This window comes from Podarcis muralis, chromosome 6 (assembly GCF_964188315.1).
Source record: "Podarcis muralis chromosome 6, rPodMur119.hap1.1, whole genome shotgun sequence".
Taxonomy (NCBI): Eukaryota; Metazoa; Chordata; class Lepidosauria; order Squamata; family Lacertidae; genus Podarcis; species Podarcis muralis.
In genome coordinates this window covers 16473313-16709261 of record NC_135660.1, presented here as the reverse complement: position 1 = coordinate 16709261, position 235949 = coordinate 16473313, and the positions used below count along the sequence as shown (strand labels likewise).

General features: G+C 43.5%; 1 protein-coding gene across 11 annotated transcripts; it reads left to right on the top strand.

The window, feature by feature from the left end:
• The first annotated feature begins 20400 nt into the window (after positions 1–20400).
• LOC114597953 (uncharacterized) lies at positions 20401–231245 on the top strand. Of its 11 annotated transcripts, XM_028731483.2 has the most exons (37): positions 20401–20823; positions 36965–37099; positions 38061–38173; positions 40022–40117; positions 121445–121567; positions 145281–145403; positions 151172–151297; positions 154222–154344; positions 155775–155897; positions 157554–157691; positions 160923–161045; positions 162808–162933; positions 164255–164431; positions 165717–165848; positions 168708–168836; positions 170354–170482; positions 171162–171296; positions 174140–174274; positions 177831–177962; positions 178812–178940; positions 181700–181831; positions 183680–183808; positions 190889–191017; positions 198648–198776; positions 200403–200531; positions 200755–200883; positions 202849–202977; positions 203715–203843; positions 205668–205799; positions 214508–214636; positions 215150–215275; positions 216227–216355; positions 216825–216953; positions 218115–218243; positions 219075–219203; positions 223993–224121; positions 225264–231245. In XM_028731483.2, the coding sequence occupies exons 1-37, from the start codon at positions 20738–20740 to the stop codon at positions 225353–225355; spliced, it is 4692 nt and encodes a 1563-aa protein (XP_028587316.2). In that variant the 5' UTR covers positions 20401–20737; the 3' UTR covers positions 225356–231245. The 11 variants fall into 11 exon arrangements, 10 of the variants coding, with proteins under 10 accessions (XP_028587316.2, XP_028587317.2, XP_077785916.1 ...); XM_028731484.2 differs by lacking the exon at positions 121445–121567; XM_077929790.1 differs by lacking the exon at positions 151172–151297.
• Positions 231246–235949: the final 4704 nt, after the last annotated feature.

The window sequence follows — 235949 nt, the reverse complement described above, 5'->3', positions numbered from 1 at the left end:
GCCTAGGGCTTGCCGATCAGAAGGTTGGCGGTTCGAATCCCTGCGATAGAGTGAGCTCCCGTTGCTTGGTCTCTGCTCCTGCCAACCTTGCTGTTCGAAAGCACAATAAAGTGCAAGTAGATAAATAGGTACCGCTCTAGTGGGAAGGTAAACGGCATTTCCATGCACTGCTCTGGTTCTCCAGAAGCGGCTTAGTCATGCTGACCACATGACCTGGATGCTGTACGCCAGCTCCCTCAGCCAGTAAAGCAAGATGAGTGCCGCAACCCCAGAGTCGTCTGCAACTGGACCTAACGGTCAAGGGTACCTTTACCTTTAATGTTCCTGGCAGTCACAAAAAGCTTTGCAGAAGCTGAGCTGGTAAATCCAACTGGAATTCCTTGCAAACCCTCAGTTCCTCTGCAAGGCTAATTATCATAATTTCTGTAAATTGCTATGGGCAAAAGAAGCATTGCACATTTATTAGAACATACAGCAAAAAAAATGCAACCAGTTGATCATAAATCCATTGGTTTCAGTGTAGTTTCCTTACTAATAATTTGGAGTGGGGTATTATGTCATATTTACAACATGATTGAAACTAGTGTGGTACAGCGACTGACAAAGTTTGGGAGCTCCCTACTCAGTCGTAAAGTTCACTGAACTACGTCGGGCCAATTTCTATGTCTCAGCCTAATCTACCATATAGTCTTGTTGCACTTGGAGGAGCAGAACTTTGGGGAAGGGCAGGAGAAAAATGCAATAAATGCATAAATAACACAAATCTATGTGATTATCATAGCTTCCCTCGAAAATATATGGAAATTGAAATTGCTCAGACTCCTGCATCCTAGGCACACACACACCCCAAGTTGCCAGTTTTGTTACAACAGCTGCACTGCCTACTGACCTGTTTCTGGGCACAATTCAAAATGTTGGTTAGGACCTACCAAACCCTATACAGCTTGGGTCCAGGCTGTCTCAAGGACCATATCTCCCTATATGAGCCTGCCTGGTCTTTGAGATCTTTTGGGGAGGCCTTTCTTTTGGTCCTGCCACCTTCACAGGCATGTTTGGTGAGGGCATGAGAGAGGATCTTCTCAGAAATGGAAATGGAAAGAAAAAGATGGTACATTTTATCATATGTGGTGGGAGTGCAAAAGGGTTAGAAATTATTGGGAAATGATACATAATGAATTGAAAAAATCTTTTAAAGGACTTGTTAAGAAACCAGAAGCATTCCTCCTAGGAATTCTAGATCAATATTTAAAAAAAAACAATGGAAATTATGTATGCAACAACAGCGGCAAGAATTATATTAGCACAAGCTTGGAAGACAGAAGAAATATCAACGAAAGAACAATGGCAAGGGAAACTTATGGAATATGCAGAACTGGCAAAATTAACAGATAAATTACATGAAAATGATAACAAAGATTTTAAAAGAGAATGGGGACCATTTACAACATATATGAAGAGGCAACATAAAGAATTGGACTCACTGGCAGGGTTTGAATAAACAAACGTGGTTGTATATAACAAAAAGTAAGAATATATGTACAGTGGTACCTCTGGTTACAAACTTCATTCGTTCTGGAGGTCTGTTCGTATCCTGAAACCGTTCTTAACCTGAGATACCACTTTAGCTAATGGGGACTCCCACTGCCATCGCGCCGTCACCGTGCAATTTCTGTTCTCATCCTGAGGTAAAGTTCTTTAACCCGAGGCACTACTTCCGGGTTAGCAGAGTCTGTAACCCGAAGTGTTTGTAACCCAAGATGTTTGTAACCCAAGGTACCACTGTATTGGGAAAATTTTGAGAAACAACACGCAGGGTGAGTAATATGGAAATAAAACAAACTAGGAATATGTGGGAAGCTGAGGGGGGGAATATGGAAAATTGTTAGAGAAATACTGTTAGAGGAAGTATACATGGAAAAACCAATAAAAATATTTTAAAAAGAGAGAGAGGGGGCCTTCTCAGTGGCTGCTCCCAGGTTGAGGAACTCCCTGCAACTGGATGCTAGGCAGGCCCCCCCCCTTTCCTTTCCCTAGCACGCAAATACTTTTCTGTCCTGCTGTGGCAGGGTCTTCTGAGGGTCTGTTTCAAGGATTCTTTGGGAGAAGCCATGTTCTTTAAAAGAATGGCGTGCAAACAATTTTGTGTGTATAGTTTTATAAGGCTGCACTTAGGCTATAATTGCTGCATTTTATGGAAATGCTCTTTAAAAAACCAAGCCTTTTAAATCTGAGCACAGTGTGGAATGAGCAGGAAAAAGTTTTTGCTTCTTCCCTTGTCATAACATGAGAATTCAAGCTCCCCTGGTTTAATGCAGAAGATTCAGGGCAAACCAAAGCAAGTATTTCTTCATGTATCATTATCTCCGGGACTTCACGCCACCACATGATGTGGTGGTGGCAACTGGACTCACTGGCTTTAAAAGTGGAATACACACATTCAGGGAGGTGAGGCCTATCAACAGCTTTTAGTCACAGCAGCTAAACTGAGCCACATGAGGTTCAATAGATTATACCACGTCCTTGGGAACAACTTGCTATATATGTGTGTTTGGGGACAAACCTTATGTTGCCTTTATGTGCCATTTATGGACTCCCTGGTACATCTGGCTTGGCCATTTTTGGAAACAGGATAGATGAGCCTGTGGTCTGACTCTGGCAGGGATGTTGTTGTTGTTGTTGTTGTTGTTGTTGTTGTTATTTCATTCAATTTATATCCTGCCCTTCTTCCCCAAGCAGTCCAGAGCATCAAACATATCAATAATAAAACTTTTTTTAACTTTTAAAAAACAATCTCAAGCATTACCAGCAACTGTGTCTTTCAGTCATCATATGCCTGGCTAAACAGGAATGTTTTCAATGTTTTCTCCTGAAAGTCAGTAATGAGGGAGACAGATGCACTTCACCAAGGCAGGCATTGCACAAATGGGGAGCCACCACTGAAAAGGCCCTGTCACAGGTCAGCTCCCAGTGGTGGCACCACCAACAAGGCCCCACCTCCTGGTCGAAGCGCCTGAGATGGCTGATATAGGGGAAAGTGCTGTTTTTGGTAGCTGGGTCCTAAATCCTTGAGGATTTTATATGCTAGTACCAACACCATGAATTGGACCCAGTAGTACACCGGCAGCCCAGTGCTTTCTGGATTGGTGACACTTGACCCCATCGGCCTGACCCACTTACCATCCTAACAGCCACATTCTGCCCTATGCCTTTAGGAGAAGGATATGCAAAAATGCACAGATTACAAAGAAATGCACACATTACAAACTTGATCACCATCAACATTCCTTCTAACAAAGAGCAGGTGGTCGGATTTTAAGTAAGTCTTCTGAAAGTGCTTACACCTGTGTCCACACTTGCCTGACATTCTGACTTGGAGTGGGTCCCCAAGGCTAGTCTGTACAGAGATCTAAATGTAAACATGCCTACATTATTGGATTCTGTTTGCCCTACTGGCTTGCAGAGAATGCTACAACCAGGAACTTGGCATGCTTGCATGGCCTATTTTCAGGCCTTAAATGTGTGCTCAGGCAAAGGTAAACAAATGGCTCATACTTCCCTGCTCACCTTTGAGAATCCTGACAAAAGCAAATGCTTCTTTGCACACAATGAAATATGAAATTTACAAGGGTGGTAATGGCTCTACAGAGCCAAAGTAGGTCTTGTGTTGGGAGCAGAATTTTAGTATGATATGTTCTTCAGCCCTTACTTAAAGGCCCAACTTAAAACTTACTTTTAAGGGGGGAGTTTACTTTAGATTCATAGGTGTAGCTACATATGTACATCATACATGCATACATAATTTTATCTGCATGCTGCCTTTCCATAGTTGAAACCATGCCATGAAACAAATTGTGAACATAACAATAGTAGTCATAAACTGAGGCACAGTTCTGAGGCCTTCTGGCGGTTCCCTCACCGCGGGAAGTGAGGTTACAGGGAACCAGACAGGGGGCCTTCTCGGTAGTGGCACCCACCCTGTGGAATGCACTCCCATCAGATGTCAAGGAAATAAACAACTATCTGACTTTTAGAAGACATCTGAAGGCAGCCCTGTTTAGGGAAGTTGTTAATGTTTGGTGTTTTTGATATTCTGTTGGGAGCCGCCCAGAGTGGCTGAGGAAACCCAGCCAGATGGACGGGGTATAAATAATAAATTATTATTATTAACAAAGCATCAAAAAGTACACAACCAAATCAAGCAATTTCCACAAAAATCATAATAAGATCTAAAACAAAGATACAAAAATGTAATATCAAAAAGAGCAACAACCCCAACAAAAAAACCCAAAAAATCACCCCAACCCAAGGGTCTGTTCATCAGCCTCAGCTTTTGTAGCTGGAGTCAGTCAGGGACCCACTCTATCAGGTCAGGAGGAAAAAAGTCTGCTGAGCAGGGAGCAGGTCTTCCAGGATTCACAGCCAAGATGGTCTCTGTCCTCTTCAGCCTCCATGTTCACAGAAGTACACTGACTACAAACAGGGGCAAACGCTAAGAGTTCATAGAATTGTAGAATTGAAAGGGACTGCAAGGGTCATCTAGTCCAACCTCCTCTTTTGCACAACATGGGGCTCAAACCCACGACCCTGAGATTAAGAGTCTCATGCTCTAACTACTGAGCTATCCTGACCACCACCACCTTGCCCTGCACATGAGCTTTGAAGAGGGGCAAACCCACAAAAGAGGTCTACTTGGGCTTGGTCGTCAAGGGATGCTGATTGATGGCTGAATACACATAGAAAACCCTGGTGGAACAGTACATGGACTGGAGGGCATGACTCATTGACTGACTGTAACCATGAACTTGAGAACCCCACACTGCAACTTTTTGTTGCAGGTCCTGCTTGGCTCATCCTCATCTTCTTAGGAAATTAGGTTTAGTAGTGGTCACACCTTGATTTCTTTATTAAGCAGCATACTTACTTTCTAAGTAGCAGCTAAACTGAAGCTGATCAGAAAAGAATGGATGTCCCTTACTTCCGAATATCAAGCTTCACTGCAGTTGTAGACACCATATTTGAAGCCTCATTTTTCATAGTGAGCATCGTTTGATAAATGTTGTGTGGCACTAGTTTGGAAACAGCAGAGGGGGAAATGCCAGCTATTGAGTGCCACCTTCTGGATTGCCAGTGCACTAACAGGGGGAAAATATTTCCTTAATAAGTATTTGAAAGACTTTGGCCAAATACACACCATACCTTTAAAGCAGATTCCTTCTCCCCAAGAATCCTGGGAATATTTTTTTTTTAATTAGTCTTTATTGGTTTTATATCTAGCATTCAAACAATACAACACTCAAACAAACAAAAAACAACAACATAACATTGAATACTAACAAATTGTTACATAAAAATAAAACAACTTTCTTCTTTATGTTTTGACTTCTGTCAACCTCAACGTGGGTCCTTTGTTTCCTTGGTAGCTGCCTATTATATCATATTTAACTTAGCATAAACTATATTTTAGTTATAGATTTCTAACATAAGGTATTATATTGTGATAGTTAATCGAAGCAAGTTAAAGATTTCATATGTGAACAGTGTTCTTTCAAATATATGCCGTAAATATCTCACTCCTTGGTTTGACTGATTCCTAATTTTCGCAGTCATCTTCGCTGATTCCACATATTCAAATAATTTCACCTGCCATTCCTCTTTAGATGGTATTTTATCTCCTTCCCATCCTTTAGCTACCAGCATTCTCGCAGCAGTCATTGCGTATAAGAATATACTCCTTCCTTCCTTTGGGATGTCTGCTGCCATAATGTCTAAGAGGAAGGCTTCCAGTTTTTTAATGAAAGTTATTCTAAACATTTTTTTTTAACTTCATTATAAATAAATCCCCAAAAGCTTTTGATCTTTTTACAGCTCCACCACATATGATATATTGTTCCCACAGCTTCTTTACACCTCCAGCACAAATTAGAACTAGTTTTGTACATTTTAGCTAATTTGCTGGGTGTAATATACCATCGGTAAAACATCTTCATGAAGTTCTCCTTTAGATTATAGCAAGCAGTGAACTTCAAATCTTTTTTCCATAATTTTTCCCAGGCTGTCATCATTATATTATACCCAAAGTCTTTAGACCACAATACCATCACAGATTTGACTTCTTTGTCCTTCACTTCCCAATCTAACAGGAGTTTGTACATTCTAGAAAGTAATTTTTGCTTATTTTGTAATAAATTTTTATCTAAATCCAATATTTCTGTGGCAAAACCTTTTCGTTTATCTGCTTTGAGAACCTCATTCAGTTGATGGTATTCAAGCCAGTCAGTTACCAGATGTCTAATTTCTTCAAAGTTTCTCAGTTTTAACTTACCTTCTTTCTCCTCCAGTAATTCCTTATACGTTGTCCAGTTTTTGCCCATATTCTTTTTCTTTAGCGAGATCACTTCTATTGGCAATATCCACCATGGTGTTTTTGGTTCCAACAGGTTTTTATATTTGTCCCATACCCCAAATAGTGATCTTCTTTTTACATGATTCAGAAAACACCTATGCACTTTAACCTTTTTGTAACATAGATAGGCGTGCCACCCAAATCTGTTACTGAATCCCTCAAGATCCAATAGATCTGTGTTTTGTAAATTTATCCATTCCTTTAACCAACGGAGGCAGGACACTTCATAGTAAAGTTTCAGATCTGGCAGGGCAAAACCTCCTCTATCTTTAATATCTGTTAAGAGTTTATATCTAATTCTGGGTTTCTTCCCCTGCCAGATAAACCTCGATATATCCCTTTGCCACTCCTTGAAGCATCCTGCCCAGAATCCTGGGAATTATAGTTTGTGCCCCACAGAGCTACAATTCCAGCACCCTTAATAAACGACCCTTCTCAGGATTCTTTGGGGGAAATGAGCTTTAACAGGGTGGCTAGTCTTCCTCAATCTGATGTTCTCCAGATGTTTTGGACTACAATTCCCATCATCCCCAGTCCAAGGAGCCATGCTAGATGAGGTTGATGGGAATTGCAATTTAAAACATCTGGAGGTCCCAGCTTGAAGGAGACTGAACTAAGCTAAGGCATATTCTTTATCATATCCTACCCCCCCACACACAAAAAACAAACAAACCCCTGAACCTGGCTTGGCAGCTATGCTCTCTTCCCAAAGAATTCTGGGAACTGTAATTCTCTAAGTGAAAACTGCAATTCCTAGGATTATTTGTGAAAACTGTTGCACTGATACAATCCTATACACTTACAATCCTATAATATCACTTAAAGTTTACCTTGGAGCTTTGCCTTGTCACACTGGATAGTCTTCAGAAGCCTGAAGGTGATACGGGGGGGGGGGGAGGATTCTGTCCCACCATGGACTCTTTTTTTCATATCTAACTTTTTTTAAAAAAATACAAAAATACAATGAACCCTTGCGGCCTCGTGCTGATGACCTAATATACATTTGTGTGATTCAAAAATAAATCAAACATGGCTCTGACCCTCTCTAGCTTGCTGTGTTTTACAGACAAGCATTGATTAAATTCTAACACCTATCAGATCGAGGAATTTCAGGGTCGACCACCCATAAGGTAAGGCAAAGCAACCGCCTCAGGCAGCAGAGTCCGAAGGGGCAGCAATGCTGCCATCTTTATTCCTCCCTTGTTTTGTTCCTCATGTAAATCTTCACTCACCCCTCCTTCCCTAGTGGCAGGGACACCATTTGGTGTTTCGCCTCAGGTACCAAGATGTCTTGGGCTGGCCCTGGTTCCTTAGGTTGCTTCCAGACAACCTGTTTACTGAGCGTTCATCCTGATTTGTTTGCAAAAAATATGTGGGGAGTTAATATGATGTTGGCTGTTTATTAAGTACTCACTCTGATTTGTTTGAAATGAAGTTATTTGGCATGCTGTCAAGCAATTATCTTACACTTGCCTTTCAGCCCAAAGTAATAATAATGCATGTGTTCTTTTCAAGCGAGTTTGTTTCACACAAGTCCTAATCCACTTTAATTGTGCACTCTGAATTTACCAGTGTGCCATCGAATCCCACCTGCAAGATAGCAGCGGTCTGCTTAAAGAACCTAAAATATCCTTGTTCAATAAATTATTGATTTTTCAGGTCTTACTGTAGATCTATATATTATCCACCAGATGGCACCAGCTCAGTAATTATGAAGGGAATGAATGTCTACTGAATGGCTACTAACACTCTGTTCATGTTACTAGCACTATCATGGTGTTTGGAAAGGCCTCACAAAGAAGTGTATTGTCTAATTATTTTCCATATGAGGCTCTGTAAAAAATAGAATAAAATAAAAATCCATTAGTTGTTATAGTTCTACTATTAACTGCTTGTATTGATTAGTGCAGCCTTGGCATTGTTCGTTTTGATTTTTAAAACTCATATATAAGACTGCATTGTAAGCCACACAGATTTGGCCCATACAGATGACTACATCAGTTAGTTGTATTTTATTTTGCTTGGTTTTAAGTTGTCAATACTTCTATTTTACTGAAAGGGGGAGAAAGAGACTGGGCTATTTGTTGAATGTGTGCATACATTGGTATTCACTACTGAGTACATTCTTTCCTGTACAGCCTAGCACAAACAAACAAACCCAAGTTCTTTCTAATCCGGAGAAAAGGCAGATGATTGCTAAAGTTCTTCACATTTCATCTCCCTTAACTGATGCAATGCCCAGTTGACTTTAAAATTATTTCAGGAAGGGTATAAAAGTTAAGTTCAAAAACTTTAAAACTTAAATTCTAACACTCTGACCACAACACCACAGTGGTAATGCCTCTTGCTTGCCCAAACGAAAGCTGGAGGGATGTGTTTGTGCATAAAACCCTGAATGTTGCATAGCTGGAAAGCAGCCTACTCTACAAAGTTAGAAATCACACCTGTCGTCTCACCCACTTTCTATTTCTGGTATGCTGCTCTAGAAAGGCTGCAGGTCTTGGGCTGCAAAAGTTCCCCACCCCTGCATGAAATGGTGTTACAATTTGCCATTGAGAAAGCATCTTCCTCACTGCACTGTTCGGGTTCAGCATGACTTGGTGCTATCTAGGGAAATGGATGGGTCTTGTGGTAACATCCCAAGAAGGCTAAGATGCTTCTTAGTTATGGATGTTCTCAGAGCGGTATGGCACGGCTAGATTGCGTTTGGTGCCTGCTTCCTTTGATCAAGTCCCTGGTGCCTGGCTGCAGAATGGTGAGGTGGCAAATGGCTCATTAAGAAGTTTGAACTACACAGGCACACCTCATTTGTTGCAAATCTGAATCTAAATTCCCAGAAGTAACGGGCTGGAACATATAACTCATCTCCCTGCATTGCATTAACACATCAACATTTCAAATCGAGCTGCCACTGGTGTTTGTGTGCTAACTGACACTTAGTAGGTCCACTATAACTAGTAGAGGCAGAATTAACAATTCACCACTGGTTCCATCCAAGCATTAAAGAGTCCTGCCAGTGGCCTGACAAGCCACAAATGCAAATAATGAAGTTACCTACGTGGTTGTTGTTTTTTAATTTAAAAAAGTTTTGCTAGCAATACAAGCTTCATGCTGTATGTTAGAGTGAAAAACAACAACTAGGAAGCTCCTGGTCTCTGGAGAAAATACCATTATAATGAAAAGTATATCTGAGGTTTTCAGGGACAGGGTGGAGAGGGAAGGCTTGTAAGATTTGTCAAAAGATCAAACTCCCAGAGTGACGAGGAAGCCAGGCTATTTTATGGAACCTTGTGACTTGTACTGAGCCCCAGTGCATGGTTTCCAGATATAAGAATTCTCAGCTTGTTTGCTCTGAAGTGCTTTGGTTGTTCTACAAACTGGTGAAGAATGCCCCCAAGCTTGCATACTGCATACTGTTACACATCACCCCAGTCTCTGAGCAATGCGAGATTCCAGGTGTTCCGGGTGCTTACCCAGGTTCTGTGATATGAGGCAAGTATGGTGTATTTATGATATATGGTTCATTTACATATACATACAACCTGAACCTACAATGGAGGGGTTCCCATCATTATCTCCCCAAAATGGTCCTGTTTCTCCCATAGTAGTAGCCTTGGATTCAAGCAGAAATCAGACATCATGCTCTCTCCCTGCCTTTTCCAGCCTGCAGCCTCCCCCACCCTCAACCCAGGTCTCATCACAGCCAACTCTCACCTCTGGCGTTGTCTTCTAACTAACTGAGTTGAGGGAGAAGCCCAGAGCCTCATCTCTCGCTTTCTTAATGGCTCATCGCCTCTCCTCTCCTCTCCTCTCCTCTCCTCTCCTCTCCTCTCCTCTCCTCTCCTCTCCTTTCCTTTCCTTTCCTTTCCTTTCTTAATGGCTCATCTCCCAGGCAATTAACTAGCCTGCCTTATTGAGCTTTAAACATTGGCTGGGTCCACGGATTACGTCTCTTACACCCACAAACTCACAACACAGGGGAGTTTGGCACCCACAAACTCATAACAATACCTATAAAAGGAAAGAAGTGAGTGTTGCAGTAGCCTTTGGAAGAACTACACCCCCTAAAAAAATCAAAAACCTCTGGGTTTAGGGCCATGGAACAGTGCCTAATTAGGATGCTTTTGAGACAATGATGGATGGATGAATGGGACAAATATCTCTCCTCTCCATGTGCACCCACGGCTGCTGCTTTGCCAGGTAAGGGAAGGGGTTTCTTTTTGAGGGAGGGGCTGGCAGCAGGGAAATGGTAGGAGAAGGGTGGATAGTCATTTTCAAAGGCCTGGATTGGCTCAGAAAAATTATCTGCCTTTCTCCTGGTTTTGTTTGTTTGTTTTGAAGAACATGGACTACATTCGAGCTAATCCAAGGTGAGCTTGCTCGTCTCTAAAACCAACAGAAACAAAAAGTAGTAATGCAAATATGTATAAAAAAAACTGCCAACCCAAACAGAAAGGTCTTTAAGCTGTAAGATCAGAAGGGATGGAGTGGCAGGTTCTGCATTAGCATGTGTAATTCCTGAATGACTGTTTGGGCCCCACAGGGCCCTCAGCATAGTAATGATACAGTGGTACCTCAGGTTACAGACGCTTCCGGTTACAGACGCTTCGGGTTACAAACTCCGCTAACCCAGAAATAGTACCTCGGGTTAAGAACTTTGCTTCAGGATGAGAACAGAAATTGGGCAGTGGTGGCGTGGCGGCAGCGGAAGGCCCCATTAGCTAAAGTGGTACCTCAGGTTAAGAACAGTTTCAGGTTAAGAACAGACCTCCGGAACGAATTAAGTTCTTCACCCGAGGTACCACTGTACTAAGCAGTGTTGTGGGAAATGTCAAAGAAATTCATCCTAAAATGCTGGTGAATTTCCATGTGTGTTTTATTAAAAAATTCAGCATGTTGTAAATACATGGAGAGCTGAGTTTAAGACTGGAAAAATAAGAAACTGAGAAAAGAAGAAACTGATAGATTTGCCCATTCCTAGAAGTTACTACAGGTCTCTCAGTCTCCCCTGGAACTTTGCTGGGTTGACAACTCCCCTTTGAACTCATTCATCCCCAGTACCAGAATCCCCTAGTTCTTTTCCTGCTCCAGCCCTAACATCTGTCACAACCTCCACATCAGGTGTTAGTCACAGGCACCTCCAAACATGAAGGAATTTGAAGACAACCAGCTTACTTTTCTGAATCTGTAGGGGCAGTTTGTATTGGAGGAGGCCCTCTCTGTTTCCTGCATTGTGGCTGAGCCTAACTCCCTGTCATGGGTTCCCCTGGGGAGTGAACTTAATGTATGGCCATAGCGTGTACCTCAGTTTTAATCTGCAGCCTGATTTCCTCCTCAGGTGCTGCAATATTTGCTTCTGCAAAACAAGTTCATGAGAAATAAACGAATGATCCAACTTTTTATCTCCGCGGACAGTTGACACCATGGCCTTTGATTTATGGAGCTCTGTGTTCCTAATCAAATATTAATAGAGTAATGGCTGCCCTCGAGGCCCACTTATTAAACTGAACCCTGGTCAACAAATTAGAAAGAGTAAGAAAGTCGTAAGCAATCTATTGTAAACTCCTAAACTGCCTGGCTCTTCAGTTGCACCAAGATTGCACAGTAGGCAAGAGTACTCCAACGGTAGCAGAGATTTTAAGCTTCGATGTTTGTTTGCCTTTATCTTGTTTAAGGCTGTCCTGCAGCTAAAAGACCACTGGGTGGCTCACAGAATGGAAACAATGCACTTTAAATGCAACCATACCATAAACATGCAATTCAGATAGAACATCACCTATTTTTTGTGTTTACAAAGAAACAGATTTCAAAAAGCAGAGTGAAGATTTAATTAATTATTTTTATAAAAAAGCAAAAAAAACAGATATTAAAGCATGTCCACAGAATGGAAAATGGCAGGATCACCAATAATGTGCTCTTTGCGGAGCTGGCTTCAGGCACCAGGCCCGTTGGCAGATCAACTCTGTGTTGCAGAAATGTCTGCAAATGTGGCATGAAGGCTGGCAAAACTGCTAGCACATTTGCAAAGCTAAGCAGGGTCCAGTATGATTTCAGATTGGATGGGGAACCATGGGTTGAGATTCCTGCATTGCAGTGGGTTGGACTAGATGACGCTTGTGGTCCTTTCCAACTCTACAATTCTATGATTAACTCCACTTTGACAAACACACATCAATCAGCTTTGGCTTGGTGAAAACCTAGAGAAAGCAATGTCTCAGTGAGTTTTATGTTCCAACACCTGGTACTCTGCTTGAGACCATAGAGGGATTTCCATAGTTTACAGACCATTCCCTTCTGTACCTGCATTCTATCAGGTGGAAGCATGTACAGCTCCTCCTCCAAAATCCCGTACAAAAAAAGCTGTGTTCACATCGTGCAGTTTCTCCTCTGCAGCAATCTTGAGCATTAGCAGTGCCTAGAGACCATCATTCCTCTCACAGGAAAAATGACCATGGGGAGGAGCACAGAAAGAAGAAACACCATGGTACACCTGCAACAGCAAAACTGGGCACCTCCATCTGCCCCATTTGTAACAAAACATGTTTCTCCCATATTGGTCTCTACAGCCACAGCAGGCGCTGTAAAACTCCAACCATTTGACTTCACCCCCAAAGGCACCCGAGACAGACAGATGCCAACAACATTGATAGGTAACTTCAAAGTCCCTGGTCTTCTTTTTATTTGTGTTATTAATCATACACCAGACTTAGTCTTCGTTATTCTTCAATGGAGGACCATCCTCTGTAGAGTAGGACACATGACCACCCATGGGAAAAGGGTGCTGGTACTTCTCCCACTACTCAACTGTTTCCCAGTTCTTTGGGTGACCTGACGGAAAGATTCAAGGGAGGGAGATGTAAGCTTTGCCATTGTTGTTATTGTTGTTGTTGTTGTTGTTGCTTAGCATCACCACCACCCACATATTACAGATGCAGCCACCAAGGAAACCATTTAGCACATTAATAACTAAGGGCACTTTCAGACTCTTGCTCTTTTGGGATGGGATTCAATCCCATACCAGCAAATTTAGTTTGCACAATTAGTGTTGATTGGGAGATCTTGCTCAACAAACCCACTTCCCCCAACTGATCAGATGTTTTGCAATAAGTGGTAGGAAAATGTACTGGAAAGTGTGGGATAACAATGGCTCTGGCGCAACATCATCTAACCTCTCTGCAAGCAAATCAGAATGAATGCTCAATAAACAGGGCATCTGGAAGCACTCTGAGATGCATATCAATGGTTTTTCTGCCCATGGCTTCTACTCTCGGCTCCTATGCTATGCATCCCTTTATGACATTATGATGCAGCATTTACAATTCAGGGCAAGCGAACAATATTAAGTAAGCAGCAACCAAAGTAAGTAGTGAGCGAATGAGCTTGAGATGTGGCAGGGAGGCAATAGATCAGAATAGCATGCTTGGGATCTATCACACAGCGAGGGACTGAAGTTTTGTGGTAATATATGGATTAGCTCAGTCTTCCCAACTGTGGAAAAACAAAAGACAATTGGTGATGTATGGAGAAAACTATGCTAAAAAGAGAATCATCAACAAAGAAGCCTGTCAGCACGAAAAGGCAGCGTACAGCCCGCTGCTGCATCCATAAAGCAATTTGGTTTGTAACTCCAGCGCACACAGAGGGAAAACATACAATAGGCCTGCCCAGAGGTTATCCATTAACTGTGTCATCTCAGCGAAGCTACATTTCACACTGGGAAGAGTGGGAAGGAGGGCAAGGAAATAATGGGGTATTAAGCTTTCTGAAACAGAGAGGAATTTTTCTGTCTGTGTGTCTTTGCATTTAAAGTCTCCTCGGCTGCTCCTATGAAGCTGACTTGTACTGGCCCAGTCTGTATGTAATGCCATACCAAACCATAGCCTCACTCTGGGCGGCAGCAGGACCAGAAACATTTATAATTTTTGCTTGTTTTGGCTAAGCCAGAGGTGGGGAACAGCAGGCCTGGGGCCAAATGTGGCCCCCAGCCCTCTCTTTGGCGCTGGGGTAGGGTTGCCATATTCCGAAGAGTGAAAAAGAGGACACATTTGCCAGGGGAGAAGGGAGCGCACATGTGCTTGTGTGTGCATGGGCACACCATCAGCACACTGCCTAACCATACAAATAACCTTCTGGACCCCAAAAAGAGGACATGTCCAGGAAAACCCAGACATATGGCAACCCGACCCTTGGGACTCTTCCCAGACCTCACACCATTCCCCAGGCTCCACGCTGCTAGCGTGCTGTTTCCTGGATCGAATGTGTTCTTGATGTCTATTTTGACATTAGGAGGTATACACAAGGTATACGTATCTTAAGACATGTCACCAAATTATACAGGCTGCGAGATAACATGTTATTAAATTCAAAACATGAATCCAAGGCTTATGATGAGAATAGATTCCCTAGGAATATCAATAGGCATGTCATTAACCTAAAGGTAAAGGGACCATTAGGTCCAGTCGTGGCCGACTCTGGGGTTGCGGCGCACATCTCGCTTTATTGGCTGAGGGAGCCGGCGTACAGCTTCTGGGTCATGTGGCCAGCATGACTAAGGGCAATATAAAAATTTAATTTAACAACAACAACAACAATATTCATACTTTCCAGAAGGATGCACAACTTAAATACAGCCATTCTTCAGAATTCCCACTTCTCTGAAATTTGCAATACAGTTCTCCAGCTAAGTAATGTGTACAAAAATGCATAAATATCAGGCTAAAGTGTACATATGAATGCATATATGACAAAAAATGTGTGAGAGAAGCAAACCTGCATACAAAAATGGGAATATTAAGAGAAAATTGCACTAAAATGCTGGTGAATTTCCAACGGGAAATTTAAAAATAAATAAATAAAATAACAACAACAAAAACTGACATAAAAAGGCAGGAAACTCAATTTAAGATTGGGAAAAAAGATTGGAGAAACTGCTGTTGACAGATACATTCATCCCTACTGTAAAGGCACCTGCATACAGCCTGTGTCTCAAATCCACAGGTAAACTTACATAGGGCAGCCCTGTTATTGTTGTCTGCGCCTTTTCATAAGATTGCAGCAGTGATTGCATATTGCCACCAACTACTAAAAAAACACAGCACTCTTAGCCGGGAGTGTAAGTCTAACATCAATTTGTTGAAATTGGACATAGCTGGGCTTGGGTCTTATAAAGCCGTAGATAAATAAATGTCAAGAGCATGTGTAAAATGGTTGTCATTTCCTACTGCAGCAGTGTGCTCATTTTGTGGAGCATGGTCATCCAACTCACCCCATTTCCAATTATTTTATTTGCATTTCCCGGCAACTACTGCAGATGCAAATATCCGCCACCCTTGAGAGCGTAAAATTAAGGCTTATTCATCCATCTTCATTGCCTCTGTTCCCTGGAGATGAGAAAGTTCCAACTCTGCTCTGTGTTATATATGGAAACATCCTCTGTGAAAAGTGGATTGGAGAAGGTGTTCAGAGATACGCTTTTCGGGGGATAAAGAGAAATGAGCTTGGTTATCAAACAGCAAAAAATATTTATCTTACACTTTTAGTAGTTGTTGCTCATAAGTATGCTAGGAAGTATGCTAGTGGACTATGGAGAGCTTGGGTCCTATTTCTGATATAGCTGTTCAAAGGCTCTTTGCATAATATTCTAGACGTTTTATGCTTGGAAATAGAGGAATGCATATAACATACCAAGACTCACTGTCCATAAACAGAGAGAGAGAGAGAGGAAGGAAGGAAGGAAGGAAGGAAGGAAGGAAGGAAGGAAGGAAGGAAGGAAGGAAGGAAGAAAGGAAGGAAGACTATTAGATTTTGCTCAAAGTTGCAACCTGTTTTCATATTGTTACACTTGACCCCACTTCCGGCAGTGGTGAAAAGTTCCAGGTTTCAGCACTTACCCAGGTTTGGTTTCCTTTGGAGACGTAATAGCATTTTGTAATATTTGTGTTCATTTTCAAATATATGTGCTTCAGACAACTGAAGCCCTCTGCTTCCACATCAGACCTCAGGGTCTCCTCCAGATGTCCTTTTTGTCATGCAAGCTAGTGCCAAACGTATTGCTCTGCTTTCCTTTGGACCACATCAGTGAAGGCAAGAGGGGTGTCTTGTCGCCTGGGCACCCTAGGACTTCCATACACACTGCCCAGGCAGGTGGCTTTGGTGTTGCTAACACAGTGGTTTAGCTTCACCCCTGAAAGTGCACTTCATTGTTTCTAAATACAGAAGGATGCCAACAACAACATCATTATTACCTCAGGTGGCGCAATGGGTCAGTTCATCTGGCTGATAACTGGAAGGTTGGTGGTTCAAGCCCACCAAGGGATGGTTGTGGGCAGGATCAGACCAGTGCAGGGAGCTGGACCAGAAAACCCTCAGGATCTCTTCCAACTTAACCATTCTATCATTCTATGATTTGTGCTCATGATGGTAAAGGTAAAGGGACCCCTGACCGTTAGGTCCAGTCGCAGACGACTCTCGGGTTGCGGCACTCATCTCACTTTATTGGCCAAGGGAACCGGCGTACAGCTTCCAGGTCATGTGGCCAGCATGACTAAGCCGCTTCTGGTGAACCAGAGCAGTGCACAGAAACGCCGTTTACCTTCCCGCCAGAGCGGTACCTATTTATCTACTTGCACTTTGACGTGCTTTCGAACTGCTGGGTTGGCAGGAGCAGGGACTGAGAAACGGGAGCTCACCCCGTCACGGGGATTCGAACTGCCAACCTTCTGATCGGCAAGCCCTAGGCTCTGTGGTTTAACCCACAGTGCCACCCACGTCCCGCTCATGATGGTAGCAGGGCATTTATACATGATCCCTCTTTTAATACTCTTTGTGTCTGCAAAAGGGCAGACATACTGCTTGATTTCCAGTTAGCGCATGCCCTATAACTTTCTGCTGAAATCTTGTAACCTTTTATCCCACAAATGTCCTGAGCCATTTTTTGTCCCTGCTATTGTGCAAGAGTCCCCCTCCAGATGGCAATAATGCAGTAACATTGGGGGAGCATCGCAGAACAACTAATAAAGTGAAATGAGATGTGGATGATCCAGTAGAAATCCACCACTAATTCACTAGTATTGCCTCAATGACATGTCACAGAATACTTCCACACACAAAACAACCCATCTGGAGGGGCCCACAGCCAGCCCCATCAGGTATTTTCATTCTACTGGAGAATCTGTTGCTTGCTAGTGTTTTTGTTGTTTACTGCAATCCTATGTACACTTACTCAGGAGTAAGCACCGTTATACACAATGGGGCTTCCTTCCATATGAATATGCATAGAATCTAGTTGCACATGAACATTTGCAAAATGTATAGGGGAAAAAAATTTAAAATATCAATTAAAAAACAAACAAACAACCATCGAGCAATTATTATATTAATGTTTTCAACTTTATTTTTGAAAGTCACCTTGTTGGGAGGCTAATCAATCTTTGCCAGTAAACTGCTAAGGGAAAATGATCACTGGTGTATTTTTGGCTGTTCCTTTTTCTTTGTCTCACAGGAAGCTTCAAGTTAGTTCCAGGTTCAGATGATATATCAGCTGTAATTAACATCCAGCCTTGAAAATAGAGCTTTATGGCTTTATCCAAAATCCTCCTGCTGTTGTTCTCACATAAGCACCTTGTTCTTCCCATAAGCACCTTGTTGTCCACTATGACAACAGGATACTGGCCTAAATGGGTTGTTGGCCTCATCCTGAAGGCACTTCTGGTGTTTTCCTTGTCCACCCCTAACCAGAGTTAAGTAAATAAAAGGCGACTAAAAAGCCCCTCTGCTTTCCAAAAGGTAACGGGATTAGTTGATACTTTAACATTGCAGACGAGTGAACAAACTACAGTGGTACCTCAGGTTACAGACGCTTCAGGTTACAGACTCCGCTAACCCAGAAATAGTACCTTGGGTTGAGAACTTTGCTTCAGGATGAGAACAGAAATCGCGTGGCAGCAGCGGGAGGCCCCATTAGCTAAAGTGATGCTTCAGGTTAAGAACAGTTTCAGGTTAAGAACGGACCTCCGGAATGAATTAAGTACGTAACCAGAGGTACCACTGTATTACAAGTCTTATTTGTCTGGCTGTGCCGTTCAGGCAGCAATCCTAAGCACATTGTGTGCATAGCAGGGCCAGCCCAATATATTTTGGCACATGAGTCAGCCCCCAAAATTGTGCCCACCATGGAAGAAGGGTTGAGGGAAGTCCTACATCAGGGAGAAAAGGGGGGGGGGAGGAAGGTCAACATTGGAATCTGCTGCCCCTGTAAATCTTGCCATCAAAGATGGTTGCCTCCCCTTGCCTTATGGGTGGACCAGTCCTGGTGGATAGTGTAATTTTGCTACTTGGTCACTAGATGGCACTAGGCTTGGTTACGGTATATCTGGCTAGAGTCAGCAGTTTTTGTTTCCTTCCTGTCTAAGAGAAACAATCAACCTTGTCTAGCTTCCTTACTGGTATGTCTTCCATGACACATAAGTTTCATTTGAAAGAATGGATCACTTCCAAGAAGACAGAATACTGCTTAGTGCCCTGGGGCTGATTCATGGGTTGAGGAAGTATGCTGATCCCACCTGCTGAAGCCTTAGGGTTAAGAGAGCTCAGTGGGGTTATTTCCCCACCTGTGCCCATACTAGCAGAATCTCTGCAGGGCAGGGCTTTGCCAAGCTGGAAGACAGCTTGATTGGTCTTCATGCATGGACTGCTACTGCTAAAGAACAGGGTCTGGCTGGCTGGCTGAACTTGCACCCCAAAACAAAAGAGAATGTGCAGTTTTCCTGAGGCTGGTGACATAACCTTTATAAATTCCTCTTCCAAGTCTGTTTATCTGTTTATTTATTGGGAGTCATTTTGGACTCACAGCTGTCCATGGAGGCGCAGGTCAGTTCTGTGTCCAGGGCAGCTGTCTACCAGCTCCATCTGGTACGCAGGCTGAGACCCTACCTGCCCGCAGACTGTCTCGCCAGAGTGGTGCATGCTCTAGTTATCTCCCGCTTGGACTACTGCAATGCGCTCTATGTGGGGCTACCTTTGAAGGTGACCCGGAAACTACAACTAATCCAGAATGCGGCAGCTAGACTGGTGACTAGGAGCAGCCACCGAGACCATATAACACCGGTCTTGAAAGACCTACACTGGCTCCCAGTACGTTTCTGAGCACAATTCAAAGTGTTGGTGCTGAACTTTAAAGCCCTAAACGGCCTCGATCCAGCATAGCTGAAGGAGCGTCTCCACCCCCATCGTTCTGCCCGGACACTGAGGTCCAGCGCTGAGGGCCTTCTGGCGGTTCCCTCGCTGCGAGAAGCCAAGTTACAGGGAACCAGGCAGAGGGCCTTCTTGGTAGTGGCACCCGCCCTCTGGAACGCCCTCCCACCAGATGTCAAAGAGAAAAATAACTACCAAACTTTTAGAAGACATCTGAAGGCTTTTAGGGAAGCTTTTAATGTTTAATAGGTTATTGTATTTTAGTGTTTTGTTGGAAGCCGCCCAGAGTGGCTGGGGAAACCCAGCCAGATGGGTGGGGTATAAATAATAAATTATCATCATCATCATCATCATTATTATTATTATTATTATTATTATTATTATTATCTAGGCAGGTTGAAGTTATTCCCCCCCCTCCCCATTTCACAGCCAGAAACAGTAAATATGTGTACAGTACTACAGTTACACAATTCCAGTTGCAGAATCTAGCATTTCTGGACGCAGAATTCGGGAGGAATTTATTGACGGTGAAGCGACCGAAGCGCCGTATTGATTTCACGCAGCCAGTGTAAAGTTAGACACGACTTGATCGACTGCGAAGGGGAAGCAAATGAGCCTGACTCCCCCACGTGGGGCTGAAAATTCAGCTAGATAGACCATCCCCGTTGACGGGTTCTTCTTCTTTTTCTAGGAATCCCAGCAGAGCGCGCCTCCCACCCCCCGACCCAAATTGTGGGCGGGGCTAGGAACTTGGAAAGGCGTGATTGGCTCGGCGGAGGCTTTAAATGATTTGGAGGGCTGCAAGCTGCGCCTGGGAGGTGGAGCTTCAGCGGAGCCTGTTGCTTGCGCGGGGCTGGCGAGCAGCGCGGCGAGGAGAGACGCAGAAAGCTGGAGGGAAATTGCCCTCATCGCTTTCTTCCCCCGTACGCCGCCGGTGCAGCAGCGCTTCCCGATTTTTTTTTATAATTATTTTTTGTTAAGCCTCCTCAATCCCTCTTAATCCGAACGCGCAGCGGCCGTCCCCTCTGAAGTTCCCCGATGCCAACTTTCCCGCAGCTCGCTGCTCTTCTGCAGCAGCGCCAGCCCGGGACGGGCAGCTGAAGACCTGCAGCCGGCGGCTTTCGACCTCGGAGCCCCGTCGAGATGACCCCGAGCGCAGCGTGGCTCGTGTGCGTCCTTGGCAGCCTGGTGGTCTCGCCCAGTGCGCCGCTGCAACTTCAGCAGGGCATGTGAGTGGAGCGGACGGGTCTTTTTTTTCCCTAGAAGGGGGAGTTGGTTGCTCAGAGTCTTTTTGCATCTTGTTCTGTGCGGGGAGGGAAACGGAGCGGGGGCGGGTCACTTTGATCCCCGCACAAAAGGTGGAATGTCTTGGAATTCCCGTTTTGTTCCCTACCCCGTCTCTAAAGCTGCTATCCTAACCCCATTCACCTGGGCTTATGCTCCTATTAATTCAGATACGCTTAGTCCTGAGTTTAGGCATGGCTAGGATTGCAGCATCAGAAGACTTTTTATTTAATCACGGAATTGTAGAGTTGCAAGAGTCATCTAGTCCAACCCCCCTGCAATGCTGGAATCTCAACATGTGATCCTTCCCTCTCCCCCATCCAGTTTGAAAGCATACCAGTCCCTGCTTAGCATTGCAAATGTATTAGCAGTTTTATTGGGAGAGCATCTGTTGTGCATGCAGAAGTTCCCAGGTTCAAGCCCCAGTGTCTCCAGGTAGGGCTGCCTGAAACCCGTGAGAGCCGCTGTTCACCCGTGTAGACAATATTGGGCTAGATGGAGGTCTGTCTCAGTACAAGGCAGGAGGTTCCTGCATTCCTGTGAAGGTTAATAAAAGGGTGCTGTTGCTAAAGTGAAACCGTCCCTATAGGACTCTGCTTCCTGCCAAGTTTGTCCATCCATTCTATTCCCGATATTGTCAAGTCTGATGGGCAATGGCTGTCCAAGGTCGCAGGCAGAGTTCTTGGGCAGAGCCACCCCATACATTCAAAGCACTTCCAGCTACACATTTAAAGCACATGCATTGCAAACTGTAGTTTGTTAATGGTGCTGGGAATTGTAGTTCTTCCAGGGGAAGCTACAGTTCCCAGGATTCTTTGGGGGAAGCCATGTACTTCAAACATGCGTTTTATGCGCTTTAAGTTTATGGTGTGGCAGATGTCGGGAATTGAACCAGGAACTACTTGAATGCAAGATACGGAGGTAAGCATTGAGGGGAGGTGATTTTTCAGGATTTAATAGACTAATCATGTGCAAGTTTATCTGCGGCATTCTGCTTTGGTAAATTAAGGCATCCTTGCTCTTTAGGAGCAGGGGAAGTTTCACTCCCTTCAGTAAGCATTTTTCAGACAAAGGACCAGATTCAAGTAAGTTGTTGTGCTAGCAGAAACTAGTGCAATGGGTCTTGAGCCCCTCTCCTTCCCCTGCATGATTTCTCCGCCTCCCCCTGCCCTTTATTATCTCCAAATCTGCTGGGAGAGTCAGGAGAAACCCTGGAATAGCAGGTTTGTGTAGAGGGGAGACAGCAGATTGTCCGGCAAGCAGGAATGCTTGCACTGATGGAGCAGTTGCCTTAGCACGACACTGAATTCCTCCCAAAGTACTTAAGGCGGTATCTCACTTCAGTTCTAAATGCCCTCACTTTGTGGACTCTTGTTGGCTTCTGTGGAATTCACAGCTGCTTTGTGCATTGACAAAATGTCTACATGCATTTTGCGTCTGTGCTGACAAGAGTGATACTTTGGTCATGGCTGAGAAAAGCATACTGTATAAGCATTTCCGTGTGGAGGTGTGGTGGAAAACCCTGATGAGTTGTGGCTTCTAGCTCTTTGCATGTGTAACAGAGATTCACATTGTGCACTCCTTCCATGTGATTTGTTTTTGGTGTTTGCTGTGAGCACGCACCAAAAACAAAGTGAATTCTTTTGTTAGACCCTTTGGGAACAGCCATAGCTCTGTGGTAGAGCATCTGTTTTTCATGCAGAAGGTCCCAGGTTAAGTCCTTGGAATCTCCAGGTAAAGCTGGAAATGCCTCCTACCTGAAACCTTGGAGAGCCACTGCTCTACTAAGCTACATGGACCAATACTCCCTCTTTCTAAAAGGCAGATTCCTGCATTGGGTTTCTTGAGTGATGGTGTATGTAGGAAGGAAGCTAGGGGAGGGAGGCGCTGAGCTTCCATCAAACGTGCTTACAGTTGCAACATTGCATGCAATCTGCTTTTGCTTGTTTTTGCTTTCAAGTGATATGTAGCGACTTTAATTTTATTCCAGACAGACCAAGAGTACAGTGGTACCTCAGGTTACATACGCTTCGGGTTACAGACTCCGCTAACCCAGCAATAGTGCTTCAGGTTAAGAACTTTGCTTCAGGATGAGAACGGAAATCTTGCTCCGGTGGCACGGCAGCAGCAGGAAGCCCCGTTAGCTAAAGTGGTGCTTCAGGTTAAGAACAATTTCAGGTTAAGTACGGACCTTCGGAACGAATTAAGTACTTAACCCGAAGTACCACTGTATTCTAAATGCTACGTCCTTTGGGCAGGACACATACCTGGCATGCCATCATGGTTTAGTTATCCAACAGTATGCCTTTATTGATATCCTTATAGTCAGAGTCTAAGGTTCTGTGCAGACACGGCGGTCCAGATCGCCAAACCACGGTTTAGGGTTGCAGGGGTTTGCATCCCTTCACTCCTCCCCTTTTCTGCACGAATTTCTTCCTCCCCACAGCTTACTTTAATTGCAGCTTCCCAGTGACATTAATCATTGTTTGGAGGCAAACCCTCTTCAAACCATGGTCAGTGCCGATACCAACAAAACGGCTTGAAGAAAACCATAGGAAGGGAAGAGGTAACTCGTCACCAGTGTGCACAAACCCGTAGCATGTCGCTGATCTTCTGGCTTTGGAGACAGGACACATTTCATCCTCTGCAATAAAATGATCGAATTGCTCTTAATGATAATTTCAGTATGTGCTTCATATATGCAGTGGTGATTTGAATTGGCCGTTGTGACAAGAGGTTAGAATCAGGAGGGCTGTAATTATGCTGCATTAATTAACTGGAGTCAAAGAGTGTGGCATTGTGCCTGCTGTGTGAAGTGCCTTGCCTGTTCTTGTGTGTTACCTAATGCTTGAGTGACACTGTCTGGTCTATACTGCAGCCTACAATCGGGGTCAGCCCCATGGCAAAAAGTTTAATTGGATTTCTTTTCTTGACAGCTGCTTTGTGCAATAGCTGCAGACTTCAGGTCTCCGGAGGTTATTGAACAGAGAAACGATTAGGGAGGTGTGTAACTTTGCGGTGAGGGCGGGGGGGGGGGGGAGAAGGGAAGAGAGGGAGCAGGCTGCTGTCTGTACCTCTCGCAACCATCTTTAGGCAGAATTATTCTGGGGAGCGTCTAAAGGGCAGGTTCACAGTTTCAAACTGCTTTTGTTGATATTAGGAGTCATAGATTGTCACTGCATCTTTAGCACCCCATGATAGTGCTCCTATTTTGGGACTGTGTCATTTTTTTAATTTCCTTTTCCCCCTGTGACCAATATCTACAGCTTTCCATTGGGAAATGTATATTGGCTTTTTGTATTAATATTTTTTACATGCAATAGCATAGTCCTCACCTGTGAACCTTATCCACCTTTGAAAATAAATTTGGATAGAGGTCTTCTACTAATAAGTCAGGACTTGTAATTAGGTCACAGATGAACCTAACATGGCTCTCACCAGGGCTATGTCCCATTTTTAATGGTTTTTTCTGGTAACTTTCATTTTCTTAAGAGTAGGGAAAGGAGAGACAACAGCAGAAACTAGGGAGCACAAAGGGAGGGAAAGTGTACAGTGGTGCTTTGGTTCTCAAATGCCTTTGTACTCAAACAACTTGGAACCCAAACACTGCAAAACTGGAAGTAAGTGTTCTGTTTGTGAACTTTTTTTCAGAAGCCAAATGTGCTCCATTTTGAGTGCCATGCTTCTATTCTGAGTATCACACTTCCATTTTGAGTGTTACGCCGAGGTCTGCCCTTTTTTTGCTATTTATTTTGCGTTTTTGTTTTTGCGGCTTTTTTGTTTTGTTTTTGTGACTGTGTGGAACCCAGTTCGGCTACTGATTGATTTGATTGTGTGACTGCAGTACATTGTTTATTGCTTTCATTTTGTGGATCAATGATCTCGTTTGATAGTAAAATTCATGCTAAATTGCTGTTTTAGGGGTTGTTTTTAAAAGCCTGGAACAAATTAATCCATTTTGCATTACTTTTTATGGGGAAGTGCACCTTGGTTTTGGAATGCTTTGGTTTTGGAACAGACTTCTGGAACGGATTCGTTTGAGAACCAAGGCACCACTGTATTCATTTGGTGGGGGGAGAGGAGAAAAATGAGCATAGTAAACAGTAAACAACTTAAAATGGTTCCTGTACCTGGTGCTGTGGTCAAAGATGGGTCACAGCGGCAGAAAAGGCAGGGGGAATTGTTTTAGGGCAGGCTTCCTCAACCTCGGCCCTCCAAATGTTTTTCGCCTACAACTCCCATGAGCCCTAGCTAGCAGGACCAGTGCTCAGGGATGCTGGGAATTGTAGTCTCAAAACATCTGGAGGGCTGAGGTTGAGGAAGCCTGTTTTAGGGTATTTATGTGAGGTGCTTAACAAAGATTGATGACTCATGTGGTTACTGTTGCGACCAGTTTCGTATTCTGATTATTGAGTGATAATTGCTGTTAGCATGCACCTAGCACATTGAACCTCAGGGTTGTTTTCTTCTGAGATAACTAAAATCTTTTTGGAGAGTCCCACTCCTGAGTGAGAACATATGAAATTAGTGTGGTAACATATCTTTATTTAGTTTTCACCTTTCTCCTAATATTAAAGGCCAGGGCTATCACTTCCTAGTGTGAGGGCAGGGAAACCTCTGGCCTGGGGGGCAAATGCAGGCCTCAAGCCCCTCTCTGTGTTGCCCATGGGACTCGCCACAGCCCCTCAATGTGCCTGCTTTGTACCAGCATTGAGTGGTTTTCCCTGGCTGCAGTGGGTCCTTGAACTCAGATAGGGTCTCATTTTTTGTCTGGGGAAGGGCAGAGAGGTTGTATTTGGCCTGAGGAGACACCAGCCTTTTGTTTGAAGGTCAAAATCTCCATTTGTTGCTCTTCCCACTTTTGCCTCTGGACCCACCTACCACTGGAATGTGGCCCCAGGATGCTTGCCCCAAAGGGTGAGAGGCCCTCAGGCTGTAAAATGGTTTCCCACCCCTCTCCTAGTCATGTCCTCTGGGAGGCAAACCTGGATGTGATGTTTTTCTATGATAAAGATGCTGAGAGGTGACGGCTTTGTATTTTAACGATTTTAAAGATTTTATGACACAATCTGAGGTAAATAGTGGCAGTTGCTTCCCACGTTACTTGCTACATTAACCTTATTGCAACTATCTAAAGAGGTGGCGTGCTTTGGAGCAAAAGTGGCCTGGAATATTAATACGGTCACACATTTATCAGGGTTGCTATTATGAAGGGCTAGAGTGCTTTGTAAGTCTAATTAAAAGGTAAAGGGTAAAGGGACCCCTGACCATTAGGTCCAGTCACGGACAACTCTGGGGTTGTGGCGCTCATCTCGCTTTATTGGCCGAGGGAGCCAGCGTACAGCTTCCGGGTCATGTGGCCAGCATGACTAAGCCGCTTCTGGTGAACCAGAGCAGCGCATGGAAACACCGTTTACCTTCCTGCCGGAGCGGTACCTATTTATCTACTTGCACTTTTTGGCATTCTTTCGAACTGCTAGCAGGGACCGAGCAATGGGAGCTCACCCCGTCGTGGGGATTCGAACTGCCGACCTTCTGATCAGCAAGCCCTAAGTTCTGTGGTTTAGACCACAGCGCTACCCACATCCTGTTGCTTATATGCACACAGCCAAAGTCTCAGTAAGAAGGTGCAAAAACCAACTAATGGGAGCTTCAGTTCACCAACTGGAAGGCTGCAGGATAGCCACACCTGGCTTAAATGCTCCCCACTTCCCATTGCTACATTAAGTTTAGAAAAAGTGCATGTTGATTGCATTCACACAATTAATGTCAGGATTAATTTATTGCCTGCAAACAGTAATAGGCAACAGCCTACCTTCTAAGACACATGGAGGGGGCAACAATGTGTTGAAAAAATTATCTGTATACAGTCGTACCTTGGATCCTGAACGCCTTGCAAGTCAAACGTTTGGCTTCCAAACGATGGAAACCCAGCAGTGAGCGTTCTGGTTTCCGAACGTTTTCTGGAACCCGAACATCCGGCGTGGCTTCCGATTGACTGCAGAAGCTTTCTGCAGCCAATCGGAAGCCGTGCCTTGGTTTCCGGACATTTTGGAAGTCGAACGGACTTCCGGAATGAATTCCATTTGACTTCCAAGGTACGACTGTGTGTGTGTGTGTATATATATATAGAGAGAGAGAGAGAAAGAGAGTGCTTCAGTAGAAGAAAATACTATTTCTACCAAGTGTAAAGGAAAAGGAGTATGTTCCCGGCAGAGATGAAATTGATCAGTTCTTTTTTAAAACTTTCGACTTTGAGCGAACACTTCCACATGGCATTATCTACCCAGGAAACCCCCACATGCTACAGAATATCAGGGAATGTTTTAGGTACATTTCTGAGAGACTGCCCGCCTTCCCGTACACAGTAATATTCCGGGTATTAAGATCGGCAGAGGGAGCCCTCTCGTAGTTCTACCGCCCTCAGAATGAGGGGTTGCCTCCTAGGCCTTGTTATCACTATCATGAGATGACTGCAGCCTCCACTCATCAGCCAACTAGCTACCAGGCTAAGTTTACGTTGCTAGTGTTGGTGTATGAAGCCTGATACAGTTTGGGATCGGGTCACCTAAGAGATCATTTCACCCCCTTATATATCCCATTGATCACTACACTCTGCAGGAGAGGGGCTTGCACAGATGCCATCCCACTCGGGGGTCCATTCCATGTGATGTAGGCCATCTACCCTTTGCCTTAGCACCTGTTTAGGGAAGTTTTTAATGTTTGATTCTATTTTTAATATTCTGTTGGGAGCCACCCAGAGTGGCTGGGGAAACCCAGCCAGATGGGCAGGGTATAAATAAATCATCATCATCATCATTATTATTACTATTATTATTATTTATTGAAGACCTTTCTCTTCCAACAAGCCTTTTAAGTGGAGATTTTTTAAAAATCCCAACGTTTGTCTACTTTGGTTTAGAAATAGTATTCATACAGGTTTCATTGTGGATGTTTTTATTCTTGAATTGCTTCAGGCTGTTTCATGGGAAGTGATTCATAATGAAACAAATAAATCTAGAACATACAGCTTGTACACTGAAAGGGAAGGCGGATGATGGTGGGCAAGGTGTTGCTAAAGGAGGCTTGCCCTCTCCTTCTGATTTCCTCATTGAAAAATCCCTGATGAACTTTGGAGGAACTCCAGAGTTTCCTGGAACACATTAGATAGATGATCCCGTCAACTGACGTCAGTGAGTGCATTCATTTGAGTTAGTCCAAGGCTCTCACAAATGCTGCATGTAAGATACTGGTTTTCGTATTTTCAAATAAAAAGAGTGCATCAGCTCTGTTCAATAGCCTAATATTCTCTCTGCTTCCTTTATAGGCTTTGCTTAAGTATGGTAACCTTAGAGTGATTTATTTATTTTTCTGGTAGACTTCACTGTTCTGAAATCTATTTGCATTCCCTGTTCGTTGTTCATATGCACACAGCCAAATTTATCTTGCATAACTGCATAGAGCCATTGAAGGTAGGTGGTGGCATATATAACACTGAACTAGGTGCTGGTTAAATACATTGATTGATCAGTGTTCAAGTGAGGATACCCGGGCTCCAGGATGACGCCCACTTCTTCACCATTTCGAGGTGCATGACTGGGGATCCTTGGAATTTGACTGTTTTCACAGACTAGCAACACATCCTATAGATTTCTATCCATTATATTTTATCTGCACAATTGGAATGAATTTTCAGGAACCAAAAAGTTGTATAAAAATATGACTTTCGAACCGTCTGGCCCCAAAATGGCAACTAGACATTCTGCTTTCATAACTGTAACCATGGTTTAAGGAGCCATTTGGCACCTAGATTATATCTCTGAATTTCGAACGCTATTGATGTAGTTTACACTGATCAATCAATGTATTTAACCAGCACCTAGTTCAGTGTTATATATGCCACCACCTACCTTCAATGGCTCTATGCAGTTATGCAAGATAAATTTGGCTGTGTGCATATGAACAACGAACAGGGAATGCAAATAGATTTCAGAACAGTGAAGTCTACCAGAAAAATAAATAAATCACTCTAAGGTTACCATACTTAAGCAAAGCCTAGTTTCATGGCCAGAATATATTTTGAGTGGAATCGGATAGCTGTGAATACCTAAGAGCTGTCCTGAATCAGACAAAAGCTTATGTATTCCTGCATTGTGTTACGCACAGTGACCAACCAAATGCCTATTGGCAGCCTACAGGCAGGGCATGAGACCTATAGTCCTTGGCTTCTTTGGCAGTATATAAATTCAATTTAACTAAAAAATTCAGTTCAACAGGAACCCTTTCCTGCTCTTCCTCAATGATTGGTACAGAGGTATGGTGCCTCCAATGCTGGAGGTACTAGATCGCCATTATGCTCACTCTACGTGGGGCTGCCCTAGAGACTGACCCAGAAACTCCAGCGAGTGCAGAATGCTGTGGCGAAACTCCTTACGGGGTCCTTGCTGCGGGATCACATTCACCCCGTGCTATACCAGCTGCCCTTGCTCCCAGTGGAGTACAGGATCAGGTTCAAGATGCTGGTTTTAACCTTTAAAGCCTTATACAGCCTAGGACCTACGGGACCGCCTCTCCTGGTATGTCCCACGGAGGACCTTATGGTCTTCAAACAAAAACACCTTGGAGGTCTCGGGCCACAGAGAGGTTAGGCTGGCCTTGAACAGAGCCGGGCTTTTTCGGCCGTGGTCCTGATCCGGTGGAACGCTCTGTCACAAGAGACTAGGGCCCTGTGGGACTTGACATCTGTTCCACCAGGCCTTTGGCCAAGGCACAGTCTGACCCCCTGCTTCGGTAATCCTCACAGAACTCTAGCCCAATGGTTGCCATTAATTTGATTTTGAATTGATTTTAGAATGCATTTCAATTAATTGATTTTATGTAAACTGTGTTACTTTTATTGTTGTTAGATGCTCTGAGCCCGGCTTTGGCTGGGGAGGGCAGTATATAAATAAAATTTTATTATTATGCCTAGCAGCCATCTGTCTTATGTCAGGTCTGTTTCTAGGGCTTTGTTACCATGTATAACGAAGTACAGCAGTCAGTAAACCAGAAAGGGGAAATCTTTGGTCCTCCCAGATGGAGGACCAGCTGATGGCCAGCATTGATGAGAGTTGTAATTCAATAATCATAGAATTGTAGAATTGGAAGGGATCACAATGGTCATCTAGTCCATGCCTCTGCAATGCAGGAATCTTTACCCAACATGGGGCTCAAACCCACGACCCTGAGATTAAGTCTCATGCTCTGCTGACTGAGCTATTGAGAGTCACAGGGTTTCCCCTGCAGTAAATTCACATCTGTCTTCTGCTTCTCCATATTTCTGAGCAGCTGTAGGCGAGTATGGTAACATTTGATTTGACATATATTTGGAGACTGACAATTGTGGTTTTATAGAAGTGACAATTATGCAGCAAGCTTTTAAATGCATGCTTCTAAAACGTTTTCACCAGCGAGGTCGAAATTAATCCCATTGGTATGTATAGACAAACCTACAGCCTGCTACATCTCCATTTGTTTCTTTTACTGGAGATTATAGCATGTGTTAATATATATACATAGTCATTGTGAGGGGTTTTTGTGTTTTGTTTGCTCTTGCCAGAGATAAGTCTCTGCAATCAATTGCGGGAAAATTGTACAGATGAGAACAGATCGGCCTGAAAGAACAATTGAGATTCCTGAAGCTTTCTGATTCCTAGGGACAGTTTGAGATTTAAGAAGCTGGTGAAAATGATGTTTCGATCGGGGAAGAGAACCTTTGGGCACAGACGAATATGCTTCCCCAGGATGAGCGCTTTCAGCCTAGGTTAACTCACTGTGTCCTTCTGCCAAGCACCAAGGATGATTTTACTGCACCTTTAGTGTTGGCCTGTTGTAAAATGATCATATGTACCCATCCAAGAAAGAGGAAAGGATAGATGACAACATAATGTATAGTACAGAGTATGTTAGCACATGCTGATGCACAGTGGCGTTCAACATCTAAAATTCGGTTGCATCAGACCTCTCTTCCACTTGCACAAGGAGCTTTCTGCAGTCTCCTCCCCTCTGTGGCCCCTGATATTGGCTTGGGGTGCTTGTGTCAGGAGAACCCCACAGAATAGCATGCAAGGGGAGGAGAGGTGGGGTCATTTCATCTAGGAAGCTGAACTCCTTTTACAAATGGAATGACTGGAAGAATGCAACACTGAATTCAGAGTGCCCTGAATTATTGCAAAACACCAGAAATCTAGCTTGTAGGAATTGCAGATTACAGTGCTACCTTGGGTAACATATTCTTCAGGTTACATACGCTTTAGGTTACAGACTCCTGTAACCCAGAAATAGTACCTCGGGTTAAGAACTTTGCTTCAGGATGAGAACAAAAATCATGGTCTGGCGGCGCGGCGGCAGCAGGAGGCCCCATTAGCTAAAGTGGTGCTTCAGGTTAAGAACAGTTTCAGGTTAAGAACGGACTTCCGGAACGAATTAAGTACTTAACCCGAGGTACCACTGCATTAACCTTGATTTGTGAAATTGTGCTCCCAAATTTTGGATCCATTTGCACATGTGCTTATGTCACATGATGGCTTGTCAGTTAATGACTTGAAGCAGAATGTGTGAACGTCATCCACTGAAATGGATTGTCGCTGTTACTTAACCTTGTTGGGGAAAGGTCGTAGCTCGGGGGTAGAGCAGAGGCTTTGCATTCAGAAGGTTCCCTATTCAATCCTCAGGTCCTCCATGTAAGCCAGGAGTGTCTCCTGTCTGAAATACTGGACAGCAGCTTCCAGTCAGCATAGAGCTAAATGTACCAATGGCACACCAAAAGATGCCCCATGTTATAGGCTGGTTATCTGCCAGTATGATCCTCAAACAATGTACAGTAACAACCGAAGCATTGGGAAAGCGTTCTGCCAGTGACCTTTGGCTGTTTCACACATGGAAGTCGTCACAAATTGAGAACAAAAACACAGCCATCCCTCGAAATCCACACTGATTTATTTATTATGATGCAGTTCTCCAACCAACCATTATCTACAAAAATGCATATATTAGGGACAAGTGTGCATAAATATGATTATATTAGTGAGTACAACACACAAAACTGCATTGGGAGAATCTTTTGCAAAAATGTGTACATCGGTCAAAAACGTATACAAAAAATTGTGTCTGTTAGGAGAAATTCACTCTAAAGCGCTGGTGAATTTTCGTGCGGATTTTGCAATGTTCCTGTTTGCAACTTGCTGCAGAAATGTGGAGAACTGAATTTAAGCTTTAAAAATGAGGCAATGAGAGAACTGAAATTGACACATCCTTCTAAGCTCCTGGCGCTGTTGTTGTTTTATATTACATTTATATCCTGCCCTTCCTCTCAAAGGAGCCTAATAGTTAAACAATTGGGAGTCAGAAACCCTTTCTGATCTACTGCAAATCACCCAGAGATCTGCCATTAGATCCTGCCCTACCATTTCCTCCCCTTCTCTGTCCTTGATGGCTGGGAATCTCTATTCCCCTGCTTTTGGCGGGGGCAGGGATGTCATGTTAGAGCTGGGGGGAGAAGCAGAGGAACCAGTTCATTGTATGAACTGAAGGAGAGAGGGAGAGGGAGAGAGCTATTAGCTGGCTGTAAAAAAATAAATATATATTTTGGGTTGAAGGGACGCTGTGAACTTTGCACAATAATGATGCATTTTCTGCCAGCTTTGAAGAATCAGCTTACTTCCACTCACACAGTGCTGGCTTATTTTGTAATAGATATATTCCAAAGACATCTTAAATATTCAGACCTGTGCACCCTCATCCAAGAAAATAAAACCCTATAGCGTTGCCCCTGAAACGTTTCACTGCTTGTGGGTGGTGGGGTTGCTGTAATATGGCAAATCAAGTGTATCTTGACTTCACAGGAATCAATAGTGTTCAGACAGCAGACGCTTCAGTTGACCTGATACAAGCTGGGACACCTTCCGTTTAGTGGGGGCGTGAAAAGACTCTTTTGCTGGATTTAGACGCTTACTATAGTGTGTTTAGAGTGAGCAGCTGCCCACTAAACAGTTTGATCATTTTTCAGTTAATGCAAATTCATAGCACAATCTAAACTTCTCATCCTACACTGGTTATATTTGAGCAGGCATGTCACCCGAGGGCATTCATCTTCCTGCTTTTTAAATCCACTCGATTCATGTTTCTGGATTCTGGTTGGGGGAAATGGTGACTAGATGGCATATTGATGATTAGCCTCCAGTTTCCAGACTCCCTTCCTTTTTAGGGAACACGTTTCTGGATAGCTGGCCTAGTGTAGTGGTTAAAGGACTGAGTTTTTGGTTGACTGCGTCCTCGCCATCCTTATTAGGAGGACTTAGACAAGCCCCACCACATCAGCCCTGTCCTGTCCCCACCTCCCACCTGCAATACAAGGATAATCAAGTCTGTAATTTGTGTTAGGAAGGGCTACAGTGGTGGTATATGGGAAGTGCAAACTTCCTAAAGCACTACATATAAGTGCCTAGTACTTAGCAAATGAGGGACGCGGGTGGCGCTGTGGGTAAAACCTCAGTGCCTAGGACTTGCCGATCGCGTGGTCGGCGGTTCGAATCCCCGCGGCGGGGTGCGCTCCCGTCGTTTGGTCCCAGTGCCTGCCAACCTAGCAGTTCGAAAGCACCCCCGGGTGCAAGTAGATAAATAGGGACCGCTTACTAGCGGGAAGGTAAACGGTGTTTCTGTGTGCTGCGCTGGCTCGCCAGATGCAGCTTGTCACACTGGCCACGTGACCCGGAAGTGTCTGCGGACAGCGCTGGCTCCCGGCCTATAGAGTGAGATGAGCGCACAACCCTAGAGTCTGGCAAGACTGGCCCGTACGGGCAGGGGTACCTTTACCTTTACCTTTTTACTTAGCAAATAGGCCCTTCTTCTGAGAAGCCCTTTCATGGCTGGCATTGCAGAGGATTGGCTTCATTGTTGCCTGCATTGGAGCCCAGAACACATCAAACCATACTCCATGTCTGCACTTCGCAGGAAACCATTGGGCAAAACTGCATCTTAGAAATGATTTCTCTCTCTCAATAACACAACACACTTCCTTCTGCACAGCAGCCAAATCAGGCTCATTTGCCAGGTGGGAAACAGTGGGATTATATAAACTCAGAAGCTTCTACACTGATCAAAAGCCCCTTACAGCTCCAGAAATAAATTTTAAGTTGGGAGATAAACCATGTGGTTGGCTAGAGATACACCAGATTTCTAAACCAGCCAAATATAAGGACTCAAGCATTATGCAGCTGAATTAGTTTTGAAGCAACTACTCAACCAACTCACTAGGAAAGGGAAACATCCCCCAACTAGATAAAATCCTCACACAATTGGATAAAATTAAGACTGGAATGGGGGAAAGGTTTTGGAGACTAGAGGAACAACTGTGGGAACAAATTTGGAATCGGCTATCATTTGGATCCCTCCAAGAAACTCAATAAAATGTTTTAAAGCTAGCACAACGCTGGTACATGTGCCCAGCCAGGATATATAGAATTAATCATAATTTGTTGGTGGGAACTCAGTTTACCTGGCTCTCTACGTGTGGTGGTTTTGCCCAAAACTTACTCCCTTTTGGGAAAAAGTTTTGCAAACAAATATTCAAATGATGGGACTATTGCTACAACCAGACCCAAAATTAGCCCTATTGCCTCATTTTACTTAAGAACTAAAGACCCCAGCCTCCATTAACTGCAGCTAGGTTAATGATTGCAAAACATGGGGAAACTTTAAATGCAAATCTTTTTGAAGCCTGGATTTCACAAGTATGGGACATCGTGCCTATGGACAAATTAACCATTTTACAAAAGGAATATCTATTGGAGTGGGGGGAGACTCACACCTTTTATAGGACATGATGTCCTTTTATTGACTTCGTTAAGACAATCGAACATGGTTTTCACCCTCCATTGACTCATGGAACCTTATGGAGAGACACTTTGGGAGAGATTGCCTTTCCTGGAACATTTAAAACTACAACTGTCAGGCGCTATTTTTCTTTTCTGTACAACTACTAAGCTATGTTTTCCTTGTATGGACATGTTACATTACTTGAAATTAAAAATCAATAAAGGAAGAAAGAAATGATTTTTCTCCTATTGCTTGTCAGGCTTTCAAGGACTCATAGAACCGTACAGTTGGAAGGGACCCCAAGGGCAATCTAGTCCCCATGCAATCCAGACACATTCAGGACAGGTCATCCAACCTTTGTTTAAATACATACCAGGTTTCTTCAGAATACAGCTTGGAAATTACTGCTCCACAGTATATAGTCTAAGCAGGCATGGGGAAACAGGAGTCCCCAAGATGATGATGGAATCTCTCATCAACCCCAGTCAGCATGGGCAATGGCAGGAATGATGGAAACATTAATCCAACATCTGATTCCCCACCCCTGATCTAAGTTTGAAGCAGGCCCCCATTGGAAGGGACGACAGTTGTCCCAGTGGGAGCCCTTAAGTTCTTATTGACTGTGTTTGGGAGCCCATGAGAACATACCTCTCACGTACAGTTTTTGCAGTGCAATGTGTTCTGTTCCTCATTTTGTTGACACAAATGTTAATGGAGCCCATAGGGACCTTCGGCATCTCCAGAGTGGGGAGATGCAGAAGCTCTATTCTGGACACTATAGAAATATGTGGAAGAGCTGAGGCGTTTGAACTTCCAACTCCCCTTGGATTCAATTTGCAGTTGAAGCTGCAAGAATAACAGAGAACTCCAAATGGTGGTGTGGGTCTGCCTTCTCTCCAGCGAGACCATTCAGCTTTCCTCCCTACTACCACTGTGGAAGGGGCATAGCACAAGAACAGAGCACATACTTTGCATGCAGAGAATCCCAGGTTCAGTTCCTGGTACTTAGCCTTTTGTGTGTGTGTTAGTTATTTTATCTAAAAGTATTTCTAAACAAGAGACACAGGTGGCGCTGTGGGTTAAACCACAGGGCCTAGGACTTGCTGATCAGAAGGTCGGCAGTTCGAATCCCTGCGACGGGGTGAGCTCCCGTGGCTCGGTCCCTGCTCCTGTCAACCTAGCAGTTCAAAAGCACATCAAAGTGCAATTAGATAAATAGGTACCGCTCCAGTGGGAGGTAAACGGCGTTTCTGTGTGCTGCTCTGGTTCGCCAGAAGCGGCTTAGTCATGCTGGCCACATGACCCGGAAGCTGTACGCCGGCTCCCTCGGCCAATAAAGCGAGATGAGCACCGCAACCCCAGAGTCGGTCACGACTGGACCTAATGGTCAGGGGTCCCTTTACCTTTACCTATTTCTAAACAGCTTGAAAATCTCTGTGGTAAGTGTTCAGAGTGGTTCATATGTATGGTCTACATCCCTGTAAAATAAGAACATTATTATTCTCCATACTCCAGATGGAGAAACTTAAGGCTGAGAAAGGGTAGCTTGCTTAAGGCCACCTAATGAGATCATCACTGTGGTGACATTTGAACAGAGGACTTCCAGTGATAAGGGACTTCCAAGAGCTATGTTTGACCAGGAGCCACTCTGCAGTCTGTTGGGGAAAGTGAACTCAATAGACAAGGGATGGGAACCTGTGGCTCTTCAGATTATTATTATTATATTACTTTTATATTGCCCTTTATCCATAGACCTCGGGGGGGGGGTGTGTGTCACAACATAAAATTACAATTAAAAAACACAAAATACATAATAAAAATAAGAACAAAAACAAACCAATAGTCCCCCCCCCCCCAACACAATTAAAAGATGTTTCTGGGCTATGGCTCCCATAATCCTTGAGCGTTGTCAGTGCTGCATGGGGATACTTAGAGTTGAGGTCCAACAGTATTTGGCGGACTACAGGTTTTCCATCTCAGGTCTGTACAACCACCTGCTAATTATTCATCGCTGAGCAATTAAGCAGTTGAAGATCGAGTTATGTGTGAATCAGCTGGTGAAGAGGCTTGGTCTAAAATTACGTGCTGTTTACAACATAAAGTAGATAGGAAGGTGTTGGTGACTCATATCTGGGTAATCAAAATAAGAATTGGGAGCGTTTGACAGAATTATCTGGTGTTGAGTGTCTACAGTGCATGCTCTTGATTTATTTTCGTCTCCCAAAATTGCAGGCCAAATGTCTGTTCCGAGCAAGAGTTGGCCATGGTGGGGCATCGCCAGCCATGTGTTCAAGCCTTTACCCGTTTGGTGAAGATGTGGAAGCAGGACTGTGCAGGACAGAGATGGTGCATGGCCTATGAGAGAAGGTAACACGTGGTCCTGTGTTTTTAAAGCATGGTTTGATCAGTGAAGCAGTTTTCATCATCGTAATTAAGCGGGCATACCCAGGATCACCTACCACACATTCGTTAAGTGTTAAGGGATGCTGAGTGCACACCTTTGCTTTACTCTGTTAGGAAAACATTCTTTAAGAAACAGAGAAAAGTTATTGGAAGCTTTAAAGAGGGTTCCAGAATTTTTCTTTAGTGTGTAAGAGTGGCACTCTAGGCTTGATTGGTGTCAGCTGGAGGTGCAAATAAAAGGAGGTTGTTGCAGGCTGCAATTTCCGCATGAGGAAAGTGTGCGCGCATGCACACACACACACACACACTGTCAGCACGCACGCTGATAAAAAGTTTGGAAGTAAGACAATTTGTGCTGCTGATATTGTGAGTTTTGCTGTGTCAGGATTAATTACTGGACTGAGATTATACCATGCTGGAGAGAGAAAGAAGGAATGTAAATAGCTTGTATATAATAGTAACAGAAATGCTTGTGCAACCAGTCAAGCAATAAAGAAGCTCTTGATTGTGAATTTGAGTATGACTTCTGTTGTCCTCTGCCTCCGGGGAAAAGTCTGCTACAAACAGCAAGAAGTGGTTTTACCGAGGTGCCACCACACAAGCAGAAAAGCGCAGCAGAAGTGTGGGGGCAGTAACCTCTAATATACTCAATATTTTTTTGCCCCTTCCTGTTTCTGTAATATGTGGGTCCCATGGCAGATGCATGGAGGATAAATCAGGTGAGTTCAATGTCAACAGCATTCCCCAAAGAAAGGAAGTTTGAAAACCACTGCTATGCAATAACTGATAATGTGTCTCAAAATAGAGATGCTATTTTCTTCCTTGCATGCTGGATGTAGACCATAGCTGTTGCCTGAACAAAGTAGGGCAATGTTTTGTCTTAACGCTATCTTACACTGTGCTTTTACTATGATTATTTTTAAAGGACAAGCTATTATACCATTTATAAGCAAGTGTACAGCATGGAACATCACACTGTCTTTAAGTGCTGCCCTGGCTGGAGCCAGAAGAAAGATGATGAAGCTGGGTGCCTTCACTGTAAGTTGTGATTGTAGAATGCCATGAGCTGCTTAACTTATTATTCTTTAAAGATGCTTCTTGACTTATTTATTTTTTTAAATAAAACAGGAACACAAGAAGCTCCTTTATACTTGATGGGGTTACACTTCCTCTGGAAAAGTGGCTATGCAGCTTGGGGGTACTACTGGGTCCTTGGCTGTTGCTTGAGACTCAAATGGTCTTCGTAGCATGGAGTGACTTCCATCAGCTTCAGCTGGTGGCCCAGCTATGCCCCTATCTGAACAGGGATAACCAAACTTCTGTTGCCCATGCTCTGGTAACCTCTAGGTTAGACTACTGCAACACGTTATACGTGGGGCTGCCTCTGAGGGAGGTTTGGAAACTTCAGCGGGTGCAAAATTTGGTGGCCAGGCTGCTCACTGGGGCCAAGACAGTTTGAGCACATAACGCCAATTCTGGCCTGACTCTGCACTGGCTGTCAGTTAGTTTCCGGGCCCAATTCAAAGTGTTGGTTTTGACCTATAAAGCCTTAAATGGCTCAGGACCTCCATACCTCAAGGACCACCTCTCCCCATATGAATTGACCTGAACCCTGCAATCATCGTCTGAGGCCCTTCTTTGTGTGCCTCTTCCAGGAGAGGTCCAGAGATGAGCCATTTCTGCAGTGGCTCCTTGCTTATGGAATGCTCTCCCCAGAGAGACTCACCTGGCGCCTTTGCTTGCATATCTTTTGGCACCAGGCAAGAACGTTCCTCTTCTCTCAGGCCTTTGGATAATTACCAAGTTTGAAAGGCCATAAATTGGCTATGTGTGGGGTTATTGTTCTTTGTTTTAACTGTTATGTGTTTTTGCGTTTTTATACTGTAAACTGCCCTGTGATTCTAGGATGAAGGGTGGCATAGAAATTTAATAAACAAAATAACTGAATAAATACTGAGTCTGACCACTGATCCATCACGTTCGTTCCATGCAGCTTGGTAATGTCTTTACTGCTTGGCAGCAGGATTCCAGGGTTTTAGAGGGGACATTCGCAGCCCTGAGGATTGGCACCTTCTTAATGCAAAGCATAAAGCACTGAGCCTTTGCATTTAATTAAAATAACAACAATGTAGGACAGTCCCAAGCATGAAATCTGAAACTCTGGATGCAGGTGTATTGTGCACACACATGTTAGGAAAACGCAGCTGCCAGTTGCTGAACATGCATTTATATCCCCCCCCCATAATATTTTTTATTGTTTTCATTTGCACACTCCACATACACATATTGTATTACATTTCACATTTACACCTGCTGCCCAGAGCCGACTTCCCTCCTTCCCTCTTCTGGCCTTTTATATCACATCTAACTTTTTTGCATTGTCTTCATCCATTTTGTATATTATTGTTCTCCTTTCATATTTGTCCATAGTGTCTATAGTCAAATAAATTCTCTTGTATATACAATTCTTATTGTCTGTCTATATTCCTTTACAATTACCATTGGTTACATTAATCACATTGTACATTTTACTTTTTGCTATTTTCTTGATCCATAAATTTTCTTTGTATTTCACACTATGAGGTTTATTTCAGTTCTACTGGTTTCACTATTTCACCTTATCCTTCCTATGTATGACATAAATTTTTCCCATTCTTTTTGACATGTTTCATCGCCCTGTTGTCTGAACATGCATTTATAGTTTGTTGCCTTGTTATGTGCGCAAAAGCCCTCAGGGTTATTTTATTAATAATGCTTCCCTTCCCTTCCTGGAAGGAGGACTTGGGCACATTCGCTTTCAAGCAACATTTGTAGTATTAGCCGTATGAGAAGCTCATGGATTCTGCATATAACTGTTGCTTCCTTGTCTCCCCCCTTTTTCTCCAGCATTGTGCTCTGTGGGCACTTGCTTCAATGGAGGGAAATGCTCTGGAGGAATATGCCAGTGTCCAGCAGGATTTCAGGGATCCCGCTGCCAGTATGGTGAGTCAGAAGTTTCATATTTTTCTGGGGAAGTTCTAGCCATGTGGTGACCTAAGCTTTGTTACATTCGGTTTCCTTAATGTGGCATGGCAATTAAAGCCCACTGCGGAAGGATATGACTGCACGGCCTTAGCACATTTTGAGTAGCATCTTATAGCATTAAGCTGCAAGTTGGAAAGTCAGAGAATTCTGCCAGAAACAGAAGCGGATTGTGATTTTTGTCTCATGTCTGGAACGACCCAGCAAATACAACCAGATTAGCTCACCACATAGCCCACAACTGACACGTAATTATTATTATTATTTAAATCTTTTTACATTGTTTTGATATTTCCTTTCCGTGGGAGTAGATGGTGTGCAGATCTGCATTGTTATGTTACATTTGTAACTTAGGCAAATAAGCACTTAATTTATGTTAAATAGTGGACAAAGAGAGAAATGTAGCATTTCATGAAAACTGAGGCCAGAAGGGAAATCGCTTTCACCTTGCATTCCCGATTGCGAGCTGAGATTGCTTATGATAAGCAACCTGGAAGTTGCCTGATGTTGGCGAAGCTCTCTGTATCTTTATAATGGGCGGATTCAAGCATTTAGATTAGTGGTTGTGTGCCTAGCTGCCTCTTGAAGGTAACAATTCACGCAGTTGGTATTCCTTTTAAAAACAAATTATTTATAATTTTCATTGTATGAAAAGCAAAAAAACTCTTAAAAATCAAGTTATTTCATATATCATATATTGACTCCCCTCCCTCTCTTTCTGCGGTTCCTTATGTTTATATTATTTTTACTGCATTTCCAAATTAAACCATCCAGTTGGTAATCCCAGGCAATATCTGCTGCGGTGTGATGATGTGATTTTGCAAAAGCCGTTTAGTGTGTTTGTGTACCACACTTGGCTCTGTCTTATTGGATTATGGATTACGAATATTGGGAGAAAGAAGGGAAGGGATGTGTCTAGTACAGGGGTCTGGGAATCTCGTGTTCTACCGATGTTGGACCCCAACTCTCATCATCCTTACCCATTGGCCATGCTGGCTGGAGCTAATGGGGTTTGGAGCCCAACAACCTTGGGGGGGGGGGGAGAGGTCATTGGTTTTCTGTCTTAAAACTCATCTGAAGTCTTGAACAGGAATCAAAACTTGGATACAGGCACTGTGATGAGAGTGGGTTGAGGTCATGTGTATGTTGTTGTGGGCACACAAAACATGAGTGCTCATTCCAGGTAACTTTTCCACTAGTGCAGCTTAATGACATTGTTGCACTTTCGGCATTGGTATGACTTTCATGTGACCCAGAAGCTAAACCATATCAGGTATAACAAGGAATAACTCTACCAGTGCAACCAGAGTCTTTATAGATGCAATGCTTTGCGCAGTGGAGAATGCAGATCATTGTGTTGTGGGCCTACAAATGGAATTGTGTTTCCGTTGACATCTGCACAGTGTCCATTTCAGCAGAAGCTCCAGAACTCCCTTTAGCTCTGATGGGAGGAATGTTGGAAGAATCTGAGCCGATGTTTCGAATCTCTAGTTGTTAATGCAGCGATTACCTTAATGTCTAAAACATAAAGGCATTCCCTTGAGCACGCAAGGCATATGGCATTCTAAGGTGGGAGAAACTGTGGAGCTGCAGCGATAAGGTTGGATTCTGGAATCAAAACGAGGATTTTCGCAGTGGTTATTTCCCGGGGAGTTGACTAGAGTGCTGACACGAAACCATTAAAAACAGTGCTGCTTAGTCTGCCATTTCTGGTTCTTTACAGCTTGAAGTTTTATCTCGGTGGTCTGTGCACATTCAACTGATTCCTGAGGGTCTGACTGGAATTCTGGCAGACATCACTTCTAGCATGGGCTATGAGCTATTGAGAGGCTGCCAGTTCTGGATCTGTAAATGACACTATAGGCAAAATTCACTTTCAAATATTTGTAAAAGCTATTCATGGGACCTGGAAATGAAGGCAAAGACCTCTGTTGGAAGTACATGGCTCAGAGGTTGCTACTAAAGTTGCAGACCATGGCAAAAAGCACACATCTTTTTAAATTTTAAAAAAAAAAGTGACATTTTGATTGGCCTGATCATGTAGATTTTGGAATTGTGCTTATGAGGCAACTGCCTTTGCTTTTTTATATCAGAAAATTTCAGGGATGGGATCCTGGAATATCCACAATGGGTGCAAGGCCCCTTTTGTCCTCCACTGAAGATTACACATCTGTAGCTATTGAAACTTTTTGTCTCTGACATTGTCTTACTTTTGAGGACACATAGAAAGAAGGAATTGGTTAAACCTGGTTCTTTACTCCAAAGTATGTTGGAATGTATAGTTCTAAAATTTCCTATAATCTGAGTCGTTTCCCCCTTGATTGTTGGGCATTCAAGCCGGCTAATGAGGGGAAAAGGTGGTGAGTAGTTTTGTTTTTGGTTTTTTAAGTGAAGCCATTATTAATGCATTACATCGAACAGGGGCATAGAAAGCTTTTAACAGTTCACTGACATGACCGAGGACAGCCCAGGGATATCATAACAATCTGTAATAGGGAGCGATTCCCTTGCAATTTGCAAGGTAGTCTAATGACTCCCTTAGAGATGTTACAGCTTATTTTGTAAGTCTAAAATACGAGGTTATCTTGATTTCGAGGCGAAGGTTTGCAGAACAGTAAGAAGAAATGCAATTCCTTTCCATCTTTGTATTCCATCAGTTTTTCTGCATAGAATAAGATATTTCAAAACAAAATATAAAAAAATATAAAAATACTAGATTGAGCTGTGTAAAGTTCACATTAAAAAAAAGGGTCGTCCCCCCAAGTATTTGCCAGTTGTCTTGAAATAGACTTTTATGTGCATTGGTCTTATTTATTTATTTTTAAATAACCACCCAGCTCAAACATGTAAGGAAGACATTCTCATAAAGATTATTCATGTTTTTAATCAGGCAGCACTGAGCAAGCTGTGTTCTTTGAGGGTCAGAACTCTTCTCTTGAGACGTCTTGTGTCAAGGCTGGGATTTGAAATTACTGTTTATCCATTTTGGCTGAGGTGGTAAAGTCAAGGGAAGGAGGATTAAGTAGAGCTTGCTTCCCCTCAGCCAATGTTTTATTTATTTACTATTACGTTTATAACCCATCTTTCCTCTAAGGAGTTCAAGGTGGCGTACATGGTCTCCCCCCCTCCTCGCTTTTTATCCTCAAAGCAACCATTTGAGAGACTGAGAGACTGTGATTGGCCAAATGGTACTCGATGTACAGGCAACCTCCCCGCCCCCTTAACGCACATTCAATATTTGTGCGGCTGCGCATACGTACACTGTACCAAACCAGGAAGTAAGCCAAAAAGTCACAGAAAGGGGCAGAACAGGGTGGGGAGGGGAGGAGTGTTTGCAGGCTTTTTCAATGGTGTTTCAAATATATGTAAATTTCACTTAAACACTCGGTGTCTCGGAACGCGACTGCTACGTAAATGGGTTGCCTGTACTTCCTGGCTGAGAAGAAATTTGAACTTTGGTCTCCTAGGCCCTATTCCATAGCCGCTACACCTCACTGGCCCAATACATTTTTTTTGTCCCACCAGCTCACACGTACAAGGGTCAGTACTGAGCCCAGGATTAATACTGCCCTCAGCTACTGAAGATGGCTACTAGTCTTGATGGCTTTATGTCACCTCAAGCCGGGGACAGTATGCTTCTAAATACCAGCTGTTACAGATCACAAGTGTTATTGTGGCTGTTGTGCTGATGCCCTGTTTGTGGGCTTCCCAAAAGCCTCTGGCTGGTCGCTATGGAAACAGAATGCTTTACGAGGTAGGCCTTTGGTCTGATCCGGCAAGGCGCTCTTTATATTCTTACAGGGATGTTCTCTAGTGACCACAATGTGCATTCACAGCCTAGAAAGGGTGAAGCATGATGGGTTGCAAGTTTCTATAATCCAGTACAGTGGTACCTCGCAAGACGAATGGGTTTTTTGTTTTTTGAGCTGCTTCGCAAGACGATTTTCCCTATGGGCTTGCTTCGCAAGACGGAAACGTCTTGCAAGTTTGTTTCCTTTTTCTTAACACCGTTAATACAGTTGCGACTTGACTTCGAGGAGCAACTCATAGAACGCGGTGTGGTAGCCTTTTTTGAGGTTTTTAAAGACTTTGGTGATTTTTGAAGCTTTTCCAAAACTTTCCCGACACCGTGCTTCACAAGACGAAAAAAATCGCAAGACGACAAAACTCGCGGAACGAATTAATTTCGTCTTGCGAGGCACCACTGTAGCACCCTTTGCCAACCGGATGCACTCCAGCTGTTTTGGACTACAATGCCTATAAACCCCAGCTAGCATCAGGAATGGCTGATGAACATTGTCGTCCTAAACATCTAGAAGTTGTCAGGTTAGCTAAGGGTGTCTCCCTCCCCCCCGGTAGGCACCTCCCCCCCCCCCCCCCGGTAGGCACAGTGGACATCCACTTTAGGAATGAGAGGATAAATGTTCCAGAGAATACACTTACCTCAAAATAACTATGATATCAAGTCATAGTACAGAACTATGGCACCTCTTGAAGGCCAACTTATTTATTGTGCAGTCAGCTCTTGTAGTCCAGAGCCAATTTCATTGTCTGCTTCATGTATCTGATGCAAGCAAGCTCTTTTCTGAGAAAGCATAAGCTACATAAGCATTTAAAGAGCAACAAAATCCTCCTTATTGCAGTAGACTTTCATAGCTACTGTTCTAGAAAATACAAGCCTGTGTGAATAATTCTGTATGCATCTGGAGAAATAAAAATGTTAAGACTCGCTGCTTATTTGCTTAGGTCAGAGGTATTCAACTTTTTGAGTACACGGCTATCTTGACCAACTACATTCTTTCTGCAGCACCCCTGTGGGGCTCAGGAGCCCAGTTAGGTCACCCCTTCCCTGCAGAGCTGGCAGCCTCTCGCCCTTTTTCGAACACCCTCCCTTGTGGAGTGTGCCCTCAGCCTCATCTTCTCTTTGGAAGTCCTCTGGGCAGCTGCAGCTGCCGCCCCTGGTCTCTGAGTTGCCTCCCCATGCCCCAGAGAGAGGTGCCTCCTCACACTGTCCCACAGGGGCCTGAGACTTGCCTGTCCATTCCCAACAGTAAGGGCTGGCAGACTAGTTGGCTGGCTGGGCTCCTTCACCTGTTTGCTTACTCTGAGGCCACCTCCGCTCCTGGCAACCAGCACCCCCTGACCAGCCCCACCTGCGGAGCTTGTAGCCAGGGCTGCTGCAACAAACAGCCACACAATTCTTTGGGTGGTAGAAACATGAGAGGGCATCAGAGGAGGAAGGGAAAGAACACTGGACAGAGGCCAGTGTTGCCCGCGGCACCCCTGACCACCATTCAAGGCACCCCAGGGTGCCATGGCACACTGGTTCAAAATCACTGGTGTAGGTGCTTAAGCCTGCTGTTGCAGTAAACTCTTCCCCTTACCCCATGGCTTCTGCTTGCAGTATCAGGGGTCAGATCCAAAAATGGGGCAGAGTGGGGTTGGTCAAGGATGTGCTGGCTTGTTTGCTGAAGAGGGGAATGCCCACTTGTGGTACCAAGCAGGAGTGAACCTAGGAAAAACTGAAAAACCCACCCACCCCTCTGCCCTAGAGTTCTTCCCTGATTAGCAGGGGCTGCTGACACTTTGGATATGGTGGTGGCTCTGCTCATATGAGCAAGTCTGGGCCCCACTAGTATTATTCTGCCTACTTCCGAATGACATTATGCATAGGAGGCTTCAGTTTTCTATCAAAGCACAAAAGCTACTGCTCAAGGTCTGAGTTTTTAAATGGCCTGTTCCTGAAATTCAGCTAATAAGCATTCGTGGCAACTGCAGCAATAATTGGCTCATAATCAAAATCCACAGCAGGAGGCTCGAATATCCCTCACTGTCTTTCCTTTTTGGTAAAATTTCAGCTCATCTAAATTCTCTTGCAATGGGTGTCTGTACATTTTTAAAAATGGACAAACGGAGTAGGAGCCATATTTTCATGTAACCCTAGTAAAAGCGGTTGCTATTCATTTGCACAACAAAGATCATACCGTCTTCATGTCCCCTCTTTTCCTCCTAGTAACCTCAATATAGGTTTCACTTATCACACAAGGCGTTGACCTCTTTTCTGTTCAAATGAGGCCTCTTACGAAGCTGGTGATTACTGGGAATCAGCTGTGACAAAACAACTATATCTCATGTTCAAGAAGGTTTAGAGTGGCATCAGGAACTGGGCAAGAAGGTCAACATAGCTGAAGTGGGTCCTGCTGCTCTGGTCCCTGTGCACTTGACCCCCATCCCCTCACCATCACCCCATTCCTACACCAAACTCTCCTTCCCCATCCCCAGCGTGTCCCACTCCCAGCTACATCCCTTTCCAGGCTTCTCTTCCTCCTCTTCCTCCTCAGTGTCATCCTGCCAGTTCATGACACCATGACACTTTCTCAAAATTCCAAATATGCCTACTGGCCCCCAAAAGTTGGTGAAACCACCCCCCCTTCCAGCATTCAGCCTAGACTACTGAGAGATCATTATTGGAGTTGTCTCCCTCCCTTGCTTTTTGTGTTTGAGCTCTACCACCAAGGATTAAGCCCATTTTCTAGTCAGGCCCCTCAACTTATTCCCTCCTAGCCTTATCAAATGTATTGACCAGCAGAAATCCAATTAACACATTGTGCCAATTCCTGCACCTCCATTGCTGTAAGAAGTTGTACCTGTTGCATTTCTCCGTTTTGTGCAGAGCACTCCAACAGAAAATGGCTTAGTTAATGGCAGATCATTTTCTCTTGAGAGAGTACTGTGTTCTTCTTCAATGAGACACTGATGCTTTTAGCAGCCCCATGACAAGCAGAAATTCGAAAGTGCCATGTTTCACAGCATGTAGATGCAAGAATGCGAATAGCTGCGTTGACTGGATTTCTGTGTCTGTTAAAGAGCCAGAGCTTCTAGTGGTGGTGGAAATTCTGTTTTAAGGTAAAGGTTTGGAAGCAAACAACTGCAGCTGTGAGTTTCCAGCTGTCAAGGTCAGGATGGGAAGGCTAGGCAGAATTAGAGGCAGGGAAACTGCAAGAGGGATTGGATCAAGAAATATTGGGATAGACGTGTACAACAAGGCAGGCAAGCTGATGAGACTGGGAAAGAATCCAATGCAAATGGTGAGTCCATGTTTGTACTCTAGCACAGCAGATTACCTATGTACTGTCCTCTTACACATAACCCACACGCACACACTGAGTTCTCTTGGTCTAAAGCAACCTTCATTAACCAAATGCCCTCTGGATATTTTGGACCACAACTTCCACCTGGAGGGCACCAGGTTGGGGAAGGCTGTTCTTGGGAAAAGATACTGCATTTGAAGACCTGCAGGATTCATAATGTAGGCCTAATTCTGTTAATGCAGAGTGGGCTCTATAAAGGACTGCTGCCACTGCTGCTGCTGCTGGGCAGAGAGGACTCCATTTTGTTTTGTTTTTGTTTAAATTGCTGTTATTTTTTACCTATGTCATTTTAAACTGTGATGTCAATGCTGTATTCTTAGTTTCAGATTTTGATTTATGTGGAAATAGTTTTCCATCTGGTTGTGCATTTTTTTGATGTGGTTTATTTATTACTTATGACTTCTGTAATTATGTAAATCTTGTTATGCTATAAGCTGCCTTGAGCATTGTTTTTTAACTGTGGAATGGCAGCATACAAATAAAAAATGATGATGATGATGATGATGATGATGATGATGCAAACCTCTCCAGTTACCGGCACTTGGTTCAGCAGACAATGCAGTAGATGCAAACAGTACCAAAACCCCACAAAAGTCTTGCTGTTCTGAACAAAAATCGCCAACTCTTCTGCTGCCACTTATTTTCCTACTTCATAGAACAGCAATGTGATGGAAACCAAGTCGCAGCTAAATAAATGGCACTTAAGACTCTCTTCCAAGAAGTGTGGTGATTGCCAGTCCTACTTTTAGAGGAGCAGATTTATTAGATCAATTTTAGAAGTGAGCTTGATTGTTAACATCTGAAAATTTCTGAGTGGGGTTACAAAAGTTAAAACAGCAAGATGAAACAATAACATAAGCATACAGGTATTACTGAAAGATTTAAAGAGCTGTGTGGGACCTCAACATTGCTGGACCTTGGTCCTCCAGCAAAGGTGCCATGACAATGTCTGTAGTTGAGTTTCCCATTGCATGGGGGGAGGGAAGAAGGGTGACCTGAATGTTAGTTCACCCTTATTTTAAATGCTGGGTCAAATGAAAATGTTCTTGCCTGTTGCCAAATGACAGCAGTGTTGGCACCAGGCAAACCTCTCTAGCGAGGGCATCCCACTATTGGAGTGCTAAAAAAAAGCTTAAAAACCTACTTGCTTAAAAACCTACTTTACCTCTAGAGCGATGGTAGCGAAAGTAGGGCACTGCCAATTGATCTAATAACAGTTGTGCAGGTTGTTAAGGCAGGAACTGTTCCCTCAAGTGGCTCCCAAGCCTTTTTGTTTTTTCCTGACTTAGGATGTTAAGATTCCTGTGCGCAATATTTTGCTCTAGAGTATTGCTAGCTGTAGGCCTGCCAGGTGTATATTGTGAAGCCTCTGCGATTCCTTCTTCTTTGCTCCACAGCAATTGGGTTAGAAGAGTGAATGTGGATATTTGGAGATGTGGTTGCTACATATTCTAGTGTTGCTTCTTTGCTGTTTTCAAACCGGGCGGGTTCTCTGGAAAAGTACCACGTTCCGTCTGATCGTATTTTAGTTCACTTGGTTACAAGTCCCACTGCTTTTTGGAAATATAAGGAGCTGCATGAGGCCATCTAGATCATACACTGACCAGCATCAGCTCTTCAGGGTTTTAGACAGAGATCCATCACATCCCTACATTGGGATACGGGAGCTGGAACCTGGGGCATACCACTTGCAAAACAGATGTTCAGGCAGTGAGCTATGGCCCTCCCCCAGGGAGGGACTGCAGCTTTAATCTCTCTCTTCCTCCCCTATCCTACTCTTGCTGTTATTCTATTTGACCTTGGTAGGAACTAGGGGATATATGTTATCCTTAAAAATACCACTTCCCCAGCCCCTGTAATCATCCTGGCTGAATAGGATTTGTATTCAGGTTCAAGTCTACCTACTGCCCATTTCACAACTTGAGGGTCTGGTTTTGCAACCCTGGCCTGCAAATATACGATGAAACAATAGGATGTATGAGTTGCTGTTAGTAGCAGCTGCATTAGCTGAACATTTTGACTCCAGCTTTATTAAATGCACACGAATGAAATTGTTCAGGGTTGCTATGAATGCCTTGTGTATGTGTGCGTTTAGGAATTATGGGCATAATATGTATGTTCTTATGGCCTGATGTAAAATTTGCAGCAGAAGGACAGTCAAGGGAGCTGTCCTCTTGCACACATGCAGTATATACCCTCTGTGGATTTTAAGTGCTCCCTCACATCCGCTAAAAGAGAAGGAGAAAGAAAGAAAACTCTCGACATTTTCCAATGAGAACTGTAAAGTGCAGATTGAAAAATCATTGCCTCGTTCCTGCCCAGATGTGACAAGATATTAATCCACACATCTTGACAAACTGCCCTTGAGTACCTGAACTTTAGAGCTATTAGCAGTGAGCGACAGATAGATAGGCATGAAAACAGCAAAGCGCCGAATGGATGTGACAACAGCAAATGCACTCAAGAATAACCAGCTTGAGAACAAATGCATCCTTAATACCTGCAGTGAAAGAGGCTGTTTACTTTTCTGACTGGGAGAGAAGTGGGGGCTAAGCAGGAATAAATGTGTTCTTCCTCAGCTGCTGGTGCTCACAATGAGTTGGTAAATGTACCAGAAGAAGAGCAGAAAAATAAGATGAATTTTGTTGTTACAATAGGTCTGTTGTGGCCAACATTAGGATTGGGGGGTGGGGTGTAGAGGAAGACCTGTGCATGTCCTCTGCAGTAACTCTATTACAGAGGTGGGAAACTAATTGTTGTGGGCTTCCAGCTGCCATCATCCCCTGGCCACATGGCCAATGGTCAGGTATCAATATCAGAATCGGCAAAGGCATATTGATGATGTAAGATCACATTGAAATAACATTGCCAGAGGTATACAAAATAAACTGTGGCCCTCCTAATGTTGATATACTTCAATGCCTATTATCCCTAACCATTGAATATAATGGCTGGGGGTTATGGTTCCCTACCAGTGTCCTACAGCCTGCACTTCGCCCATCTCACCATGGCTAGTTTGGACACCATGGAGGGTTTCCACAGACTCATTTCTCACCTCCATTTCATCTCCTCCTCCCACGAATCCCTCCTCTTGTTTATCTAACAAGCTAATAATGCTTGTGTTCATCCTTTCCCTTGTTCTGAGAAGCTCTAGTTTGGAGCATCTGTGGATGTGACAGAGAAGCATGGGGAGATGTTTGTGCTTCCACCTACAGTCATGGAGAGTATGGGAATTCTGCTGTTGTATGAGCTGGAGAAAGACAGAGACACTTAAGCTTCCTGTTCCTCCTCTGGTTGCATCTCATTTGAAGGGGAACTAGGAAAATATCTGGTAGCACAGGAGGAGTAGCCAACACAATGTCTCCCAGATGTTTTGGACTACAACTCTAAGAATTCCTGGCCATTGGCCATGCTGGATGGGCCTGGTGGGAGTTTTCATGTTCTCTCTTGTAGCAACTGCAGAAATCAGGAAGACTTAACACTTGCTCTTAGGTGGAAGATAGTAGAGAAGACTGAAGTGGAACTTCAGTAGGAATGTGATACTTGTCTCCCTTATTGGAAGCCACCAAGGCCATGGTCATAGTCTCTGTAGCCCATCACCTTCTAAGGGGCCAAAGGATCCCCATCCAAAGCTGCAGAAAAGGGGTCTGCCTGTATGTACACTTCCCTAAAACAGAAATTCACACAGAAGTCCCATCCCCAGTCATTCCACCTGTACGCAGAACCAAGCACTTAGTAGCAACAGTCATTCTTATAACTGGGTTTATCACTTGTGTGCACAAGGCAGGAGGAATTAACCAGAATCTGCACCCTTTCTCCTCCTCCCCCCCCCCCTACTACAAACTTACCAATCAGTTTCCCGAGGCTTTGTGATTAATCATTGTGATTCCTATGCATAAGTAATGTTTTCTAAGTCACCAAACACCTTTGCGGCTCTGCCTTATAGTTCCTCTAAGAGGGGCAGGAAAGTTAATTACGCTGTCTGTCGAAAAGCCAGGAAAGAGACCCACTGTCAGGCACTCGGTCTTCCTGCTCCCATCAATGAGTGAGCTCGCAGTAGGGGCAGCTGGATCTAATTAGGAGCCAGCAACCCTGTGGTTTCAGCAACAGCTGCTGGAGAATGGATAATGTTGGTAGCCTCCAAAGCAGCTTGCATTAGAGATCCTTTTTTTCCCTTAGAAAAACTCCAACCCTGTCATTTGGGGAGATGGCTCACTGAACAAGTATTAACAGTAGCAAAAATTTCCTAGGAGATGTGGCACATATTAGACTTTTGTTTCTGCTGCTGCCGCTGCTACTATTGCTGTTACAATGACTTCCAGCCCAGTCATGACAGAGGTGCTAAACCTTTTAGGTTGGTCATGGCCAACATGGAGTCCTCAGTGTTTTGGACTGCGTCCTCCACAATTCCTGGCCCCGCTGCCTGTGCCTGGCTGGAGCTCCCAGGAGGTTGTAGTCCACAAAATTTGGAGTGCATCATGTTGGTTACCCACGTAGGCCCATAGTCCTTGAAGAAAAGAAGCAATAACCATGCGAAATAAGGTTTTTAAATGATTGGAAAACACTGGTGGTACTTCCTGCAGATTCACTGACATTGCACCATTGAGTCTCTCATCTGCACTATACGTAAAAGCAGTATAGCTCCCTTGGAAGAGGAATTCATTGATAAACCACTCTGGAAACTGTAATTCTTTGCGGGGAATAGGGGTCTCCTAACAGCTGTCAACACCCTTAACAAGTAACCAAACAATTAAACCCCTGTGTTGCAAACAATTATCAGTAATATCCAAGGCAACACGATGACCAAGTACAACAATATGATGTCAATATAAAGTCTTTGTATAATCTATACAGAACATTGAACAGTATGAAATATATGAAATATGCACTCTCTGCAAAACCAAATAAACATAAATCTTACAAATCTCTGAAAATCACAAAATATGCACTCTTGATGGATTCTCTTGAAAACATAGAACCAAATAAACATAAGTCTTATAAGTCTCTGAAAGTCTTTGTGGACTATGCAAGTCTCTGAAAGAAGCAATGGGTCAGATTCTTATCTGGTGAAAACAAGCCACAAATCTTTGTTTTATGACGTTCAACGCTGCCGAAATGGTCCGCAAACAGACGTAGTGAACAGTGATTCCGGATATACCCACTGTTTCATGAAATTCTTCTTCAGCACAGCAGAAGGATACAGAAATGCTTCATTAACCCATCTATGTGGTTATCCTTATGAATGGAATTGTATAACACAATTGCTATGGAGCAGTGACCATAAACTACTACTAACACCCTTAACAAGACTACAGTTCCCTGGATTGTTTGGAGGATGTGTTGAGTGTTTAACTTGGTATGATCCTGCTTCAAATCTATAGTTCAGATGCTGCAGGAAATTGAAAGTCTGCAAAGCAGATGTATAGTGGACACACAACTGGGTATTGCAGCTTACAAGGACTCCCTGGGATATATCTCAATGTACTGAGTGCAGGATTGGGCCTCCAAATGGTGGTGTACTGTAGCTCTAATAATCCCTAACCCTTGGCCATGCAGGTTAGGGCTAGTGGGATTTGGAGTCCTACAATGCCTGGAAGGCCACAGGTCGGTGATTTAAGGACTTGTATCTGCCATTTGCACCGTGTTTTACTGAGAAATCCACAGTACAAATGGAAGCCTTGGAATTACCCCAGTGCAGCCACAGCAAATGCAATAGCTTCCTAAAGTGCAGAGTGTCCCTCACAATCTTTAGCTCCCCTAAAATGCACCATGATAACTAAGCAGAGTTGAAGATGCCAAATTCTGCCCTCTCCTGCTCCACAGTCACCTTGGAGAAAAGTACCTGCTCTTTTCTTTCCACAGTTCTGAAGCATTTTGATGGTGTTTTTCGGTCTTGATGTACTGGAATAATGGGGATGGTATTGGTGTTCGCCTTTTATAGAGAACTTATTTCTAACAGTTTCCCTTTTTGTAAATCTAATTGCTTTAGGTTCACCAGGAATTCACAGGCAATTGCTTTCTTGCTGTTGCCAATATTGCAAGCACTTTATATTCAGGGTTGCTGACCTGAATCTGTTTTCTCACACAGTAATTTTGTAGCCTTGCGGAGCTTAGAAAAGCTGACAGAGATGGGAGAGGCAATATCCATCAGTTAGATTGCCGACATTTTGCTTTGCATCCTTCACATTTTTTTTTGGGGGGGGGGTCAGGAGGGGGAAATCCTATTGATATAAAAGCTGAGGTTAAAATAATTCCATGTATTCTGGTGATGAAGGACCCTCAAAACTTTATTCAGTGCAGTCCTACCATAAAATGGATGGACAGCCTCAGAGGGATTCTGGGGGCCAATGCTGTCAGAGGAGTGCTTGGTCCTTTACAATAGGAGCAAAACAGCCTACCCCAGTCTAATTTCAAATACAGAACCGTCTTATTTTATTTATCAATTAATGCAGAGTGAAAAGATGTGATTTTGTTGTAGTTGTTAATTAATGCAGAGGAAAAGTGTTTGTGCTTGTGTGTCTATTCCACACCTTTACATTGCTAACATACATACGTGGGGAATTCTTCAAAGACGTATTCCCAACATTACTGAGAGGCCAAATGTAAGTATGAGATGTGTGAGCTCTAAGAGTTTTATACGATACTAAGTTTTGGTACCCTTTAAACACTATAAAAACATTCCTGTTCAATTCGGATGACCCTCCCCATGGCATCCCAGCGCATGCCACACAAATTTATTGATCTTATTGGGACAAAGGCTAGTGTCGCATTCTTGAAATATCTGCCTTAACTATTGGCTTTGCCTAAACTCAAATCCCCGGTCTAATATCCCAAGTGCTGCAAGATTGTCACAAGAGCACCTGAACTAAAATTGTCTATCAAAAACTTCACTTTTGTGGTTTATCATCACAACAGCTATTCACTTTGGCTTTTAGTAAAGCAAACAGTCTAATTTGTCAGCACCTAAATGATATCGAGTGTCAGAACAACTTGGCCACAATAAGAAAATTTTACCCCTGCTATGACTATTTACCGCCTTCCCATTTCGACTCTCTGGCAACCTATCTGCATAACCTAGCAATTCTAAAATATGTGGAGATGACAGTACCGAATTGGTGGTGCATGCCCTTCTGTCTTGCACTCTTTATAAAGACTTGAGGAATGAGATTATCACCCCCTTTTTTATTGTCCGTTCCGGGTTGCCCAACCACTGCCACAGTGTCCTTTCTCTTGGCAGATCAAGATGAGCAGATGACAGCAAAGGTTTGCAAGGTTTTTAGCTGGGACAATCAGAATAAGATCCACTATTTGACTATTGGTTCCAAATCCTAAAATATTTTTCTATAATTGACTTTTTATTTCTATTCTTTGTATATTGTATTGTTGTTTTATTGCTATAGCCGATGGCTGACACAAATAAAAGATTCATTCATATCTGCCTCCCCCTTTTAAATTGACAGCTCAGGGTGTCAAATAATTCAAAGAAGGTAGAAAAGTGGAACAGAGCAGTTGCACAGCGTGGGATTTGCAGTTTTCCCTAAGGAATTTTGTAGCGAAGGGGGAAGGGTGTGTGGAATGGCGGTGGTTTGTCGGTCAATGGTTGAAAAAAGATGCAAAGATGGCCAGGATTGCTGGAACAGAGGGGAATCTGTTTAAGCATGTGGAAGGGTAAAGCAGTACAATGTGGGAGAGTTCAGTTCAGGTGTAATCAACATGGTGTCCTCCAGATATTGTTGGACTACAGTGCCTGTCATTTCCGGCTAACAAGGACAGTAATCAGGGATGATGGGAGCAATATATGGATTGCATCACATTAGCTACATCTGGCTTGGATCTCATCCACTTGATACATCTAAAGCACATGGATCTCCCCCATCTCAAAATCAGGGAGACATGTACCTAGCATTCCTCTTGGTCTTATTTAAATGGGGCTTGCATGGTAGGAGTGTTTGGTAGGCTAGTGCTCACAATGGCAACAACTCTCCTCCCCCTTTCCCCCCATCCCTTCCCAAGACAAAATCCAGGTGAGTCAATTCACTGGTTTCTTAGTTGCAGGAGTTCATCAGTCATGAATCCTCCCAGTCGTCATCTCCGCCTCCCCCCCCCCCCGCCATTTATCTGCTCGTCAGGAGATATGATAATGTCAAGAGGCTGCCAGGGGAATGATTGACTGCCATGGTGAATGGATTGCCACCCTAAACTAGCCGAAATGTAATGAGGGGTGATAATGAGAATGAGATGCTGAGGCTCCACCTACCAGTTTTGGGTTGATCACACTCTGCACCATTTCCCATTTTCTCACTTAAATATATTGATTGTGGGCAACAAATGTAAAGGAGGGTGGATTTGAAGGTTTGTTCACCACATGATTATTCACCCCTCCCCCCCCCCTTTTAACTTAGCCCTATTGCTCCTTGCTTGGGTATAAGGCCATCTGCTATTTTCTAATCCCACCTTAGCCTAAAATTTTAGGAGAGGGTGACTGAAAATAGCTCCACCCAGCTCTGCAATCTCATTAACACCATGCACACCATATATTTCCCCCTAGATATCACATGTCTGCTCACACTTGGGTTGCATCCATACCCTATATTTAAGAGTCATGGCTTCTCGACAAAGAATCCTGGGAGCTGCAGTTTATTAAGGGAGCTGAGAGTTGTTAGGAGACCCTTAACAAACTACAGTTCCCAGAATTCTTTGGGGGAGAGGTAGAGCTGAATAATAGTGCTGGGTGTGGCTATGGCCTGATCGGATGCAGCTCCTGAAATGTGGAATAGATTGTCTGCCTTGTGTTCTCCTGTCATGTTCAAATAAGTTACGAGATTGTTAACCAAGTGGGGAACCAGTGGCTCTCCAGATGTTGCTAGAGAACAGTGCCCAGCATCTCTGACCAAGATCTGGGCTGGCTGGCTGGGGCTAATGCCCCAGATTCCAACATCCGAAGGGCAAACGGCAGAGATCCCAGCCACTTTGAGTTTTATAGTCAGGGTGACCACTACTTTGGATTATACTCAAAGGACTATTGTATAGTAAAATAGTTACCAGAACTTTGACAAACAAGGAATTGTGGTTTCATCATGCTCAATAGTGCAGTAACTAACATTGGAGGCAACCCAAAGGAACGTCAAAGGTGAACTGCAGCATGGAACTGCTGGTTTGCAACTTATAAAAAATATATTTCCGTCTGAATAGTTGAAAATGGTTTCCTGGTATAATACAGGTGTTGATTTAATCAGCAATGCTCAGATGATTGTGTTATCACGAGTGAAAGGGCACTGTGCAAACCTTTGAGCTCAAACTGAATTGCCATGCATTGTACTTTTTCACAATCTATTGCCGTTTACCTTCAACCTTAACATTCCCCCCTCCCCTTGCAACCCATGTATGTATATATACCTATAACAGGTCAGGATTGCATTGCCTGCATCTGATGAAGTTGGCTCTACTTCATGAAGCTTAGGCCATAGGATAATGTTAGGATTTTTAAGGTGCCACAGTACCTATGTGTGTTTGCTGTGACAGACAAACCCAAGCAGTCCTCTGGAAATGGTTGCAAAAGCAGATCTTAGGTGCTTAAAAAAATAACTAGCAATAATGAAGCATTTCTAACCATGTCATCTAACTAAAATGTGAAGGGCTTGTGCGATTTGCACAATTTTTGTTTTCATTATGAGCCTTTCAGGAATTATCCCCTCAGGTTTTAGGATTTGGGTGTTTGACGCACAGAGGATAAAGTTTCTTGTTTCAAAGTTGCTGCTACACCATTCTTCAAATGGGAAAATGGATGAGTGCTCATGGAACTCTGCCATTTGGAAGTATCTGGTCTCTTTAGAGTTTTGCTTAGTTTGTGAGATGTGAAGAGTTTACGAGCCCTGAAGTAAGAGTATGTACATACTGAGAATCCAAAGGAGACGAGAGAGAGAGAGAGAGAGAGAGAGAGAGAGAGAGAGAGAGAGAGAGAGAGACAAGTTAATGGAAGTGCAAATTAATTGACATTTTAACACCATTTGCTTTGTGTGTCGTTTGTTATCTGATTTTCAGCAGGCAAATATAAAGTTAAGTGGCTGGTTTATCATCATGCTTGGATGTGTGTGCATTTGTGTTAATCCAATAAAGTTCCGATTCTGAAATAATTCTTTTGTGTTGTCATTGTTAGTCTGTCGCAGCAAACACACACAGGCACACAAAAAGCATCTTGTGACACCCTGAGAACCAAACAGCTTTATAAGCTACCAAATGCTTATGCTACACAGTTGGTGCTGGATGGATCAGTCTATTTCGGTCTGTGACACTTTCAAATGTGTTTTCTCATAAATCCATACTGTCTCATTTTCACATTAATCCCCTAATATAAAAAACCTGTGCAAAACCTGCGCTTAAATAGTATTTAAGGATGCCATTTTGAACATGTTTTTAAATATGTTCTTAAAATATGCTTTTCTAAACCTATTTTGTGTCAGAAAGTGCTTTTAAAAAGAGATTTTGATGTATTGTTTGAGCTCTGAGCTGCATTCCAAACACTTGGAGAAGTGCAAAATCCGAGAGCTGTGTTTCATTCCTTGCATTAGTCTGGGATTTGTGGATCCAGGTCAGCTCATGTCGGAATTCACAAAAATCAGATTCTTCAAGCATCCTTAGCTAAAATAAACTGGTTTGCTTTAAAGGAACTACAATGCTCCTTTTTATGTTTGGGCAAAATGTTAACAATTAGCTTTGGCAGAGTTTCTGTTCAGCAAATTGCTGAGCTCCATCTCATTCTTCTTCTTCTCAGGCTGAGAATGGAGGGTACATAAAGAGAGCACAGCATACTGAATGATAGAATGAACATTATCTTCTGGCATTCACCTTCTTAATGCTGTGTTTCATAGACCAGAGCAGCAGCTTAAAAAACAAACCCTGATGTATAGCCCTCCCACCTTCTGTCATGTACTGGGTGGATGGAGAGGAATGGTGGTAAGCACCAGCTGGAGAACCCCAAAGGGAAGAAAATTCAGAACCAGGGGATTGGTGGTGGGATGGCGATGAGTGGCTGGAGGGAGAAGCGGGAGCAGACTGGGAGGAAGCCAAAGAAGGAACAGGGTTTAGTGAGCAGGAAGAGGCTGTGGCAGAGAGCAGTCTAGAAGCAGAGGCAGAAGAGGAGAGAGGCCAAGAGACAGAAATGTGTCAGGCTGGTGAAGAAGCCACGTAGAGGTGGTAAAAGAGGAGCAAAGGCAGATACGGTCTCAGATTGCTTGGGAAGGACCTGGTGGTGGAGGAGGAGACAACTGTGGGGCCTTCAGTCCCCACAACTGCCTCGTAGGGGCAAGATCTACCAGGCTGTGTTGCTGTGTTCACTAGGCCTGGCCTCCTGAGTCAACCTTGTTTCCAGGAATGAAGAGTGAGTCGGGGACTATCCCTTCATGCGATGACAGACTGGCAGATTGAGCGGATGAAACCAATAGTGTGTCCAACAGTCAAGAAGGCGGTTTCATGAGACAGATGGATGCCAACAACAGTTTCATTTATATCCTCACCTCCCTTCACAAAGGAACCCAGGAACTTTAAAAAAAATAAAGCCACCATTATAGGAATGGTGTCGTTTCCGCACAGGTGACCCACACATTGCATTTCAGAGGAAATTCTGATAGTGAAAGGTGAAACATTCAGCCTTCAACAATCTCTTGCAGTCCTCATGGCTGTAAAACAAAAACAAAAGCACACCTGTGACTGTTTATAGCCGGATGTGACTGTGTCCCTGAAAGCAGGCAGTGACTAAGAATGAAAACAGTTTAATCTTTGAGCATCTATCGTCTGCCTTTCTGGTGGCTGAGGCTAGTAGAAGTCAGAGGTGATGTTGTGTGAACATAGCTTGTTGCCTCCTTTGCAATTTCCCCCCCTATCCACCCCTGACCCTAGTGACGGGTAGGCAGCAAACGACTGCTTCCCTCCTTTTCTGCAACTGATCCACTCACACTCCTGATGGTTGCTTGTCATCACCTGCATTTTGCAAATTAGGAGTGCTTTGTACATGATCATGACGACAATAAGCAAATGTCTGCAAGGCCTTGAACATGGCTCACTGGCAACTGTTGAACTGAGTCCAGCCTGCAGGTTTTCCTTATTAGCTGATGCCCTGCTAGTCTGCACGCTCCCTTAGGATTAATTTGCAAAACCCTGGTCAGATGCTAATGCATCACTGTTGTCTCACTTTGCGCTCCCTTTAAACTGCCGTTATCGAAATATCAACAGGAAAATGTCTACATATGTAACACTCAGTTCCCACTTATCAGCAGAAGAAAATATTTTCTCTGACATAGCTGTCTTATTGGCACGCGCCTGGTCATCTGTCATAGAGCAAACTTGCACTGTCCAGTTATTCAGTGCAAACATTTCTAGCTAGCATATGTCTGGGCTACTGTGTTTTCTTTGATTATTTCACCAGACAAAAGTATGGCACAACAACTGACAAGATGTTGCACAGGATAAAGAAAATGGGTAAAGCTTTTGTTTTTCCTCTCCCTCTTTCATGATAATATATGGAAAGTAGAGCCATCCAATTAAATTTTATTCAGTAGGTTTAGGATGGACAACATGCTTATTATTTGTACATCACATAATTAATTTATGGCATGTATGGAATTAGGCTCTAAGACATGGATCATCTTAAGGCTGCATTTATTCCATTTTTCCAGTGTTTACTTACCTGATGATTCCCACGTTTTATGTGATGTAAAAGCCACTTCTGGAAAACTAGCAGAAGTTTGGCTCTCATTTCCATGTTATTTGCTGCCAGCAATAAACAGTTTGCAACACCGTTAACCCAGAAAATTGCAAGAGTTCTGCTACGTAATTTTAGGTGGCATTCCAATAGTACAGTCTCTCTCTCCCCCCCCCCCCGCATTTAAACTTTAGCACAATGTGGTGGTGTTTCAGACAAAGGCAACATTAAATGGCGTGTAAAAGGAACATTGAAATCTGCAATAGTTTCCCTGATTTTAATGCTAGTGCTTCTAATGCAATAATCCCCACATTTGAATGCACCCTTAGATCCCGGGGGGCTGCGACTGTCGGTGGCTCTTAGCTGTGGTCGCAATATGAAACCTCCTGCTGCATGCCAAAGGTTGACAGACTTTTTCAGGTTGAGGGCCGCACTCCCTTCTGATTTCCCCTTCTGAGGGCCACTTGTCAGGGAGGGTGAAAACAGAGGCAGATTTTGCAGAACAATGAGCACAACTATTACCTTTGTAGATTAGTGTCTGTGTACACTCACACAATCTGTGTTGTCTGTAGACGCAAGATAATGACATACAAGAGTCATTATCAGAGTTCAAGGACACGTTCCAGCTGGGGAGAGAGGGAATACTCAAGAAATGTGGGAAGCAAAGCTGGAGGAGGATGTGGTTGGGGGAGACAGAGTGGGCAGTATCCCAGCTAGCTTGTTCCAAAAACAACTGGAGGGCATAACTGCCATTCCAGGACCACATTTCCAATGCAGTACTGTGGCGTTGCGCCTTGTGAAAGGGAGTTCGGTTTATTTGAGACCCTGAGTGAAAACAAAGCAGAACGAGGACCTCACTACATTGCACAACTCTGCATCTCATTCTTTGGTCTGGCGCCAGCGACAGGGAAGATACTTGCTAAGATTTTCTTGAGAGCGAGGGTTTTCTCTTTAATTGGCAGCGATGCCACTGACATGCTGCTGAAACGCGGATGACAAGTCATCCATCCCAAAGACTGTGAAATGGCATGCTAAGTTCTACCCATCTGTCATGAGGTAGTATCCTTTGCCTGTGTCAGATAGCAGTCTGGATGGAACGTAATGACTGCAGAAGTCTTGCAATGGCTGGGTGCTGCGTAACACACAGGGTCTTACTATTCCTAACAGTTCTGAAGCTCAAATGGTAATTAACGGCGTTGGAAGTTTCCATACATCACCCTCTCCTCTTCTTGATGGATGGCTCGTTTTGTCTTTAATTTCCAAAAGGCAAAGTGTGAACCTTTTAGATTGCTACATTAAAAAGAAAGAAAGCCCAAGGCACACACACACCCCAATCCTGGTCGTCTGTGTGTGTGTACCTGCAGAGATCAGGTTACAGAATAGCTCCCTATACAATTTGTGGAGGATAGGTCTACCAATGACTGCTAGCCCCCATTTACCTCCAGTAGCAGATCCAGTGTTTCTCTGGATTCCAGTTCCTGGGGATCACAAGCAGGAGAGCGCTGTTGCACCTGGCCTGGGAGGGCGGGGCCCTGACTGACTCCAGCTACAAAAGCTGAGCCTGCCAAACAGACTCCAGCAATAGACCACCCTGTTTATTGTTTTATTGTAAACAGACTCCTCGGCTGGGGCGTTTTGTTGGTGTGTGTGTGTGTGTGTGTGTGTGTGTGTGTGTGTGTGTGTGTGTGTTGCTATTGCTGCTGGTGGTTTTTGTATCTTTATTTTGTTATCTTTTGATTTATTTTTTGATGCTTTATTTATTGTTTATGACTAAGTGTGTTATGTTGCAGTTATGTAATTTTTTCTTGTTGTAAGCTGCCTTGAGCATGTTTTGAACTGTGGAAAGGCAGCATACAAATAAAATTATGCATGCAGGCATACATCCTTGTAGGCCTCTGGTTGGCCGCTGCAAGATCAGAGTGCTCAACTAGATAGGGTCTAATTCAACAGGGCTCCTCCTATTTCTTTAATGTCCTTACAAGCCGAGCAGAATCTCCTGCACAATTCCCCAGCTAAATGCCATGGAGTCATTTATCTCAAGCAAAGGTTTGCCACCCTTTACTTAAAAATGATCCAGCTGCTCCCAGGCTCTGTACAAGCTCCTTCTTCAACTCAGAGTAGCCTACATCCCAGGTGCATGAAAACCACAGATTTGTAGAGTTGGAAGGGACAACAGGGATCATCTAGTCCAACTCCCTGCAATGCAGGAATCTGTGGGACTTAACCCATGACCCTGAAATTAAGAGTCTCATGGGCCACTAAGTGAGCTATCATGCCTGGATTGTCTTGTATGTGATGTTGGACCATTGGGGATGATGGTAGTTGGACTCCAATGTTGTTGTTGTTGTTTAGTCGTTGAGTCGTGTCCGACTCTTCATGACCCCATGGACCAGAGCACGCCAGGCACTCCTGTCTTCCACTGCCTCCCCCAGTTTGGTCAAACTCATGCTGGTAGCTTCGAGAACACTGTCCAACCATCTCGTCCTCTGTCATCCCCTTCTTCTTGTGCCCTCCATCTTTCCCAACATCAGGGTCTTTTCCAGGGAGTCTTCTCTTCTCATGAGGTGGCCAAAGTATTGGAACCTCAGCTTCAGTATCTGTCCTTCCAGTGAGCACTCAGGACTGATTTCCTTAAGAATGGATTGGTTTGATCTTCTTGCAGTCCATAGGACTCTCAAGAGTCTCCTCCAGTGCCATAATTCAAAAGCATCCATTCTTCGGCCATCAGCCTTCTTTATGGTTGGACTCCAATAGCATATGAGAATCCAGCGTTAAAGAATACTGGTCTGGATAACACCAGAAACTATGGTTTGTTGTTCAAGCAAAGAAAAGGCATCAGTTTAGCTCTTTTGAAGCAGGGAAAGGGTATCCCCAAGCAAGTTTGGTCTCTTAACATTAGCAGAGCCTGTTGGATCAGGGTAATGGTCCATGCAGTCCAGCTTTCTGTTCTCACAGCAGGCAATCAGATGCCTGTGGTAAGTCTGAAAGTTGGACTTAGGCACAACAGCGCTATCCTCACCTGTGATTTCCAGCAACTGGTAGTCAGAGACGTGCTGTGTCTGGGAACTGTGTGCAATGGGGCACTTCCCTTTCGTAATGCTACTATATTGGAAGCTTCTTCCTCACTGTGCAGTGCTTGCCTTTAAGTGGTCTGGATAACATCCAGTAGTGCATCCCAGTTGACTTTTTGAACCCTTTGAGGCTTTCCTACCTCCAATTTGATACAGATTTTAATATCTGATAAGAGCACAAATACTGCCAGCACCGCTCAGTAAATAAATAGTTACCGGAGGGGGAAGGGAGTCCTGCTTTTCGTACAGAAATTTTGGTCCACTGTGGATAAAAGTAGTAGTCTTCTTGGAACCGAGTTGAAAATGCACACATGGATTTCATCCATTGCGTGTTTCCCTCAAGGCCTCTCTGGATTATATCTGCTTTATTAAATTGTAACTATTAAACAAAACAGAAGGCTGCTCTCTAGAGTCTTGGATCTTTTCATTAGAAAAGCAGGGAAGTCTATTAATGAGAGGCAAGGGCTTGGCAAGAACTTTCCTTCTGTTAGATGGCTTAGATATTTGATCTTGTAAGTCGCTTCCTGTACTGATTTCAGGATTTTGAACTTTAAAGAGACGAAAACGAGATTTTTCAGAAGGGGATTCAGTTCTCAGTGCTCATACATTTTGCTAGTAACTTTGTTCTTTCTAAGGTAGATTGATTTATAAAGACATATATTTCAAGCTAGGTAACATTCACACCACAGTTGTTTTATTCATATTCTCTCAGCGTTTGTTTGTTTTGAAAGCTGTGATTGTGGGGAACTCTGAAGTTTATTCAATGCAGAGATCTGAATTACCAGGGAACCTTCCCTGAGTGACAGCTTGGTGGTCCTGACACCCAATTTCTTCTTGCAGTGTCTAGTCTTGTGGAAATGTTCTTGGGCAGCGGTGCAGAAGGTTTTGTTTTTTTTCAGCCAGAGGACCATATTCCTGTCTGGGGAACTTGCCAGGGGCCACATACCACTGATGGGTGCAGCCCGAGGCAAAAGCCACAAATATAAATTTTACCTTTGTACACACTCACACAAACCTTCTCTATCACCTATTTAGGCAACCAAGAAGCATTGTAGGAGCTGAAGGACACATTCCAGACAGGGCAGAGCACTAAAGGAGGGTGTGGAGCAGGGTCAGTGAGGGGGGTGGCCTGCGGAGAGAGCCCTGGGGGCTGGAGTAAGGTTTGGAGGGCCGTATTTGGCTCCCTGCACTGAAGTTCCTCACCCCTGTTCTAGCTTTGCGGGAACATTTATCTGAAGCGAAATCCAACATGGCTGCCTATGCCCTGTGTAAGCTACATGTCCCAAAATAGATTCTAGAAACTTCTGCAAACTAAAGGGGTTGGATAGCAGTCAAGTGAATATGTTTCCAGAAGAAAGAAAGAGAGACATGCAGGCAGGCAGATTCCAAGTCTCTCTTAATCATAGAATTGTAGAAATGGAAGAGACTCTCAGGATCATCCAGCCCAACTCCCTGCAATGCAGAAATCTCAGCTAAAGTAGCCGTGACAGATAGCCGCCCAACCTCTGCTGAAAAACCTCCAGTGAAGGTGTAGTTAGATGTGCAATTGGGAAAAAGGTGGCTAGACTAGAAACTATTTTTAATTGTTTGGTAAGCATTTAAATGACAGACGGTGTCGAGGGCAGCATGTAAACAAATTATACAAGGGTAGTGTACACTTCAAACAAACCGTCCAAACTCTATGAAAACACCTTCTCTTGGGCTGGGTCTGACCTCCTCTTCTTTGGGCAGGTAACATTACCAAACTAGGCACATTTCATAAATGAATTATTGCTGTGTGGTAGATAAGAACTGCTGACTTCTGTGGATAAATCCCCACTGCTGCCGGGTGTAAGCAAGGAGCAGAGCACGTTTTGTGTTCATCTGGCCTTTTAAATAATTTTTTAGTGCGGGGTGTCTGACAGGGAATTTGTGCGGATGATTTTAAAAAACAACAACAAATCGGCGAAGCCTTTTGGTGTAAAGGTTACAGAGATGGAATGCATTTAAAACAGTATTCGGGCCCAGAGGAAATTGGTTGTTTTGGGCATGAAGCCACAAACATAGTGTGAATTTGATGTCTCTGGAAGATATTAAGAGTGGGAAGAGGTTACTGCAGTTAAAGTATCAGAAAACTGATATGGTCTCTTATTGAAGATGGCCGTTACTGATGGTGTTTACAGGCTCTTGTTTTTGCAACAGCCCCCAGGATTTCAGACAGGGGACATTCTTACCTGGAGATTTCAGGGTTTGAACCTGTGATCTTTTGCATACAAAGCTGTTCCAGTGAGCTATTGTGGCCCTTCCTTGCAGAATCTTGAATTATAAAGGGCCAGTTTGGCTACATGCTGAACAACCCTGGGAACTGTGATAATTTCAAGCAAAAAGTTAACAGATTATTTTCAGCATATTGTAGGCGGCGGGAAGGTAAACGGCATTTCCGCGCACTCTGGCTTCCGTCACAGTGTCCCATTGTGCCAGAAGCGGTTTAGTCATGCTGGCCTCTTGACCCGGAAAAACTGTCTGCAGACGAACCTCAGCTCCTTCGGCCTGAAAGTGGAGATGAGCTCCGCACCCCATAGTCGAATTTGACTGGACTTAACCATCCATGGGTCCTTTACCTTTACCTTCCTCAGAGTATGTCCTAATTAGATTCAGTCCTGCACTGTTTATGTATCTCCAATTCACAAAAAAGAGGTCAATTTCTTGGGGTGTGTGTGTGAAATAAATAACACATTTTTATTTTGGGAGAAAAGTAGTTGTACTGAAGTCAGGCAATTGATCACCTGAGCAGAGATTAAGGTACATAGGTGTGATTGATGCTCCCATTCCACTGAGCAATATATTAAGTGGGTTGCAAGAGAGGGGGAGTGTTACAGGCTTGCACCTTTCTACAGAAAGCCAGTGAATGAGATGCAGTAAGCAAAGAGAAGTTTTAGCTGTGAAAATGAAGCCTTACATCTTAGAAACGTGAAGCAACACGTTTAAAGAGGACTAGGACAGCTAACCTAGTGAATAATGCTGCTACTAGGACTGTCACCTGATTAAAGAATATGAATTTAAATAAATCAAATTTCAATAAATGAATGCATATGTATAAAACAATTGTCCTGAATATTAACACACACAAACAAAGTTTAGGTCAGGTTTGGGCAACATGTGGCCTTCTAGATTTTGCTGGACTACAACTCCCATCATTCCTGACCATTGGTCATGTTCACTGATGGGAGTTGGAGTCCAGCAATAGTTGGGGGGCCACAAGTTTCCCAGCCCTCTTTGGCTGATGAGTGCAAGTGTCGTGTCAGGCGTCATCTGAGAAGGGACATGCCCTCCTGCATGAAAGAGCTGAAAGAATCTCGCCTCAAGACTATGCCGATCACAGTGTTTGTATACGAATTAAAAATAATTAAAACAACAATATTTTCAGTTGATTAAGCAAGCATAGATTGGGGGCAGGGGGTTCACCTAAACAATACAATCCTAATTATTTATATATATATCTATGCTTCCATTGAATTCAGGGCTTCTGTTGAACAATCTTGACTTCTAAATATGTTCACGTCTTTCCTTTCGACTAAAAATTGGTTGTAAGTTGCTTTGGGTTGGCCTGGGCAGGATAAAGTGACCGGCAAATTTAATAAATATTAACAGTAACAGTAAAGATGGTAACTCTCTGCTTGATCACAAATCGCTGGGAATTCTGAAGTGTAGGTGCTGCCACGCTACATGTTCAGTTCCTTACAAGTGTGGAATTTCTTACATAATAGCCGTTCCACATTTGTAAGAACTCAGTTGTTTAGTCTGGTTTCACCTGCCCTTTGGAACTCCCTTCCACTTGAGGTCAAGCAAGCGCCTCCACTATCCACTGTTAAAAGCATTCTTGTTTAGACAAGCCAGATGCTTAGAAAGCTGAGGTCATTCTAATCAGTTTCAGTATTTTAACTTTGGTATGTTTTAAAGTAGAGATTTGATTTTTTAATTTTATTTTAATGCCTTATCTTTCTGTAAACTGCTTTGAGGTTTGTTGTTTGTTTTTCAATCAAGTGGTGCATTAATTTTATGAAATAAATAAAATGAATACCTCCCCATTTATGTACCTGCTGCTTTGAATATAAAAGAGATGTAGATGTTACAAAGAGTAGAAGGTTTGTTCCCCAAAAAAGGATGTCTATGCAGGATCCAGTTTCATAATGCTCATCCCCTGATAGCAAGCCCATTATAGATGACAAAATCAATCAATATCAAAGCTTTCATAATACTTACGATTCCTATTAACATTAAACAAACACTGCTCTCAAGGTGAAGCTGAGGCTATATCTGTCTCTTGCTCTTTTTGGGTAGTGTCAGGCTAATCCCCAAAGGCTGGTCTTCTGTCATTGATCTAATGTAAACAACTGGTTTGAAAGTGAATTCTGACACATAGCACCTGGGACTTCTCTACACTGCAAACTTAATCTGCACTTATACTAGTTCAGTTGTCATGCTTTCCCTAAAGAAGCCTGGGAAGTAGATGGTAGGGCTTCTCTGGTAGTGATAGCTAGATCTGGACAGGGTAGAGTTTTGACATGTGAAATTACTGCCATGGTTTTCTGGGTTAACAAGGTCACAAACTGAAAATTTTCTGGAAGCAAATAATCTGGAAATGAGGGCTAAACTTCCACTCGATTCTTCTGGCTTTCCAGAAGGGACTTTTATATCATGTGAAAGATCACATCTATCTAACTCGTAGCTTCTGCCTCCCATGTTCTTCTTGCTGTGTTAGCAGCACCAAAGTGATCTATCTGGGCAGAGGTGGCGCTAGCTGCTTCGGCACCTAGAGCGGCACACATGCTGTGCACCCGAAGATGTGGTGAGCTGCCCATGGCGGTGTGGTGGCGACCATCCAATGGGGGTGGCGTGACGTGCATCCTGGGGCGGCTGCATGGCAGAAGAAGAAGAGGAAGAAGAGTTTGGATTTGATATCCCGCTTTATCACTACCCGAAGGAGTCTCAAAGCAGCTAACATTCTCCTTTCCCTTCCTCCCCCACAACAAACTCTCTGTGAAGTGAGTGGGGCTGAAAGGCTTCAAAGAAGTGTGACCAGCCCAAGGTCACCCAGCAGCTGCATGTGGAGAAGCGGGGAAGCGAACCCGGTTCACCAGATTATGAGTCCACCACTCTTAACCACTATACCACGTTGGCAAGGACGGGAGCACTGTGGCAAGCATCCCAGGGGTGGTGGGGTGGCAATGTCACCCCCCCCCTCAGGGATGACACCCGGGGTGGACCGCCCCCACCGCCCCCCTTTCTCTGCCACTGTCTCTGGGGTGCAAGCCTGGGCAGTGTGTATGGAGGTTCTGGGCTGCCTAGATGATAAGACCCACCCCCCTTCTTGGCCTCACTGATGTGGTCCAAAGGAAAGTCAGAGCAATATGTTTGGCACCTGCTGGGGTGCACCTGCTGGACTCCACTCCAGATTTGTTTAGGGCAGGGTGGTCCAACTTTTCTTCTGCCAACCTAGCAGTTCAAAAGCATGCCAGCACGAGTAGAGAAATAGGTAACGCTGCGGCGGGAAGGTAAATAAATAAACAACAACAACAACAACAACAACAACAAATAATAATAATTATTATTTGTACCCCGCCCATCTGGCTGGGTTTCCCCAGCCACTCTGGGTGGCTTCCAACAAAGATTAAAAATGCATTAAAATGTCACACATTAAACGCTTCCCTGAACAGGGCTGCCTTCAGATGGCTTCTGAATGTCAGGTAGTTGTTTATCTCTTTGACATCTGATGGGAGGGCGTTCCACAGGGCGGGCGCCACTACCAAGAAGGCCCTCTGCCTGGTTCCCTGTAGCTTTGCTTCTCTCAATGAGGAAACGGCCAGAAGTCCTTCAGCGCTGGACCTCATGGTGTTTCCATGCGCTCTGGTGCTCATCACGGTGTTCCGTTGCACGAGAAGCGGTTTAGTCATGCTGGCCACATGACCCGGAAAGCTGTGTGCAGAGAAACGCCAGCTCCCTCGGCCTGAAAGCGGAGATGAGCGCTGCAACCCCATAGTCGATTTTGATGGGACTTAACTGTCCAGGGGTCCTATACCTTTAGCTTTTCCTTTACCAAGTGAACTGCAAGAGTACTTCGACATGCAATTCACAGGCTGCTAGGAGCCACAAGTCAGAGCCGAGTGCAGGGTTGGGACTAAAGTTGGACAAACTACCCCAGAAGGAGCACAATGTGTTCCCCACCCATAACACACCATATTCATGAAGATCACATCAAATGTGGTTAGAAATGTGGAAATTATCAGGCAAGGAAAGGTCATGAAAACAGAATGAAGTGCTGTCTGAATTCAGCCTGGGATTAGCTGAATGTGCACCCTCGACCAAGGCTCCACACTCTTCACAATGCACAAGCAATCTGTGAAAGATGAGCGGCATTCTGCAGCAAATGAATTGTTGCAGGAGGAGTTTCCTGAAAGTAGAAACTCTGCTGATGTAGAACAACCTTTTAGAAAGCAACAGAAGCTCATCTGGCGCCAGATGCAGCTACCATTATTTTGCATCTTTTTCACTGGGATTAAAAAAGAAGAAGAAAAAACCACAGCGACAACTCTGTTTGCTTATTGTCGCCTTGCATACACAATAAATCTCCGCTTCCCTCTACTGCATATGAGTTGACACCGGGGGATAACAAAAGTGAAAGAAGGAGATTGAACGACAAGCTGTTTATCTGATGCTTTTGTTGGTATGACAATGATTGTAGTCCCTGGTGACAGCTTTATCTTCCAAATGAAAATAATTTGAATTTTTGGGACTTTGCGGTGACTCCATTGAGGCTTGTGGAAGTGATGGCCTGTTTGGTTCCATTAGTAAATGTAGTGAAAGAGATACAATACTGTATGGTAGAAATGTTAAATAGACCTTTGTAAAAATAGTTGTGAAACTACCTCTCTTTCCCTCTGTTTCCTTGTGTTTAATTACACACCTGGCAATCCCTGTTGTCCCCCCACCTCCTCTCTTTCTCTCTCCACTTGCTCATTTTACCTTATTTATTTGGTAATGCTTGCAAACGCAGGTGCTACAAGTACTCGCTGCGGCACATAATGATACGGCTTCCACAAATTAAAGCGAATTATATCTTCTCTCCAAAGATAAGTGAGGAATGTGTGCGGTGCTGATCTGTGTTTATCTGCGGCGCTGTCTCTCTTCCTTTTCACTGCCGCATAGATAAGTGGGAAAGAGAAGAGGCGGAAATCATAGTGGCAACTTAATTTCGAAATACATTAGGCACATTGAAGCTCATCCTATCCACAGGTGCAATTTGACTGTCACTGACGCTCAGGTCAGCCCTGCTGACTTCAGTGGGACTGAATGGGCGCCATACTAGACGTTATGCTTACTTGCACGACTATTCCTGAAAACAGCTGTGTGGTCAGTTCTCTTCCCCTCCCTCTGTGGCATCTAGTGCACAAATAGGGAAACCTTGCCCCTACCCCAATGTTGTTGGATTCCAACTCTCACTGGACCCAGCCAGTGTGCTGTGGTCAGGCATGATGGGAATTGTAGTTCAGTGACATCGGGAGGGCTACAATTTCCCCACACTCTAGTAGAGCTTAAGGGACGCGGGTGGCGCTGTGGGTTAAACCACAGAGCCTAGGACTTGCTGATCAGAAGGTCGCGGTTCAAATCCCCACGACGGGGTGAGCTCCCGTTGTTCGGTCCCTGCTCCTGCCAACCTAGCAGTTTGAAAGCATGTCTAAGTGCAAGTAGATAAATAGGTACCGCTCTGGCGGGAAGGTAAACGGCATTTCCGTGTTCGCCAGAAATGGCTTAGTCATGCTGGCCACATGACCCGGAAGCTGTCTGCGGACAAACGCTGGCTCCCTCGGCCTATAGACCGAGATGAGCGTGCAACCCCAGAGTCGGTCACGACTGGACCTATCGGTCAGGGGTCCCTTTACCTTTTAGTAGAGCTTAACTGTACTCTCGTGTTGCCAGATTCTGCACCTCCCACTCCCTCAATGATATTGTATTGGCTGCTGTTGACAGGGAGCACAGCATGCTGTGAAATTAGGTCACGAGTGAAAACAGCTAAGCATGATGGGTAGAACTCAGTGTTGTGTTCTTCCAGTTGTTCCACCTGTGCATTTCAGCTTGCACAAATGGAACAATCGCCCCCTGTTCTGGGGGTTCTCCTGACCCCTGTCTCGAGCCGATTTTAGGGGTTCATGGGGGGAAGGGGAGAAGGGGAGAAGCTTCTAGCTTCACAGGGCTTCTAGCAACAGGGCTGGTTATGCAATCCCCATCCTACAGAGGGGAAGTTGGACATGAAACAGTTGTCTGTTTTGTACAATGCCTTAGTGCGCAAGTAACAAGATGGCAGCACAGGTGGGCGATTTGGCAGCTGTTTTGAAGATGTAGAAGAGTGGTGTGACTGTTTTGATTATGGAAACAGAAATTGTAGAATGGTAGAACTTTAGAGTTGGAAGGCATCCCAAGGGATATTTCACAACCCCCTGCAATGACAGATGGCCACCAAACCTCTGCTTAAAAATCTCCAAGGAATGAGAGTCCACAACCTCCTGAGGTGTCCGTTCCACTGTCAAACAGCTTGCTGTCAGAAAGTTCTTCCTGGTGCTTAGCTGAAATATTTCTTTTTTCCCCAGGCCTTCCATTAAACAATCTATGGCTTTTTAAACTGGGAGGGGGTTTGTTATTGTTTGTTACTATGGTGTGTATTTTTGTGTTTTTATATTGTAAACTGCCCTGTGATCCTCTGTATAGAAATTTAATAATAATAATAACAACAATAAATTCATCAATACAAGATTAGTTCCATACCTCCTGTATTCTTTCCCAGTCCATGTTTTGGCACCATTGGCTTCCCATAGAGTGACCAAGGGTAGTTAAACCTTGGCCTATAGGCTGCATGTGGTCTCCCAATACTTCCCCCCCCCCCAGATCACCCACAAATTTGTAATTTTCTTTTTTTAAAAAAAGTTGTAGGCTTTTTACAAGTCCTATGAGGCCCCTGCTGTGATGCCATCCTATCAAAGGCTCAACCAAATGTCATTAAAAAAAGATTAAAGGTACCCCCCTGCCCGTAAGCGGTCCCTATTTATCTACTTGCACCCGGGGGTGCTTTCGAACTGCTAGGTGGGCAGGAGCTGGGACAGAATGACGGGAGCTCACCCCGCCGCGGGGATTCGAAACGCCGACCTGACGATCGGCAAGTCCTAGGCTCTGAGGTTTTACCCACAGCGCCACCCGCGTCCCTTAAAAAAAAAAGATTATTATGATATAATTCTGTGATGTCAAAATGTTTGTTTTTGGACTCACTCTATGTGTCCTTAAAAAAAAAAAAAAGAGTATGCCCACTTTGACACGTGCTCTGGTGACATGTGCATGCCTGCCGTGCTCTGGTCCATGGGGTCACGAAGAGTCGGACACAACTAAACAACTAAACAACAAATGCCCACTTTGACATGTGGCCCTAGGAGGGTTGGTCATGTGTCAACGTGACGCTTGGGCCACAAAGGGTCTATCATTCTATTCCTGCTATAGACCATAATAATGTTACAAATGGAACAGAGCTTCTGATCATGGAAGGCTTTTCAGCCATGTTCATAGACTACCTGTAACCTCTTTTATGGGACACGGGTGGCGCTGTGGGTTAAACCGCAGAGCCTTGGACTTGCCGATCAGAAGGTTGGCGGTTCGAATCCCCGTGATGGGGTGAGCTCCCGTTGCTCGGTCCCTGCTCCTGCCAACCTAGCAGTTCGAAAACACATCAAAGTGCAAGTAGATAAATAGGTACCGCTCTGGCGGGAAGGTAAACGGCGTTTCTATGTGCTGCTCTGGTTCTCCAGAAGCGGCTTAGTCATGCTGGCCACATGACCCGGAAGCTGTACGCCGGCTCCCTTGGCCAATAAAGCGAGATGAGCACCGCAACCCCAGAGTCAGTCACGACTGGACCTAATGGTCAGGGGTCCCTTTACCTTTACCTTTAACCTCTTTTATAAAGTTCTGCTTATGGAAAAAGTTATCAACAGCAAAAAAAGCAACAACAAAAAAGGTCATGGTAGTTTTGATTGATTTCCAATATTTTGCATCACTATTTAGCATTATGAATGATAATCATGATTGATGTTCAGTGATTGGAAGAATGGCTGACCCACGAAATGGTTCTCTCCCAGCAGCTGAAGCACATCAGTTAGCGGAAAGGATTATTGAGAGCTCTGGCTTCCAAGGCTAGCTGTATCTCTTGTCAGCACCTCTTATGGAAGGTGAGCCTTGAATGAACCTCTTGCTGCTCACATCTGGCATTTGCTAAGACATCTGTGTGATATCAGTAATACAAAAGGCTTATTGTTTTAAATAAAAGACTTTGGAAGACTGTTGAACCTCAGGCCTTTCGGGTTTCAGCAGGCATTTTAAGAAAGTTTTATGTTTGTATGATTAGCTAGCTGCCTTGTCCCTGGTGTTGCTCAGGAAAGCCAAAATAAAATCAGTGCAGTTTCGAAATCAGTAGGTAAAATCAGTGTTGGAAAGGTTCATCCGCCATCTTGATTCAAATAGGTGTTTGGTTGTATCCAGATATAGATGAAAGCTTGTTGCTTGAACTGAGGAACAATCATGCAAAATTGGGTTAAAATCGGCACAGTTCTGGAAGGTTCAGTCCACTGTCATCATTCTAAATGTCATCCATTTGTATCTGAACATAACGTGAACCTGCTCCTTGATCTCAGGAACTGTCATACAAAATTTGGTTACAGTATTGGTTTCCAAATGCAGAGTGAACAAACAACTTTCCAAAATACATGGTAGATTTTCCATTGCATACAATCATAGAATCATAGATTTGGAAGGTACCTTGAGGATCCTGTAGTCCAACCCTCTGCAATGCAGGAATATGCAGCTATATCCTATATGGGGATCGAACCTGCAACCTTGGTGTTATCAACACCACACTCTACCCAACAGACCTATGCTTTTTAAATTTTATATACACTGCTTAGAAATGTCAGTAATTAAGCATATAAATAGATGAAACGAATGAACAAATAAATAGGCATTTCAGAGGGGTAACCATACTTCATGAGCAATTGGGAAAACCACATATTTACTTTTTAGGGATAGGTGTCCCAAATGTACAAGGAAGCCTAAATACCTGAGGATAGCCTTTATCAAACTGGAACCCAACCTGACTGTCTAGCTAGGGCTGACAGCTGTTGTAGCCCAAAACATCTGGAGAGTCGCAGGTGGGGAAAAGCTGCACTTAGGTATTTGGGCTTTCCTGCACATCTGGGCCTTCAGCAATGGCTTCTGAAAACCTAAGCTTACATGTTTTCCCCACCTCTAGCTGGGACAAGAAAAGAAAAGAAAATCACTTTGTAGATCATCTTAGTAAAACTTTGGAAGTCATTGCTGACTATGATGCTTAAAGATTTATTTGGTTAGAAGAAATTCCAACTCAGTGCTTGCCTCATTAAAAGTGTAAATTGAATTTCCATTCTAGGTCAGTTTTTTTGCTTGGTGCTGAGGCTAACTTGTTTACGTTAATTGACACAGTTTGTCAGGGAAATAATCACAGCAAATAAATTAAGAGGAATTGTCAAGAGGCAGTTACGAGATTAATTACGAGTCTAAAATGTGCCACAGTGTATGAGAAATCTGAATGCTAATATGGAATTTATACAGTGTATGTTTTAACGTAACCCTCCATTTACTATTTAAAGTGGGTGTCACGGTGGGAGAGGAGAAGGCAGAAGTCCTGTTCGACTTGTTAATGCTTATGAAAAGGTGGCTGATAGCCTACAGAAAGTCAAACCACAATAAATACTTTAGTCTTCAGAGTGTCATGGAACTCTCCATTCTTGGAGGCAGCGAACTAGGCCAGTTCAAAGGAAAGCTAAGATTTCTGCTTTGAAAATGAGACCCAAAATCAAAAGATTTCTCCTTCCCACAGTGAATATGTCTATTTCACACAGTTTTGGTACTTGCAATAACTTGTCCTAGGAGCGCGAAATTGGTTCACACATTATGGCAAAAACTGCTTCTTTTTTGCTGAAATTAAAGGAGCCAATGAAAAATCCCGGGAGTAATTTAAAGTCAATCTGCTTTGTGACTTCTGCAATGACCCAGGTGACAGTTGCCTAGGTCTCACTTCCAGTTGCATGTGAGGATTGTGCTTTACTAAATGGGAATCCATGCACAATTGCATCGCTTCCCTTTTCTGTCCTTGGAATAGTCTTTTATTTATTTTTTAGGTTAAAATTGCATCCTAATGAGGGGCCAGCTGCTCACGTTTATTTGAGGATAAATGGTGATTCGAAGTAGCAAAAACAAGAAGAAGAATCTACCTTTTCAGAACCTGCCTATCCACTTTTGCAGATGTATAAACACCACTGTTCAGCAATAAATCCAAGCTCATAAATACCCGAGCTCATAAATGAGAAGACTTCACACATTCCTATAGGATTCTCCTCCTAGGAAAAGCAAATGAGAAAAAATAAAATAAAAAATTCCAAGGATATCTGTGTCTTGCAGTAAAAAATGTGAAGCCTAGACTCAGAAAGCCTGTTAAGAAAGCAAAATTATTCGCCTGGTACTTTACTTTATGAATAATGTGTTCACCTTTTGGGTTACTATTTCATCCCCCTCCCCTGCTCCAATAAATCTTATTAAACAACGGAGCAGATAAGGCTGTCGCTGCTTTAATGATTGACTTCCAAGAACGTGCTGCTGCTGCTGCTCATCAGGTTTTGCACTTAATTACTGTTCCTTAAAGCTAGACTCCAGTGTGCCCTAAAACCGGTTACCACATCATTGTAAAGATTAATTGAAGTAATTTTCTTGCTGAGAGGGGAAAAAATAGCCCCGTTCCTGGATATCCCTGATATGCACAACTCTTTGTCCAGCACTGCTTGACCTCGGTCACTGTCCTATATAGAAGAGAAGAACAGTGGACTGGGGATGGAGCGGAACTCTGCTGTGGAATTTATCTATTTTTCAGAACAAGGCACAATGATGTCGTCTGCTAGACCGCAAGGGTAATTGGTGGGCCCTCCTTGCCCTGGCAAGTGAATGAGTTGATAATGAGAGAAATGGTGGAGCAGAGGCTGGGTACTTCTTTCTTTTTCTTTGATGGGGTTCCTGTGACATGCTAGCTTTTTAAATGGCAATACTTCTTTTTTTTAAAAAAAAAAGATTGTGTGCAATAATCGAAAGCTATAGCTTGCATTTCGGAGGCTGGAGATATTTTGTCGGAGCTCATTGTGTTTTGCAAACTGAACCTAAACAGCCATACCTGAAGAGTCAATGGATCTTACCGTTAGGAAACTGTGCAAAAGATTGTTGCCATGCTGTGTACTGCTGCATTTTGGTGTGTGTGGCACAGAGAGAGAAGAGACTGTCTCTATATCTTTAATGGCTCCACAGAGCCTCCTGCAGTTTGGACTCCTTTTGGGAGCATGGCTAGAAGGACTGTCATGATGAGCTCCTGTACCTACACCACTGGAAGATAACAAAGCAAATGGAGGTGTAGCAGGTTGAAAGGGCAGGTTGAGGTATGTGCACCTGATGCACATCATACTCCTGCCATCCTGAAGGTGGTGGTATTGCCAGGAGGTAACAAAAAATGGAATCCATCTTATGTGCAAAGAGAGATCTTGTACAGTTGCCTCTGCTGTGAAAGGCAGGTTCATCCATACATTTGTTTCTCCCTACAGCTTATTTCAGTTGTCTCCTGCCATTCCTCCAAGGAGCTCATGGTCATGTAAGGGGGGTTGTCCCTATTATCCCTGCAAAATACTACCCATCTGTAAGAAGAACCCATGTGTAGATGCAAACCTCTGACTATCTTGTCAGTGTCAATGCGAATGTGCACCTTCAGTGTGGTATTTGTTGTGGTGCATCTTTGGGGATTGATGAGACTGTTGTGTAGATCCTTTCAATATTCTCTTGCACATAATGAGAGCTTGATGGGGGTTAGTGACTGGCTTCAGGTTTCTCAAAATTGCATCTAAGCTGAGTGTGGAATTTCAGATCTCCCTGATCCAAATCTAGTATAACACACAGAAAATCTATTTGGAAATATTGCTGAGATCCCTGCGTCATAGGGGTTTGGACTAGATGACCCTCGGGTTCCCTAACAACTCCACAGTTCTATAATTTTGTCTCCCTTTGTCCTCCTTCCTGCTACCACTAATGTTCTTTTTACTAAAATTTGTCAGAAACCATTGAAATCATACCTTAAAGAGGATGTAAGATTTTCTCTGGGGGTGGATGAGATGTGGGGTGAATTTTCCCTCTCGTTTTGAACAGTGTGTGTGTGTGTGTGTGTGTGTGTGTGTGTGTGTGTGTAAAACACGACAGTGTGGGAAGCAAAACACCATTACTGGTATAATGAATAAATGGCTCAAGGGAATATAAGTTCTCTTAGAAATGCACTATAATTCTTCCCAAAATAGCAACCCGTCCTAAAGAGAGGTAGATGAAGAAGAAGTAGCAGGAGCTGTAATGTATATGCTCATTAGGTTTGTCTTTTGGGTGCCAAAAAAAGTGCTGTCGCATGTATCTCCCTGAAAGGAAGGTGAATTGGAGAATCTCCTGGCATAATTCCACGCTGGTATAGTCAGCAAGCTTCTATTAATCACTCTGCCCTGTTTATCCCTCGAAGCCAATATCTCTGTGACTTCTGAAGTCCAAAGTAATGCAATGGATTTTAGCAAGTGGAATTCAGAAGCATCTCTGTGTGGAAGGAAAAGAGAGTAGGTGGTGAAAAACTTGAATTGTATCCCACCGTGTAGAGAACTGAAAACAGTAAGAGAACGTCTTTTATAAACGAAAAGAGAGCTAGTGTGGTGTAATGGTCAGAGGGGCTGGGCTACAGTCAGGGAGACCTCAGTTCGAATCCCCAGTGAAGTATGAAGCTCACTGGGTAACTCAGACCGCTCACTGCCTCTTGGCCTAGCCTTCCTCATAGGGTTCTTGGGAGGATAGAATGTGGGATACTTCTTGAGAGAACGAGGATGTGCTGTAGGGGTAGGGCTGTGGTTCAGTGGTAGAGCATTTTGCTTTGCATGCAAAAGGTCACAAGGTCAAACCCCGGCATCTCCAGATAGGATTGAGAATGTCCTCTGCCAGAAACAGACAAACGAGAGCTGCTGCCAGTCAGTGCATGCAATTGCTGAGTTCGATGGACCAATGGTCTGCCTCAGTATAAGGCAGCTTCTATACGATACGATAATCTTTATTGTCATTGTCCCATACAGAACAACGGAATTGAAAAATCTACATAAAACATTCAAAACCCAACAAGCCTGCTATCCCAACTATCCCAACCTGGTTAGCCCCCTAAAAACTATGATACCCCATTTTTAAATATAATATACTCCCATGGAGACTCCTTACACTGCGTTTAAAACCAAAATCGCATTTGGGTAGAAACTGTTTCTCAGGCGGCTTAGTCCTAGTCTTTAGAACCCTGTACCTTCTTCCAGAAGGCAGAAGCTGAAAGAGATCCTGTGCTATCTCTGCAGCTTTCTTATGGCACTGGGAAGCATAAATTTGATCCAAGGTGGGAAGAGTTCTATGTTTCTAAAGTCAAGATAGAAGTGCATAAAACGGACAGTCTGAAATGATTAGTCCTTCATCTCTATCCTTTGTCACCTCGACGCTGTATCTGCATAGAGAAGGACCTGATGGGCCTGGCCAATGTGGTATAGCATCCTGTTCTCACAGTGGCCAACTGGGTGCCCATAGGAAGCACACAAGCAGTAGATGTTCCATGGAAATGAAGGGAAATGGCTTCTAACTTTAAAGCACTATAATACTCCTTTAAGTAGCCATGGCTCCCCCCCCCCAAAGAATTATGGGAGCTGTAGTTTGTTCAGGTGGCTGAGAGCTGTTAAGAAACCCCTTTTCCAATTAACAATCTCTCTTCCCAGGAAACTCTGCAAACTGTAGCTCTGGAACAGGGGTCTCTTAACAATGCTCAGTACCCTCAACAAACTACAGCTCCCAGAATTCTCTGGGGGAAACCATGACTGTTTAAAATGGTATTGCAGTGCTCTTAAACATACAGCACAAATGTGGCCTGAAGTTTGCTTAGAAGTGGTTATTTTTCCTGCCACACTTCTTCATCAAAAAGTTTCAATCCCTTCGTGGTGGCGCAGTAATTGGGGTCATACCCGATAGCCCTTGGTGAGGCTAACTTCTGTTTGGCTCTGTTTGCCTAGCTAGGGACTGCAGAGCTTGATCCAAGAATACGAGAGTCGTTTTCAGTAGCCATCTGTTTCCCTCTAATGCGGTAATGGCCAAATTATAGCTGCCGTGGTGCGGAGATGCTTAAGCTCCGGAAAAACAAGCAGCAGCAAGCCTCTCGTGCTTCATTTAGGGTTGCCAGGTGGAAGGTAATTTAAGAGTCTCAGACTGCAAATAATGAGCAGCGCAGAAGACCCTCAAGACAGATAAACTTTAGAAATGGCCTCTCCTCCTCATGCGGTCTGTAGTGTGTAATGGTATGTGATTGGCTTGAGTGAACTCTGCTGTCAGTGCTGTCAAATTGCCAGATAATCTCGACGAAAGGTGGGCCCGACATGCTTGGGTAGAATCTGTCCATCGTTGCTCGCTGTTCCTGTATTTGACTTTGGAAAGTGGTGTGAGGAAGCATCAGAATTGCGCCCGTGGAAGACATTGGTGCGATGGTAGTCCCTGGCTAAGAAACCTGCACTCTCAGACACCAAGAGGCTTTAAATAGGAACAAAGGAATCTGTTTTATACAGAGTCAGGCCATTAGTCCATCTAGTTCAGTAATGACTGACAGTAGCTCTCCAGGGTTTCAGGCAAGAATATTTCCCAGCACTATGTGGAGGTGCCAGTTGACTGAACCTGGGACATTCCTCCACTGAGTTGTGGCCCTTCCCCAAATAATAATATTAATAATAATAATAATTTAATTATTTGTATCCCGCCCATCTGACTGGATTGCCCCAGCCATTCAGGGCAGCTTCACAACATATAAAAAACATTTTAAAAATTAAACATAAAAACTTCCCTATACAGGGCTGCCTTCAGATGTATAGTTACTTACTTCCTTGACAGGGTGGGCGCCACTACCAAGAAGGCCCTCTGCCTGGTTCCCCGTAACTTCACTTCTCTCAGTGAGGGAACTGACAGAAAGCCCTCGTAGCTGGACCTCAGTCTCTGGGCTGGACAATGAGGGTAGTGATGATTCTTCAGGTATACAGAATGTCAGCACAAACACTTTGATTTGTGCTTAGAAACGAAGTGAGAGCCAGTGTAGATCCTTTAGGACTGGTGTTATATGGTCCTGACAAACCTAGACAGAAGCAACTTTGAACAAGTAACAGTTGCCGAAAAACTAATAAGCATTTATCCTTTAAATATTACATTGTGTTGGCTAGTGGCTATTTTGAAACAGGTGCTGAAATGTATTGAATGGCTATTTCCTGCCCTGGGCTATAAATGGGTTCTTGTGAGAACTTGAGGCAGCAGGATGCGTGGAGAATGGAAGAGAGCAGTGGAGTTCAATAGGAAATAAAACCAGACTGGACAGTAAGACCTAACTATAAACAGTATTTTTTAAAAATACTGCTGTGCTGTGCAGACACATCTCTTGTATCACAGAGGCATGTTGTAAGAGTTGTGCAGGTGCCGCTTCCAAAAAGTCGTTCCCTGCTAATGTTTTGGGACAGCAAAGTCTAGTTACCCTAGTATGATTTTGACAGGACTGTTGAGCCGGGAACCCAGGAGCCACAAGGTGAAACCATAGTTGGGACCAGCCAGTTGGCAGGATTGAGGAGCAAGAGCAAGACAAAAGTCAGGACAAAAGGTTGCAGGAACATGCCAGCGCCCAGGAAGCCTTTGTTGCTGAAACAAGGCTCAACTCAAACAGGAAGACCCTTACAGTCCTTCATGGCCTGAGGATACTAAGCTGCTTAGGCAGTGGATGCTGCATGTAATTCAGGGCAGCTATCCACAGTTCCAGAGGTTCCTAGTTCAAGCCTAGGCAGCGCCTGACAGGTTTAACTGGGTTTTAAAAATTATTATTTAAATTCGTAGGATGCTTTTCCGTATACATATGCTCAGAGTGGCTCACAGTGGAGCAACAGAAATGTGGATCAACACATCGTTACAATTGCATTCAATTGTGGGTAAAGAAAAAAATTGTGTTGGGAGTGGATTGGGGTCAAATACCTACTTGGCTATGAAGCTCTGTTGATGACCTTGCACCAATCCTGGTGCTAAACTATCCCACAATGTAGTTGAAGAAGTAAAAAGGTTGGGTATTGGGGGAATGACAGACCTTGTTTAAACCAACCTGAGCTCATCGGACAAAGAGTAGGATTTGAGCGACGTGGGTGGCGCTGTGGGTTAAACCACAGTGTCTAGGACTTGCCGATCAGAAGGTTGGTGGTTCAAAGCCCCGCGACGGGGTGAGCTCCTGTTGCTCAGTCCCTGCTCCTGCCAACCTAGCGGTTCGAAAGCACGTCAAAGTGCAAGTAAAGAAATAGGTACCACTCCGGTGGGAAGGTAAATGGCGTTTCCGTACGCTGCTCTGGTTCGCCAGAAGTGGCTTAGTCATGCTGGCCACATGACCCGGAAGCTGTACGCCGGCTCCCTCGGCCAATAAAGCAAGATGAGCGCCGCAACCCCAGAGTCAGTCATGACTGGACCTAATGGTCAGGGGTCCCTTTACCTTTACATCTTGTCTCCTATAAAAAAGTCTGCAAAACTTAACCCCTCTGCTGCATACATTCTGCATGTCATAACCATGAGTGTTTTGCTAATAAATGATGTGGGCTACTTCCCTTGCCCTTTCACATAGCACCATTTTGCCCTGGCCAGAGTGGCATCAGGTGGAGTCACAGGGAAGCATGAAATGTGTCTTTACTGAACTAGTCTTTCCAAGAACCAGCCCTCTGAGAAGGGATATTGCTTTTAGCTAGTGAATTTCTGTAGCAAAGAATCAGGATTGGGCACCGGCGATGGAGAATTTTAATTCATTGCAGTTACTTTTTTGCCTAGCTTTGTTATTGAGTTTGTGGAAGGTTAAATTAGGTTTTAGAGGGAGAATTTTAGATATGGAATGTGTTAAACTGAAGCATCTTTTCAACAAATAAATGACTTGAATTTGAATGCAAATGAAGTAAGACTTGCAAATCACGAAATATGAATATCCTCTCTTTTCATTTGGCAGCAATATCTATCTGAGCATTAATCCTCTCTGATCCTGAGAGACAGAATTGCATGGATGTTTACACATGAGAGCTCAGTGGTAGTGTAACACCCAATTTTCTCATGCTCACATCTCTCTCTCTCATATATATATATATATATATTGCGCTAAAGCATATAAAGATTTGCTGAATTTAGTCAAGTGATTTAAAGTTCAAATCCTCATTAAAAATCCAGAATCTTCCTGGGTCTCATTTCTTCGTTCCCCCTCCCACCCCTTTAAACCATGTTTTCTCTTTGCCGCCCCATGTTTGATCAGAGTTCCCAAGCTATTCTGTCTAGGAGCTTTAAACCAGGGGTGCAGAACCTGTAGGTCTCAAGGAGTTGTTGAAACCCCATCACTATTTTATTTATTTATTTATTTATTTATTTAACAAAATTTGCATGCGTAACTTTAAACCTAATGAAGAGCTTGTCATGCCAGAAAGTAGAAAAACATTGTCTTATGACAAGGAAATGAAAAACGCACTGCTTTAGATGCTGAGATTAGATATATGCGGGGAGTAAATAATCATTCATCACATACCTTAGTTCTTAGGAGTCCCTAACTGCATAACAGCCTAGGGAAAGAGATATAGGGGAGCAGTATACCTGATCTTGGAGCAAGCAGAGCGCAAAGTTTGGGATTTGAGATCTATACCATCTGCAAGAGTTAAGCTCTCCCCTTCAGAATCCTGTGCCAGTAAGGCCGACAGAGTCTCTCACCCATTCCTATGGTCTGTGGTCCAATTAAGAGTAGGGTTAATCCTTGAGATTTGTTGAGCAAAGAGGAGGTTCCGTTGGCTACTAACCATGATGGCTATGCTGTACCTCCACAGTCGGAGGAAGTGATGCTTCCTAATGCCAGTTGCTGGAAACAACAGGAGGGGAGAGTGCTAATGTTCTGCTCCCTGGTTTCCCATAGGCATCTGATGGCCCATGTGAGAACAGGATGCTGGACTAGATGGGTCATTGGCCTGACCCAGCAGACTGCTCTTATGTTGGAGCTGTGAGCTAACTAACCACTGAAACCTGAAGCTCATAAGTTCTATGGAGAAGGGAAGGGTCTTCATTAGTGAATAACATGGAATCATAGATTTGTCGAGTTGGAAGGAACTCTGTGGGTCATCTTGTCCAACGCCCTGCAATACAGGAATCTCAACTAAACATCCTGGACAGATGGCCACCCAAACCTTCAAGGAAGAAGAGTCCACGACCTCCCAAGTGAGACTGTTCCTCTGCCGAACAGCTCTTACTGTCAGAAAGTTCTTCCTGATGTTTAGACGAAATCTCCTTTCTGGTAAATTGAAGCCATTGGTTCAAGTCCTACCCTCCAGAGCAGGAGAAAACAAGCTTCCCTATCTTCCATTTGACAGCCCTTAAGATTTTTGAAGAGAGCTATTGTATCTCCTCTCAGTCTCCTCTTTTCCAAGCTAAACATATCCGGCTCCTTCAACCATTACTCATAAGGCTTGGTTTCCAGACATGACACTAAGTCCTTTGAATGGTTGTTTGTTCCTTCTAGTATCCTATTGTGTTTTTTGTGAGATTAGCTTTCTTTTATGGAGATTCCATGGATCGAAGGTGGGACATTCTGTAGGCAAGGCTGATTCTCTACCACTGTACGGGAGTCTTCCTATTCACACCAAAGACTGAATCAAAACATTTTTGAGCCAGGAAGCTTCTCATTTGTTCAGACATACTCCCAGCTGAAACAGGAAGTCTTTTATAGCCCTTTCTGTTGAGGAGGACCCAGTGGCCAGCCTGGGTGGTAGCTGGGGACAACTGAGAGGGTGAGAAGATGGAACTTTTCAGGAAGATGCTCCAGACTTCAGATGTGGTGGCTCAGTGCAAGGGGAAGCTGCACATAAAGCAGAGGGGTACCAGTTCTTAGCTGTAGCAACCCCTGACATTGGACCTCTGGCACCCCCTTCCTTGTATATCAGGTTTTCCCCCCCTTCTTCCACAGTGCCTTGTTCTAGACTGCCCTCCTTATATCTATTTGGCCTGATTCATTCTTCTCCTCCTCCTCATTGTAACTCATTCCATCATCTTCAACATGCATCGATCTCCTGTCATGCACACCCTCATCCCAATCTTTCCTAGTGATGTGCCTTCAGGTTTCAGTTTCTCATTATTTCTGCATTGGTCACTCTATCCTCAGAGCCACTGCCAAACCTTCCTCACAAGTGCATTTCAAAGTCACAGACTCTCCAGTGTTTTTATCAGCAAGGAATAATGATAATAAATGATCAATTTTACCTTTTTTTACCCTCTTTCTCTCCAAAAAGAACACGTGGCTCTTCTTTTCTTTTCCACAAAAGGAATCTTTCTAGTGTAACCTGGAAGCCATGGATGTGATAGAAATACAATTTGGTCTGGGTGCGAAAGGAAAATGAAATTACTTCTGACCAATCCGATGAAAAAGCTCTGTGTAAACTAGAATTTAGAAACATAAGACCAGAGTCATTTATCTGACCAAGCTTGAGAGGCAATGTTGTGAAATGGATAATAGAATCATAGAATTGTGAAGTTGGAAGGGATCTTGAGGGTTATCTAGTTCAGCCCACTGCAATGCAGGAATCGCAGCTAAAACATCCATAACAGATAGCACCAAGCCTCTGCTTAAAAACCTCCAAGGAAGTCTGTTCCACTGTTGAACAGCTCTTACTGCCAGAAAGTTCTTCCTAATGTTTAGTTGGAATCTCCTTTCTTGTAACTTGAAGCCATTGGTTTAGGTCTGCTAAGACCTCTAGATCCTTTTCACATGTACTACTGGCATGCCAGGTGTTTCCCATCTAATATGTCTGCATCTGGTTCTTCCTGCCTAAGTGCAGAAACTGACATTTGTCCCTCCTGAAATTCATTTCGTTAGTTTTGGCCCAGTCCTCCAATGTGTTAAGGCCGTCCTGAATCCCAATTCTGTCTTCTTTGGCATTAGCTACCCATCCCAATTTGGTGTCATTTGCAAATCTTATGAGAATCCCCTTAATACCTTCATCCAAGTCATTTATAAAGACTTTTATAAAGCAGTTGGTGTGATGAGTATGGTGCAGTCTTCTATTGAGATCACCTTTCCAAATCTGCATTCTTAGCCCCCTTTTTCTTTTTTCTCTTTTTGCTTAAAACATTGAACATCGATCAATTAGAATTATAACATATCCACTCTGCAAAGCTTACCTGAGCAGTGCCAGAAATACCTATTGGATAGTCCAAGAATAGCTCAAGAAGATTTCTACAAGGTATTCAGTCACCTTGGGGTGAAATTCTGGGTGAAAGGTTCTCGTAATCAAAAGTCTTGCATCAGTAACCAAGTGAAGAGCTGAAGGAGGCTTTGAGGGCACAGTTAGAGTCACCTAAAGAAATGGTTCTGTGACTTCCAGATGGTCAGAAGTAACTAGGAATCTGATATGTTATATCTGTTCCCTTCTGAGATACTGTCCTTCAGGACATCTGCAAGTCAGAAAATACCTCTTGCTGTGAAAAGTTTTATAAAGCAATACAATGAAAGACTAACAACCACTTACCACACTTGCATATCCCACCACTCTTCTCCCCACCCCTCCTACAATCCATTCCAGAGGTTGGTAGAATCCCCACAACAGATTTGGGCAGAGGATGTTGGGAAAGGAAGTCCCATTATATCAACTGGCTGACTTCATTGCATACAACCCAAGATGGCTTACATAGAGTTCCCAGTTCCTTTCTTGGGAATCTTTGAGCCAGGTAAGGGGAAGACTGGATAATGACTGATCGATAAGTAAAGTTGAAATTAGGTTTCATGTTGTGTTTTTTATTTGAAGCATTTGTTACCCAGTTCACTGTACTTTCTATTATCCAAGAATTTTTAACATTCTGGTTTAAAGCCTACTCCTTTCAGGGTAAGGTTGTATGGCGGGTGGTGGGTGCATGGTAAAGAAAGAGGGTTTGTAAATCTTTCAAGAACTGGAGGATTATAACAATTTTCCAGGTTTCTTTCTTTCTTTCTCAATGATTCTTGATTGATAACACCATGGAGAGTTTGAAAATAAGATCTCACTATTTGCTTTATAGTTGAGCAGGCCATGAAGGATTCACAGGACCTTGTTTTCAATCTTGGAAGATGTGTGTTGTCACCGCTGGTGGTTATCTGAGATGCAGCTTCTAATTTAAGCACATCACTGCAAATGCTTCAACCTGATGGTTGCTGATGTCATGCTGAGTCATTGTAGTTAGGTTCGTGGAGGTGCATTCAAATGAGAACTTCATCATGGAATACTGTCAGTGCACGGTGACCCAATTGCTTCCCCATGGATGGAAGAAAAGAAACCAGTGTCTGTGTGAATCATTTCTAAGAAGGAACAAAAAGGAAGAAACGGGCCAAATGGTTAAGGGGAAAGATTCCAGTTAATAGAATGCCCTTGAGCTGTGCTTATGTATCAGATGAAAGGAGACGCATGGAACCAATTTTTAACTAATGCTTTTATCTCTATGGACACCATTGCTCTTTTATATCGTGATAAATAATTAAAATTCAGATGTTAAAAGCAGCTGAAGATTTAGATGCTTCCTTAAAAGTAGTCAGTGGCTGCTCGAAATCTTGCTGTATGTTTTGCTGCTAGGTGTGATACTTCATTGATTTGATTGCATTTACCGAACACTTTTCTACTTAAAAAGCAGCATACAATGGTAAAAGCTGCAACTGTCAGGATTTTATGAAAACAGTACAGCGTCCTCATCAGCTCTCTTCCTGCTTGGGAGTTCTTGCTCATAATGACGGAATTCAGGGAAAGATCCTATGGCATGATCTCTCAGGATGGGCAGCTTAGGATGCAGCAGATCGTTGGCTGAGCTGGCTGATTCCCAGCTAGCTGAGCCTTTACTGATGCAAGTCCCCTCCAAAAAGGGACGTTTCAGGGGCGTGGTGGAGGTGGGACCAGAGTGGTAGGAATTAAGCTGGCTCACGTGATCTGGCAAATGGCAAAGAACACTATTTTAAAGGTATGCTTTCAGCCAGCTTAGGCAGGGCACCAGCAGCAGCCCCACTGCTGGTGGGGTTTGGATTTGGTGCAATTTTACGCCAGCTTAATTTATGCCCATTTGCTTCACACCAGTTTACTGTGCATTAGGACTGCTCCCTTAGTGCTGTGGTAGCCAGTGTGGTTAGGGATAATGTGAATGCTCAGGGATCGATGTAGCCTAACGACATCTGCAGAGCATCAGAGTGGATTTCCCTTACTAATGGACACTTCACTATAACAACATTTTAGGTCAAGATGTTCAGGACCTACATAACAGCCTGCAGGCAATGGGGTGCGTAGATTGGGACTACAGTACATGTAATGGCTAGAATGGGACTGGGAAGCTCCCAATTCAAATACCCACTCAGCCATGAAGCTTCCTGTGTGGCCTTAGGCCAGCAGGGATTTGACAGACTAACCTAGCTCACTTGGCTGTTGTATAGATAACATGGGAGGAGAGAACACTGTATGCCCCACTGATCTCCTTTGAAGAAAGGTGGGATATAAATGAAATACCAATTGCTAGACATGGGCATCGCATGGGACGGAGGCACATATGCTCGTTGGTCAAATATTTGCTTTCCTTCCACACTTATTTTACTGGAAGTTGGGAAGGAGGAATGTCTAAGCCAAGCAACTCATAGGTAAAGGGTAAAGGGGCCCCTGACCGTTAGGTCCAGTTGCGGACAGTTCTGGGGTTGCAACGCTCATCTCGCTTTATTGGCCGAGGGAGCTGGCGTACAGCTTCCGGGTCATGTGCCAGCATGACTAAGCCGCTTCTGGCAAACCAGAGCAGTACACGGAAACACCGTTTACCTTCCCGCTGGAGCGGTACCTATTTATCTACTTGCACTTTGAGGTGCTTTCGAACTGCTAGGTTGGCAGGAGCAGGGACTGAGCAAGGGAAGCTCACCCTGTTGCGGGGATTCGAACTGTTGACCTTCTGATCGGCAAATCCTAGGCGCTCTGGTTTAAGCCACAGCGCTACCCGCGTCTCCTAAGCAACTCATACATGCATGCAAAAACTAGTATGCCTGGAATTCACGCAATGGGTGCATTTGACTACGTGATAGGAATACAATTCCAAGACCCAAGTTGGCCAATATCTGAAATGTCCCTGCATGTTCTTGTTTATCGTTGCAGCTGGTATGGGATGTTGGCGATTAATTTTATTCTGGGTATCCCTGCTGAGGCGTTTGACTGATGTGTGTGGACAAAAGAACCATAGATTACTCTTGAGCTTTCCCCTCACTTCCTGCCCCTTTGGACCCTCCTTCATTATTACTACAGAAAGATAAATCACAGGAAATGAATGGGTGGAGAGAAGGCGCTCTGCTACTTTTTAGTTTTATGGCCTGTGCCCAAGCAGTTCCTGATTTACGCTGACAACTTAACTCTTCCCTTCCAAGCTGGAATTTTTGCACGGCGGTTCTTCAATTTAGTTAGAGAAAAACAATCTTTTCATGTTCTTTGATATGGAAACCAAAGGTATGATAGATGTTGCTTCTTTTTTTATGATCAAAATTCCCCTGTGCATTTCTCAGGGAAATAAATTGCAGGAAGATGAAGTCTCTTGCTATGTGTCTCGTATTTATGACTGATTAAATATTATCTGTACAGAAGCAGCTTGTAGAAATACTGCATTCAGAGAGAGAAGCAATTATTTGCCCCCAAATCTCAGTTTTCTCTGTTACAAAACCTGCTTACTTAAGTTGTAGAAATGTTTGATTTAAAGAGCGAGGGCTTCCTTCAAAGGCATTACATCCCAAGATCATCCTCCATAAACACCATTATGAATCATCGATTTCTATACTTACAGTAGCATTGCTGTTTGGTCACAGAGAACAATCACAAACAAATGGATAAGCAACTGATATATATTTTTAATGGTTTGGCACCAATGGGTGCGAATATTCATTGGCTTAGCAGGTGTGTTTTAGTAGCCTTTGTGAATGCAGAACTCTTGACTGCTTCTGGACAATCTCCCCATGGGTCTGATGTCATCAAGGTGTTTGTTACAAGAACAGAGTGTATGCATCAAGTGTCCAAGGGAGAGGGAGGGAATTCTCTGCATTTTTCCTAGAAAAGAACTGTGACTTGCACAGCTTAGACATGGAAAAGCATTGCACTTTTCCCAGTAGCATTGCACCTAAACATTCGAAGACCTGTAAAATATACTCAGAGTCGCAAAGTGATTTCATGCTCTTTATTCAGCTCATAGTGGTGAGGAGGAATGAATGAAAGTCCCCTCAAAGTATCTGCTTTATATACATTATTTACACAATGGGCTGCACATGATTGGCTAATTCCGGAATTCTACTGTAAGCCAATCAGGTTGTGGATTCACTTCTATCTGGAGCATGATTGGGTAGTTCCTGCCAACCAATCATACTGCTGCATTGTTCTAGGACCAATCAGACTGCTGCATTCTGAATCCTATTGTTCTAGGACCAATCAGACTGCTGCCTTTTGGATCCTATTGTTCTAGGACCAATCAGACTGCTGCCTTTTGGATCCTATTCAACTCAGTACATAACACCCTGTATCCACAATTCAGTTCTGACCTCTGACTTATTTGCATCATCTTGGGCAAACCACACACTCTACGCATTAAACTGGATGTGATGACTGAAATATTTGGGGGGGGGGGGTTGTCTCTCGTGTCACTGCAAATTTGTAAAACAACAACAAACCAGTTATCCATGCAGGGCAGTGCTTCATGATAGAACTGTGTGTGTTGGCAGGGGGGTATGAAATTCCCTCATGGAGTTGCTGTTTGTCTCAAAAATGAAAATGTGCAGCTACCAATACATTTCCCCTGTGAAGCAGATAGCATCTTCAGATGTGGGTTTTGGGGGCAGGGGCAAAACTAGGTTTTAATTCATCCGGCTCAAAGCTACGCCACATAGCTATGGCACTGCTGTGGGAGGAAGGGAAAGGGTTAGCTCACACATCATTTTGCCATGTTCTCAATCCAAATTGCTCCTTACTCCATGTGACTGGTTCCTCACCAAAGTTGTCCATCTCCCAGATCTCATCAAGTTTGTCAATGGCTACATCCAGACATGGGGTTTGTTGCGTTAGTTTTACTGGTTATGCTAGCATTATGGAACTGCGGCTTTTCTGTCAACACATTGACATGTCGTGCTAGCTTTTAAATGGTGCAAAAGAACTGCATGCTGGGATATCATCCCAAATGTTGTCACATGAAACGGTGGTGCAAAACTCCTATGATTTTCTGAGTTGACGGGGTTGCAAACTGATTTTGCGGAAATGACATGGAAATGAGTGCTAGATTCCACTTGATTTCCAGAAGTGGCTTTTACATCATGTGAAAGACCACAGGAAACATGAAAATTAGCAAGTGAAGAAACCTCAGGACTATGGAATAAAGTGCTATCAGAATGCAGCCATTGTCAGGGCCAAAGATAGAGAGAGATGTGATATGAGTGCTTCTAGTCACAGAATACCTATGGTTTTTGTTTTATGTTTTGTTGATGTGGAGCTCTGGGGAATAGTGTTTACTTCGGTCTTCCCAAACTGGTGCCCTCCAGTAGTTGATAGGCTCTGAGAGAGACCCAGGGGCAGAACATTCATTTGAGCACACCCTCTCTTTCTTGTGTCTCCTACACCATGTGTCAATGTCATTTCCCCACTCATCTGGGGATGGGGGAACTAGGCACACAGTCCTTTTTTCTATAAATGGCATCAGAAGCAGTATGTTGTGTTGTGTTATGATTTTGTCTTAAAATCCAAAAGTGTATTGAATTCACTTACAATGTATGCAATGGTGCGTCCAGAAAACTACTCACAATGGAGCCCAAGAACGAAACAAAAGTCCAGTATGGAGTCTCATGGAGTAACAGATGGTTTCACCTGAAGAGGCCCCTTGTAATTCACGGCATAGCGGACGCTACGCATTGTAATTCATGCTCTGACAGCACACACATGCGCTTTCGTTACATGTGCGCATGTTCACACTTTGTTGCTTAGAGTCAGATTTTGTGCCTTATAGAAGCCACCAGATAGGAACAGAAAACGGGATTCAGAAGCCCTAATGCAACTCAATGATAACTGCAGATGGTGACAGCAGCCACGAAATTAAAAGACGCCTGCTCCTTGGGAGAAAGGCGATGGCAAACCTAGACAGCATCTTAAAAAGCAGAAACATCACCTTGCCATCAAAGGTCCGTATAGTTAAAGCCATGGTTTTCCCAGTAGTGATGTATGGAAGTGAGAGCTAGACCATAAAGAAGGCTGATTGCCGAAGAATTGATGCTTTTGAATTATGGTGCTGGAGGAAACTCTTGAGAGTCCCATGGACTGCAAGAAGATCAAACCTATCCATTCTTAAGGAAATCAGCCCTGAGTGCTCACTGGAAGGACAGATCGTGAAGTTGAGGCTCCAATACTTTGGCCATCTCATGAGAAGAGAGGACTCCCTGGAAAAGACCCTGATGTTGGGAAAGATGGAGGGCACAAGGAGAAGGGGACAACAGAGGATGAGATGGTTGGACAGTGTTCTCGAAGCTCCAAACATGAGTCTGACCAAACTGCGGGAGGCAGTGGAAGACAGGAGTGCCTGGCGTGCTCTGGTCCATGGGGTCACGAAGAGTCAGACATGACTAAACGACTAAACAACAACAACAACAACAACAACAACAACAACAACAATGCAACTCAGCTCCCAACAGAACTTTACATAGATTTGCTTTTGTTTTTTTAAACCCACTAAACAAGGGGTGATGGTAAACTAGATGCACAAACACAGTACAGCAGTCCTGGTTAAGAATATAATATTCGATATGATCTGGCATCACCACCCTTATCACAACATCGACAACTTCAAGGAAAGGGTCCCCCTGTTCCAGAATAGTTTCCTACATCTTGAAAACATCAGGGAACATTCCCAGCCGTGGAGAATGCTCTTTCTGCTTTGCGGTTGGGCTCTAGCAGCAGAGAGGAAAGGGAGAAGATATCAAATTGTTCTCTCTGTACGTTCTGCCGATAGTGTCCAGTTGGAACTTCCTGCTCTCTTCTTCTCTTTTCTGAGTGTGCTGGCCAATCAGAATCCAGCAGCAAGGGGAGCAGAGATCATGGAGGGCACCTTGGCAGGGCTAACAAATGATTGGGCTGGGCTGCTGCTCTCTGAGTGCTGCTTGCAGCTGCAGCCATTGGTTAAGCATGGCGTGGTGACAGAAGGATACCACCACCCTATAAGGGAGTGTGTTTTGTGTGTGTGTTCTCCCCTTTAGTTTACAGAGCACAGGTTGGTGGTGGTGAAGTTCACAGTAAAGCCAATAATGATATGGCCCCCTCCATATGTGAGACCTGGGGGCAATTGTCCCCATTGCCCCTGGGCTGGCTTCAGATCCTGTTGGTTTCAGCCAGTATGACCAATGGGAGAAGGGGAGGACGAAGCACCCTGAAAGTGGGGACAGCAATGAAACAAATACCTAGACAGCTTTCTGGGTCTGGATGCATTTCCAAGATGAAATGGACAGCCAGTGCATGTTCACTTAGCAGTAAATCCCACTGTATTCAATGGGGCTTACTCCCAAGTAAGAATTGCAGTCTCAATGTACATGGAGGCTATCTTTAATAGATAAAGCTCACCACACAAATAAGCTTGTTGTTTTATCTGGAAGTAGTATTTACAATGTCACCAAACAAGAAATGGATACCACATCGAATCCTGTGGTATAGGATATTCTGGGATGTAAATAAGCTTTTGGCTTTACGGGCTCAGTCAGAGAGATTTTTATCTACCTTCTTTCCAGCAAAGTAATTGCTATTTGAAATATGGTTTTCCCTTTGAAGATCAAACTTATTTAAGGATGCCTTCATTATGACTTATAAATCTTTGCTTACATCTTGATGAAGCTTTCAAGCAGGGTGCATTGTTATAAGAAGTATTATGGAAGGTAGGTAATTTTTATAGATTGCCCTGGTTTTTTTTATTTTGGAAAAAAAATGATTTCAGTGGAAGATATTAAATTGCTACTGGTGGTATTTATATATCCAGATAAGGAACTGCAGCAAGGAGATCTATGAAAGCTTACATTGAGATTGGCCCCCAAGTAAGCAGGTTTTGGGGGTTTTTTACAATTGTTCTCCAAACTTGCACAAGAAGGCACTTAAACTGACAACTACGATACTTGTAAACTTCTGAAAATAGTAATCAGGAATGTATTTATGTTTCTGGAATGAAACTAGCATATTTACTAGTACAGCCTCTTGTTATTCACCCTTGTCCCTAAAACTTTGAGGTGGACTTAGCTATAAATAAAATGAGGAAATTAGAGTTTTCTAAATGGTAGGGTGGGTTGCTGACAGAATGCCCACAAGTAGCACCTTGGCTGCTATTGCACAATGGGGGAAATGAATTAAATTTATGTGTATTGGGGTAATATATTAATTGACGGGTCAATTATGCAGTGGATGGGCTGCCGTGAAAAATTTGCAGCGTTACTGACGGTATGGATTACACTCATTATAAATGCCTTTATGCAAAGTAATTACTTTGCAATAGCTGTTCTTCAAGATGGCATTCATCTCCCCACCCCCTCCCCTTTCCTCCCCTCTTCTCAAGACTAGCACAAGAGTACATGAGCGTTTTCTAAGCTATGTTCAGTGTCAAGGAAGGTACATCTGAAGCCACAAATATTTATACAGTCTCTCAGCGTGGAAATCATAATTAAAACAGTCTTAATCCGTGTCGCTAGATAAGTACGAGAAGATTAAAAAAGCTAATTTAGTCGTACAGTGGGATTGATCTCATCAAAGGCCTGGTCACGTGAATTGCTGAGGGGCGCTCGTTCCTGCAATTTACATGAGTAAAAATTTGAGGAGCTCAGTAGAAACATTTTTCTTTTACTGCATCATTACTGTACATGATGCTTCCTAGAGTTGAAGGAACAAGCAAGAGACTTCACTGTCCGAGGAATTTACAGTTTCATTGCGGTGGGAGTGATGACATGAGGGTGGGAATTAGGAAGAGATCCAAGGGGAACAAAGACAAAAAGACAGGGATAATTTGCAGAGGAGAGGCAGGGCTTTATACTACAGGTGCTCTGATGACCCAGTGCTTTTGTACGTTATTAAGCTTTAATTTTTCAAAACAGAGCATTTGGTGCCTGGATAGCTCAGCTGGTTAGAACATAGTGCTGATAACACCAAGGTTGCAGGTTCAATCCCCAAATAGGACAGCTGCGTATTCCTGCATTGCAGGGGGTTAGACCAGAAGATCTTCAGGGTCTCGTCCAACTCTACAGTTCTATGCCTCTATGAACAGTGCTTCTTTGCCACTTGAAAGCTACCCTGCGGAAATCAGGTGGGAAAGACCTTTGTGATCATCCATACTTGGTTTCCATATTGCTACACAAACCATAGTCTCATGGGGTTGCACTGCTGGAAAGTGGCACCCATGCAAGGGGAAGCTGCATTAGCTGGCCTAGAACAACTGTGACAGAAAAACACAAATGGACCATTTTAACTTTTGCACGCCTATGAAAAGGAGATGGGAAGCTTTTGCTTCCAACTTTTTTCCCCTTTTTTCTTTTTTCTTTTTTGAAGTTTTACTCAAGTTCGGGATTTTTACATGCATTATATTATCTCCTTCCAATTTTAAATTTTCTGTACAATTTCTTCCTTTCCCTCCCTTCCTCCCCCCCATGTCCATTGGAAGGGTTCAAACTATTATCCTCAGCCACAGGCATAGTGTCTTTAGTTTCCACCGAATGTCTTTTGTTGCAATAGTTTTTATCCATTGAAGATAGGAGTTCCATCTGTTGCTTATCGTGGTGGACTTGACCTTCCACGTTGTTTCCTTTGACATGACTGCGACAGTGTCCGACTGAATAAGTTCAAACAAATAACTATTCCATACCTCTACTGTCCATTTTTCTCTATCTTTCCAACCTAAAGCTATCATTGCCTTTCCCACTAATATCATAGCTTTGAAGGTAAACTGGTCACCTTTCTCTATATCAGTGTTTCCAAGTATACCCATTGGCATGAATTCAAAGTATATTGAACTGCTTCCAACTTTTAACTAACCATGTTTCCCCAATATTTCCAATCATGGGGCACTGTGGTTTGTTTGAACACCAGAGCACTCTTCAGAAGACACCTATAACTGTTAAGTAACCATATGAGGCTGGGCTGAATGAATCCCTAACCGGAATTAAGATTGCCGGAAGAAATATCAGCAACCTCAGATATGCAGATGACACAACCTTGATGGCAGAAAGTGAGGAGGAATTAAAGAACCTTTTATTGAGGGTGAAAGAGGAGAGCGCAAAATATGGTCTGAAGCTCAACATCAAAAAAAAAAAAAAAAAAAAAAAGATCATGGCCACTGGACCCATCACCTCCTGGCATATAGAAGGGGAAGAAATGGAGGCAGTGAGAGATTTTACTTTCTTGGGCTCCATGATCACTGCAGATGGTGACAGCAGTCACAAAATTAAAAGATGCCTGCTCCCTGGGAGAAAGGCGATGGCAAACCTAGACAGCATCTTAAAAAGCAGAGACATCACCTTGCTGACAAGGGTCCGTATAGTTAAAGCTTTGGTTTTCCCAGTAGTGATGTATGGAAGTGAGAGCTGGACCATAAAGAAGGTTGATTGCCAAAGAATTGATGCTTTTGAATTATGGTGTTGGAGGAGACTCTTGAGAGTCCTATGGACTGCAAGAAGATCAAACCTATCCATTCTTAAGGAAATCAGCCCTGAGTTCTCGCTGGAAGGATAGATTGTGAAGCTGAGGCTCCAATACTTTGGCCACCTCATGAGAAGAGAAGACTCCCTGGAAAAGACCTTGATGTTGGGAAAGATGGAGGGCACAAGGAGAAGGGGACGACAGAGGACGAGAGATGGTTGGATAGTGTTCTCGAAGCTACCAGCATGAGTTTGACCAAACTGTGGGAGGCCTGGCGTGCTCTGGTCCATGGGTTCACGAAGAGTCGGACACGACTAAACAACAACAACAACCATATGAGGGAGCAGTGGGCAGAGGCATGCTAGCTGCACCATACACAGTTGCTGTTCTCACTGCCCTCCATCTCATAGTGGAGCAGACAGAAGATTGGAAAAATTCACTGGCTGCTAACCATAATGTCTGTGCTCTGCCTCCACAGCCGAAGGCCAGAGGCAGTATGATCCCCAATACCAGTTGCTGGAAACCACAGAAAGAAAGAGTGTTTTTGTGCTCAGGCCACACTTGTGAATGTCCAATAGGCATCTATCTGGGTGGCCATTATGAGAACAGAATATTGGACTAGCTGGGGCATTGCCTTATTTAGCAGGCTCTTGTTAATGTTCATATGTTTAGGGCTTGTCCCTTCTCTTCATTGCACCATTCTTGTAGGGAAATTTGCCCCTGTTAAGTTTCTTCAGGCTATGTACATTCTGGGATCTCTTTTCGGCTCAGGTGCTGCCAGACCTTATTAGAATTTCAGTCATGTGCTTTTAGGGGTCACCTCTTTGGTTTATAGCACTACAAACTGAACACCCTGTAAAGATGAGGTCTCTTCAGCTTAGCCAGGGAGGGGGAGGAAAAGAAGACATAAGCTCAGAAACGTTGTACAGAAATGCTAACTCTTCTACCTTGGGACAAGATTAATGAGGCTAGTCTGCCTGGCAATCCTGCAGTTTACATGGTAATAGAAAATAGACTTCCTTGAAGGAAGAAAATATATTGCCGAGCGAGTGGGGAATGTTTATCAGCCTCTGTAAATTGCAGGAGAGACAACACAAAATGATGTCAGTGGCAAATTGTGCAGGAAATTTATTTTTCTTATGTTATTCAGTTGCTTTCTATCCTGCTGTGGCCATGTCAGAAGTTGCTAGGGTTATCCGCTCATAATCAGCAAGAAAACTTTTTAAACATAAAAGTAGGATAAAAAATGGAAGTGAAAATCCCGTGGAGTGCAGCAAAATGCATATATATATTTTAAAAACTTGTCCAGTAATAACTTAGACCAGGACTACAGGTTTTCCTCTCTCCTGAAAATGGTATCTCCATGATGGGTTCTTTTCCACTCAGGAAAGTGTTTGGTGTTCCATGAAACTTGCTTCTCATTGTGAAGCAGCTGTGTGATTATTCTTCATGTGTTGAGATTTCCTTGCTGTAAATCTTTCTGTATGTTGCAGCCAGGTAGTTTTTGTCCATGAAGATTCCATTGTTCTACCTATGGCGAAGATAATGTGTTTCCTGGTCACCCAAACTCTAACAAAATAATGATCTAAGATCTAAGGAGAAGGGGATCACAGAGGACGAGATGTTTGGATAGTGTTCTCGAAGCTACCAGCATGAGTTTGACCAAACTGTGGGAGGCAGTGGAAGACAGGAGTGCCTGGCATGCTCTGGTCCATGGGGTCACGAAGAGGCGGACCCGACTAAACAGCAGCAGCAGCAGCAGCAGCAGCAGCAGCAGCAGCAGCAGCAGCAACAACAACAACAACAACAACAACAACAACAACAACAACACTTGGGAAGGTGCTTGGGCTTTGGTTTTGCAACTGAAAAACAACAACAACAACAACAACAACAACAACAACAACAACAACAACAACAACAACAACACTTGGGAAGGTGCTTGGGCTTTGGTTTTGCAACTGAAAACCAGCAATGGAGGAAGTTTTTCAAGGTGACATGCATCCTACAGGTCTGGCCCATGAATGGTGCAGGCAAGACAGCATTGAGAGTTAGAACCAGTATTTTAAATTGCTGTTAGACTTTAGGAAACAACAGCAATCATTTGAAGTGATTAAGCAGTCCTAATGCAATGCAATCCTTTTGGTTGATCCCTGTAAAAGTAAGAAACTCTTTGTTTATGAACTATACCCTCTGAAGAGCTTTCAGGTCAGCCCACTATGAATATAATGCAGAGCCATATAGACCTAGAATAAAGCCATCAAAAGCTACCACCATACTGTATCTGTTTGACACCTCACTGTACTCCAGTTTCAATGGATTAGTAGGCCAACAAACCATCATTACATTGTTGTTTGTATTCAACTTTGGCCAGACACTGAACGAGCGCAAAGACTGAGGGATATAGGTTGGACGAATAGAAGTGAGAACTGGATGAATAGGGGCAGGGTGCGGGGACAGTACATACGCACAAACACCTTTATTCTTTTCCTTAGTCACCAGGAAGAAGCAAACATTCAATGGTGGCTCCCTAAGAGCCCTTTGCTTCCTATAGGCATGATACCAACAGCTGATGGCCCAAAATATTAAAAGGCTGTTGAAAGCTTTAATAAGGAGCTGTTGGGTGGTTGTGAATTGCTGCGCAAAGGATTTTGACAGGTGGGTGGAGCATCGTGACTGTCAATCATCTGATGTCATAATGCCACCATGTGATTGACAGGTGAGTTGTCCCATCCACCTGTCAAAGTTGGCCTGTGGAGGTGGGGCCAGATATGGATCTGGCCCACAGAGTCAAAAAGGTCCTTTACCCCTGCACTATGCCCAAATGGTTCCTTTGTTAGGATAATAAAATAAATTTTGGTTGTTTTCACTGTTCTTCTCCCCATCACACTGTTGCACACAATTTTTCAGCTCTTGTCATCCCTTCGCTTGTTTGGAAACCTCTCTGGCTCCAGAAATCAAGGTTGGGTGAGACCTCGTGAAAAAACTGGAAGGCGACCCATACTTGGTTTCAGAAGCTGTGAGGATTTACTCATCTCTGGATAGAACATGCTTCAAAACTTGCACTGCCTGATATCTCAACTCTCTTTGTAAGAAATTCTGTGTTGCAATAGTTGAGCTGAACTTTTTCTGTTTTAGATTCTTCTCTTTCCCACCCGCCCACATTGCTGGGTACTCTTTATCAGTGCGCATGGTTTGTACAGAAGCCTCCATTGAATTGGGAATATTTTTAAGATTAGGGAAATGGTGTTAAATGTTAATTAGCTAATGCACAATTCCAGGAAGCATCTGCTAACATGCTCTTATCAAAAATTAATGAGTGTCACATGAGCAAGTCAAACTAAAAATTAGCTGTCATGGCTAAGCATTTTGATTTTCACACTTTCCTTGTTTGGTAGGAGCAACATGCTATATTTGTTTTGTGTTAATGTTATGAGTACAAATGTAAGAAGAGCCTTGCCGGATCAAATCAAAGATCTATCTAGTCTAGCATCCTGTTTTTCCACCCTGGCTCACCAGATGCCACTGGAAAGCCCGCAAGTGAAGAATGAAGGCAGCAGCCCTCTCTCCAAGTCACTACTCAGAAAAACTACCTTGTAGATTCATGTGGCCATCATGACCAATGCTTATTGATGGAATACCCAACAATTGAATCTCTGAAGTTGTCCAGTCCTCCTTTAAAGCCATCTGAGTTGTTGTGGCCACCAACACATCTTCTGGTGGGGAATTCAGAAAGTAAGTCATTGTATGGAGGAGGACCATAACTCTGTAGTAGAACATCTGCTTTGCCTGCAATGGGCTCCAGATTCAATACCCAGCAATCTCTAAATAGGTGCTAAGAATGCTCCCTGACTGAAACCCTGAAGAGTCCCTGCCAGTCAGTGTAGGCAGCACTGAGTTAGATGGATTAATGGTCTGAAACAGTACAAGGCTGCTTCCTAATGAAGGACTTATTTGGTTCTGTCCTGAATCTCTTCAGTGACCTCCAAATTCTAACAACAACAATTTTATTATGTGGCTCAGTTGCCACAGCCACTCTGGGTGGCTTCCAGCATGTATAAAAACATAATAGAACATCACACATTAAAAACTATCCGCTACAGGGCTGTCTTCAGATGTCTTCTAAAGGTTATATAGTTACTCATCTCCTTGACATCTGATAGGAGGTGTTCCACAGGGAGGGCAGCACAGCTGAGGTGGCCCTTTGCCTGGTTCCCTGTAACTTCACTTCTCGCAGTGAGGGAACTGCCAGAAGAGACCCTCAGAGGTGGACCTCAGTGTCCAGGCTGAATGATGGGGATGAAGACTTCCAAGGGCCAAAGCCATTTAGGGCTTTAGAGGTCAGCACCTTGAACTGTGCTCGGAAACATAACAGGAGCCAATGTAGATCTAAGAAACTATGAGAGTGGAGAAAATTTCTCCCTATACACTTTCTCTATACCACACATAATTTTATAAGCTTCTATCACATCCTAACCCTGCCTGGTCCCTTCCAGATGTTTTAGACTCCTATCACCCCCAAAAGGCTCTTGTGCCATATTCCTCTTCCTTTGCTGCCTTTTTCTTCCTGACCTACCTTTTAGTTTATTCCTAAACTAAGACTCTCCATCAGCTTTTGTGACCTCATCCACTGCAGGAAGTAAGACAGGGTTCACTCTAGCAATCCCATACTTCTTCCAGTTCCTTGGTCCCCTTTGGCCTCCGGAAGAAAAAGAGGGAAGCTGTACCTCTTCATTCCTTCTGGATTACTGGGTGTGAAATGTTAAACAGGGTGTGCTAAGCACTTTAGCAGGAGAAGGAAACATGCAGCCCCTTGTACGTCTTTGAGCTGAAGACGCAGAATTAAGCCAGGTTTACATTTTGAAATTATATTCATTGGCATTAAGCCCCACTGAAGAAACTGGGGCTTCCAAGTAAGCACGACTAACATTGTGCTATTAGAGTAGCAAAGAGGAAAACGAGATTCCAGCATTTCATACAGTAAATTGTGTATATACTTTTAGGACTTTTAAAAAAGGGGGGGAATGCAAATGGGACAGATCTTGAACTTCAAATGCAGTATAATTTCCAGAAGCCCTCTCTAAATGACATTGATTCATTGCAGTATAGTTCACTTGCTGAGAGCCTCCTCTATTCATCTGTCATTCCAATTATCTCTTGACCTCCCCAAAGTCTTTGACAAATGGGAAATAATATTCACTTGCTGCAATAATGACTTTGGTAAAAGTTCTATTTTTCTATGTTTTATAATTGTATGTGAGAGGAGGAGGTATCTCCTTTTGTGTGAGCATCTACTTTGAAACTTAATCAAGAGTTTACAGGTAATAGAAGAGACACTGTGAGCCGGAAAAGATAATAACTGAAAATATATATATAGAGAGAGAGAGAACTGAAGAAAAAGGCTGAAAAACATATTTTTGTGTTGCTTTCTATATAAACTAACTCACTGCTTGAACACCATGTTTGAAAGGTAGGTTTAAGGATTTTAATGTATACATCCACCAATTTTTGTGTTTAGCTGTTCGCCTTGGTAAATAGATGGCATTTTGCAAGTGCATATCTGTTCTGGGTTGCGATTACATATCCCCCAATCTGAGACTTCCTCAGGAATGTAAGGATGGAACATACCATCACATGTTCTCATGTCACATTATACTATGGTTTAGAGAAGAAGAAGAAGAAGAAGAAGAAGAAGAAGAAGAAGAAGAAGAAGAAGAAGAAGAAGAGGAGGAGGAGGAGGAGGAGGAGGAGGAGTTTGGATTTGATATCCCGCTTTATCACTACCCTAAGGAGTCTCAAAGCGGCTAACATTCTCCTTTCCCTTCCTCCCCCACAACAAACACTCTGTGAGGTGAGTGGGGCTGAGAGACTTCAGAGAAGTGTGACTGGCCCAAGGTCACCCAGCAGCTGCATGTGGAGGAGCTGAGACGCGAAACCGGTTCCCCAGATTACGAGACTACCGCTCTTAACCACTACACCACACTGGCCATTTGCACATCCTAGAGTGAGCTGCAGCAAGTCTCAGGCTTGTGCATTCCCCCTCCCCTTCTTTGTGGCTGAGAGGAGATTGGAAGCTTTGACTTGGTTGTGTTGTCTAGAGCAACCAATTGTGGTTAATGTTAACCATTATTGGTTTAAAAGAAGCCGCAATCGAACCACAGTTTCTGAAGCTGGCTTGCTTAAACTAACCACAGTTAAAATTAAGTTCAGTTCCAGATCTACATCTAGATAACACCGCAAGCTAATCAAAAGTAAGAATTTGTGAGTTCCTCCTCTGGGATATGTGGGGAAGAGAAGGGAAGGCATGTGAACCCAAGGCTCATTACAGATCATTCCTGCTTCTGCATATTGGGCTAAACCATGGTATAGTGTGACATCCCATCTGCACATTGGCTTGCTAAGTCAAAGATGTCAATATGTCCTCTGTTCATCTTCTCCAATTTGGGTTATGCGTGTATCAAAAGTCTGCTTTCTTTTCTCTGGGAGATGTACCTTAACTATGTTAATACTCCCATGAGCCAATGAACAAATGAGTTTATGTGGCCTATCTATGGATACACGAGGGATACGTGAATGTCAAAGCAGAGAGGCATGAAAACAGATAAAGAAGGAAAATACTTCACATGCTGCCTACACTGGTAATTTGAAGGTGTGATATTTTAGAAGAGGCAGTGAGATTCCACTAGATGGTTCAAGCTGAACACTGAAGGTTGAAGTTACAGATAGGTAGCCGTGTTGGTCTGCCATAGTCAAAACAAAAAAAATTCCTTCCAGTAGCACCTTAAAGACCAACTAAGTTAGTTCTTGGTATGAGCTTTCGTGTGCATGCACACGAAAGCTCATACCAAGAACTAACTTAGTTGGTCTTTAAGGTGCTACTGGAAGGAATTTTTTTTTGTTTTGACTGAAGGTTGAAGACAGTGGCCCTCTTCAGGTGTCCTGATTCTGGATAAAGAACAAACCAAGGCGAGGGTGCTGTGAGTACAAGCATGCTGACTCTGCCTCCACCCACAGTGTGGTACCTGTCTGAAGTGGGGGTGAATTCTATACTTGTGGAGGCTGTACATTTTAGAACCCTGAAAATCAGGGTTCTAGAACAAGTTCTGAGGCTCCCTGCTTCACAGATTTGCCCTCCAGCTTGTAGAAAATTTTGAAAACAGCAAGGGGGAGCTGAGTTAACCTATTGCCCCAGTTGCCCCCCCTCATCTTTTCTTTTCTTTTCTTTTCTGGGGTATCTGAATGCCTGAGGGAGGGCTAGCTAGTCTATTCTCAGGAAGGTGACATTTACCCACTTTTGCTCCATTTATTCACATTCAAACCAGTGTAGTAGAATTGCTTAACTTTGGCTAGATCAGGGGTCTGCAACCCGCGGCTCCGGAGCCGCATGTGGCTCTTTTACACCTTTGCCGCGGCTCCGGGGCGGATACTAGCGAGGGGAGGAGGCGCATTGTGCGCCCCGACACTCCCCACTGTGGCGGGCGCTGTGCTGGCTGTGACGTCGCATGGGGGCGGTGCGTGCGTTAGTCACGCACCGTCCCGACGTCACCTTCCCGCCCGCCCGCTACAATTGTAAGGGGCATGTACGCTGGTCACTGCATTGAAAGGGGGCATGTACGCTGGTCACTGTTTTGAAGGGGAGTGAAGAACACACACACACAAAAAGGTAACTTGTTAATTTAACGTTTATTTCTATGAGGAGGAATAATTCTGAGGGGTCAAACAAAGAAATAATAAAAAAGTGACAAAAAAGTTATTTTTATAATGACGAGTTTTGCGGCTCCCAGTTGTTTTTTCTTCGGAAACGGGTCCAAGTGGCTCTTTTTGTCTTAAAGGTTGCAGACCCCTGGGCTAGATCATACCCCTTTCATGGTAAATTAGCATTTAAGCATGTGCTTAAATTTCACATAGAAATCAATGGTACTTGTTTAAGCCTCGCTGTGGCTGAATCAAACTATTTATATATTCTTCTTCAAGCAGAGCTGTGTTAGCCACTACAGCTTAAAACCTATGTAGCTAGAAATTTCTTCATGCTTTTGTATTCATTTCAGTGAGAATTCTGCCACTGGGCTTGTCAAGTTATTTGTTGGGAATGCTGACCTGTGCTTCCCTGATTACGAAGGTTTGTGGCTGTTTTTGTAACTTGTGTGCGGCATCCAGAGAGTTTGCTGACTACAACATTTGCAACACTGGTGGATTTGCAGGTGACGCTCTGTTTTTTTAAAAAAATATTTTTTTCATTAACAATTTCAACATAACAAATTATCAAAACAAATCATCTTCATTATTTCCTCTCTTTCCCCCCTCCCACCTCCACAACAAACCCTCCCTACCTCCCGCCCCCCAAGACTTCCCTCAGCTCCTCTCTCTGATTTCTCAACTCATGTTGTTCTCTGCATATTGTAAAATTGTATACATTCTTGTATTATCTATCTACTATGTTAACCCTCAATAATTTGTGTATGTTTATTCAAAACCTGTCAAGGAGTCCAGTTCATTTTGTTGTCTTTTTAAATAATTTGTAAACTGTTCCCATTCTTCTTTAAAGTCACAGTTGTCCTTATCTCACAATTTGCATGTCAGTTTCGCCAGTTATGAATAGTTCATAAATTTCTCTTGCCACTGTTCTTTTGTCCAGGTTTCCTCATTCTTCCATCCTTGTGCTATCAAGACTCTGGCCGCTGTTGTATCATACATAAATAAGTTCTTTATTTTCCTTGGCAAGTCTTGTCCTACAATCCCTAACAAAAATGCTTCTGGTTTTTTGACAAATGTCATTTTAAACATTTTCTTCAATTCATTATATATCATTTCCCAATTATTATTATTTTTTAATTTCTTTGCATTCCCACCACATTTGATAAAAGGTCCCTTCCTTTTCTTTACATTTGCAACATATGTTTGACCCAGTTTTATACATTTTTGCAATCTGTACTGGTGTTATATACCATCTATACATCATTTTCATGTAGTTTTCTTTCAAAAGAGAACAATCTGTAAATTTTAAATCTGTTTTCCACAATTTTTCCCAATCTTCAAATTGTATGTTATGTCCTATATCTTGTGCCCATTTGATCATGACTGAAGCAGGTGACACTCTGTTTTGACGTGGTGGGTTTTGCAAGCCTTTGTGCTTTGGAAGGTGATGGTTTCTCTAGGATAATTACAGCTGAGGCGACTATTGGATTCACATTGATGAGATCCAGAATGGATGATTGGTAGCTTTAACTCAGGTCTCATAAGTAATTTGTATAGGTTAGGAGGCTGGCAAGCATCCTTTGATTTTGTTCTGGAAGATTTAAACTGAAATATTACGGCTCCAACCCAGCTGGCTTTAAAAGGCCAAATCTGTGGGGTTGCTTATGATGCTACCTGCAGAATCCCAGCAGTGAATCTGGAACCTTCTGCTGGAAAAATATCTGAAATATTTCATTCCGAAATATGAAGGTGTTGTCATCAGGTGTTACATGGTCAGATATCATGCCCAACATCATTACTGGGACTTCACTGTGGCTTAAAATGAAGTTATAAAAAAACTCAGTTATATAAAAACACTTGCTGTGTTGTTGCATGTAGCAAACTTCTTAAATTATATTTTAGGTCATAGTATATAATTATAACAGTTAACAGACAATTCTATATATACTTATTTAATATAGATATTAAACAAATAGATATATAGTTATTTATAATACACTATTTTGAATAAATGAGTTCCAAATTTCATTATACTTGTCCATGCAAAGTCTACGTCTATAAGCAATCCACTCATAGGTGGCAAATAGCACTGAAAGAGCTATAAATATTTTATACTCTACCGAAAATCCATCCAATCCTGGTGTTTTACCATTTACCATTTGCCATTTTAAAAACTATTTACTTAATCTCTACCTTGGATAGTGGAGCTAATAAAAGTTGTTGGTTTTTTGTATCTTCTAAATGTGGTAAGGTGTTATTTTTTTAAGAAAGGCATCTATATCCTCATCTGATACATTTCTAGTTTGCTATATAATTCTGAATAGAATTTTTTTAATTGACCATTAATATCCATTGAAGTTTTGTAAATTTCACCTGTTTCACCTCTAATAATTGGAATCATTGCCCTCTCTTTCTTTTGCTTTAAGTGATTAGCCAAAATCTTACCCGGTCTTTCACTATTCTCCCAACATCAGTGTCATAAACATGTTAGTACAAATTCTGTCTGCTGAGATACTATAGCTTTTATTTTGCAAATTAAATTTTTATTGATTTTCAGTAAACAAACATACATTCATAAATTACACATATATAGGTTACATATTTAACTTAGGCTCTATCATGCCTTTGACTTCCCTCCATTTCTTTGGTAAGTATCAAATAAAGTTCTAATGTCACGTACTTTATATATCATATTATCAGCTACACGCTGTAAGAGTTATTCCAACCCTACCAGTGTCTTCAAAGATTTACAATTGTTTCTTATATACATCAAATATTTACTCCAATTTTCTTGAAACCTCTGCTCGTCCTGATCTCTTAATTTTCCTGATAGTCTGGCCAGTTCTGCGTAGTCCATCATTTTAACCTGCCAGTTCATTATATTCGGTATTATGTCTGTTTTCCAATTCTGAGCTAACATATTTCTGGCTGCTGTCGTGGCATATAGAAAGAGATACTATATGCCACGACAGCATACAGAGATACTATAGCTTTTAGTTCATATTTCTTTATTTCCCCTGTACAAAATAGTAGATGGACATCTAACCATCAGTGCCCATAAGTGTTTCAATTCATCTTTCAAATTATTTCCCCTTTTGTTTCACATAGCAAACTTAGGTGACAGTCATTATCTTAAGACGGACAGGAAAGCATACAATATTATTGTTCCACTGTGCTTATACAGATGCTATGTACTGGTGAGGCTCCTGTGTCTAAGGGCTAAAAATAAATATTCCACATGACTAAAGCTTTGCTGTTGTCATCGCAGGATGGAGCATCAAAGAGAAATGGCACTTTGCTTTGGTGGAAAATGCAAATGGGGAGATGCAAAATTCTGTTTGTCAACGGGGGTAAATGAATTTGCTATGGCTGTACATGAGCAGTAGCTGGCTGAGGCACAGTCGGCTCGCGGAGTCAAATCCACAACAGGCTGAGAAAGCTTTGGTATTACTCTTGGCTTCTCTTGGCCCCAGTGCAAATCATTTTTATCAGCTGAGCCAGACTTGGAAATTAAGCAGCCTTTCATTTCTGCTTGTGATCACCTTTGACATCTGACAAGCATGAAGACATGAGATTGCATACTATTATCGATGTAACTTGAAAACTATTGAGCTGCTTTCCTACACTTGTGCAGAACCAGAACACATGCGGTATATGTTATAGTGCACCGAACAGTATTAGTTGTAATAAGAAAAAAATTAGCCCAGTATCTATACTGCATCACTGTGACTCTTTTTCACCTTTTGCTTTGACTGGGTAGATGTTTCAATAGAGCTTTATATTATTTTTATAGTGAGCAGATAGACTTTAAGATTGTACACCTATTTTGCATTGAGTAATAATTTCAGTTTCCAGAAATTATAAAAGGCCGCCCAAAGCTGCAACAAGGAATATTCGCTTAAAAGAATACTAGTCTATCAGGAGCAGTACGGCACAACCTTTATTGGAAGTGAAAATGTTTTATTAGCAAAGACAAGGCTGAATCTTATTTCAACACACACAGTGCAGCTCCTGTGTCTTTTTGCACATACATTGTTTGGGGCAGTGAACAGGTAATTCCCCACCCCACCCCGTGGTAAACTCATCCTGTTGAAGTCACAGGAGCTTTCCATGGGGGAAGGAGGTGATTGACAGCTCTACCTGAGTGAGCTCCCCAAACCTAGTCCTAGCCTGCTGGAGGCTTGCAGGAGAAGCAGATATCGCCCAGTCACAAATCCAAGTAAAGCGGCAAACATACAGGACCTTGGATAGCTCCAGACAACCAGAGGTGTTGTCTGTGCAGGGAGGTGGAGCCAACTGAAGCCTGGCTAGATTGGAGTCTGATAGGGTTTGCCTCCCTGGAGAAGCTAGCTGGTTGGCTGGCTAAAAGCCCCTCACCTTATATTGCAGCAATAATAATAATAATAATAATAATAATAATAATAATAATAATAATAATTTATTTATACCCCAGCCACTCTGGGCGGCTTCCAACAAAATATTAAAAATACAATGAAACATCAAGCATTAAAAACATCCCTAAACAGGGCTGCCTTCAGATGTCTTCAAAAAGTCAAATAGTTGTTTATTTCCTTGACATCTGATGGGAGGGCGTTCCACGGGGCGGGTGCCTCTACCAAGAAGGCCCTCTGCATTGTTCCCTGTAACTTCACTTCTTGCAGTGAGGGAACCATCAGAAGGCCCTCGGAGCTGGACCTCAATGTCCGGGCAGAATGGATGGGGTGGAGACGCTCCTTCAGGTGTATACATTTGCCTTCTGCAAGGCTGTGGAGACAGAAGTAATGCAGGGGAACTCATGCTCTGAATCAGAGGATGGTGGCAAAACTGTGACCTCTGGCTAGGAGGGCCCTAAACGAGTTTTCTACCCAAGGAAGTGGCCCAAACATTGTATAAGTCCTTCACCACATTCTGCTAAGTATCAAACTTGTGGATTACATACTGCTGCTCCATTTCATATCTTTTTTTTTTTAAAAAAAGTGTTTAAAAATACAATATCAAAGGCTAGGAATGTACCCAGAAGTCATTGGGGTAAGAAAAATCCTCCTTTGTGGCTGGTTGCACAAAAATGCAGCTGACAGGTTTTCTTCAAAAGGGAACTTATCCCTTTTGGATACCTTGAAAATGACAAATTACTTTTCTTTCCCCTCCCAAATTTGTACCATCTGTCCTTCATGTGTGCGCCCAAACAGGAGCATTTTGCTAAAACGTGCTTGATTTCAGTCGTGCCCCTTTGGCCACAGATTGACGAGGAAGCTTCCCTAACCTAATTAGGCTATTGAAATATCAGGGAATAATAGCTTCCCCTCGAGTCTGTCTCTTAAGTTTTAAATAGGGAAGATAATTAGATCCTCATCTATGTGTTGTTTTGTCCTTGAAGGGAAAGAGCTGCTGCTTAAAGCACACACACACACACACACACACACACACACACACACACTTTGGATAAAATGCACTCCTAATAGCTATGACATTCTACCTCCGCTAGTTCTTCTGAAACGTCGCATTAAATAAACTAATTAGGGCACATAATTCATTTCCAAAATGGTTAGATGATTTGCATGATCCCCCCTACCCCCAAAATGCTGCATGATTTACAACTCCATCCTAAGGATTGGGTTGTGGCATATTTCCCTCTCTTTCTAGCATGAAGGCAAGAGCTGTGGTTGCGCTGCTGTTTTCTGTTGCAGTATCCCATTAATATAAATAAATAGACAGTATGCTCATCCCTAACTAATGTCAAAACATGGAAGAGATTTGTAATCAAGTGTACCCCTTTTTTTAACCCATATTAGTGAAAGTGAAGGGATGGAAATAAAGTGATGCTCATAAGGACTGCTTTGGAATCCTTAAACCCAGCCCATCATGCCTGATTTTAGGATGCCTGTTGAAGGGGGCTTTGTCTCAAACCCGAGTTTCCAAAATCCAGGTCTCAGCTGTTGTGCTTTGGTTCCCCTCCAAACCAAACATATTATGCTCTGTGGATTCAGGATATCCTCTAAGTAGCAGCTCTCACTTGAATTCAGTCAGCTGACTCCACCACTTTGAACATTGTCATGTGACCAAGCATGGCCTGACAAAACCCTCACATTCAAGTTGGCTTCTCAGTCTGAGCCACTGATCTCCTCAAAGAGCCACCCAGTCTTCCTTGGTTCACCTATTGTTCCTCATTTGAAATCTCTTCAGCCACATCAACCGCCTCTAGCCCTGTGAGTCCTTGTTGCTCATGACAGAACCAGGGCCCTCAGCTAGGGTGGCCATGTGTCCTTACTTTGCAAGGGACACTCCTCTAATTTGAACAGCTATCAGGGAGCAGATCCTATATCTGAAGAGCTGTCTGGTTTAAAGATAAGGAACCCTAAGAAGAGAGACTTGCAGGGGTCTTCAAGTTGGTCAAGAACAGTTAGCACCAAACAGCGCACTGAGCAGGCACTCAAGTCTCCAGTCACTGCTTGCCGCAATATGGTGACCTAAATTGCAACAGTCATTTCCAAATCTGCATATACAGTGGTACCTCAGGTTACATACGCTTCAGGTTACAGACTCTACTAACCCAGAAATAGTACCTCGGGTTAAGAACTTTGCTTCAGGATGAGAACAGAAATTGTGCTCTGGTGGCACGGCAGCAGCAGGAGGTCCCATCAGCTAAAGTGATGCTTCAGGTTAAGAACAGTTTCAGGTTAAGAACGGACCTATGGAATGAATTAAGTACTTAACCCGAGGTACCACTGTATACATATAAATTCAGCACATATGATTTTTTTAATGCAAATGGGTGCCCTTTATATTTTGTCCTCATTTTTGATGATGCATAAGTGGCTCCCCTACCCCAGATGTGGCCTGCCCCAAAGCTCAGATGGGGCCTCCTACTGAAACAGGGTGGCCCAGCCTTCATAGATTGGGAGGACAGATTGCTCTTGTCAGTGGTATGAACTGATAGTCGGCCAAGGGCCGAGTGGACATGGTTCTGTTTGCCATTCCCTAAATGGGGCCTTTGTGTTTGGTCTTATATTTGAAATTGGCTTACAGATCCAGGAAAAAAGAGGTACGGATATTTCCTACATGTGGTGCAATCCTGAGCATGTCTGCTCAGAAGTAAGTTCCATTTGGTTTAATTGGACTTCATAAGTGTGCAGTATTCATTGTAATGATAGTAACGTTATTCCCTAGATTTAGTAAAGCAACTTGACCTTTAACAGGACAGAAAGTAGTGGTTTTTTGTGTGTGTTTGTTTGTTTGTAAAATGATTATCGGGGCAGAAATGTTAAGGAGTCTTGCTGGGAGTGGTGGGGGAAGGTGGCAGATGGCCAAATCTTATAATCTAGCCCTAGCTGTTTCTCCTCCTCTTCTTGCCATCTGTCACTTAATCAGGAAATTCAAGCAGCAAGCTCCAGGCTTCCCTCTTACTTAAGATACACTATGCAATCTCTTTCTGTAGGGCTAAGGGTTCCATCAGGCTACAGCCAAAATACCAGTTTTCAGACAAATAACACTTGGTGGTTGTATTTTGTTTGTTTGTTTGTTTGTTTTGGTAATTCAAGGTTTAAAAAACTGGTTTTAAATTTGTATTGTAAATTGCTTTAACCCACCTGGGACCTTAGGATGGTGTTCCATTGGCATTTTGTTGGAGGCAAGGATTAGACCACCACCCCTTCTTTCCATTCTAAACAGCTATTTCAGATGTGGCAGCCATTTTGTGTTCTGCCATACTTCCATGGCAGCCATTTTGACTAGTCATTGCATCGCTTTCTCAAAATTCCAGACGTGCCCATTTGACTGTAAATGTGAAGCAAAATGTACCCAGTGGCTCTCTCCAAGAACCTGTTTCCTTGGAACATTATACCATGTCATTTTTGTTAGAAATATTTCGGCTGTTTTATAATTTCATTAATAATATAAAAGAAGTATGCATCCAACTGAGAAGAGTAATTGCATGCTGAGAAAGTCCTACTTAATACAGAAAAGGCTCACACAATGATGGTACTCAGCTCTGATTTTCCGTACCCTTAGAAAAAAAATGATTTTTGTAGATGAGGGTTTTAGAAAACAGGTTGTGTCTGAAGTAGAGGCATATATTCTTAATGAACATTATTCTCATTTATCTTTTTCCTTCAAAATGAAAGATATCTGCAAAGCTATTGGATGAGTGTGGATCTGCTTTTGCACTCCTTTTCCATTTTCACTGAGATCCAATATTTTAAAGTATTTTTAATGCTTTATATTATATACTGCTGTAAGTCAACCAGAGATGGTCTGATGTCTGTATACAAATAAATAAATATGAACCAACAGAGTGTCATTCAACTGTAAGGGAGCCAAAAAATTTCAAAAATGAGTTTTCCAAAACCTGGAACTAGTATTATATTAAATAATGCCATAGCAATGGGCTGGGGGAAGAGGGAGAATGAGGATAGCAGAACCCAGCACTTAATACTCGGTTGTTGGTGGCGCTGCTATGTTATTCTTTCTAAATGCATTTAGTGTGCTATGATGATGCAGAAAGATCAATGTGAACTTTGTCATTGATTTTGTGAGGACAAAGCCTTCACTATCAGTAGATGCTGTTTAATATGCTGATAGATATAATTTCCAATTAAGTTTGTTTTCTTTTTGTTTGATTTGACTAAATCAGACTAGAAGCAGAAGATTAGCTGTGCTGCAAATCACCTTGCTTATGTCAATGGGACTGCTGGGTGAAAAATGCTTATCGGAACCCTTATCGACTTGGCTTCAGACACAGTTTTAGAGCCAAAGCAGTCCTGATTCCCCTTAGTGAATGGCCAGAAAGCTAAGGCCCTGTGACTCTGGTGATTCTCTCAGACTCTGAGCAGCATTTGATGCTATTCACCATGGTATCCTTCTGGGCTATTTCACTCTGAAGCCATGTTAGAAATTAGTCAGGTGCCAGGCGCGTTTAATACTGGAGCAGGTCCAATTGCAACTACGTGGAGATTTTTGGGTGTCAGGTTGGCAACCACAGTTTAAAAACCTCTGTTTTACTCCATAGTTGATACCATTTCCAATTCCCCTGTGTGTGTTTCTCCTTCATTGGGACAAGCGAATTGCTGTAAGAGCAAGGTACAGTGAAGTGCCTGAGATCATAAAATCATAGAATTGTAGCATTGGAAGGGATCCTGAGGGTCATTTAGTCCAACCCCCGGTGAATAAGCCTTCTTTTGAGGTGACTGCAACCTAGAGTCAAGGTGTCGTTGGGTGCCTAGCTTGTATACCTGAGTTTCTGTCAATGCTCTGAAGTGCTGTAGCCTGCAGCTCTGCCCTGTGGAACTTGTCTGGTGGGATTCCACAAGATTCTATTTTTGCCCTCATGCTTTTTAACATCTTCGCGAAACCTCTGTGTGGGATCCTTTGGAGGTTTGGGGTGAAGTATAAAAAAATGTAGCATGACACTCAGCTTTTTCTCCTTTTCAACAGTGCAAAGTGAAGAAGTGATGAGTTGTTCTCTGGGGGAAGTGAAGGATAGTGGAAGTGCAATGGTAGGAATCACTTGCTAGTGCTTTGGGTGCTGAAATAAATGCATGACTACTGCTGTAAGGTGGCAGTGCAGAAAGGGAAGGCTCTAGTTACACAGAGCATGCATGTGTCTGTTAACATCAACAGGAACTATTAGCCAGGTAGCCATGCACTTCCGCAGGGCTTAGTGAGCCTCTTCCTGCCTCCTCCACCACCTTGCAACATTCAACAGTAAGGACATTTTTTCTCCTCACCTCTTTGAGCACCATTGTTGATGTACTAGTTGGGATGATTAAAAACCCCTGAAACTCAAGTGTAGAGAAGATGGAGATGGCTGGTGCTGATTAGTGGAACTTAAAAGCTTCTAAGTGTCAAACCCTCTAAGTGTGCCTATTTTCTAGGGACAAGCCCAGATTTATAGAAGCTTGTCCTGGTTTCCGATTTGATCCTGGATTGTCATGCTTTCTTTTGGGACATCCTTATTTTCATCAGAGAGATGTTGAAGGATATGGAATGTGACACCATTTATAATAGGCTTGAAAAGAAAAGAAAAGAAAAACTAAAAGACTGGAAAGAGTAAAAATGTCTGTGCTTGGTGCCAAAAGGAAAACAAGGTTGGTACCAGCTGGGCCTCTCTGGGGAAGGAATTCCACTAAATGTGGCAGCACCACTGAGAAATCTCGGCATATGCTGAGATCTATTTTAAAAATGCCTTATTCTAAAATTCTTCCTTGCCTGCGATAATATTAAGGTTGATAGTAGCAAGGCTTTTTCAGTAGTCCCACTGTCCCAGGGACGCAGGTGGCACTGTGGGTTAAACCACAGAGCCTAAGGCTTGCTGATCAGAAGGTCGGCGGTTTGAATCCCCGCAACAGGGTGAGCTCCCGTTTCTCGGTCCTTGCTCCTACCAACCTAGCAGTTCGAAAGCATATCAAAGTGCAAGTAGATAAATAGGTACCACTCCAGCGGGAAGGTAAACGGCGTTTGCGTGCACTGCTCTGGTTCGCCAAAAGCGGCTTAGACATGCTGGCCACATGACCTGGAAGCTGTACGCCGGCTCCCTCGGCCAATAAAGCGAGATGAGCGCCGCACCCCAGAGTCGGCCACAACTGGACCTAGTGGTCAGGGGTCCCTTTACCTTTACCTTACTGTCCCACTAGGCTGATTTGACCTCCAGCTTCTCCAGAAGATTGCCTAATTAAAAAAAAAAAATCAGCAGGCACTCAGGAGGTTAAGTGTATGCTATTTTAATGATTCCCCCCCCCAGTCTTGTTTCAGCTCTTTTGTTGGGTTTTGAGGTTTTATTGCATTGCAGTCTCAATTATTAAGATCTTATTGATCCGTATGATTGTTTGGTTTTTGCTGTTATCTCATAAGCTGCCTCAAGAGTCTATTTGGGCTGCCTTGCAGGGTGTAAATGTAAATGTGTAAATGGTTTGTGCTTGCAATCCTTGAAATTTATTGGAGTTTGGCCTTGATTTCACTGGGAAGTGGATTGCACTCAGGATTTTTTTAAGAAGCAGAGTCTTTTTAAACATACCAACAAAATTACAACTGCTTCCCCCCGTCTGCTTATAATAATAGCATGTTGGTGAGGTGTCTGTAGATTTATGGGGCAATAAAACTGTGGTGATAATTTGGAGAGAAAAAATTGCAGGCTCTGTGTCAAGCAATACATGGGCAGGATTTGACAGGTGATTTTCTTCTGTAAAACTACTCCAAAGGAACCTGAGCACTTACCAGCTGCAATGATGAGATGCAATTCGGAAACTTTACTGTATTTCATAAACCAACAAAAGACACATTTCAAGTTTTTGTGCTTATGGCACAGGTGCAAATAAAAACTTTTTTTTTTTTTAGCACAGACTGGGAGGAGGAGGTTTCAGAAGCTGAAGAGGTAACAGGGTTTAGTGAACAGAAAGAGGCTGGGACAGGAACAGAAAGAGGTTGAGAGCAGGCCAAAATCAGAGGCAAGAGAGGAGGAGGCCAGGAGACAGGCTGCTGAAGAAGCCACGGAATCTTCCCCTTCTGCTTGTGACCAGCTCCCTTTCCCCTAGTCTCCCAGAACACAGAAAAATGAAGAGGGAGGAGCAAAGAGAGACAAGATGATGAAGTCTTAGGCTTCTGGGGGGAAGAAACCGGCGGAAGAGCCTTAGAGAGCAGTGGGAAGGCAGGGACCTTCAGTCCTCGCAACTGCCTCTTTGAGGCAAGACCTACTGGGAAGAGTTGATCACTAGGTCTGCACTGTTTTGGTTTCTTTGAATAAAGTTTAATTCACTGACATTGGTGTTGTTGTTTTTATTGCTGACCTAATCCTGATTCCAGCGCCTGACATATTACTGTAATTATTCTCAGGCAATCGTTTTTCCATTTTCCTTTTCCCCCTTCACTCAGGACCAGTCCAGCAGTTGTCCAAGACACAGAGGTTGAGGGACTAGCTCAGACCAGAGTTCCCAAGCCTAGGTCCATCATGGGACCAACACACTTGCCTCTAATGGCTTTGCACTTCACAGAACTGATGTGCCAGGCATGAGATCATGGAAAGATGATGCACTGCTGGTCTTCAATGCCCATTTGAGGCTCTGCACATCTCAGCAAAGTGGCTGGAGCCTGAGAGAGGAAGCATAAAAGGCTCAGTTGAGAAGAACCTCTCATCAAACCAAGTTGTCTGCTCACTGTCCTCTGTCCAGGGTCCTGAAAGACCAGCTGCCAACATCCCTTGTCTCCAAGCATTGAGACCTTGACAAAAACGCTGCCTGTTCCCTGTCTGTCTTCTCCTTCTCCACCAACTGTTTGCTGGATTTGTACCTTCTTAACTTGCCTGTGAAGTCTGTTTTGTCAGGACACAAGGAGCTCCCATTTATTTATTTATTTATTTATTTATTTATTTATTTATTTATTTATAGTTTTCAGTAAACCACAGCTTCAGTTTATGTCCAAATTCATGAAACTGTGGTTTGTTTTAACTGTGCTTGGTTAACAAACCAAGATCTGAAACCATATTTTAATTCTGATTCATTCAGACTAACCTTAGTTAAACTATAGTTTCCCAGGTTCAGCTATAGCAGGAAACTGAGGGTTATTCAAAACCAAAAGTGGAAGCTTTCATTTTCCCTCCTCTCACACATAGGAGGAAAAGAGTTTCAACACAGAGGCTCATCCTCATAACATGAAACCACGATTCAGCATTTCATCTGAACTGGGTCATAGTATCTATTTAATTTGAAATATATTGGTGCATATTATATACTTTCTTTTTTTTGCAAAAAGAGGTTTTTCTTATTTTTATTTATGGCTTTTGTATTCCTCCTCATAACCTAAATTATTCTGGGTGGCTTTCAATATGTACACAGTGTAAAGTTTTGTATTATCAATAACAATTAATTTCCACCATACCTTCTCCTAAGTCATGCTCTCTTCTATATATTGTGATGGGGAATTGTTAACCTTTGAAAATGCACAGTGTGCTTCAGAGTGACACCACTCCACAGATGCAGGAAATATATAAGCCAATTTAAGTGTCTCAAATTTAAGTGTCAGAACCAGCATGTCTCTATTTCTGCAGAAAAAAAGAAACACGAGGAAAACAATGTGCTATTTGGAGACCATTTCTCACATCACGGTGAGCAATGCCTGTTGTCAAGACACAAGGCAGTAAGGTGAGAAGCATCGTTCAGGCAGGAAGAGTTGAGAGGTCTGAATATTTGATCAAAATGGTCTGTGCTTCTCAAGGCAGGTTTTTACATCTCTTTGGAATCGGAGTACACATATGTAAGAAGCAGCTTCCATGAGGGTTGCTTTGTCTTGTGGGGGGTGTCTCAGTTGTCTCAGTTCAACAACATTTTTCTGCATCCGTCTTTCATTCCACTGAGATCATTATCTGGGGCCTTCTGAGTGCTCTCGATGCATGAAGTTCAGTAAATTGAGATGGAGCCATTTTAGCAGTGGCGCCTCGCCCTTGGACTTTGGACTTTCCAGGGAAAGTAGGGTATTTCCAGGGAAACTTGCCTGATGCCCTCATTACTACCATTTGGGTGGCAGGCAAAAGCTGCTCTGTTTCCCCAGCCTTTTAATAACTGCCAGTCTTAATGGTTTTAACTCGGAGCAGTTTTTGATCTCTTACCTGACCAGACTGTCATTGTTTCATTCCACTGTATTAATCTATTTATCTTGTTTTCTGTTGTTCCATTTTTTGTTGTACCTTTACCATATCTTAACAATTCATTAGCTGCCTTGATTACATCGATGTTGCAGGGTGTAAAAATATGCAAATAACTAAAATAAACCTTCAGGTCCTTATCCTAGTAAGCATTTGCCTGCTTTTGGAACTGTTGTCTACCCTTCCAAGGTTTGCAATTGTCCTCAGCTTCCACGAGTAACTCAGAATGTTTAATTATCATATGACTGGCTTATTTACTGAAGTAAATCATTCATAATAATTTTGGGCCCTAGCCTTGTGCCAGATTTGTCGCTGGTCATTGGAACACCAGTAGGGTAGTTGATAGCCACTACCTGAAATTATTGTGGGCTTTGTTTATGGGCTATGCCACTGAGAATGTGAACACTTTAGCAGAGCTTATTCCACCCCAATAGTTTATTACAGGTCCAGTGAGCTATGACATTCACCAAAGTCAGCTTATTATGGTTCACAGAACACGTTAGCCCCATGAGTGTGGTCGCTGAAACAGAGACCAACTTAACATCTAGCAAAATTAAAAAGAAATTCCAGGGTGGCAAGATTTTAAGTCTGTGATCATATGATAATTTCTGCAAGCTTTCTCCTTGCTCCCATTCCATGTGTGTGTGTGTGTGCTCTAAATCACCTTTTATTGCAAAAGGGTCTATTAAAGCTCTGCTCTTATTTTAGAGAGGGGGGGCATGTGTTAGAATGTCACTAAATGTAATTTACTTCGCTAAATGAAAATGGGTTGCAGCGTTTGTAACTTTTTAGTTTAAAGGAAAGGCAAGTAAGAAGCGACAGATAGAAGCTTGTAAAATTATACATGGCATGCAGAAAGTGGATAGAGGACAGTTTTTCTCCCTCTCCCATAAGACTAGAACTTGTGGACATCCAATGAAGATGAATTTTGAAAGATTTAGGACATATGAAAGAAAGCCACTTCTTCACGCCACGCAGTTAAACTGTGGAACTTTCTCCCATAGCAGGCAGGGATGGCCACTAATCTAGATGGCCTTAACAGAAGATTAGACCAATTCGTGGAGGAGAGAGCTGTCGATGTCTTCTAGCCGTGATGGCTATGCTCTACCTCCACAGTTGGAAGCAGCAATGTTTCCGAATAGCAGTTGCCGGGAACCACAGGACGGGAGAGTGCTGTCAGAGCCGTCTTTCCCATTGGTCTTAGTGGTTCGTTGCACCAGGGCGTCGGCCTCTCAGGGGTACCCTAGCGAGTGGGGAAGCTGTGTGGCTTTGCCGGCAGCCTCCCCTTTCCCTGCACACCTGCCAGCTGCACCCCACCAACTACCGTATTTTCTGCTCTATAAGACTCACTTTTTCCCTCCTTAAAAGTAAGGGGAAATGTGTGTGCGTATTATGGAGCGAATGCAGGCTGTGCAGCTATCCCAGAAGCCAGAACAGCAAGAGGAATCGCTGCTTTCACTGCACAGCGATCCCTCTTGCTGTTCTGGCTTCTGAGATTCAGAATTATTTTTTTTCTTGTTTTCCTCCTCCAAAAACTAGGTGCGTCTTGTAGTTTGGTGTGTCTTATAGAGCGAAAAATACGGTATATGGCTGGCGGGCGTACAGCTTCCTTTCCAAGCCTCCACAGGAGGAGAGCAATCCCTGCAGAGGCTTAGGATGGAAGCTGCGGGCAGCTTCCCCCCCCAAGCTTCTGCATCTGCTTAAGATGGCCCTGCTCCCATTTGTTGTCCTCCTCCTGCTTCCTGGCAAATGGCAGTGCGTAGCCTTCCTCTGCTGCCTTCTTGGGAGCCCCAACACCGGAGAGCATGTCCGCCAGCACGTTTTCCTGCTTTATCGCCTCCACCACACTGGGGATCGGGGGCAACGGGGGAGGAAGAGGATGTTTTTCACCACCCCCTCCATTGTTTTGGAGTTGCCAGGGAGGGCGTGAGCAGGAGGGATCTTTGCACCATGACGCCGGATATGCTTAAGACGGCCCTGAGCGCTTATGTGCTCATGCTCTGCTCCCTGGTTCCCCACAGGCATCTGGTTGGCCATGGTGAAGGCTCTTCTTATGCTCCTATGTTATCACACTGGCTTGACATTCCAACTTGTGAGCAGGCTCCCTCATCCTGACTTAGGTGGAGATAGCCAGTGTTTGAGCCAGGACCCAGTTGGCTGAACCGAGTCTGGCAGATCTTAAGGCAGCATAAGCCCTGAAGGAGGGGAGTGGTAGGGGCAGGATCCTAACGTTGTTCATGCTTGGTGATGTGACCTGGCAACCCATAAAACACAGCTGTGCAGGAAAAATGAAAAGGATATCCAAAAACAACAGCAGTCCTTTTTCTTCTGCTACTGCTTGCCTTAACTAGTGGAGAGGTATTGGTTTGTTTGTGTTTTATTACATATTATTTTTCTGTTGTGAACCATCCTGGGATCTTCGGATGAAGGGCATTACGCAAATTTAATAAATAATAGTAACAATGGTTTCCCGGCTTGGGCCAGCTCAGTAGCTCAACACCCTTTACATCACCTTAATATAAGACAGTATGTTCTACGTTGATTTCCCATGCTTAGAGGATTGATCCATTAGTGATTTAAATCGTGATTTAAGCCATTGATTTAAACTACCTGTATTTAAATTAATCCACCCTGGGCTGCAGCCGGCTACTGAACTATAGTCTAGGTAAGACCCAGGGGTGCTTGATAATTGTGTAAGAAGGTCATTAGAGTCAGGTCCCAGATCAATTCCTGTTTGAAAGGCTGCAGCCGGTGAACGTCTCTGTCAATATTGTTCCTTTATCTGTACAAAATATTGTAGACATTGGAATGAGAAATCGTTAAGTTAAACACTTTTGCTTTGGTTTTCAAAGCTGCAGGGTTCTGATCTTTACCATCGAGTAGTTTTGAAAACTTTCTGCCTTGAATGCCGCAGCTGGAAAATTTATTTCTGGGCATTGCTCTTAGACACACAAGTCAACCCGTTTATTTTCTGAAACGTCTGCGGTGTCAGTAGGAATGGCTTGAATGTCTGAGCAACACTGAATATTTGTTAAGATCCAGCTTGGTAAACTTGTTACATGTCAAGGCATTTTTCAAGAGGAGAGATTGGTTGCAACCTTGAGCGACAATAGATATGCAGAATGGATTCTGGTGAGAGAGGCTTTCAGCAGCTGTAAGTCAGAACCCTGGCCTTTAACTGCAGAACAGAGCCACAAAACATTACATTCCAGCCTGCAAAGAGGGGCCAGGGGCACTTTTTCATCAGTCCAATCTGAACATTGGGATGGCACAAGCCAGTCGACAGCTGCTCCTCATAGAATATGATCCTGTACCTGGAGGCACAGGGACGTGGCGCTGTGGGTTAAACCACAGAACCTAGGACTTGCTGATCAGAAGGTCGGCGGTTCAAATCCCCGTGACAGGGTGAGCTCCCATTGTTCGGTCCCTGCTCCTGCCAACCTAGCAGTTCAAAAGCACGTCAAAGTGCAAGTAGATAAATAGGTACCACTCCAGCGGGAAGGTAAACGGCGTTTCCGTACGCTGCTCTGGTTTGCCAGAAGCGGCTTTGCCAGAAGCGGCTTAGTCATGACCCACATGACCCGGAAGCTGTAAGCTGGCTCCCTCGGCCAGTAAAGCGAGATGAGCACCACAACCCCAGAGTCGGTCACAAATGGACCTAATGGTCAGGGGTCCCTTTACCTTTACCTTACCTGGAGGCACAACAGTAAGAAAGGTCTGCATGACCCACCCACTCAGATGTACCCCACCAGCTGTAAATTGTGACCTGGCAGGTACTTAACATGCCCACCCATTTATGATAACTCCATGCAGACACCCCAAAACAGGAAGGTGATTCAGCTGCTGGTGGTCACCCTGCTTAATTAGTGATTTATGATTTGTTTTGGTTGGTGACAAGTTGTGCGGGTCTGCATATGTGATTATGGAAGTTTAGAGTGCTGGGCTAGGGCAGGGCAAACCTAGGTTCAAATCCCAACTCAGCTCGCTGGATTACCTTGAGTCAATCAGCCTAACCTACCTCACAGGGTTGTTCTGAGGATAAAAGCAGTGAGGGAGACCTCCTTTGGATCTGTTAGCTGCTCTGATAACACTTCTGGTGCAAGGCAAAATAAACATAGCTAACCCTAACCGTAAATGTTGTACATGCTGTTTTCTGTGTTCACCTTCATAAAAATGCTTCTCACCACAGATGTCAATGAATGTGCCATTGCCAATGGAGGATGTCAGGGCCAATGTTGCAATATGATTGGCAGCTACTACTGCAAATGTCCAGCTGGCCAGAAACTGAGAGAAGACCGGACATCTTGTGAAGGTAACAATCCATTCACTGTCTCTTTGTTTAATCAGCAGTTTACTGAAGTGGAAAAATAGTTGTCTGGAAATCAAATGAAAGATATTCGTGCAAACTGTTGTTTTGAGAATGCTTATGTCTTGATTACGAAGCTGCAGTTGTAAAGGATATCTATTCAAAAAGAAAAATCTGAGTATAATTTGAATGGGTTCTTCCATGTTCCATTTTGACTCTGGAAGCATGCTGGCCTGGATTTGTCTTATATACATTGAATAGTGTCTCGTCAATTGTAGACACTTCTCAAATAAAATATAATGACAATGATTATCGCATTCTGGAGTTTCTGTTATCAGTGCCTCTACAGTAGCTTGACTGAGAAGATCAAATCAATAGCATGAGGCGAGATATAACAGCACAGATTGCGTAAAGATTTCTCCAAGCAAAAATTAGGTTTGTTGATCAGAACACACAGAACAGGGATGGGGAACATGTTGCCCTCCAGATGTTGCTGGACCACAACTCCCATCATCCACACCCAGCATGGCTTATGGTAAGAGATAATGGCAGTTGTAGTCCAACATCACTGGGCAGGCCACAGGTTCCTCGTCCCTACAGAGAACAGATCATCATCACCATCATAAATCTGACATTTTAGAAATAACATATCAACTGCATACTGCAGATGAGGCGATACCATTGTATCAGGAGGTCATCAGTGTTGTTGAATTCCTTCCCATGAAATACTTAGCCAGGCACCATCTCTGTTACCTTTCTTGTGCCAATTTAAATCACAGTGGACTATAACCCTCAGCCACTCCTTTTTTAAAGTGGGTAAATCTCCTCTAAGGTCCGTATAGTAAAAGCTATGGTTTTCCCAGTAGTAATGTATGGAAGAGAGAGCTGGACCATAAAGAAGGCTGATCGCCAAAGAATTGATGCTTTTGAATTATGTTGCTGGAGGAGACTCTTGAGAGTCCCATGGACTGCAAGAAGATCAAACCTATCCATTCTGAAGGAAATCAGCCCTGAGTGCTCACTGGAAGGAAATATCCTGAAGCTGAGGCTCCAATACTTTAGCCACCTCATGAGAAGAGAAGACTCCCTGGAAAAGACCCTGACGTTGGGAAAGATGGAGGGCACAAGGAGAAGGGGATGACAGAGGACGAGATGGTTGGACAGTGTTCTCGAAGCTACAAACATGAGTCTGACCAAACTGCGAGAGGCAGTGGAAGACAGAAATGCCTGGTGTGCTCTGGTCCATGGGGTCATGAAGTGTCGGAAACAACTAAACAACTAAACAACAACAACAAATCTCCTCTCCCAAATTTAAGAAATCCTGAAAGTCTCTGAAACTGCCTCCACTTTCTCAGGACTTGCTTGGCCCTGTGAAAGTTTTTCAATCCAGTTTTATCTACAACCCAGCTTCATTTCTCTTTCTTCTTCTTGATGATGATGATAAGATTTTCAGACGAGGCTGTTATGGGGAGGGTTGACCTGATTAGGTTTTGTGTGTGTTTTCAGAAGCTAGCAAATCTTTCTCAATCAAATAGCCTGCTATATCTGAAATGAACTGGTCCTCGTTTGCAATCTTTATTTTGCCTGCAGCTACTCTTTTATTCAGACACTGAATTTGGGCTGAATTAGAGTCTGCAATTGACATAGTAGAAGGTAAGAATCCTGAGGCCTTACTGTTCTTAGCAGATGCTCTCTGTGTTAGCCTTTGGCAACTCATATCTTTTCCAAATGTAGATATTCCTTTTAATGTCAACCACATAAAGGACCTTTGGTCTAACATGCCTGTGAATCACCCTAGCAATCTTTTATATCAATATAGTTTAGAGGTGTGAAATGTCTTGTTTCAGGGCATATATACATAGAGTGTTCACAATTTTAACATCTCCAGATATGGTTGAGGCTGCTGTATTAGCGATCAAATTTTAGAACGATACTACATCGAGTTCCGAGAGTGATCACCCTTGTGACTTGCATCTCACTTTCATGTGAGGTTCTGTTGGCCAATAAATCTCTGCTACCCACCCATATTTCTGGTTTCAAGAAAGAAAGAGTGGATCTGGCCCTAGATGGCAAGAGTATTTGCCAGTTGCTGGACAAAGCATGAGTGACCTGATCCAATATGGGAAGGAGATACGGTCATTCTGCAAGTTTCTCTGATTTTGAATTTTGAAACTTGAGCAATAATTTGGCCCATAAAGGCTGTGCTCTTATGGCATGGATGGTGAACCTGGGACCCTCCAGATGTTTTCCTTATTTATTTGTCCATGCATCCATCCAATTTATATCCTACCCTGTCATGGATGCTTTAGCTGAGATTCCTGCATTGCAACTCTAAGATTCTATGATTCTATAATTCCTCCCAATGGAGCCCATGGTGGCAAATCCACCATCATCATCACCATTCTAAAAACAGTTCAAAACATTATAGAAGCTGGGATAGTTCAATTGGTAGAGCACAAGACTCTTAAATGCAGGATTGTGGGTTCAAACCCCATGTTGGGCAAAATATTCCTGCACTGCAGAGGGTTGGACTAGATGACCCTCATGGTCCCTTCCAACTCTATTATTCTATATTCTAGAAACAATGTGGGTTGTACTCCCAGCTCCCATCAGCCTCTGCCAGCATGGCCAGTGGTCAGGGATGATGGGAGCTTGAGGTCTGGAGGTCCACAGATTCCACATCCCTCTCCTAAAAATGACTGGCCTGATTTTTATTCAAGCATAGTTAGGATGAGTAAGCTTAGACACTGTTCCACAATATGCCATTTGCAACTCTGGCAGCATATGCTTGGTCAGTGAAGAATAAAGTATCCTTTAATTCCACCGGTGTGGTATCAGGCCGTTCATGGGGCCTTAAGAGATGGTGTATGTGTCTCGGTTTGCTTTGATCTGTATTGTATCCTGCATAAGTTTACTGGATGGGTGATTTTAAACTGTTTGCTTGCTTGCCTGGCCTCCATTGCCAAGAGTCTTCTTTCCCCTTAATGGAGTTGCTCGTCATAGAAATGGTAGCCAACATAGTGCCCTCCCAGTGTTGGACTGCAGCTCTCCTCTTCCTTGTCCCTTGGCTCATGCTGACTGGGACTGATGTGAGCTGGGTCCAGCAACTTCAGGAGGGTACCATGTGACCTTTCCCTGATGCATAGCTTCTGGTTTCCTGGATAAGAGCACTACTGTTTGTGAAACACATTTTTTTAAATGATTATCACGGATGTTTTCCATACAGCTATTTCCCTTTAGTTGCACAAAACATCAAGCTTCGTCTTGAGTTAGGATTTCACTCAAAAATCCTCTTTTGCCTCCCAGTATTTTAACACATTGGGTGTCCTCCACTATAAATATTTGTTGCAATTAAATGTACCCCACACTTCTCCATCCCACTCAGGAAAGCTGATGAGTTAACTTCCCCAGAAAGCTACCAGCTGCTCTTGCAAGCCTTCTTTTTAATTGAGGTTTTCCATTCAGTTCTCGTGTGGTTTTCTTTTGATTGGCTTAGATAATTCACACATCCAGAAATAGGGAAAGTCAGCTAGAAGTCTTGTTAACTTTACATGCTGTTAGTGCGGTCGATGTTGGCTTGATGCTGTTACAATGCATGAGTGCCACTGTGATTCCTATCCATCATTATACTAATAAACACTTAAGGCTTTCTAGCTCACTAAACTGAGTCAATCCATAAGTCTTCCAGAAACCCATTATTTCTCTGAATGCAAAGATTTATCTGTCATGGCACTACTTATTGTTACACCAAGGATATGTCGAGAAGAGAGATCAGTGGTGGTTAGTATCAGCCTAGGATGGCAGTTCGCTGCTTTTGAGGGTTCAAGCAAAGGAGCAGTATTTGGATCATCTAGAGATGAGTGTCGGGTTCCCGCAAAAATGTACGATCCCACCATATTGAGCGCTAGCAAAGCATGAGCTAATGGTGCCAGGGGATTGTGGGAACCGTTGGTTAACAAAGGGGACCTTCAACAGTATGTTCCAATATTTGCCCATTCCCCAGACAGGACAGGACATAACTCAGTAGAACATTTGCTTTGCATGCAGGAGGTCCCACTTTCATTCTCTCGCATCTCCAGGTAGGGCTTGGAGAATTCACTGCCTAAGATCCTGGAGAGCTGCAGCCAGTCAGTATATAAACAGTGCTAAACATGGACCACTTATAAAAGCCATCTCCAACTCCTCGGAAGATCCCATCAATGGTGTCTCTGAAAATTTTTACACATCACTTGGGAAGACAGGCGAACTAATGCCAGTGTACTGGAAGAAGCAAAGATCACCAGTGTCAAAGCAATGATTCTTCAACATCAACTTTGTTGGATTGGTCGTGTTGTTCAGATGCCTGATAATCGTCTTCCAAAGCAACTACTCTATTCCGAACTTAAAAATGGCAAGCGTAATGCTGGTGGTCAACAAAAGAGGTTCAAAGACTCTCTCAAGGCAAATCTGGAAAAAAATGTAGTATAAACACCGACAATTGGGAAACACTGGCCTGCGAGCACTTCAATTTGAGAACAGCCTTTACCAAAGGTGTCATGGACTTTGAAGATGCTCAAACTCAGGACAAAAGGGAGAAATGTGCTAAGAGGAAGGCACACTTGGCAAACCCTCACCGTGATCAACTCCTGCCTGGAAACCAATGTCCCCACTGTGGGAGGACGTGTCGATCCAGAATTGGCCTCCAGAGTCACTTACAGATTCACTGTTAAAATCGTGTTCATGGAAGACAATCTTACTCGGCTACGAGTGATTGCCAAAGAAGAAATAGTGCTAAGCCAGCCTTCCCTGGAGTACAGAAGCTATATCTTTTATCTAGGGGTGAGGAAACCGAGGCCAGGGGAGCACATGCGGCATTCTAGATCTCTTTCTCTCTCTCTGTGGCCCTCAGGCCTCTCTGTAGGCCACACTCCTCACAGGCCTTGCTCTGTGCCTTCCTTGAGTGATATTGCCTGTCTTGGATGTATCCTTGACCTGTAGCAATGCCTCTTGCTTGCTTGAGTGGAGAATTGGGAGGCGGGGTGTCTAGAAAAACCTTATGCTGCGAATGCAACATGTGGTACAAAAGTGAGAGTAACATATGTTGCTTTACCCAGTTTTCCCTCTGGCCGTGGTGATTTTTGCCTCTGGCCTCACCTACCACTGGCATGAGGCCCTCCAAAAGTTGTTCACAAAGAAATGTGGCCCTTGAGCTGATTCCCAACCCCTGTTCTAATCAGGGACATTACTATTTTTTATTTCCATTCCTCAGCCCTGTAACTTTATTTACAAGGGTTTTTCACACAGCTGCTCTCTGTCTAAATACTGGTGCTATCCTATCATCCTTAAAGCTGCTATATACTATCAATGTATAGGATTGTAAGTGCTTTTTGGCAGCTTCCCCGTGGTCCTTCGGTTTTTTAAACATCAGCCCTTACTCTTACATTTGTTGAGGTTTTGACACTTCCATCAACTTGGGGAAGCCTGCTATGACAGTTTGAGAACCTTTTCTGTAATCTAGTTTAATTATAGCAGACAACTTTTAGATTATCTCACTGCACTGGAATGGGCAGTCCTCACAGCTGGAAGTAAATTCCAGATGTGAAGTAAATTCCTGTTTAGTGAAGTAGCGTGCAGCTACATAAAAACGCCGGAGGGGAGTGGATTGATTAGCTTTTCAAAGTGTAATTCTGCATCTGCTGTGTTATGACAGTTTTATCTCCCATATCTCACTTCTTAGTCACACAGAATGTAAAAACATATATATGACAAACTTTGTGAAATTAGATTCAGGTTTTCTACCAAACAAAGGCTTATGTTAATTAAAGTGAGCATAAAGCTTCACTTTTTGGCTCAGGTCTCTTACCATAGGCTTTACTGGGCAGTTATTTAGTACTAATTGCTTAGATTTGGAGACTTCTCTTATTATAATAGGTCACTTTCAAAATGATATAGGTGTACAGTTAAGGCAGGAACATGGTCCCCTCTAGATGTTGTTGCACTACAACTCCCATCAGGCATACCCAGCATGTTCAATACCTCTGAACAGGCAAAGGGAGGGAAATGATTGTCTGTGCAACCCTTGGCTAGATTTCATTCATTGCAATGGGTTAATGAGAAGGCCCCTAAAGCAGCTGGGTTCAAAGAAGGGTACACAAATCAATGAAGGATAGATCTGTCCATGTCTATTAGCAAACTGGCCAAGGTTCAAGAGAAACATAATGTCTAGGTTCTCCATCAGCTATTGTGGCTAACAGAAGTTGGGAACAATGGCATGGGATGGATCACCCTGCAAGTTCTTTGTGACTTCTCGTGTCTGCTAACAATAAAGATCTGTTCCATTTCAGAGATATGGGAATAAGATTTCACCAGAAATTATAAACAGCATAGCATTTCAGCTCCTGCCTTATCCAGCCACATGGAGTCACCATGAGTTTGAATGGAAGCATTAGTAGTTTATCAGGAAGGATTTTTTGCTCATTTCAGGGGAAGCAAGTCTTATTTATCACCCACATAGCTTTTTAATTTTTTGTTGTTGTTGTGAGAATCCCCAGAACAGTTCAGGGAGGAGGAGATGGGCGGCAAAGCTTGCAATGACGGAACAACTGCCATAGTGCTAGGTTGAATTCCTCGCCTTGTCATTGGCCAAGGTTCACATAGAGCAGGGGACAGCAGCCTTTTTCAGCAACCTTTTCCCTCAGACCATATGGTGGGCCAGACTATATTTTTTGGGGGGAAAGAGAACAAATTCCTATGCCCCACAAATCACCCAGAGATGCATTTTAAATAAAAGCACACATTCTACTCATGTAAAAACACGCTGGCGATTGGGCCGGATCCGGCCCCCGGGCCTTAGGTTGCCTACCCCTGACTTGGAGCTTAGTCTCAGGTTTCCATTTTCTAGGCTAAACTTTATGTCTGCTAGAGAACACCACTCTTGTCCCCTGTGAAATGAAAGCTTTTATCACATGGGGACACGAAGAGTCGGGCACGACTAAACAACAACAAATCACATTTGTGTACCGAGAGGCTCATCAGAATATGAGAAGAGCGCTGCAGGATCAGGCCCAAAGCCCATCATAATCAAGCATCTTGTTATCACAGTAGCAAGTCAGTTGCCTGTGGGAGACCCAGACACTCACTCTCATTTCTTTCTTTCTCGATCCACATGATGGGTTTTCTCTACCGTGTCATGACTTCTTACAGTACCCTTGAGAGAGATCTGCACCAGATAGAAGAGAATGACATGTGTGTGTGTGTGTGTGTGTGTGTGTGTGTGTGTGTGTGTGTGTTGTGCACAGGTTCTGCAAGCTTGTTGTTTCCTTCCCTCCGCCTCCTGGATTTTGCAAAATCTGTCACAGGTGACAGTCTTCTTCTTTCACCATTCCTTTTTAATCAACTAGTTTTACATGCATGCATCTCCATTATGGAATGACTGCAAGTGGCACCTTATGGCGAAAAATGTACAAATTACATTTATAGCCCAGTCCTATTTACAGCTTCTTCAAAACGGAAGCAAGCCTTAAATTGGTGTGTGTAGGGTTGTACCCGCACGACAAATTTCTTCACGTAGCTAATTTACACCACGGGGGAGGACCCTGTCATTTTCTTTGCGGGGTGAAATTAATAAAATTTAAAGAGTTCAAGGTACCAGTTCATCCCACATTCTGGTTTCCTGAGTGAGCAACGCACTCTGAAAATAGATATGTCTCTTCACATTGATAAGCTTCAGAAATTAGTTAAAGAGTTCGTGACCCCTGTGTTAACTCCCTTCAGTGGACTGTCATTTCTAATTTATATCATCAAGTTTTCTTCCATCAAATCTCCTGAAGTCAGAGACGAGTGACAACCTGTGATCACTTGTTGATGAAAGCAGTCTTTTGTTTTACTGATTAGTGTAATACTTGTATCCTTGTAATTTGATCTGCAGGCATTCTTAAGATTTTTTTTTTAAATCATCAAAGCATTTGGCAAGTATCCAATTTCTAAAACATGTAACATTTGAGACTGTTTCATTCTCCGTAAAACTAAGCACTAACTCTCAATGAGTACTAAAAAATGTAATGGCCATGTGTCGAATAATCACATCTTGATTATTATTTTTTGGCCTTTAAACTGATACTTGCCATTCCTTTCCAAATTTCCAAGATTTTCAGTGGAAGACGATGAGCTGAGCTGCAGCTACTGACCATTTTTCATGAATATTTTGGCTATGCTGAAAAATACTTTTTTCAATTCTTGCGGTGAAAATGTTCAGTTATCCATTTAAATGTTGCTCATTCTCACTAGCCCACGCTGACCTCCTCACATAGCTAAATCTGGTTGGCTATGTAGGACTCTAACATGATTTCATTCCCTGTGTTCAATGATGGGATAGGATCCGCTTGCATTGCTGAACCAGAAATGAGAAGATGATACAACCAGGGGAAATAATGATGCCAAACAAGATTGGAATTACGTTAACATTTTATACAGTCTTTTTTGTTCTTGCGGGGGAGGGGGCAGGAGAGAGAATTCCACTGAATCTGCTTGTTTCTACTTGCAAATCAAAACTGGAAAATATGACACAACTCTACTTAAATGATGCTCTGTGTTGACCATATGTGCTAAGTACGGTACTATGATTTGCATTTTAGTCATACATTATTTACTTCTTGAAATGAGCATATTATAGATTTTCCAGTGAAGGGCATGAGAGCCAATGTGGTTTCACTTACTGTGTTGGGATTTGACCCTGGAATTGTGAGTTCAAAGAGTCAGCCATGCGTCAAATCACTGATATAGCCACTCATCTTCATGATCACTTGGCTTCAGTTTCCTGTCTGCAAAACTGGAACATACATAAACCCATTTAAAAAACCATGTCTTAATTACATTGAAGTCTTATTGGATTGTGTCTGCAGAGTTCTGGAAGTCTTCAAGTGTCAAATAGTTTCCTGCGAGCTTTATTTGATGACTGATCATCTAGGGCAGGCTTCCTCAACCTCGGCCCTCCAGATGTTTTTGGCCTACAACTCCCATGATCCCTAGTTAGCAGGATCAGTGGTCAGGGATGATGGGAACTGTAGTCTCAAAACATCTGGAGGGCCAAGGATGAGGAAGCCTGATCTAGGGCAGGCATGGCCAAACTCGGCCCTCCAGATGTTTTGGGACTACAGTGCCCACCATCCCTGACCACTGGTCCTGTTAGCTAGGGTGATGGGAGTTGTAGTCCCAAAACATCTGGAAGGCCAAGTTTGGCCATGCCTGATCTAGAGAATGGGCACCTGATCCATGAATGTCAATTTTAAAGTACCCATAAGGACTTAAGAATTGCCCAGCTCAATCTTGCCAGTGTCCCATCTAGTCCAGCATCTTGTTTCCACAGTAGCCAACCAGATGCCCATGGGAAACTGGCAAGCAGGACCTGAACACAACAACACTCTCCCAACCTGCGGTTTCCAGCAACTAGCATCCAGAAGTATACTGTCTCCAACAGTGGAAGTAGAGTTGGAGCCTTGCTGCAACTTTTACTTCCTCTGGATAGCAAAGTTTGACCCTCTTCTCAGAGCTGTGCATTTAAAGCAGCAATTTGGATTGAAGGTAGCTCTGGGTAAAGGAACAAGTAGCTACAAATTGCCTATTAATCAATTGAGGTTGAAAATCAGAAAAGGAGTTTTAACAGTAAGGGGGTCAAATCCTGGAATAGTTTTCATCAAAGAGATGTGGAAACAAAGTATGCCAGGGCTGCTTTGCATGTTATAAGAAGTGTCGCAAAACAGACATGTGAGTGACCCCATGAAGCTGCTCTTTCCTGCTTATTCCCATCTACAATGCAGTCCTGACATTCTTTGCTCCCACAAGTCTTCAGCAGAGACTGTTTCACCATCTTAGTGTTCAAGCCACTTATTTGGTTATCAACTTCAATTAACTCGACTAAGTTCAAGGAAGAGTCAGATTGCATTTATGGAGCATGTCTTGACTTCTGTCGTAATGCCCTGGTTGCGGTGCCCATGGCAATTTGGAAGAGATTGTTCTCCTATATTATCGCAAGCTTTGCTCTAGCGAGAGAAAGGTGCATGCATGAGGAACTTTTCATCCACATTGCAATGCAAATGATAATGAGCATTTCCAACTCTTGTCTCGGGTTCTGTACTTCCTGATACAGCTATAACTGTGTTGGAAGTGTTGGATTGTTATATCCATTAAGGAAGACTTAGCACTTACGATGGGATCCTGGGGTGTGTGGGCAGAGTTGTATTCAAAGTAATTTCATACCAAAGGTTTCACTTTCACTCAGGGCCAGGCATACTGCTATGTTTGCAATAGGGAAGAGAGTACCTGCATCTAGGTCATATGAGTTATTAACATTGTGGGATTTTTGTATAAACAGTGAATTTATACAAGTAGCCACAACTCAATTCACGACCGTCTGAATTTACCCAAAGTACACTGTTTCTTGAAATTTAGAATGGCAATTGCAAACTGTTAAACTGAGAAGGTACCTTTTCAGCCTGTGAATGGATGTAAATAAATGCCATTAATGACTCACAATTAAAAGGGTTGAAACACATATTGATTAGCCCTGAATAATTAAAAGACTAAGGCTAAGATGAATGGTGCATTGTGAGGCAAGCTTATCTTCTGTCAGTGCATGGATTACAAAGAAAGCCTCCATTCTGTTATTTTATTTTTTTAAAACAAACTTCTACCTCGCCTTTCATCCGTGTTCTCAAGGTGGCTTTTACGTATGCGATGGTGAAACAGTTGAGCATTAAAACCTACAATTTAAAACCAGGAAGGTCATTCAACCAGTTTTTGTCAGTTTCTCTCTCATGTGGAGCTATGTTGTCCACTTAATTTACTCTGTTAACATGCTGGAGAAACTTTTCCTGCCCTTTGTCAGCTCTGCTAAATCATAGTACTCATGAAACGGAACTGAATAACAGTCATTTGATGTAGCAATGTGAGATTGTAGTTCTGCATCGATTGCCCTCAAATCATGGCAAACTAAGGTAAATGCACCACAAGTCGAATTCCTCACAGCGTAGTCTTTCGTTCAGGAATGTCATCTTTAGTCTTGAATTTTATGTTATAATTGTTCACTTGTCATTGGAGGAGCCTATTGATAAACAGTTAAGCTAATCTCCCGAGCCTCAAGGAGATTAGACTGGCCTCGACCAGGGCCAAGGCCTTTTTGGCCGTGGCCCCGGCCTGGTGGAACGCTCTGTCACAAGAAACCAGGGCCCTGTGGGATTTGACATGAACCACAAAAATCATACATCCACTGTTTTGTTCAGAATTTTTTTTCCTTCTTATGACCCTCTGCAGATAGCCCCCCCCCCCACTGAATCGGCATATGAAACCTTGGTGCAGGATCAGCAAATTTTTCAGCAGGGGGCCAGTTCACTGTCCCTCAGACCTTGTTGGGGGCCTGACTAGATTTTGAAGGGAAAAAATAAACAAATTACTATGCCCCACAAATAACCCAGAGGTGCATTTTAAATAAAAGGACACATTCCACTCATGTAAAGACACGTTGATTCCCTGACCGTCTGCGGGCCGGATTTAGAAGGCGATTGGGTTGGATCTGGCCCCCAGGCCTTAGTTTGCCTACCCATGCCTTCGTGGTTTACCTTCACAGTTTTTGCAACTGTGTCCAGCTGGGATTGTTTGTCCTTCAGACTGAGCAGAGTGTTTATATATTTTTTCTTAATTAAATGAACAGCACTTCCTGTACTGGAAAGCTCCGATAGATTTCCATAACAATTATACCAGCCATTTTGTACACGTACGAATTGTTTTTGAATGCGAGTTATGGAGAATGTCAACATTTCCACTTTCCTAAGTGGCAATAATTTGTTTGTTTGAAAGAAAAAAAAGGAAAGGAGAGTTGTTACCATTGACAAATGGATGCAATCAGCTGGGCTATTATCTCTGCAATTATAGGAATACACTTTGCAGTTGTCAAGAATAAATGGATATTCATTTTGAAAGAGGGGAAATGTGCTGGGAAGGGTTTGCATGGCTGCTATTCTCTACTACTTGACTTTGAATTAATACCATTGTATTCCTACTCCAGCCACTCATACTTTGAGAATCTCAACCATTTGGGATGTTGTTTCTAAAAAGACAGCCCAGCAGCTAATGGGCAATTCTGAATGTATAAATTAGAGTGTTTTTTTCTCTGCAAATGTATTAATAAAAATCAGCATATTCTAAACTACAGATGAATCATCTGTACAGGCATGCAAGTTCTTGGTAGAGGCATCACAAGACAATATTAAATTCTGCATTGTGGTTATTGCACAGTGTAGGATATGAATGAGAATGTGATTCAAACAACACCAACACTTTAAAAAACCTGTTCTCAGTGTCCAACCAGATGCCCACTGGAAGCCCGGAAGCCGGGCAGTAAACAGGGCAATAAACAAACAAACAAACAAACAAACAAACAAACAAAAACTGGTTTAACCATTTAGCAGACCTCTTCTCCAGATCCCTGTTTTTATAGCCAGAAGCACATGTTTGGGGAACTCCAAGAGATCATATAATTCAGCCCCCAACCCATAACAATGAAGGTTGTAGTTTAAAATCAGGGCAAGCTACATACCATGCCATATAGCAGGTTTGTGGGTTATTGTAGTTTCAGTTGTCTTACTTTTGTGGCCTTTACATTCTAAATTTGCATCCACACATGTGCAAATTTGTGCCTATTGGTTCATGCCCATTTTTGTTAAGTACTTAGCAATGTCTCTGCACCAAGCCAAGAGAGTCTCCAACGGTAATCTGAGCGTGTGCAGAGAAGTTCACATTGGCGAGATGGTCCTCAATCTTGGGACCACCATTGAGTAGGATACGAGTGTGGTCACTTCTTCTGTTGACGTTGAGCATTGAGAATAAAGGTTGCTATTACCTGCCAAACCTATTTACAGGGGGCTCTCTTGGGTTCTTTTACTTCGCCATAAGAACTGGCTTTCATGTCATGCAACCTGCATGCCAGAAGAAGTGTCTCATCCTTCATACAGCCATGAACCAGAAACGGATGCACACGGTGTCTCCCTGATCCCTGAACGTGTGTCAAAGAAAGTGCTCCATTGCCATGCACCTATGCAATGCACATATTATGTTTTTCTTCGATGTAGTTAGTAATCTGCAAAGCAGACCTGTGAAGTAGGGCACGTTAGCTAGCATTACGAAGGTATTTGCATGAGCATACCTCTGTTGTGTGGCCTGCCTACTGTGCCATTGCATGGTGGGAAGGAAAGCTGCTGAACTGAGGAAAGCCCCTCACTGAGCTTGGCAAAAACACATCTGTCTAGCTGCTGTGGAAATGCAGAGGTTTTCAAAAGATCAGACATTTTCCTCTGCTTCCCTCCTCCGCACCCCTAGCATAGTTCCCCCCCCCAAAAAAACTGTCATGTCTTGCTGAGAGCAAGATATTGAAGTCCCAGTTCACAAATAACTGTGGCACTTTCTTGAGTTTGTGTGTTTGTTTACTGCAAAAATCAGAGTATCGGCCAAAATCAAACTACTTACTGCAACACTTCAAAGGAGAGCTTGCTGCATTTGATGACATGCTTGCTGTGCTGGAAAACTGAAGAGCGGTGACTTAATTTGAGGTTGAGGGGAAGGGATTCATCAATAATTTGGAATTAAGAGGAGTGAGCACAACATGGCAGGGAAGCTGAAGTGGTACCTGTAGTGTGGGGTTGGATGAAATTCAGGTTGCGGGTTCTTTACCTCTTTGTTAGAAGGTTCAGTCAGGAGCATCAAATGGCTGGACCATACTTTACACAGCAAGCATATTTCTCATGGCTAGACCATTGTTTCAGGTAGCAAGCAGTGTAAAGCAAAGACTTGCATTTGTAAAAACTTGCAGTTTGAACTGCCCTGAGATCTTTTGATGAAGGGCAGTATATAAATCTAATTAAAATAATTAAATATATCCCTACATGTTTGTAAGACAGCACCCAAATAGATAAATGCACAAGATTTCCACTCCCCCCTTTTAAAAATGAAATAAAAGGTGCAGGCGTGCTCATTCAGGATTAGGAATGTGGCACGGGTTAATCCATTCCTCTGCATCAGATCCTGATGAAAATCTCCACTCCCTAAAGCTGTTAATTCACCCAAGGGGCAGGGTGGGGGGCAGGCAAGCTGCTATTTAGATCAACAATAGTGTCTCCAAGAGAGTGAATAGCAGCAACTATTAAATTTATTTAGGAATTTTTATGCCGCTTAATATGTGTAGTCTCTAAGCAGTTCACGTGAGATGTCAAAACCAAACAAAACTGATCACAAAATAAAACAAGCTTATGCATATAATAATACAAAGTGATTGGTGCCATTTAATCTCCTCTACCGGTGTATAGTTAAAGCTATGGTTTTCCCAGTAGTGATGTATGGAAGTGAGAGCTAGACCATAAAGAAGGCTGATCGCCAAAGAATTGATGCTTTTGAATTATGGTGCTGGAGGAGACCCTTGAGAGTCCCATGGACTGCAAGAAGATCAAACCTATCCATTCTGAAGGAAATCAGCCCTGGGTGCTCACTGGAAGGACAGATCGTGAAGCTGAGGCTCCAGTACTTTGGCCACCTCATGAGAAGAGAAGACTCCCTGGAAAAGACCCTGATGTTGGGAAAGATGGAGGGTACAAGGAGAAGGGGACAACAGAGGACGAGATGGTTGGACAGTGTTCTCGAAGTTACGAACATGAGTTTGACCAAACTGCGGGAGGCAGTGGAAGACAGGAGGGCCTGGCGTGCTCTGGTCCATGGGGTCACAAAGAGTCGGACACGACTAAACAACAACAACCTGTGTACCATGGTCTCATAGGAGAAACATGGAATGAAACCACATATTTCTCATAGCATCTCATTGGGCCCAAAGACATCATGCAATGGCAACAGACCTAGGAAAATGTTTAGAGAGCCTGCTGCTTGCCGTGCTGTGAATTCTGGGAAGGGTGTGTCCATTTTGGTTCTCCTAATTTCTCATTTTTCCAATCTTAAATTTAGTTCTCCACATTTCTGCTGCAATTTGATCTACCTTTCTTTTTAACCAGTTTCTTCGGGAGGTTGTGGACTCTCCTTCCTTGGGGGTTTTTAAACAGGGACTGGATGACCATCTGTCATGGATACTTTAGCTGAGATTCCTCATTGCAGCGAGCTGAACTAGATGACCAAACTGGGAGGGGTGGCTAACACCCCAGAGGACAGGATCACACTTCAAAACGACCTTGACAGATTAGAGAACTGGGACAAAACAAACAAGATGAACTTTAACAGCGAGAAATGTAAAGTATTGCACTTGGGCAAAAAAAAATGAGAGGCACAAATACAAGATGGGGGACACCTGGCTTGAGAGCAGTACGTGTGAAAAGGATCTAGGAGTCTTGGTTGACCACAAACTTGACATGAGCCAACAGTGTGACGCGGCAGCTAAAAAAGCCAATGCAATTCTGGGCTGCATCAATAGGAGTATAGCATCTAGATCAAGGGAAGTAATAGTGCCACTGTATTCTGCTCTGGTCAGACCTCACCTGGAGTACTGTGTCCAGTTCTGGGCACCACAGTTCAAGAAGGACACTGACAAACAGGAACGTGTCCAGAGGAGGGCAACCAAAATGGTCAAAGGCCTGGAAACGATGCCTTATGAGGAACGGCTAAGGGAGCTGGGCATGTTTAGCCTGGAGAAGAGGAGGTTAAGGGGTGATATGATAGCCATGTTCAAATATATAAAAGGATGTCATATAGAGGAGGGAGAAAGGTTGTTTTCTGCTGCTCCAGAGAAGCGGACACGGAGCAATGGATCCAAACTACAAGAAAGAAGATTCCACCTAAACATTAGGAAGAACTTCCTGACAGTAAGAGCTGTTCGACAGTGGAATTTGCTGCCAAGGAGTGTGGTGGAGTCTCCTTCTTTGGAGGTCTTTAAGCAGAGGCTTGACAACCATATGTCAGGAGTGCTCTGATGGTGTTTCCTGCTTGGCAGGGGGTTGGACTCAATGGCCCTTGTGGTCTCTTCCAACTCTATGATTCTATGACCCTTGGGGTCCCTTCCAACGCTAAGATTCTATGAAAATTCTTAAGCATTCTGGTGTGAATTTATCATAATAAATACATTTTGCCACGAATGGAATGCATTTTTATGTGTTTCCATGTAAGATGTTGATTTTTATGCACACTTTCCCTCGTATACACACTTTTGTAAACATTGGTTGGTTGGATAACTGTACTGCAAAATCTGGATAAGTGGTGAATTTCAAAGGATGACTTTGTTTCAATTCTCCTATTGTTTCATAAAGTGTGAATTTGATAGATTTGGCTTTCAATGTGAATTGAATGGAATTTCTCCCCGACTCTTAGTTTTTGGATCAGGGGGATAATTGGCCCTACTAAGTAAAAACAAAAAAACCAACACCCTGAAGCCAAATAGCTCTTATCGCATCAGTGCTACCAATTTCTTGAGAAGTAGTTTACATCTGCTGCCAAATCAAGTGCAGATGATTGCACTGTGGCTTTTGTTCAGTTGGATTTTTATTTACAGCTCTGATGTGCTGGAAAAGATCACTTTTCCAGTTAATGACGTGCCATTTTTATTTCTTTATTATCTAGCATGCGGAAGAGAGGTGGTGTTTGTGAACAGCCATGTGAGAACATCACCATCCTCCACACTTCATGAATCATCCTACCTTTCTTTTAAAAAAATTAAACTCTCAGTTTGCCCAATGATAAGATGTTGCCTGATTTGGGGAAACTTTCATTGTTGTTGCCAAAGTGCTCTGAAACTCTTTAACTAGGTACAGTGGTACCTTGGGTTAAGTACTTAATTCGTTCCGGAGGTCCGTACTTAACCTGAAACTGTTCTTAACCTGAAGCACCACTTTAGCTAATGGGGCCTCCCGTTGCTGCCGCGCCGCCGGAGCACGATTTCTGTTCTCATCCTGAAGCAAAGTTCTTAACCTGAAGCACTATTTCTGGGTTAGCAGAGTCTGTAACCTGAAGCGTATGTAACCTCAGGTATCACTGTATGCTGGGATTTGTATCACAGTCAGACTTGCTGATCATACAAATGCTTTGCCTTTTACCATTTATTTGACAGCACTTGGTTTTGACTCATGAAACTGTAGGCCAGTGATTTTTCAAATTTCCCGAGCTCAGAGCCATTTATCTCCTGAGGAAACCTTCTATGTCAACCATGGCCTAAATGTTGCAGATTATTCTAGGCTGTCTTCTGTGGCCTGCTCTGATTTTCTACAGGTCACTGACTAGACCTAGCTAGTGCCCTGCAGAAACTGACTGTAGCCTAGAATGTGCCCAGTGCTCCTTTGCATTTGAGCATCACAGGGGAGAGTTTAGAGCAAAGCGCAAGCTTTCTTCTGGATAACTTGTCTATCAATGCCAATCTTTCGTCATGAACTCCCAGGGTCCTAAGAACACCAGTTTGGAAACTGACTCTTTAAGATATTATTATACACTTCCCATTCGCCTGAGCAGGGAAAAATTTCAGGACCAGTGCTTACCCAGGTTTGGGAAGTGAGTCTGGAAGGAAAGATTACTAGAAGTGCACTGCATCTTTGTAACAGTTGATTTTATTTACCAATATTCAGCATAGGTGGAAGCAAACAGCTTAACACGCTTACTAAACAAGTCAGCTGCCCAGATCTCATCTGCCCAGGAGAAGCAGTTTCTTTGTGTTTTCCATCTTACAGTCTCACAACCTGCTTTTGTTCTTTTCCTCTTTTGTACACACACATACCCTGAGCTTTTCCCACCCTCCAGCTGGAAGGAAGCAATGTGCGTATTCCCATAAACTTGATGGATTTCATCTTCCTACAACAATTTTGCATCAGAAAACCAGCCTGATCAGTTAGGCAGTTATCTCCCTAAAATAGAGGTAGCCAATATGGTATACTCCAAATATTGTTGGACCACAACTCCTTTCAGCCCCAGCCTGCATGGCCACTGGTCTGTTGGAGGAAAGCAAAGACATTTCCTTCTCCTGAACTTCTGTTTAATCCATGTGTTACTTTAAACCACAAGAGGGCACTGCTTGTGTAGCAATTTAGCCAGCAATTGTTTGTAAGCCTCTATGCTTAAGTTAAATCCTCCCCTTAAAAAGCTAAGGCATTTTTGTTTACTCTTCTATCCAGAAAAGATGCCTGCTATTTCTTTCATTCTATAGTTGTAAATAGTTCCTGCATGAATAAAGCCTTTGAACTCCATAAGCTGTAAGTGGTTACCATATTTCAGTCTAATTCATCCAAGCTGCAATGTCTGCTAACATGGTTTAGCAACATTTGGAGCAAACCACATTATTGTAACAAATGGATGCCCATAACAATATTATGCATTTCAAAAAAAGAGGTTGTGCAATATATTACCTACTTACCGGTATCAGTTCTGTTTCTGTTGCTCAGTGTCAATACTTTAGTCTACTTTCCTTGCATCCAGGTTTATTCTCTCATCCTTGTTTAGACTGAGTGATTAGTTTAAATTAGAACCTGCAGTGTTTCCAAATCTAACATATGGTTTATAAGCAGGATCCAGAGAAGGCAGTCTCTGTTGGTTTGTTAAGGCAATCCACTATCAAATTTCTAATAAAGTGAATTTAAACTACTGGGTGCCATCTGCAAAGAAAAATGCACAAATCCACCATTCATTTTCATTTTCTAACCCCATTTTAAAATTTTTCTTATGGTTTCAGTTATTAGGATTGTCAACTCATGAATGAACTAACAATGATGGCAGTGTTTATTTGATATATTAGGGTGCTGCCCTGGATTAAGACGCATATTAAGAATTTCTAAAGTTGGTTGCTCTTGGGGGTTATCTAACACAGTTTGACAATGGGAAACTCCCACCACACATCACCAATAAGAAAATAGCAGGAAAATGGGCTGCTCCCTATAACATGCAATTTTGGGGAATTATGTCATAAAATTATAGAATTTCTTCCTTACCTATGCTTACTTTTAATTTGTTTTTCAAAATAGAAAAATACAGCAAATATAAACATATAAAACATGAATGCATATAGCAAAAAGAAAAAGTAACATTACAATATTCAATATATAGACTTCTTCTTATGTTGTTGTTGTAGTTGTTGTTGTTCCCTTTAATTGCATTATTGATTCCTACACTTGATGGGAAATAAAACCCAAAACTTTAAAGGCATTTAGTTACATTTTTGTTGTGTATAATTCAGATTTGGAGATTCCAACCTTTTTAGTCCTTCAGGAGCAGGAAGTTTGAGCTGTCAGATCATCCAAAAGCTTTGCCAGGACAGTTTTCATTCATTTCACTGCAGCTGGTGCCAAACCATTATAGTAAATTTATGGATGAAACATTGGGGAATGTAAACCTGCTATACCAGCAGTTGTGAACTCCAGATGTTGTTTGAATCCAGCTTCCATCAGATCCAGCCAACATGGTCAGTGGTGCTGGGAGCTACAGCCGAACAACTTCTGGAGGGACCCAGGTTCTCTTTCTCTGTGCTATGGCACAACAGAACACAAAATCCCTTCGGAATTTCCTATTTTTGTATATGGTGGAAAGATGTGGCGGAAGTGGCATGATAGAATAATACTAAAATTTAGATGTAGGAACTTCACCCGCCTTTGTGTAATGTATGAGGAGTATGGGAATATGTTCTGTTTATTATTTACATCTCAAAACAACATCTGCTAATGCAGAAATGCTTCCAGATGGCTAGCTTGCACAAAAAAGTGAAACTTCTCATGTATAGCGCCATGCAACAGCACGTTTGAGTACGACGCTGACATGGAAGCGATGCAGAAAGGCCAATCTTCCGGTTTTAAAAATAACAGAAGCAGTTTCCAGCATCGGCTTCAGATGGGCAAGTTTTGCATGCAAGGTATTAGCAATTAACTTTCTTGAAATCTTTAATTGAGGCCAGAAAAAGCTCTCCTTTCTTCAAAGTCTTCTTTCAAGCTGTTCCCCTACATTTTTTTCCCCTTTCATTTTTACAAGGTTGGTTTTAAGTGTGTATCAGCATTACAAGAGAGCGAGAGATAATGAAAGAGAAATAAAAAGCAGAGATTGTTTTGAAAGCAAATAGGATAAGCAGATGTTTTCATTTAAAAGTTGATATAATGCTACCCTCTCCAGTAACCCCTGTCCTTTCTGGAACATTGTGTGTGTGGAGGGGGGCAGTCAGAGCAACCCATCCCCTTTCCCAAAAGGCTAAGGGATCACATGATGATCTGGGATGTCTGGGAAGGGTTTGATTAGAATTTGGCAAGTGATTCCCAGCACTGCATCTGAGAGCTGATCAAGTAAAAGTTGGGATGTAGTTTGCTATAGGCTTCCTTTGTGACTATGCCAACAGACACATACAGGCAACTCCCCATTTTTGCATGCTCTATTCGTGTGTGACTGCACACATGTGCAGTGCTGGGAACCCAGAAGTGGATCCCAGAAATGGGGAGGACCCTGAAGAGTCCTCCTGGATTGCGAGGAGACCCTCCCCAGAGCTCAAAGAGGACTTCCTCTTTGGGTTCTAGGGAGGGTGTCCTTGTGAGCAGGAAGCACATCAGGGCTTTGCTGAGGCCTCCCACCTAATATCTTCTTGACCCATCAGCTCTGCGGGCTGTGCTGTCCCTCTGGCTTGTGTGGCTCTGTTGACCGGCCCAGCCGACATATGGCATGAGCCGGAGGAGCAGCAGGCTTGGTTGAACTGCTCATCAAGCCTCTGGCTCTCGAGGAGACCCTCCCCAGAGCCTGGAGGGGCAGTGGGGCTTCCTCAGCTGGTCTCCATTTCTGTCCATGCAGTGACGCAATGCTGTGCACTTTATGCTCATCCTCTTCTGTTGACCAACGACACATCACTTGGGGGGTGGGGGTCATGGCTCTGTGCTAGAGCACATGCTTTGCACATATGAATCCCCATAATCAATTTCCAGGGAGTGCTGGATGAAACTGAGACTGTGTCTGAAAACCTGGAGAGTCATTGTCAGTTAGTATAGATGATACCGAGCTAGATAAACTAGTGGTTTGTTGCAGTGTGATGCAACTTTCTGTGTTCCTATGTAATGGAAGTGAGACTTTCCAGTCTCCCAGAAGCATGTCAGAGGAGGAGAGGGGCTTATATAAGCCCAAGGGCTGTTCACATAAAGCTAAGCCATAGTTCAGCATCACATCTGCATGAAGCCAACTGTTCTCTGGAAACCTGAGGTTCCTTGGAAGCTTATCAAGAGTCCTTCAGTGAGAAGGTCCATAATAGAACAAGCTTGGCTGACGGACAGCTTGGTTGACCTTTCCTTGGCACCAGACACCACAAGATGCAGAAGACCCTTGATGGTGCCACTGGTTGCTCTTTCGTTCTTTCTTTCCACAGTTTCTGACAGGTTGCTCAGATTACAAAGCGGGAGATGAATAGGAACATACACAGCAGGCCAGAAGCCTGTCGTTGGTCCCTAGCTCAGCAGTCCTTACTTCAAAAGCTGTGTGTGATCCATTCCCTCTCATGGTGGTGGAAGAGGCATCATTACATCCTTCATCCTCCTCTCGTGGTGACCATGGGTTCACATAGCAAAGCACTGGTTGAAAGCCCCTGCCCCCGCCCTGTAATCCTTCTGCTAATACCAAGTAGAGATAAGAAGAGAGCCTGGGTGGAATTGGGGGGGTGATGGGAAGGCAGACAGGTGAAATAATTGTTTTTATTAGATTTTTTTGGGAGGGAGGGGAAGTAATCTCACACCCCCATCCAGTTAATACTATTACTCTACATTTTTTGAATTCACCTAATATTCCCCTTCTGCCTCTCGCCTTGTTCAAATAAAGACCATTACAATATTGTGAAATTGGCTTGGAGACATTGGCTCTTTTGACTTGAGCAGCACCTGTTTCTGAATCCTAGCTGAGAGATAAAGAGAGAGAGCTTCAGATAAAACTTTATGAGGGTGGGAAACATAAAGAGGGCCTTTCTTCATCCTCGGGAGTGTGCGTTTCGGAAGCCTGTTGAATTTCAGTGACTCCTGGCCTAGGCTTTTCCTGCTCCTTCAAGTCAGCAGCAAAGCAAATCTCTTTTCGCATTTGCAGGGGATAGAAGATCACAAAAAGGCAGGCAGGAAGGTCTTGCCCCAGTGGAATTAAAAGTCATGGTGTCTGTTGAGCAGTAAAGTACGTGCTCTAAACAGATGGAAAGTTCCTAGAGGTCCAGGAGAACAGAATGGGTTTACCAAAGGACACAGCAGGGCACGGGCCAAGATACAGGGGAAACAGCTAATTCAAAGACAGGCCAAAATTGTGCCTGGAAAGAAGGGGAGCTGTTGCACTTTGCCTGCTGCACATCTTTTGGTTTCTAAACCAATTACGGGGGAACAGGAGTCCAATTCCACCGTGATAGGAAGGTGAGGCTGGTGTTTTCATTCCCCTAGGGATTCTGGAATAGAGATTCCCTTTCTGAATCCCACATAGCTAGGAGCCGATGTGGCTTTTGCTTCCTACAGGGATGGCAGGGATCACCCCCAACTTGGGGAAGAGATAACCATTCCTGTGTGCTGTCTTCACAGTGAAAATGGGACTCCCCTGTTCGTGTCTGCTATGTATTTAAGGGCATGTCTAGTTTGGCTCTGTTTAGCATGGCAAAGAGGAGACCTAGAGGAGGCGTGGTAGCCATCTTCAAACATCTAAAGGGCAGTCGAATGGAAGATGGAGCAAGCTTGTTTTCTCCCATTCTGGAGGATAGGATGCAAACCAATGGATCCAAATTACAGGAAAGGAGATTCTGACTAAACATCAGCAAGAGCTATTCGACAGTGGAACCGGCTCCCATGAGAGGTGGTAGACTCTCCTTGCTTGGAGGTTTTTCAGCAGAGGTTGGATGGCCATATGTCCTGTATGATTTAGCTGAGATGCCTCCATTGCAGAGGATTGGACTAGTGGGGTGCTTTCCAATTCTGCAATTCTGTGATTCGATGCACAGGTGCTGAGAAGGCAGGCCAGGAGACTGAGGGATTGGGGAAGTAGAGGGCAGGAGAAAGCAAAATCAAATGTACACATTAATAACCCACCAGATCTTTAGCCTCAGAGCAGTAATCTAAATACGTATACAGTCATACCTCAGGTTGAGGTTGCTTCAGATTGAGCACTTTCTGGTTGCGCTCCGCGGTGACCCAGAAGGGACGGAGCATGTTACTTCCAGGTTTCGATGCTCGCACATGCGCAGACGCTCAAAATGATGTCATGCGCAGAAGCAGCGAATTGCGGCACGCTCAGACTCGGGTTGTGTTCGCTTCAGGATGCGAACGGGCTCCGGAACGGATCCCATTTGCATCCAGAGGTATCACTGTATATACTTGCTACATTCACAATAAACAATGCCCCCCCCCCCATTATGGGAACAGTGGCAAGCTACAGGCTTGTATACTCTCCCCTCTCCTCACAGCCACAGGGGATGAAATCAGCTGCTTTTACTCGCATTTAAGATTATGTCTGGGTCTTAAACTTTGCTTCACCTGAACTATGGCTTATTGGAGCAAGATAACTTCATAATCCATTGTTTGAAGCTAGCTTGCTTCAAACAAGCCACAGTTAAGATTAAGCACGGCTTGTCATGTTTGGATGACATAACAACCTGTAGTTAATCAAAAATAGAAGCTAAAGCTTTGTAGTCCTCCTAGCTGCACCAGAGGAATGACGTGAGCCTGAGGCAACCATCGCTGCATATTTGGCACATCACCTTGTGGTGCCATTGAAGCCTATAATACCTCAATCATCTATTTTTCTTTTCTAGATATTGATGAATGTGCAGTAAGGAGTGGAGGCTGTCAGCAGAGCTGTGTGAACACTCTGGGTTCCTACTACTGTGAATGCCATGCAGGGCACAAACTTCATGCTGACAGCCGTACCTGCATAGGTGAGTAACACCCAGGCTGTAGTTTTTAAGTGATGGGGGGAAGGAGAGGAGGCTTTCATAATTTGGTCTTTAGGGGGATGCAAATTCAGAGCTGTGTGTTGTTTTGGGGTATTTTTCCCAGCCAAAATTATATAATACCAAGTTGTCAAGCTGTCAAAAAGGTTGTCAGTGTTGTTTGGTTGCTCTTCCAGCTACTTTGGTGCAGCTGCCTCTACTGTTCACATCACGGTGTTTGTGGGTTTTAGGGTTGAGAAAGATGCCAGATTAAAGTTGCCCTCGTGTGAAGCTCTATTTGTGGGATGTTGACTGCTGGGTTTTGGTTTTTTTTAAGGAATGTGCCATTTTCATTCTATACTTGTTTTTATTCTCATTGCAAAGTTTATTGCGGACTCCTTTGTTCTTCACAATGAGAGTGAATTAAGCAGTTTGACAATCCTCAGCAAATGGCTCTAAAAGGATGCAAATGGTAGTGCCCTATTAATGAACAGTGGTGTTTTTAAAGCCATCTATTATGTTTGTTTCATTTTAAAATTTATGGTTCACCTTTCAGCCCATTAGAGTCCTCAGGATGGTTCACAAGGCAGCTCCCAAGGCAATGGAATTATATTAAAACTATAAATATTAAAAACCAGAACAACCCATTACATCACAATGAAATAGCCAGAACTGAGATTGAAATGTTTCAGAACACAGTGTATAATCAAAGTAGCTGTAGAGAGTGGGGGAAACATTCAACCAACCATCTCAAAGGCCTTGCAGAGCAAAAGTGCCTTAATTGTGCTTCTAAAAACCCAAACAAAACAAGGTTGGTAGACCTCCTTGGTAAACCAGTTTGAATAATGTGGAGCTGTATACATAACTCTAATGTGCAGTATGGGAAGCACTATAAAGCACTTCCGGACCTGATGAACTGCACCCAAAAAAGAGCTTTGTGACAGAGCTGTTGGACAGTGGAAGGGCCTTCCTTGGGAGGTGGTGAACTTGGGAGGTTGGATGGTCTTCTGTCATGGATGTTTTAGCTGAGATTCCTGCATTGCAGAAGGTTCACATTGATAACCCTCAGGGTTTTTTCCAACTCTACAATTCTGTGATCATTGCAGACTTGGCTTTCACAGGACAAGGAGTGATCGGCATCCAACTTGCTGGCTGGATCCTGTTCCCTACCACTGCTCTAGTGTTCGTTCGCTCTCTCTCTCTCTCTCTCTCTCTCTCTCTCACACACACACACACACACACACACACCAGTGGTGCCTTGGTTCTCAAACGCCTTTGTATTCAAACAACTTGGAACCCAAACACTGCAAACCTGGAAGTAAGTGTTCCAGTTAGAACTTTTTTCAGAAGCTGAACATGCTCCGTTTTGAGTGTTACGCTTCAATTTGAGTGCCACACATCCATTTTGAGTACCACACTTCCGTTTTGAGTGTTACGCTGAGGTCTGCCAATTTTTGCTATTTATTTTGCATTTTTGTTTTTGCAACTTTTGTTGTTGTTTTTGTGACTGTGTGGAACCCAGTTCAGCTACTGATTGATTGACTGCGTGACTGTAGTACATTGTTTATTGCTTTCATTTTATGGACCAATGATCTTCTTAGTAAAATTCATGTTATATTGCTGTTTTAGGGGTTGTTTTTAAAAGCCTGGAACGAATTAATCCATTTTGCATTACTTTCTATGGGAAAGCACGCCTTGGTTTTGGAACGGACTTCTGGAACGGATAAAGTTTGAGAACCAAGGTACCACTGTACGGTCAAATAGCCAGGCATTCACCACTTCTTCTTTTTGTCCAAGAAGCATTTCTAAATACTCTGCATTCTAAGTAAGGATTGACACACTTTGTGCGTCATGGGGATGTTGCTGACACTGACACTCCCACATCAAGTTCTCACCTCTGACACCCATGCTGCATTCTCACCCTTGACACCCATCTCATGATGTGCTGTCATCATACTGTGAGTTCCCCCGCTCTGGTTCCACATCGTTTGCTAGCCGGGGGCAGAACAACTTGCAAAGTGATGACATCGCATTATGAAGTGTGTCTCTACTCTTCACAGATGAGAACTTGGAGGGTGTTTTTGGCAGCAGCCCTGTGACATTTATAACTTATAGTTCAACCCACATTCAGAATTCAGAGCCTTTAGAAATGCTTTGTGAGGGATTGAGTTGATAGCCAGGTATCTGTGTCGTCCTAAAGATACCAGTTAGTCTAACAGGACTTTTGTTAGTTTTATACTAAAAATAAATGTTGGAGCTCACTTTTTCTGTTCATCAAGGAGAAGAGGTTTGTTTTTTAAAAAAAAACATAGAGTGAGAAAAAAGAAAGAAAAAACGTGAGTGAGAAGGAAAAGAAAAAAAGAAAAAATACGGTTACTTTACCATACATTAATATATAGATGTGTATATTATTATTATTATCCCAATGCACATATAATTGTCTTAATATCTGCAATTGGGAAACCTTAGAGTTTACATATACCTTTGCCTGGGTGGACAGTATTAGGATCAAAATATTTGAAAGTTTCAACAACTCTTGAAACAATTATGTCAGTTAGTAAGATATGGAATATATTTGCTAATAAAAATTAATTTGATCAAGGAAAAGTTTTAAATGAATGTGCTGGTGCACCTTCTCTGAATGAATGAAATTTGAAGTATTGGGTACAAAATAAAAAAGTTTTCCCATCCTCATCAGCATGATTGGTACTTTCGCATAGGCCAATTTTAAAGTTTTATGAAGACCAATTGACCTCAGATGTCTATTCTCAGAGATGCAAGTGGAAAACTCTAAATGATGCAAGGTTATCTGGAACCATTTCAACTGCAGTTCAGGCCTAATTCTGGGACATAAACAGCCTGGCCTATCCTGACAGAAAATCTTTGAACCGAGGCAGGAAAAGTGTGTCACTGTCAGTCTCGTCAGCAGTTTTCAATACCTTCAACAATGGCCCTATTCTGGACTGTCTGGCCAGGATAGGACTTGGGCTCCATTCTTCTTGAAGAAGAGATTTCAAAAGGTGGAAAGTGTCTGTTTGACTCCTTGGCCACTGGGCCTGGGGTTCCACAAGGTTCTGTTCTGCCACCCCCACCCTCACCCCACTTTTCAACATCTAGGTAAAGTCTTTGGAAGCAATAGTTTTTGGAGATTTAGAGTGTAGTGTCCTCAGTATGCAGATGACACCCAACTCTATCTCTTTGAAGATGATAGCCATCTTCTAATATCTCAAGGGATGTCGCATGGAAGATGGAACAAGCTTGTTTTCTCCTGCTCTGGGTAAATTAAGCATTTTAATGTATTCCTCAGGCATTTGGTTATCTTTAACACTGTTCTATCTTTCTTTGATATTCGGATTTGTTCACGTTTGGAAATGGTTTTAATGTTGTGAACTGGTTTGACATTTTCTTAACAGTAAGTGGTGCAGAAATATATTTTAATTAAAAATATATATATTCTTTTTTCCTCTGTTAACGGTTTAGAATATTTTGAAAAGTGGTGACAAAGATATTTTAAATAACAAAAAGAAAAAAGAAGCCAGCACGTAACATGTTGTTAAGAAGAGAATTAGCAGGGCCTGATATTTTTTTTTAATGGTCCTCTTTTCACCCTATATTCACATAGATTTGTAGTTTTCTTACAGTTGGTGGTGAAATGACAGCAGAGCGTTGTTTTAATTGAGATACCAGAGCAATAGGGCATAAAGCGTCAAAAGCTGTAGCCAACTTCTGTAGAAAGGATTAAAATTCTCTGTAAATCTGCATATCAGCACAAGAGAGATTGTTATTCCATTTCCCATTGATTCCTGGTTGAAATGTGAAAAACAGCTCAGTTAGGTATGAATGACATTACATCTGTTGAATCCATTCTTTTGTATTTCTTTGTTTTTGAGCTGAGGGCTAGATGAGCTTGGGGATCGAACACATGTCTTGTTTGCAATTTCTTAGAGTTGCCAGTGCATTGGCTTAGTTACAAGATAATATTAAGCCTGCCATTCTAGCCAAGGTGGGAGAGAATCCTTTAAGAAAAGCTTGTCCTTTTCCGCTTCCTTGTTGGGTTATATGCAAATAACATTAAACATTCTAGCAGAATCGTGAAGCTGTCTTTATAGATCTTGGAGACTAGGGGATGGAAGCAGGAAGTCATGCATCAGAAAGCAAAGCAAGGATATGAATACGTGAGAAATGTGTAGCTATAATTTTGAATAGGAAATCTGATGTTGTCCCAATAGGGGCAACGTTCACCTTAACAGAACTACTTCTGTTGTGTTATTTTTAATTCAGGCCCAAGGTTAATGAAGAGACTTAAATCAATAAGCTAATGGGGACATTGGTCTCTCAGTGCCTAAATTTATTGCAATAGACTTAATGCCCCATTTAAAAGAATGTCACGGAACAGCACAAAACCTGAAGCTACAATTCGCCTTCTCCCCCTTGACAACCAGCTCTTACCATGCTGCACAGGGTTCAGGGCAACATACACAGACAACACCTTGAATAGGTCACTCATCCCTCCATAGAGGAATCCAGCAGCCATCCATCACCTCAGGGCTATACACACATGTTGGGGAAGGGCAGTGAACCAGTATGAACAATAACTGGCTTTATTTCATGGTTTCTGTTATGCAGCCTTTCTTCCGGCATCCATCTTGGAACCACTCCCCAGAACACAAACCCTCAAGCATGTTCAGTTCCACCTGTTTCTCAAGAAACACTTTTGGGTTGTTGGCTAGATGGCTATACAGTGGTACCTCGGGTTACATACGCTTCAGGTTACATACGCTTCAGGTTACAGACTCCACTAACCCAGAAATAGTACCTTGGGTTAAGAAATTTGCTTCAGGATGAGAACAGAAATCATGCTCCGGTGGCGCGGCAGCAGCAGGAGGCCCCATTAGCTAAAGTGGTCCTTCAGGTTAAGAACAGTTTCAGGTTAAGAACGGACCTCTGGAATGAATTAAGTACTTAACCCGAGGTACCACTGTATATATATTTGCATACCATAGCTCACTGGTAGAGCATCTGCCATGCACCCAGAAGGTCCCAGGTTCAAGCTTTGGCATTTGAAGGTAACAGGGTGTCCTCAATCTGAAGCCCCAGAGAGCTTCAGTGTGCACAATACTGCACTGGATGGACCAATGTTTCTTGTTTTCCTTTCTTCTTTCCCAAGTTCTGTGACTTATATCCTAATATTTTCACTCTAGCTGCAGCAGTGGAAGTTAAAAGACCATCCTTTAGAAGGTCCCAGGATCAGTCCTCAGCATCTCCAGGTGGGGCGAGGAATGTCCTCTGTCCTTGAAAAGCTACTGAGCTATATGGACCAGTGGTTTGACTGACTGACTGCAACACAGCTTCCTCTGTATCAGAGTGCTAGCAAGGCTTTTCCTTCCCTGCTCTGCTTTCAAGGATCATTTTTGGAGCAGATGTTTGTTGATGGATAAAGCTTTGGCATAAAGGAGGTAATGCATCCAAGGCAAAAAGCAAGTCTTCAGCTTATCACTAAGCTTTTGGAAATGAGATGCCTTTACCAAAGGGATCATATGGTGTTTAGCACAGTACTAGTGGCTGGAGGATGTGAGCTCATCCAGGGTCCTGCTTAAAGCCATAAGGTCTAGTATTGTAGGTGATGGGTCAAAATACACATGTTTGGAAGGCAATCTGCTCTTTGGGATATATTGCTATGTGAAAGGTTGCTCCATTTTTTGCCCTCACTTCAGATATTTGGGTGGAGAACTGCATCACGACATTCTGATTTTTTTGTGTTCTCATTGTATTAGGTGTGAGCTCTTGTGCCGTCAATAACGGAGGCTGTGAACATGAGTGTGTGCAGATGAGTGAAGACCACTACCGGTGCCAGTGCCACACACGCTACCAACTTAAGAGAGATGGGAAGCACTGTGAAAGTAAGTGTGAGCCCAGGGTGCAGGTAACCTGTTGGAAACACAATACGAGCCCAAAGGCTGTAGTTTGGGCTAACCTTTGGCCCTTCAGATATTGTGGAACTCCCTGACCATTGGCCATTCTGGTTGGGTTGATGCAAGTTGTAGTCCAACAACATCTGGAGGATCCCAGGTTCCCCACTTCTGCCCTAGTAGAATGCATGTTACTTGCATTGATTAATGCAGTTTTGTTGTTGTTTAGTCGTTTAGTCGTGTCCGACTCTTCGTGACCCCATGGACCAGAGCACGCCAGGCACTCCTGTCTTCCACTGCCTCCCGCAGTTTGGTCAAACTCATGCTGGTAGCTTCGAGAACACTATCCAACCATCTTGTCCTCTGTCGTCCCCTTCTCCTTGTGCCCTCCATCTTTCCCAACATCAGGGTCTTTTCCAGGGAGTCTTCTCTTTCCATGAGGTGGCCAAAGTATTGGAGCCTCAGCTTCACGATCTGTCCTTTCCAGTTAACACTCAGGGCTGATTTCCTTAAGAATGGAGAGTTTTGATCTTCTTGCAGTCCATGGGACTCTCAAGAGTCTCCTCCAGCACCATAATTCAAAAGCATCAATGCAGTTTAGGTGTCAGAAATAGAGAGTCATGTGGCTGGTCCATGCTGCCAGGCTCTCTGGTTCAAGCCTGTTACATTTCACCTACACAGTGACCTTGTACTATTGCAATAGGGGAATGGTAGGATTATATCTAAGACTGGACTTCTTTAAGAGCATTTGCAACTTTTTGTAATCTGCCTACCCTGTGGAAGTATGAGGATCTCGATATAGAATGTAAGCATTTGTCCTGTCCTGACCTCAAACAAAAGCTTACAGGGCATTATAGGAGTTGCTCAGAGAGCAAGAGAGCACTGGGTGAGCGCTGACAGAAGCTGGAGGTTGACTTATAACTCCCCCAGTCTGGATTACCACTCCTAAACTCCAATCCAAGGCTTCTCAAAAGGACCCCAATCTGTGGGTCTTCAGTGCCTTCCCACCTGACCTGCTCTCGGCCATATTTCCTGCAATTCTGTAAAGGGAGAAACAGCAAGACTTGGCTATGAACTGAATATCATGGAGGCCCATGGAGTGGTTAGAGGAGACAGTAGGGTAGTCAACTCATCAAGTAACATAGGGGGGAGAGGAAATAATAAGAGGGAGGTGTACGAGGAGGGACAGTGGGGAGAGGAATAGAGATCAAAGCAGGTTATTGGATTCCCTTGTTCTCCCTTTCTTAAAAAGAATTAGGAAGGAAATATGACCTTGGGTTGTCCTTCCTTCTGCCAAGTTTTATTAGCTCCCATTATCTGTTGAAGCTGCTGATGGCCTGAGCTTTATGCTTGCGTTTCCATTGATCAACTGGAGACTTTGTTTGCCAAGTTTTGCAGCCGAGCTCAGCTAAATTTCCCATGGCAAACTCACTGCATATATGGTGCCATCTGCAATATGCCCATACTTACCATACATGGTTTTTTAAGAGAGAAAAAATCAAGGCTTTTTGGTCCTGTGTTTCTTCTGTGTCTCAGTTCTGCTTGTAGCAGGAGCTTTGCCTGCGAGAGGTGTACAAAAGACAGGGAAAAGACTGCCTCACTGGAGCGCTTACAAAGGAATACAATGATCACGAAAGGATAAAATCAGAGAAGCCAAAGGCACCATTATCAAAGTGGGCAAAGGATGTTAGAAGTGATAAGAAGGGTTCTGGATGTACATATGAAACTGCCATATACTATTCAGACCTTCTAACAGCTGCCTACTCCTTTCTGCAGTTTTCTTAAGGTCCCAAACATTATATTGCCTACGTGTGCTGCTGCTTTGCTCCTGAGCTTAGTAGACTAGAGACAAAACAGCTCACCTAAAGACACATGGAGCTGCATATATACTAAAGTCGCATCATCTAGATCAAGGGTAGCCAACATGTGACCCTCCAAATGTTGCTGGACTCCAACTCCCATCAGCCTCAGTCAACATGGCCAAAGTTCAAGGATTGTGGGAGTCGTAGACCAACAATATCTGAAAGTAGCCACCACATTGGTTACCCCAGCCTGGTACTTGGAAATTGACTTGGGGCACATTTTCCAAAATATTGAACCACCACTGGAATCTTTAGGCCTAATTTACCGTGGATTTTTGTTGCTGTTGTTCTGTTTTGGGTGTTTTCAAGAATCTCCTGGTCTCTTTCTGATTTGATGTGCAATATATTTGGAGCAGGAGCTTTCGCTCCTTTTGGAAGTGCATTTCCAAACAATTGTATTGACTCTCCGGTAGAGCCGCTGCTGTAATCCCTCGCAGCAAGATCTCTGGTTGTTAAGGGCTGGTCACGGTTTGCCAGGCATGTTTGAGCAATTATATTTGTCGGACTGCAAAGGAAGCTATAGAGGAAAGTGCCATCAATTTGAACTGCTGGCACAGAGAACCGTTGGCAGGCAGAGATGCGCGTGGAAGTATCTGTGTCAGATCTCTGCTGAATATTGGGAAAAGCAAGTCAGCACTGTATGAAACAGAGAATATCATTAAAGCAGATCCCTCTCAAACCCCCCCCCCCTTATTTCTTTCTTTTCAGCTGTTGCAAAACAGGTTGTGCATGTTGGCCAGTTTTGTAACTATTGAAAATAAGTTCAAGCATCTCTGCCAGATGAACTTGTCAAATGGTTTGTGATGAACAGTCAGAAGGAAATTGGGAGATAAATATCACTGCAATGTGAAAAGACTTGCAGCCTGCGCCAGATAGATCTTGACCTGTGTTCTGTGTATTGGTGGATGTGTGTGTGTGTGTGTGTGTGTGTGTGTGTGTGTGTGTGTGTGTTCTCAAAGCGTCTTACCTTGCTGGTTTGTAATTCAGACACTTAACATTCCTAGCTAGCACCTTTGATCCGCATTGCTTGGATTTCTTGGTGTTTGGTTTCAGAGATCGACCCCTGTGCGAGTGGAAATGGAGGCTGCTTGCAGATCTGCCAAAATGAGAGCGGACTTGCAGAGTGTGAATGCTATTCGGGATATCGCCTTTCTGCAGATGGGAAGTCCTGTGCAGGTAAAAAAAGCAAAGTGTGGGTTGCGGGGATGGTAACTAAAATTGAAGAGTCTAGTTATTGACCTCTTTTCTAACCAGGTATGCTAAACCCTGTAAGCAAGAACGTAGTTGGAGCCATTCTGCTGTGACGAGGAGTTACAGTCTTGGGGTCAGACTTCTTGATTTGGAAGCACAGGGGTGGGGAGAGCCCCTCTGGCCCCCATTGCCTACTCCTGCTGGCAGATGTGTTCAGTTGTCTCCCATTAGGAGACCATGGAAGGGAGCTTCAGACTGAGGCACCCCCTATTGTTCTCTTCTCTGCCATTGCTGGTTCAGCTATTCACTTCTTCCCACCATTAGAGGAGAAGAGAACCTAGGAGTCTAAGGAAAGTCCTCTTGGAAATCAATGCCCAACAACATGATGCCTGTGCATACACCACTTGGAAACCATTTTAGCAAATAAATGGCATATAAATAAATATAAATATAACAATTTGTTTACTGCAGTTGTATTCCACCTTTTTCTCCAAAGAGCTCAAGGTGGGAGCCAGTGTGGTGTAGTGGTTAAGAGCAGTAGATTCGTAATCTGGTGAACCGGGTTCGCGTCTCCGCTCCTCCACATGCAGCTGCTGGGTGACCTTGGGCTAGTCACGCTTCTCTGAAGTCTCTCAGCCCCACTCACCTCACAGAGTGTTTGTTGTGGGGGAGGAAGGGAAAGGAGAATGTTAGCCGCTTTGAGACTCCTTCGGGTAGTGATAAAGTGGGATATCAAATCCAAACTCTTCTTCTTCTTCTCTTCTACATGAGTCTCCCACCCTCAATTAATCCACACAACAACCCTGAGAGGTAGGTTAGGCTGAGAGGCAGTGGCTGGCCTAAGATCACCAGTGATCTTCATGGCTGATTTGGAATTTGAACCCTTGTCTCTCAGGCCCTAGTCCAGCAATCTCATCACTACACCAATCTGCATCTGCAGGGTAGCACAATGGCTATTCTATAATCATGTCTTAGTGATTGAGCATATGTGTTTGCTTCAGTTCCCTCTTCTACCACCACCACCACCACCTCAACCCACCCCAGCAAAAAATAAAAACAAAAATCCCTGTTGTTCTGTAGAACTATAGAGTGCCTTCAAATATTTTCAGAAGGTCCAGTCATGACTAACAAGTGCCTCTTATTCACCTCTGCTGGCCTTCCTCTGCATACACAGCTCAAATAAGCTATGTCCTCAGTTCAAATTTGTCCACAAACAGGTGCAGAGAGGCTGGGCAAATAGGTTGAGCATGCACTGACTGCGCATTGTGGAACATGCCCTAGAATCTTCTACATCACTCCTGGATTCCTTTATAGGCTCCCTGATTTAGAAAGGGTTTCCTGAAGGTTGCTGATCTCCATTAAGGCTGACCTTTCATTCAACACTGTTCAACCTCAACACCGTTTTTGTTCTACAGATGTTAATGAGTGTGCAGAAGGGACGGCCAAGTGCACCCATCACTGTGTGAACACTTTGGGCTCCTTTGCCTGCGTATGTAATCCTGGGTTTGAGCTAGGAGCTGACGGAAGGCAATGCTACCGTAAGTGGGAGTTTTGCGGCAGTGCTGTAAAGGCAAGTGTATCTTTCCAAAAGGATAAAATGAGATGATGATTTGGTGGCTGTTTTTATCTGGGGAGGCGTGCCCCTGTTTCTGATTCTTGTGGTATTCTCATTTTTTAAGAACCAAGGTGATTAGAATTCCCAGTAGATGTACCTCAGTGCTTGAATGCTGGATTTTGCAGAGGCCTTCATGCTGAGCCATGGTTTCTGCAATCATGAGCGCAAATTCAGAATTCTGAACTCTGGCGCCTGCATTTCAAGAGGCAAACAGTGCTGCTGACCAGTCTTCAATATATAGTGAATTATAATGAGTTCAAACATTCCCGTAGTCACCCAAAGTACGTGTTCACTTCAGACTCCATGTTTTAAGGCTGATTTCCCCCCCCACGTCCATCTCATCTCTCCTGATTTTGCATGCCATACGGCAGTTTTAAACAAAAGCATAATTACTTCATATATGTTAGCCCTCATTTTTTCCTAACCGATTCATGACTGAAATGTGATATAAAAACAGTGGCTTGGCCTACTCAGTCCGAAGGTCCGTGCTTGACCATAAAAATTATGAGATCACATGGATGAAAAGGTGGAGACAGGTGGGGAAAATATGGAGAAATAACGCTTAATCTAACAAATTAAATTTATATTCTGAACTAAAAATTTATGACTATTCAACGAATAACATTGATGAGCCTCATAAAATAGCAATATGGTGCATGCATTATATAAAAAGATTTCAAAGGCCTGAATGTGTTTAAACTACAGAATGTTTTCTTCAGCAGGAAACTCGTTACACTGAGCAATTTATATCCCCCCCCCCGACACTACAAATGTAACCAGCCTCTTTGACCTTGGGTTTTATAATAGCCCGCATGTCTAGCTTTGTTTTTTAATAACTATATAATTTTCCACTGAAGAAGACGTCATGGGTTTGAAACATGTTTGAGCCTTTGATATGCATTGGTATGTTATCAGGTTCATCAGTGTCATTTATTGTATATTGATAGATATTTTGGTTCAATGTGTGCATATTTTTCCTGCATATTTCCCTCTTAACCTCTTTGTTCTTTTGGTTTGGTTTGTGGCCCAAGGATAGGAAAAGTCTGCATATACATTAAAAGAACTGTAGTTTACCCCTCACAGTGCTATAATTCCCAGCATCCTTAATCTACCGTACCCAGGGTTCTTTGTGAGGAGGTGCTTTAAATGTATTGTGTGTATGCTGAAACTCTTGTGTTTCACTTAAAGATACAGGACATCCTAGAAGCTAATATAGTTTGCTACTACTAACCCTCTGAGTGATGCAGATCTTTATGTAGCCAAAATGGCACCAGCTGCAAGCAAGAGGGAGGGAGGAGCAGCCTTAGAGGAACTGCAAGTTTTGCTAAAGTACATAAAATATTTCTTGGGCTAAGGGAGAAACCCCAAAACATTGCAGTGGAGACTGAGCAAGTTCACTGGGCATGGAATTGCTGAGATTGTTGAGTGAGGCAAATGGAGAACCAGTGGGGGAGGAATGCAATGGAGTATCCCTGAAGGGGCTGGCAGGAACTGCATTGTTTTCTTCTAAAGCAGCAAACTTACTACAATTCTCATTTTTATTTATTGATTGGCAATGATTTGATTCTTTTCTGGAAAGGCATTGAAATGGAAATTGTCAACAGCTGTGAAGATGATAACGGAGGTTGCCTTCATCACTGTGAGCACTCCACCAATGGTCCACTCTGCTCTTGTAACCAAGGTTACCGCTTGGATTTAGATGGGAAGACATGCACAGGTGATGTATAAGGAAATGCAGACAGCTCTTCAAAGGAATCTGTCCCCTTGTTAGACTACAAACCTGCATACGGTGGAACCTCGGTTTTTGAACGTAATCCATTCCAGAAGACCATTCGGCTTCCAAAACGTCCGAAAACTATGGAACAAAATCCATTGAAAAAATGGAGAAACGTGCTTTGGAAGCTGTTCAACTTCCAAGGCGCGTTCAAAAATGGAAGCAATTACTTTTGGGTTTCGGCGTTCAAGTTCCGAATCGTTCGGCTTCCGAGACACTCGAAAACCAAGGTTCCACTATACCACTTTAACAACTCTTTCCCCCCACAAAACCTATTATTGGGTGGGGGGATTTGGGGACCTGGTTTTACAGAACAGGATTACGTGATTAAGGAGGGCAATGCCATGCACTCCAAACCATAGAAGTTGTTGTTGTTGTTGTTATTTCATTTGGCACAAAAACTGTCAAAAGAACAGTATTTATTTAACAAGGAATGGGAAGAATTGATAGCAATAAAGAGTGCAGATACACACAGAGTCACGCAGATGATCGCCAAAGGAGGAGGGCTTCAAGAGAGGGGAAAGTGCAGAGTATTCCACACCTACAGTTAACAAAGCAGCAGGCTTACTTTTGAAAGCTTTATTTTACACTATAAGCACTTTATTTTACACTATAAGAAATGAAGCAGCTGCAACAGACTGTGTTTATATAATATTTGGAATATAGAGTACTTAAGGTGTTTTATGTGGTAACAATGGAGGCAAGGTTTTTCACTGGTATCACCAGTGTTGTGGAAAGCCCTCCCTGATGAAACATGAGAATCCCCATCAGTATTGGCATTCCACCGGTTCCAACACTAAGCAGAAACATCTGTTTAGGGAAGCATTCCCCTGAACTGGACTTGTGATTTCATTGTTTTAACTTGTTTGAGGGTTGTTGTTTTTTAAAAAAACCCTCTTTTAATTGCCACACATTTTAATTGATAGTTTTGTTGTATATTTCAATTAGGGATGTGTTAATGTTAAGGTGTATTTTAAATATTGATTAATATTAAATATTAAATATCAATATTAAATATTGATTGACTTTAGAGTTGCAGATCACATAGAAGCAGATCATGTATTTTGGCATATAAATACTCAGCATTTGTTAGGATTGTTTTCTGAATCCTGTGGCCATTCTGGGAGAGAAACGATGTAGATATATTTGCTTGTTAGTTTATATCAGGAATGTGGAACCTGCAACTTCTATCCTTCTGGACTATTGGACATGTTGTCTGGAGCTGATGAGATTTGGTGTCCAATTTAGAGTGCCACAGGTTAGCCAATTCTAGGCTATACATGAATGTGCATTTGCCACTTTGCAGAGTATAGGCCACTCCTGGTTTAGACGCATTTGAATGACATGCGATTGCGCACGCACACACAGCGCCAAACCCAGAAGTAGCCCCAAAATGTCATAAAGACATCATGAGAAGGGGAGGAATGAGGTGGGATGTACAAGGGTTACGCATGCTCTGCTGACACGTGGACACCACCGGAACTGAACCCCCATGCAAAATGAGGATTTCCTGTATAGGAGGACAGGTCTCTGCCCAAAGGAGATTACAATCTCCACCAGCACAAGCTGTTTTAAAAAACACACCATTATTGCAAAGGGGACAAGAAGCGTTTCCCACTAACTGATGGCAGGTTTCAATGCACAAGTGAGTATTAAGAGAACCAGAAGCATAGATATGATCTGAAACATTGCCTTCCAGCTTCTTTGTGACGTTTGAAGGAAAAAACAATGGTATTGGTCCATAAACCTGCATTAATCGATTTCATGCTGGCCTCCGGCCTCCGTGGATTGATTGCATGTTTTCCCTATTTCCTTGTTTCGACTAGATCCCCCAAGAATGTTAGCACCCTTTCCAAGGTTAATTGTCACACTGACCTTTCTCTTTTCTTGTTTCTTCATTCATGGAATTTTGCAAATTCAGCATTGACTGGTCATCGTTTGGGTAGCCAATCAGCTTGGCTCAATCTGTACTTCTATTCATTCATTCATTCATTCATTCATTCATTCAATGACCTTGTTTCACCTTAATTACATCAGGAGTTTTAGGTCCCATGCAATTCCAGCTCTGGCAGAGGCACCATGTGATAGTGGTTATCAAGTTTCCAGGAATTATGTAGTGGTTATCAAGTTTCCAGGAATTATATAATTGCCTTTAAAAAGTTAATATTTTCATCTGAGAAGACTTTTGCCGGAAGCATTTCACAGTTGTATTTGCATTCTGTCTAAGATTTTTGGCAAGATGAATTCTCCAAAGAATTCATGTGTATTCATAGCAAAGGGGATTTCTATTCAGCAGTGCCTGTTCCTAGTAATATAATGCTAATACTCGGCTTCTACATGACAGTTTAAGGGTATTAAAGCTGCTTCACATGTGCTACTTTGGTGTGTCTTAAAACTGTCTTAATAAGAGAGATTGGTAGAGCCAATATAGTATTGGGAATAGGATTCTAAACTTGAACCCAGAATACTTGGGTACAAATTCTTGCTTAGCCCATGTAGCTCACTCAATGATCTCAAGATAGTCTTTCTTCCTTGGTCCCTGTCTTCCTCATCTCCCGTGGAGGAATTGTTGTGAAGATACAATGGGGAAGGAGAGGTTGGAATCAAGCCCCAAAATTAGGGCTCAAGCCAATGGATTCAAATTACAAGAAAGGGGGTTTTATGATATGATATGATTGATATGATATGATATGATGTTTATTTCTCTATGAGGCATCTGAAGCAATTTGCAACAAACATATTTATAAAACAATTAAATAATATAAAACAATATAATATAAAACAATATATAATAATAAAATTGATTGCATATATGAAAACCTATATAAATATATATCTATGTCTATACATATCTAGTTGGTTAGTTTAAAACAACAACACATACATAAAATCAGTTCAAATCTCATATGGTTACAAACTGAGGTACAAATCTCCATTTAGAAAGAGGAATGTGCTAAAAGACAGTAGAGAAGGAATCTGATAATTAGGAGGATGGTGTCAGCTGTCCAATGGTGGATGAGCAGGGCTTGGAAGGTGGTGGAAAGGGGGGGAAATAATGTATGTGATTATATGGTTTGATAAATTGCTATGTTGAAATTGCTAATAAAAATAATTTTAAAAAATAAATTAACTACTTCTACGGCATTGTGAAGAATTTGTTCATCCTTCCTGTAGACCTGGACGAATGTGTGGCTGGAGATGCCTGCTGTTCACAATTCTGCATCAACTACATCGGAGGCTACGAATGCAGCTGCAAGGCAGGCTTTCGGCTTCATCCGGACGGCTGTGAATGTGATGGTAATTTAAATTGGCCAGGCACTGAGCAAGGCACTCAGGAGGCCTTTTGCAGAAATGCCGAGCAAACATTCCATGGGGATCTGCTTTGTCGTTCATTGTGTTTGTCACCTCAGGTCTTGCAAGCAGTGCTGATGTGCGCCTGCTCCTGAGAAGACCTCAGGAAACCGCTCATGTGATGGTGGCCTGCTCATTGTCGTTGCACTCCAATTCCCATCAACCCCAGCCTGTACAGTTGCTGGCCAGGGATCATGGGTGTTGTAGTGCAGTAGCAGCTTCCCTACCCCTTGTGCCAGTGGCGAGCAGGCTACAGGTGCTTTTGGGGCGGATATAAAGGGAAAGGGACCCATGACCATTAGGTCCAGTCGTGGCCGACTCTGGGGTTGCGGCGCTCATCTTGCTTTATGGGCCGAGGGAGCCGGCGTACAGCTTCCAGGTCATGTGGCCAGCATGACTAAGCCGCTTTTGGCGAACCAGAGCAGTGCACAGAAACGCCGTTTACCTTCCCGCCGGAGTGGTACCTATTTATCTACTTGCACTTTGACGTGCTTTCGAACTGCTAGGTTGGCAGGAGCAGGGACTGAGCAACAGGAGCTCACCCCGTCGCAGGGATTCGAGCCACCGACCTTGTGATCGGCAAGTCCTAGGCTCTGTGGTTTAACCCACAGCGCCACCTTGGGCGGCTATAAAAAAAAGGTAAAGGTACCCCTGTCCGTACGGGCCAGTCTTGCCAGACTCTAGGGTTGTGCGCCCATCTCACTCTATAGGCCGGGAGCCAGTGCTGTCCGCAGACACTTCCGGGTCACGTGGCTAGCGTGACAAGCTGCATCTGGCGAGCCAGCGCAGCACACGGAACGCCGTTTACCTTCCCGCTGGTAAGCGGTCCCTATTTATCTACTTGCACCCGGAGGTGCTTTCGAACTGCTAGGTTGGCAGGCGCTGGGACCGAACGACGGGAGCGCACCCCGCCACGGGGATTCGAACTGCCGACCATGCGATCGGCAAGTCCTAGGCGCTGAGGTTTTACCCACAGCGCCACCCGCGTCCCTTGGGCGGCTATAACTCTGCCTAATTTCCCAATTGCACTTAGGAGATTAGGAATGGCTCCCAGGCTTCTCTTCCCTTTACTCTGATATTTCATTTCCAGAGCTAACCATGGCGCAGCAGCATTGCTGAGCGTGCATCGTTCAAAACTACAATTTGAAGTGCAGACCATGGTTAGCTGCAAAAACTGCTACCCATAGGTAGTTCCAAAAAATGAATGTGGTGGTGGTGGGGAAATAATGTGAGTGGGAGGAGGAGCAAGGAAAGGAAACAGAAGCCTATTATGTGCTCCCAGGCAAGGAAGGGCAGCGAAGGACATTTGATACGCTTGGCTTTGCTTCTAAGTTGCATGGTTTTGTTTAATGTTTATCCAATTGGATTTTAAATGGAAGTTGTTTTAAATTATGCTTGCAAGCTGCCTGGGCATTTCAGAAGGTGGGAAATGCAGATTGTATCTAGGTAATATCAATGGGTTGTATCCAGTGTTAATCAAACTCATATTATACTCATTGAAGCTAATAGACAATTAACTTATGTCCATTAATTCAAACAGCTTTACTCTAATGTTGGATACAACTGAATGTACTAATAATCAAGGTAATCAGAACAGATAACAGTAATAGTCATTCTGAAGTTCTGAACAGGAGTTCAGCACAGTTTTCTTCTTGATCCAAATTGGGGTTTTGCATCCAAGGTTTACTCTCCTCATTTAATTTCCTAGATGTGGACGAGTGCCTATCCGACACTGATGGCTGCGACCAATATTGTATTAATTCTTTGGGTTCATATGAATGTACATGTGAGGAAGGATACAGGCTCAGCAGTGCCAATGGACAGTCTTGCATCTGTAAGTTATTCTGTATCGTTAGGAGCTCTATTCGAAGGAAAACTCCAATTACCAGCCATGGTTTTTGGAAGTGATAATGGCATTACTTATTCAGAGTGAGGCGTCTTAATAGCACATAATCTTTTAAAAATGAGGTTTGTTTGAATTGTCTCATTTTCAGCAAATCAGATATTACTCAAATCCTCGTTATATTGAGAAGCTAAGCATAATTCTAAAATTCCCAAAGTGGTTGTGTTGAATCTGTAATATAAAGCCAAAACATTTATCTTCTGTTTCAATCAGACTTTTAAATATATGTTTCAGTGTTAAAATGTCATCTATAGCCTGATGGTGATGTGATGATGGTGTGTGTGTGTGTAGCTTTTATATACGTTTATAATTTAATGATTGTTTATTCTAATGCTAAATATGTAATCCCTAGACACTGTTTTGTGTTCAGTTCAAATTCCACATCTGAGATGATTTATAAATCTTGTAGCTTTGCTATGGCTGGGCTTATGGGACAGAAACACATACAAGTCACCCTGAATCCAATGGAATTTAAGGCTGATGGATAACAACTTGCTTGGGTAGGCATCTTTAATTCAAAAGACAAAGAAACTAAGATTGCTCTCTACAAGTGAGAAGCAGCTTGTCTAATCAGCCCCCTTAAAATGGGTTGAGCAACGAAGTGCAAAAATCTCACGTTCTAAGGACGAGCAATTTGGAGGGCACGTTTAGCACATGAAGAATTCAAATCAAACTAAACAAGCACAACACCATGAACTACTGACTCTTTAAGACAAAGATGGGCAATTTGTGGCCTTCGAGGTGTTGCTGGACTACACCTCCCATCATCCATGATTAGCCATGCTGGCTGAGGCCCATTGGGAGTTGGAGTCTTAGAACATTGGAAGGACCACAGGCTCCCCACCCCTGCTCTAAGGTCTTCAGGAAGGGCAAAATAGTTAACCAGTAACACCTATTGCCTTCCAATTCCAAATACAGAGTACCTCCGTGCTAGCAAGAGTTTCAGTTCAAGTGTAATATATGTACATATAGTTGTTAAACCATACATCTGCACCTTATATGTAGTGATTTCCCCCCCTCCTTGACTCTTGGAGGATGATACAGGCAACTAAACTACCCTGGGGGTGAGAGAGTCATCATTACAGGGTAGTTTTGTCATCTGAATAGTCTGAAGAGCTTTCATTGATTGTAATGTTTCTGTTTCCTATTAATAATAGTAGCAGCACCTGTTTAATGATGTAAACAACAAATTGGATCAAGCTTGTGGGACTTAATAAGATGAAAATGTAAGTATTTGTATCTCTGATATCAGCATTAGATGACGATGAGCTGGAAGAGGAGGAAGAAGAAGAACTGGAGATTGCCCGGATTCCTGGCTTCCGCTTCAGAAGACCACCTCAGCTCCTTCACTTCAGTACCTCCCTAGATTCTTTCTATGATGAGGAGGAAGAGGAGATTCGTGGAGAGCTCACTGTTGCACACCAAGTTGGTGAGAGAATGTTTCTAAAATCTTAATTTTTCACAGAGAGCACACATGGAAGTAACATGTTTCCAGGGAATGAAAAAAATCAGCCCAGAAGATAAGGAGAATTATAAAAAATTGGAGCTACTAGAACATAGTCATAATCACTCTGTTCTGCCTATGCTGCTGGAGGCAGAATACCTCTGAACGAGAGTTGCTGAGAACCGCAAGCAGGATGAGTGTTGTTGCATCCAGGTCCTGCTTTTTGGCATCTCATAGGCCTCTAGTTGGCCATTGGCCTGATCCTGCATGCTGTCCTTATGCTCTTAGGGTGAGAGGTGAGGTGACACACCAAACAGTTCCTTGTGATCCTAAGTTAGCCATGTTGTCTGTTTCCAATGGACCTGGAAGGAATGTGAGTTTTAAAAAACAGCAGTCCATATCACCATTGCTAAAAACTGGAAAACATCTGGGGCATGTATGGAGGAAGAGTAGTGTGGGAGATTGCAGCATACTGTTCTGATGGAAACACTGACAACCCAGCTCAGAGGTCAGAAAAAGAGCAGTGCTTTCAGTGAAGACTGGTTTTGCTTTATTGCATAGACTAACAGGAGTGATCCTTTGCTATTACAGTGGTACCTTGGGTTAAGTACTTAATTCGTTCCGGAGGTCCGTTAACCTGAAACTGTTCTTAACCTGAAGCACCACTTTAGCTGATGGGGCCTCCTGCTGCTGCCGCGCCGCCGGAGCACGATTTCTTTTCTTATCCTGAAGCAAAGTTCTTAACCTGAAGTACTATTTCTGGGTTAGCGGAGTGTGTAACCTGAAGCGTATGTAACCTGAAGCGTATGTATCCCGAGGTACCACTGTACTGCTGAATTCAAGGAATTCCTGCATTGCAGAGGGTTTGAATAGAATGGTTTGAATAGAGGGTTTGAATTCCCTTCCATCTCTACAATTCTATGATTCTGTGAATTCACATTTAACATTATGGCAAGGACTTATAACCCGAAAAGAAGAGGCTATTAGAACAGAGCCAATGTTTCATAATGCCATTTGTTGTGCAGTTTTCGAGTGGGAGGTATTTGTTTGTTCTGGATTGGCATGCTTCAAAAATGAAAAATAAATGGATATAGGAAAGCAGGGGAAACTTTTGCAGTGACACTTTTCTGCAGCTCTCTGTGTTTCTGTTTCCATCTCTTGAATGATATAGCCCCTGGCTGCAAGTGGTTGCTGGCAGTAAACATGTACAGAATAAACTGAAATAGCCAAGCCTGGCATGCGAGTTGACACTTGTGCTTTTTAATTTCAGTTTGTCTGCATAACATGTTTGGCAGTGACTGCAGCTTGAGTTGCTCTGACTGTATGAACAGAGGGAAGTGCAACAGTGACAACAGTAGTTGTGACTGCCCACCTGGGTGGACTGGCATTATATGTAATGAAAGTGAGTATACCGCTTACTATTTAAATGCACTTTGAACACTAACAAGGGTGAGCCCAGCTCGAACAAGATTTGGGTAACTAAGGTGCAGGATATAAATTAAATCAATAAAACGTCTACTTTGTCAAATCACTTTGCTTAGATTTGAAGATCATAGTATACCACCTTTCAGATGGATGGGTTAAAAATAATAATCAAACAATCTGGCTGTTGTTGAGCTAGCAATCATGGGTCACAGACCGCACAGCTCTGCACTTGTGAGCTAAGCAAATGACTTGAAAAAGAATTTGTTCAAACCACATAAATGTTGAACGAAGGTGGGGTCCTGAATTTCACCTACACTTCTGTCGAGGGCATTAGACAATGTGTTTATCTTATTTTACCCCCATTAAGGCTGAGAGATAGTGACTTGTTCAAGGCCACCCACAATGAGCTCAATGACTTGGTGAGAAATTGAACCCATGATCCTCTAGTCCAGTTTAAAGACATAATTGCTACACTAGTGGGTTCTGTCTGCTTGTCGTTGGGTCATACTTTCCACAGCCAGGTATTCCCTGTGAATCTAGGAGTATAGCATCTAGATCAAGGGAAGTAATAGTGCCACTGTATTCTGCTCTGGTCAGACCTCACCTGGAGTACTGTGTCCAGTTCTGGGCACCACAGTTCAAGAAGGACACTGACAAACTGGAACGTGTCCAGAGGAGGGCAACCAAAATGGTCAAAGGCCTGGAAACGATGCCTTGTGAGTAACGGCTAAGGGAGCTGGGCATGTTTAGCCTGGAGAAGAGGAGGTTAAGGGGTGATATGATAGCATGTTCAAATATATAAAAGGATGTCATATAGAGGAGGGAGAAAGGTTGTTTTCTGCTGCTCCAGAGAAGCGGACACGGAGCAATGGATCCAAACTACAAGAAAGAAAGAAGAAAGAAGATTCCACCTAAACATCAGGAAGAACTTCCTGACAGTAAGAGCTGTTCGACAGTGGAATTTGCTGCCAAGGAGTGTGGTGGAGTCTCCTTCTTTGGAGGTCTTTAAGCAGAGGCTTGACAACCATATGTCAGGAGTGCTCTGATGGTGTTTCCTGCTTGGCAGGGGGTTGGACTCGATGGCCCTTGTGGTCTCTTCCAACTCTATGATTCTATGATTCTATGAATTGCAGAGGTGCATTTCAGTGGGCATTATCTATTGATGTGAGCTGTGGGTAAAACCTTAGGGGGTCATCACACTGCCTTTCACCATGCTGGGTCTTGTACACATACCTGTCACAGGAGAGCAAATTTATTTAAGGGTTCCTGTGTGTGCCTTCATTTGTTTTGGTGTCAAGTCCCATTCATTTCAATCCCCTTCTTCAGATTTAAGACTACCGTGTGTCAGTTTGCAGTGGCAATAAGACACAGGTGAGATACTTTCTGTGATGCAGAAAGAACTTTTTGATCCATTACCTGGCTATTAAACTGCCCCTGCATCTTCCTTGGCAGCAGGCTGATGCGATCAAATTCTAAGGAACCACAAAAGGTGATCCAGGGACATGGTCTCACACATATTGTCCCTTAATCTCCTGTAGACTTCCTCTCCAGGCGAGAGGCAACCTAAAAAGGCCCATTAAGTGGCAATAATAATGCACCTTTCCATCTAGATCTACTCTCATCCATTGTAAGAGATTGACAGTTTCAAAGCTCACTGGTCCATTTAGTAGACCCAAATTTGCAAGTGATGTGCAATCTGCTTCCCCTCCACCAGCAAAAAACAGCAACACCCAATCATAACGGTCAAATCTTCAAAGAAAAGGATCAACTATGAGCAGCACCAGTTTGAAAAGCAACTTTTTGTCTGTCTTCTGCTTTCACCACTTTGACAAAAGGTCACCCATTGTATTCCACAGACAGGTGTGGAGATGGGGTTCCCTTGCAGTTTACTTCTTAGGGCTAGCTCTGCAATGGACAATCACTGCAAGGCTAAAGTAGTTCAAGTAAACATTTATCCCTTTGAGTTGCTTGTTTGCTGCCCCTACCTATATCTGTGTTCAGCACTAAAAATAAATTTTATAAGTCTGAATGCTGCAACTGGTATGGCATGTAGTGCTCATCAATCTGCCCTATGTACCTCTGTGCCCTTTAATAGTGCTGATCAGATTAGAGGAGGATTCTAAGACACTCAGGGCTTGTCCATACTTTCTCTTGTCCCGGGCCTAGGAAGCATGGATCTGAGCAGTTTTCCTCTTTCTAGGCATGTGTCTGAATGGTTTTCCCATTGCACCATTCCTTTCCCAGGGAAAATCCTCTCCTTAGCTTTAAATAGGAACAAACAGCAATCCGCAGAAAACTCAATTGCTGTTTGTGCCAATTGAGCACTAAAGGGTGCTTTTTCACTTGGGGAAAACAACAGGAAGTGTGGATAAGCCCTTAGAAACACCCACTGCCCAGAGGTATGTGCCTTAATTTGTACCCTCCCAAGCCATCTTCCTCCAAAAAGGCTGCTGTCTCTATCTTGGGGGAGAGAAGCAGCCCACAAGAGACAGGTGTCCATAAGGTCTCTCTGAGCCACAGCCCTTAGTTTTCAATCAGAACTTGTGAAATACTATGGGGAAATAGGAACAGCCAAACCCCCACAAGAGAGCAGGTCATGGCTCCTTCTCTTTGCATCCCATGGCTACATCAATGGCACATTTTCCAGTCTATTTCAGTAGCAAACACAAAGCAGATGAATATTAGCACCCGCAGAAACCGGCATGGCATAATATCCGGACTGTTTGTTTTAAGATGCCCTTTAATAGCTTTGCCTTATTTCGACATGATAGCTGAAGCGTAATTGCTCTTGGTCCTTAATGCGGTTAGAAGACTGTGTTGCTCGTTCGCCTTGCAGCCTGCTCCATGGGGACCTATGGGAAAGATTGCAGCAGCCTCTGCAAGTGTCAGAACGGAGGTTCCTGCGATCCGGTAACAGGGTGGTGTCGTTGCCCACCAGGAATTAATGGAAAGTTTTGTGAAGATGGTAAGAATTTTATTGTTTTCCTCTACATCATTTCCAGCTGGGTGTCTTTATGATTGCCTGTGGAGTTGGCACTATCTTTTTTAATTGGCACCAAAAGTGCAGCGTAGAGGCTCAAATACGGCAGGGTGCAGTAAGCAGAACAGTCCATTATTTGATGGGGCAAACTTTGGGGAAATGGGGGCCAGGCACTGGATTTTAGGAGTCTCCACCCCGCAGATCTGTTTTGCATTGGATTCCAGACCCTGGCCTGATGTGAAACGAATCCAGAGTTTCCTTGCCCTTGCTATGGCATTTACCAGAAGCTGTTCCTGCCATTCCTTTCCCACTTTTTACAATTTACAGAGGCAAAGTGGCATGGCACAGAGGGCTCCAGATGAGTGCCACGGGGGTGGGGTGGGGGTTCATAATGCTACATCAATTGTGTGTAAGCAGCAACACCCATGGAACCTGCAGCAAACGTGGTCTGCAGTGTTCAGATCCTACAGCCAGTCAAGAGCATTCTTGACATCTTTCCCTGTCACTTGAGTGGAGCATCTAATACCGGGGTCAGCAACCTTTTTCAGCCGTGGGCCGGTCCACTGTCCCTCAGACCTTGTGGGTGGCTGGACTATATATTTTTTTTTGGGGGGGGGGAATGAACGAATTCCTATGCCCCACAAATAACCCAGAGATGCATTTTAAATAAAAGCACACACTCTACTCATGTAAAAACACCAGGCAGGCCCCACAAATAGCCCACAGATACATTTTAAATAAAAGGACACATTCTACTCATGTAAAAACACGCTGATTCCTGGACTGTCCGCAGGCTGGATTTAGAAGGCGATTGGGCCGGATCCAGCTCCCGGGCCTTAGTTTGCAAATCCATGATCTAATAGCACTGCCTGAACACTGCCATGCTGTCATGCATCTTGCTGTATGCTAGGAACCAAATGCATGCAGGGAGTGTAAAGCAAGATTGCAGTATACACACTCTTACTATTTATAGAGAGGTTAATAAAAATGATAATAATTTATTATTTGAATCCCGCCCATCTGGCTGGGTTTCCCCAGCCACTCTGGGCGGCTTCCAACAAAGATTTAAAAAAAGATTAAAATGTCACACATTAAAAACTTCCCATCTAAAAACATTTAGATATCTTCTAAATGTCAAGTAGTTGTTTATGTCTTTGACATCTGATGGGAGGGCGTTCCACAGGGCGGGCGCCACTACCGAGAAGGCTCTCTGCCTGGTTCCCTGTACTTTGCTTCTCGCAGTGAGGGAACCACCAGAAGGCCCTCGGCGCTGGACCTCAATGTCCGGGCAGAATGATAGGGGTGGAGAAGCTTCTTCAGGTATACTGGGCCGAGGCCGTTTAGGGCTTTAAAGGTCAGCACCAACACTTTGAATTGTGCTCGGAAATGTACTGGTAGATAGAAAAATAGATGGGTAGATAGAAAATATGCTTGCTTGCTTTTTTTGCACATTGACTCCTATTTGTATTGTGTTGTTCTTCCTTTTTTGGAATATCTATCAGGTTGCCCCAAAGGACGCTTTGGGAAACACTGCAACAAGAAATGTAATTGTGCTAACAATGGATATTGCCACAGATTGTATGGAGCCTGTTTATGTGACCCTGGGCTATATGGTCGCTTCTGCCATCTAAGTAAGTCAAGCCATACAGAATGCTATATAAAATGTTTTTAAGTCCTCAGCAATACAATACAACTCTTGCAAAATGCCCTTCAGTCAAACAAGGATGCATAGATTTTATTTATTGGTTTATTTAAATCTGACTACCTTATCCCACAGCTCAAGTCACCTTTCAACCTGATATTTGAAAACAGTTATTAAAAACCATGGGTTGCAACCAACTAAGTTCTATATAGAGAAATCTTTCTTTCACCTCGAAAGGTGCATGCACCTTGATTTTTGTTTTTGTTTTTTATTGTTTTATTTTCAACACAAGTAATGCCGGAGTTGTAAGACAAAATCTGTGTGATTTTCAACACAGCACACTAATAAATAGTGCGTGGCACCTTAAAGGAGCTTCTCCTTTACACAAGAGAAAATATTGCAGCATGTGTGATCACAACTGCTTCTTCAAAACTACTGGTTTTGATCCCATGCAAATATATGCAGATCTTATTTACTGAAGTTGATACAATAAAACAGCTACAATGTTTTAAACTGAGTGGCCATTAGTAATCAGAAACATTTCTCTTTCTTCCATTCAGTCATGCTTTCTTAAGCAGCTATTCTGTTCTGCGTCGGAAATTTATTGCTCCATGTTAGGCATGCCAACCTAGCAACAGTGTTAACAGCTCACTTTAATCTGACTGCAGCCTGTCCCAAATGGGTCTTTGGAGCTGGCTGCTCAGAGGAGTGCCACTGTTTGAAGGAGAACACCCTGGTTTGCGACCCCAGAAACGGTACCTGTACCTGCAGACCAGGCTACGAAGGAAGCAAGTGTCAAAGAGGTATGCATTTTGCTATCTGTCTCAATTCCTTTCTCCGCAATATTATTTATTCATCTTGCAGCACATATTCCTTCCATGTGTTAATTACCGTATTTTTCGCCCTATAGGACGAACCGTCCCATAAGGCGCACCTAGTTTTTTGGGGGGGAAATAAAGGGGGGAAATTTATTTCTCCCCCAGGTGCGGGGCTGGGGCAGGGGAAGCCCGAGCTTCCCCCGACCCCAGCCCCCAGAACAGGCAACTCTCCGTAAGCCGTGGGAGCCCAGCGCAGAGCTCCCGCACCTGAGCTCCTTGCGCCCAGCCTTCGGCATGCAGGCAACTGTCTGCAAGTCGTGGGAGCCCAGCGCCGGGCTCCTGCGCCTTGCGGAGTGCTGCACGAAGCCTGGAGAGCGAGAGGGGTCGGTGCGCACCAACCCCTCTCGCTCTCCAGGCTTCAGCGAAAGCCTGCATTCGCCCCATAGGACGCACACACATTTCCCCTTCATTTTTGGAGGGGGAAAAGTACGTCCTATGGGGCGAAAAATACGGTACTTGACTTTACTGTTGTGATTCTAAGCCTTTCTTTCTTTTTTTTACTGAAAAATAAATAGTTAAATACGGCAAAATTTCTCTCGTTTTGCAGTTGCACACCAGCAGTCCTTAAAAAACAGGAAAAAAGCTGAAATCCTGTTGATTAGCAGTTTGGTTAGCAGGGGCAGGAGAATTATCAGGGATGGGACTGAATCCATTCGCTGAATGGCAGAATTTTAACTTTTTTAAAAGTTGTGTAGCCCTAGCAGTTGGATCATAAAACAGAACCACGTGTGTAGCCTCTGTTTTCATAGTCCATTTCTGGTCCATGTCACTTTCACATACATACATACATACATACATACATACATACATACATACTCATGAGCTTGACTCACCCCTTTTCTGCAATAACCTCTGGTTTTAATTTTTGTTTTTGTTTTAAAAAATATCCCATTATGCACAATGTCACAGGTTTAGACCCCAGCATCTCAAGGTAGGGATGCGGGTGGCGCTGTGGGTTAAACCACAGAGCCTAGGGCTTGTCGATCAGAAGGTCGGCGGTTCGAAGCCCCACGATGGAGTGAGCTCCCATTATTCAGTCCCAGCTCCTGCCAAGCTAGCAGTTCGAAAGCACGTCAAAGTGCAAGTAGATAAATAGGTACCACTTCCACGGGAAGGTAAACGGCGTTTCTGTGCGCTGCTCTGGTTCGCAAGAAGCGGCTTAGTCATGCTGGCCACATGACCCGGAAGCTGTACGCCGGCTCCCTCGGCCAATAAAGCGAGGTGAGCGCCGCAACCCCAGAGTCAGTCACGACTGGACCTAATGATCAGGGAGTCCATTTACCATTTATCTCAAGGTAGGGATGGGAATGTTCTCTGCCTGAAACCCCAGGGACTCCCTGGCAAACAGAGCTAGATGAACCAATGGTCTAATTCAGTATAAGGCAGCTTCCTGTTTCATACACAGATGTAGGTCCATGAAAATCAATGGGCTTACATAAGTCCATTGTTTTCAATGGGTCTGCTCTGAATATGACTTAGATGGGATGTCACCCTATGAAAACATGGTATTTGATAACATTCTCCTTAAAATGTATGTTCCTCAATAAATGTTTGTTCAAAATACGCATTTTAAATGAATATTGGTATTTCCTGTGAACTGAGGATGGTATCGTAATTTTGGCAAGTGCAAGAGCCCGTGGGTAATAAAGTTCTGATCCACGCATTCATCCAGATTCGCTTCATACAGGAATCTGCAAAGATCTAATTCCTCAAGCCTTCCTAACACGTGCAGTTCCTCATCCAACGACAACAGTTGTTTTTATGGTGCTTCCTGTGGAGGGATTAGAAGCCAAACCTAAAAATGCATATTCTTGCTAGTTAGCACAGATCTAACTACAGAGCTGTATTGCTGATACAGGCAGATACTCAGACCATAGAAATGCAATTGTTGGAGAGGGCTCTGTGTGATGTCATTTCCCCTCCTCCCCTGGAGAGGAAGGAACATATACTACTTCCTGTCACTCTCTCTCTAATCTTCGACCAGCCGTGAAGTCAGGCATCCCTATGCTTACTCCAGCTCCAGCCACATGCGTGAAGCTGCTTATAATGTAAATATAAGTATTTTGCCTGCATAGTTTCTACTGATGTCTTTGCTGTGAACCAATGCATGATTATAAAGTAAGTAAATATTATTTTTAAACTTGCTTTACAAGTGGTTGTCTGATTCTTTGTTAAGCAGGGTAAGGAAGTGGGGAGCCTTGCTCAAAAGAAGGCTTTACAGCCCAGTTCCTATGCTTTTAATTTCTCTGCCAAAGATGAGATTTTGAAACTCACACATGTGCAATCAATATATCCTTTCCTACCCATTAAAACCCATCCCACACTTCCATGGAAATTGAAATATACTCGGAGTCGAGTGTGGATTTCACGCTCTTTATTCAGCTCATAGTAGCGAGGAATGGAAGTTCCCCCAAAGTGTCTGCTTTATATACATTATTTACACAATGGGCCCCACGTGATTGGCTAATTCCAGGATTCTCCTGTAGGCCAATCAGGTTGCGGATTCACTTCCACCTGGAGCTGGATTGGGTGGCTCCTGCAGACCAATCAGACTGCTGCATTCTGAATCCTATTGCTCTAGATCCAATCAGACTGCTGCATTTTGAATCCTATTCAACTCAGTGCATAACAGAAATGTTTTGGGGGTTTTTTGGTTAAGGTAATGAAAGTCCTGCTTATGGTCCATCCACACTTGCAAGGAGTTACTGAATGTTGCAGTCATGAAACGATGACGAGGACCGTTCAGTCTTGCATGCTTTTTCTTCCAGAGTGCTTACCTGGTTTTTATGGAGCTTCCTGTCAACAGAGGTGCAGCTGTCCTGGTTTATCCTTGTGTGACCATGAAACTGGGAGATGCAGACACCCTTGCCCTGCGGGCTTCTATGGAGAAAATTGCCTAAACCGTATGTACTTGGAGGCATGTTTTTGAAGAGAGAGAGAGAGAACTGAGTGGGAAACTTTTGCTTCTGCCTTTTCTTTTTAATCAGGTGTGGGGAAACCACAAGCTCACAGAGTCTTCATCTCAGGGTCACGGATTCGAGCCCCACATTGGGCAAAAGATTCCTGCATTGCAGGGGTTAGATGACTCTAGTGGTCCCTTCCAACACTGCAGTTCTATTTCCCCCCAAAAAATTTTTTTATTGATTTTCCAAATTTATAACAAACATCAAACAAACAAACAAACAAAAATAAATCCAAACTATAATAGTTCTACTTTTGTTAACATTGTAAGATGACTTCCTCGAATCCCCCTGGCTGAGTTTCTATGTATATCATTGTAGCAGTTTTCCAAAACTAATTTCTCATAAAATTTACTTAGTCAATTAACATCTTTCTTTCTTCTTTTTTTTTAAATCTTTTTATAAAATATTTTTATTGTTTTACATAACAAATTTCAGTTTAAACATATCATTTACCTTCACATTAACATCTTTCTTTCTTTTCATTTTAACTTCAGATATATTACAGTGGTACCTCGCAAGACGAATGCCTCGCAAGACAAAAAACTCGCTAGACGAAAGGGTTTTTTGTTTTTTGAGCTGCTTCACAAGACGATTTTCCCTATGGGCTTGCTTTGCAAGACGAAAACGTCTTGCAAGTTTGTTTCCTTTTTCTTAACACCGTTAATACAGTTGCGACTTGACTTCGAGGAGCAACTCATAGAACGCGGTGTGGTAGCCTTTTTTGAGGTTTTTAAAGACTTTGGTGATTTTTGAAGCTTTTCCAAAACTTTCCCGACACCGTGCTTCGCAAGACGAAAAAAATCGCAAGACGACAAAACTCGCGGAACGAATTAATTTCGTCTTGCGAGGCACCACTGTATTCTGTAATATCACATATTTAAATTCTAAGCCAATCTGGCACTTGCAAGTATTTCTATTTAAGTTATCTTAGCATATTTAGCTAAATAGTCTTTAAATGTCATCCATTCCTCCTGGTACTCCTCCTCCTTCTGGTCGCGGACTCTTCCAATCAGGTCGGCTAGCTCCCAAAAGTCCATTGTCTTCATCTGCCATTCCTCCACTGTTGGCACTTCTTGTGTTTTCCAATATTTAGCTAGCAAAATCCAACGCTGCAGTTCTATGCAATCAAAGTAGCCTCAGCGAGTCCAAGATTCTTTGTGCTTTGATAGGCCATTCTCTTATATCTCGCACACCCTGCTAGATGAGCGACTCATCTTTGTATTCAGTTCTGCGGTGAGCCAGAAATGCTTTTCTGCTGGACTCGCCCTTCTGCTGTCAAGTGGCAAAGTGGAAGACTGGCAGGATTGCTACTGTGCCGTTGAGTGGTGTGTGTCTCTCCCAGAGACCGCATCTCAAGTGATTTGCAAAGTAGTGGAGAGAAATAGATTAAAGGAAAACATGGGATCAAAAGCAAGCTGATATAAAAGTCTCATTGTAGAATGGAAGCAAAAGAACTGAAGAACCCTTATTGTGGCCAAAGCCCTGTCTGCTCCAGCACCCTGGTCACGCAACCAAACGGCCAACCAGATGCTGAGAACTGGACGTGCAAGCATGTCATGGATATGCCATAACCCTTGTGGTTCCAAGGAACTGGTATTCAGAGGCATATTGCCTCTGACATTGAAATACTAGTACATAGTTATTCTGGCTAGTACCAGTAATAGCCAGTTATAGCTTTATCCTGCATGCATTTGTCTTAAACCCCATAGAATCCATAGGATCAGCATGGCTGTTGGACAGATGATATGTTTGTCTTTGGTGCTAGCTATGCATCAAGGGAGGGACGTGGGTGGCGCTGCGGATTAAACCCCAGAGCCTAGGACTTGCCGATCAGAAGGTCGGCGGTTCGAATCCCCGCGATGGGGTGAGCTCCCATTGCTCAGTCCCATTGCTCCTGCCAACCTAGCAGTTCGGAAGCACACCAAAAAGTGCAAAATAGGTACCGCTCTGGCAGGAAGGTAAACGGCGTTTCCATGTGCTGCTCTGATTCGCCAGAAGCGGCTTAGTCATGCTGGCCACATGACCCGGAAGCTGTACGCCGGCTCCTTCGGCCAATAAAGCAAGAAGAGCACCGCGACCCCAGAGTCGGCCACAACTGGACCTAATGGTCAGGGGTCCCTTTACGTTTACCTATGCATCAAGGGATGCCAAGCTGCAAACAGGGCCATAAACAAGAGGAGAAAGAGACTTATGTCAGAAACAACAGGGGCCCTCCCAGGAACGGAAGTGGTCACTGCTGCTGGCTCTTTGAATGGGATGGGATGAAATTCAAATGCAGGGTGGAATAAGAGCAGAACTGGGCCAGGACACTCATGGTTCCTAGATACAGCCCTGGATGGGTACCAGAACCCTTAAGCAGAATCCCCTGATATATTTCCCCCCCAGAAATAGTAAAAATAGTATAAAACTATGTTTTTAGATGCTGGAATTACGTTTTTGCACAGGTTTATTTTTATATCCCATACGCAGTCTTGTCATAAATGTTCATCTATCTGTGTCATAAGTCAATAGCACTTACATTGAAAGCTGCGTGTTTTGCTTGTTTCAGTTGCGACTGTGGATGCTTTCTGATGCCTCCGATGGCCTTGTTACTATAGCCACAGTCTTTGTCTCTTTGCTTGTTTTTAACACACTTTAGCTCGGACGTTTAGCGTGAATTGCAAACTATCACGTAATCTAAAGACCAGATGTCCAGAGGGTAAAACTGCTCCGCTACACTCAGAGTTAAGAGGAATGTTTGTCCGGCTTCCAAAATTTAACCCCTAAAGAGATTTGAAATTCTATTCATCTACATGGATTTAGATTTGGGGGGGGGGGGGTTCCCCTTGGAAACTTAAGGCTGCAATCGTACATATTGCATGCTCCGTATGAACAGTATCTCTGCTGAGATACAGCAGCCATCTTTCCAAATGCATTTTTGTTTCAGTAAGTTTTTCCAGCTGGATGCATATGTTAAGTCTCTGCCGTGGATGTTTATTTGTATAGCTTTTAAAACCTATTTTTAGCTGTTCTTTGTATCATTTCTTTTAAAAAATCTATTCTTACTTGCTTTGATTGCATGTTTGTAAACCACCCCAAGACTTGTGTCAAAAGTGATTCATAAATTAATATAATAAGAATAACGAGTAATCTGACTCCATGGGACTTTCTTCCCAATAAACACACACACACACGCACACAGTTAGTAGGTGACCTCCATAGAAAAGGCAGGCAAAGTCAATGTTTAATTGGTTGCTTAAAAAATTAAATATTTTTTTTAAACTATGTTTTGTTTCAGCAGCATGCACCACCTTGATGTTTTATGTTATAGTGGTCTAGAAATAAATTAAGGAACTGTAGAAATCACATCACTTGGAAAATGGGGACTTCTCTTACACATGCACCATTCATTTTGTTCTTAACACTGTTTCTTGTAAGACTCTGTATCAAAGATACTCTAGGCCTATCACAGTTTTTTAAAAATATATTACTGATTCCTTACACTTTGTCTTTTTAGATTGCCCTGAGGGTTCCTGGGGTGTGAACTGCCACTCTGTCTGCGAACCCTGTGAGAATGGAGGGCTGTGTCACCCAGTAACTGGGACGTGTGAATGCCCATCAGGATACACTGGGAAATACTGCAATGCTTGTAAGTCTGCCATCTTCTGTGCTTGGTGGGGGGACAGGGCAGCGGAGCACAAACTTCTATCTTTTTAAAATAAAATAAAACCAAGGCTGCCCATAGAACTTTGTGGGGCTTTGCAGTGGAGTGTGGGGCTGGAGGTTCTGGTGCAATCCTTGTGGAATGCCCTCCCACCAGATGTCCAAGAGAAAAACAACTACCAGACTTTTAGAAGACATCTGAAGGCAGCCCTGTTTAGGGAAGCTTTTAATGCTTAATGGACTATTGTATTTTAATATTTTGTTGGAAGCTGCCCAGAGTGGCTGGGGGAACCCAGCCAGATGGGCGATGTATAAATAAATTGTTGTTGTTGTTGTTGTTGTTGTTGTTGTTGTTGTTGTTGCACCCACACTGGGCTGGCGCAGTAATTGGATCTGGACTGGGCCCAATGCTATTACCTTACTGCGGCAAGACCAGCTCAAGATCCAGCAGATCTACGGCCGGCTCAGTTCAGCCCAGCCCTGTTTTGTTTTATTTATTAAATTTTTATGCTGCCTTTCATCTGAGGATCACAGGGCAGTTTACAATATAAAACACAAAGCTTAAGAGGTAAGTTTGAAACAAATGCTCCAAAGTTTAGAAAGCCAACGCTGAGTCGCAGCTGCCTGTTAGGGTCCCTTTAGCTGCAGCGCAGTGTGAGGATGTGCAAGAGGCCGGTGATTCTGCCCCGAGCTAAATGACTTTCCAGGACCTCTCTGCCCAGTGATCTGTAATGAGTGGATCATGACCACAGTTGCTCTCTTTCACGTGGAACAGATGCCTTTGTCTGAGCTGATAGATCTAAGTGACAAGTGCTGCATGCTTATCTCTTTTCAGCTTGCCCCGCTGGTTACCATGGGAAAGAATGCTTGCTGCAATGCAGCTGTCATACCGATGCTCAGTGTAACGCCGTCACTGGGGAATGCACATGCCCCCCAGGTTGGATCGGCCGTGACTGCAAGCAGCGTAAGTCAAAGCCTCCATTATCAGCACCTGCTCCTTCCTGCCGCTGCCGACATAATCAAAATCCTAAAGAACCAGCTCGGCAGCTTCTTAGGCAATTAAACTTTCCTGCTACATGTATATATCTAATATATTCCCTGCTAATCTTCCTGCCTCTGTAATTGCGTATTTATGGGTTCATGTAGCCTGGCTGGCTATAATCCTTAATCATGTAAGTCTAAAACGTAGAGGGCGATGGCTGGTGAAGCGGAGAGGTTTGATCGGAGAACTTTATTCCATCACTGTTCGCCAGTTCCTCCAAGCACAAGGCAGAGCATTCAGACTGACAGCTGGTTCTGCGTCCCCACCTCGCCCCCAATTTTCAATGCAGCTTAGTTCAGAGCTAATTCCCAATGTGAGGATGCGGGGCAGGGGGGAAGACGCTTGTCACAACAAGTTGAGTGAATTTAAATACCGAGTGAAATTTGTTGCCTCTGGATTGCAAATGAAAGGCAACAGGATGTATGAAGGGGGAACATTATAGATGTCACAACTTACCTGCATTGCTGCCTCATGCCGTGCTTCCCCTTTATTTCCATGTCATCTTTTGGTGCCTTTTCATGGCCTGTTCATTTATCACATTTATCGTAACAACCCTGAGATACAGGCTGGCTCAGGAGACAGTAACTTGCCCAAGGCTGCTTAACCAGTGAGCTTCATGACTAAGTGCTCTTTCACACATTAAGTAGCAGCAAATAAGAGTGCTCACTCAACAGGGCGTTGTAGCCAATCCGAGCTCTCTGTTGAGCATATGCATCGTGCGCTCAAGCACCCATTTGTCACTGTTGAACTTGAAGGACACATTTATAAGACTATTGCCTACAAACGAAAAGTGCCACCAGGCTGCCAGCGGCGAATGGGAACTGCATCTCCTGGTCCAAGTCCAACTACTGCACACTTTTTTCTGCTTTGGAAGGTCACCGTTGAAATGCTCATTGGTCATAAGCATAAAAAGCCATCACAAGGGGATTAGACCAATTCTATCAAGGGTTAAACCACAGAGCCTAGGACTTGCCGATCAGAAGGTCGGCAGTTCGAATCCCCGCGACGGGGTGAGCTCCCGTTGCTCGGTCCCTGCTCCTGCCAACCTAGCAGCTCGAAAGCACATCAAAGTGCAAGTAGATAAATAGGTACCACTCCGGCGGGAAGGTAAACGGCATTTCTGTGCGTTGCTCTGGTTCTTCAGAAGTGGCTTAGTCATGCTGGCCACATGACCCAGAAGCTGTATACCGGCTCCCACGGCCAATAAAGCGAGATGAGCGCCGCAACCCCAGAGTCGGCCACGACTGGACCTAATGGTCAGGGGTCCCTTTACCCTTTATCAAGGGCCATGAGCTGTAATGGCTATACACCTGTTCCAGGTTCAAAGGCAGTGTGCCATTGGACATCAGTTACTGGGGAGTAAGAATGAGAGAAGGCTGCTGTGGGAAACAGGCTGCTGGGGAGTAAATGTACCATTGACTTGTTCTTCCATTCTTATAATACGGAAAACGGTTGCGAAAGAACAACTCAAGGCAAAAAGCCCTTTCACTGGCAGCTGCAGTGGACAGAAGGAAATGTGGCCATCACAGATATCCTTCTAGAGGCCAGTTCATGGAGGAAAACCCTCGTAGAATCATAAAATTGTAGCGTTGTAAGGAACACCAAAGGTCATCTAATCCAGCCCCCTGCACTGCAGGAATTTCAGCTAAAGCCTCCACCCTTTTTATTTTAGTCACAGTGTTCTGTGTGTGATGTTCTCCCCTCTTTCTCAGAGAGGGCCGCAACAGTGATTTTAACAGATGTTCTTCCTCTAATCACCTGAGTGGCTTATAACAAAAAATTCTGGCAGTGCAGACTTGTGCATGTTCACTCACGCGTCACTTCTTCTGTGTTGTTTGGGGCTTGCTCCTTAGTGAGGCCTTGCACCCTCAGCAATTTCGGATACCTATGAACAACTGCCTTCCGCCTTGATGTTTCTGACATGGGTCTTAACTTCACAGCAACACTGGGGAGCCAGTGTGGTGTAGTGGTTAAGAGTGGTGGACTCGTAATCTGGTGAACCGGGTTCGCATCTCCGCTCCTCCACATGCAGCTGCTGGGTGACCTTGGGCTGTTCACACTTCTTTGAAGTCTCTCAGCCTCACTCACCTCACAGAGTGTTTGTTGTGGGGGAGGAAGGGAAAGGAGAATGTTAGCCGCTTTGAGACTCCTTCGGGTAGTGATAAAGCAGGATATCAAATACAAACTCTTCTTCTGCAGCTTGAAAGCCAATTGTCCACCTCATTTTATGTTTCCTTGGGTATCATTGCAGAAGCCCCCTGAAAAGGATCTGACATCTGGCAGGAGAGATATGTCCCTTCTCCAGCAGCCTACTGGGGGTTTGGGGTGGGAGGAGCAGGGTGGTTGGGAGAGAAGGGGAGATGGCAGAGAGAGAGGGGGAGAGAGAAAGATGGCAGAAAGATAAATGGGGTAGCAGAAAGTGAGTGAGCAAAAGGGGGGAGGGAGGGAGGGAGGGAGGGAGGGAGGGAAGGTAGGAAGGAAGGAAGGAAGGAAGGAAGGAAGGAAGGAAGGAAGGAAGGAAGCAAGCTACCCACTAGCTTCACCAGTCCCAGCCATATAGCCCCTGACAAGGGAATGCTTCAGAGGGAAGCATTCCCAATCGCTGCTTTATAGACTCCCAAACCCAGGAAGCCTTTGCTGTTGTTGCAGGCAGCCATATAACATTCTGTATTATTTTTCAGCTTGCGGTTCTGGCTCCTGGGGACAGCTCTGTGGAAACTCCTGTGACTGCAGAAACAGTGATGGGAGCTGCAACCCGGTTACTGGCGTTTGCTTCTGCGAAGCAGGATACACTGGAAAGCGTTGTGAGCAGAGTAAGATGTTAAGCAAGCCGAAGAGGAGAATTCTCAGAATAAAGGAGTGGGAACTGTTTTTCCCGTTGTGTGCTTATAGGAAAGGGTCCAGCTGGTTTATTTTTGTTGTTTTTTTTAGGCTGTGGGGAAGTCCACTTGGGAGGACTCAGATTTCAACCTCTGTATAAGCATTTGCTTAAAATGTGTACTCCAAGAAGGAGTCTGTTTTCATAGTTGTTTGTAAGGAATAGCTAGCCTGACCATTAGACTTCATGTCTGGATGATCAAAATGCTTTATTTTTGCATCCTTGGTTCCCCAGTGTACTCTTGGGCAGTTAATGCCTGCATTTATCCATTTCTGTTCTTTTTATTTCTAGGCTGTATTTCAGGATAGGAACTTGGCATAGCCCTCCCTATCTGGATACTATCAAAGGTTGTTGGACTCCATCTCCCATCAGCCCCAGCCCACATGGCTAATGGTCAGCGATGGTGGAAGTTGTAGTACAAAACATCTGGAGGGAACTAGGTTAGGGAAGGCTGGCCTCTTTATTGCCCATTATGGGCATTAAGATCAACAACTGGAACCTGGTTAGTTCTGCCACAGCCTGATGATTATTGGCTTCTGGTAACACAGAGGTGGGCTTTTTCACTGTTGGCGGCAATGTTGTGGAAGGCCCTCTGTGCTGAAATGTAAGGGGCTCCATCAATATTGGCATTCCACCGTCTCTTTAAGACACTCCTGTTCAGACAAGTATTCCCTTCTACTTGGAATCTGCTTCTTCAACTGTTACAGTGTTTTGGAAGTAATGCGTGAATATTTTATACAGCCATCCCTCGGGTTACAGACGCTTCAGGTTGCACGTTTTCGGGTTGTGCACTGTGCAGAATCCGGAAGTTCCGGAATGGGTTACTTCCGGGTTTTGGCGCTCGCCAAAAATTGCGCTTTGCACATGTGCAGAAGCGCCAAATTGCGACCCGCGCATGCGCAGACGTAGCGCTGCGGGTTGCGAATGCTGCAGGTTAAGAACGTGCCTCCTGCACAGATCACGTTCGCAACCCAAGCGTCCACTGTAGTTGATTTTATACTTGTAAATGGTTAAGACGCCACATTGGCATGATGTACTATGTAAAGTAATAAACAATCTCTAATATTTGGAGTGGAACATTTAGGAATGGGAAAACCTTTCTGTCTTTCTTAGGGAAGCCTCTCAGGAGGCAGTGATAACCACCCAATTGTGCATCTTCTACCGTATTGGCCCGAATAGAAGCCACACCCTCAATAAGCAGCACCTTTATAACTCAAGAGGCAGGGGAGAGACAATACCCAAATATAAGCCACTCCCTTAAAATTGGGTTACAGGCTGCGGTTGGTAGAGTTGTAACTCCAAGCCAATTTAAGCCTTTGATCTTGCAAGCCCGCAAAAGTTACCGTACAATCACTAAAATCGCAAACCGCTATTCAATTGCTATAATTCTGCAGGCACTCAAGCTCGCAAATCGACAATAAAACATTTTTTTGTTCCCTTTTACCTGTTTCAGCAGCGATATCGTAGAAGCCAGTTTTTGTAAGGTTGAGAGTATAAGCCGCACTTTAACTTTTCACGGTCGGAATTTGGGGGGGGGGGGGAGTGCGGCTTATATTCAGGCCAATACGGTATTTTGCCTGGGCTCTCTCTGAATTGCAGTAGCCACAAAGGTGCACAGTTATTCTCCATGCTTATTTGAAAATCAATTTATGTAAAAGCAAATTTATTATTTTCCCCCCTCCTCCATGCATAGGCAGCTGTTTAAACTGATCAAAGAAAAGTCAGGATTGATATCTGTGCCTGATTTTCACCCGAATGCTTGTCTCTTGTTCTCTGTACACAGGATGCCCCAAGGGAACCTTTGGCCTGAGTTGTAAACATAGCTGCCAATGCAAAAATGGAGCGATCTGTGACCACATGAGCGGAGCCTGTACTTGTACAGCTGGCTGGATGGGAACCTTTTGTGAGAAAGGTATTTCTCGCTCCCTTCTCTGTCCTCCCCTCTGCCTCCTTTCTTTCTTTCATATCAATGCATTTCTCAACAGCGACGTTTTCTGCAGATTTTCAGTCTCTTGTAAAGATGTTATTGATTAGCTCAACAGCCTAAGATAATTTACCAGCTCAGTGATGTACTTGGTAAGACAAAACAGGCCCATTCTCTTAATGGTGGTTAAGAGGTCAGGATCACATCCTGGGATTGCGTGCAGAGCTCCTCCTTCCCTCTAGTTTTTACCATGGCATTAAAACCTAAGTTAGCAGCAGCAAAAGAGAACCTTTTTCGCCCCTTTACCAGGATTTTTTAACTAGCTTCACACCCTGGTTAAGTGGAGATTTACCAGCAGTTTATATTAGCGCTGTCCTCAACAGCAGATAAAACAGGAGTGGGCAGAGGAGAGGCTGCAGAAAAGGAACAGACAATTCCATGGGCAACACAGTAAAGAGACTAATTTAGCAACCCCATGCATCTATTTTATCGTAAGAAAGCCCCACTGAGTTCAAGGGCTTTTACCCCCAATTCATTGTACACAGGATTGCAGCTTGAGCCTCTTTGGCACTGTGGGTTAAACCACAGAGCCTAGGACTTGCCGATCAGAAGGTTGGCGGTTCTAATCCCCGCGACGGGGTGAGCTCCTGTTGCTCAGTCCCTGCTCCTGCCAAGCTAGCAGTTCGAAAGCACGTCAAAGTGCAAGTAGATAAATAGGTACTGCTCTGTCGGGAAGGTAAACGGCGTTTCCATGCGCTGCGCTGCGCTGGTTCGCCAGAAGTGGCCTAGTCATGCTGGCCACATGACCCGGAAGCTGTACGCCGGCTCCCTCGGCCAATAAAGCAAGATGAGCGCTGCAACCCCAGAGTCGGTCACGACTGGACCTAATGGTCAGGGGTCCCTTTAACTTTACCTGACCTTTAAAGAGTTACCCTTTAACAGTAGATTCCACACTCATTCCCAAGAAGCTCAGCAGCAGTCAGTGAGAAGATTGGTGATGGCAGGCAAGCTTCTTTGAAAGACAGCTTGCCACAATTACCTGTCTTCCCTTGCAATGCACAACAGGGTTGTGGGGGGGGCTGTTTTCAGCCCGAGGGCTCCGTTGACAGCTGGGATAGCTCTGTCGGTGGAGCACGAGACTCTTAATCTCAGGGGCGTGGGTTTGAACCCCACGTTAGGCAAAAGAGTCCTGCACTGCAGGGGGTTGTAGTAGATGACCCCTTTGGTCCCTTCCAACTCTCTGATTCTTTGTTCTATGTTCGCTTCTGGAAGCCATATGCCAGGGGTGAAAAGGGCCAGAGTCGAAAGAGGGCAGAACAGCAGTACAGTAGCCTAATTTCTACACAGAATTGCACACCCCTCTCCACTATCCACCAAGGATTCATGATCGGAATGCAAGGACACATTCCAGCCAGGCAAAAAAAACCCCTAGATGGGTGGGAAGTGGTGCTGATGAGAGGCATGGCCCAGGAAGAGATGGTGTGTTTGGGAAGCATGGTGTGGGAAAGCCTCTCCTCTTAACAGAGGGGAGGGGTTGTGAGCGGGAGCCGGTTGGCCCGTCTGCAAGGGGACGTTTTCGGCCCCCTGCATCAGCTTACCTGGCTGCCGCTCCGCACCCATGTGCCAGCCAATAGGGCTGGCTTGGGGGCGGGGTTTAGCCTCATTCAAGCAGCCGCGGCAGCTCCGTGCCCTCATTGTGAGCCCAGAAGACAATGGATCACCCACCCACCCTCCTATGCTTCTGACCTAGGGACGCAGGTGGGGCTGTGGTCTAAACCACAGAGCCTAGGGCTTGTCGATCAGAAGGTCAGCGGTTCGAATCCCCATGACGGGGTGAGCTCCCGTTGCTCAGTCCCTGCTCCTGCCAACCTAGCAGTTCGAAAGCACATCAAAGTGCAAGTAGATAAATAGGTACCACTTTGGTGGGAAGGTAAATGGCGTTTTTGTGCGCTGCTCTGGTTCGCCAGAAGCGGCTTAGTCATGCTGGCCACATGACCCGGAAGCTGTTCGCCGGCTCCCTCGGCCAATAAAGCGAGATGAGCGCCGCAACCCCAGAGTTGTCCGTGACTGGACCTAATGGTCAGGGGTCCCTTTACCTTTACCTATGCTTCTGTCCTTGCTATGGACTTTGGTTGGTTGCCCAGGGGGCCTGGTAGGAATTTTTACCCATTGGGCAAATTAGCACCAGCCTCATGGTTTTTCGCCTACCTCATAGCAATTCGTCACAACTTTTGGGTATTGGCAGTTAGGCATTGGAATATGTGTCATGTGTTAGAGGGTAGGTTATGGCCATCACCTCCCCTCCCCTTGTATGGGTATTCCGTTAAAGGAATCTGGTGGTCGTGGATCCTGTCTGATGCCCTGCTGGTGGCTAGGGCCATGGCACAACCCCCGGTGACATCAGGGGAAGCTTCCAGTTGTATTTAATAATAATAATAATAATAAATTTTATTTATATCCTGCCCTCCCCAGCCGAAGCTGGGCTCAGGGCGGCTAACAACAATCAAATAACCAAATAGTTGAATAATCACACATTCTAAAATATTTCATTATAAAAATTAATTAAAATCAAATTGATGGCAACCAAAATACTGTGCAGGTTGCCAGAGGAGGGAGTCAGGCTGCGCCCTGACCAAAGGCCTGGTGGAACAACTCTGTCTTGCAGGCCCTGCGGAAAGATGTCAGGTCCCGCAGGGCCCTAGTCTCTTGTGACAGAGCATTCCACCAGATTGGAGCTGCAGCCGAGAAGGCCCTGGCTCTAGTTGAGGCCAGCCTAACCTCTCTGAGGCCTGGGACCTTGAGGATGTTTTTATTTACAGACCGTAGGTTTCTCTGTGGGGCATACCAGGAGAGGCGGTCCCGTAGGTACGAGGGTCCTAGGCCGTATAGGGCTTTAAAGGTTAAAACCAGCACCTTAAACCTGATCCTATACTCCACCGGGAGCCAGTGCAGGTGGTATAGCACCGGGTGAATGTGATCTCGCAGCGAGGACCCCGTAAGGAGTCTCGCTGCGGCATTCTGTACCCGCTGGAGTTTCTGGGTCAGTCTCAAGGGCAGCCCCACGTAGAGCGAGTTACAATAATCCAGTCTGGAGGTGACCGTCGCATGGATCACAGTGGCTAGGTCAGGGCGAGAGAGATAAGGGGCCAACTTGCATCAACAAGCTCCTCCCACTGGTTGTTAACCTTCGGATGACTCCCTGCTGCATGAGGTGGAGTCATGTATAGATTGTTTGATCCAATGGCTAAGCCAATACCACTCACATGCTGTAACCAATAAAGTTGTAGCCTTCTTTAGCCCATTAACCTTAAATACATGTGTCCTTGTGTCTTATTTATCTCAAGCGGGTGGCGGGTCCTCGACTTACAAAGAGTCAAAAGAACACGGTAATAGAGAGCTGGAGAGCCCTTAGGTTTTCCAGCCCAGATGTAAAGCCACATGGAAGGGTTATATCCTGCATCACAGTTCATACAGGGTTGTAGTGAGGCCTAGCAAATGGCGTTGGGAATGGACACATCTATTAATGGTCTGTTGTTGTTTTTTCTGCATGTTTCACCCGGCGTCTGATTTCTGCATTGATCCACAGTTGTTGTTGTTGTTGTTGTTTAAAAAAAAACATTGTCTCAATGTACATATTTGAATACGTTGTGTTTTTTTCTCTTTAATATACTAAAACTGCCAAGAACTGGTGCCACAGCATTTGGAGAAGGGCAAAATCTGCTGGAGAGCAAAGTTATGATCCTCAGTAGGGGTCTGAGTAGTGTGCATCGTAGCAAAAAAATATTTTTAAAAATGCAGAGATGGAATTATTTGGAGCTTCCCTACCTGGCATCTGATGTGAACAGACTGTGAACTCTTAGGACCCCTGGCAGAATGTTCTGCAGCTCAGTGGGACTCCGCAGAATACGCATAATAGTTCCTCAGTGGGGACGCTTGGGGAAGTAATTCTTTGCAAATTCTGATACAAAATTGACCCTATCTGTAGTTCCGCAGACTAATATGCAGAACTAGGCATTGATATAACGTTGCAGTGCAATTCTTGGCTTTAAAAAGAAGTACCAAAATCATGTCAAAATGTGTATTTTAGGATATAACACACGTGAAATTGCATGTTTTGCAAGAAAACACACTCCAAAGTGCAGATTTAAACACAAATTCTTTGCAGATAGATGTGGAAGCAGGATAGAGTATGTGCAAAGCATTTGAGAGAGTTCTAACTCCCACACTAAATCTATTGTTCTTGTTATACTTTGTAAGGCAAGTACATAAGGAGAAATCAAATGCCTGTGTTTTAGTATCTGAGCAAATTGTAATTTTTGTGTGTGTGCCTGTGGTGCCCTCTAGTGGAAACGAGGCCAATTTGCACCTTTGACGGAAAATACTCAGGCAGCTCTTGGTTTCCCCTAGGATACAAAATAAATAAATCTTAACACCAGCAGTATCACAATAAACTTTATTCAGCTCAAGTGAAAAACAAAAAAGCAGTGAGCTAGCCTGCCTGTTCCTTATGGCCAGAGTTTTAAAAGACAGAGAAAAATAAGTTGCTGGTAGGAATGAGGAAGAAATTTGGGGAACAAAACAAAGGAGAAGCCATAGGGTGCCACCGCCTGATTGTGGTGTAATGCTTAGAGCAGCCTTTCTCAAGCTGTGGGTCCCCAGATGTTGTTGAACTACAACTCCCATCACCCCTAGCTAGCAAGGCCAGAGCTCAGGGATGATGGGAGTTGTAGTCCAACAACATCTGGGGACCCACAGGTTGAGAATCACTGGCTTAGAGTGTCAGACTAGGACTTGGAAGGCCAGGTTCAAATCCCCACTTAGCCATGTTGTTGTTGTTGTTTGGTCGTTTAGTCGTGTCCGACTCTTCGTGACCCCATGGACCAGAGCACGCCAGGCACTCCTGTCTTCCACTGCCTCCCGCAGTTTGGTCAGACTCATGTTAGTAGCTTCGAGAACACTGTCCAACCATCTCGTCCTCTGTCGTCCCCTTCTCCTTGTGCCCTCCATCTTTCCCAACATCAGGATCTTTTCCAGGGAGTCTTCTCATGAGGTGGCCAAAGTATTGGAGCCTCAGCTTCACGATCTGTCCTTCCAGTGAGTGCTCAGGACTGATTTCCTTCAGAATGGATAGGTTTGATCTTCTTGCAGTCCATGGGACTCTCAAGAGTCTCCTCCAGCACCATAATTCAAAAGCGTTGATTCTTTGGCGATCAGCCTTCTTTATGTTCCAGCTCTCACTTCCATTCATCACTAGTGCCAGAATAGGATAGGTAAATACTATTAGGGGTTGGGGAACATGCTCAGTGGTCTTGCTGCTAACATTCCTGGAGGCACCATCTGCAAGCACGCCATTCCCATTCCATTCCAAGTGTCTCGATTTTCCAGGGACATTCCCAGAATTACAAAAGCCATCCCGGCTCCTGATCTGATCCCAGAATGTCCCCATTTTTCCTGCCAGGGCTGCCGCCTGCCAAGCTCAAGAAGGAGGGTGAGCCGGCGTTTGTCCCAAATGGCAGCGGCAGTGAAGGAGCATCCCATTGCCTCTCCATGGCCTCGGAGGGGAGAGGTGGCTATCCCTGAAGCCTTTGGAGCGCAGCAGGAACTCGCGCTGCGCTCCGAAGGCTTTGGGTTCCTTTTGCTGAAGCCAGGAGAGCAAGACTCTCCTGGCTTCAGCAGAGAGGGAGAGTGCGCAGCGCCCCTTCAGCCAAGCGGGAGGAGAAATGGAAGGGGCTCCGTTTCTTCTGCCGCTTCGCTGAAGGGGCGCTGAGCAGAGAGGGGGAGATTTTTTCTTCTTCTTGTTCTCCCCCTCTAAAACAAGGTGCGTCCTATGGTCGGGTGCGTCCTATGGAGCAAAAAATATGGTATATCCTGCCTTTCTCCCAAGTACTTAACTGTGATCTCCCACAACACATGGGGTGAATAGAAAAAGAGAGCCTAACTCCCCCTCCCCCTCCCCAAAATGTTTGGAGCAAGTAAGAAGATTTACCATATGGGAGCCTGTTAAGGTTGCCATGATTTCAACCAGCCACCGCAGCTATGCCATAAACAGGAGCTTTGATGTGTCAATGTTTGCAGGTTCTCTCCATGCAATTAAAAAATCACCTGTTGATTTGTGCATATTAAGTTGCAGTTAAAGACACAGGAGCAGACCATGATGGAGTGTTACTTGTTTTCTTTATTATTTATTTAATATGGTTTTATTGATTTACAATATACAACAATTACAGAAAAAGAGAAAAACATACAAAAGCAAAAAGAGATAACAGAACCAGTTTAAGCCAGCTGTACTCAGCTTCTCTGAAGGTATAACCCAAACATCACGAACCTTCTGCTTGCTTCTTTCATGCAGAGAAGCTTCCAGAACCCTCTTGAATTAATTAGAATAGGAAAGATCTCTATACATCAGATCAATACTTTCTGTCCTAAGAAATGCAAACTGACACATTTCACATGTATTATAGCTTATTTCTGTAAATACCATCTCCCAGAAGGGCTTTATATGTTCACGCATCCACCACATGTGAAATGTTGTACCTATACTATTGTGCCCTCTGCTGGAGTGTTACTTGTTTTCTTTATGGATGATCTGTTGGAAACCCTAGAGCTTAACGTGCTTAATTGATGAGTAATTCACTGGCGTGGTCACAACACACTATCTCCTGGACTTCCTTTGAAACATTGTGGATTGGGTTGGAGTACTGATCTCATTTGTGACCCATCAAGTGAAATGTCTGACTAGTGTATTGTGTTCAGCATGGTGGGCCATGACTGAATCAGTATCTGACTAGACATACCGTGCTATTCTTTCAGCAGCATAATTTTCTGGCTAGCATCAAATATGTTATTTATACATTTTCATGCTGAGGGAGGCCAGTTTTACAGTCCAAGCACCGCTTTGCCTCCGGTGCAAGAGACAGACTCTTGGATCAGCTCTTAACTAAAACGTAAATGTGTGCATTCCCCTGTTACTTCCTAAAAGCTCTGTTTCGGGGAAGGCGAATATTGCTTGCCAGATAGATAGATGTATACACAAACGAGTATCACCCTCTCATCATTTTCCATCTTCAGCTTGTCCAGATGGCTTTTTTGGGCTGGACTGTCACCAGGTGTGCGACTGCAAGAATGGAGCTGTCTGCAATCACATCGATGGAACCTGCCAGTGCCTCCCTGGCTGGATCGGGCCCAGCTGTGAGCAAGGTTTGTATACTAATGAGAAAGCGTCTCTCTAAATCTCACCAAACTCATCCGTGTTTGCATACCAGATCTGTGTGCAGATGCAGATCTGTGTGTGCAACGTGATTTATGCAGAATGATTGTTTGCATGCAAGCACCATGATTATACATCATATTTTTCATGATTTGGGGGGGGGGCATTCCCCTCCAAGAGCTCACCCGTGGAACCTGAAATCTTCATTTCTGTGCTCCTCTCCAGTTTAATAAGCAGGCTGCAAGCTGCTGGGAAGACGATGAGCAAGTTAACTTTGATGTGTATGTGCTGTTGCTTATGCGTGCATAAAACACTTGACAACAGCTGTAGAGTATATTTCTTCCTTTTTTACATAAATAAAAAATAGCAAGGGTTGATTCATAAGGTTATGATGATTCAATTATTGTATGATGGTCTAGCTATTTGAAATTATTACCACATGTTGGCTGCAACAGTTGTCTCCTACATTTTGCTAATCCCCACATCCACAGGTTATCCAAATCTACTTCCATGGCAATAGAGGGGGGAGGGGTCAATTGAACAGCAGATAGTCCCTTGGCGCATTGGCTTTGAAATCACAGTATGCTGGGATCTGAATGGAAATGGGTTGTGGGAAGGAATATTGGATGCAAGCAACTCTTTAGCGATCACAGCAGATAGATCAGTTTCATAATCCAGTTCCACATGGATCCAACAGTGTGGCGATTGTGCAAATCAATCTCTTCCGTGGAAGATCTTCGTCTGAATTTATCATTTGATGTAGACAGAATGTAACAATAACACTTCTCTTCTGCAATAATTTGCTATGCTTATTCTGTTGATGCATTCTCTTGATGGACAAGTTTAGCTATGGCCTTTCCTATACAAAAAAAAACAATTAAGCATTTGCCATACATAAACAATGGAGAACAGCTGGATCCTCCAAGGTAAACATTGCTTGCAACTGAGGCACGATGCCCGCCGAGTTGGTGTTGTGAGTCGGCTTGGCGTGCTTGGTTGCTGCTGTGTGCAAAAACTTCTCTGCCAGAACTTGCTTCTGTCATTACAGAATATTCAGCAAAGCCATTATGCCTCTGAGAAATAAGTGGATCAAGGGAAAGATTAAGGCTTTATCACTTACTGCCCCATCCTGTAGTAAGAGCATGAGTTCTTGCAGGCTCAAACCAATGCACCTGATGTATTCATAATGGGTTTGCAGCTAAAAGGCACCAACACTGTACCCTACTAGCAAAAGCTCTGTACCCCTCCACAGCAACACCTACCGAGAAAAGGGTATAATAAACTGGTCATGCTGTGCTCCATTGGTGCCAGGCAAACAAGCTTACATCCATTTTTTATAGAAGATAATTCACAGTAATAGATAGACTATATATAGACATGCAACCAAATGTGCCCCATATCAGTCTCTACAGCCACAGCAGGTGGCGTAACCTTCCGACAATTTGACTTCACCCCCAAAGGCACAATCCTCCACTGGTCTCCCGAGACAGACGGATGCCGGCAACAGTACAGAGATAGAGATATATGATTACAGGTCGGTGATAGAAGAGCACGTGTTTTGCATGCAGAAGGTCCCGAATGCAGCTTTGGCAGCATCTCTAGTTAAAAGGAACAGGTAGCAAGGGATGTGAAAGACCTCTGAGATCCAAGAGAGCCACTGCCGGTCAGAGTAGGCAGTATTGAGCTAGGTAGACAAATGTTATAAGACAGTTTCTGGCATTTCTGTTTGCATTGAGTTTGTAATTACGGTAGCATTCTGAGTACAAAGGGAGGGGTATGCACCAGGACTTTATTTTTATTTTTAATCCTCCTCCTAACTTATTCCCAAAGGTGGGGTAATGGACTGCTGGCAGAAGGAAACATCACTGCCTTCCCTCCCCTTGAACATCTATGTGTTGTTGTTGTTTAGTCGTTTAGTCGTGTCCGACTCTTCGTGACCCCATGGACCAGAGCACGCCAGGCACTTCTGTCTTCCACTGTTTCCCGTAGTTTGGTCAAACTCATGCTGGTAGCTTCGAGAACACTGTCCAACCATCTCGTCCTCTGTTGTCCCCTTCTCCTTGTGCCTTTTCCTGACCCACATCTGACATCATATATAACATCAGGTCTTAGCATCATATAATTGGAGGGTTGGAAAGGGACCACGAGGGTCATCGAGTCCAACACCTTGCAATGCGGGAATCTTTTTAGTCATGTAGGGAAGTTGCCAGAGCCCAACTACTTGGAATCAGTGCCGCCATCTTGGTTCCTCCCTGGTGCAAGGCCCATTTAAGACATCATCAATGAGTATGAAGGCATTATTGAGGCCACCCTGGGCTCCTTCAAGCAGAAGGGTGGGAATATAAATTAATTAAATAAATAAATAAATTTGCCCCTGACTTCTCCAAGATGTACACAAATAAATGTGCTACATAAGCTTTAACATGAAGGGTCAGGAGACCAGCAAGCTCTTTTAAGTCAGTGAACCTCTTGCCCCAAATTGGCCATCTCTACACCACTTGCCCCAAGAAAGAGTAACAGCACCTTCCCTAGGCGAAGGTGTCCAAGGGCTCCCAAAAAACTGAAGCCAGCTTTGTAGAGTGCAGAGCACAAATTCTCTTTCTCCGTATTCTCCATGTAACAGAAGCCATTATGTGGCCTTGTTTCCAAGCCTCCAGCAGGTAACAAACACTTAAGAACGTTGTCAGGTTTTCTTCCTTGGTGGTGAGGGCCGGAACCTCGCTTTTGAAAACCGTTCGACTTGAAAGCTCACCACAGCACACCACATTCTGCAGTTGCTCAGTGGACACTTTACTCTCATCATTTGTTAGCAGAGCTACTCAAGAGGAAGGTTCTTCACCTCTGTAGCTGCCCTCTAGGCTTCGTGAAATATGGGCCTATTGTGTTACCTTGTATAAGAGCCCAGGCTGTTACCAAATCAGAACGGTGATAACTTTTCTTCAGTCACAGACCATTTGCTGTGACTTTCCAAACATTTGTGAAGTTAGCAATCAATCAGCTTAGTCTTTGACTGATGTTTCTGGACGATTTATTTCATTTTCTTTTTTTAAAAGGCCCTGCAAGCTTTGTTTCTACATATTAAGTTTAATTAAGAAACAAAACCCTTCATCTTAAGCCATGCCTGTCTCCTTCATCTTCCCACCAAAGTGTGCTGTACTCGTATCCAAAAGCCACTATTTGTCCTTGCGTGATGGGACCATTAAAGCTTTCTGCACCACCTTTGATTTATTTTGTGCACTAGTTAAGGTGCCACAGTCTTTGCAACTTCGTTTGCCTCCGAGTTAAAGGGATAAGGTCAAACAACAATGCAAAGAAGGTAGCCCCCTTTGCCTCTTAGCTAAACAATGAATCATCGCTTTGATTTAAAGACTGGCCAGTAATGCCTTGTAATACACGGGTGACACTGCTGGTTTCTTCCAAAGGTTGCTATTAAAGCGGTCGGGTGATGGCTCGCTTCCAGGTCCTCTGGCAGCGCACGACAACATCGTATTTATATGCAGGCCTCGCGGTGCCGGGTGATGGAGAGATCTTCTCCTAAGAGAGAAGTAAAAGGTTTGGAGGGGAGCGCAAGACTGGCGCATAATTGAGACAGAAATTGATTTGCTCTAAGACTTAATGCTATTAAAAGCCGCTGGCTTAGGGAGGCTGCTCGGCGTGAATGAAAAAGCTTTTCAAAATTATTGATAAGGGAGGATGCAACCCATCTGCTGAGAACTTGCCAACAAGCGGGAATAAAATAAACGAGCCCCTTTTGCTCGGTTAGCAGGCAGAGGGCACCAGCACCTGCAGGGCGAGTCTGAAGCACCGAGGCAAACGGCTGCAACATTGATGAGCTTCACTCGTAGCCAGGGCTTACTTGGACTGAAGAATTCAGAAGGCGTGAAAATGGCTGATTCAGCTTTCGGGACAATAGAAGTCACTAATGCTTGTATCTGAGACCGGGTTAGATGTTTTAAGAACATATATCCTCCTCTCCTTTTCCCCATAGCATTTCTTCAACACATAGCATGATATGACCATGCTCTGGGGTTGTACTCTATTCCCTGCAGTTTCATGCAGTTTCATCCCAGCTTGCTGGGGATGGGATGCTGTGATGTCGCATTTTGCGTTACTAGGAGGTACCAGAGGAGGGGGAGCAGGATAGAGGGGGCTGCTGTATTCAACATCACCTGCATCACCCTTCTAACATCTGGTTCTGCTCTGTCTTAAATATTCCAGCTCTCACTTCCATACATCACTACTGGGAAAACCATGGCTTTAACTATACGGACCTTTGTTGGCAAGGTGATGTCTCTGCTTTTTAAGATGCTGTCTAGGTTTGCCATTGCTTTTCTCCCAAGAAGCAGGCGTCTTTTAATTTCCTGACTGCTGTCACCATCTGTAGTGATCATGGAGCCCAAGAAAGTAAAATCTCTCACTGCCTCCATTTCTTCCCCTTCTATTTGCCAGGAGGTGATGGGACCAGTGGCCATGATCTTCGTTTTTTTGATGTTGAGCTTCAGACCATATTTCACCACTAATAAGTGATTAATTTCTAAAAGATAGGTGCTGAGACCTCCCTGCCTTACCTGGCCTCTTAGAGTGCTTCCAGACAAGTTCTGTGCTCTTAACACATGCAATAAAACATATGTGAACCACCCTGAGATCTATGGAAGAAGTGTGGTATACAAAGGTAATAAATAATAAAAGTAAAAATGCCCTGGGTTTTTTTCCTTACCCCTTTTTAATCCAGTTTTACCCACCCCAGCCATAAAGCTGTTTTTAAAAAAAAAGACCAGACAAGACAAAACACCCTATTGCCAGTCATCCATTTGCAGAATGGAAGAATAGCACAAACTCTATAGGTCTGGTTGCCCATGCTGCTATTGTTCTGCCTTTTCAAACAATCTGTGTATTGACAATCAGGCAGGTGGGTTTTTTTCCAATTCAGCACACAGTGACCTTTACCATGTGCATAATTTTATTTTCCTGTTTAATTTTTTATACCTATCCATCCTTTAATCTGCATTAAAACACCATAATTCTTACATAAAACAAATAAATGAAATACTGCTTAAATACAAGTGTGTTGCATTCAATACAAAATACCACTTGAATACAACACAATGATGCTTTGAATGAAACGATGGAGGAAAAGCCCTTTGCAATGACATCATTTATTTCTAAATGGGCATTAACTGGAAAAGGGGTATATGCATGTGCGTGTTTTAATCAGTGGTTTTTTTTAATTAGCACTAAAACACTTTTCTCAGAGTATGTGTGCATGTGTGAAATGTCAGTTGCTGTGTTTTGTGCCTACTAAGCATGCCCAATCTTTATTGCGCTATTTTGGGTCCTGATTTTTAACAACTTTTTGTACTTCTGCAAACTTACGAGTTACATTGAGGGCGCTGATACCTCCCTCTTCCAGCTAGGTGCCCTTGGTTACTGTGCTGTTGGCACCCTGAGAGTGAATTCATCATTAGTTAGAGTGACAATGATGTTCCGCAGTTGAGGACCAGCATTTCAATAGGTTCCAGAGCTGAACTCTGGCCAGCAGCCTTGGATCAAAGCGAGTCAGTGATGGCTCAGTGCAACACAATGAAGATAGGTTTTCTTGCACATCCCTTTGGCAGAACCAGCTGTTCTTGTCTAGTACTCTAGAGGGCACCCAAAGGCATTTGTTCAGCTGTCTAAAGTACCAGAAGTTCTGCATCTGTCATGGCAGGCCTTGCTGGGTTGGGACATGGCCAGCAGGAAGTTCACCTGCCAGCATGCCCAGAGGATGTGGAAGAGAAAGAACAGATGGCTCAAGCCAGCATCCTACATCCCATGCTGCAGAGCAGGGACATAAGCCAGAAAAATATAGAAAGGAAAACCTTAAATAGAAGTCAGGAACGTTCAGGATCTCTACCCCAGTCATAGATTTGTGACCTCAGACAATTGCTGTGTCTGTCTTTTTTTCTCTAATAGCCCCAAGCCATTGACCCAAGGAGAAAAATACGAGGTCAATGAAAGCAGGAGGAATCCTCCCCATTTTCAGACCCATTCACATGGGTGACATCAGTTGTTTACATAGTGATTGCTTATTGTCCTACCATGGGAGGGGACGCAGGTGGCGCTGTGGTCTAAACCTCTAAGCCTCTTGGGCTTGCCAACTGGAAGGTTGGCAGTTTGAATCCCTGCGACAGAGTGAGCTCCCGTTGCTCTGTCCCAGCTCCTACCAACTTAGCAGTTCAAAAGCACGCCAGGGCAAGTAGATAAATAGATCCTGCTGTGGCAGGAAGGTAAACAGCATTTCTGTGCGCTCTGGCTTCCGTCATGGTGTTCTGTTGCACCAGAAGTGGTTTAGTCATGCTGGCCACATGACCCAGAAAGCTGTCTACGGACAAACACCGGCTCCCTCAGCCTGAAAGCGAGATGAGCACCGCAACCCCATGGTCGCCTTTGACTAGACTTAATCACTTAGCCGTCCAGGGGTCCTTTACCTTTACCTTTTCACCTACCATGGGGTACATGCAACCACACAGTAGTTTAATACACATTGTGTATTGTGTAAGGCAGCTTTATATTTGCTCACAGTGCCCAATCACGTGGTGCAAATTTGTATCATGCTCCCATTATGCACATTTTTGAAATGGTTGCAGATGTGTGTACGGTACTATCAGGCTTACAGCAGGAATGGATGCCACCTTTACCTTGTGGTAGCTGGCAACACATGTTAAGTTTAAACATGAGCACCAGGTGCTATATATCTGCATACGTAGAGCCACACAGAGTCATGTATGAGGGAGAAAATGTAGGATTGCAATGTTGTATCAGACCAAAGGTGCAGTAAACCCAGCTCTCTTTCCATGCATTAGGCCACAGGTCTGACTGGATAAAAGAGCTCCCTGCATTCTACCAGATCAGGCTTTTTCTTCCTGCTCTGAGCAGTGGTGATAAAAAAGAAGAGACAGAAGAATAAAGAATACTGAACTGCTAGTGGTACCTCCATGCCCACCTTTCAAACAAAGATGGCAAAATCTGCAGTGGGAAATCAGAATAAAGCATGCAAATTATGCAGTTTCACACGAAATGTTCCTTTGGACAGTTGGTGCACTTGGTTTGTTTTTTGAGAGGAGTTGGTGCTGTATTTGCACATTTTAGTTTATTTGTGCAGAGCAGGAACCCAAGACTTGACCATATCACCTTTGCTTCATCCCTTTGAGAGGGGCCTGATATTATATCAGCCTCATTTGGTATTACAGCGATTCTGCCAGCAGCAATAAAGAAAAAGCTGGGCTTTTTCAGAAGAGTTTCCAAACAAACAGCCCGTCAGACTGGCTGTGGCAGTTTGTTTTATACCCAGACATTCTGTTGGAAGAAGACAGCTGATCTATCACGCAAAGGATTCCAATTGTTACTTTCTAAGAAAAGAAATCACCATTCAAATTGTGTTATGATGATACATATTTGCGGGTCTCTTTGTCAGTTGCAATGAATATACAAACACATGTGCGTGACTTGAAAGTATCGCCCATCCCGAATCAGTTCCCTCTCTTTATTTTCCTTGAATTGAGTTCCAAATGAATTTGATGTGTCCTTTGATGTCTCGTGATTGGGTTTTATGGTTCATTTTCTCTCTTTCCCTCTCTCCAGCTTGTCACATTAACACTTATGGACAAAGCTGCCGTCAGCGTTGCAATTGTAAGAACGCAGCACTCTGTGACCACATCACTGGGGCATGCGTCTGCACAGCTGGATGGAGAGGACCAGTCTGTCAGGAAGGTACACTGTGGATTTAAATTTGGGCCTGGCTTGGCCAAACAGTAGATCAAGGTGGCAATGAAACAAAGGTCTGGTCTTCATATGCAGTAGAATGAGATGGAAAGGTAAAAAAGGCAAAGGACCCCTCGACGGTTAAGTCCAGTCACAGGCGACTATGGGGTCCGGTGCTCATCTTGTTTTCAGGCCGAGGGAGCTGGCATTTGTCCACAGACAGCTTTCCGGGTCACGTGGCCAGCATGACTAAACCGCTTCTGGTGCAACGGAACATTGTGACAGAAGCCAGAGCGCACGGAAATGCTGTTTAACTTCCTGCCACAGCAGGATCTATTTATCTACTTGCACTGGTGTGCTTTTGAACTGCCAGGTTGGCAGGAACTGGGACAGAGCAGCGGGAACTCACCCCATCGCACAGATTCGAACCGCCCACCTTCCAATCGGCAAGCCCAAGAGGCTCCGTGGTTTAGACCAAAGCACCACCCACGACCCCAGTGAGATGGTAGAGACTTAAGGTAGTAAAATAGCCTGTACCACTTGTGACAGCAGGTAGGGATGCCATTTTTTAATGCATAAAAATACCGCCCGCAGGTAGGAGATTCACATGTCAGTCAGCAGTCTGACTGGGACCCTTTTACATTAGATCAGAAGTCACCAACCTTTCTGGGCTAGTGGGAACATCTGGAATTTTGAGAAAGTGTTACGAGCACAAATTGGCCGTCATAGGGGTGTGGCATAATGCAAAATGTCTGCCACATCCGAAAGAGCAGGAAAAGAGGCTGGACATGGTAGAGGCATGCCCCATGCCATCACTGCCCCATTAACGGGAGAAAAGACAGCAGCATTAACCCAACGACACTAAATTATATTAGTTTAACTCAAATATCTTTTGATACGGTCATGTTACAACTTTTTACACTGAACATTTCCCCACCTCTCATATGCCCACATTTCATTGGATGCCAGGATTGCATCCCCACCTTCCCACCCCTCCATACATCATACCTACATCACAGAAGGGGTGTAACCCAAGACCACCCCCCACAAACATCATACCTACATCACAGAAAAGGTGGTCTACAACAGAAATCTGAGTGCGTTGTTTATCTCCTGTCTGGCAGGTTACCAGTTAATGATCACTTGACTGGATACCCTGGGGAGCCTGGCCAGTTTTTTGTAATGACAAATACTTAGTTCCTGAGCCAGGTCACAGGCTCACCCTATTCATACACAGACATACCCTTAAGACAGGATTTGTGAACGAAAAGACAATGGGGAGGCTTTTCCATTTTCCTTTGACCTTGCAGAGAAATATTTGAGGTCCATTTGGGAGGGACAAAATGGTTTCAGGACTTTTTCTGTGGGGTTTCAGACATGTGGTTTATATAGGCAGTTATGAACATGCTTTTCATGCCCCCATAACAAGAAATTCCTGAGGAATAATAGTGAGCAAGGGCAGCTCCCTACTCTGGTCTCCCTTAATAGCACTCTTGAACCCATGAGGTACGAAAAGCATCCTTTGCAACAGCCGAATGCAGAACATGCCTCATCCTCATTTTTTAAAATGACTCCTATGCACAATTTTAGTGATGGTCCTTTCATGTTAAGCTAAAAATATATTCTTGTCCACAGCCTGCCCTCCGGGTCTGTATGGTAAGGACTGCCTGCAGCACTGCATCTGTCAAAACCAGGCTACTTGTGATCCCGCGACTGGAGAGTGCCTATGCCCCAAAGGTTGGACCGGAATAGCCTGTGAACTGGGTAAATTTGAGAAAATATTGTCAATATTGCTTTCATATTCATTTCGGTTCATATAATGGCTCGTCCCCAAAGGGCTTGGGTGAGTAACAGTACACTAGCAATAAACCTACATTGGTTAAACTCGATCTAAGCAGAGCTGAAGGTCAGCTGCCAAGTCTGAGTTCTTTTCAGGCTGGACAGTTTCATTCATAAACTAGTGAAAGCCTGTTCTCTTTCACTGCAGAGTGTGAAGCAGGGAAGTATGGAGAAAGGTGTCAGCAGAGCTGCAGCTGTAGCAATGGTGGAATTTGTGATCATCGTTCTGGGGAATGCATTTGTCGTCCAGGCTGGATTGGGGACCATTGTGATACTCGTAAGGATCGCAGTTCTTTTAACTTTATAAAAGGCCCCTGTGATAATCGAAAATATTTGTGTTGCTGTATCCATTTGTGATTATGTGCCATTTCTGCACTCGCTACATCTTGCAGTTATGTGCCTTTGCACTCTCCCACATAACTCTTGGTCCCGCATCAAGCCTTAAGATAGGAGCTCTAAAGCTGCAGTAATGATATCCGTTACACTGGAGCATTTGCACTGGTGTTTCATGGGACTTCGGTAAAAAGGACTAAATCAGGCATAGGCAAACTCGACCCTCCAGATATTTTGGAACTACAGCTCCCATCATCCCTGGCCAATGGTCCTGTTAGCTAGGGATGATGGGAGTTGTAGTCCCAAAACATCTGGAGGGTCAAGTTTGCCTATGCCTGGCCTAAATGAATGGTTTCAGGGTTTCCGTCTTAGGGTGCAATCTAAATGAGCGCCCTCTGGTGGTGGGCAACAACAGTGGCTGCAGTGGAAGGTAAGGTGCACGATGACTTGGTCTGATGCCATTACACGAAAGCAGAGAACCTGGTTCAGGATCCAGTGGTTCCTAGGCCAGCTCCGTTTTGCTCACTCCCTGCCTTGGAGTGCCCTGTTTTGGGGCTTTCTGTGGGTTCCCGATAGCATATACTCCCAGTGGACCTATAGCCCACCATAAGCCAGTTTTGGATTTCTCTGTTTGTGTATTATTTTGCTGACTGAATCAAATGCAAAAACTCGATCTGCGTTCTCTGATTCTTTGCCGTCCTTTCAGGTATGGGGACTCCTGTCTTCCTTTTCCCCCTTTCAAGGTATGGCTTCTTTCTCCTCCTTCAAAACCTATCATCTCAGTAGCTTCCTTTACATACACACCTGCTCTCTTTCTCTTCAGGTGAAAACTGAAGTCAAGGACCCCGTTGTCTATTATGCTTGATGGTAGAGTGTGACTTTGGTTTCCACCTCTGTCCTAAATCTTGGAATAGCTCACAAATAGGCCAAATACTTTACAGAAACTAGGGGTGGACAGATCACTCAGTTTCTGGTCAGTGCCACTTTCCCATTTCACTTTCACACTGAGGTCCAGCTCTGAGGGCCTTCTGGCGGTTCCTTCCCTGCGAGAAGTGAGGTTACAGGGAACCAGGCAGAGGGCCTTCTCAGTAGTGGCACCCGCCTGTGGAATGCCGTCCCATCAGATGTCAAGGAAATAAACAACTGTCTGACTTTTAGAAGACATCTGAAGGCAGCCCTGTTTAGGGAAGTTTTTAATGTTTGATGTTTTATCACTTTATTATTAATATTATTATTAATATTAATATTCTGTTGGATATCCACCCAGAATGGCTGGGCAAACCCAACCAGATGGGCGGGCTATAAATAACAAATTATTATTATTATTATTATTATTCACATGTGTTCATCCAAAAGTCTGTTCCATCTCATTTATGTGTGATTTTATTTTATTTTAAAACTACACAAAATTCGTATATAAATGGTCACAGATAACACTGTGGAATTCTCCTAAGTCCAGCTTGTTTCGTATATTAGCAAACTGATGTGTCTAAATTCATAAGGTTGTAGCCCTACTCAGAGTAGACCCTTTGAAATTAAGCCAGGTCCATTAACTTCAGGGGGTCTACTCCGAATAGGACTCGCATGCGAAACTTTCGAGACTCCTGAGTTATGAAAAATATCCAGGGAGGATGTGCAGCATGTGTAGGCCTCAACTGTGTGGTTGGACACTCATAATATAGATAAAACATTCTAGAATTTTGCTTTACAGGGTTTAACTCTATGCCACACCTTTCAGATTACAAATCCTGACCTTCAGCATGGCACTCATAATTTTGAGATAATATTGATATTGATAAATATTGACTATTTCCTGAGGTGGTGGTGGTTGCGCTCAAATTATTCAACCCCCCCTGCCCTCTGGGAGAGAACGTATTGATTTTGCTTGTGTTTCACAATTTATCCTCAGCTTGTCCAAATGGTTCCTTTGGGGAGAGGTGTGAAGGGCTGTGTGACTGTGAGCACAGCTCCTCCTGCAACCCCCAGACTGGAGTGTGTCACTGTGAAATGGGCTGGAGAGGAGAACAGTGTGACAAGCGTAAGTTCCCATTAAGCCCTCTTTTGCTCTGTGACATCTTAAATCCCACTGACCTGAAGTTGTCCATAAAGGTAAAGGGACCCCGACCATTAGGTCCAGTCGTGACCGACACTGGGGTTGCAGCGCTCATCTCACTTTATTGGCCAAGGGAGCCGGCGTACAGCTTCTGGGTCATGTGGCCAGCATGACTAAGCCGCTTCTGGCAAACCACAGCAGAGCACGGAAACGGCGTTTACCTTCCCGCTGGAGCGGTACCTATTTATCTACTTGCACTTTGACATGCTTTCGAACTGCTAGGTTGGCAGGAGCTGGGACCGAGCAACGGGAGCTCACCCCGTCACGGGGATTTGAACCGCCGACCTTCTGATCGGCAAGTCCTAGGCTCTGTGGTTTAACCCACAGCGCCACCCGCGTCCCTGAAGTTGTCCATAGTTTTCCAATAAATGAAAGCTGGGGAGCCTAGTCAAAACATGCTCATTTGGGCTATTGTTTCTCTCTGCCTCTCTGCCCACAGTGGTTTCTTGGCTTGTGCATGGGTCACTCAACTTGTTTATCCTGAGCACAAGCTGCTGGATAACACTGCAGACAACAATAAGGGTTAAACAATGGCATGTGGAGGGGAGAATTCTAGGGAACAGCAAGAGGGTCATTTGGAGCCGTAGGGAGAGGATGGGTCACAGCACTTAGAAGTATATTCAGACTTCTAGCAGAGATGGCTTTGCTTTTATTTTCTCCAGCTTGCCTGCCTGGCTACTATGGCAGCAATTGTACTGAGCGCTGCAAATGCCCTCCGGGTTTCCCTTGCAACCACGTGAGCGGGGAGTGTGGCTGCCCTCCAGGTTTTGTGGGCAGTGGCTGCGAAAGAAGTAAGTCCGTGTGTGTGTGTGTGTGTGTGTGTGTGTGTGTGTGTGTGTGTGTGTTTTGTCATGAAGGAATAAGGTCATTCATTCATTCGTTCATCACCAGAATCTGTATACTGCTTAAAGCTCTCTAGGCAGTTGACATAAAATAAAACTTACATTAAAACTCTGGAGAGAAGTCAGAGTTAAAAACAAGCTGACATGAGAAGAGGTTATAAATATGCATCAAGAAAGTGAAATGTTAAAAACACATATCAGTTTTCCGTATCTGGGTAGGCTTGCCTAGACAAACAAGCTTTTAGCAGGCACTGAAAACAACACAGTAAAGGCACCTGCCTCGTGTCAGTTGACAGGGAGTTCCACAGTGAAAGAAGTGAAGAATGAACAGTATGTGGTTCATTTAATTAATTTAAAACAAGGTGGTTCATTTAATTAATTTTAAAATCTATACCTCAGATGTATCCCTTATTTATAAATTTTGAGGAACTTCTGGCATAAAGCAGCTTACAATAAAAACCAACCCCTACCTGACAATAAGATATGCAAATACAAAATACAGCACAAGAAAACAATGAACCGGCATGGAAAGTGGAGCACAGAAACAGAGTATCTAGCATAATGATATAACTGTAGAGTTGGAAGGGACCACGAGAGCCATCTAGTCCATCCCCTGCAATGCAGGAATCTTTTGCGCAATGTGGGGCTCGAACCCGCTACCTGAGATGAAGAGTCTCATGTTCTACCAAGTGAGTTATTACAGCGCATAAAACACTAGGAAGGCACACCAACAAGAATCTCAGAGTGGCTAATTTGAAAAGGCTTGGCTTCGCATGTGCAGTTCTTGCTTTGAAGGTCTATAGTGTTTGGTACACACGATTTCCTCCAATGCCTTAGCAGGTGCAGAAATGGAGCATTGATTTCTCCCACCACACTTGAGGCCGGTTCATACAGGCCCATTCATCATTTGCCAACAGATCCATGAAGTGATGGCTCTAATGTGTGAATGGGCCATCAGAGATAACACTTTCACATCACTTCAAAAATGCTATGCAATTAGTTTCACTGTTAACTTTAACCAATTCATGTTAAAGGATTGATTTAGCATCAGTTGGTTCAACCGCCTGGGATAACTCAGCTGGTAGGACATGAGACTCTTAATCTCAGGGTTGCGGGTTCAAAAAGATTCCTGTATTGCAGGGGTTGGACTAGATGACTGCCGTGGTCCTTTCCAACTCTACAATTCTGTCGTTCTGTGTGAGTTGTCATGTGACATGATCAAGTGTCCTTGCATGTGTGAACCAGCTCTTAAGTAACTTGGATGCTTTCCCATGACATGTCACTGGAAACACACAATTTAAACATACACTTGTATTTGTGGTGGAGAATAGCTCACGTAGCATAAACCGCAGACTTTTAGCATGAGCTCCACGCCAGGGCAGAGAGAGAGAACCAGGAAAGAAACAGCATAAGCATTTGAAGCTGACTTGAAGCTTTAAGGCATCTGTGGGCGAGAGAGTCACCACGCATATTTGGGAGACTCTCCTGAGTTTTATTATTTTAGTCGATTTTCCTTGACATCAACCTATGACTTTCTCTAAGTGACAAGAAAATTGCAACTGGCCCATGACAGTTGGGCACAAATTGACTGAGCAAAACAAAATCAAACCACAAAGTAATCCCCAAGCAAACGTAATAAACCCAAAGTCCCAGAGGGCAGCATTCTTCTGCAGGCAGCGGTCTTATTGAATAAATTCTACCCGGCTCTTTGTTTGAGCACTGTGTTTACCAAGACAAATGTAATTCATCGGTTTACATTTCCTCTTCCCTCAGCTTGTCTGCCAGGCACATATGGGGAGAACTGTAACCAAGTATGTCAGTGCTCTGGAAAGAATGAAGAGTGCCATCATGTCACCGGCAAGTGTGGCTGCCTGCCAGGTTACTACGGAATCCGCTGTGACCTCCGTAAGTGTCACTCTCGCTTCATCAACATTCGCCTTGGCTTGATTGTTAGGATCAGATTTGAATAGGGACTTGGCCCTTCGTTCTCTTAACAATGGGGGGGGGGCTCTTCCTAGGTAATGCAGAGCAGTGTTTTTATACTTATATTCACGTGATTATATTCTAAAATATCTGTTCTAGTTTTTCTGGCATGCAAATAATAATAATAATAATAATAATAATAATAATAATAATAATAATAATAATAATAATTTATTTATTTATTTATTTATTTATTTATTTATTTATTTATACCCCGCCCATCTGGCTGGGTTTTCCCAGCCACTCTGAGTGGCTTCCAACAGAACACTAAAATACAATAACCTATTAAACATTAAAAGCTTCCCTAAACAGGGCTGCCTTCGGATGTCTTCTAAAAGTCTGGTAGTTGTTTTCCTCTTTTGACACCTGGTGGGAGGGCGTTCCACAGGGCGGGTGCCACTACCAAGAAGGCCCTCTGCCTGGTTCCCTGTAACTTGGCTTCTCACAGCGAGGGAACCGCCAGAAGGCCCTCGGTGCTGGACCTCAGTGACTGGGCAGAACGATGGGGGTGGAGATGCTCCTTTAGGTATACTGGACCGAGGCCGTTTAGGGCTTAAGTAGGTGATGTGTTAGAAGTTAAACACCATTCCGAACCATTTGGGCCATTGTATTTGCAACCTCAAGCCAGCATAAGCCAGTGGGGTTGTTGTTTTTATTTTGATTATATATTTTGTGGTTTTATATTCTGATTTTGTTCTGTGAATCGCCCTGAGACCTCTAGGTATAGGGCAGTATATGAATTCAATAGATGATGATGATGATGATGATGATGATGATGATGATATTGGGAAGGCTGGACTTGGACCTCGGAATGTGTACTAATCATTGGTCAGTCATGAACTCACATGTTGCCCAGCCTCAATTCTTCATCTGTAAAATGGGAATTACCAGGCCCAAATCTCATGCTTGTTTTGATGTGGCACAGCCATTGCAAAATGATTTCACTTAATTCCATGCAGTGAGTGGTTCTTGTTTGTGCATGTGGGTTTACTCCTCTCCATGTTGACAGCCGATATTAATAAACTAATATAGTTTGTTCCAAAGTGTGCATTTCAAGCGCAGTGCAGAAGGAAATTTCTATCCACAACTGCTTTCTTGGTCTACATGTCCGGTGTCATACTTTGCTTTAAAACGGCTGTGGAAATGCTTTTTAAAAAATCTGCAACCAGGGTTGATAACATTTACAAATTGGTACTGCGTCTAAATTTACAAATCACACAGGGTTATAGATTTAAGAGATAGAGGCTGCGAGTTGACAAACCCAGGTTTAGTATATATTTATGTGCATATTTATACTCTATCTGTCGTTTTTCACTTTAAAATGTTCTAAACCACATTAAGCCTATGGGACAGGGTGGGATATAAATTTAAATAAAAGGACTGATTTATAGGTGGGAAGAATTTATTGCAAAGCGCATTCTGCTGGGTAAAGGACTCTTTCCCAATTATCCGTTAACAATTTTATTAGTGCTAAAAGCATTAATTGGTGGATTGGTATGATGAATCAATCAGCATATTTATCACAGACTTTAAATGGCTGTAATTGATTATCTCTTCTGTAAAAGGGTGTACAGTACAGTTGGCAGCGTAGAAAACAAGCTGGGTGCATCTTCTTGATTTAGGAAATATGCTTGGCCTAATTTTCCTTATCAAGTGACATTGATATTGATATTTATTTCTGATAGTGAATATGAGAGTTGCTACTGCAAAGGAAAATTAGATACTGCATACACTTCAGAGATAATGTCCCTGGGAATTTAAAGGGAAGTCAAAATATTTTTGGTAAAATTAAAAGTTTGTAGGGAGAAGTATTTCACACATCTCTAAAAGCTGTTTCACATATCTCCCATTGACTCTGACTCGCATACACTACCCCCAAAAAGTTTCCCAAAAGCTCAAAGCATTCAACTGAGCGTGGATGGTGGTTATAAAAAAGACATGCTGCAAGTAACAATAAATCAAAAGCAATCTGTTAAAGTCAGCCTTTACACTGCACAACCTTCATAGGAACAATCAAATTAAAACAAATTGCTGTCCTGAGTCAAGGAATGCAGAGTAACCTGAAGGACAGACCACCACTTGGCCAAGACTTTCTTCATAATAACTTTTTTCTAAATCAGCAAAGCCATGTGTCTAAGAGTGACTTCCGTGAAATGATTTGTGGAGTGGAACAAAGATGATGAATTATAAGAAACACGAACTGATCTGGCTAAAAAGGAGCATTATAATTCATTATCTTTTTATTTGCAGCTTTAAATTAGCATTTTTTTCTTGCTGTTCGCATCCTCTTCCAAGAATAAAACATCTTCCCTTTAGTTCACAGCCTGGATTTTTTTTTATTTTTTGGGGGGGCAGGCTGTGTGTGATGCACATAAATTGGGAGTTATTCTGGTGTGCCCCATTCTTTCTGCACTGATCTTACAGGAAGACAGGGCCTTTTAGCCCAGGGCTAAAGACATTGGGTGAGTTCACACATGCATGCACATTGCTTGCTTTCTGTCTTTGCAGCTACTGAATGTGTGAACAACCACCAGTGTAAAACAGTGATCTGATATGGGATGAGCTGAGCGTTCTCCCTGTGGTGTTTGAGCTGCCATAGGCCATTCACACATGCAAGTCAACCCTTGATGCCCCACTCCGCAGTTGATGGGCATGCAACTATGAACTGGCTGAGCATACATCCAGGGCTGCCTCTGTTTTTCCACGGTAGACAGAAATTTGACTTTTCTTTTACAAAAGGGTGGAAGGCTTACCTGCACCCATTTGCAGCAAACATAGGAAACCATGGCTGGAGGAGTGGTGGTAAATGTGTCCTCCCTCACACTACTGCTACAGCAAGGATTGTTGGACTCCAACTCCCATCAGTCCTGGATGTAGTTGTAGTCCAGCAGTATCTGGAGGGCTGTTGTTGTTGTTGTTTAGTCCTGTCCGACTCTTCGTGACCCCATGGACCAGAGCATGCCAGGCACTCCTGTCTATCACTGCCTCCCGCAGTTTGGTCAAACTCATGCTGGTAGCTTCGAGAACACTATCCAACCTTCTCATCCTCTGTCGTCCCCTTCTCCTTGTGCCCTCCATCTTTCCTAACATCAGGGTCTTTTCCAGGGAGTCTTCTCTTCTCATGAGGTGGCCAAAGTACTGGAGTCTCAGCTTCAGGATCTGTCCTTCCAGTGAGCACTCAGGGCTGATTTCCTTAAGAATGGATAGGTTTGATCTTCTTGCAGTCCATGGGACTCTCAAGAGTCTCCTCCAGCACCATAATTCAAAAGCATCAATTCTTTGGCGATCAACCTTCTTTATGGTCCAGCTCTCACTTCCATACATCACTACTGGGAAAACTATAGCTTTAACATCTGGAGGGCTACTGGTTCCCTACTCCTGTCCTACAAGATCCTGTGAAGTTGCACAATATTTCCAGATCAAGTCCTGTGGATTGGTCCCGTGAAACTTTCAGTCCAATAAAAGGGCATACAGTGTGAAATACATCGTATAGTAATTGCAGATGGATTGCCTCCTGCAGTTGCAGTCCAGCACAGCATTACAAGTATTTACATTCTGTTTATTTCAATGGGACTTAACAGGCACATACATTTCTCCTTGTCAGTTGTTCATATTTACAAGAGCAGAAACTAATTTAATGATTTACTACTTTTCAGTAAATCATAATAATAATTAACTGTTGGAAGATGATTCATTTGACCCTGGCTAGCTTTATTGCAAAGCCTTACTGCTCATGAAAAGGATATTTGCACTGTTCTTGGACACCATCTGTTTATCTTACTGATGCTCTTGTGGAAGGCTCACACCACTGGAATGATGGTTTCACAGCAACAGCAGCTTGGCAAATGGTGACGAGAGTAGGAGAGGAGATAAGACATCTGCAAGGAAGCATAACTGGAAGATCCTCTGAGAACATGGTAGCCCCATGTGTCCCACATTTACATCTGTACCAAACACAGCCAAACTTGCTCCTTCCTACGGATGACTCAGTGCATTGGGCAAGCTAAATGAGAGAATGGAGGAAATGAGAGAAAGAAATAGGATTCTCCACTCCCTAATCATATATCTTTGCTCTGCATGAGCATACCTGAACCTGTGTATCTATGGACTCTACTACTGAAAACACATCTCAGTAGCAGAATACATGGTTTTCATCTTTAGTCTTGGATAGCCGGTCTAGGAAACACTCATGCCTGAGATCATGAAGAACAAATTACTAGACAGGACAAAGCTAGATGCCTCTCAAGAATGGGCACTTCCAAGCAGTTTACTGAGCATTCACCTTTATTTTTTTGCAGTAAGGTTTTTGATGGCATTGGCTATTTAATGAGCATTCATTCTGATTTGTCCATGTAGAGGTTAGATGATGTTATCAAATCAACTATTATTCCATGTTTTCCAGTCACTTATCACAAAAAGCTAGAAATTTGGGGAAAGTGGGTATGTTGCAGGAGACCTCCCAGTTAACTATAACTGCACGACCTGAATTTGCTGGCATGTCATCGAACCTTACCTGAAAAGAGCAACAATCCTTTCACATGCTTCTTTGTGTAATATTTAGGTTGGCCCTCTGAGCTGAGGATATTAGGGTAGGTCAGAGATAGCCAAGGTGGTACCCTCTGGAAGTTGTTGAGATGCATTTCCCACCATCCCTGACCATCGGCCATGCTGGCAGGGACTGATGACAACTGTGGTCCAAAAACATCTGCAGGGGACCTTGTGTTGGCTGCCGCTGGGTTAGATGTACCAACAGTCTGTTTTAGCGTAAGGCAGCTTCATGCATCATAGAACATTGGTGCTTGGTTGGAGATTAATGCTGAAAAAGGGACCCCTGTGGTCAAACCATTAGCCTGATTTGGCCAAGGTTGCATGTTCAATCCCCCACATATTCCTGAATTGCAGGGGTTGAAGTAGATAGTCCTTGGGGTCCCTTCCAGTTCTACAATTCTATGATTCTACTATCTCCAGGGCAGGAACATTTAGTATGCTTTAAAAAAAAAAAAAATTAGTTTGGGAGTTGAGCTGGATTGAGTCCAACCAGCATGTGGTTGGATAGGGCTGGAAACCTTTCCTGGCAACAATTGCTATACTTATAGTACTATGAGAGGGAGAGAGAAAAAGCAGCACAAGAAATTATCCATAAAAGGTGTAGCTGGCTGGTAAGCAGAGGCTTTTAGCCGCCAAGAGCAACTGGGCTTTCATGTTCTCGAATTTTGGAGTGAAGAATTGAAATAGTGTCTTGGCAGGGACCAAAGGAAGCAGATAGCCTAGCAATAAGAATCGTTTTATTCACCCATAAATCAGTGCAAGGGCATATATGTCTGATGCACGATAGCAACACACCCCAACATCTAAATTTGCTCTAGTGAGCAGTAAATGTCATGGCATCACTCAGCTGTATCCAGATGAAAGGCACACCGAAACAAGGTGTTTGAATGGCAACGAGCATTGGTTAAGGGTGGAGCTACACATTAAAGAGACCAGGAACGGATGCTGAAAAAGCCAGACTCCTGTTCCCCCAACCCCAGTGATGCCAGGACCTGGTTGGAAAAGGAGGCACCATAATGATACCAGGACACTGATCAGCTGAACAAAGTGTTAGGGTGGCTGATTTCAGTGGTAGCTCCACGATCATCTTAATTCCTTCTTAAGAGGAATTAATGTCTAAAGAGCTGTCACAAGGAAGATGGAGCAAGCTTGTTTTCTCCCACTCTCTAGGCTAGGACCCAAACCAATGGTTTCAGGTTACAAGAAATGAGATTCTGACTAAACATCAAGAAGAACTTTCTGACAGTAAGAGCTGTGGATGAGACTCCCACAAGAGGTGGTGGACTCTCCTTTCTAGGTGGTTTTTAAGCAGAGATTGATGGCCATGGGTCCATGCGGCCTTCAGTCCCATCCCCCAAATGGGTATGTTGGGCAGGGTGCTAGGAGGGCCGCAAAAAACTGTGATACTCAGATGCTGCTTTTATATCTCAACCACACCTACTTTGACAGGCCATTCCCAGAGGGTTGACTATGGGTGAGTGTGGCAATCAACCATTTCTGCTTCAGATGCACCAATGTGTGATTTCCCCCCCTTAAAGCAAATAGTAGTTTGAGATTCACCTTAGGACCACAGCAGAGAAGAAAAGGGTTAAATTGCCTATCAGTTCCATGAATAAACACCCTTCTCAGCTGATGCTGTTTGCTTTTTATTACTATTATTATTATTTTTAATCCAAGCATGTTGCAAATATGCATTTGCTGTCACATGTGCTAATTTGGCTCATCAGTTTTTCAGTAGATCTCAGGTGATCTTTCAGTTTTGACAGCCGAACTGCGCTATGGGTCTTCAGAACATCTGGGTTCCAGAAGGAAGCTGTTACTGGGAACATCAAACAGTGTGTGGAGGGTGGTGGGAGAAAAAGACAGAATTGGGAGTATGCTTATCCATGGAGGCGCAAGAGGGCACCACCACCCCAGATGAACCAACCCCCCCCCAATTTCCAGCTTTAACTTTTCAAAAACACTAGGTCTCTAACATCTGTATAACCTGAGCAAAACGTGAAGCAGGCAATGTCCTATTCTTGACTGCAGCAATGGTGGTGTTTCAAATGTGTGTGTGTGTGTGTTGTGGGGGATGGGGTTTGGGGGTGTGTGTGTGTGTTGGTAAGGGAAGCCCCCACTACTTGCTACTGCTGTGAAAGGATTTAAGAACTGATGGTCATGGCAGGACTAATCCAGGCCAGAAGGAAGAAATCAGGAAATGACTGAGAGGGTTGGCTGCCATTCCTGCAGTTCCCAGAAAAAAAAAACATAACACAGATACACAGGAAACTGTTAAATTAGAAAATGTCTTTATTAGATAACTGGCAGTTGGAAGCTGAAACCCTCTTTTTATGGGTGCTTAGCATACGAAAACGGCAGGGCTGTGTGTGAACTGGCCGCGCCGTCTTCAGACAGCCCATTTTGGGAAAGTGGGAACAGACAAGGGCGCTGTATTAAATGATAATTGAGTTAAATGTTGGCCACAGACGTGTGTGATCCATTGCTCGCAGTTGAACTGAAATAAATAGCAAGTTAGGAGGGTAAGTTTACTGGTAAGAGGAAGGATTATATGAATTGCCCTAACCATTTCCAGTCATGGAACAAAACGGTGTCAGTGTGAACTGGAAAACAATTCCATGAGCTTTGCCAAGTAAGAGTTGTGGGGACAAGGGAGTGGGGGGGGGGGCGGGAGATTCAGACTCAGGTGTCTGATGCAGAGTAAATAGCAAACTATTTAAACAAAAGCCAACTAGTGACCAGAAGGGAAGTGTGGTGGGCGAAAGAGACATTCATCGCAAGACAAGCCAAATGAGGTCATTATATGAAGGGTGTGTTCTATCCGCTTGGTAGATATTAAAAAAGGATGCTGGAGTGATTCAGTTTTCTCTGCCAGGAACCGAGATTTCAAATATAGACACCAAAAGCAGCAGAATTCAAGTCTCTCTCTCTCTGTCTCTTTGTGTGTGTGTCTTTAAATTGCCAAAAGAGAGAGGAAAACTGATCTACTCAGATTGTTTGATCGGGGTGTTGACTGTATATTTGCAGCAAAAGAGATTTCTTGGGCATTGCAGTGACTCAAGGTTACTTTTTGAATTCATGTCGCCTTGGTCTCCAACCAACTGGGAAACTAAACTCATTGCAAGGGGGGGGGGGACACAGATAAACTTTTGTTTTCCAAGCATTCAACATGGGAAAAGCATGCTAATAAACATCCCTGCTTAAACTATGACACATTCAGGATATAGGTGGTACCTACTGAAGGATGCAAGAGTAGCTATGCAGTGGTCCTTTCAGAGTGGTGAGCCTGGTAGGTTCAATATTGCCTGCTGCAGTGATGATATGGATCCACACCATATCATTTTAAGCATATTCCCCCCCCCAAAGAATCCCAGGAACCGTAGTTTGCCTCTCAAAGAGCTATAAATCCCTGCACCCTCAACAAACCAGAGTTTCCAGGATTCTTTAGGAGAAACTGTGTTCTTTAGCTGTGAGGTGTGGATTTGACCAGCGATGGAGGCTGCATGGCCCTGTTGAGCTAAAAAGCTGGTGCTGGTCTTTTAGGTAGGAGTGCCACCTTGGTTCTTGTGGTTGACTAAGTGTTGGGGTTCTCCTGGCTCAGAAGCCAGGATGCTGGTGGCATAAAAATCCCGTAAGAAGTTATGGAGGAAAACCATTTGGTCCGAACTTGGGTGATCCCCAGTCGTATATAAAGCTCTCACTGTAGTCTCTTCCCGTCAGTTGAAGCCTAGAAGTGAGCTTAGTTGAGGGGAAAGTATTGGGTGAGTGAAGGAATCGCAGGAAGATAAGCATGAGGAAAAGTATTCTACTGTCACACATTTGGCCCCTTTGTTCTAAAATCAGGACCCACCCAGTTGTTGTTTTTTATGTGATTGGAGTAAGCCAGGGCTGCCAAGATCACACCAAAGGCTGCATGCACTGCATACATTTAAAGCGCATGACTTCCCTAGGAACTCTAGCTTCTGCATTTCCCATAATTCTTGTGAGGAGAGGCCACTTGCTTGAAATGCATTGTGTCTACACGGCCCAGGTTTCTGTACTGAATGTCTTTTCTCAGAGATGCTTTCTCCTGACTTCAACAGGATGCCCCAAAGGAGCATACGGCCCGCACTGCCGGAAAGCATGTCAGTGTCTGAATGGAGGGCATTGTGACATTGTGACAGGAGCCTGTGACTGCCTGCCTGGTTTCATCGGAGCGGACTGTGGGAAAAGTAAGTGCCCCTCTAGGCCAGCGTCTTGTTTCCCACAGCAGCCAATCAAATGTCTGCGGGCAGCCCATGCACTGGGCATGAGGAAGTGAGCTCCATATATCACAATGACTACAGTTGCTGGCACACATTTAAACATGGAGCAATCCCAGCCCCTGGTGAGGAAGCAGTGGGGCTTATTTAACACAAAATGTCTAACGAAGCTAAATATTTTCTAGCAAACAGGCTGAGTACATGCCATGCTTTTAAAGCACATTAAGGGCACATTCTGCCCACCCAAAAGTATGTATGGAACTGTAGCCTGCCCTCCCCAGAGCTACAATTCCCAGCACCCTTAACAAACTGCAGTTTCCGGGAAATGGGGGGAGGGGTAATTCTCTGAATGTGTTTTAAATCTGTGTTGGGTACACAGCCTTAGTAGAGTAAAAAGAACAGCCTTCTCCTAAGAAAAGGAACTTGCAGATGTAACTTTTTGCAATGAGCTGGCAAACCATGCTGCTTTTTTCTTCCTTTTAGCTTGTCCAGAGCATCACTATGGGAAGGACTGTGCCTTATTCTGCTCCTGTGGTGAAGGACGTTGTGACTCGGTGACGGGCGAGTGCTATTGTCCACCTGGCCGAATTGGACCCAACTGCCTTCAATGTATGAGATGATCAGCTTTTAAACAGCCAGAACAAATGCGCAATATTAATAAATGTCTGTGCTCCCTCAAGACTGGTCAGAGTTTCCAATCTTGGAGGCTAATGGAAGCAAAAGTTTTAATACCACTGTCATGCTATTGCCTCCTACCTGCTTCTGTCTCTTATCTGTTGTCTCACCCATCCCCAGCTCTTGCTCAATGGTGTTTCCGTAAAGAAATGGTTATTTTAAAATGTAATTTGATCCATGTAATTCTTTTTAGCAAAGTTCTTTCTCTGTCTTATAAAGATCGTATGGAAAGAGCAAGGGTAAAATCATCCCTGTGAGAATGAATGGGCTTTAAAAATCCTTTCATTCATTTCTGCCTTAACCTTCAGTTTCCTTTGAGGAAAAATATTCATGGGGAAGGGCTGCAGCTCACTGCTTTGCATGCAGAAGGTCTCTGGTTCCATCCTTGACATCTCAAGGCTGCAAATGATTCCTGCCTGAAACCCTAGAGCACTACAGCTAATCAGTACAAATACTGACATAGCTAGATGGTCCATTACTCAGACTTTGTAGAAGACAGCTTCACATTCAGAGTGCACTGGGGAATCTGGCTGTCACCCCATCAACAATCCATGGTTTCATCCTTTTCTTTATTTGTGTGTGCATGTTACAGTCCCTTCTCCTGGCTTTGCTCGTCTTTTACAATTTCATTGTTTTGAGCAAAGTGGGGAATCTGTAGCCCTCCAGATGTGGCTCCTGGACTACAACCACAACCATCCTTGATGGGGTTGATGGGAGTCGGGACTCCCAACGATACCTGAAAGACCAGGAGTCTCCTTCTTCTCCTGTATAGTGGGAAGCTGTCCAGGGAATGGAGATTGTCTCCCTTAGCTATGGCATTCATTTTTGTGTTGCACTAAATTATTGTTTCTTCTTTAAAAAAAACACTTTGTTAATTTACTATAGTGTGTCCCCAGGGAAGATATGGCCCCCACTGTCAGCTAAAATGTTTGTGTAAGAATGGTGGCATCTGTGATCCCGTGAATGGGACCTGCATTTGTGGACTTGGCTGGACGGGACGCTACTGTGAGAAAGGTAGTATTTCTTTTCTCCTTCGTTGCGTTGTTTACAGATGAGCATTTTCCCTACATATTTGCATGGGATTTATGGTGCAATTCTCTTCACCCAGACAGCCCAATTATAAATGACCAAATTACGCTGTGCTGAGTTTATTGGTTCGTAGAGTAGTGGTCACTGGTGTGAACTCATGGATATAACTGCTGAGAACATTTCATGGGAAGATACAAAACTACCCCAAAACCTCATGATAAAAGAGATGTGGTTTGTTACTAATGCTTTTGAAACCCTCCAAATAGTTGAAACAGTTTTACTTGCAATGTTCTCAGCTATGTAAAATCATGTTTAATCTGGAAGAAGTAGCAGCAGGGTTTGAGTTTGCAATATTTCTCAGATCTTCCTGTTGCCTTGTGATTGTTTAGCAGGGGAGCATTGTTCAGTTTTTGGTTTAGATTAGTAAGGTTTTCTGGACATTTCCCCCCCGCAGAATGTGCTCTTGGAAAATATGGCTCTGATTGTCAGCTAGATTGCGCTTGTCAGAATAACGGAACCTGCAACCGGTTTACTGGCTGCTGTCAGTGCACAGAAGGTTATTACGGACATTCCTGCAACTACAGTAAGTAATCGGCCAAGGAAGCAAAGCCAAGAGGCTAGCTTGGCAATAACAATGCATGCCTATGCAAGAATAACCACAGACATAATTTTAATATCTTGTTGCATCTCCTTAGAACTAATTGTCAAAATGTTCTGCTGCTAAGTGAAGAAAATATTGAGTGATGTATGTAGGCATCTGTGAAGTAGTACATAGTTTAAATTATTGGAAGGGCCATATCTCGACCCATCTGAAACCCTATGAAGCCACTGCCAGTCAGTGTAGACAATACTGGGTTAGATAGACGAATGGGTTTTACTTGGTATAAGTCAGGTTCCTATGAAGGTCCACTTAGCTACCATACCAGCCTATCCTCTTACTGAAATGTTCAAATCTTCACGCGGTGCATAGTTAAACTATAGATCAGAAATTCGTGGAGGATAAGGCCATCAATGGCTGCTAGCCATGGTAGCTGTACAGTGGTGCCTCGCAAGACGAAATTAATCCGTTCCGCGAGTCTCTTCATCTTGCAGTCTTTTCGTCTTGCGAAGCACGGCTATTAGCGGCTTAGCGGCTATTAGCGGCTTTAAGAAAAAAGAAAAAACTCGCAAGACATTTCATCTTGCGAAGCAAGCCCATAGGGAAATTCGTCTTGCGGAACGACTCAAAAAACGGAAAACTCTTTCGTCTTGCGCGTTTTTCGTCTTGCGAGGCATTTGTCTTGCGAGCTACCACTGTATTCTGTCTCCACAGTTGGAGGCACTAACTAATGCTTCTGAATACTACTGTATTTTTTGGAAACCACAAGGGGTGCTGTTGTGCTCAAATCCTGCTTGTAGATTTACTATAGCCATGTGGTTCACCACTGAGAGAACAGGATGCTGGGCTATGTGGGCCATTGCCCTGATCTGGCAGGCTCTTCATAATTTATGATGATGATGATTTTAAATAGTATTTTGTTATTTTAATATTTGTACCCTGCCCATCTGACTGGGTTGCCCCAGCCACTCTGGGTGGCTTCCAAAAAATATAAAAGCATAATAAAGCATCAAACATTAAAAACGTCCCTATACAGAGCTCCCTTCAGATGTCTTCTTCCAGCATTCCAACATTACTATTAGTGTGGGACAAAATCCTGTGAAAATGGTGCATCTTCTGAAATAACATTATTGTTTCACTTCTCAGCCTGCCCATCTGGATTTTATGGTCTCCACTGCCGGTATCCCTGCAACTGTAAAAATGGAGCCACGTGTCTCCCAGCGACTGGGCTGTGTGTGTGTGCTCCAGGTTTCCAAGGGGTACACTGTGAAAAAGGTAAATTTCCTGTTTAAGACAGCCCAAGTGCTGGAGCATCTTTTTTTAAAAAAATAATATTTCTTACTTTTGCAACAATTTAAACACTTACCAAAAAAAGCAAAGAAAAAACAATACATTACAATACAAAGACACTACATGACACTAAAAACTAACAAGACAAAACAAAAACAATTTAAAAACACATCAAAAGAGAAAAAGAGGAAAAAAAGGAAAAAGAAATTTCAATATCTTATCTTTCTTTCACATATTTCCACGACCTCCTCACGCCTCCCTTTTTGTATTCCACTTCTATTAATTATTCCTTTCCATCTTCCCCTGTTTTCTGTCCTATAATTATCTTAACACATTTTAACCTTATTTTTCCATTAATACTCTATTAATCTATTTGTACTTAATTCCTTATAACCTTTCTACTGAAGCCATATCACTTCATTCCAACGTTCTTCTAACATTCATTAATTTTACAATATTTCTGTAAATAGTCTTTAAACTTTTTCCAATCTTCTTCCACTGACTCCTCTCCCTGGTCTCGGATTCTGCCAGTCATTTCCGCCAGTTCCATATAGTCCATCAACTTCATCTGCCATTCTTCCTTGGTGGGAAAATCTTGTGTCTTCCTAAGTGCTGGAGCATCTTGGGGCCTGTTTAGCTATGCTAAAGATGCTTTAGATTCAAACACTGGCTTGCCATGTAATTTCTGAACATGGGAAGCAGTCCTGTCAAGAGGTATTGGTATTAAATGAAATGTTAAGGCAAATTATTTAGTTACGTTGCATTGTCTTTCTTACAATGGCAATATATATATATGCCAATGCTCTGCTTTTTCAGGTTGTCCAGCTGGAATGTTTGGAGACAAATGCAAACATCATTGTGAGTGTGCAGGATCAACTCGGTGTGACCCAGTTACTGGAAAGTGCTTTTGCCCGCCTGGCACAACTGGGGACAGGTGTGATGTTGGTAAGATCCTGGAACAAAACTGATTCATTCCCCCCCCCCCCTTTCCCTGTTGCTGGTATGAAGCAGAGCAATGTGATAATCCTGAAGTGGTAGAATAGACTGTACCACCTAAGGCTGCAGATTTGAGGGGGCTGCCATTTTTTACTGCTTCACACATTTAAATAAACAAATAAGGAACATGCTACAATTAAATGATCTTACACAGCAGACACATGTAACAGTGTCCTGACTAAATTGCCCTTCCCCCTTCCTGATCGGGAGGTACTGCTTAACCCTTTTCACGCTGGCCATTTTTTTTTTACTCAAAATGGCACCCGCAAGCTGCTTTTTGCAACCCTGTAACTTCACTTCTCTCAGTGAGGAGACCAGCAGAAGGCCCTCGGAACTGGAGAATAATAAGGGGGACGCAGGTGGCGCTGTGGGTTAAAGCCTCAGCACCTAGGACTTGCCGATCAAAAGGTCGGCAGTTCGAATCCCTGTGGCGGGGTGCGCTCCTGTCGTTCGGTCCCAGCGCCTGCCAACCTAGCAGTTCGAAAGCACCTTCGGGTGCAAGTAGATAAATAGGGACCGCTTACTAGCGGGAAGGTAAACGGTGTTCCGTGTGCTGCGCTGGCTTGCCAGAGCAGCGATGTCACGCTGGCCACGTGACCCGGAAGTGTCTGTGGACAGCACTGGCTCCCGGCCTATAGAGTGAGATGAGCGCACAACCCTAGAGTCTGGCAAGACTGGCCCGTACGGGCAGGGGTACCTTTACCTTTACCTTTAAAAGTAAAGGGTAAAGGACCCCTGACAGTTAAGTCCCGTCGCGAACGACTCTGGGGTTGCGGCGCTCATCTCGCTTTACTGGCTGCGGGAGCCGACGTTTGTCCACAGACAGTTTTTCTGGGTCATGTGGCCAGCATGACTAACCGCTTCTGGCGAAACCAGAGCAGCGCACGGAAACGCCATTTACCTTCCCACCGGAGCTGTACCTATTTATCTACTTGCACTTTGATGTGCTTTTGAACTGCTAGGTTGGCAGGAGCTGGGACCGAGCAATGGGAGCTCACACCGTCGCGGGGATTCAAACTGCCAACCTTCCAATCGGCAAGCCCTAGGCTCGGTGGTTTAGACCACAGCGCCACCTGTGTCCCTAATAAGGGTGGTAGTAGGCCCAAACAGGACAGTGGGGGTTATACTGTGAGAGGCTTTGGGTCCGCCAGATGCATAGCCTCATTCCCCTAGCACCCTCTAAAAAGGGTGTGTGTGTGTGCACTAGCCCTGAAACTGGTGCAGTTATTTTCCTTGCCACTGCAGTATATGTGAAAAGGATCTAAGGGTCTTGGTGGACCACAGGCTTAACATGAGTCAACAGTGTGATGCAGCAGCAAAAAAAGCTAATGCTATTCTAGGTTGCATCAACAGAAGTATAGTGTCCAGATCAAGGGAGTAGTACCACTCTATTTTGCCTTAGTCAGACCACACTTAGAATACTGTGTCCAAATCTGGGCATTACAGTTTAAGAAGGATGTTGACAAGCAGGAACATGTGCAGAGGAGGCAACCAAGATGATCAAGGGTCTGGGAACTAAGCCTTATGAGGAATGCTTGCAGGAGCTGGGTATGTTTAGCCTGGAAAAGAGGAGACTGAGAGGAGATATGATAGCCATCTTCAAAAATCGTAAGGGCTGTCACATGGAAGAGGGAACATACTTGTTTTCTCCTGCTCTGGAAGGTAGGACTCGAACCAATAGCTTCAAGTTGCAAGAAAGGAGATTCCGACTAAACATTCAGAAAAAAAACTTTCCAACAGAAAGAGCTGTTCAGCACTGGAACAGACTCCCATGAGAGGTGGCGGACTCTCCTTCCTTGGAGGTTTTTAAACAGAGGTTGGGTGGCCATCTGCCATGGATGCTTTAGCTGAGATTCCTGCATTGCAGGGGGTTGGACTAGATTACCCTTGGGGTCCCTTCCAATTCTGTGATTCTATGGAACCAACACACACTTCCCTGGCTTATGAGAGCCAAGCAGGTCTTAGGAAGTGGCCATTCCTTTGCCACAGACTCTTCCATCCACCCTCAACTCAAGCGGATTACTCTGATCTTGGCTTTTTGGATTAATGAGAGAGAATATCTGTGAACTTTGCAATCATGATTTATTCTCAAGCAGATTTTCTTTTCCTGAGAGTAGCTATAGTCAGGGAAAATCTTAAGGAAGCTGCAGAGGTCCCATCATTACAAGCCTTAAGGCTTATTTAATGTTTACACTGGGTGTAAACCCAGATGGTCTCCACTCGAAGCAACAATACACTGTTGAAATGTGGTCCCGACTATAAAGGGATGGAAAACAGCCTGTTGCTTACAAGTTCAAGATCCACAACCCAGAAGGGAAATGGCATGGTATGCTTTCAAATACAGCCAGTGTGAATGAAGTGCCCCAGGATGTTGGAAACGCGGGATTTGCTCCAACCCAAGAGCCTAAAAGAAAGGAAATGACTCTCTTCCTAGCTTGCCCCATTCCCTGCTCAAGATTCCAATCTTTCAGTTCTTGTGGTTTGAATAGGGACCACACAGTACAATGAGTAAGGCTACTTGAATGCAGAGAGCTTTTCCAGCTAGATAGTGTTTTTGTTTAGACAACTGGGGAACACAAGGGGGAAGCTCAGCACAAAAAATAAGAGTGAAGTTTTGTACTCCTTGGGGGGGGGGAAAACAGAAAAAAAGGAAAGAAAAGTAGAAGTCACTTTTATTTTCTTCGAAACAGTCTGTGCAACCCCCAAAGCTTAAAAAGCTGTTATGGGTTTGGTTTTATTTGCATTTTTATTTTCAATTAGGCCGAGTTCATCTGTGATATAACCATGAGCAGCTGTGACTGTGCAGCAGCTATAAAGATAAAAGGCCTGATTTTAATTTGAACTCTGGTAAAGCACCCATTAAACAACCATAATGTTAATTAAAAAAAAAAAAAGCAAGAGAATATATAGGAGGTTTTTTATTAGGTTGCTTTTTTCTGCTAAATTAACATTGCAGACTTTCAAACAGATGTCTTAAATACACATTGTTATGAACATGAAAATGTGGTTATTACTTAAATTAAAATCAGGCCCAGAGGTGTTTGCAAGAGCCTGTCTCACAACGTTCCCTTAATTGAAAGAACTGAAGTGTCTGAATAGAACTAAAGAATTCTCCCGGTGGGGGGAAGCGATCCTAACTGCCCAGCAAATTGCTTTTAGTTATGTAATAGCTCAGATGGTGTAAAGAAAAGGTCTATTGTCTTTTATCACAGTCCAGGTGAGAGAAAGTGTCTATGGGAATATGTAGTAGTAGAATGATAGAGGTTTTCATTAATGAGCACCCTGCAGCAGACATGGTCAGTTCAGTCCATGTAAGTCCTCTTAGGTTTATTCATAAGCTTGCTTTATCCCGTTTCCACATCTGCAATGTTTTTTGTTAAAAATTAATATCTAAATATGCCTCAACAAACGAGTCTCAGTATGTGCATATTTAAACCAATCTTACTACAGAATGCATATTTTTAAACATCGTTTGGGTACATTGAGTGAGCTGAGGTCTGCAGAATTTGAAGAAGTGCAACTACTGAAGGGTCGTTTCTGATTCGCACATCAGTCTGAGAGGTGCAGATAAATTCTGTTTGCATCAGAATTCACAGAAATTGAATTAATCAGGCACACGCCCACCTTAAATTTAATTAGTAATGAGAATTACGGAGACCCAACTCTTTCACGTAACCAAGCATGGAAGCCATTAAAAAAGCAACACCTACCCATTCACCTGCCCTTCGGTCCCACATGAACCTGCTTTTGTACTGAGGTCATAATTGGAAGTCCTTCTCTGGGTGCCCCCTGCCCCAATCTGAAGACAGCTGGGTGGCGACCAGAGAGTGGGGCCTTCTTGTCTGTGCTCATTTGCAAAAGGCTGTTCCTTAAAAAAGGCTGAGAAGGCACACATCTTAATTATACCGGACAATTGCACTTTCATGCTCTCAAACCTTTTTAAATGCCACCAGATTGCTATAAGACTTCTGCATTAATCCTTTTATTTATTTTTGCTTCTGCCACTTCTACATCTTTGGGGTGATTTTTTTTTAAAAAAAGTTTAGGGTTGTTATTTTTTTTGGGGGGGTGTCTTTATTCTTTTAGTTCTTTTCCCTATTCTGAGAGCAATATTGACAAAAGGGAGGATATACTTGTTTAATTAAATAAATGTTGTTTGTGATAATGTGCTCCAATCTAGTGAAGGCTCTCAATAGCAGAGGGTGAAGGGGGGAAAGTGATTTTTGACAATTCCTCCTTCCCCCAACGCTCCATTCCTCCTGAAAGTTCAACTCTCTGGAACAGTTTAGGCATGGGATACTGCCAAGCAAAAGAGGAATAAGTGAGAATTGCCTCTCCTTTCCGCTAGTGACATCCTCCACTGGATTGGAGTCATTGCCATCTTCTTTAAAAAATAAAAAATGAGAGAGTAAATTTCTTCATATTTATGAATATCTTCTCTCCTAAGAATCCTCTCACCTTCACTGAAGCATTGCAAAGTGGGAATATCTTTAGATTAAATCAATTGATTGGCTACAAACCATTCATATTACAGATTAAATGCTAGTAAATTGTTGATTAAGAGTAAGAGAAGAATCCGATGTTTCCTTATTTCCTAGCATGCCTTCTTTATTTTCTTGTTCTCTCCCGCTCTGTTTTAAAGCATTTCTGGTGGGGTGAGTGGCAGTGGTGATGGAGAGGGGATAGCAAAAACTAAAAATTAAAACTCTGTGACATAAACATTTGCTGTCTCTTGCAGAATGTGGGCCAGGCAAATATGGCCCCAACTGCTCTCAGCGGTGCCAATGTGCCAATAAATCCCAATGCGACGTGCGAAATGGCAAATGCACTTGTCTCTACAAATGGATGGGACCATCTTGCAAAGAAGGTAACTGTAGAGAGCCTGCAAGAAATAGTCTGGGCGGAGTAAGATACAACACACTGCAGTGTAGTTCACTGCCCATATTGCAGGTTGGGGGCTATGCTCTGCGAACAACCAGTGGCAGCCATGCCGTCTTAGTCCACTGCTAATACTGCAGGTTAGAGGTTGTAGCAATAGTCAATCTAATTATATTGTCCCTTCAGTCCTTCTTCCAGGCCAAATCCAGCGCTCAACTGCATGCATATGTTTTGCATATGAAGAAGAATCCACATTGGAGCACCAACTCCTGTCTTTGATGCCAACGTTTTGTTTTTAGCTCCCTCAGTCATAGGGTGAAATAAAACCAATGATATCCTGCAACATTTTTATTTTATTTATTGCATCTCTATACTTATAAATATACAGTGGACCCTCTGGATACAAATTTAATTTGTTCCAGGGGTCTGTGCACACCCAGAAAAATCCATAGCCAGAGGTGCTGCTTCTGTGCATGCATGTGGCGTGATAGAGCGTGCCTGTGGCGAAACCCAGAAAAATACTTCCAGGTTTGCCGCTTTCGCAACCCGAAGTTTACGTTACTCGACAGTAACATAAGCCAAGGGTCTACTGTACATTGAGCATACAGAGTGTGCATTGTTGCACACCACCTTGATATTTTTTGACAGTATAGAAATGCTGTTATAAATACATGCATATCTATCTATCTATCTATCTATCTATCTATCTATCTATCTATCTATCATCTATCTATATCTCCACTGACATAAGATGTGGGTGACGACCACTGTAGTGGAGGTTTAGAATCAAAGTTTTCCGATGGGCTACCTTCCCAGGTTGATGAGACCTGTCTGCCCCTCACTTTCTTCTACAGAATGTGCAGAAACTGCCATCTTGACTGTTGGATCTGCTATTGGTCTTGTCTGCTCAATCTATTAGAGCCTATCTGGCATGCAGGGAAGTCCCTAACTCACCAAGGGTTTGGGACGCATCAGCTACCCCCACCTGCTTTAACCGGCCAGTCCAAGCCTTCTCCTAACATTGGATACACCGCTTTATTTATTAGATAGAGTATAAACTATAATCTTTGTTAAATCTCATCAAAGATGCCTTATGCGACCTTCTAAGTGTGTTTATCTGTAAATCCCTAGGTGGCCCTCCGAACCTTCTGTCTCATGAAGAACACACTCAAGAGAAAGGGAATACTTTTTCAAGACTGCCACAACAGGAACACTTGGACTAATGAATGAACTGTTTTATATGCACAGACGGTATTTAACTTTGGAAATGAGAGCTGCTATTCATTTCTGCTTGAACTGGACTGGAAAATTCACACTTCTTTGTGCAGGTCTACAGTATCCATTAAGTAGCTGGGTCCCTCTTAAAACTTTTAAACTCTGTTCTGTTTATTTATTCTTGACCTCCTCCTGCTTCTTCCTGATTAATCCACTCTTGGTATCCTTTCCAAGTGTCAGTCCTGTGTTTTTATGCCCACAAAATGCAGAAATCCTCTCATCCCTGTCATCACCAACTAAGATAAATCATTACTTGAACATAAATATTCCAAACCCTTGTTTATTAAAAAAAAAATCCACCAAGAGGAATCTTTATAGGCTTTTAATACTTCTTTTTTTTAAAAAAAAAAAGAAATAATAATAATACTGTTACTCAGTAATCTGCCTTTATCAAGCCTTATTATTCAAGCTGTGCTTAAGGAAGGAACATATTTTCAGAGCAAATAGTAGCCATTGTTTCAACGGCAGCAAATATTTGGCAGAAGAAAAGTATTTCCCCCCAGCCCAGCCAGGGAGATCTGCATGCAGAAACAGACAAACACACACACACACACACACACACACACAAAACCAATATGAATATGAGTGCCTATCCAGCTCATTAAACTTGGGAGGTGACGCTTTTGATACAGATAAGACTGCAAGGGAAGAGGCAGATCATGACCTTAGGAGTTATAAATGGGAATAAGTGCGAGGGATGAAACTTCTGATTTTTAAAAAAGACATATATACAAATTAGTCTGTGTTAAATCTTTGAATTGAGGCATTAATATGAAATGACAAACTTGTTGTAGTTGCTGAAATAACTCCAAGAACCAGCATAGGGAGCCATATACAGTGGTACCTCGGGTTACATACGCTTCAGGTTACAGACTCCGCTAACCCAGAAATAGTACCTTGGGTTAAGAACTCTGCTTCAGGATGAGAACAGAAATCGTGCTCCGGCGGCATGGCAGCAGCAGGAAGCCCCATTAGCTAAAGTGGTGCTTCAGGTTAAGAACAGTTTCAGCTTAAGAACAGACCTCCAGAACGAATTAAGTACTTAACCCTGAGGTACCATTGTACTGAGGCAGGCTATTGGTCCATCTAACTCAGTGTTGTCTACACTGACTGGCAGCAGCTCTCCAGCAATTTTCAGGCAGGGCCCACACCCAGCCCAACCTGGAGATACCAGGGGTTGAACCTGGCACTTCCTGCATGCAAGGCAGATGCTCTATCACTGAGCTATGGCTGCTCTCCAGTTAAGAATAATAGATTTATGACTCAGCTTGAAAAAGCTGCTCAACACTAATTAACCATTGAATACCTAGTAATCTGCACTTCATCAATGATGCGTAAATTAACCACTCCTATTTGCCTGGTTATGCATTGGGGATACAGATGCTATCGCTTTACATCAACAGAGATAAAGCTCTAGAGCAGAGATGAGGAGCCGGTGGTCCACCAAGTGTTGAGGGACTCCCTTCAGCCCCAGCCAGCCTGGCCAATGAATGATGGAAGTTGCAGTCCAGTGGCAGCGGAAGGACCATGGGTTTCCCCATCCCTGCTCTAGATAGATTAGAGGTTTTTCCCCCATTGCAAGTTCTCTCACCATTCAGAAATTCCAGATAGAAACCACGCCCACAAAGTGTTTCTGAAACCACTGTGCCTTGCAGAACTAGAAAGAAAACAATATTGGTAGTAAATGTTGGCTTTTGATTTTATTTTTCATAACAGAATACAGTCATACTTCGGGATGAATATGCTTCAGCTTAAATATTTTCGGGTTGTGCTCCGCGGCGACCCAGAAGTAACGGAGCGTGATACTTCTGGGTTTCGCCGCTTGCGCATGCGCAGACGCTCAAAATGACGTCATGCACGGAAGTGGCGAAACGCCAGACACGCAGTTGCGCCTTACGTTCGCTTCAGGATGCGAACGGGGCTCCAGAAAGGATCCCGTTCACATCCAGAGGTACCACTGTACAGTTTTTCAGGACCATCGATTTACAAGGTAATTTGCAAAACAAAAATCTAAAAGGTGGTTGGGGCGGAATCTGGACATGATGGAGAAGCCCCAAAGCCTGCCTTTTTTTACTAGCCAAAACAGAGTGCAGGTGTCATGTGGACTTAATTAGACTAGACTGGACTTGATGCAAAACTGGTTTCAGGTTGGGATAGGACAAAGAAACAACAATTGCTGTTATCCCGTTTTTTATTTAAAACTTACAAGGCCAGCAGTTGCTTCTATCTGTCTCTAGCACAAAGCATAGCACAGGGGGTCCCTTCTGAGGCAGACAGGAGGAATAACGATAAATTTGGTAGTACAACAAACAAGCAATTAATTACAACTAACAAACTCGCTATAGAGATGCCCAACTGAAAGCCCAATTCTCACATTCTTTATGGAGGTGTGAAAAGTCACTACCAAGTAACTTTACCATGTTCATTTATGTCTGAGCAAATCTTGGGGGTGCAAATCGGTATCTTTTGCCACAACAGAGTGAACCACGACAACCAAATCTCCATTCTGCTGTCATAAAATACCAGTTTGCACCACATGGGGGCACATTCTGACAGCACAGCCACACATCGTTGACATGGTAAAATCACTTTGTGGATAAACCCGTAAGTAATTGGGCGTATCAGGTTAAATTGGATAAAAGATTCAGTGGTACCGCCCAAATCCCACAAAATGCCCCCGTCTGGTTTCATGGATTCCAAGCTGAAAGAGCTTCTGGAGTTTGACTTGTGAGTTCAGAAAGACCGGCCCATCTTTTAACTGTTACATTGCTCACTCCTTCAGCTTTAACAGACTGTAAGTTCCTCTGACCAGCTTTTCTGCCCTGTCCCTGACACTTTTCTGTTTAGTTTGGCACCTGGTGCATACTTAGTGCTCAGCTACTCACAGCAGATTGTGAGCTTCCATTCAACTGCCCTAACCCAAAGGAAGTCACATTTAAGTCCCATTGGAATGGGTGGGACAAATAAGTTGCACCACTTTAGCATGATAAACTTTGCCTGGATTGGGGTTCAATGTTATTTTCTCCTACTCTCTGACAAGGCGGAGATAAAGGGGAGAATGAGGTGACTTTCACTGAAGTTATCTACCAGGTAATATTTACTTAATGAACTTTAACAGCTCTGGGTATGTGTTAATTCTCCTGTGAAGAGAATTCTATGCATGCCCATGAAACATTTTGAATCTGTTCAACACTGTGTAAGATTGGTCATTATTTTTCCACACGAGGCAGAACACAGACTACCATCAAAAACAGCAAAGCCTCCTCCTTCCCCGTTTTTACTCTGTAACATTTAAAATGGGGAATGTGGCACACTACGTAGTCATGATTTCTCTAATGTTGCCTGGGTGAGGCAGAGCTACTATGCTAGCTTCCCAGGAGGTGAGTCTCTCCCTGTGAGGGGTGAGGCAGCAGGGAGGTTGGTGTGGTGCAGACGCACTGGCAGAGCCAGCTAAGCACTCCTGCTGGTGAATTTGCACCACATCAACCTTCCCTTTGCCTCTCCCTTCTAGAAACCCTCTTCCTCCTAGCAACCCACAGCAACCCCACCTTCCAGGAAGCTAGCAGAGCAGCTCCTTCTGGTCCTTGCTCCTCATTACTGAATGCTATAAGGGGGTGACAATGGGCTGTGCAAGGAGGTGGCATAGCTACCATCTGTTTTCCATATTAAATGTCACAGGAAGAGAAGGAGAAATGGATGTGGGATTCTTCCTCAAGATAGAAAAATGATAATCAGGGTCGTGTGTAGCTTTGCCCAACCAGAGCTCTGATTTGTTGTTTCAAGCCTGTTGAGAAATGGCAAAAGCCATTCCTTTAATAAATTAAAAATAAATAAATAAACCATGGCTTTAAGTAAGTCCACATCCCTTTTCACTCTTGTCAAGGAAGAGAAAGTGAGGCATTGTTGCTGGTTCTGGTCCCAACCCTTCACCATCCATGGATTGAATACAGATGCCTGAAGTGAACAGCTGTAGCTGTTCCTCCATAAGTTCTCCACACATTTGCAACCTCTGCAGCTAGCCCTGCTCCCATTATCTCTGAATGCCCTCCACATGAGTAATGCAAGAAAAATACTAAGCTATTGATTTTACCAGTGGCCATTCACTGGTTTACATACTCTGAAACAGATGCACAGAGGACAAGATATGCATTCTGGTTTGCAGTCAGCCGCCCTGAACATATATATCTTGAAATTTGTTTAGAGCAACACCCTGACCAAAAAAACAAACTTCGATCAGTCATAATTCCTAAGACATGTCCATTGTTACACTTCTCTACCAACTTTTTGAATTTGGGATTGTAAATATGTACTGTAAATGTGATCATTTTATTTTTCCAGTTTCGGGGTAGGCTATAAATGAGGAATAAGTATTGGGGTGAACAGCAAACTATTTTTTTATTAAATGTGGGGTTTTTTTAAAAAAAAAGTTGACCTGGAAATGACTTTTTATGTCAGTTTATTCATGGGCTTTCTCCCTGTTAGTCAAAATACCAAAGGAGGAGATTGGCTGCAGAATCCTGTGCATGTTTACTTGGAAGTAAATATCATTGAGTTCAATGGGGCTTTCTCTGAAGGAAGTGTGCATAGGCTTGTGCTGCATATGGGTTAAAATATTGGCTACTATATTACATTGACATGTAGAATCTGCCCAGGTAGCTATTATGCATATTTTGTTTGCATGGGGGATATATAATGTATATTTTATATTTCATAAATGTGCCATAAATGTTAACAAACTTGTTTATACTCTGTTTTATATGACTACTCCATGAATTTTCTTCTAAAATGGTCTTAGCATAGTGCCAGCAATGAAAACAGTAAAATATATTATAAATGTGCCTGGATACAATCATTTTGCTTACTGATTAGTTTTGAAAGCTTCTCGAAATCAGTGAATGCTATGATGCCTCTTGTAAAATACATACCATGCTGGAGTACTGGAACATTACATTTTGCTTCAGAAATGCTAAACCAGAGGTACAAATTCGTCCTGAACAGAGCTACCAAGAGGGTCCCTTCAGCAGTTTTGAATTTTGTACCAAATTGTGTGGGTGGTATTCAACTAACACTTACTCAGGGCAGACCTATTGAAATTAATGAACATGACTAAATTAAGTCTATTAATTTCAGTGAGTCTACTTGAGTAAAAGTTGTTTGAATACCACCCAGTAAGTGTGTATGTATTTGTGTTCACAAGAACATCATTTTTTCTCTCTCTCAGAAAGCACATACTCCCCCCCCCCCCTTATTATTCCAGGCATCTCTTTAGCAAGGTTCGACATCCTTTCTCTCATTTTAACACTTCACTCGGGTTTCAGTTCTCACTGGAAATTACACTTTCCATTGTGCTGTCATAGTAATATATTGCAAGACAAGGGAAGGGAGAACTGGACAGTCTGTGTTTGCTTCAGATACAGTTATTTAAAAGTCAGTTTGCGGCACATTGTGCTCCACCCGTCTTTGCAGATTTTTACTCTGATGTGGGGGAGATAGGAGAAATTTGACTTGGTTCACATTTTAAAGCAAACCTACCTAATTAGAACTTCCTGAAACAATACACAAATGGAAATGCAGCTATCCTTTGAAATTTGCACTTCTCTGAATTTGCCGACGCAGTTCTCCAACCAAATATTGTGTACAAAAATGCAGCTATTAGATGCAAGTGTGCATAAAACTTCATATAAACTAACATGCCAAAATGTATTGCATATGGGGAAATAGCTTACAGAAATGTATTATTCATTATGGTATACAAAAATGTGTGTCTTATGAGAAACTTGTACTAAAATGCTGACAAATTTTCCTGAGGGCTTAAAAAAAGAATTGTTGACCATTTTTCACGATGACTGGGTGTTTTTTTTTAAAAAAAATGCAAATTGATGTTGAAATGCGAGCAATTGAACTTAAGATTGGAAAACTAAAATTGACAGATCCCTCCCTCCCTCCCTACAGTTTGACACCTCAAAATGTAGTTGCTTTGAGGCTGCTTACCGTGAAATCTGGCTGTCTTATAATTCTCTGCGCTTCCATGTAGATTTCACTGCTGCATCTGGAGGCTTTAGAATTTTAAAGATAGAAAGGAACAGTTTAATGCAGCCAAACATAATTACAAACAACAGAGCAGCACACCGAGAAAACAAGTGCCAGCTCATTCATATGAGAAGTTTCATCCCATTCTTAAGAGATGACATGCTTGTGAGTATGTAAAAACAATTAAAACATTTAGGGAATTACTTTCCCAGGCTAACGTGCAGCCATCAGTTTGTTTGTTTGTTTTAAATCATATTCTACTCATTCACAGGAGTGTTCATTGTCAACTTATCTCTCTCGTGTACATGAGAAATCATGTACATTTTGAAACCAGATGCATTTCTCCAGATCTAGGCTGGTATCCAATGCCCTAGTTCCAGTAGTGCAAGGATTTACCGCTACGATACATACCTCCCCCCTCCTTCCCCAGACCACACCCAGGACCCTCTGCAAATCTGCTCTGGAGGTTTGCTGGGGGCGGGGGGAGAAGACCCAGAAGACCCACATTGGAGGGGGTACAGGGGAAGGAAATTTTCCATTGTGCAAAGGATAAACCCTTGTGCTAGTGGAATAAGAAGAAGAAGAGTTTGGATTTGATATCCCGCCTTTCACTCCCTTTAAGGAGTCTCAAAGCGGCTAACATTCTCCTTTCCCTTCCTCCCCCACAACAAACACTCTGTGAGGTGAGTGGGGCTGAGAGACTTCAGAGAAGTGTGACTAGCCCAAGGTCACCCAGCAGCTGCATGTGGAGGAGCGGGGAAGCGAACCCAGTTCCCCAGATTACGAGACTACCGCTCTTAACCACTACACCACACTGGCTCCCAGGCCCTAAGAGATTTAGGGCTACTTTAGATACAAGCTTTAGACTGTTGAAAATTAATACAGTGTGGAACATTTTGACCAAGATGCAGCCTGTTTGCCATATACGGCTTTTTTATAATTCGCATCAAGAGCATCCTAACATTTCAGACAGACAAACTCTTTCTCTTTGGTTCTTTGGCAATGTTATCACCAGTAGGCAGAGTTCACATTTTAAAATGGAGTGGCTGCTGCAGCCAGTTGCTGGGGCTGCTCTGGATTTGGAGGAGGAAATGGTGAGCGCAATCCCCTTCTGCTTTGAGGCCATGGAGAGTGTCTCAACCGCGTGCCCTTCCTTACAGAAAACATATTCAGTCCAGGATTTGGAAAGCAGTATGGAGACACCCAGATCTGGACACCCGGAACAGTTGGCACCCTTGCTTTTAAATCCAGTAGATTTTTACTTGCCTTTCAGCTCATGGGAACAGAGCCGCATGTTTTAGGTTAGACTTCAGTAATCATAATGTTAACCTCATAGGAAAACAATCAGAATTTTAAATATTCCCTGCTCCGCCCTGCCAGAAATTATTAGTCCATTTTTATCCTTTTTATGTTGAAGAACCCGAGCTATTAAACTTTGCCCAGCTTTCCTGCCAAGCATATTATTTTGATTGGCTGCAGGTTTCTGTTTGCCTAAGTAATAACCAACACAGCATTGGAAGCTGCCAGCAGGACAAACATGGAAATTATACCTTCTTATTCCTTCCCTAAAAGCCAAAGAGACATTTCAGAAGCATCAGTGGTTATAACGCTGCTACTTTATCCCACAGGAGGGGAAGGGGAAACCCACTATCCTGGGCAAATTCCATAAGGGTGCTTCTCTATACAGGAAATCAAAATGCTGGTGACCAAGAGGACTGAAAGCTGGCCTCCCCATATTTAAAGCGGCAAGGATGCCATTGTTGCCAGCCACTTCCCTCCTCGTCAGAACGTCTTATCTCAACTATGGTTGACTGCGCATTAAGATTATATTTATGTGGGAGCTCTGCTGCAGTGTATTAAGTGATGCTGGGAGGCATCTGTGTTTCATTGCATGTTTATTAAGGCATGCACACCAGCTCATTCCTGGCCTCCGGAGCCAAGTGGGGCTGCACCTTGCCCCTGCCCGCCTGTGTAGGAAGGAGCCTGGCCGGCCAAAGCAGCCCTTGACGGGCAAATCCTCCCTGACCAGGCGACCATTCAGTGAGGGGGCCGGGGACACAGCGGCAAGGCAAGGCCAGGCTTGGGGGTCCAGAGGCCCCTGGCAGCAGGTAGAGAGGGATGGAGGTTCGGGGGGGGCACCTGGTGCGTGCCCCCTAAAAATTGTGCCCCCAGGCTATGGCCCTTCTGCCCCACTCCTACTACGTCCCTGCTGCAGCCCGCTCACTAAACACTTACAGCCTCTCAGTGACAGCCATGAGAGTGTTCACTAATGCAGTGTTTTCTGTTGTACCTATATATCATGCTGAAAATAAACATGTTCACGGCTCTTCTGTGTATTTCTTCTTTATCAGTCATTTGGCACTGAAACAAGTATTCAGAAATGTAACCGTGGTTCAACCAATAGAGATCTGGCCTCAACACAGATTGTAAGATGCGCACCCTGACTTCCCCATTCACTGCATAAGCAGAATGTGTGTGATCAGTGTATTTACTAAATCACACCAAAGGGTAAGCATTCTCAAGTCCCAATTGTCCAAGGGTCAAATATTTAATAAATAGGTGCTCAAAACCATCTCTCTCTTATTTATTCAGAATGGTAAGATGCAAAAGTACTTAACATTGCCATGATATGCCCTCAAATCTTTAGTAACACACAGCCAAGGGATAATTTGGCAAACAAACTTTTTGAAGCTTAGGAAATGCAGGCTGTCTGCAATCCCAAATGCACAGAATGAATCCTTTCTAGTCCTTTCTACAGTCATTGCTATTATAGCTTGTTGCTTTGCATGCAGAAGTTACCAGATTCAATCCTTGTATCTCCAGTGAAGAGGATTAAGTAAGATGCGGTGAAAAGACCTATGCCTGTGATCCTGCAAAGCTATTCCGTCAAAGTGAACAATATTATCAGGTATGTGGCAACTATGTATAGCATATACGATTAATTTCTATTCCACCTTTCTGCAGTAATAGTCAAGGCAGCAAATAATTTTTCCTGTAAACTGCTTAGAGTTTTATTACAACCAAGAGGTATATAAATGGTCTTGAATAAAATAAAAACAAAAACAAGTAATGCAGCAGCCGAGAGCTACTTTAGCATAGCTAGGAGACTGAGCTATGAAGCAGAATGTTTTAATTCTACCATAAATTCTGTAGATGGTCTTAGCTTTCGTCCCACCTATCTGCAATATGGATAGAATACTTTGGTGGCATCTGACTGTCTCAGACAATAGAGTGCGACTCGGGTGGCGGTGAAGTCAAATTGCTTCGTTAGCAGCATGAAAGTAACCTTCCTGGGGTGCAAGCCTGGGCAGTGTGTATAGAGGTCCTGGGCTGCCCAGATTTTGGCCTTGCTGATGGAAAGGAAAGCAGAGCAATAGGTTTGGCATCAGCTTGGCTGCAGGAGTTGCTGGAAAGAGGTGTTCCAGGTGCCATCCAACTGCCTTAGGGTCTCCACTCCGGATTTGTGTAGGGTTTGCTCCTTAGCCTTTTCTTCTCCCAAAGATATCCCGCAAGGCAGCAAAGGTTTAGGATCAGTTTTCCTTCTGCTAGATGGGCTACCTTCCCAGGTTGCTGAACCCCAACTGCCCCTCATTTCCCACTACAGCACGTACAGAAACCACTTTATTGACCACTGGAACCACTATTGGCCTTATCCGCTCAATCCGCCAGAGCCTGTCTTTGCATGCAGTTGATGTCTCTAACTCAATGAGGATTTGAGACCAATCGGCTGCCCTCAACTGGTTTAAGCCAGTCAGTCGAAGCCATTCTTGGAGTGTGGACATGCTTCAAGGAGCCACAGATGAGAGCTGAGCGCAGGGTGGGGATCAAAGGTGGACAAAATAGCCCAGAAGGAGCATGACACTACTTTTCCAAGGTTGTAAAGATTATTGAGTGTGTGTGAGAGACGACCTTTGAACACTAATGTGCTATATCAATCACTTGATACACAAGATGATGATGATTGAAAGAACTCTGTTACATCAGCATTTCAAGAGTAGTCAAGATGTATTAAATCTGTCTTCACTGTCTTTAGTGCAGAATGAAGCTCATGTTTGTATCATAATTCTCAGAAAACTCCAGCTTTTGGCAGCGTTGTATTTTTCCCCTGCCTATGTCCAGTCCTTATAATGAGAAGACATCTCATCATCCGCCCATGATACTGTGCCAAAGTCAACCTCTACCATCAACCTCTCATTTTCCCAAACACTAAAATACTTTTATACCCACACCCCAAAATGAAAAACTGTCCAGGAAAATAGTGAGCGATTTAGAAAGTATATCTTCTAAGCTCCACAAGCTTTTGCCACCAATTTACTTCCCTCCCCATTCAAGTTTGGTAGTAAAAGTGGATGATGCAGCTTGATTGCAATATGTTTTATGTATGAGCAGATACTTTGCCAGCAAACAGTAATGTATGTGCCCTTGCTATCTGACAGCAGCAGAATTTAGCTGCATTTGCACTCCCACTGGAGATTTATCTCTTCGAAATCCATTGACACTGATATAATCTTC

What these genes read in the sequence shown, in the direction of transcription:
- LOC114597953 (XM_028731483.2), top strand. Translation starts at nt 20,738, where the DNA reads ATGACCCCGAGCGCAGCGTGGCTCGTGTGCGTCCTTGGCAGCCTGGTG. An exon ending in AGATGGGAAGCACTGTGAAA is followed by an intron (nt 151,298 to 154,221) that starts GTAAGTGTGAGC and finishes GTTTGGTTTCAG; the next exon opens with AGATCGACCCCTGTGCGAGT. An exon ending in CGGAATCCGCTGTGACCTCC is followed by an intron (nt 205,800 to 214,507) that starts GTAAGTGTCACT and finishes TGACTTCAACAG; the next exon opens with GATGCCCCAAAGGAGCATAC.